Genomic DNA, 259,465 nt, shown 5'->3' with positions numbered 1-259,465 from the left:
ATAGCTGTTGGTATGCCTTTGTTAGTATGATTGCTATTTTAAGTTGTCTTCTAAATTATGGTTCAGCATAGAAATGTTACCATATATGCAAAAGCACACAGGAACAACAGGACATAAAGATATTAGGGAGGAAATATTCATTATTGGGAGGATAACTACAATTCCATATTTTCTTGCAAAGAAGCAACCAAGTTTTTCTTTGAATCAAGTAAGGGATGCTCATAAGCTATAATGCAAAGAATTGATCTACCAAATGCCAAGCAATGCAGTTTTATTCATGAAATTAAGCACTGGGAACATTACATTTCAAAGAGACTGCCACAACCAATTTATGCAGGTTGCAAGACAAATTGTAGTTGGCAGCGTTCTTATTCTTGATCATACATAAAATAATGGTACTTGCAGTTGGTTTCATCTTAGATTTGAAATCAGGTAGCCAAGTGAGTTCAGTTTTTATAGGCTATCCTTACTCCATTTGAGTGTAACCTGTTTTGGTAAGCATACCTAGGATGCAGGCATTTCATGGCTTGATACCAACAGAGACAAGGACGGAGTTTGAAAAACAAGAATTTTGAGAACTAATTGGTGTGATTTAGTCACATATGTGTTGGGTTTTCCTTCAAAAAAGTTACCAGGAGAGTTCATTCAGTAACAATGTGTGAAAATACCAAGTCTTTATGAAAATGAGTTTCATTAAAAAAAGTGGTCACATAAGTCAATGAATTGATTTTGGTGCTGTCATTAAATGAAAAGTTTGGGTCAAGAAAATTTACATAAAAATGTATAGTTACTATTTACAAATAGTACTTAATGGCAATTACTATGGTGAAGTTTCTATTACTATCATGTTTTCTGTCTGTGATATATTTTGGGTAAATTTAGGAAGCTAATTCTATATCTAGTTCATGTTTCAGTTTTCCCCATCTTAAGGAAGTGTTTCATGGCCTGTGTGTTTCCAAATGGGAATTCAGTATAGGTTCACCCTTTGCATTTGTAGTGATAACATTTTAGTATTGAAAATTATATTTGGTTACTTCTCAATATTTTTCTTTTAACAGTGCCTTCATTCACTTTAAGCCTAGTTTGTCTGAAAAAACTCCTTCCCTCATTGGGTTCAGAGCCCACATACCACTTTTAATAAAATTTCATTCTGGGGGCCCTAGTGATTATATATTTAAGAACACTTTTATAAAATCTCAAGGGAGGTATTTTTTTGCTTCATGTAACAAAAAAAAGTAATAACTGACAGTTTCGTGCTTGGGTCACTAAAGTCTACAGTTAGTGGATATAGGATTTCTGCAGTTTTATGATGTCACTAGAGTTCTGGCAATTTAGGAATATTTCCCTAGCGCTTGGATTATACCCTAAGGTCAAATATGGCTGCAGGAATTTCAGCAATACATCTGCATTCTAGATAGCAGGATGGAAGAAAGCTGCTCTTTTTAAAACTTGGAAGTCTCCACTCATAACACTTTAAAGTACATCTCCATAGCCCCACCCAACAAGAGGAAACATAGAATCTTAAGGCTTGATGCACTGCTTCTCTGAATAAAATTGACACAGGAAGAGGTAGAGTGGATTGAGGAAACTAGCAGTTTTAACCACAAGTCCAACAAAGACTAAGTGAAAATAAAGGACAAAAGGCAATTGATTTATATGGGAAAAGCCTCTAAGCATTCAAGTTCTGAAAATGCCAATGAAATTGCTTACAGCAATGGTAAAGTTTACCTGTACAGGGTGACAGACAACCATTTACTCCCTTGTCTTTGTTACTAATTGCTATTATTTTGACTTTTGAGATAAACATCCAGGTTTGACAAATGAAACCTTAAAAACCTAAATGAGAGGAATAAAGAAGTTGAGGGGAAAAGGCCATGTCTATGAGTGGGGGAAATTTACATGGAAAACCTATTTCCATTGTGAAAAAAGGATTTGGGAAAAATGTCAATATCTAAATCTCCAGAGTCCTTTCCTTGATTCCCTTCTAATTTACTTCGTGCCCAGACAATACCACTGCTCTCACCTCTCTGCTAGGATCTCCAAGGAAATATCTTTTCCTTAAAGTTTGCTGACTAAAGTAGGCCTTTTCTTTCCTAAATATGGAAGTGTTTGCTCCACTTTAAAAATCCTGTCTTTATACCTTAAAAATATCTTTGGAACCTAATAAGTCAACAGGCACTTAAGTTTCTATTCTGTTAGCCCACTAGAACAGGGCCATAGGTTTATTATGCAAGCTGGGATATACTGTTTTATTGTATTCCAGTAGGACATAGGAGATACAGTCTCAACATTAATTCTCTGTACTTGCCACCTAGTAAATCCTGATCCAGAATGTTCTTTCCCAACAACAGGAAGAGAAACTCTAGGCTTCTTACATGTTGGTCTCATGCTGTGAGATGAGACATATTCAAAATGAGGTCAGGCTTACTGAATATGCCCAATCAGTTAACATACTTCATAAATGTTTTACCTATTTATGATTCAACCAGCTCTTAGAAGTGTTGTATTCTATCTTTTCAAGATTATTGGTAATGGTCCACAAATCCTTTAAGTTCACATGAAGTCTGGGTCTTCACCTACATCAAGGACACTTGAACAGGTGGAACCAATGTCCTGAGCTTTGAAATTGGCCTACCTGCCCTTTAGTTTGCCTTACGCATTATAGTGATTATTTAAAAAAAAAAAAAAAAAAAAAAAGACTCTCAGAACAGAAATAGCCAGTTATTAGCCTATAAGAAGGAAATTTTCTGCTTTTGAGAGTTTGCAACTAGTTCACAAGCTGGTAAAAATAGAGACCATATAAATAGATTCATCCATGCATAGTCACCAAAATCCTGATTTTAGTAGCCAGATAGCTTCTCCAGGATACTTGTATTTAGTATTCATTGAGGTGTTGTGCAGTAAATTGCCTTCCATGGACCCTTAGCTAACAAAGTTTCATTGCTTGTGCTGGAGTAGGCTCTGCTTTATCTCTTAAGTTAAAATTCACTGTGCTTCCTGACAGCCAAGGTAAAGAAAAAAGGCCTCTTTAACAATGCAACTCTAACTTAAATGTTTGTATTAATTTAAAACAAATTTTGTTTATATAATTGCATAAAGTTAGAATACATATCTAGAGTAGGAAATGGTGTTAATCCATAAATTTTATCTTCACCTAAATTGTAAATTAATTCACTAGTTTGTTACGTTTGCTTCTTTCTTAATCCTTCAAAGCTAAATATACTCAGGGTGACCTCTGATACAGTTTCGTTTTGTCTCCATGATGCAGTTGCATGAAGTTGTTTATGTTAGTTAAAGGAACTTCCAGAGTTTTTCTGAATTCAGTCATCACAAAATAAATTGATGACTAAGATTAAATGCATTTCCTTGATTCAACGGAATTATAACTATTGAATAACTACGGGGTTATTAGATGTAAAGTCATAACCTCAGGGAAAACCCATAGATTTTGGTAAGTCTGAAATGTGCTTTAAATTTCTCAGGCTGCCCTTGCAAAATAAGTTTGAGAATGTGCCTAGATTGTCAGTCATCTACTCTGTCAAAATGACGTTTCAAAATATCCCTGGAATTTTGGAGATAAGAATTTCACGATAATGTTTTAAAATATGCATTTAAACAGCATAGTCCAGCTGTGGTTCTGTGAAAGCATATTTTTTACTAAACTTCTGAAATGGAAGCTGAAAGCCATGAGATAAGTTTGAAAAATGCAATTTCTCCTCAGCCTCACCGTTATGTTCTTGGGCCTTCTCATTTCACCTTTTAATCTACCCTGGAGGTCTCATCTACCCTGGTTTCAGATACAATCTAAATATGTTTTCAAATTTACATCTGCTGCTCAGACTTTTTTGCCTTTCAGACCCATATACTTTAGTTATCTTAAGCTCAGTCTAACAGGAACTGAACTTTTCCTGCCCTACCCCCATAAAATTCAAAATAAGCTGTGTCTCCTTCAGTGTTTTTTTGTTTTGTTTTTTATATCTCAACAGCACCAACATCCTTCGTTTAGTTTTCAGTCATCTTTGACATCTTCCTTACTCTCTCATATTGAGCCACAAAGTTTATTCGAGTCTACTTCAGAATAGATCTCAAATTAATCTCTTTTCCATTGCTATCAACCTGAGTCTAAGTCACTATCATCTTTCCTGGACTTCTGATACAGCTTTCTAATTGGTCTCATTTATTGCCAGATTCTTTCCCAATCCATGCTCTCCCCTGTTACCCAAAAGTGTGGTCTGGTGCTGACAGTATGCATATCACATAGGAATCTCAGGCCCCAGCTCAGACCTGTTGAATCAGAACTTGTATTTTAACAAATAAATCTCTACATTATTTGTATGTATATTAAAAAATCTTTTCCAAATGCAAAGCTGTTTACAACTTTCATAATTATACATATTTTCTTAGGACAGATATTAAAATCCCTGATATTCTCTGAAATAGTGACTTTAATGCTTTTGCTCAAATTCTCTTAAAACAATTTTGAAGTTATTTGCCACTTGCAAATATTAATTTTATCTAATATTTTAATCAATTTTAATGCAGTGATTGCAAATATTTTTAAGCATAATGTATTTATCTATGTGCTTTATATTTTTGACAAAATCTGGAACAGCCAGGTTACTTCATTAATTTATGGGAAATGTCCAGAATATTAATTAGAAGCTGGTTAGTCCTCATCAGATCAGATTACTGACTCTTAGAAAAAGTCTAACTTTGTTTTTTTAATTCAATAAACATGCATTTAAATTTCAAATAAACACGCATTCCTCTGACAACTTTCTCACTTCTCACTTCTGAATTCTAAAAGGGAGAATAGAGAGACAAACAGATGATAGGGCCCAAAACCTTACCAAATGTGATAAAGGTACATCCTCTTCCAAAATTCTGCTTTGAGCTATGTCTTGGATATTTTTACATCATGGGACAATAGAATGTGTGCAAGGTATGATTTTTTTTTTTTGTAAAGTGGGAGTTAAACTGGCAAATGGCTGAAATATTTTGAGGACAAATCACTGTTAAAGAGAGTCCATACCGACGTTGATTACCTTAAAGATAATTAGAGAGTACTCTAAAAAATGTGTACCCTCAAGGGGCAAGTCCTCTAATGTGAAGACTTGGTCTTCAACAGTCAGCATGATTCAGGCCGTACCTATTACATCTCCAAGTTTGTCTTGCACTTAGAGGAGAATTTAACATGAAGTTCCTTCCAAGGCCTTTCAGGGATCTTAGTTATATGTGATCTTAGTGTGATATTTGTAGTATTTGTCAATTTTTAAAATGTGTGATTGTTAATTCTCATTTGACATAAGTATTCATTTGTGTACATAATTTCATATTTGCCATTTTGTGTTTTCCTAATGCGGGTCCCCCTAATTGTGTAAGCTTTGTACAACTGGGATCTACCCCTACTCGCACCATTTTGTATTTGTTTTCCTATAGTTCCACTGTTCCTTTGGGGGTGGGGTTACTCTACTAAAAACAGGAAAATTAAATGAACCCATGCATTCTAGATGCTATGTTTCTCCCATTTTCTTTTCCTTCTTAGTTCTTAGGAAAACTAGTTGCTAGACTCTCAGGATTCTGGCAGGAGACTACAAGAATCTTCTCTGGGAATCTTGACTAACTAAAGAGGAAGGAACTAAAAGTACTGGCAGAAGTTCTCCAACTAAATTGATCAGTCAGACATGTGTACTGCCAACTGTGAAATTCACAGTAGACAAGCCCCACTGATGGACCCAGCCTTCCAGTCAATTTTTTATTCTTGCACTTTTTGTACGGGCAACTAAGAATTACTAGGCATCTGTGGGAATCTCTCAATATTAAGGATAAAACAGAAGCAGAAAAAACAACTTCAAGAAAACAGACCATGCATAGGCAAGAAACTATCGCTATTACGCTCAGAGAAGTCAAGAGAAGCTCTTGCAACTAAGAAATAAGAAGAGAATACTACCTTGAAAATAAATTTAGAGAACCAAAAAGAACTATAAATTAAAGAATAGCAGAAATAAAGAACTTAAGAGATGAAGGATAAGTTAAGGAAATCTCCCCCAAATGGAATAAAAAGACAAAAAAAAAAAAAAAAAAGAATAAAAAAGAAGCTATAGAAAAAATTAGAGGACCACTTAAAAACTCCTATGAATTCCAAATAGCATTAATAGAACATGGAGGGAAGGGGGAAAAAAAATCAAATAAAGGATTCAAGAAAACCTCCCAGAATGGAAGGACATCTATTTGCTAATTGAAAGGGCCTACGTAATACCCATCACATATGATGAAAATAGATCCCTACAATGTATGTTGGAAAATTTTGGAATACTAGGGCAAAGAATTAAACCATGCATTTCCAGAGAGAAAAACAAGTCACATAAAAGGATGCCAAATCAGAATAGACTTCTCAATAGTTAACTCTGGAAAGTCTTCAAAATTTGGAAAGAAAAAGATTCTCAAACTAGAATTCTTTACTCAGCAAATCAATCAAGCATGAATAATTCTTACTGACATACTCAGATATTTGAGATTTAAATAATTTTCCTCCCATACTTTCTCAGAAAGAGCTGGATGGTGTGGTTCACTGAAACGAAGAAATAAATGAGACAGAGGATACAGAAAACAGGATATTGACACCACAGAGTGGCACAAAGGCATCCTCCCGGATGATGGCGAAGAGAAATCCTCAAATGACCAAGATACAGAGGGCAATCTGTCTAGATCTAGGAGGGACTTCCTTAGGAAGATGAAACTTATAGAATGGTTGATGCAGTAGGTCACATTACATATTATATTATAGTTATTGTAGATATTACTATTTTAAAATTATATTTATTAACTTCCCCAGCAATAGTTTGTTATTTAATGTATTAATAAATACAATGTATTACTATATCACGATGTCTTAAAAATCTTTTTATAATGTTTCTATATAATTGATTTTTACAATAATTTTATATATTTTATTTTCTCAGGAGTCCAAAGGCTTCAGCAGATGCTAAAGGAGTTAATGGCATAAAAACAATTAAGAACCCCTGTACCAGGAGGACCTCAGTGTCTCCAGTTAGTTTCTAGAATAAAGTATAAGAGTGGCTTGTCCTGATTGCTACTGACAACCCTCAATGATGGTAAGTAACCCCAAGAATTAATTTATCACACTGGAATGCAGTTGGTGGGGAAAGGTGAGGAAGTGGAATAGAAGAGAGGGATGGAGGGGATGTCAAGAATTATTAGTTCAGAGATTCTTGACGTTAAAAAAAAACATTCGATGTAGTATCCTGAATAGGTAATATATTCATTATGCAAAATTTGGAAGGCACAAAGGAAATAGCAGAAAGGAAGTTCCTCTCTATCTCCATCCCTCAGTCATATTTCCTGTCTGTGGAGAAAACCAGTGTTACTATTTGTAAATACTGCCACAGATACATTGTGCACATACCAGAAAATATATAGATATGTTTTCCTCTGCCTTTTATTTGATAAAATAGTATATGGTACATACCATTTTACAACTTGTTTTATTCACTGAACAATACATCTTGGAGATATTTTCATGTTAGTATATAGAAATTCCCTGTTTATTTGGGAGTAATAGCTGTATAGTTTTCTACTGACAAGTGTATCCTAATTTAGTTCCCTGTTAATGACCCTGTAGGTTTCCGGTCTTTTGCTGTTACAAACTGTGCCACAATGAATGTTTACATATTTTACTTCACACATGTTGGAGTAATCTGTTGGATTGATCCAGAGGGGTGGAATTGCTGGGTCAAAGAATATATGCATTTGTAATCTTGATATTGACATATTGCTTTCTATAAATATGGAACTAATTTACATTTCTACCAGCAGCTGTGAGAGTGCCTGTTTCTCTACACTTTGACAAGGTGTATTCGCAAACTTCTATAGCTTTGCCAAAATGATGGGTGAAAAATGGTTTCTTAGTATTGGTGAGGTTGAGAATATTTTTAAATGCTTCAAAGCCATTTGTGTTTACTTTTATGTTAAACATATCTTTCACTTTTTTTTTAATGAGTTGCTGGTCTTTTGCTTATCGATTTGTAGGAGCTCTTTACAAAAATTAGTCTTTCATCTGAGATATGATTTATATCTCTTTCCTTTTCTGACTTTACCTATACTATAAATATATATGTGCATATGTATTTTTTCTTTATATTTTTCTTTATTTTGCTTTTGCCATAAAGAAATTTTTTCTTGTATGTGTGTAGTTGAACTTATCTTTTATCTTATGTATTTGGGGTTAGGCTCATACTTAATGAGTTATAAAAACATTCACTTATACTTTTCTCTAGTAATTGCTTTTCATTTTTTTCTTTGTAATCATTTAAATCTTTGATCTATATGAAATTTTAGTATTTAGTGTAAGAGGCTATTTTTTTAATGCATTTTTATTTCAGTCTTTTCCTGTTCATATTTTCATACATAGATACAGTATATACAGTAGTTCCCCCTATTTGCAGTTTTGCTTTTCTTAGTTTCAGTTACCCATTGTCACTGGGGTCTGAAAATATTAAATGAAAAATTCCAGATAAACAATTCTTAAGTTTTAAAGTGTGCACCATACTGGGTAGCATGACGAAATCTTGTATCATTCTACTTTGTTCCACTTAGAATGTGAATCACTCCTTTGCCAAAAGTATCCAGGCTGTATACCTTACTCATCCATTATTCACTTAATAACATCTCGGTAATCAGATCGACCATCATGGTATCACAGTGCTTTTGTTCAAGTAACCCTTATTTTACTCAATAATGGCCCCAAGGGGCAAGAATAGTTATGCTGGCAATTTGGATACACCAAAGAGAAGGCATAAAGTACTTCCTTTAAGTAAAAAGGTGATTACAGTATAACAACATATTTTGAGAGAGGGTGAGACACACCATGCACATATACACACCATATTCACATAATTTAGTATGTTGTTGTAATTGTTCTAATTTATTATTAGTTACTGTTTTTAATCTCTGTGCCTAACTAATCAATTAAACTTTATCATAGGTACATATGTATAAGGGAAAACATAATATGTACAGGGTTCAGTACTATCCACAGTTTCAGGCATCCACTAGGGGTCTGGGTCTGTATCTCCACAGATAAGGGGAAACTACTGTATATATAATTTGTGTAAGGCTAAATGTTTTTCATATTCTAGAGATTCTTGACCATTTTGGGGAAAATATAATGAAAGTTAGCAACCCTCCCCTCAGGCAAATGCACATATACTCCAAATTTTGTATATAATTTCAGGTCTCTGACTTCACGATATAGTTTTTCTACAAACAAGAGCTTATTATATACTGGGCTTTTTCACTTAGTGATATATCTTGCATGCTGTGCCATATCAGAATATAAAGAGCATCCTCATTATTTTCTATGGCTGCATTATATTCCACTGGATGAATATACCATAATTAATGTGACCATATAGTACTATGATGAATTTATAGATAATACCGTCTAGTGATTAAAGGAGTTTGGAGCCATTCCTCCTGGATTTGAATTCCAGCTTCAGCATTTATTACTTACGTGACCTTAAACAAATCAACCTCTTCAAATCTCAATTTCCTCATGTGTAAAATGGGATAATACCTAACCATAAGTTTATTAATTTTTACTTATGACTGAGTAATACACTATAGGTAATACACTATAGACATATTATTAGTATTATGAGCAACATATTTTGTCCCATCTCACTAGTATGTCGTATAGCTGCTGACAGAACAGAGGCCTACCAGATAGCTCAAACTCCCGTACTTAACTTTCACTTCATTTTGGTGTGGTAACCTATCCATAAGCACTTAATAGTGTCTGACCTTAGGCAAATCATTTAATCCTTTAAACCTCAATTTCTTCATTTGTAAAATGGGAATAGTGGCCACCTATTAGGCTATGACTAGAAAATGAGGTAATATATATGTAAAGCATTTAGAATAGTATCTGGCCTAGAGGTAAGTATTAATTTCTTGCTATTACCCGGAAGAAAATAGCACAGGTGTGAGTATATACAAATGATAAATTTCTAGAAGCAAAATAGTTAGACCAAAGCATTTGTGCCTTTGTAATTTTAATGGAAAAATATATGGGTTGAAATACAACCTTAGTTGCTGTAATGTGGTAAAGTTAATGATATAAATTCTACAATAAACTCATTAGTTCAAACTGCTTGTTCTAAGATAGCATAATGATCATTGATAAATGGGTCTCCTGGCTATAGTGATATATGAGAAACATTTGCAGCATTTATGCTAGTTCAATTCATATTGTAATAGGAAGCCTGTCCTCTAGGAGAATCCTTATTTATCTCTATCTTTTAATCATATAGCTGCTACTACTACTACTAAATAGTTAAGTTTTTACTTTAGTTTTATTTTTAATGCTTTGAATGGGTAGATCAATGGATAGATTTACCAGACAGAAAATCAACAACAAAATAGTCTTAAAGATACATTAGACCAGATGGATTTAATTGACATTTTTAGAGCATTTCATCTCAGAGCAGCATAATATACATTCTTTTCAAGTGCACATGAAAAATTTTCCAAGAAAACAGTATGGAGGTTCCTCAAAAACTTAAAAATGGAACTACTACCAAATGACCCAGCAACCCCACTTCTGGGTATTTATCCAAAGAAATTCAAAACACTAATTTGAAAAGACATGCATCTGTATCTTTATTGTAGCATTATTTTTATGGAAGCAACATAAGTGCCCATGAATAGACTATTGGATAAAGAAAAAGTGGTACATATAGGCAATGGAATATTACCTGACTATAAAAATAATTGAAATCTTACCATTTGTGACAACATGGATGGACCTAGGACATACTATGCTAGGTGAAATAAATCAGAAGACAAATAACCTATGATCTCACTAATATATGGAATCTAAAGGACAAAATAAGCAAATAGGCAAAACAGAAAGAGATTCATAGATAGAAACCAAACTGATGGTTGCCAGATGGGAGGTGTTTGGGAGGCTGGGTAAAAAAAAGGTGAAGGGATTAAAAAGTACAAATTGGTAGTTATAAAATAGTCATGGAGATGTAAAGTACAGTATAGGGAATATAGTCAACAAAATTATAATAACCAGGTGGGTACTAAACTAATTTATATAAATTATATAAATGTCTAACCACTGTGCTATACACCTGAAACTAATATAAAATCATATTGAATGTCAACTAATTGAAAAATTAAAATTTAAAAAATTAAATGTTAAAAAAGAATCATTTGATGAGCAATCTGTCTTAACTTGGTAATGTTTCTCATATGCATTTTTTAGTTTAGTGAATAAAAATGAGTTTTAATTAAATTTATTAATTTCAAGTGTTATTTCTGACTTCCATAAAGATCGTATATTTTTTTTTCCTTTACAAGCAATTTATGAACATGCCTATTTCTCTTTTGTTAAAAAGTATTTTGTTGGCTGAAGTGATTTGAAAAGTTTTCAAGAATAGAAGTGAGCCTAATAAAGAATATAGGTTACCTTACTTTCATTGAGTGCTTGCTTCATCTATTTGACTCAACTGCAAAGATAATTTTTTCTTTCATATGCATTTCATCTTTCATATGTTTCTTTGCTATTATTTTAATTTGGGTGGGATCTTTTTAATCTGTTGATATCTAGTAGTGTGCACACATCAAAAGCTAATTCATAATTTCATATTATTTCCTAAGCTTCTCAAATGGACTGCAAGTTGCTGTCATTCTCTGCAACCCAGGAGTGGGTTGGTGGTCTTGTGGTTGTAGTCAGACCATTATGGCAGCATTATGAGTCCTGGGATTTCTGAGGATGTGAAGTTTAAGAGCTTGGTGGATAAATGTTTTCAATTCTACAAATGTTTATAATCTACTTATTGTGTACTGGGTCCTGTTAGTTGCTGTAGTTGCAACGATGAGTAATAACCTGTTATTACATTGAATCCTCTCAAGAACCCAGTCAAATGCTGTTATCCCTGTTTTACAGATGAAAATCTGGGCAGGTCAGGTTTTTACTTGCTCATGGTGGCAGAATTAAGGAGCAATCGGCAGGTAGAATGCAAATCCAGGCCTTCTGGTCCCTTGTATACTTTCCACCATTGTTAGGTAGACATAATGCAGTTTAATGGAGGACTGGGATGTGTTAACATCTAACAGGAATACAAATACAATGTTAATAATAATACTTTGATGTCAGAAGGAAAATTTTGTCTATTAGAATGATCTGCTCCTCAACTTCCATAATGTAATTTAAAACAATGAGATAGCATTTCACACAAAGATTAAAAAGTTATGATAAGACCAAGTTTGGTGAGGATAAGAAGAAACAGGAAATCTTGTGCTTGCTGCTGAGAGTGTAAACTAGTGCATCCACTTTGGAGAGCAATTTAGCAATATCTAGAAAAGTTGAAGAGGTATATATCCTCAATCCAGCAATTCCAATTCTTAGTACATATTCCTGAGGTTCTTTTGCACGTGTATTTAAGAAGACAGGTACAGGAATGTTTGTTGCAACATTATTTCTAGTAGCGAAAACTGGAAATAAACTAAATGTCCAACAGGAGAATTGATAAATTGTGATATATCCATATTTGGGAATACCGTACATGAGTTAAAATGAGTGAACAAAGTTATATCAATAATTAAGAATATATTTTTAAACTATGTTGAGTAAAAAAAATTGCAAAATACACGTAGTATATCATCTAGCATTTGAAAAATATGACAAATTGTTCTATGTGGTTTTAATTAATACAGTCCTTTATATTATAATATAAAGACACCTGTGGATGTGGAACAATGCCAAGTTTAGATTAGAGATTATGATTACTTGAAAGAACTACCATTTATGGAGCACTTTCAATATGCTAATTATCAAGTTAAGTTTTTTTACATATATTATCTCACTTAATTTGCACAAGTCCTCCAGGACATGGATTCTGTTATTTTTCCCACTTTACATATTCAGATGCTGACACAAATTAAGTAACTTTAACTTGCCCTAACTCACAAAGATGATATGTGGTTGAACCATATGGAATTCCTACAGTGTGCGCCTGATTTTCTCAATATTAACACAAAGAAACAAAATATATTTTCTGTAAAATAGCATTTTGGAGTATTATAGATGGGACTTTCTAATGAGTACTTAGAAATTATATTCCTTTGAAATATTATAAGGACAATACTCTATAAATTACCCCCAAAGTGTTCATGACTCTTAGCATGTACAGTTCTGTTTCAAGTGTCAAAAAAAGTGTTGGTGAGAATTGGATGGTGGAATTGTGGGAGCAACAATTGCTCTCTGAAGGCTTAGAGGTGGTGAGAGATAGGGACTCCAGCTTGCCTTTGTTCTCCCCTGCTAGTCCTGACTAACGGTGATCCCAGTTCTATCACCAGATGCAGAGTCAACAGCTTTCCCCCATCTCTCCCACAATTATGGATGGTCTTGTTCCTATAATGAATCTATTAGTTTATTATACTCATAGTGGTTCTGCTCCCCTAATTGAACCTTGATAGAGCTCTGTACTTTATTTATGTACTTTAAGTATTAACAAGAATTTTTATTGTTTTAGAATTACAATGGTAAGACATCTTCGTTGTAGAAAGTATGCCAAATGCAGGTAAGTAAAAAGAAAAGATATTAACTATAATCCCTCCAACAAAAGTTAACTGTTAACTCATTGTCAATTCATTGTTTCCCTGTCTTTTTTAACAGAGTAGAACCATATAGTACATACTGGTTTTTAAAATTTATATGCCATTAGTTATAACTTATTTCCAGATTATTAAATATTATGCAACATCTATTTTAGTGACTATTGATTGGACACATTATAATTTACTCAATAATTTCCTTACTACTAGACATTTATATGGTTGCTGATGTTTTAACAAAGCCTTGATGAACATTATTATATCTAAGTCTTAGCTCTCTAATTGTTCTTAGGTAAATTACTAAACATAAAAATATTAGGTTGAAGCATATATAAAAATTAAAGATTTGAATACATAATGCCACGTTTTTCTTCAAAAAAGCTGAATATTTTCACCAATATTTAAATATTCACTTGTATTTTCACCAATAATGTATTATAATTTGTAATTTCTTTCTACCTAGGAATTATTTAAAATTTCCTTTCGTGGTGCCTAATAAGGTTGAATTTTTACTTAAAAAAATTCTTCCAATTTATGCCAGCCTATTTTTGTCCTATTAGCTTTTTTTTACTTATATTTATTTGTATGTGTGGGCTAGTATTCGTAGATAGACTAGCTTACTCAGTATATCTTTTTTGCAATTTTATTTATGGTGGTTAGGTATTTTTAATGTAGTCAAATCTATCTTTATGAATTCTGCTTTTTAGGTCATGCCTGGAATAAAGGCCTTCTACAACTCAACATTATATTATATTACCCTATATTTTCTTTTAGTATCTTTACAATTTTAATTCTGCATTTTTGGTAAATTATATGAGATAGGGAACATTTGTTCCCTATAACTAAGCAGTTGTTCATAAATGACTTAAACCATCTTTATGATAAAGTTATATATACAAATTCTGTTTTTGGATTTTCTACTTCATAGCTTTGTTTTTTATTCCTGTATATATACTGCTGTTTTATGTTTCATCTTAGTATTTATGTCCTGGTCAATACAGGCAAATTTGTGATGGATAAATTTGCCTATGACAATTTGAATATCAGATGGCTCAATAAACATAAATTCTACCTTTCTATGGATGTTTATATGGATTTTTGTTATAATTTTCCAGTTGCTCTGGTTCCCGTTTAACTTGCCTTGACTCCAGGGAAGAAAAAGAAACCTCAAGAAGCTTGGTCTTACTAAGTTCATTGACTAAAATTCTCTGCCTCCTTTGCTTCCATTCATCCACCCAACCCCACACAACAAACACGAATGAGTTGATGAGAAACATTTTTGAAAGCAGTAGATTGAAGGAATCCATATTAAGCTTCTAACAGAATAAGCAGGAAAAAAGGAGAAACAGTCTCATATCTGTGGAAGCACAAGAAAACTTTGGTTATGCTCACATGAAGAAAATATTTATTTAGGCTTCAATTAAGGGACAATATATAGAGAAAGATGGTCATACCCAATAACATCATTTCTAAGAATTTATTTTAAGAGAATAAATGAAACAGTACACAAGTGTGTGTGTGTTTATTGTGGTGTTACTAAAGAGGGGAAAATGAGAATTTAAATGTTTATCAACTGAATACAGTTTAATGAAATTGCATATTGTGAATCTACACAATGAAATGCTAAACTAAGGACAATAAAAATGATATGTATCTATATATATTAACATGAAAAATACTTAATACTTGTCTCATCTGAACATTTTACTCCTGTTTTAATAAAAAAGATTTACATATCTATTAAAGGATGAAAAGATATGTATTAAGACGATAGTGCCTCAGTATGGGATAATGGTCAATAGCTTCTTTATGTTTTTCTGTAGTTTTTACAATGAACAATATTACTTTTATAACCAGAAAAGAGTTTACAATAATAAGAAATAGTTGGAAAATACTGCAAGTCAGTAAAAAAAAAATTGCACAAATATATATATAGGAGAGATTTGGCTTACCAGCAGGACATATGAAAAAGACCTAAATATTTTAATTAACTATAGTTTAGAATGGCCAAATAGTATGTGGCTACATTATTTGAAGTATGTTGTCTAAAACTAGAGATCATAATTTTATGGTCTACTCTGCTGTCATACTGTATTTCTAGATATCATATTTTATGAAAACATTGCTATTCTTAGACAATGCTTAATTTCTCAATTAGGAACATGAATAGACCTGAAACCATATTAACATGATAAAGAGGTCAATGAGCTCCGGATGTTCTGGGCCAAAAAACAAAGTCACAATGGAAACCAGACTTCTTGCTTTCAAATTAGAAAAGAGTATGTTGAAGAAAAGGGATTAAACCTGACTATAGTGTTTCTCATAGAGTCAGACAAGGACCACCTGTACCAGAATTACCTGAAGTACTTGCTGAAATAGTTGATTTCTGGCCCCAACCCAGGCCTACAGAATCAGAAGCTCTGGGAAATAGGTAAGGAATATGCTTTGTATTTTCTTTAAAAACAAGGCTCTCCAAACTATTCTCAAGAGAACCAAAGTTTAAGAATTACTGCAGATAATTTGAGTAACACCAGACAACAGAAATTCTGAGGCATTTTTTTTTCTTTATCAAATAATCCTTAAATTATTTTTAATTCTGTGCTTATTTTGAGTCAGACATTGTTCTACACACCTCATCTGTATTAACTCAATCCTTACAACTCTGAGGTATTATCATTAACTCTCATAGAGAAACTGAGGCACGGAGAGATTAAGTAATTTGGTCAAAGTCACATAGTGGTAATTATACAAAAAATCCTTTAAATGGTATGAATGCCTCTGGTCTTTAACTTTAGGACTATACATTAAGGATCACACCCAGTGAATGGAGAGTCTTTATGCCTCACCTAGGCAACAATGCAAAGATTTTAGAGCAGTGGTTTTCAAATTAGGTGTACACATACTGGATTATATGAACACTTTCCAAAGGACCACAAACATAAATAGCTTTAGAGTTATCAATTTCTAGATCTTCAACTTCTGTGTTTATTACTATAAGGCATTAATATGTAAAAATAAGGGTGGTGGGAAGCAAAGGGACAATTCAAATTTTTGATTTTGGGAAAATCTCCTTGTCAGTTCACAATCCCTTATTTTTTATTTTTTACACCTAACAGCACCTGGTCTTCCTAGGTGGTCTCCCATCCAAGTACTAACCAGGCTCAACCCTGCTTAGCTTCCAAGATCAGATGGGATCGGGCTTATTCAGGGTGGCATGGCCATAGACAATGCTATTTTTTATTTTGAGGGGATCACCAGATATAAAAAATAAAATCAAGGTTAAATATTTTATGGAATTTCTTTTCAGGTAAGGTATATATAAATCAATAAAGTAATTAAAGCTTGTCTATCAAATTATATAACATCTTTAATTCAAATTATATTCAATTCTCATATTATTTCCAGTTATTAAATGCTTTCCTGCTCCATTAACAAAATAAAATTATATGCCAGTTACCAGACTAATTTGAATTTAATCAATATATATTTCTTTGTTTCATTAAATACATAGGAACAGCTTGAATCATGAACTCTGACAAAATTAATTTATTTCTGATTTTTACAGATATTCTTCATAGTTCCCAAAACTCAATATAAGAATTTGATATATGCAAATATATACATTTACTGAAGGTATACCATATCATTTTTCTCATATCATAAACTTATTTTGCCACATATTTTTTATTACAAATAATGGAAACATTTTATCATATAGCTTATGAAAAAATTGTCATCCGACTTTACTAATTTAGTAATAATCTACCTTGTAAATGTGTTCCAAAATGTATTTCTCAGTAGTTTTAATATTCCTCAAAGTATCAAAATCTATACAATATATACTGATGTATTAATTTAAATTGAAAAATGAAGTCAGACATTTTATTGATTTGATTTGGCTGACTCAATTGACAGTGAGGACTGCCTTCTCCAATTACATTAACATAGCCAATATTTTCTTTAAAGCAAATAAGTTAATTTGCAACCTCAAGTTTTGACAAAAGCCAAAGGTGACCCTAAGTGAAATCCTAACCGATATTTTACTTTTACATTTAATTATTTATCAAATTGTTATATTTTTTATTATGATAAACTGTGTATTCAGAGTAATTTAATATTGGAAATGTTAACACTTAAAACTTCGTGGTTGTTAAATTTCTTGAGTATAAGACCTGTGTATCATGGTTTTGTAGAATGTGCTTGTTTTTTGTCTTGTAGAATGTTAAATACTTAGGCACTATATTACATTAGGGTAAAATTTTTGTGGGGAAAGTAGGACGAAGAGCTTGTTGGTGGACCTTTGAAAATGGTTGATTTTGAGTATCAAGTTGTTAGGGTTTTTAGATTTCTTTTGAAACATTTAAAAGGGATGAAATAGTTTTATTTAAAATGTCAGTATTCTGTTATAAATTATATCTTTTGAAACTTTAAGGTTATGATGAAAAATGTTAGACGTCAAATTAAGAATCTGCAAGGGATAAATACTTTTTCGAAATTACTTTGCGGAATGCAGTCGAAAGGGTTAGGAGAATTCAAATCTGATATTTAATATTTCTTCCAAGTTAGAGTTCCATGAATGTGATGCTAAGAGGCCACTCAGAAACACTGTAAGTCGGGGAGTGAAACAAACACTTAAAGGCCTGATTACTCTGAGCTGTCCTTAGAGAAAAAAACAACCCCCTCCATCCAGTCTTTCTCACACACACCTAACCTCATACCAAGATAAAACCTTTGCATCTTTTTACAATCCTTTAAAAAATATTTTAAAAATATGAACTCAATACAAGATTGCTTAGAAAAATCATTTCGTGGAAGGGAGGCTGTAACATTTTTAGATCTTTTACCTCTGTTATAAAGGTATGGGGATAGGTTATAGAAAAGCACTAAGTGACAGACAAGGAAAATTTTAGGTGTTGAGTCTCTCAAGGTTGTTTTTGGTCCTTTCTCTTCACTCTACAGTCCAGCCCCTGTATGATCTCATGGCTTCATTTACTGTTTGTGGCAGGTACTGTGAAAAACTCAATACCCACTGCCAGCTAGCTTTTCATTCTACCATAGAGGCTGTAAAGTGAAATATTGGATTTCAAGCTTTTTTTGAGGCTTAAAAGTGGCCATGTGACAGTGCTTTGGGTAATGAGACCAAAGGTAAAGTTAACTGTACGGTTTTCTGGAAAGTTTTGCTTTCCTCATGAGAGAACAGTTTCTTTAGGTTTGGAACTTGTAGTGCTAAATGTGTAGCAATTCTTTCCCGCATAAAGCAAAAACCTAGCATAATAAAGATCATTTTCATACTTACATTTCCAGTCCAGAACTTTCTTCTTAGCTTTAGATTCAAACATTTATCAGCTCAACTCTTTTTGGTTATCTCACAGACACCTCATGCTGAGCACTTGTAAAATAGTATGTCATTATTGACACTATCTCCCTTGTCCTCCTTTAAGTGATCCCTATCTTGGTGAATAGCACCACTATTTAACCAGTTGTACAAATCACAAATCTTGAGATAACCTGATACTATCTTCTCCCCATAACCATTCACCTTAAAAATATTTTTATTAATATACTCTTTTCTTCATTTATTTCCTATTACCCTAGTCTAAGCTATCATCTTTCTGGATTAATATTAATAACACTCAGTTGTTTCTACTTCCAATCTATTTTCTACAGATTAGTCAAAACTGTTTTAAAATACAAATCTGATTGTGTTGCTTTCACACTTCAGTTGCTTTTGGGATCTAGGCCAAAATCTTAGCAACATCTGTGGGTTCTGCAAAGGGCCTTCGTCCATAATGATGTTCTAGTTATACTGGCCTTCCTTCTGTTCCTAGAAACAGCCTAGCAATTTTGTGTCTCAGGGGTTTTGCATATGCTATTCCCTATATTTGTATGCTACTTACATTAGTTTTCTATTGCTGCTGTAACAAATTACCACAAACTTAGTGGCTTAAAACTAAATTTCCTTTAACAAACATTATTTTACAGTTCTATGAATAAGTAGCCCAATAAGGGTCTCATAGGGCTAAATCAAGGTGTCAGCAGTTCCGCATTCTGTTCTGTAAGCTGAAGGGCAGAATCTGTTTTTCACAGCTTCTAGAGGCCAGGCACATTTCTTGGCTCATGGCCCATTCTCTGTCTTCAGAGACAGGAACATTACATCTCTCTGATCATTCTTGTGTAGTCATAGCTCCCTCAGAACAAAGCTGGGAAAAGTTGTCTAATTTTAAAGCTGCATTAATTGAGTCCATATGAATAATCTAAAATAATTTTCCCATCTCAAGGTCCTTATCTGTAAAGTCCCTTTTGCCATGTAAGGTACCAGATTCTGGGAATTAGAACATGGACATCTTCGGGGGCACAATTCTGCCTACCACACTTTTAAATAACTGCATTGGACTATAATAACTTAAATAGTTACTTTAGGGTTTTATTTTTGTTATATAACCATATGTCTCATATAGCAACATGTAGGCAGTTGCTAGCACTGATGCAGCTTCTCAATAATGCCACCAGGGACCCAAGCCTTTTCTCTTTCCATTCTATCTTCAATGCCTTGGCTTTTGCTGATAGGCTTATTCAGAATAGCTGCTCCTTCTCTAGACATCACATCTGTATCCAAAGCAGATGAGTGTTGTACCAGATACCATCCATGCTCTGCCCCTAGTTATCACTTCAGTGCAGTGGTCAGGGTTCCAACTGCTAGCAACTGTTTTTCTATGCCTGAAGGTTTTCTCTGGGTGCTTGGGAAGCCTGCTTTGCTGCTTACAACTCCTCCCCCTAGCAACAGTCAATTGTGATTAAAGATAGAGTAAATACCTAGCTTCCTTGTCCCTTGGGTAGGATGATTTTAAGACATGTTTTATAATGGTTTATAGTTTCCCTGTGGGGTTAGGTTCCTTACCCTTGTGTGTGAGAAAAGGGCTTGATAATGAATTCTTTGTTGGCTTACCTACCCCCTCCATCCCCATTTCTTGTCTCACAGCTCCACTGTCCTACCAGTGTTTCTTGGGATGATATAAGCAAACTATTTCTATTTGTGTGTTTCAGGACCTGCTTTGGGGAGAATGCAAACCAAAACAGGCCACCATCACTTTCCCTTCTTCCTGCCTTTGAAGACTGCTTTAAAGTTCGTGCTGTAGTGGCTGTCTTATAACTGGGAGGTGACAAGCCAATATATGGAGGGTAGAGTGGGAAGAAACAAAGAACTTGAGTTCATATCCTTGATTCACTGTACTGGCCTGGGACTGTCTACTATCTATTTGTTACAAGAGGAAAAATAAGCTCTATTTGTTTAAGCCATTCTTAACTGAACCATTTTTTTTTTTTTTTTACCTGCAGTCCAATGTGTCCCTTATACAAATAAACATGGAAACACAGACTCTAGTAAAAGCTATGAAAATAGAGTACTGTGATGGAATATTAGGAGGGGAGTTATTTTTTGAGATGTTTAAGTTGAAACCTTTAGGATAAGAGATTAGCCATTTCAAAATAGAGAGCATGTCCTAGGAAGAAAAAAGATTCACAAAGACTGAGGGCATGAAAAGTTTTTATTTTAGAAACCAGACCAGTGAGGTTGGAATGTAATAAGGGTAATGTTAAAAACTGGGGAGAGAGGTTGCGGGAAGACTCAAGTAGAGTTTATTCTAAATGCAACAGGAAATATTGAAGGGTTTTAGACAGAAAAGTGATAGAATCCAATTTTTAAAGAATAATCACTCTGGCAGTTTATGAACCAAACAGCAATTTGCTGAACTGGGTGCTGTGGATAAAATAGCATACCTGCCTTTCTAATAATGGCCCTAAGTTTCACAAACCGTGATAAGTGTGGGTATTTGATGGAGTTGTAAATTCTGCAGGATATCTTGGCCTCTGATATTGACACCACCAGACCTTTAACCTCAAAATCTAAAGACAAAAATGCTATGTTCAATAATAGCAACCACAATGGTAAGACAAATAATTTCCATGGCAATATTAATTTTACAAAGCTGTTTATGTGGGACTTCTTTCCAGGCAAGTACCTAGCGATACACTACAAACTTGAGAAATTTGAAATTTCACATATTGTATAATTTTACTCAAAGCATAATTCTACCACTAGATGGTGACATGTATACAAAATACTAAAGTCATCTTTATCAATCTACCTACTGAAGGTTTGCTAATTGCTGATTATTGGTTTTACAATCCAGATTTACAAGAACTTAGGGGACATTTTACCAGAGATTCTGCTCCATCATATTTTTAGAACACACACCTTTCAAGTGCATTAAAAACTCTCTGTTGTCGCATATACAAAGTTGGCGCAGAACAGTGAGTGAAGTTAGGAGGCAGGCAACCTTGTTTTTATTGGCTTTTATGCCTTTATCTACTAACAAGCACCTGGAGTAGATAAAGTGTTGGTAAACTACAGCCTGTAGGCCAAATCTGGCTAGTTACAAGTTTTTGTATTTTTACATTTTTAAATGTTTGAAAAAAATTAATAGTATTTTGATACATGAAAATATAAATTTCAAATTTGTGTCCATAAATAAAGTTTTATTGGAATATAGCCACACTTATTCAGTTATATATTGTCTATGGCTGCTTTCCTGCTGGCGGAGTTGAATAGTTGTGATAAGAGATTTGGAATGGTTATAAAGCCTAAAATATTTGTTGAGCAATGAAGTAATGATTGAAGAGTAGTGATCATTTATGACGATAATTTTCTAGATTCTCAAAACATTTTTACCAAGCATTTCACATAACTTTTTAAAGAAAAAAACTAGGAAGCAATGGGTTTAAAAAAATGTTTCAAGATCAGAATGTTCTATTTTTAAGAATCGTTATCGGTCCCTCTGTGGCCTTAGAAGCATAGCTGACAGACACAAATAATTATCAAAAGAATACCTGTTTTAGTTAGGAATGTGTTTAGCTACAACTAATGGAAAACTAAGAGTGGATTAAAAGGGATTTTTCTTAAGCAGTCTTGCGGTAGACAGCTGCTCAAAGATGCATCAGGGACTCATCCACACCTTATTATTCTGTATTATCAACTTTATGGTTGGCTTTTGTTTGTGGTTTCATTGTTAAAAGAAATGTTAAAATGGATGCTGCTTTACTCGTGTATCAAGAGCATGTTTCAGGAAGAAAAGTTAAGAAGCTCATCTGCTGAATTTTTCCCTTTTTTACTAGAAATGGGCAATTCTTTCCAAAAGACTCACTCTGCAGATTTCCACTTACATATGGCCAGCCCTAGAGAAACCTTACCATAATTGGTTTTAACTCATTTTCCATTTAGCAAAAAAAAAGTGCAGCTTGATGCTAGTGTTAATTTTATATAAACATACTCTTTGAGGCTGAAGCAAATCTGGTTTTCAATGTGAAAATAATATAAAAACTGTCTTTGGAGTTATTTCTAAACAGAACTTGTACCTAATCCTAATGTAACAGAAATATATATGATGATCAGTATTTTTTAAAAAATTTCAAAGCATGGAACAACACAAAGCTGAACATCGTTCTGCGCAAAATATTGTTTCTCTCTGGATCTTCTTGCCATCCTGTCATTGTGCGTGCAGCAAACTTTGCAGTGCCCTTTTGGATTGTTTCCTTGATGTTGGTGGTATGCTCTTGGGGAAATGTCTTCCAGACAGGTAAGGAGGTGTGACAATCTTGAAGACATTGCTGCCCTGGCTTGGGATGCTTTTCCAGCATTCTTTCAATCAATGTCAGTCTGAAGTTTACATGGCTGAGTGTGTGCTAAGGATTGTCCTTTTTGAAAAGGATGTGGGAGTTTAGCTTTGTAATGTTTGGAAGGTGACAAAAGAATTTTACACCAAAACTTGCACCTTTTGGGCTCAGTTGGATAACTGGGCATCGGATCAGTCGAATCCACTGCTCCCATATTCTCATTATAATTCACGACACGTGGTTTCTTAGTTCATCACAGAATATGGCTACCGTCATCCATTTGCAATTCTTTTTTTCAGGTCATTTGGCATGTTTTCTGTACAAAGGAGCTGTCCCAAATGCATCAGCCCTGTTTGATGTAACTCTCTGAAAAGCATGGGAGATGTTTAAAAATTATCAAGGAAGACACAATATCCTTGGCCAAAGTCATTCACTAAGGTAGGAATAATGCGTGACGATTTCAAACCATCAGCTGAATCTTTCAAATTCACTTTCATAAAGTACATACAGCTTGAGACCAAACTGTGCTTGTTTCATTGGGATGTACTGCTTCATAGCTAACAGCCCCTTGAAAAGCATCAATGATTCATCAACTAATGTTTCCGTTTGAAGTATATACGTTGAAAACTTATTTATAAGAAAGTCGAACACAGGTTTGATCTTCTGCAATGACATCTGGACTTTTGATTGACTTGCAGACACCAAAGGAAAACTAAAAATCTTTCACTAGTCATAATTTGCCTGAGATAGGGTGTTTCCAAAAGAGACCTTGTCAACCAAAAAAATCTCTAGCTCAGGTTTCTGAACAACTTTGCAGTAGCATTATTGCAAAAAAGACTTTCAGTTTGTCATTGTCAAGTCTTTCCATTTAATCATTCACAAAAATCCTTTCAGACTAGGTAGCTTTGAAGCCAGCAAGGCAGTGTGGGAATGTTTCACTAGTAATTTTTGAAACTAATTCCTCAGTAAAGAACAGTTCAAAATACTGCAGTACATCAGTAGTATAACTGACATCAACTTTTCTGCCAGGTGTGCTGGGAGTCATACCTTTGATGTGGAATCATGAGTTGACCACTTGAGTGTGATCTGTAGGGCTAATGTAGGCCTATTTCCACTAAATTCCAAATTGACTGGAGGCCCGACCACAGTCTTCCAAAGCACTATCCCAAAAATCATCAGAATTGTCTATTTCAGGAAAATTGGATTCATTAATGAATCTTCTAACACGTGTGAGAACAATGTTAACATCATGCATAGGAATACTATGTTTTCTAGGATTAGACATTTTCAGAAATCTAAATTGTTTTATAAATGGCAATACCACTACTAAAAACAGAATGCTATAGAATGATGTCATCTGCTTCCAAAGACTAACGATATACTAGAGTGATGCAAAAATAACAACAAAAAAAGATATTTTGTGGCAAACTTTGGGGGTAAGGTTAGGACTGTAATCTGTGAGTTATCTTGGGGTAAAAGCTGCAGCCGCAAGCACCACCGGCAATTATTCTCAGGGCAAATGGGAAATGGGTTAAATCAATAACAAATATTCCTTGAGTCTTTCCTTCCTGAGACCAAGATCGCTAGGCTACCATTTGTTAAAAAAAAAAAAAACAAAAAAAACAAAAAACCACTTGGATCTGGCAAGCTTCTCTGTTGTCAAGGAAGAAGGGTGAGTGGAAATGGAGGGACAATGTCTGCTTCAGGATCCAATGTCTACAGAAACTCGTGTTTCATGGGAAAGATGGGAAGGCAAGATGATGTCAGGATAGCTCTACAGATGCTAAGGATCACCTGACCATATGAAAATAGGTTGGGGAGAAACTTTATACCATCAACTTCAAGCAGCAGAAAGGTCATATAAAATGGAGAGATGATGATGTGACATAATTTAAGACAAAATCTATAAAAGAATTACTTGTCACCCTAATAAATTTAATTTAAAATTTTTAAATACTACTACTTAATAGCTGCTGTAGTTACAGTTCTAAAAATATTATGTACACTACCTTTCAGACTTTTAGTCACATCTCTAAACATATTGGCTACAGAAATCGAGGAAAGTATAAGTGCAGGTGCGAGGCAAATTTTCCCAAAGCCAACTAGTTAACACCAGTTATCAGCTGCGTGTCCCCTTTCCTTCACTTGTTCTTCATTCTCCGTTCCTCATCTTAATATCCTTTCTAATTGCTCTTCGCTGAGAAGCATAATATACTTTTTCAGGCGATGAGATGTAGACGGGCAACTCGTGAGGGACCCTCCTGCAGAAAAAGGAGATGCCCTGTGAACACTCTTCACTCCGCCATTTCTAGTCACATCAAGTTGTCTCTGCTGCAGGACGGATGAGCCGAGCCTTGCAGGATTGAGGGTGGCGAGGAACACGGATGCAGGTTAAGCTGGCCCTTGGGCTGTTCCATTCTCACCAAGTCCCGCGGGAAAATGGCCGTGTGTCCCAACATGGGCTGCGGCGCCACCCGGGCTCCCCAATAATCCTCAGTCTCCCCTACCCTAAAAGCCTGCGCGCGGGCGAGGGGGACATGGGAGAAATCAGCACCCATTCCGCTTCCTGGGCCTGGAGGAAAAATGGCGAGGCGCAGGGGCGGGGGACAGGGCGGCGCGAGTGACCCGGCGTTCACTGGGCCTCGGAGCCCGCAGAGTGGGCCGCCGTGGGCGACTCCGCGCAATCGCGACCCGCTCAGTGCCTCCGCCATCTTCTCCTACTCACCAGGACTCCCCCCGCGGCCGCACTGGCTTCGCCTTTCCCTTCCGGCCGCTGACAAGAGATCCGGGCTGGGCGGGGTGGGCGAGCGCGAGGAGGGGGTGGACCAAGGGCGGGGAGGCCGGACGGAAGAGGAAAGGGAGGGCGGCGAGTCGGCCGCGGCGGGGTGTGGAGCGTGCGGCGTGTGTGCGGAGGGAGAAGTGGGAGGGCGGGAGACGACGAGAGGGCGGGAGGCGCAGGAATGAGAGCGCGAGGCGCTTCTCTTCGGCTCCTTCGCCCGGGCGGAAAGAGCCGAGCGCAGCCCGAACGCTGTATTAAAATGGCGGCGGCGTCGGCGGTGGCCGCGGCGTCTGGTCGGTGAAGTGACTCTGCTGCTTCTCTCCCCACCCGCCCCCTCCCTCCCTTCCCCTCCCCCTGTCCTTCCCCCCTTCCCCGCCGCCGGCGCCTCCGCGCCCCTCCGGCCTGCGCACCTCCCCTCGCCCCCCTTCTCTCCCCCGCCCGCTCCAGGGACCGCCGGCCCCCTCCCCCATTCTGCTCCCCGCCCCGTCCCCGCCGCCGCCCGCCCTCTTCGCCTCCCCGCCCCGCCGGCCGGCCAGCCCCATCCTCCGCCTCTCTCCCCTCCCCCCCGCCGGTCAGGATCAGTCAGAGCGATCCGAAGCGGGGGAGGGGGGGGCGGCGGCCGAACGATGTGCGAGAATTGCGCAGACCTGGTGGAGGTGTTAAATGAAAGTAAGTAGCCGCGGCGGCGGCCTGTTGGGGTACACGGTTTAGGGCCCCCGCGTCGCTCCTGGGCCCCCCGGGCGCCGCGGCCTGCAGGAGACGACGGCCGAGTCGGGCAGCGTGCGGGCCTAGCGCCCCAGGAAGGTGCGCGGTAGCGCGCCCGCCGCGCCGCCTCGGGCCCAGCCCGGCCCGGTTACCTGAGCGCCCGAGAGGGGGCCGCCGCAGAGCTGCGGCCAGGCCAGGCCCGAGCGGTCTCAGCACTTGGAAACTTTCTTCATTACAGGTGTCAATTAACGAAGGCACTAATGAACCTTCGCCTCCTTTTCCTATCGGGAAGGTGAGGGGACTGGGGGTCTGAGAACCAGGCTTTCCTCCGCTGTTCGGACCCTCCAGCCGCCCTCTTTGATTTTTCAGCATGCTGCGGAGGCCTCTTTTACCTGCTAATTTTCATTAAACTCCCTGGGAGGAGGTTGGTAGTTTTCCCCTCCCTTGGGGTATGTGTGGGTGTATTAAACCCTTTTGCCAGTCTTTAAATAGCTGAAAATGAATTGTAGGGAAGCTTGGAACCTTCGTACCTATTTAAAAAAAAATAGTTAATTATGTTTCCTCTTAGTGTACCATTCGTTGTTATGATAAATTCTGTTACATTAAGGAGAATACTGTACTACAGATACCATCCCAGGATAGTCATGGCCTATCATCTGGAATGAAAGGCATTAATCCTTATACTTTTGATTATTAAAGAGCGTCTATTGATCTTTTCTAGTCAGATTCTTTTAATTTATTTTATTCTCATCCCTTTAAAGAAACAAAATATATTGCAAGTTAACTAGGCCCCAAGGCCTAGTTGTTCCAGGTGAATTAGATAAAAGGTTAATATACAAAAACTTGATTGTTGAGGAAATGGTCATATACGAACAGCTTTATGTGGGTTTTAGATTTTTGTTTGATATTTTGAAAGACTTCCAAACTACCTATTTTCTAATACTATTCTTTAAAACAATAGATTTATAAAATATATTGTTTGTGTTTGAATTTTACTTTGTGTTTGAATTCCACTTTTAATAACTAAAAACAGTAATAAAAGTGGAAGGGAACTCAGTTTATTTTCAGCTGAGTACTTAATGACAGGTGGAAGCAGGGTTTTATGCATATTTAAACTAAACTTTATCCAATATTTGTGCAATTCTAAATTTTCCTAGGATTTTAAGCTTATTTGTATGTATTTTGAGATATTGTTATTTTCGGTGCCGGTGGTTATGATATGCTGATAAAAGTCCTTAGTACTTATTGCCATAAACTATATTTTATCTCAGGTATAAGTTGTGTGATTATGGCTTTGTTCTGAAATTTGAAAATGAATAGCTTTGCTATCTAATCTATATTAGGAAAAAATGCTTTTAGTAATTTTGTTGATATTTTAAAATTCTTTTAAACTTAATGGGGAAAATTAATTTTGAACATACTATCTAAAATTTGTTAACCTTTATTATCTTTTGAAAAGATATAATGAAAGGTACTGTTGAAGATTGTGTGAGAAACCCCTAAAACTTTGTTTAGAAGCACTCAAAAATGCAATGGAGTAATGGAAAGTCAGAAATATGGAGACCCAAAGTAGAATTTAGCCTTTATTACCTCTAAGTTAAAGTTAGTTGAACCAGGTTCACAAAATCTGGCCACCCTCTAAGACACCTGTTTTAATGAACAAAAAAGTGTATTATATCCTATTTGTGTATAAGTCAGTAATCTCTAAAAAATACTTAAGTAGCTTAATATTTCCTTAAAGGCGCAGTTTAGAAATCTATCTCCTAAACACAATCTCACAATGATACTTCTCTCTTTTTTTTTAAATTAAGCAATTTTATTTGTAGGTTATACTCCAAGCTATTACAAGTTGCTTTTTCCTCCCTGTTTAAAAGTCGTTTTTATTTTTCCTGTTTGTAGTTTCTGTATCCCAAATATAAGATACTTAAGTTCCCTAAGAGCAGAGGGTATTAACAATATCTCATTATACTAACATTTATCCATGACCAAGTGGGAGTGTGATGTTTGGAACTTGATAAAACTTGAAGTAGGTTATATGTCTTTCTTGTAACATGGTTCACAATAATCTATCAAGTCTTAACTTTTCCCCCGCCGTGGATTGTGCATAGATGAGCATCAATTCCTTGATTAGAAATTCAGAGTTAAAGTACCAAAATAATGTGCTCAGAATTCATCTCTCAGTATAACTCCCCAACACAGTTTAACCAAGAAGAAATAAAATTATCTACATTTTTGGGTGGTTTGTTTCAAGTTAGTATTTAAAAAAAAAAAAAAAAACAATAAAAAATACCCCAAACCCATCATTTCTTTTCAAATTTGCAATCACTGGTCAAGCTTAAAGAAGTCATCCTGGGCACACCAGTAAATGTGTAATTTAAAATTTTTGTGTTAAAATGAAAGAGTAGACATAATATGGATAGTATAGCTTTATATCTGATAGGCACAGAATTTTTAATAGAGTTAGGACTTCCTATGAATTGTTTATTTTAAAATCTGGCAGAATGTAATTAGTTAAAAAATTGGTAGCAAAACGTTGTAAATAGCTTCCTTTTGTCATCAGTTTTTGATGAGAGTATTTGTATTACCAGTTATACCTCTAGTCCTGTGGAGAATCTAAAGCCATAAACTCTTACCATGGGGATACATACACTTATTCAGACACCATTTTGCCCGCAGTTGAAGGGCCATTGAAGCCTGTTTGTGGAACCAGGCTAAAGACCCCATAATAATGCGGTCTTGACAGATATCCTAAAATTTGAAATTAAGTTCCAAAAAAGCATTTGGCTTTAGTGTTAGAATAAGCAATCTTAACAATACTAACATATTTGATTTTCTGTTTTTCTTTTAATGCTTCATTTTTAATAACGAAGGCATTTTAAAAGCATGGAATGTATTGAGTAAATTTCACTACAGTTTGTGGAAATAATTTTTAAGTTTATATTCCTATGCTTGTTCTGTTAAGTTTGTATGTTTGCTGCTTTTATAGCTACTTTTGTGAACCAGTTTACTAAGTCCAAGGTATTTCTGTATGTTGATGAGAAGTTGGAGGACTGAAGTTATGCTTTGGGCCGTCATCCTAGCTTACTGTAAATTGAGGTCATTATTTGCCTTGGTAAGGTAAATTTCTCAGAGAGTGAAAATGGCTGTAAACATGCATCAGTCTTTTAAAGCATTTGTATGTTGTAGATTTTATTCTATGTATTAGGTGAATTACAGTTTACCAATTATTTAGAATGGACAATTCATTTGTCTTTCCTAACTATCCTTTGAAATAGGCAAGAAGAAGTATTTGTGTCTCAGTTTTAAAGGTGAAATTGAGCCTCAGGCCAAGTGATTTGCTAAAGATCACCAGTCATCTGCTTAGTAGTCTTTTCTAAGCCAGAACTCAAGATACTCTGGTATCAGTATTTGCAAAATAAAATTCTGTTTGCATTTTATTTTTAAAGCAGAATACTTTATCGAGTAGTTTGTGTAGGGTACTTTATCAGTTCTTTGAGGTAGGTACTCCATCACACTTTTCAGATAAGAGAACCAAAGGTTTAGAGTTTACATAATTTGTGTGGAGTCACATGACTATTCAGTGGAGCCAGGATTTGAACAGGACTTCATTCCCAGGTCAAGCCAAAAGCCCATGTTCTTTACAGTTATGTTGTATAAACTTAATGATATATTCAGGTGGAGGGCATTGTTGGCTATCTTGTTTGATTGACAAAATAAAAAATTACTCTTTTTATGTATTTTTATAAATTCAGGTGTAATTCCATAGTATTTGTAGTAGGAATTTATGGTAATAAATGTAGCTGAATGGAAATCTATTTTAATGTTGTTAGCAATGAGCCCTTTAATTATAGGTTTCTAGGGTTTTTTAGATAAGTATGCAGGCACTAAATAATTAAATTATTAGGAACAGAAAATTTTTGGTAGACATTTAATTCTAAAATTTGAACCAATTCTTAAAATTGGAAATTTCATTTTACTACAATACAAAGTCCCAAATTATGGACTTTTATTGATCTTGCTATGTATATGTCCTCTTAAACCAGTTAAGATTTTAAATACTATTTTTCAAAGATAATAGTATTCATGATTTCATTTCAAATGTCTATAAAATAATAATCTTCTACAAACATATATAGTAGATTATTAATATGAAAGTTGTCTGCATTGTCAATGCAATAGTAACATACTTCATGAATGCAGTGCTAGTTTTCGCACTGCATTCATGAAGTATGTTACTATTTTTTACATGTTTAATAATGATAGTATCTGTATATCTACAAGTATTTCTTACGTGTATTAGTAAGAATTTTTGTATTTTGAGAAAAATAAAGTCAGACTTTCTAATAATAACATGACCGATGCATGACAGACCATATCCCAAGTGGGCTGGAGCACTTTTTTTTGCTTACTCTCATTTTTTTCCTAATTATAAAAGTTGCATATTCTCATTGTAGACATGCTAAAAGCTTTTCAAGTTTAATTCACCCATAATCTTACCATCCAGCGATGATTTGTGTTGATGCTTTGAAATGTTTTTCTGTTATTTTTTGGTACACATTTACATTTTTAAAATTGAAAATGAGGTATGTGTAGTTTAATATCTAGCTTGTTTCACCTAAAATTATGTTCAGTCATTTCCCATATTAACTTTTTGAAAACATTTCATGTCTTTATAATTTTTCCATTTCATATACAATTTAATATTTTCCTGTTATTTGTTTCCAGTTCTTCCACATTAATAAACAATGATGCAAATGAGCATCCAGGTATATAAATCTTTTAATTATATCACTTTCTTTAAGATAGAATCCTAGAAGTGATTGCTGTGTCAAAAACATAAACATTTTTATTTATATTTTCAGTTGCTTTCCAGAAAGGATATACCGATTTCTGTTTTTTCAGCAGTGTCTGCGCAACTTAGGCACTCTCACTTTTGCTGAATGTTATCTTTTAAAAAGTGTTATTTTGGCAAAAAATGTAATAACCAATTACTAGTAAGTTGTAAACACATATTTTTATTGGCTATTTGCATTTCTTCTTTAATGCATTGCCTGTGTTCTTTTCCCACTTTTTGGGTAAATGTTTTATGTTTTAATGTTTTGTGTTACTGACTTGTAAGAGTGTCTCACTTATTAAGAGTATCAACCCTTAGTCATATTTATCATGTACATTTTTTTTCCTGCTTTTTTTATTTGCTTTTTCTTCTTGGTATTTTTAATTACTGGTTTTTATAAGTTTTGTATTGTGAAGCTTCTCTGTAGTTGCCCATCTAAAACACAATAATATGATTATCATATTACCTGCTTAAACCATCATAGCTTTTCATTGCCTGGAGAATAAAGTCCTAAGTTCTTAGCCGTGTGTGTGTGTGTGTGTGTGTGTGTGTGTGTGTGTGTGTGAGAGGGAGAGGGGGAGAGAGGGAGGGAGAGGGAGGGAGAGAGAGGGAGAGAGAGGGAGAGGGAGAGAACGAGAACACAGTTTGGCCAAAATTCATCTTTCTGGCCTTTCTTTCTTTGTGGATGGTGAATTCCTTAATGTCAGGAGCCATGTTTTATTTCTTTTCCCAGTCCTAATACAGTGCCTTGTAGAGAGTTGGTGCTTAGTAAACAATTTATTTAACGAGAAGTTAATCATAGAAGAATGTGATTGCCTAGGTAAATCAGTGTTCTTGGATCTATAGTCAGTAGTGATTTAAATATGACAGTTTCTGGATGAAGAATGCTGTAGCTGGTATATTATATATACTGCTTTTTATTACCTTAGTCATAAACCGGTAGGTATATACTTATAAAAAATCTACCCTAACTTTGTTCTAAATTAATAGGCAAGGCAAAGAGGTGAAAATTGTATTTCTCTGTAAGAGGTGAGATTTGGGTATATGGGATGAAATTTGTTTAAATTACTTTTATTTAGGACTTTATATACCAGGAAAATAATTAGACTTTTTACCTTTTGATGTGATTAACACCTATAATGTTATTTTTCTTTTAAATTCAATAGAAAATAAAAACAGTTTCTAAATATAGGTTGCTCAGTTAATTGAGAATTGATGTAGTACAAATCTTGCTTCCTCTTATACTTTCCTTACTGTGGTAGAAGACAGGTTTTTATTCCTCCTTTGGCAATACTCTCTCCTAAAGAACTTATCTTGCTTAGATCCGCTGGAAGACCTTACTCCCTAGCTATTTTGTGCAGATTCCAGTTAGACATCTGACCATGAATTGTTGGGGTGCTGACCACGATCAGATTTTTCCTGTTAGAATGTTTGAACTAAAGACCCAGGTAACTGGAGCAGCTGAATTAGAGTGAGTGCTTTGGCAAACTAATGTGAGAGAACAGAATTGTCGAGCAAGTGAGGGAGGCTGTTTGCAGAAGAGAATTGGGGCAAATTTGTGGAAACAGTTGACATCGAAGCTCCATAAAGAGACAAGATAATATACCCTGGTGGTTTTTCCGAAAGGAAGCTAGAGTTCCTTAAGAGATGTCTCCACTGTGCATCATACCATTTGAATTAGTATGCAACCAAGAGTTTTGATTCCAGTATTGCCCCTGATGAGCTCTCTTTTATTGGAGATTTGGTGTAATCTTTAGCTGTGAGTGCTTCTTTATAATCTGGTTAGGTTTTTGGAATATGTTTGTCAAGTGTCATCTGAATAATCCCTACCATCTATTGCTTGTCTCTCTACCAGGGTGCTTAGTCTTTTTCAAAAGAATGAAAGTAGCTTTGTTGTTTCTTATTCTAACAAGGATACCTGCATTTTTAGGAAAAAAACACAGTGGTACAGAAAATAGTAAAAATAGGAGAATCTGGAACTATGCTTACCAAAGAAATTGTTTGTTTTGGTAAACATCTCATCATTCTTTTTTCTTTTCTCAGACACAGTATGTAAATAAAGTAATCACATATTACTGTATCATTTTTATTAATAAGATATAAGCACCTTTCCATAGTAATATACACTTGTTATAATTTTTAATGCTTTAAATGTAGTAGTCCATTATTTGGTCATACCAATTCTCTGTTGACATGCATTTGGGTTGTTAAATGACTTTGTAATTGTCCGATTATTTCCTTGAATACATAGTCTTTGAAATCAGATTGCTGAGTAGCTCACACAGCATATCTGGAAGGAAATCTGGCAATATGATAAAACTGAAAAAATTTTATCTTCTAATATTATCATCAGTGTGTAGGCTTTATAAAATGTCTATTTCGACTCCTAGGCCTGTCGGGCTGATGTGGCAATATACTGGTTCTAAACCACCGTAGGACAAAACAGGAAAGTACTCTTTATTCTCGGTAACTTTGCTGCCAGACTTACCATTATTGAGGAAGGCTCAGTAACCAATTATGAATGTAGAAGTGTATGAGCAGTGGTAAGAGTGAGACTTAAGAAAATGCTTAAGACAGTAGAGCTTTCGAAGTTGTGTTCATAGTAAGAAGTTAAGTAATAAGGTAGTGGGGCCCACTGCTTGGTAGAGTGGTATAATAGAATGAGGTGGTTAGCAGATTGTTGTTGTACTATAATAATAATCTGTGTTCATTTTGTCCCCTAAGAGGAGTCCCCAGATAGGCAGGATAAATCATATATTAAGAGGGAATCTAACCTCCTGATTGGTGAGGAATAATGAGAGCTTTCTAAATGGTGTTTAGAGTTAAAATCTCCAGGTCTGACCTATTCCATCCAGTAAAGGTGATAGAGTTATGGTTTTGTGATTGTGAAGCTTTAGTTAAGTTTCCAGAAGAGCAGAAATTGGCAAGTATTGCCTTACTTAGATTATTCCCCACCTCCCCCACCCCCTGCCCAATTTGGAAACTACAAAAGAAACTTGCCACTATTATATAATCACTTAGTAAAGACAGAGTGAAAGGATAGTAAAAAATTGGGATGATTCTACTAAGTAACTTATGTTAAACTATCTTATTTTTTTCTTTGATCTGGAGACCAATATGGTAAAACATGGGAATGCCACTATAGATGTGACATATTTTGGCTACATTAAGGCACATGGCAGAATCTGATGCTATAATTGTAAAAAAGATGAGATGTATTTTTTGGTCAACCTAGAAGGGACTTGACTGGTAGCAAGCCATAGGATCTTGTCCTTAATGCTTTCCTCTTCAAGATTTTCAGTTAATGATCCTTGGTTTATAAACTTCCTTGGAGTAGAATTAGCTCTACTTCAAAGGAGTTGGGACTTTGGAAACTCTTCCCTTGTTTGAAAATGAAAAGCTCATTTTGACATAAGATTTCTTTTGGGAAGGAAAGGGTGTAGCTGCATTATAAATAAGCATGAAAACCATTAACAGTATTATATGGGTGCTCAAAAAGCCAACACAACATGAAACTCTTCAACTATAAGTACTGTGCCCAAACTACAGGAGGTAGAGTGCAGTGCTTGTGCAGTTTCAATAGTATGGTGTTGAATTATGTACAGCACAATGATGATCTACTTCTGAAGCTATTTGAACACTGTGTAATTTCACATATCTTCATTGAATATCACAAAAATCATGAGAAGTAGAATGATTTGGCCAAGGTTACATAGCTAATTAGCAGAGCTGGGACTAGAATTTAGTGTACTTTTCTTTAAAGATGTTGTCTTTTTTTTTTTTTTTTAAGAGAAGCTTGCCTATGGGAGTTGGGAAACTCATGAAAAACTTAAAAAGAACTACGGAGAGATTTATTCTGGCTAAAGTGGATTAGGCAAGGTTTCAAAGAAGATGGAAGATTGAACTTGGCCTTTAACTGGTTGGAATAGTTGCTAGGAATGAGGAGAGTGACATTGCTACCGCTAACCTCTTTCTGTTGCCTGTTTTGTCTTTTTTAATTGATGTTCTTTGCTGTCACTGAGCCTTTATATATGTCTGGAACTTACTACCTTTCTATGCCTTCAAGACTTGAATTAGATGTTTTTTAGAGAGGCCATTTTGAACATCCAATCTAAAGTAGTTCTGGGTCTTAACCTTTGTAGTAGCAGTCCCCAACCTTTTTGACACCAGGGACCAGTTTTGCTATGAGAATCTAATGCTTGATGTTCTGAGTTGGAGCTGAAGCAGTGATGCTAACGCTGGGAAGTGGCTTCACTCTTTCACCAGCCACTCACTTCCTTCTGTGCGGCCCTGTCCTTAACAGGCCATGGACTGGTGGTACCAGTCCATGGCCTGGTGGTTGGGGACCCCTGCTTAATAGCACCACAGTTAGAATTATGTATTTTTATTGTTTAATGTCTTTATTTTGCAAGACTGTTAGGTTCTTTGCAACTATCTGTCATACTAACTTTCACAGTACCCACACATACTAGGATCATTACTTTGTAAATATCTGAAAATCTTAAGATCACTGTAGGTGGGTAATGGAAAAGAAGACAAAAGTAGGCTGGATGTGGTGGTTTTCCCTGTTTTCTCAATTTTCTTGGATATTTCAAATACTGTCATTTCTTGCTTTTGTGACATCTCACCACCCCCTTCATAAAAATATGCTTCATTGTTTTTTTAAACTTATTTTGTCAAGGTTTTTTTTTTTTTTTTTAAGTACTTCGCTATCCCTTGATATTGACATCCGCAGGTTAAAGATCTTAGATTGAGAATTACTTTTGAACCAGTTAGGATTCTGTCTGTCACAGGACCAGAAAAAAAAAAAACAACCATATAGCAGAAACAAAAAAGATTTTTTTTAAGCTATAACTAAGCAGACCAGGTATATACTGTCTTCAGGTGTGGTCTACTCTTAATCTGTAGATTTGTAACAGTATCAAGATTTCATTTTTTTATGGCTTACTCTGCTGTGCTTCTTTTTTTAGGCTTCAGTTTGACTCTGTGGTAGCAGAAATGGGAGCTGTATCATCTTTATACCACATTATTTGGAAATCACATATTTATACTACACAGGAAAAGAGAGAATCTCTTTTGAAACATACTATACAAGAAAAAGGAAGCTTTTCCCAAAACTTCAATACCAAATGGCACTTCATATATCATTGGCCTTATTCCTGAAAGTTCAGAGAAGATAGATTTTGGTTGGCTTAAACTGATCATGACCCTTTCCTGAAGCTGATCTCACCCAAACCTCATAGCTAAAAAAGTAGATGTTTCCCAAAAAGAGATATGGCATATTTTGACCATTAAGATGGTGAAATTGTTTTGAGGCAGCAAAAACACAGTTATCTATTAGACTGTGCTATACTGAAAACCTTTTTTTTTTTTTAATAACTTTAAACTTTATAGTTTAAAGTTTTATAACTTTATTTGATAATCAATGGTTCTCATCCACATTGACTATGTGTAGGTTTTAAGGTTTTTGAAAGTGGTAACAGGTACATGGGTAACCAATGCGTTCTCATGTTTTCTGGACGCAGGAATATGGTATGGGATATATCTTGGCCCCATACACCTTTGTTCAGCCTTGTGCCATTGCACATATCTGAAGTTCTCATCTTTATGGCAGATTTCTAGATCTCTGAGTGCCTGAGTGGTATGCTTCTTGAAGCCTACTTCATGGATGTTGTGAATGTTGATTATATATTCTCTGGTCACTACCTCTTTGATGGCAGAATGGCCTTTCTCCCCACCTTTCTTGGAGGAGCCATTTTGCCAGGCCCAGGTTGGAAAATTGAAAACCATTTCTTAACATTATGTTTACTGAATTAATTATGTTTTGTATGTTTTACTCTTTATGTTTAAATACTTTTTTCAGTATGTAACAAATATATTGAATGTTTAAAGTATGTAAAGCATGGTGCAGGACCCTCTGGCAGATGTAGAAATATATTTAGGTGGCTATCTTCCCTTAAGGAAAGTTAGAGTCCAGTACAAATGAGGCAGTAGGATTGTTGAGGGAGTGATCTCTGAAATCCGACTGATGTGAGTTCCTGTTGCTGTCATTTATTAGATCTCTGGCTTTGGTTAAGTTCCCTAATATCTTATTACTTTCTTATTTGGAAAGGAGGACAATAATACCCTAAATAGAAAACTTATAGGGATTTCTTGAGGATTAAATAAGATAATGCGTGCCAACACAACATAGTGCTAGCATAGGAAATATTAAAAAAACAACAATATGAGAGGAGAAATGGTTAATTTCATAAAGCATGGTGGGAGGAATTTAGTTTTTAGTAAGATTGGAGGCTTCATGGAATTGATAGAATTTAAGTTGATCTTTGAGCAATTTAAAAAAAATTATTGGAATTGGGGAATGATTTTTTAGTAAAAAGAATTTTGTAGGAAAAGTAAACATAGTTTGTCTTTCTTGAGACTTCATAAAATGCTGTCTCTGGTTTTACTTGTTACCTTTTATTTCTCCTAGGATCTGGTTCTTTAGCTCTCTCTTTTTTCCCCTCCATAGTCTTAAGTTCTCAAGCTTCTGAAATCTGGCTTCTGCTTTTGACTAAAAACTATATTGTTCTAGAACACCAGTGGCCTCCTGTTTATTAAAGCAAATGGAGAGGTTTTCTCTGTAACTTTGTACATTGACCAGTACTTTCTCTTTGTGTTTCACTTAAAAAGATTTATTTTTTGCTTATAGATGTAATATATATGATTAATGTAGAAAGCTTCGAAACTACTGATGTAAACATTTGTTGTTAAAATTTTATAGTAGACCCCCCTTTAGCTGCAGTTTTGCTTTCTGTGATCTGAGTTACCAGTGGTTAACCATTGTCCGAAAATATTGAATGGAAAATTCCAAAAATAAACAATTGTAAGTAAAATTGTGATCTGTTCTAAGTAGCACAATGAAATCTTGTACGTTCTTGCTCTGGCCCACCCAGTATGTCAATCTTCCCTTTGGTCAGCATATCCTGTATACATTACTGGCTTGTTAGTCACTGAGTAGCCATCTTGGTTATCAGACAAGTGCTTGTATTCAGGTAAGCCTCATTTTACTTAATAATGGCCCCAAAGCCCAGAGTAGTGATGCATTTGGAATGCAAAAGACAAGCCATAAAGTGTATGTATGTGTAGGAAAAAAAACAGTATATGCTGTAAGGCTTGGTACTATTCACAATTTCAAGCATCCATTGAGGGTCTTGGAATGTATCCCCCGCAGTTAAGGGGGAACACCGGTATATCATTCCAGCTAATTTTCAGTGCATATATATATACAAAATTGAGTTCATACACAATGCTTGCTTCTTTTAATGAGCATTTTCTCATATTTGTATGTGTATCTGAGAACAGAATTTAATGGCAGTCTTTTAGTATTTTGAATGTAACACAAATTTAGTGTTTTTCTTTTAAAGAAATTATGAAAATATCTTTGAGTAAAGAAACCTGGGACATGTCCTGGGTCAAAGGTAAAAATATTTAAGGCTTATGCTTGCCAAGTTGCTTTCTAGAGAGTTTATACTAATTTATACCCCAACAGCAGTATTCGAGAGTGCCTTTTTATTTGCGTTAGATATTCTATTTTTAAAGATCCATATAGGAAGGGGAAAAAAGATGCAGTCATTATCCTACATTTTTTGGTTCCTGCCATAGTTAGGATATTGAGGATTTTTGCATTACTTGTATCAACATACTTGATTCCTGAGTTTTAATAAGAAGTAGTCTATTATTGTTTTAAAAGGCTTTTCCCACTCGGATTAGATATTTAATTAAAATTTTTCTAGCTTTTATGGATTTGTTAAATTTTTCATCCATATGGAATTTATTTTGGTGTAAGCTATGAAGTGAGATCTAACATTAGATTTTCCAAACTATTACTCAGTGGTCTTAGCATTGATCTTTTTTCCACTGATTTGAAATTCCACCTCTGTTTTATACAGAAGTCTTGAGTGTGTTTCTAGAAGTCAGTTTTTATGCTTTTTGTTTAGTTGTCTGGTTTTTATTTAGTCACTTTATGATATATTTTAGTATCTAGTGGTATTAAACCAAATAGCTAGTGTAAAATGATTTATTCCTTGATATGAGTTAAGAATCATTTTATTTGTTGCATTGCCCTCTTCATATCCTACTAGAAGTTTTTTTGAAATTGTATAATTTTTATAAATAGGGGCAAGAGTTGATGTCTTACAGTATTGAATATGCCTTTTCAGGAAGCGTAATGGGTTTTTTAATTTATGTAATCTATGTTTCTTTGTTAAGTTTTGTGGGTTTTTTCTCTTTATGTAGATTCTGCACATTTCCTTTATGATTATTCCTAGGTAATTTTGTTGTTTTTATTTTAAGTGGAATTTCCACATACCCTTATTATTTTATTTTTGGAAACAACTTTATTGATATATATACCTTCAAACTCATTAAAACTATACAATTCAATGGCTTTCACTATTTTCACAGAGTTATGCAACCATACCTATAGTCAGTTTTGGAACTTTCATCACCTCAAAAAGAAACTTCACAGCCTTAACTACCACTTTAAATCTCCTATTCCCCAAACCTAAGCAATAGTCTACTTTCTCTCTGTATTTGCCTATTTTGAACCTTTCATATAAATGGAATCATAACATATTTTCTTTTGTGACTGCTTTCACTTAGCATGTTTTCAAGACTCATCCATGTTGGAGCATGTATCAGTATTTCATTCCTTGTTATGGCTTAATAATACTCCATTGTATGGATATATACCACATTTTGTTTATCCATTCATTAGTTGATGGACATTTTGATTTCCACCTTTGGCTGTTTAGTTTTCAGAATAATGCTATGAACATTTGTGTAAAAGTTTTTCTGTGGATTTTGTTTTCATTTCTCTCAGGTGTATATCTAGGAGTGGAATTAGCAAAGTCAGATGGCAACTTGGTTTAACTTTTTTTCAAAAACTGCCAAAAACCCTTTCCCTAAGTGCTGCACCATTTTATATTTCTTTCAGCAGTGTATGAGGGTTCAAGTTTCTCCACATTCTCGTCAACACTTGTTATTTTGATTATAGGCATGTCTTGGAGATACTGTGGGTTTGGTTCCAGACCCCCACAATGTAAAATACAGCAAATATTGCAATAAAGCGAGTCATGAATTTTTTGGTTTCCCAGTGAATATAAAAGTTATGTTTACACTATAGTGTAGTCTATTAAGTGTGCAATAACATTGTCTTTAAAAAACAATGTAATACCTTAATTAAAAAAAAAAAAACTATTGCTAAAAAATATATCATCTGGGCCTTCAGTGAGTTGTAATCTTTTTACTGGTGGAGGCTTTTGCCTTGATGCTCATTGATGAAAACAGTGTCTTTGAAGAGCAGTAAAAGGTATACCTGTATTTTATTCTAGCCATTCTAATGGGTGTAAAGTGGTATCTCATTGTGGTTCTGGTTTGCATTTCTCTGATGAATAATGATGATCATCTTTTTATGTACTTATTTATGTATCTCTTTTGGAAAAACATCCATTCAGATCCTTTGTTCACTTTTTAATTGGGTTATTCGTCTTTCTATGTTTGACTTGTAAGAGTTCTTTATATATTGTATACACAAGATCCTTATCATGATTTGCAAATATTTTCTCTTATACTATGAGTTGTCTTCACTTTTTAAAAATTTACTTAATTTTTATTTTAAGTTTGGATCAACTTTATTCTAGTTTTCTTTCATTGTGTCTTCACTTTTTAAAAAGTGTCCTTGAAGCACAAAAGTTTTTAATATTAATGAAGTTCAGTTATCTATTTCTTTTGTTTCCTGTGCATTTGGTGTCATATTTATTTCCAGGCTCCATTGCCAAATGCAAAGGCACAAAGACCCCTATACTTTCTTGAAAGAGTGTTATCATTTAGGTTCATACATTTAGGTCTTTAATACATTTTGAGTCAATTTTTTTTACATGGTGTGAGGTTAGGGTCCATCTTTATTCTTTTGCATGAGATTATCCAGTTCTAGCACCATTCGTAGAAAAGGCATGTCACATTTTAGTGACATTGGTGTCTCTGTTGAAAACCAGTTGTCCATAGATATATGGGTTTATTTTTGAATTCTCAGTTTTGTTCCATTGATTTGTATGTGTATCCTTCCTACAGTACTACACTCTTATTTACTATAGCTTTACAGTGAGATTTGAAGTTGGAGAATGTGAATCTTTGTTCTTTTTCAAAATTGTTCTCGCTACTCTGGATCCCTTGAGTTTCCATATGAATTTTGGAATCAGCTTGTTAATTTGTACAAAGAAGCCAGCTGGAAATCTGATAGGCTGTGGTAAAGCTGAAGAGTATTACAGTTTTAACAACGTTAAGTCTTCTGGCCTGTGAACATAGATATCTTTCCATTTACTTATATCCTTTTCTTTACAACAAAATGTTTAGTTTTCAGAGTAATATTTTCTATTTGTTAAATATAGTTTCAAGAATTTTATTTTTTTGATGCTATCATAAATGGAATTGTTTTCTGTTTCACTTTTGCATTGTTCATTGTTAGTGTATAGAAACAGAATTGCTTTTTTATACTGATCTTGTATCTTGCAACCTTGTTGAACTTGTTTATTAATTTCGTTTAGCGGATTCCTTAGGATTTCCTTAAGATTTATGCATGGTCATCTGAATAGAAAATTTTACTTATTTTCAATTTGTATTGTCATTTCATATATCTCTTTATTAAATCTATATCTTCATTTGGCTCCATCACTGGTTCTCAAAGTGTGAACTGTGGCTCCCTGAGGGTCCCACAAAGCTTGTTTTCAAGATCTCTGAGAGGTTAAGACATTATTTGTTTTTTAGTTGATATTTTTATGGAGAATGCAAAGGTATGGTGGATAAAACTGCTGGCCAAGGTGTAGGAAATTAGGCAGTGGCACTAAGTAGTTAATGTAATCTTCATTGCCAAGCACTTGCTATTAAAAAATTCACTTGATGTGTTTTATGAAGCATCGAAAATTTTATTAAATTGCAAAGCTGTTTACATGTCTTTTTAATGTTCTGTGATGAAGTGAAAAGTACATTCAAGCATTTTTCCTGAATACTGCATTAAGATGGTTGTCTTAAGGAAGTGTACTCAGGTGATTGAATTGTAAGCTGAACTACCTGCTTCTTGAAACAGTTTTTATTTAAAAGAATGATTGACTCAGGTTATCCAGATTTGGGTATTTGTAGGTATTTGCTAGAATAAATGAAGGAAGCATGTCACGTCAAAGAAGACGTAGTTGCCAGTGAGTTTTCAGGAAAAAAACCAGTTTTTGAAAAACTTGTACCTGTCACTGAATGTGATAGCTGCATACTACTTAACAGAATTTTGGTGAGATCAATGGGAATATTAATGATGCCTTTTTTTTGATACCATGTAATGAAGTATGTCAGCAGTGGAAAAATCTGCATAACTTAGTGAACTAATATTTTTCATATCACCAATGCATAATGTTACAAAATCATTGGTGGGCAGAAGATCTAGTCAGAGCAAGATAGATTGATGGATTTTAATGTAACAGTATTGATATAGTTTTAGATTTCATATTGCAGCTTATCTTTAATTAACTTATTGAGTTTTGCTATATATCAGAAGAATATCCAAAATTCAATACGTTATTTAATAAAATACTATTTTCATGTTCAGATCTTTTAACAGTGGACTTTTCTTTATATATATTTTTTACCAAAACAATATATGGCAGTGAACAAAATGCAGAAACAATTAATGAAAATCTATTTTCTATTAAGCCAAACTCTGAAGAGATTTTGAAAATTTAAAACAGTGCTAGTCACTTATTTTTTAAAATGAAAACAAGTAATGAATTTATCATTTATAAACTAATAAATGAACATTTCTAAGTTTTAATTCAGAACACAATAAATATTGATAAACCATCTAAATATAATCTCTTTGAAGTCTTCAGTTTTTAAGCATGTGAAAGATCCTCGAAAATACAAAGTTTGAGAACTGCTGGGCTGCATAATCTTAAAATTTTCTTTTTCCTCACTCAAGAGTTTTGTTACTCTAATTCCTTAAGTGTGTCAGTTACCTAAAGTTTAGTCCTTTGATGTGTATTTTATGAAGAAATTGAAGTAGGTATTCAGTCTACTCCCATGACTTCATCATCTTTCAGACAACTGTCAGAATATATTCTTAACCCTGACCACACTTGATTTTAGCCAAAAGATCAAGAAGTGATCTTAACCCTGACCAGTTTTCCAAGCATCAGTTAAATATCCATAGTGCTAGACATTTCTGTTTAAGTATCCTTCTTTGTCCTCAAATTCAGCAAAAGTGAAACAGTCCTTCATCATCTTCTTATATTTATTTTCTTGTTTGCTTTTTTTTTTTTTACCTGAGTCTGACTTAATTATGTGAATTTCTCACATTAGAATCTATTTTAGTATTTTTACTACTTTCTAGACCCTAGACTAGCACCCATGGAACATTGATGTACATATCAATCATTTGGAGATTTTTTTTACAGCAGACTCTAACTTACGCAGCAGTCTTGAGTTTTGCCTGAGATTCTTCATTCTAACAGGCTTCCAGATGATGCCGATGATGTGGGTCCTTGGAACATACTTAGAATAGCAAAGCCTTAGAGTACTTTAAAAGACAGGAGCAGAATAAATGAAATTATACTACAGTTGTAGTGTTCTTTATTTACTTAGATTTTTTAAAAACTCTAAGACATTTTATAAAGTGAATATTCATTTAGATTTACCTACATTTACCCTTTCTATTGCTCTTCATCCTTTATTGTATCTCTAGGCTTTCATCTGGGATCATTTTTCGTATAGCATTTCCTTCATTGCGGTTCAGCTGCTGTTGATGATTTTTCCCAGTATTTGCTTGTCTTACTGAAATGAAGATAAAATATTTTCAGTCAAGTAGACACTGAAATAGAGTATTGAAATACAGTTTGGAAGTTACTGTTGCTTTTTTCAGTAAGTCATTTCATTTTTTTGTGGCTTTAAATTGTTCTCACTGAAAAGTCAGCCATTGGTTTTACTATCGCTTTTTTAAAGGTAATTTCTTTTCTTCATTAAATTTTAAGATTTTTCTCTTTGTCTTAGGTTTTTAGTAGTTTTACTGTGATGTATCTACATTTGTTTTAATATTTATTTGCACGGGATTCATTTTTGAACCTGGTTTGAGTTTTTAAAAATTAATTTTGGAAGTATATAGCTATTATTTCTTAAAATGTAGCTCTTGGCTCATACTTTTATCACCTTTTAGTACCTCAGGTACAGATGCTACACTTTTTCATCATCTTATCTCTTGTTATTTTCCATATTTTTCATCCTTTTGTCTTTTGTGTTTCTGTACTTTAGTCCAGATATTTATTTTTTGACTTATCTTCTTTTATCTAATCGTATCTTAAACTGTATATAATTTAGTAATAAAGCCATCTTTTGATGTCTTAATTCCAGTTTATATTTTAATTCTAAAGCTTTTGATACTTTTGAAACTGTTGAGAATTTTGCTGAAATTTTTTATCTTACTATCTTGAACTACTGTTGCGAAGTTCAGGTCTGATAACTCTAATATCTGAATTTCCGTCTTGTCTTTTTTCCCCCTTCGTTTTTGATTATGTAGTTTATGGTCTTGTTTTTTCGGTTTGGTGGTAGTCTTTAAAATTTCATTATAGAAAAACTTAAGTGGGAAGGTTCATGGGCAGTGATATTTATATACTCATTACCCAATCAGCAGTTTCCAGCTCATGGACAAATTTGTTTTATTTGTATTCGTTCCCTTACCCCATTCATTGGATGATTTTGAAGCAAATCCAGGCATTATGTGTCCTATTTGTATTTCAATATGGTTCTCTGAAACAGGAGTTCCCAACCTCTGGGCTGTAGACCTTTATGTGGCCTGTTTAGGACCTGGGCTGCACAGCAAGAGGTGACTGACTGGTGGGCAAGTGAGCAAAGCTTCATCTGTATTTGCAGCCAGCCACTTCCCAGCACTACCATCACCACCTCAGCTCCACCTCAGATCAACAGGCATTAGATTCTCGTAGAAGCATTGTTCCCTGATATCAAAAAAAAATGGGGGATGGCTGCTCTAAAAGACAGGTACTTTTAAAATACATAACCACAATGTCATCATTAACAGCTAAAAAATTAAGAGCAGTTTCTTAATATAAAACATTTGGTCAAATTAAAAAAAATTTGTTTAATTTAAAAAAATTTAATTTTTTTCTTTAAAATTTGAATCAGCATTCAGATGAGGTCTGTTGTAGTTGCTGATTTGTTTCTTTTTTAAAACTTCGAATCTACTTTCTTGATGTATAATTTAGGTACAGTAGACCCCATCTATTTTAAGTGTATAATTCCATTCATTTTGACAAATGTATACACATATAAGCGCTACCACAACTGAATAGTTCTACCAGCTCAATGATCCTTGTTACTACTGATCTGCTTTTTTTATTCTCAGTTTTGAGATATAATTGACATAAAATGTTGTGTAAGTTTAAGGGGTAAAATGTCATGATTTGATATACATATATATAGGGAAATGATTACCACAATAGGTTAGTTAAAACATCCATTACCTCACATAATTACCATGTTTTTTGGTGGTGAAAACATTTAAAATCTATTTTCTTGGCAACTGTCAAATATATAGTACAGTATTAATTATGGTCATGCTGTACATTAGATCCCAAGAACTTATTCATCTTATAACTAGAAGTTTGTACTCTTTGACTAACAAATTCCTGTTTCTTCTGCTGCCTAGCTCCTGGAAACCACCATTCTACTTCTTTCTCTATGAGTTCATCTTTTTTAGATTCTACATATAGGTGAGATCATACAGTATTTGTCTTATTCTGTCTGACCTATTTCATTTAGCATAATGCCCTCAAGGTCTATCAGTGTTGTCCCAAATGGAAGGGGTTTTTTTTTTTTTTATGGCTGAATAATATTTCATTGTATACGTGTACCATATCTTCATTATCCATTCATCCATCAGTGGACAGTTAGGTTGCTTACATGTCTCTGCTATTGTGCGTAATGCTGCAGTGAACTTGGCTTGTGGTCGTAATACAGATATTTCTTTAAGACAATGATTTTATTTCCTTCTGATATATACCCAAAAGTGGGATTACTGAGTCATATGGCAGTTCTTTTTTTGCATTTTTTGAGAAACCTCTATACTTTTTTATACTGTGGCTGTACCAGTTTACATTCCCACCTACAGTGCATCAAGATTCACTATCACTTGTCTTTTTGATATTGGCCCTTCTAATGAAATGAGGTGATACCTCTTTCTGCTTTTGATTTGCACTTCCCTGATGATTAGTGATTTTGAGCATCTTTCATGTACCTATTAGCCATTTGTATGTCTTTGGAAGAATGTCAGCTTTAGAAGAATGTCTATTCAGGTCCTTTACTTATTTTTTAATTGTAATTTGATTTTTTTTTTACTATTGAGTTGTATGAGTTCCTTGAATTTTGTATATTAACCCTTTATAAGATGGTTTGCAAATATTTCCTCCCATTCCATAGGTTGATTGTTTCTTTTGCTGTGCAGAAGCTTCGTAGTTAGATGTAGTCCCACTTGTTTATTTTTGCTTTTGTTGCTTGTACTTCTTTTGTCATATCCAAAAAATTGTTGCCAAGACCAACGTCAAGGAGTTTTTGCCCTGTGTTTTCAGTTTCAGGTCTTACATTAAAGTCTTTAATCCACTTTGCATTAGTTTTTGTGTATTGTGTAAGGTAAGGGTCCAGTTTCATTCTTCTGTGTGTGGATATCTAGTTTTCCCAGTACCATGTATTGAAGAGACTATCCATTCACCGTTGATTATTCTTGGCTCCCTTGTCAGATATTAGTTGACTATATATGCATGGGATTAGTTCTGTCTTCTCCATTCTGTTTGATAGGTCTGTGTGTCAGTTTTTGTGCCAGTACCATACTGTTTTGATTATTATTGCTTTGTAATATAGTTTGAAATCAGGAGGTGTGATGCCTCCAGCTTTGTTCTTTCTCAGAATTGCTTCGGCTGTTCAGGGTCTTTGTGGTTTCATGAGAATTTTAGGATCGTTTTTTCTATTTCTGTTAAAAATGCCATTGGAATTTTGAGGGATTGCATTGAATCTATAGATGGCCTTGGATAGTATGGACATTTTAACAATTTTAATTCTGATCCATGAACCCAGGATAGCTTTCCATTTACTTGTAGCTTTTGTTTTTTTCATCAGTGTCTTAGGGTTTTTAGTTTACAGATCTTTAGCTTTCTTGGCTAAATTTATTTTTAGGTACACTGTTGTTTTGGGTGCTATTGTAAATGGGATTGTTTTCTGTATTTGTATTTCAGATAGCGTGTTAGTGTATAGAAATGTAATTGACTTCTGCATGTTGATTTTTATATCCTGGAATTACTGAATTTTATTCTAACAGTTTTGGTGGTGGGGTCTCTGGGATTTTCAATATATAAGATTATGTCATCTGCAAACAGACAATTTTAATTCTTTTTTTCCAATCTGGATGCCTTTTATTTCTTTTTCATGTCCGATTGCTCTGTTACTCTAGTACTGTGTTGAACAGGAGTGGTGAGTGAGAATGGGCACCCTTGTCTTCCTTATTTTAGAGGAAAAGATCTTAGCCTTTCACCGTTGAGTAGGATGTTAGTTGTGGCCCTGTCATATATGGTTATTTTGGGTTCCTAGACTCAATTTCAGTGTGTTTTGTGTGGAGACTTCCTACATCAACAAGCAGTTCTTGGACACCAGAAAGGTGTTTGAGAGTTTGACTTAATTTGCTTAGTTCTAACAATATCTGTGCAGAAATATCATTAAATTCCACAGATAAAAAAGGGCTCAGTCCCATAAGACCACCCTCCACTTCAGAAAACAATCATAAGCCCAGATTGTTACCTGTACTTCTGACTAGATTATAAATCAGAGGATCCCATGATCCCTTCCTTGGGTTCCATTAACTTGCTAGAATGGCTCATAGAACTTAGGAAACCTGTCTACTCACTAGATTACTAATTTATTACAAACAGTATTAAAGGATATGAATCAACAGCTGTGTGAAGAGATGTATAGGGTAAGGTTCTGATCAAAGAAGCTCTGTCCTGGTGGAGCTTGGGGCCCAGCATGGTCCCATGTAGAAGCAAGTCTTCTTGTTCTCAGACCTCGGAGCTCTGAACTGCCTCCTTTGAGCATGGTTGAATAACTCATTGGCTATCGGTGATTGATTCAACCTGTAGCTCCTCTCTCCTCTGGAAATCAGGGTGGGACTAAAAGTTTTATCCCTCTATTCATGGTTGATTGCCTTGGGAAACAGCTCCCCTCTCTAGGTGTTTTACCAAAGTTACCTTCATTAACATGAGCCAAATTGTGGAAGAGAGGGACTTGTTATGGCACCCTTCTTACTTTTATGGCTCTTAAGCGTTTTCAGGAACTGAGGATGAGACCATGTATTATAACAAAATATGTTCCCATTGTTCTGGGATAGCTCAGGAAATTCTAAGGGTTTTGGGGAGCTGTGAGCCAGAAACTGTGGATGAAGACCAAATATACATGAGAAATATATTTTGCTCCTCTGAATGACCAAATATACATTTCTTACAAATTACAACATTGTGATGGCCTTTGTTATGTTGAGGTACATTCCTTCTATACCTAATTGTTGAGAGGTTTTATCATGATGTTGTTTTATAAAATGCTTTTTGTTGCATTTATTGAGTTGATCCTAAGATTTTTACCTTTCATTCTTTCAGTGTGATGTATCACATTTATTGATTTGTGTATGTTGAGCCATCTGTGCATTCCAGGGAAGAACCCTACTTGATTGTGGTGTATGATTGCTAGTATTTGTTGAAGAATTTTTGCATTTAGTCATCAGGGATATTGGCCCATAGTTTTCTTACCTTGTATTTTTTTCTGGCTTTGGTATCGGAGTAATATTGTCCTTGTGCGATGAGTTTGGGAATGTCCCCTTCTCTTCAGCTTTTTGGAAGAGTTTTAAAAAGTTTGGTATTACTTAGCTTTTAAATGTTTGGTAGATTTCACTGCTGAAATCATCTGGTCCTGGGCTTCGTTGGAAGATTTTGATTACTTGTTATTGGTCTGTTCTTATTTTCTATTTTTTTCCTGTTTTAGTCTTGGTAGGTCATCTGTTTCTAGAAATTTATCCTTTTAGGTTTTCCAATTTGTTATAATTGTTCTTAGTAGTCACTTAGGATCTGTGGTATCAGTTGTAATACCTGAGTTGTCTCTTCTTTCATTTTTGATTTGATTTGTGTATTCTTTTTTCCTTAGTCTAGCTAGATATTTGTCCATTAAAAGATTTTTTTCAGGAAAGCAGCTCTTAGGTTCATTGGTTTGTTTTCCTTTTGTTTTTCTAGTCTCTGTTTCTCCTCTGATCATTGTTATTTCCTTTCATCTGCTAACTTTGGGCTTAGTTTGTTCTTATTTTAGTTCCTTGAGGTGTAAAGTTAGGTGTTTATTTGAGATTTTTTTTTACTTACTGTATTGTAACATTAACGTAAGTTTCTCTCAGGACTACTTTTACTACATTTCATAAGTTTTGGTATGTTGTGTTTTTATTTTTATTTTTCTCAAGATTTACTTTTTGATTTTCTTTTGATAGCTTGACTCATTGATTGTTCATCAGTGTATTTAATACCCACATATTTGTGAAATTTCTAGCTTTCTTCCTCCTGTTGACTTCTGTTTTATACCATTGTGGTTGGAAAAGATACTTGGACTTGGTATAAATTCAGTCTTCTTACTTTTGTTAAGACTTGTTTTGTGACCTGACATATAGTTTATCCTGGCGAATGTTCTCTGCATTTGAGAAGAGTGTGTGTTCTGATGCTGTTGTATGGAATGTTTGGTGTTTGTTAGGTTCATTTGTTCTGAAGTATAGTTCAAATCGAATGTTTCCTTATTTTCTGTCTGATGTGTCCATTGCTGAAAGTGGGTTATTGAAGTCCCTTACTATTATTGTAATGTTTGTGTTTCTCTTTTGGACTATTAGTGTTTGCTTAGCATATTTAGATATTCTCATGTTAGTTGCATAAATGTTTACTATTGTTGTACCATCTTTATGAATTGATCCCTTTATCATTACATAATGACGTTCTTGGTCTCTTTTAACAGTATTTGGTTTAAAGTCTTTTTTTTCCTGATAGTAATATAACTACCCCTTCTTTCTTTTTGTGTCCATTTGCGTGGAATATATTTTCCTATCCCTTCACTTTGAGTCTATATGTGTCCTTAAAGTTGTAGTGAGTCTCTTGCAGGCAGCATCTGGGATCTTGTTTTTTTAAATCTATGGAGTCACACTATGCCTTTGATTGGAGAATTTATTTCATTTACATTTCAAGTAATTATTGATAGGTAAGGTGTTACTACTGCCTTTTTATTGTTTTCTGGCTATTTTGTACTTCCCCCCCCGTTTTTTCCTTCCTCTCCTGCTGTCTTTCTATGTGAACCGATGATTTCCTTAGTGGTACACTTTGATTCCCTCTTCTATTTTTTGTTTATTTAGTATAGATTTTCGCTTTCTGGTTACCAAGAGGCTTACATAAAACATCTTATAAATAGAAGGTCTATTTTAAGCTGATAATAACTTTGATTGAATAAAAAAACCTCTCCTCTTTTACTCTAATCCTCCCAGTATTTTGTTCTTGATATCCCAGTTTTCATCTTTTTATTTTGTTTATCTATTAAAAAATGTTATAGCTATGGTTACTTTTGATAGTTTTATCCTTTAACATTTATACTGCATTTAAGAGACACATTATTACAGTAAGAGTATTCAGAATTTGACTATATACTTACCTTTACTGGTGTTAATTAGCATCCTTTTATTTCAGTTTGAAAAATCTCTGCCGTCATTTCTTTTAATATCTTTGGTTATGAGCTCTCAGCTTTTGTTTATCTGGGATAGTCTGTCTCCATTATTTCTGAAGGACAGCTTCACCTGAAAAAGTATTCTTGACTGGCATTTTTTTTTTTTTCAGCACTTGAATGTATCATCCTATTTTTCTCTAGGCTTGTAAGATTTCTGCTGAGAAATCTGCTGATAGCCATAAAGGGACTTCTTTGAATGTGAGGAGTTATGTTTTTCTCTTTTATGCTTTTATTATAAAGTGTATTGGAGAAGATCTTTTTGAGTTGAAATTTTTTAGAAGCTGCGAATTTCATAAAGTTTGATGTCTACATCTCGCTCCAAATTTGAGATGTTCTCAGCTATTATCTCTTTAAATAAACTACTGCCTCTTTTCTCTTCTCCTTTTCTCATTCTGGGACTCCAGTAATGCATAGATTATTACTTTTAATTGTATCCTGCAATTTCCATAAACTTTCTTTACTCTTTTTTCTTCTTAATTTCAAATGACTTATCATATACTTCACAGATTCTTCTGCTTGATCCAGTCTGCTGTTGATACTGTCTACATTTTTGCTTTATTTATTGTATTCTTGAGCTCCAGAACGACTGTTCGGATTTTTTTCCCCCTCCCTCCTGTGTCTTTTTTAAATCTCATTTTGTTCATATATTATTTTTCTGACTTCATTGAATTCTCTTTCTGTGTTTTATGTCACTGAGCTTTCTTAAAAGGACTTTTGAATTCTTTATTGGACAAATCGCAGCTCTCCATCTCTTTGGGGTTGACTACTAGAAAATTAGTGTTCCTTTAGCGATTTCATTTCTTTGATTTTTTTCATGTTCCTTGAAGTCTTGAGTTGCTGTTTTTGCATTTGAAGAAGCAGTTACTTTGCTGACTGGCTGAGATGTTCCTTCTGTCAGCGTTGTTAGGGATTGAGGCTTCCTCAGATTTTTTTTCTATGGATATGCCTGCTCCTTGTTTCTTGCTCTCCCTTGAGGGGAATTTTTTTTTTTAATTAAGTTTATTGGGGTTACAGTGGTTAAAACAATTATATAATTTTCAGGTGTACATTATCATTTGACATCTGTATATTTTATCGTGTGTTTACCACCCAAAGTCCATTTTCCTTCAGCTACCATGTATTTGATCCTCTTTACTCACTTCACCCTCTTCCTAAACCCTATATTTGACCCTATTTACCCGGTCCACCACTCCCCTCCTCCCCCAGCCCACTAATAACCACTAGTCTGTAGTCCTGTAGTAACCACTAGTCTGTAGTCCATGTTCATGAGTCTCTTTGTTTGTCCTGTTCATTTGTTGCTTTTAGGTTTATATCCTGCATATAAGTGATATCATGTAATTTTCAACTTTTTTTGTCTGGCTTATTTTGCTTAGTGTGATTATCTTGAGGTCCATCCATTTTGTTGCAAATAGCAGAATTTCATCTCTTCATACAGCTGAGTATAATATTCCATTGTATATATGGACCACAATTTCTTTAGCCAGTCATCTATCATGGGACAGTTTGGTTGCTTCCATGTCCTGACCGCTGTGAATAATACTGCTGTGAACATTGGTGTGCAAATATCTTTTTGGATATGGGTTGTCAAGTCTTTGGGGTAAATACCCAGTAGAGGGATTGCCGGTTCATGTGGTAGAGCAATTCTTAGTATTTTGAGGAACCTCCATGCTGTTTTCCATAGTGGCTGTACCAATTTACAATCCCACCAGCAGTGTATGAGGGTTCCTTTTTCTTCGTATCCTCTCCAGCATTTGTTATTACTTGTCCTGCTGATTATAGCTATTCTAACAGGTGTGAGATGGTATCTCATTCTGATTTTGATTCGCATTTGCCTTAATAGCTAGTGATGTTGAGCATCTTTTCAAATATTTGTTGGCCATTTGTATGTCCTCTAGGGATAAGTGTCTGTTCAGGTCCTCTGCCTATTTTTTGATTGGGTCATTTTGTTGTTGTTATTGAGTCGTATGAGTTCTTTGAATATTTTGGGTATTACACTCTTATCAGAGGTGTTGCTTGCAAAGATATTTTCCCATTGGGATGGTTGTCTCTTTACCTTGTTGATGATTTCTTTTGCTGAGCATAAGCTTTTTAGTTTGATGTAGTCCCATTCATTTATTATTGTAGACCCTTCTCTTTTGAGGTCAAATTCATAAAATCCTCTTTAAGTCCAAGGTCCTTGAGTCTAGTGCCTGTGTTTTCTTCTATGCATTTTATTGTTTTAGGTCTTATATTCCGGGCCTCAATCCATTTTGAGTTAATTTTGGTGTGTGGTAATAGATGACAGTCTAGTTCCATTCTTTTGAGGGGCCTTTCCAGTTTTCCCAGCCCCATTTCTTGAAGAGGCTTTGTCCACTGTGTGTTTTTGGTTCCTTTGTTGAAAATTTTTTGCCCATATGAATATGGGTTTACTTCTGGACTCTGGATTCTGTTCCACTGGTCCATGTGCGTTTTGCTGCCAGTACCATGCTGTTTTGCTTACTGTCGCTTTGTAGTATTGTTTCTAGTAGTGTTCTTGTGGATTTTCTATATAGAGAATCATGTCATCCGCAAATAACGACAGTTTGACTTGTTCATTTCTTATTTATAGTCTTTTTATATCTTTCTCTTGTCTGATTGCACTCGCTAGGACCTCAAATGTTATTTCGAATAACAGTAGCGGTAGTGGACAGCCTTGCCTTGTTCCCGATCTTGGAAGGTTTTTAGTTTTTCATCATTAAGTGCAATGTTGGCTGAGGGTTTCTCATGTATGACCTTTATTAGGTAAAGGTACTTACCTTCTATACCAATTTTGTTAAGTGTTTTGATCATAAATGGTGTATCTTGTTAAAGGTTTTTTATTCATCTGTTGATGTGATCTTATGATTCTTATTTTTTAATTTGTTTATGTGGTGTATGTTGAACCATCCCTGTGCTTCCAGGATGAAGCCCACTTGATCGTGGTATATAATCTTTTTAATATGTTGCTGTATTTGGTTCACTGTTATCTTATTTAGGATTTTTGCTTCTGTGTTCATGAGAGATATTGGTCCGTAGTTTTCTTTTTTTCGTGTTATCTTTACCAGTTTTGGTATCAGAGTAATATTGGCCTCATAAAATGTATTGGGAAGCATTGCTTCCTCTTCTATTTTTTGGAAGAGCTTGAGGAGAATAGGTATTAGGTCTTCTTTGAATGTTTGGCAGAATTCATTGGTGAAGACATTTGGTCCTACACTTTTACTTTTTGGTAAGTTTTTGATGATTGTTTCAATTTCCATACTGCCGATCGGTCTAGTTAGATTTTCCAGATCTTCTTGATTCAGTCTAGGAAGATTGTATTTTTCTAAGTACTGATTAAAATGGTGATATTCTAATCCTATCAATTTTCTTTATTAGTCAGATATCTGTAGGAAGAGGAATTTTCTTTTATTACCTGCTTAGTTACAGCGAATTACTGTTAGTACAGGAAGGCAGGATAAATGTCAGATTTCTCCCTTTTATTTACTTGTTTTCAAACAGTGAGCTTAGTTGTTCAAAATTTTAACATTTGATTGATCAATTTATTTCGAGAGTCATTTTAAAATTATATGATTAAGAATAATGTTTTTGCCTTTATTCACTTAATTTTTTGTGGATTATTTCATACAAGTTTATAAAGAGCATCGTTTTCTGATGCATAAGTTTCATTGTCAGGATCTATTTAACTTATATATTGATAGACTTTTAGATTATTTCCAGTCTTCTGTTATTATGAAGAATATTTTGAATATCAATGCATGTTATTTTGAATGAGAAAAAATGTGTAGGAAGAAGGTGCTTAAAAGAGTAATTACTCAGAGGATTGTATTTTTAATTTTGATAAGAATTATTGTTTTCAGTGTTGTATGTAAGTACCTGTTTTTTCCTTGAGTTTACCCATACTAGGTGTTAATTAAATGTTTTGAAAACCTGGTAAAAGAAAAATAGCATTTCGGTAGTAGGTTGAAACCATGTGTGTATCATTTTTTTCTTTTTTATGGCCTTTTCTTATTTTTTTTTTCTTAATCTTTTTTAACTCAGAGATTTACCTTTTGCAAAGACTGCCTAGTTTGTAGTTTCTTTGAAGTTTTTTTTGTTTTTTTTTGGTCTACAATTAATCATTTTCTATGATCAAACATATTAATTCAGAACAATCTCAGAATGCCAGTCTTTATTTCTTTCTGCCATCTTCCATGTCTAGTACTATATTTCAATTGACCTTAAAAGTTCCCAAACTAATACATATTTTATTTTGTTAACTCGTCATTAGTTTTTTTTGGTTCAGATTTATGTACATGTTTCTTTCTTCCTTTACCAGTTTTTACTTTTCTTCTTGCTCCTGGCTTTCTTTTCCTTTCCCTTCCGCTCCTCCTCGCCTTTTTTCTTTTCAGAGACACCTTGTCTTTTTTTTTCTTTCCATTCATACTCTGTCATTGTAAGCGTATATATTTGTTGAAAATTTTATTTCACCATTCCTCTTGAGGTTTTCCTGTGAATAAAATTCTAGATAGGCTATTATTTTAACATCTGAAGATTTTATTGCTTTAATCCGAAGTCTGCCTCTCAGTTTTGATTATTGCTATTCTAGGTATTAGTCTTTTTTTCCTCTGAAGCTTTTACTAAAGCTTTTTATCACAAATTTCAAAGTTACAAAAGAATAATATAGGTAAGATGTAAAAAGGTAAATTTTATCTGACAATAGTTTATTCAAATTTATAACTGTATAATACCTTTCTTAATTGGCTTTTTTTTTTAAAATTGGGCTTTTGATTTGCATTTTTAATGTGTTCTTAAACCCAGGTCTAGTAGTAGATTATTTAACACTACCTTCAAGGCAGCAGATTTTAAAGTGTTTTAAGATTTTCGATTGTGTGTAGAATTTTCTGACTGCATCTTGTATTATTTACTGAGTCAAGCCTTGGCTATATTGGCTTCTTTAACAGCTTTATTTTACCTCTTCATTTCCTTCTTTAGCCATTATCCAGAATATAATAGCTTTCTCTTTTAATTCTCCGAACCTTTGCACATGATGATCTTTCTGACTATGACTTCATCCCCTTCAGGCATCTGTGTCATTGCCCTTCCATTCTGTTTTTTTCCCCACTGTTCTTGCTTTCCTTTTTCCTAACTTTTTCCAGTTTAGTTGCTACTACTTTTAGGAAACTTTCTTGAACCCTTTCCAAAGATTTGTTTTCATGTCCAGTTTTTTAGATTTAAAAAAAAAAAAAATTTGGAAAGAATTGATGATGAGTTGTATAAAAAAAAAGTTCTCTTGAATTAGGTGTGGTTATGCCAGAAAGATTGGGAAATTTTAAGAAATCTAGAAAGTGTTTTGTATTTATATTGCTCTGAAAATTGAGTAAGTGTTCAAACCAGTATAATAGAAAGCTGGAATGGAAATGATAGGAGACAGGGTACTTCTTTTGTTTCTTTTTCAGTATCAAATAAAACATAGGATGCTAGTCAGTGGATCAAAACTGTAGGAAAAGGCCTTATATGAAAAGATTGGTGAATGTGCACTAGTGGTTTTGAAATCATGTTAGTTGAGCAGGTTTTGTATACCCAAGGAACAACTCACACCAGAAGTGCTGGCCAGTACCTGGAGCTGTTTGTACTTATTTCTGCTATTTCAGACACCTGTGTTAGCTTCAGTGCCTAACCTTGATATTGGCTAGTGTTCTTTTAGGGCACAGCTTCTCTAGTTCATGTTTTTTTTGAGACTTTGCTGAAAGTGCTTTTCTTATGGGCTTCTAAGAGTTGAGGGAAGGAATTCTCTGGACCTGAAATATATGAGGTTGTGTTCACCTTTGGCCTGATCAGTGGTAATGGATTTTTCTTCTGATGAGTTGTGATATTGTATATGAGAATACTTTCTCACTGCTTGGAGTAAGATCTGGGTTATAGCTACCGTAGCAGAGTTTCTTACGAGACCTCTGGGTTATACCTCCCATCTTCTCAATGTTTCTTCTTGAGGTATGTACATATTTTCATTTCTGATCTGGAAGTTTTTATGAGCATTTTCTTTTTTTAACCTTCATAGTGAACCGTTGTCACCCCATTCCCACCTCTCTACCCCATTCATTGTCAGGTGGGTACATTTCTTTTAGTTAATGAATTTTGTTTTCTTCCTTTTGGATCATGGGATCTCTGGCACTCTTGGGTAATGCCCAGCATTCATGTTTCCAGTAGTACTTTGATCTCTCCCATTGAATTATTTTTCTGTATTTATACATATGTGACAGTTCCCCCACCTGGCTTGCCCTCTTCCCTGTCCGGGTGATTGACTCTTTAGGATCGGAAAACAGTTCATTCTAAATAAGGAAAGGTTGAAGATTTTCAGGTGAAGTTGCCTGCTCTGCCTCCCTTCTTTCTTCCCTTGATTTATTATACTGTGGACTTTAATGGACCTCTGATGATTTGTAAAGATCAGTGGCTTATTTTAAACTGTAGTACTGGCTTTTCTATCTTTTTTTATTAAAAATTAAAAAAAATTATTTTGCAGTTACAGTTGACATTCAGTATTGTATTAGTTTTAGGTGTACAGCATAGTGGTGAGACATTTATGAAGTGAGCTCTTAATTAGTACCCACCACACATAATTATTACAATATTATTGACTATACTCTCTATTCTGTACTTCATATCCCAGTAACTTCTGTAACTACCAATTCGTACTTCCTAATTCCTTCACCTTTTTTATGCATTCCCCCAACTCTATTTTCATCTGACAATCACCAGCTTGTTTTCTGTATCTATGAATCTGTTTCCATTTTGATTGTTCGTTTATTTTGTCGTTTGGATTCCATATGTATGTGAAATCATATAGCATTTGTTTTTCTCTGATTTATGTCACTTAACATAATTTCCTCTAGGTTCGTCCACGTCATTGCAAATGGTAAGGTTTCATTTATTTAAATGGCTGAGTAATATTCCATTGTATATATGTACTACATTTTCTTTATCCAGTGTATTGATGAGCACTTAGGTTGCTTTATTAAAATTTTTTTAAATTGTAAAAAATGGAACAATTTACAATCTTAACCATTTTAAGTGTATAGTTCATTAGTATTAAGAATATTCATTTTGTTGTGCAACAAATCTCCAGAACTTTTTCAACTCAAAAACCAAAAATTTCTACCCATTAAACAACTCCCCATTTTTTTGTGCCCCCTTCCTTTGCCTGACCCTGACAACCACCCTTCTACTTTCTATTTCTGTGAATTTCACTACTTAAGATATTTTATTTAAATAGAATTAATTTAGTATTTGTTTTTTTGTGACTGCCTTGTTTACTTAGCATAACGTCCTCAAGGTTCATCCGTGTTGTATCAAGTGATAGGATTCCTTTTAAAGGCTGATTAATATTTCTTTGTACGTATATACCACATTTTATTTGTTGACAGACATTTGGGTTGCTTCTGCCTGTAGCCTATTGAGAATAAAGCTATTATGAACATAGGTGTACTAATATCTGTTTGAGTTCCTACTTTCAATTCTTTTTAATATAAGTGTCTAAAAGTGGGATTGCTGAATCATATAGTAATTCTGTTTTTAGGTTTTTGGGAAACTGCTATACTGTTTTCTATAGTAGTTGTACCATTTTACGTTCCCACCAACAGTGCACAAGGGTTCCATTTTTACCTGCACTTATTATATATATATATTTTTAAAGAATAACCATTGAATGGGTTTGAAGTAGTATTTCACTGTAGTTTTGATTTATGTACTTAGTTTGGAAATCACACAGTCTAAATCCTTCAACTTTGTTCTTTTTCAAAGTTGTTTTGGTTATTTGGGATCCCTTGAAATTCCATGGTGAGTTTAAGGGTATAATTTTCTATTTTTGCAAAAAACCCTGTTGGGATTTTGATAGGGATTGTATTGACTCCGTAGATCACTTTGGGCAGTATTGACGTTTAACATTGTTAAGTTTTCAATTCATGGCTATGAGATTTCTTTATTTGCGTCTTAATTTCTTTCAGTTTTGTGTAGTTTTCATTGTATGAGTCTTTTGCCACCTTAATTTATTTTATTCTTTTTGATGCTAGTGTAAATAGAATTGTATTCTTAATTTCCTTTTCAAATTGTTCATTGGTAGTATATAGAAATGCAATGGATTTTCTTTTCATCGTTAATAAAAGCATTTATTTTGCGTTTTATACAGAGCAACCTGAAGTCTGCATCATGAGAAGTTACCTTGGGATTTATAGACAGTGTGTCCATCTCAACAGTGTGGTTCTGGGGATTAGGGATCCATACAAATGCAGGCAGGAGTTGTGAGAGAGAAAGGGGACACAACAGGAGTGTATTTAATCTTTTCTTAAAGGAAAGTCAGTAGAGCATTCTGAGTCACTGAAAACCTGTGCAGTTGGGGCTTCTAAAACAAACACTGTACTTGAGCTCTTAGGGAAGGGGTAGGATAAGGACCTTGATAAATAGAGATATTTTCTTGTGACAGGGGATGAGGAGAGGGATGCAGTATGTTTTTGTGTGTTGACTTGTGTCCTGCTACCTTACTGAATTCATTTATTCTAATAGTTTTTTTGTGAACTCTTCAGAATTTTCTGTAGATCAGATTGTGTCCTCTGCGAACAGACAGAGTTTAGTTCTTTCTTTCCAATTTCTTCTTGCCTAATTGCTCTAGCTAGAACTTCCAGTATTGTATTGAATAAAAGTTGTGAAATTGGCCTTTTCTTGGTCCTGATCTTAGGAGGAGCTTTCAGTATTTCACTATTGAGTATGATGTGTGATGTCTGTCTGGAGAGCTCTGTTGTCTATCCCTGATAAGATATCCTTCCCTTCCCATTCTGGTTATGAGGTAGTTATAATGGATTAAGTTTGAATAGTTGGGCTGTCATTTGGACCCCAGGGAGGATAGGTGAGCACGCGTACGTTTTTCCCTCAAACATATGCCATTTATGTCTTATGTCTTACGTTAGAGAAGGATATGATCATTGCAGCTGTTCCTTGTTTTTAGGCTGGGAAAGGAAAACCGGTATTATGTACTATGGTTTTTTCTTGCTGAAATTATAGAGACTAAGAGCTTGTTTTTAGTAATTGCCTTATCTAACCCCACTATATTATTTTGTCATGGTTGCTAGGTTTTGTTGTCAGGATCTTCTTCCTAATGGGCAGAAGTATCTTTGGCATCCAGGGCCTCAGGTGCTATTACCTTGTTACCAATTTATTTGGTATATACTTTTGCCCTGTGACTTTTCATTCTCTCCCTGGCTGGGAGAATTTTTTTAATTCCTCCCTGTTGGTCTAGTCAGTACTACCAGAGAGGACTATCTTCCAACCTCCTACTTGGGCTTCCAGCATTTCTAGAGCAGAGTAGGGGAAGAGTGCCATTAGTCTCAATGTTAAGTGTATATAGTCTGATGTAGAACAAGGTGTGTTTTATTAAAAAAAAAAAAAAATAATAAGCTCATACACAATTGGTAAATAGAGGAAAGATATTAAGATAATGGAATGTCTTATTGGTTTATATGGGATTTTCCCCCATCACATGAATGTTTTAGTGATCCACGCAAGCTTTCTTGTGATTAAAGAGAAGACACTACTAGTATATGAAGAAACAGTAACAAAACTGCCAATCCACAGAAATGCCTTTTGTTGTGTATATAGTGACTGGTAGGCAATAGTGAATTGCCTTCAAGGACCCCTACGTTTTCTACATTGTAAAGCTATGTGGAGAAGGTCAAGTTGGTGCAAAAGTCATTACAATGTTGGATTCATGAGAATGATTATATTTGATCTTCAATTTTTTGAGAAATAATTTTTATTAGAATTGAATACCCTCAGGCACTGTTTTATTGAGCTGAAGCATGGACCTTCCCGTTTAATGCTGAAGTTTGACACTAGTTAAGTACAAATGCCAGTAGAGACTTAATTAACTATGCTAGTGTTTTTAAATTTTATTTTAAATCAGACCAGATACTTTTTAGCTGTATCAGTCAATTTTTATTTATTTTTTAAAGCCTTTTCCCGTTTAGAGAAAAAAAGTGCAGCTTGCTACCAGAGTTAATTTAACATTATGCATAGGAATGCGGTGTTTTCTATTCTAGGCTTTGACATATTCAGTGATCGAGAATTGCTATATTTTGTAAATGGAAATACCACTACTAAAACAGAATGCTATAAATAGAATGATGTCATTTGTTTTCAAAGACTATCGATATTCTAGAGTGATGCAAAAATAATAATAAAAGCAAGCTGTTTTGTGGCAAACTTTGAGGGTAAGGTTAGGACTGTAATTCGTGAGTTATCTTGGGGTAAATGCTGCAGCCACAAGCACTGCCAGCGTGTGTGTTCAGGGCAAATGAGAAATGGATTAAGAAGACAATATATAAAATGTTAACATCAATTAAATTTGGCAGGTACACGTGTATCTTTTAGGGTTTTTTTCTATAGGTCTGACCTATTTCATAATTGATTTTTTCCAGTTAAACAGGCCAGTTTTAACCTAGCATTTATCAAACTAGTTACTAATTTTGTCAGTGCTCTGGTTATAAAATTTCATAGGTTTTGAGTAGTCTGCTTCCAACCTTTTTTATTGTCAGCCTCATTATTTAGTGCAAGATTTTGTATCCCATGAGGATTCTTACGAATGCTTCTATGACATAGTAGGAAATGCCTGTATAGAGACATTTACGTACTTTCAGCAGCCTGATTTTCTGAAAACTGAATCTCTAATTCTTTATCTCCAGGGAGGAAACTCTTTTGGAGATTGTGTGTGTGTGCGCGTGTGCACGTGTGCTCACATGCATGTGCCAGGGAAGGGGAAATAGAGCAGGTGTCCGCTTTTTAATAAGATTTTAATTTTTAACTCCACCTGTATTCTTGTTTTCAGAGGTACTCAGTGTTTCCAATTCCTGAGCCTTTCTGAGGTTTCATGGGACAAAATTAGCCTACTTTTTTCCCCCAGTATCAACCTATATTTTTAGCTTGCTGTGGTTTAAATCAGGTGTTATTTTCTGTCACAGTTTGTTTCTGTCTCTGTTTTATTTTCTCGTTTTAGTAAAATTTTGGGAGAGAGTGAAGATAAAATGGTAGGTTGAATCTGACCTGTTTAACTAGAAAAATAAATTATGAAGTAGGTGACATCTATAGAAAAAGCCCTGAAGATAAGATATACATGTATATACTAAATTTAATTGGTTAACATTTTATATTGGTTTCTTAAAAAAAGAAATAAAAATTGACTGATATAGTTAAAAAGTATTTCCTCCTATTTCTTTGTTCTTTTCCCCAGATGTAACCATTCTGTTGATGTGGATGTGTATTATTTGTAATATAAGTTTGAGCTTGTGTAATGATGTATTTGTAATGTAATTATAACAGCACATTTTTTGTGTGTTAAGTTAGCAAATGATATACTACTGTCTGTCCTTTTATAACTTTTTCACTAATCATTTTGGATTTGAATATTAAACATTTTGATATATAGAGATTTAGTTCATTAACTTCATTACCTATTTACGTTCTAATCAACAATATTTACATTCTGTTAGATAGTATTTTTTATTTTACTCATTTCAGTTTGGGTTCTTCCTCTGTCACTCTACTAAATGTACTCTTTTCTTATTTTTTTAAAAAAGTTCCTTTCCTACTATTAAAATTTTGACTTAAAATGGATTTTTGCAAGCTACTCAGGAATAAGATACAAATGGTTGATAGTTAAACATTTTTTTAATGCCGGTTTGAAATGATATGGTTCAAATGTTCATAAGAACTAACTTCTGGATAATGGACCCTATTCCTTTTTTGTTTTGTTTTAATTTTTATTAAATAATATATGTGCCTTGTTTAAAAGGTCAAATAGTTTTGTAAGGCTTAGAACAGAAAACAGCAGTCTTTTGCTGTAGCCTCACTTTTTCTTTCCTAGAGGTAATCACTTTCTGTTGTATCTGATTTCCGCCCCCTGCCACTGCAGCTTTTACCTTCCTTTGTCTAAATCAGAAGTCCTCAACCTTTTTGACACCAGGGACTAGTGCTTTTATGAGAATCTAATGCCCGATGATCTGAGGTTGAGCTGAGGTGGTGATGGTAGTGTTGGGTAGTGGCTGCAAATACAGATGAAGCTTTACTCCCTCGTCCTCTGCTCACCTGTGCGGCCTGGTTCCTAACAGGCCATGGACTGATTACCGGTCAGTGGACTGGTAATGGTCTGTCGCCCGGGGGTTGGGGACCCTGGTCTAAATGATCATATTGTTATTTCTTGATACATAATTTCAGCTTTTGACTTTTTCCTGTTGGAAAGTCTGTTGGTCTCTTGACTTACTCTTATGAAAGGAAGATAAGCTTTTTTACCCTTGCCATGCCTTTCCGAACTAGTGATGTATATTTGTATTATTAGGACTACGTAAATACTGTTCACTGCTGAGCCAGGTAGTATACTGTAGTTATATTTCTTGACTTATATAATTCCTTTCATTCCTATATTTAGTAGTTGCCAAATTTGTATGCAAGTTTTGTCAAGTTTCTGTCTGCATTTATTACAATTCCTCTAAAAGAGTAAAACTTTCATTTTAATCAAATATAAACTATATGGTTAGTCCCCCTACCTCAGAACCATCTTGTCTAGAGCCCTTTAATCTCTTGGTCCTATCTGAACTAAGGTTCTTGGGGTCTGTGCACAGTGATCATCCTTTGATCTTTCTTCACCATCATCCTGTGGATTCTCTTTAAACATGAACTTTTTTACCTGGAACGCTTTAATCTCTTTCTCTTTTTTAATGTCTGAATTCTTAACATACCAGTCTTTGCTTAAAAATCACCTCTTCAGAGAATTTCTTTTTTGACTCCCCATTCTAAGGTGGGTTATGCTTATTATTTGGTACACAATACCTTACTTGGTTTCTTCTTGGTGTTTATCACAATATGTATGAATATTTTTATTTACCTTTTTTTGTCCTTTTCATAACTAAAGTTTCATGAGGTGCGGGGATTGTTGCTGTTTTATTCACCATTGTCTGTCTACTACTTAGTATATATAGAGTGCTCAACAAGTATTAAATGAGTGTATATATGATGACTTCTAGGCACAGTGAAGATTTAAATGCTATAGGCAATATTATCTTGTTGGACTTTAAAGATACAATATTGGAGCTGTCTCATTGTGAAAGAGACTATGGCTTGCAGAGCCTAAAATATTCCCTTTCTGGCCCTTTATAGGAAATTTTGCTGATCCCTAATTTTGTACAATAAAATATTTTACATTAAAAGACTTTTTTGGATTTTTAGCCAACTGTATTTCTTTAAACAGTTTATTCCCTACATTTAACTTTAGATTCCTTTCATAGTAGTACATAGCATATGTGAAATGCCAGTATGTCAGTCAGGGTCCAGTTAGGGAATTGAAGAGGGAATTGAATATAGAGAACTAATTACACCGATGTTAAAAGTCTTAAAGAGCAAAGAGGGAACCTGGAGGACACTCAGAGAGGTGATGGTGATGATGGTGATAATGATAATGATGATGATAATGATGATAGCAGTAAGAAACATCCATTCTCCTCTGAGTTAGGAGAAACAAAGAGAGTTAGAATGTAATTACTCAGAGGTGGGACCTGTGAAGGAATGTGGAACTTCAGGGAAGGATGCTGCCTGGCCACTGCTGATACCTCTAAGAGAGGGGTACCTTGAGAGGTTTTTATAAACTGGAGCCTCTAATGAGTACTGCTGATGAGTTATGCTTTCAGATACAGCAAACTAACAAGTCTTTTTTTCCCCTGCTTTCCAGTTATCTTCTAGTGCCGTGTAGGTACTGGAGGAAAATCTTAACAGGAAACCAGCTGAAAATGAAAAATATAGTTTGCAGAATCCCAGTCTCTGCAAACATAGCATAGAAGAGAAGGGTGGATTTGAAGTTGAGAGACAATATTAGGATAACTGCAAAAGTGTCTTTTTTTTTCCTGCTAAGAATTAAAACTGTTAAAAATCTCTTCTTCATGGACAACAGACTCGTGGTTACCAGAGGGTAGGGAGGGAGTGGGTATGTAGATGGGATAAAAGAAGTCAAATATATGGTGACAGAAATCTAACTATGGGCAGTGAACACACAATGCAATATATATATGCATTGTTCACCTAAATCTGGATTTCGTTAACCAGTGTCACCATAAAAAAAAAATATCTCTTCTTAAGTTGAAATTAGCCGAGATTTATTTTCTTTCATGAAAGCAAAAATAATCATTTGAAATATTTGAATTTGTAAATCTAGGCTTTTTTTTGGTGTGACGTATTGGCTTTAATATTGGTTTAGCATTATTCATAAGTTAAAAAATTATTTTTTCTACTTTATTTCAGTATCAGATATAGAAAGTGGTGATGGACTGCAGCTCAGAAAGGAACATACTCTCAGAATATTTGCTTATATCAATTCCTGGACACAGAGGTATGCATCTTTAAGTATTTTGAAGACTAACTGTGAGTTGTATTTTAAATTTACTTTGTCATCAAATTTTCCTTTTAGTATGTTGGGTTGTATACCTTTAGTTATTAAATAACAGTTTATCAGTATTCATTAAATCTCCTTCCCTTCTTTGATTTTGTTTTTAAAACATGAGAATAAAAATGGATTTTTTTAAACCTTTATTTCGTTATCAAGAAATATGGGAATGATCAAAATTCTAAAAATAGTTATTTTGTGAGATTAAAGAATTGTTATGACATAGAGACCTGTAACAAACTTAATCCTTTAAAAAAATCACTAGTGTGGTAGAGGACACTTTGACTCTTCTGGAAGTTTTTATTTATTCCTTTTCCAGAACAATTATGTATATTCAACCCATTTAAAAATAATACATATATTGAGAATATAGAGAATAAATTTTATACTTTAGGGAACACAGTCATTAATATAACCAAAGTTTGTAACAAGGATTTGCAAATTCCTGTTCCTCAATGTGATTTTAGCTGGTCATGGCTAAAAATTCTTCTCTTGTGTGCCTATCCTGTTTAAGATTCTTAGTCCTTCTAAAATTTTTATGGATAAAGAATGTTTGAAGTATTGTTTGCAATGATTGATGAACACGTTAAATGCAGTGATAACATAAATGAATGTCCTGAGGCACACCATCTAGCCAATGATAGTTTATTAGAATGGTTTAATTTCAGAAAGCATTTGCTCTCCAATAATATCCCTTTTCCGTATATATTTTTCTTCTGTCAATAAAATTGCTACATAAATTCATTCCAAAAAACGTATATTATTTAAAACGTATGTGCCATCTTTATTGGCATCTCTTTTCAACCTTGACCACCTGAATTTCTTTTTACTAAGTTTAGAATTGGTTGCTGTTCTTTCATTATGGGTAAAATAGATGATTTGGATATTTTACAATACTAATACATTAATGATTTAAAATTAACATTAATAGCCTAAAGGATTTGTGAGAAATGTTACATTTGAGTCATTTTGAATTTATTTATTGTAACTACAGCTAGATGGCAACATGTTATACTAGGATAAAATCATACTTTTATTTTCAGGATATATGGCTGTGCCACTAACTAAAATGAACTTCACAGAAATGTCATCTTACTAACATCTCATAGAGAAATATCATTTTACTAACACTAATTATTGGTGGAGCTGAGTGAGAATTACATTTTCACATTTTCACATTTGTAGTCCACTTTTATCTTAGATATTCACCGTTGTGTCAGGAATTTTTAACCTGAGGTCTGTGGATGGGAATGAAATTATAACAGAAATTTTGATATGTACAGTTTTAGACAGTAATTTCTAGGTTTAATCAGAATATCAAAGTATGTTTGCCCCCAAACCATAGAGATGTTCTGCCTTTATTTCATTCTGCCCCAAGTATAGTGGTAAAGAGTATGACCTTGGAGCCACATAGAGGTGGATTCTAGTTTCGCTTTATCAACATGTGTATTGGATGATTACGACAAAATAGATAACTTCTGTAAGCTCTTAACACCTCATTTGTGAAATGAGAATAATAAGCCACATTCTCTGAGGACATGAACAAATAAAGTGCTTATTAGCACAGTATCTGACAAAAGAACACGCATTTTAATTAAGATTCTTAAAATTTATTTTAAAAAATGAAATAAGTATGGAAGGATGCATAAGCTAATATGTGAAAAGCTGAACTAGAAACTGTATGTACCATTTATAATTGTCTTCACATGTTGAATGTGAATAGTTTGTAGCTAGTAGTAAAATGTACCAAAAGTATAACATTATACTCTTAATTGTTCATGCTGGTAGAAGAGAGAAATGACAGTATAATATCCAATTGGATCACAGTGCTTTGTAATAAAAATTTTTCCCTATTCCCCTGCCCTCACCACAACCTCCACAATTTCTTTCTTGGGCATCAGAAAATATCGTTTCCTAGATTAAGATTATAGGTAAATGGCTGCTAACAAAACACAGTTGATTTACAAAAGAGATTCTTTACTTGGGAGCTAATGACCATGGAAGTCCATAAATGTTCCTTGGTGCAATAATGAACCCCTGATATTTCATACAAAATGTTCTTTAGGTTTTCTTAGAGAAAAGTGGTATTAGCTTTCATATGATTATCAGTGGTCAAGAATCATTTTTCTAATGTATTGACTAGAATATAGGTAAAAGGATGTTCACTTAAAAACAGTATGTTGATAAGAATTTAATATATATAAGCATTAGAAACATTTTAATATTTTACATTATTTCCTCCTATTTAAATACTACACTTGTAACAATCTTTAAGAAAATACAAAGACTCAAAGTAAAAAAAAATAGTGCAGGCCACTACTTGGAGTAACAATAGCTGTAACTCTTTTTGTCTAACCTCAGTATAAGATTGTGAGCAGTTCAGTTTAAAATTTTACAAAATATGACTTTACTATATGTTTATTGGATAATCTGATTTTTCAGGTACAGACTACTGTAATCAATCTTTTCACATCATCAAATATAATAATTTTAAAATGCTGTATAGCAGTCATGTAGCTGACACTTCTTTGTCTTGTCTCAGAGTAGGGAAGTTATTTGTGTGTTGGTTTAACAGATTATTGTTATTTCATCTTATTAATATTGTAATTGGGAATGAATAGGAAGAACACTAATTCAGAAAATGGAGAGCAGATTAGGAGAATAAATTGAAGAATATACATTAGGAAAAGAGCATATAAAGGTTTGAAAGGAATATCATGTTTGACAAAAGCATTGATACCATAAGGCATAATCCTTCATGTTGGACATGTTGCTAGTTTGTTGTGGTCGTCATCGTTGTTGTTCAGCGCTTATTACAAAACAGGCTTAGGTTTATATCTTGTAAATTCCATATTCCTTAGCAGGCATTCAAGGCTTTTGTTGTCTCCTGCTTATCTACTTTTTAAATTTAAGATTTTTCCTCTAAAAGAATTCTGGCTAGGGTGAGGTTCTGTCAGATTTTTGTATTTTTAGGCTAAAATTATACCTTTCATACCTGTCATTTGCACTTAATAGATGCTTGAGGCTATTGCTTTTATTTTTCATTGTTTTAATAAACTTTAAAAAGTTTTAAAAGCTATTGCTTTTAAATAGGTTAATGTTGTCCACTCTTTCAGGCTCTGCCTTTTATTTTGGCATTAAGAAATTTGACCAGTAGGAAATTGATAATGACCACTATTTAAAGTACTGCTTTTTAGAAATTAGTTCATAAATAAAAAAATCTTTTGGTGAGGTTGGGTAATGTAGATTAATAGTTCTTTCATGTGTTCAGCTGTACCAGGCCAGGGAAAATGTTAGACCCATTGGAATATTTTAGATTGAATCACAGTCTAGGTTAGAAATAACTTCAACTTGTAGATCCCTCAGCGATGTTTAGTTAATATTTATTAAAATTTTATAAATTTTAGCTACATATTTTATAGTAGGCATTTAGAAATTTTTATTGCATGTTCTTAAATGTAAGCGTACTCCACCTAGGTGGGCAGAATGTAACTCTTAGGTAATAATCTCAGGCTGCTAATAATAGGAGTAGGATTGAGAAAATAGGATAAGCTTATACAGTGGAAAGGTATGAATGCTATTGGTATATAAATACAAGTAACAGGCACAGAGTTTAAATTGGTAGCAAAAGGCCCGTAATAAAAAAGTCTGTTATCCCCTATGTCCTTGGGCCCGTTTCTGTTTTTAGCTCTTTTATATGTTGGTTTTGATATTAAACTGTATATTCTGTTAATATTGCTGTTGCTTCATCTATCAATTTTAGGTATAATCTATGAACTTCCTTTTCTAATACATGGAGATTTCACTCTTTTACCCTTCCCCATCTTAGTAAAGTTATATCAGTTGGGATAGTTCTAGAATAAAAAACTTTGCTCCGTGATGAGCAAAAACGGTTCTGTGATTCATGTAAAATCTCTTTCATTTGCCACTGAGAAAACAGGCCTACTGTAGCATTTATCTGTGTCTCTGTAACAGATTACTTTACAAGTAATGTCTTAAGACAACAATAAACATTTATTATTCAAAGAGTTTCTCTGGAAAGGAATTTGGGAATGGATTAGCTGGTCGGTTCTGGCTTGGATTTCTCATAAGGTTACACTCAAGATGTTCGCCAGGTTAGTCATCTTAACCTTTGTGTGGTGCTGGAAACTATTCCATGTTGGCTCACTTAACATGGTTGGCAAGTTGGTGCTTGCCGTTAGTGGGATGCCTCAGTTTTTTGTCATGTGCTCCTCGAGTGTCTTAAATGATTGCTGGCTTCCCTCAGAGTGAGTGATCAAAAGAAAGCAAGGCAGAAGTGGCAGTGTCTTTTATGACCTCATCTCAGATGTCACACACTGTCACTTCTGCCACATTCCGTTTATGATAAGCCAGTCATTAAGTCCAGTCCACATTCAAAAGGAGGAAAATTGGGCTTCATCTTTTAAAGGGAAGAGTATTAGAGAATTTGTGGCCATACTTCAAATTTGCCACCCCTGGGGGAACGCCATTATTGCTACATGGTCTTACAGGGAGTTGGTGATCTAGTTGGACTATAATGTAGATGTTTTGATTTGTTTTGATGATATAACTAGGTGTAAATTGTAAGTAATAATTGCATAACTTTCATCCATTATTGGTTGCAATTATTATAACCAGATTCTTGCATATCATTTATTTATTGATTCACTAGCCTTTTTTGATTATACTACTAACTGAACATATCTAAGAAAACTAGATTTGTGTGTAATATTTCTCATATTGTTTTCATTTTTATTTTATACTAGAGAGGTGGTGTGGGTGTGGGTGTGTGTGGGTGTAGTGTTCCTAAACACTTTTGATCTGCAAAAAGGATAGAATGCCCTGCCCAAGTAGATGTCAAGCAAATTATTTTAAAATACAGGTTTTTTTTTTTTAATTGACAGCAAAACCCATTATGTAAAACAATCAGCTTTACTAATAAGATATTTTATTATGGCCAGTTTCATTTACCAGGCATTTCATTTACCAAATATTGAGTACTCAGTACTAAGAGAAGCAAAGATATATGCCACAATTCTTAAATAGTTCTTTGTGTAGGACAGATAAGTACATACATAAAATTGAGATAATAGCTGTCATCTAATATGGTGTGACTCTTTACTAACTAAAGTACCAGTTTATGGTGTGATTCTTTCTTTAATAGGTGGTTATGGTGCTACACCATCAAGAAGAAGGAAATAAAAACTGGGGAAAAAGTATTCTAGTATTTGTTTAATTTTTTATTCTTAGAAAGGTAAAATTGTTACTTCTCTAGGAAACATTAATTTATTGATTTTTTTTTTCTCTTATAGGCAATGTCTGTGCTGCTTCAAGGAATATAAGCATTTGGAGATTTTTAACCAAGTAGTATGTGCACTTATTAACTTAGTAATTGCTCAAGTTCAAGTGCTTCGGGACCAGCTTTGTAAACATTGTACTACTATTAACGTAGATTCCACGTGGCAAGATGAGAGTAATCAAGCAGAAGAACCGCTGAATATAGAAAGAGAGTGTAATGAAGGAAGTACAGAAAGGCAAAAATCAGTAGAAAAAAAATTGAACTCTACAAGAATTTGTAATCTGACTGAGGAGAGTTCTGATCCTTTCAGTTCATGGAGTACAGATGAGAAGGAAAAACTCTTACTATGTGTGGCAAAAATTTTTCAAATTCAGTTTCCCTTATATACAGCTTATAAGCATAATACTCATCCTACTATAGAGGTATGTAAAAATAGGCATTGTGAATTTTAAGTAATACCAAGTCATAGTTATGTTGGTAGTCTCTCAGTTATGAATAATATGAAGACAGTTATTAATGGAAAAATTTACGAAAATCACGTATAAAAATCATTGTAGTTATCTCTAGACCGTTTCTCTAGCAGTTTGTGTTGAACTTTTGCTCAGCATAGTCCTATTAAGGAAAATTCATAAATTGAACTTGTAAAAATTGAACTGTTCAAAACCTTTTGCTGGTGTAGATCTATGTTCTACTTATTGTGACTCAAAAAAGTAATGAAAGAAGCACATAGAATTTTGAATTTCATTCCTAGAGGCATAGGTAACCGAATTTGGAACTCCCTTCATCAAGGAAAAAAGCTTAAGTTATTTGTAATTACTAGTTTTAAGTAATAGTACTTTTTTTTGTAAGTCAAGATGCTTGACTCATTCCATTAGTAATGTTTTTATAAGCATTTCTAAGAGTTTAGTGGGTTCCCTTTAGGTTTATTTAGATGATGGTATTTCTTTCTAAACATAGTAGAAATTGAGAGTTATGTAGCAATGTATTAATGGCTTAAAACAGTGATTTATTATTTTTCACGATTCTGTGGGTTGGCTGGGTAATTCCTTTGCTGGTTTTTTGTGGCCTCGCTTATGCAGTTGCATTGACTTTCTCTCATGGGTTTGAAGATCCAAGATGGCCTCATTCACATGTCTGATGGTGCTGGCCGTCATCTAGGGCTCCATGGATTTTCTCAACTAGGATAGACTAGCTTCCTTACATGGTAGACTTAGCATTGATCTGGAGAAACAAAAATGGAAGCTGTAAGAGTTTTTAACGTCCAGCCTCTGAAACCACATAGCATCATTTTTGCCACATTATCTTGATTGAAGCAATTTACAATGGCAGGCCAGCCAGAAAGGAGTGTCAAGCAGAATTCATCTCTGAATGAGCAGAGAGAGAAAGTTTTATTTTAAACTTTAAAGTACTTTCTTTCCTATGCATTCTGGCATGGGAAGAGTTATGGCCATAAGCAAATCTACCACTTTTTTTTTTAACAGTCTGCATATTCTAAAGCTTATTTGTTCTGTAACCTTCATACTGATTTCTTTAAACTTCTTTCTTCATCTAGAAAGTAAAAGTCCTCTATTGAAAATATTTTCACATTCAATTGAGACTATTTAAAAACAAAGCCTGAGAGGTGGGCATTTTCTCTATTAGAATGAATTCTCTGTAAGAATATTTTAAATCGGGCTGTGCTCTATCTTCTAGAATTCTTAGTCTGTTATCTTTTCATATAGAAACTTTTTAATGGATCATTTTCATAAGATATTTATTAAACATTCTAAAAAATGTCATCTCAGCATCCTTTTTCAAAAATCAATTATAAGTTTGTTTTTTTTTTTAGTGTTTTTCAAAAATGGTACTCTCCGTATGTAGGCATAGTCACACTCCCCTATACTTTTCCTTTTGGAATAAATCATCTCATTACTTAAGGATCATTTGATGTGACTGCTTGGTTGAAAGCAGTGGTTCATGAGGTCTTTGTGGTAACATTCTAATAAAGCATCTTTAGACATAATAAAGGAGAAACGTCCTTACATTGAACTCTATATTCTTATACAGAATTCGAATCTCCTTTAACAGAAATTTTTGTGTTTTTGGAATATTTCTGTGCTTTAAAATTTTTTTGTGCTTTGAAAATAAAAATTGTTTCTGAAGTTTCTAATGTCTTAGTAATAATCTGTTATACCCTAAAATTTCTAGTTTCTGTCCTAATGGCCATGTAATTAAAATTTAAGGGTTAGCTATATCAAAGTCTCAAATCAAAACCTTCATAGCATATGTATATGTTATAAAATTATTTATGTGTATGTCTATATATACACATAAACATATTTTAAGATACTTGTTATGCAGTGCAGTAGAGCTTCCTATAGGAATTTTAATCCCACCTTTTTTTATAAGAAGATAGTTTATGCAGTCTTTTTTCATACTGCTGTGCCATCCCTTTCTGACAAAGCCTTTGATTTGATTTTTTTTTTAAGAAGCACAAATTGGCCAAGATTCTTTAGAATCTTAAGATTCAGCACTCATGTGTTAGTATTTTGATAGCTCTGACTTTAGAAAACTAGTCAATATTTTTATTTTATATAACAGGGAACTGGTAAAAGTTTTAGTCAGGTTTGCACAGCTTAGTGCTGAAAGAGTTCTAGAATTCAGGTCTTGTCCTACTACACTTGTTCTTAATCATTTCATCCTAATCACTGTTGTATCCATTCCCATGAGTGGATAAGATGGGAACTGGATCCTCTCTCTATCCTCCCTTTCTCTCCTAAGTTGATGATATTTTTAAAGATGTAGTACTTGGAAATAAGTAATAATGATTCAGGTTAAAAATTTTTTTTTGGGGGGGGGGGTTCAGTTGCATTCTGAATCCTGAGTAATTATATGTAATTCTATGAAATGAGGTATTGCCATAGTGTTGTATATTTCTAAGTGAAAATGATTATAAAACTTGTAGAAAGAAGAGAAACCACTGCAATTCTGTTAAGTGTGTTTAATATAATCAGGCAGATTAAATACATATTTTATTTTCCAAATTTATAAATGTACACTGGTTCTCTTGCCACTTTCTACTTTTATTTAAAATTCAGCCATTTATAAATTTAAAAAAATTAATTATTTTTAATTCACCTTTTAATGTATACATTTAGTAAGTTTTAGGGTATTCTCCAACTTGAACAACTATCACTACTATCACTTCCAACACCAATTACATTTTAAGGAAAAATTTCATTCTGAATTTATTGACCTTCAATTCTTTATAGTCTGATCATGGAGTAGCATTTGCTTAATTGGATATAGAATTACTTCTAGTTATTAATTTATTTTCTCTTTAAATTAATAAGCAAATTCCTGTTTAATTCTAGAACTAGCATGGCATCATCTTATTTAGTAAATGTGAGGTTTTGGGGGGAAAAAAAAAACAAAACTAAAATTCCTGATAGGTTCCTTAAGGCCCTCGGGGATCATCTAAAATTGGAACGTTTGAAAGAAAAGCTACATTGATTCAGCTTTTAGCTGTATGCCTCATTTATATACATTTTCCAGCACTACTTTTATTAGTTATTTAGGATAAATAACCAGATAAATTGCTGGGTCAGATATGCATTTGAAGGTGTATTTTAAATGCTGATGGATGTTTCCAAAGTGTCCTCCAACAAGGTTATACCAGCTTACACTCTTACCAACAAAGGATGAGTGTGCTTTTAGTTTAAATTTTATGTGTGGAAAGCATGTTGTAGAACTTTTGAGTGTAACTCTAGAGAATTCCAGACATAGTTTCAAAAACACTTAACTAAGTTATGTATTTTTATGAGAACTACCCTAATTCTTTAATGAAAGATTTTTGTTTAAGAAGGCAAAATAATGTATAGTACATAGTATAGAAAGATTTCTTTGGAGAAGAATTAGCATATACTTTAGAACTGAATCATATTAGCTTCAGTTAGGAATACCACTATCTTGATGAGAAGCAGTTGCAAAATCTGTTTGACTTTTTGGAAAATCAGTCTTTAGAAAATTGTAATTTTAAAAGGTCATTTAGTAGTGTGACCTAATTGTATTTACTTTTTTTTAAAACAGGATATATCAACCCAAGAAAGCAACATATTAGGGGCATTCTGTGATATGAATGTAAGTGTGTTTAACTTTTTTCATTCTCAGGTTTATGGCAAAAAATTTTTTTGGTTCAGTTATGTCTTTTAAATTTATTTTTATGTCTGATCAGTATCTTTCCAGTATTGGTAATAAAATTAAATAATTTTAATTTTAAAATTATTTCCGATAAGTTTTAAAATAATAAATCTTTTTTCCTGCAGGATGTAGAAGTACCATTGCATTTGCTTCGTTATGTATGTTTGTTTTGTGGGAAAAATGGCCTTTCTCTCATGAAGGATTGCTTTGAATATGGAACTCCTGAAACTTTGCCATTTCTTATAGCACATGCATTTATTACAGTTGTATCTAATGTAAGTATTGTTGGGAATTGGTTTTAACCTTAGGAACAATGTCTAGTATTTTATTCTAGTATTTTAATAACATGAACTTTACGCCCAGAAAAAGTAAGTTTTGAGTGATTTGCATGTATAATAATTTTTATTTCTGAATTATATTTTGAAAAATCAAGGACAGAAACCTTCATAAATTATTGTAATAAAATGAAATTTGTATCAATTAGTGACTTTAAGTCAAATAGGTAAATTTAACCATTTACCTCTTATCTCAACCATAAAATTGGTAGCTATGCAGAAAAGTTGGTTTTAACTTGCCTTGACAGGGATTTTTTTACGGGGAAATTTTTGGGTTTTTAAGAGTTTTTTGTTATTCAGATGATGGTTAGCCTGGGGTACTACTATAGCTTGACTTCCCACTATATTGCAAGTTAAGACCTAACGTTTCATTTTGCCTTTGTAAAGAAGATATTTCTTTTCTATGTTGTGAGTGTCATATTTACTGTGAAGCACAATAAATATGGAAGCAGAGATACTTTTTGCTGCCTGTATGTTGATATTCACAGCCTTTAATAATAACCTGTTCTGGTCATCAATTAAAAAATTGGTATAGCAAAACTTAAATTTACCAAAGCCCGAATTCTTGTGTTAACTGAATTACCTTAAATAATAACTGATGCAAGATACATAAAGTACACATAAAATAAAAATATAGGGTGAAATGGAGCTCAACCAACTACTTTTTTGCATTGTTAACAATGATATTCTCTTTGCAGTGAAGTAGTATAATGGAAATGGCACTGGCTTTACTCAGATTTGAGTACGTAGACCTTCATGGTTTCATATTTGAAATAAATGGTTTATATCAAGGTCATTTTTAATCCTCATATTCTTTGGTTTCTGACAGGTTGAAAATAATACATACAATGTCAGTATAACATGTAGGTTAAGAATGTTAACTTTGATTCGCAGTTGCCTTTGAATCTTGAACTGGAGCCTCAGTTTTTTAAATATGTAGATTGGGAATGATAAAAGTGATGATCTACTTCAGAAGATTCTTGTGAGGTTTTTAGAGAGGTTTTAAGCTCTTATGATAGCACTTGATATATAGTAAGCACTTAGTGACTGGTAATTGCTACTCATTTTAATTATCTTTAATACTTATCTGATTCTGTTATTTTGATTGACCTTATTTGTTTGATAAGAACTTCTATTCAGTTTGGCTAAATTATCTTTTGGGAGGGTAAAATATGAAGTTCTTAGTGAATTTAAATTCTATGACATTTTAATTTTACATTGTGGTAAATTTGAATAAGACATGAAACTGAGTTTGAAATCCCAAATTCAGAAAACAAATTATTTAGTTTTCCTTAATCAGGATTATCTGAATTAAAATGTATTTTTTGAATTTATTTTACCGTCCCTGGTTAAAAGTCAATTATGGAAGACTTGTTAAAGGCTTTAATTTGTTACTGTATCTTAAAAATTTATCCTTTACTAAAGAAAAAGGTTTAGATTCTGGTTTATCTTTTACTTTAGCCTTTTTATGACTAATTTGTGAGCTGTTGTCAGTTTGTATAACTTTATTTTGTAACTCAACTGAGACCATTAAACTGAATTTAGGTTAAAATTAATCATACTGCTTAATGTTATTGTTTGGATATTATAATCTAAGTTTATTTTTTTTCCTGAGGGTATAACACGGGTACTTTTTAACCAAAAGATTTTATAACTCAATTGAGTAACTCACCTGCCACCTCTTCCTCTTAAAATGTTTTTTTTGATTTGGCTGCCTTCTTTCTAATTTTTTAAATGTAGTTAGTACTTTGGTACAAATTAAGAGCTTAAATTACAGTTCTTTTTGTGATCAAAGTTTCTGTTAGTCTTGAAGTTTTTCTTAAAAGGCTGGTGACATTTAAAGCATAAAGAGTTTTGGCATGAGTTCTGACTTTTTTTTTTGAGTCTTGACCACCTTGCCGGAAGTTCATATAAACACTTAGTTGTCACTTTAAACAATTAAAATAGATATCTCTCTTTGCAGTTTGAGAAATTTTAAGGCCTTTTAATTTCAGAATTTTCAAGCCACATAGAAATTGATGTAGAGCACAGTAATTTCGACTTAATAGGTCATTGTAAATTGAAAACCCTGGCCATTTCTTTATGTTTCATTTCTTTTCTTGAGAATTAGGCAGCTTGTTTAGCCATGTCATTTCAGCTTCAATAAGGCTGAAGGTCCCTATTTGTATTTTAATCTCAAAAACTTGCATCAGCAGTTCTTAAGTAACATTGTTTAGCAGATTTCTGGGTTTTACACAAATATTACTTCACTATTATATGGATCTATTCTTATTTATTCTTAGTAATGACTGTAGTCACAGGAGAGAAACAAGAGATTTCTTTATATAGTTTCTTACTTTGAGTTGGCCTTCGGGTTTTCAGCAAAAGGAGCCAACCAATATTTAACATGGGTTAGAGAAGTAGAATGTAGAATCTTCATAGAAGTTTCCCCACAGGCAAGGTGAGTTAATTTGGTTTTAATTTACAGTAGCCTACCTCGCACTCAACTCTTTGCCTGAGTTAGTCATCTCGAACATAATACCTTTTATTAATATCAAAGCAACAAAGTGTAAGGACTTTTAATAAAGAATCCAGTAGAGTAATGGGAATTATCTTACTAATATGCGTGGAGAAGTGCAAATGAGCCTAATAAAGAAACTTCACGAATATATGCTTTAGAAAACAAATATGACAAATTATTAAATAAGAGATGTAATTAGAAATGCACACTTGTAGGGGTTATAGCAACACACCAAGGGATAGAATAACAATTTCTGAACTCTGTATCCTAAAACTGCTTTTACAAAAATACTAACAAGGACTATTTAATATCAGAACTTAACCTAGGATTGTACATTTTTATGAATCTCTACGCTAGATAGGAGAGTGTGTGGACAGTTCTCTGAAGTTTTCACCATTTTATCGAGACTAGCTTTGTAGTGCAGAATACTGTCTGCTTTTCTCTTGTTAGAAGGGAGTAGGGAACACTTTTCCTATTACTGAGTTTTTAAACATGTACTTAGGAGGACTACTAGAATCATCACCAGGAGGGGGAAAGAGCAAATCTTAGAAGCTCAAAATTTAGGAAAGAAAAAGGACATACACTATATGATTAATTGGACCTTAGTTCTTGTAATGTTATTCATCTATTATAGTAGTAAAGAATGTAGTTTTTATAGAGAAATAATTATGAGTTTGCATTGTAGCTCTGTTAAATGCTGTCATTTTGGTTCCATTATTTTTATAAGCTTCAATTTTCTCATCTGTAAGATTGGCAATATTAAGGACTCAGTAAATGGTAGTTCTTCTATTAAAATGCCTACCTTCTAGTGTTGACATTTTTTCCCTCACTGTACCTATTTTCATTTTCATCCCCTCTAATGTATCTTGTATATAGTTGAATCTTTTAACCTTTCTTTTTTAAAAGTTAATTTTTATGGTGACATTGGTTAATGAAATCCAATAAGTTTTATCTGTACACTTTAACAGTATAATATATTTTTATATTGACACTGCGTGTTCACCTCCTGTAGTTAGATTTCTTTCTGTCACCACATATTTGATCTCCTTTACTCCATCTACCGTTCCCCTCCTCCCCACTCCCTATCTCTTCTAACTACTAGACTGTAGTCCATGTCCATGAGTCTCTTTGTTCTGTTCATTTATTGCTTTTAGGTTTATATCCCACATATAAGTGATATCATGTGATTTTCAACTTTTTCTGTCTGGCTTATTTTGCTTAGTGTGATTATTTCAAGGTCCATCCATGTTGTTGCAAGTGGCAGTATTTCTTCTATGGCTGAGTAATATTCCATTGTATATATTTACCACAGCTTCTCTAGCCAATCATCTATCATAGGGCACTTTGGTTGCTTTCATGTCTTAGCCACCATAAAATGCTGCTATGAAACATTGATGTGCAGATATCTTTTTGGATATGAGTTTACAAGTCTTTGGGGGTAAATACCCATTAGAGGGATTACTGGATCATATAGTAGATCAATGGTTAGTTTTTTGAGGAACTTCCATACTGTTTCTTATAATGGCTGTACCAATTTGCAGTCCCACCAGCAGTGTATGAGGGTTTCTTTTTCTCTGCATCCTCTCCAACATTTGCTATTACTTGTCCTGTTGATTATAGCTATTCTAGCAGGTGTGAGATGGTATCTCATTCTGATTTTGATTCGCATTTGCCTTAATAGCTAGTGATGTTGAGCATCTTTTCAAATATTTGTTGGCCGTTTGTATGTCCTCTAGGGATAAGTGTCTGTTCAGGTCCTCTGCCTATTTTTTGATTGGGTCATTTTGTTGTTGTTATTGAGTCGTATGAGTTCTTTGAATATTTTGGGTATTACACTCTTATCAGAGGTGTTGCTTGCAAAGATATTTTCCCATTGGGATGGTTGTCTCTTTACCTTGTTGATGATTTCTTTTGCTGAGCATAAGCTTTTTAGTTTGATGTAGTCCCATTCATTTATTATTGTAGACCCTTCTCTTTTGAGGTCAAATTCATAAAATCCTCTTTAAGTCCAAGGTCCTTGAGTCTAGTGCCTGTGTTTTCTTCTATGCATTTTATTGTTTTAGGTCTTATATTCCGGGCCTCAATCCATTTTGAGTTAATTTTGGTGTGTGGTAATAGATGACAGTCTAGTTCCATTCTTTTGAGGGGCCTTTCCAGTTTTCCCAGCCCCATTTCTTGAAGAGGCTTTGTCCACTGTGTGTTTTTGGTTCCTTTGTCGAAAATTTTTTGCCCATATGAATATGGGTTTACTTCTGGACTCTCGATTCTGTTCTACTCGTCCGTGTGTCTGTTTTGCTGCCAGTACCATGCCATTTTGATTACTGTCACTTTGTAGTATAATTTGAAGTAGGGCAGAGTGATGCCTCCAGCTTTGTTCTTTTTTCTCAGTATGGCTTTGGCAATTCAGGGTCTTTTGTGGTTCTGTACAAATCTGATGATTTTTTTGTTCTATTTCTTTAAAAAATGCCAATGAGATTTTGATGGGGATTGCATTAAATCTGTATAGTGCTTTAGGTAATATGGTCATTTTAACTATATTGTTTCTTCCGATACAAGAGCATGGAATATCTTTCCATTTCTTTATCTTTTTTGATTTCTTTTAGTAGACTCTTGCAGTTTTCATTATATAGATCCTTCACATGTTTCGTTAAATTTATTTCTAGGTATTTTATTTTTTTTGTTGCAATCACAAAAGGACTTATTTTTTCCATTTTTTCTAACACTTCATTATTAGAGCATAGAAACAGTGTGAATTTTTGAACATTGATTTTGTATCCAGAAACTTTACTGTATTTGCTTATTGTTTCTAGTACTGTTCTTGTAGAGTCCTTATGATTTTCTCTATAGAGAATCATGTCATCTGCAAATAATGACAGTTTGACTTCTTCGTTTCCTATTTGGATTCTTTCTCTTGTCTGATTGCACTCGCTAGGACCTACAATGTTATTTTGAATAAAGGTGGCGGTAGTGGACAGCTTTGCCTTGTTCCCGATCTTGGAAGGTTTTTAGTTTTCACCATTAAGTATAATGTTGACTGAGGGCTTGTCATATATGGTCTTTATTAGGTAAAGGTACTTTCCTTCTATACAAGTTTTGTTAAGTGTTTTGATCATAAATGGATGCTGTATCTTGTTGAAGGTTTTTTATGCATCTGTTGATGTGATCATATGATTCTTATTTTTAAATTTGTTTATGCGGTGTGTCACATTAATTAATTTGCGTATGTTGAACCATCCCTGTGCTTCTGGGATGAAGCCCACTTGATCGTGGTATATAATCTTTTTAATATGTCGCTGTATTTGGTTCACTGTTATCTTATTTAGGATTTTTGCTTCTGTGTTCATGAGAGATATTGGTCTGTAGTTTTCTTTTTTTGTGTTATCTTTACCAGGTTTTGGTATCAGAGTAATTTTGGCTTCATAAAATGTGTTGGGAAGTATTGCCTCCTCTTCTGTTTTTTGGAAGAGTTTGAGAAGAATAGGTATGGGATAGAAGGCTCTGTAAATGTCAATTATGTCCATTTGTTTCAGTGTGTCATTTAAGGATGTTATTTCCTTATTGGTTTTTTGTTTAGATGATCTGTTCATATCCAACAATGTGGTATTTATTAGTTCCCCTACTATGATATCATTTTGATCTGTTTTTTCCTTTAGTTGTGTTAGTAATTGCCTTACATATTTCAGAGCTCCCTGATTGGGAACATAGATATTAATAGTGTTATGTTTTCTTGGTGCATAATTCCCTTTATCATTATGAAGTGTCCCTCAGCATCTTTATCTTTTTTATTTTGAAGTCTGTTTCATCTGATATTAGTACTACTACTACTACTTGTGCTTTTCTATGAGTGTCATTTGCTTGAAATATCATTTTCCACTTCTTCACTTTGAGTCTGTATTTATCTTTGGAGCTGAGATGTGTCTCCTGGGGGCAGCATATGGTTGGGTTTTGTTTTTTGATCCACTCTGGAACTCTGTGCCTTTTCATTGGTGATATCAGTCCATTTACATTTAGGGTGATTATTAAAATAGGAAGTTGTCTTATAGCCATTTTATTTTTTGCTTTCTGGTAGTTCAGTGTTTCCATTGCTTCCTTGTCCTTGTGTTTTTGTTTTATTTTGGTTACCTTTTGTGAGTTTTCCCTCTTGTTCTCCTCGTTTTATATTACATGCTGTAGTTCAGAATCTTTGTTGTGTGGTTACCATCATGAATATGTAAAGGATAGTTACATATATACAGACATCCATTTTCTTCTACTTGTGCCTTAATCTCTATTCCCCTTTGCGAATATGGATCTTAAATGCTCCCCTTTCCAGTCATCGTTTTCTCAGTTTTCCCCATATATGCTTAATGTTCATTACTATCTTGCTATAGCAATTCTCTTATTATTATTTAAGCTTATAATGCCCTGTTCTTAGAGTTGCACTCCTCTGCTTCTGTTTGCCTGATAGTCACCTTACTCCTAATTATCTATTTTTTTTAAAAAAATCATTTTGTTTTAGGTTAGCTGAACCCTTTCAGTATTTCTTGTAATGCAGGCCTTGTACTGGAGAATTCCCTCAATTTTTCCATGTCTGGAAAAGTTTTTATTTCTCCTTCATAGCTAAAGGAGAGCTTACCTGGATACATTATTCTAGGTTGGTATTTCCTTTCACTTAATATTTTGAATATTTGATTCCACTTCTTTCTGGCTTGTAAGGTCTGTGCCAAGGATAATCTAATGAGTTTTCCTTTATAAGCTACCGTTTTCTTCTCCCTGGGTTCCCTGAGTTCCCTGAGAATTCTTTGTCGTTGATTTCTGATAATTTTAATACAATGTGTCTTGGTGAAGGCCTTTTTGGGTTGAGATAATTCGGTGGGTATTCTGTTGACTTCTTGAGTTCCAAGCTCCATCTCATTCCTTAGATTTGGGAAATTCTCATTATTTGTCTGAAAAGGCTTTCTAGTCCCTGCTCCTTTTCCTCACCTTCAAGAATGCCCATTATTCTTATGTTTCCTCTCCTGGTGGTATCAGCTAGTTCTTGAATTTCTCTTTCATTATTTTTCATTCTTCGGTTTCTCTTTTCTTCCTTCTGGTTTATTTCTGTCTTCAGTAATTTGGTTGACTCTATTTCCTGAGCTTGCAATTTTATTTTTCAACTCTTGCAGTATGTTTTTTTTTTTTTTATCTCTAGAAGTTCTGTTTGGTTCTTTTTGAGGGTTTCAGTCTCCTTGCTCTGCTTATTTGGGTGTTTTTTCAGTTTCTGAAACTGTTAATATGACTTGTTTCAGAGCTCACTGAGTTTTTTCAAAAGTACCATCCTGAATTCTGTCATTTAAGTCACATATTTCTCTGTCTTTAAGCTTCTTTTCAGGAGATTTTTCTCTTTCTTTCTGAGATGCCTTGTCACTTTGGTTGTTCATGGTGTTTAATAGACTTTTTCTCTACCTTGGCATTGATGGAAGTGTATTCTATTGTTTTTCCAGAAATATGATATAGTATATAAAGGTTTCTCTTTAGCCTGTTGCAAAGAAGGTGCTTTTCTTTTGGTTTCCAGTAGGTGGCGTCTAAGCCTCTTGGATCCCTGCTTTATATAAACTCTTAATAATGCCTTTTTATTTTCTTGTAGATATTTAAAATGCTCTCTACCCTTAGTCTTAATCCCTGTCAGTGTTAGTGACAGTTTCGGTAGTGTTTGCTCAGATTCCCCTGCAGCTTGGTGGTAATCGGTCTTGCAGGGTGTGGGGTTAGGGGCCCTCTGGGTTGGGGGTTGGGGACTGCAGGTCAGCTTGGTTTTGCAGTTATAGCTGGTAAAAATCAGCTGTTCTTCTGCGATCCTGTCCTGTTTCTCTGCTTTTTGCCCTGATGTTTGGGCCTTGGTGTCGGCTGCGTGGAGCTCACTGCAGTTATGGGCATAGTTGTTCAGGGAACTCGCTGTACCTTTTCCCTGCCCCTTCTTCCTACAGGGAGCTCCCACGGTTGCAAGAGGGAATCTTCTTTATTTCTCTCAGTCCATCACCTGATACCCAGGATTCTGACATGTAGTGGCTCTTATGCACAGATCTGATGCTCAGACGTGCTGATGTGCAGTTTGGGTGTTTTTTGTTGAGTTTTAGGTGTTTAGCTTATTGTTGTTTCAAGGGGAGAGATCTGGGGACGTTTCTCACTATGCCGTGTTTCTCCAACACCCTCTTTTAACCTTTTTAAAAACTTTAAAATATAACATTCATAGAGAAAAGAATACAAAATGATAAGACCGTGATTTATCAAAGTGAGTACTCCATTTAACCACTAACCATACCAAAATACAAAACATTGTTAGCTCCCCAGAAGCCTTTCTTATGATTTTTCTAAGTCACTATCCATCTCTTTGCTCTTAAAGGTAAAGACAATTTATATTTTCATGGTGATCACGTTCCTGATTTTCTTTATAGTTTTATTACCTATGCTGACATCCCTGAACACTATGATCCATTTTCATCTGCTTTGTTAACCACGGAAGTGGAATCACATGCTATACATTCTTTCGTGTCTGGCTACTTTTATTTAATGTTAAAATTTATATTGCATGTAGTTCTATTCTGTTCATTTTCATTGTTGTATTACAGTTCTTTTAAAAATGTACAAACCTCCATTTTACTGGTGATGGACTTTTAGGCTATAAAATTAATATGCTATCAGCATTCCTTGGCATGTCTTTTGGTGCACAAGTGTGTGCATTTTATTTGGATGTATACCTAGAAGTGGAATTTCTTAATCACAGAGTATGCCTATATTTTTATGTATTAATGTAAGATTTTCCTGAGTGATTATATTAATTTACACTCCTACCAGAAATATGAAAATTCTCATTGTGCCACATCCTTGCAAACACCTGGTATTCTAATTCTTAGAGATTTCTAATAGAGGTATAGCAGTATCTCATTGTGGTTTTATTTTGTATTTTTAACGACTAATGAGATTGAGGACTATTTCAGAGGCATATTAGCCATTTGGATATTTTTTGAGAAGTACCTGTTTTAAGTCTTTCACCTGCTTTAAAAATCAAATTGTTTGCCTTTTCCTTACTGATGTGTGGAGATTCTTTATGTTTTGGATATAAGTCATTGGTCTGACATATGTGTTGTTAGTATATTCTTCCACTTTGTGCTTTGCTTTTTATTCTCTTGTGTCTTTTAAGAGCTGTTATTCATCAAACTTAATGGTGTGTAATTTATCAAAAAGATTTTATGGTTAATGTTTCTATTTATGGTTGAAAAAGCATTTCTTACCCTAAGGTCATGAAGATATTTTCCTACAGTCTAAAAAGTTTTATTGCTTTACTTTCACATTTTGATCTACATTTCAGTTGGAATTGATTTTTGTGTATGGTGTGGGTGAGGGATTAAGATTCATTTTCTTTTCTGTATTGACAATCACTGGTCCTAACACTCTTTATAGCAAAAGCAGTACTTTCCCTCTTTTTTCTGCAGTATCACTTTTATCACAAATCATATGTCTTCATGTGCATGGATCTGGGATTTTCTAGCTTATTCTAGAAATTCTAGCTTATTAGTCTGTTTGCTTAATCTCATGTTATTGCTTACCACCTTAATTTCTGGTGCTTTGTAAGATTTGCTGTCTGGTAAAGCAAGGTCTACCTCCCTGTTATTTTTTTTTTAGGTTGAGGTATAATTGACACACAACATTACGTTAGTTTAGGTGTTCAACATAATGATTTGATATTTGTATATATTGCAAAATGATCACAATAAGTCTAGTTAGCATCCAACGCCATTCATAGTTAATAAGTTATTTTTTGTGATGAGAACTTTAAGAATTATTCTCTTAGCCACTTTCAAATTCAAAATACAATATTGTTAGCTTTAGTCACCATATGGTATTACATCCCCATTCCCTGTCATTCTTAAAGAGTGTTTTGTCTCTTGGAACATTGCATTTGGAATCAGAGCCTAAAAGTTCCACACTTAAACTATTTTTGGTTGCATTGAATCTATAGATCAATTTGGGGAGAACTGTCATCTTTGCAATATTGAGTCTTCTAATCTATAAATATGGTAAATGTGTTTTTATTTACATGTTTTGTAATTTCTTTATAATTTCCTATGTTTCTATGTAGAGGTGTTATATATCTTTGTTACATTATTTTAGGCATGTGATATTTTTTGATGCTCTTATAAAGAATATTTTTGAAAAGTTTACTATTTTTCATATATAAAATACATATGTATGCATACTAGTTTATGTATGTGTATAATGTATGTATATTGATTTATTTGTATTAACTTTTAAGCAATAATCTTATAGAAATAGTTAATTCCAAGAAAGTTTATCTGAAAATTATTTAGGATTTCCTACTTACATAATCATATCATCACAGAGTAATCTTGATTTTAATTCTTTCTTTCTAGTCCTATGCTTTTTCTTTAATTTCTTTCCTATTGCACTCTCTAGGTTCTTCAGTTCAAGTTGAATTGAAGACATTTTTGTTTTGTTCCTAGTTTCAGACGGAAAAGTATTTACATTTAATCATTAGAATAGTATTTACTATAGGATTATATAGATCTTTGATTAGAGTACAGCTATACATCACACATTCTGTATTTGCAAATTCGTTTTTAATTTGTATCCCTTGCCTGTGTCAAGGCTTAATAGCTTAGTTTGTTGTTAGATAATTTGCTTAGGAGTTTTATTCTTATGTTTAAATCACTATTTATGTTACTAAAGCTATTATAATGTAACCACATTCAATTTAGAAAAGAGTTGGAATATGGTGCAGAAACCTATTATAACTTAGGCTGGAACTCTGCAATAAGAGCTTAATTCAGTAAATAGTTGATATTGTAATCAGTGTGTGGCTCTATAAAATAAATTTGCCTTAAATGGATATTGATGTGACTAGAAATCAGAGGTAATTTGATATTTTTTAGAAAGAAGGATGAGATGGTTTATTAAAAACTAAGATGATTTATTAAAAAATTAATTTAGCGTTACAGTATTTGGGTTGCTATACCAAAGACGTATAGAGGAGCATGAAGTAAGATGATATTACTTGAGTAGATGATTCTCTCTTTTCAGCAAAAAGCTAATATTAATTTTTCAGATCGATTTTATGTGTGTGTATAGTATATATGTGGGTGTGTGTATATATGAAATGTATATAGGTTAACCTAATCTGATATGGTATAATCCTATTTCTTAGTTTATCATTTTCAAAATAGATAAAATATCTGTAGTTTTAGAGGCAGCAAAATACTAAATTAAGATTCTTGTTAAAAGTGAAAGACACATATTTCACATATTCATTTTACATTGTCATCCTTATGTTTCTTTATAGATTAGAATATGGCTACATATCCCTGCTGTCATGCAGCACATTATTCCTTTTAGGACCTATGTTATCAGGTAAGTTTACAAACTCTTTTCTGCCCGAGTATCAATGTAATACGTTTAAGTGATTTATAACATAGTACAGAATCATACTATTTTAAAGTCCCTTGTACTCATGTTCTCTGGAGAAAAGTTTAATTGACAGTTTGATGTATAGTATTTTTTATGCATACATAGGTTTGTAGTTAATGTTTACTTTTAAAGCAATTTATGTTGGACTTTTTTTTTTTTTACATGAGTATATGGAAAGAATTAAAGAGGTTAACAATGGTTACATGGTATTCCACTATATTCAGTCAACAAATATATGCCAAGTATTATATTCTAAGCACTGAGAACATAGCAGAGAGGAAAATATTTCTTTTTGTGCAGTCTATGTACAAAATAAGTAAATGATACAGTTCATCAAAAAGTGATGAGTATTACAGAGAAAAATAGCAGCAAAGGTGGATTGAGAGTTGTGGAGGGTAGGTAATAATTTTAAATACTGGAATAGAGAAGGTCTCATTGAGGATGAGGTGACAGTTAAGTTTTGTAAGTCTTGGCCTAGGAAGGAAACCTATGAAAAGGATAGAGAAAGAATTGTATTCATTAGACTTAGAGTTTGAACCATTAAGAGTTCTAAGGTTGTACTTCTTGATAAGTTCTTTATACTTATTCATTTCAAATATTTGAGTGCCTTCTAATTTCCTGTTACTGTTCAAGTTGTTGGGGAAAGTGTCAGGAAAATAAACAGACAATGACAAATGTTCTGCAAGTAAGGTAATGTGCTAGGGAATATAATATGAACCTTTTTGAAAGGTGGCATCTGAAGAACATGAATCAGCTAATCAAATGATAATTAGAAGGACATTTCAGTTAGCAGGAATATAAAGGCATAGGCTTTGAAGTTGGAAAGAATATGACATATTAAAGAAACTAGAAGCAGACTTGTATGGAATATAGTATGTAGGTATAATTATGAGTTTGGATAAGCAGGGGCAGATCGTTCAAGACCTTCAAACCATTGTAAGGAGTTTGGATTTAATTTTAGCAATGGAAATCTATTGAAGGGTTTTAAGCAGATGAGTCATGATAGTTTTTAAAAGATTACTTTGGCTTTTAAGTGGATCGTAAATTATAGAGGAGTTGAAGTAGAGAAGATAGGAGACCAATTGAAAGGTTAATGTATTAGTCCTGGAAAGAAATTATGGTTACTTGCGCAAGGATTATTTGTGGAGATTTTTGAAAATCAAATGATATAAGTAAAAATGAAACCAAGATTGATGATTGTGGAGTTTAAGGAAAAGGGTAGTATCATGGATGAAATTTAGCCCTCACCCTCCAATTTCTCTTTCATGCTGTAGGTGTCATTAACTGAGATGTGAAAGACTGGGAGAACTTAAAGACTTAATTTTGATTCACCTTTGGGATGTTAAGTAGCACTGGCAAATTTGGAGTTATAAGCCTGTGATTCAAAACATCATTAATTTAGGAATTGTTGCATAAAGACAGGACTTAAAGACCATGGGAGTGAACAAGGTCACCTGGGAGGAAAATGTAGAAAGAGAATAGAAATAAGCCTAGGATGGACCCCTGTGTCCCTTTTTTGCTGGGTAAAATCCACTCCCCGCCCCCCCCCACCCCCCCGCCCCCGGTTTGAAATAACAGCTATTTATTGTTTCTCACGGTCCTCTGGTTGGTTAGTTCTTCTGGTTTGGGCTGACTTGGCTGGAACTGGATGCTTTAAGGTAGCCTCACTCATATGTCCTGTGGCTGGCAGGGTGATTGATTGGTTTTGGTGTGTGTGTGTGTGGTGGGGGGGCTCATGTGTATCTTGCAGTTGGCTAGATGTCATTTGGGGTATTGACCCCAACTCTGTCTTTCATCCAGCAACCTAACCTGAGTCACTTTTCTTTGTGGTGGAATAGTTTCCAGCAAGAGAGGACAAGCTCAAAGGCTTTTCAGACTTCTGCTTATGTCACATCTCTTGATGCCCCATTGGCCAAAGGAAGTTTGAGGGCAAAACTCAGAATCAAGGAAGTTAAGAACTAGATGACACCTGTTGATGAGAAGAGTGGCAAAGTCACATAAATACTTTTGTATAAAGTGATTGGAGGAATATGGGGTCTTTTTGCAATCTATTATAAGCTCAGAGGAACCCTAATGTTGAAAGATTGGATAGAGAAGAGCAACCAACTAAATAGAATAGGCAGGACTCGAGAGGAAAACCAGTGGCTTGTGATTTTTGGAAGCCAAAAAAGAATAATGTTTAAAACATACACATTTGAAAGAATTTTGGCTTTGTAGGGGAGTAAATATATTGTTTATATGAAATTAGTTGAAATTTACTAAAGCAGATGCTGTATACATGATAGGTATTAGAGAAGAGTAAAGCTTTACTGGAGGTGAATCCTATGTTAAATGATTTGACTCTGTAGTTGCTGATTTAAGTTGGCTTCTCAGCAAAGGACGCACTGCTATAGGTCATAATCCTTGAAGCATCACTTAAAATGTTTTAAATTGAGATTGTTAATCCCAGGATGCCAGGTTCTACTATTCTAAACATTTTGGAGGCATGGGTCAAAGGAATATTATTGAATCATTGAATGGTTTTTAGAAAGATTTTGCAAGTTTTTTATATGTTTTATTTCTGAAACATTTCAGGTATTTATGCAAGCTCTCTGATCAGGAGTTAAGACAGAGTGCAGCTCGCAACATGGCTGACTTAATGTGGAGCACAGTGAAAGAACCATTGGACACGACGTTATGCTTTGATAAAGAAAGCCTAGATCTTGCTTTCAAGTACTTTATGTCACCTACTTTGACTATGAGGTTGGCTGGACTAAGTCAGATAACAGTAAGCTATATTTGCTTTATTTTTGGTCATTTTTTATTCACCTTTCAGACTATCATCATCACCATAAGAATACCTACCACGTATGGAGCATTTAACCATATACCAGGCATTGTGCTAAGTATTTTACATGTATTACTTCATATGGTCCTTACAAATAGTTTTTGTATTTTCCATGTTTTAAATATGAGAGACTGAGGCTTAGATTTAGAAGGATTTATAGCTTAGGTGTTTTTGATTTCAGGGTCCTTCTTCGTCACTGTTTCTTTTTTAACTCTTCAGTTTACATTTAGAGAACAATTTTTTCAGACCAATTTGGAAATTATAAGTAGCTACTTAATTCATTATCCAGCCAGAAGCCACAGATTAATTGGCCATAGGCCAAATTCGACTAACAGAAATGTTTTGTTTGGTTTGCACAGTAGCAAATACTGTTTAAATAGGGAGAAGTCGTTATTATTGGCTTCTCTTGTGGGGTGAAGAGGAAGACCTGATATTTTTAAAATCTTCTTGCATAACAACAATTTCTTAGAGCTAGGTAGTTAGTTGTAGTCTATAGAATGGATACACTTCCTCTGGTTTACCAAGGTCTTTGTTAGCTTTATTCCTTTATTTTACTCTTGTTCTTGTGTTGTGGTTCTTTTGAAATAGCTAGACTTTACCCATGTATTGGACTTTGAAAATACAGAAAATACTTGTTAAACCATTTTCCCAAATTAAATCTAAAGTGTTATCTACAGGGCCTTTCCCGAAATTCTATGCCTAGTGATGCATTATTGATGCCTTACATCAGATTTTTGTGTTTTTCCCTTATTTGGTTTTGTTTTCTGTAGGTTATGTAGTATAATAAAGCATAAGTAGTACTTGTGGAATTAATTTACTTAATGTTTTAATATGAAAAAGGAGATAGCTAGACTCAAAGGTGTGTATGTGTGTATCTGGTTATCTATCTTAAAATTTATAATTTTGGTCTGGTTATTGATTATGACTTATAAATATCAAACCATGTTTCTTGACCATTGCTAACATATACAAGAGTAATTTTTGGAAAAAACTTTTAATTTCATTTTCTAATTATAGAATCAACTTCACACCTTCAATGATGTGTGCAATAATGAATCATTGGTATCAGACACCGAGACGTAAGTAGGAGCATTTTTTATACATAAGTAATACCATTTTAATTTGTGGCTATCTACATGGTAAATATAATTATGGATTTGATTGAAGTGTTTATTAGAAATTTTTTGCCTCGTGGCTTCATTTGTATACTTAATAAGCTCTCAGAGTAATATATTGGAACATTTCATGTTTTTAAAACATATGTCAACATTTGGACAAAATACAAAAGAATACTATTTATATAGTAAATATGGTAGTAAAGAATATGGTAGTGATAGTTTCAGAAAGCACACCCGATGCAGAAAAAGAAAAGACTTTATTCAGTATATCTTATGGGGAAAACCAATTTAATGATGCTCATATATGAAAAGTATTTTTATAGCTTAGGGATTTTCACGTTCTTGGAAATATTTATTCCATTTAGTTGTCCTTCCAGTATAGGAATCAGTTTTCTGATCTTAGTTGGACAGTAATATATTCTGCTTGAACAGAGTTATAAAGTTAAGGCTTTAGAAAATTTTTTAATTATATGAATGAATCATAGTTTTGCTTTACTTTAACTTTTGTGCATTAATCTTAGTTCTGCCCTATGGAGGTAATCTCAGTTTTACCCAGCTCTTGATGAATTTGAAAACTAGAAACTATGTCTCTTTACTCTTATTCAGGCTAAAGAGTTGTTATTCCTCCAATTTTTCTTCATAAGGTATGGTTTTTAGATTACCAGAGCAATCATTTACCTGCGGCAACATTTTTTGTCAGTGGTTCCCTTAAAATGTTTTGTCCAGAATTGGTCATAGGTTTATAAATTCTGGGTTATACTAGGAGTGTTACTTTATATTTTCAGGACATTATATAGACTATACCCAATATATGTAAAACTATAGCTCTGGATTTCCATTTGACCCCTCAATGCTCCCCCTTCTCCCACAACACTACCTAATAAAATCTTAAAATTGTCAATGTAGAAAAAAAATAACCCCACACATCCCGGCTGGGATATGTTTATGTTGCTGAAACAGTTGATTTATAGTAAGAAGGAACTTCATTTAAAAACGTATAAGGAATATACATCCTATGGAATGGTTAAGAGGGAAGAGAATAAAAGTTTTGAGACTAATAGTAGAGACAGTTCAAGTTGGGTAGAGAAGGGTGTGTACAGTGTGAGAAAATTGAAGCAAATAGAAAAAGAGTGATAATTGTTGGGGCCTGTGAATTGGGTCTTTTTAAGCAGTTTTATTAAGGTACAGATACTGTATGTATATATCATAAATGTCACCCGTTTGAGTTTGATTCATGTTGTGGTGTAAATCGTTACTTCATTGTTTTTTTATTGCTGAATAGTATTACATTATGTAGATATAACACAATTTGTCTATCCATTTACCAGTTGATGGATATCTTGATTGTTTCCACTTTTTGGTTAGTATGAATAATGTTCCTTTAAACATTTATGTAGTCTTTTTGTGGTCATCCGTTTTCATTTCTCTTGGTAGATACCTAGGAGTATAATTGCTCATTTGTATGGTCATTTTATGTTTAACTTTTAAAGAAACTGTCAAAATGTTTCCCAGTATACCTGCATTATTTTATATTCTCACCATCATTTATTATCTGCCTTTTTGATTATAGCCATTCTAATGAGTGTGAAGTGGTATTTCATTATGGTTTTAATTTGCATTTCCCTGATAACTAATGGTATAGAACAGCTTTTTGTATGTTAATTATTCATTCTATTTCTTCGTTGGTGAATTGTTTGTTCACCTTTTTGCCCAGTTTTAAATTGGGTTATTTGTATTCTTTTATGGACTAGCATATGATCTGTACTGCAGAATGTTTGAGTGTGCTTAAGAAGACTTTTTATTCGGTTATTGTTATACGGACTGTTCTGTGGATGTCTCTTAGGTCCAATGAGTGTGTAGTATTGTTTGTCTTCTATATTCTTGTTAAATTTTTGCCTGTTCTGGCCATTATTAAAAGTTGGATATTGAAGTTTCCAAAACCAATCGATACCAAGGTATCTAGGAGTTGACCCTCACTTTGTGAGTTACCCTACTTGCTGCAATTTATTTGTAATCCTAAAATCAATACTTGTGCTTTTACTGTGATTTGTGGAAATGCACAGAGAAGTAAAAAATTTGAGTCTCCCAACATGCACATTCTCAACTGAAGTCAGGGCAGTGCACTGTGTTCTTGTTTTAGTGTTGATACAGACATGACCAGAGAATGAAAATGATAGACAGTGCAGTGTAGTGCAAGAAGCTCTGGCTCTGGGACCAGTTGGAGGGGATATGAATCCCAGCTATATAGCACCTTTTAGTGGGGCAAGTCACCTAAGCACTTTTGAACCTCATTTTCTCTTTTGTAAAATGGAGAAAGTAAAATCAGTTGAGATAAGTTGTTTTTAGGATTTAAGATTCAAAGTTTCATAAAAAATAGCTAATGCAGTATAGCTACTTTATAGACTATAACTGCTATGAGTAACAAGAATTGACTGTATTGGTTGTCTTTTTCTCGCTTCAGTTTTATTACACACACACACATACACACACACACACACACACGAGCACGTGCGAATACTATTTAGCCATAAAAAAGAATGAAATTTTGCCATTATGACAAAATGGGTGGACTTTGAGGGCATTACACTAAATGAGATAACTCAGACAAAGACAAATACTTTATGATCTCACTTATATGTGGACTTTAAAAAAACAAAACAAAACAAAAGACCCCGAAGCTCATAGACACAAAAAACAGATTGGTGTCGTCAGAGGCAAGGGTGGGAGGCAAAATGGGTGAAGGGGTCAAAAGGTACAAACTTCAGTTATAAAATAAGTTAGGGGTATATTATATAGCATGATGACTATAGTCAATACTGTATTGCGTATTTGAAAGCTGGTAAGTGAGTAGATCTTAAAAGTCTTCATCACAAGGGGAAAAAAAAGTTTTATAACTATATATGGTAACGAACGTTAACTAGATTTACCGATGATCAATACTTAACATATATATACAAGTATTGAATCATTATGTTTTACACCTAAGACCATTATGTTACATGTCAGTTACCTCATTAAAAAAATGAAGTTTTTTAAAAAAGAAGACTTAATAAAAGAAAGCAATACTGAGATATAGAGAACCAAAATAGCATAAAAATAAGAGGTTCTGTTCATCACTCTGGCGACCACATCAAAGTTGTGATGGAAACAAGGAGCAGCAGCAGGGAAAAATCACCTGGAATCTTGATGAACAAGCCATACAACTAGAGAGAAGTCCAAGAAATCACCCTGCAGTGGCAGAAGGTAGGATGGGGCAAGGACGCGGGGCTGCCCGGTCTTCATCAGCTGAGCGAGAAGAAGGCTATGGCAGCAGCAGAAGCCTCTTAAAGGAGCCGTGTCTGTGAGTGGATTTTCCTGGTGACAGACCTGCTTGCTCTGAGCACCAGTACCGATTCAGCTACATGCAGGGGGCACCAAGGACTTATAGGGAGACATTGTCATAGTGAGGGCTGAGGTGAGACTCGCTCTGTACAGAAGTGCCTGAGGTATCCATTGTTCCCTGTTGAGTCCTCCCCCTTACCAGTGTGCCAGACACAGCACTGCTTAGCCCTGACATCATCAAACTGGATAACATAGGTCGCTTTGCTCAGAGGATTCCCTGAAACCCCGCCTCCCCCAACTCACAGCCCCACCCAAGCCACATCTAGGTGTATCCTCAGCGAGTCAGGTGCTCCTTGCTGAGCAGTGCCTAGACTCACAGTGGAAGCAGCTGGCCTCTGTTTCTGGTGTGGCCACTTGAGGCAACTATAAACTCAGCATCTGCTGAATCTTAACAGTGGCCCTGGAGGGGCAGAGGCTTGGGCTAAATTTTGCCTGCAGCTGAACCCCTCTGTACACTTGCTTCACAAATCCATACTAATAAGATTGAGAGACTTAGGAGCTTTGCTTAGTACTTAGAAATAGACACGGAAAGGCAGCCACAATGGGAAGACAAAGAAGCAGAAACCATATGAGAGAATAGAACAGAGATTCAGATATAATGGAGTCAAGTAATATAACAGATGCAGAGTTCAAAATACTGGTTATAAAGATGCTCAATGAACTTTTGTGAAGTGTAAATAAATTCAGTGAGAACTTCAACAAAGAGATAAAAATGGAAATTATAAAAGAGAACCAGTCTGATATGAAAAACACATTATCTGAGATGAGAAGTATATGAAGTGGAATAAACAAAGGAATAAACAGTGAATAAAAAAGGATCAAATGCCCTATCTAGAGGACGGGAAAGCCAAGGACACTCAATCAGAATGGCAAGAGATAAGATGCCAAGACTATAAAAATAATTTAAGAAAAATATGAGACACTGTTAAGGGTCTAAAAATCCATCTGATAGGCATAATTAAAAAAAATCAAAATGTTGAACAACTGTTTGAAGAAATAATGATGGAAAACTTCCCTAACCTGGTGATGGAAATGGACATAAAGCCCTAGGAAGCTCAGAATTCCAAAAATCAGGGATCCAAAGAGGCCCACACCAAGACACATAATTAAAATGCCAAAGGTTAAATACAAAGAAAGAATATTAAAAGCAGTAAGAGAAAAAGAGTTACTTATAAGGGAACACTCATAAGACTCGCAACTGATTTCTCAAAAGAAACTATGCAGGACAGAAGGACTTGGCAAAAAATATCGACGGGATGAAGACCCAGGATCTACAACCAAGAGTAATTTATCCAGCAAAGCTATCATTTAGAGTTGAAGGATGGATGAAGAGCTTCCCAGACAAAAATAAGCTAAAGGAATTTATCACCACCAAGCCAATATTACAGGAAATGTTGGAGAGACTTCTTTAAGAAGAAAAAACATGTATCAAAAACAGAAATAAAGAATGGTAACAACTACATTCGTATAAACAAGTACCTCAAATGGAAAAGAATTAAGTGCTCCAACTAAAAGAGTGGCTCAATGGAAAGGAAAACAAGACCCCTAAATGTCGCCTACAAGAGACTCACTTCAGATTAAAAGACACACACAGACTGAAAGGAAGGAGATGGAAAAATACTGCTTTGATGGACCTAGAGGTATTTAAGTCAGACAGAGAAAGATAAGCACTATATGATTTCACTTATATGCGGAATCTAAGAAATAAAAGGAACAAACTACTCAAAAACAGACTCAAAAATAATGGACAATTTGGTGACGGACAGAGGGGATGGAGGTTTGTGGGGGCTGGGAGGATGAGGTGAAGGGTTAAAAGAATACAAATTAGTAGCTGATGAATTGTCACAGGGAGGGAGAGTGGTGGGGAGCATTGGCATAGGGAATGCAATTTGTATGAATACGTTGGCTAGGTTGGAGGGTCAGGGGAGGGAGCAACTGGGATTGTTTTACAAACTATATAGATGCCTGACCAATGTATTGTATACCTGAAACTAATTAAAATAAATCATTTTTTTAAAAAGCAATACCGAGAGACAATTTTAATACCCACATGAGAGCCATGTCTCTTTTTTCAGAGGAAGTGAGTTGGGGGATCTGTGATGGCCTTTTTATATAAAGGGAGGAGCCTCCTTTGCATTGCTCTGGTGGAAGTGGGAATTTCAGAACAAATCTTAGTTCTGTGAAACATCTGTCTTTAAAGGAGTTCTGCAAATGGATTATAGTATACATTGTGTACCTAAAGTTGTTATATAAGATTTGCATTTAATCAAACTCTCTGTCGTCTTCCAGTCAAAGGCAAACAGTAAGTTGTGTTATTGCCCTAAGTTATTCTTCTAAAGTGAACCACTCTAGGATGCACTTAATGTTAATGACATAGTCTTTTTACTCATTAAAAGCAGGGGGTGATAACAATTTAAAAGAGGGTTCAGGGGTTCAGTATTAGCTAGTTCAGTTCAGCGACTTCATAGAACGTAAGCGCCATGAGTAACAAGAACTGCCTTTATTGTTTGTCTTTTTGTCCCTTCATTTCTTTGGGTTTTGGGACATTTTTGTTAGGTTCATCTATGTTTATAGTTGTTCCTTATCATTTCATTCTTTTGTCATTAAAAAATATTCCTCTTTGTTTCTTTTAAATATTTTTTTGGCTTAAAGAATATTTTGTCTGATGTTAGTATAGCCCCTGTAATCTTATCATGCTTATTACTGTTGTGGCATCTTTTTCCAGTCTCTTACTTCCACCCTTTTGTGTTTTGGGATCTAAAGTATATCTCTTGAAGGCATTATATCGTTGGATAAAAAAAAAAAAAAAAAAATCTAGTCCTACATTCTCTGCTTTGTGATTGGATTATTTAATTCTTTATCCGTTAATGTTTATGTAGCTGGGTTCATGCCTGCCATTTAGCCTTTGGTTTTCTATATGTCTTCCATCTTTAATTTTTCCTTTATTGCCTTATTTTGCAATATGTAGGTATGTCCTAGTATACCATTTTAATTCCATTGATTTTTTTATTTTAAAAATTATTTTCTTAGTGATTGCTCAGTGAGTACAATATGGATCTTAATTTATTACTGTCTACTTCAGATTAATAACTTAATTTTAGTAAAATATGGAAACATTGCTCTAGTATAGCTCTATTTCTTTGTTTCTAATCAGAGGTCAGCTGTTAATCTTACTGTGGTTTCCTTATACATGCTTAGTTCTTTTTCGCTTGCTGGTTTCAAGATTTTTCTCTTGGTCTTTGGCTTTTAACAATTTAACTGTGGGGTGTCTAAGCATGGATCTCCTTGTGTTTGTCCTAGTGGAGTTTGTTGTCATTTTTGAATGTGTAGATGAAAATTTTTCATCAAATTTGAGACGTTGTGGCTATACTTCAAAATTTTTTTCTGTTCCTCCACTTTTTCTGGGAGTATCATTGTATGTATGTTTGCAGAGCCCTGAATGGTTGTTATTGATAACGTTATCTAGTTTTATGCTTGCTTGGTTATAATTACAGTTCTTAGATATTATAAAAGTCTCTGGTCTCCTTTTAATGTCTTTTAGGAAACTGAAAGAATGAAGTGTATTTCTTAAAATTATTTTTGGTTGAAATTTTTTGTGTGCTGTGCAAATCTGAGGGTTGCATCATGGATTTTTAGCTTCTCTAGGGCAATCTGGAAATAGGTAAAATATATCAGTAGTTTTATTTTAATAGTTTACCTTTTGAGGTCCATATATCTAATTCATAGCTTTTCAAACAATTTTTGAAATAAGTTTTTTATTGAGTATAATTCTTCTATGGATAAACAAAAATTATTCAATATTTTTATGTTAATTTAGATGAAAAAATTTGAAATTTTTTACTGCACATTCTACTTCAAAATCTGTTTTCTTCTACCTACAATATACCTGTCACCACTTTTTTTTTAATTAAATGTTTCTCTATAATTGTTAAAATTTTTTTTAAAGAAATAGAGAATCTGAATAGGTCTATATTAAAGAAATTTAATTGAAAATTTATAACAGAAATCACCAGGTCCAGATATGTTCATTTATGAATTCTACCAAATATTTAAGGAAGAAATTACACCAGTTCTTGGCAGTTTCTTTCAGAGGATAGATGCAGAGGGAATCTTGCCTTATTCTTTGAGGCCAGCATGAACCTAATTCTAAAACAAGAGAAAGACATTATAGAAAAAGAAAATTTCATACCAATATTTTTCATGAACATAGAGGCAGAAATCTTCACAAAATATTAACAAATCATATCTAAGAATATATTTAAAAAGTTATATACCATGACCAAGTGAGCTTTATCACAGATATTGAAGGCTAGTTCAACATTTCAAAATCAGTTTAAGTAATCCATCATATCAGTAGGCTAAAGAAGAAAAATCATAAGATCATATAAATAGATGCAGAAAAAGCATTTGACTAAATTACTCATTTGTGATAAAAACTCAGTAAACAAGAAATAGAGGGAAACTTCCTCAGCCTGATGAAGAACATCTACAAAAAACCTACAGCTAACATTATACTTAATGGAGAGAAGCTCAGAGCTTTTTCACTAAGATCAGGAAAAAGGAAGCGGTATCCCTCTCACCACTGCTTTTTCAACATGTTGCTAGAAGTCCTACCTATTGCAGTAAAGCAAGAAGGGAAAATGAAAGGTATACAGAATGGGAAGGAAGAAATAGAACTCTTTGATTGCAGATAACATGATCATCTATGTAGAAAATCTGAGAGAACTGACAAACTTGTGGAGCTAATGAGCAGTTACAGCAATTAGGATATAAAGTTAATGAACAAAAGTCAGTTACTTTCCTGTATACCAGTAGTGAACAAAAGGAATTTAAAATTTAAAACATGATATCGTTTACATTAGTACCACAAAAATGAAATACTTAGGTATAAATCTAACAAGATATGGACAAGATATATATGAGGAAAATTATAAAACTCTGATGAAAGATACCAAAAAGAACTAAATAAATGGAAACATATTCCTCATCAATGGATAGGAAGGCTTATAACTGTAAAGATATTAGTTTTCCCAATTGGATCTATAGATTCAGTACAATCTCAGTCAGAATCCCAGAAGATTATTTTGAGGATATCAGTAAACTGATTCTAGTTTATATGAGAGGCAGCACACCCAGAATAACCAACATAGTATTGAAAGGAAAAGCACAAAGTTGGAGGCCTGACACTACCCTACCTACCTTCAAGACTTATTGTAAATATTGTCAAGACTCATATAAATATAGTTCACTGATTTTTGACAAAGGAGCAAAGATAGTCCGATGGAGCAAGGATAGGCTTTTCAGTAAGTAAATGGTGCTGAAACAATTGGACAACCACATCCTCCTTCATCAGGGAAATGCAAATTAAAAGAACAGTGAGATTTCATTACACACCTATTAGAATGGTCAAAATTCAGCACACAGATAACACCAAATGCTGACAAGGGTGTGGAGCAGCATTGCTGGTGGGAATGCAAGAAGGCATCAGTCACTTTGGAAGACAGTTGTTACCCTAACTTTCCAGATTATTTTTTGCTTGTTTATAAAGTCAGGTAATATTACCATGTCTTATATTTTATTTGTTATTCTTTAATTCAGTTGTATATAATCTAAACATTTAATTGTATATAATCACTTCTTTATAATTTGTATGAGAACAAATGTTTTTCAACTGTGTTGCCTTTTAGATATGGGCAAGAATGAGGCTAATATTTTTTCATGTATTAACTATTTTTATTATTTGGTTTTAGGTCCATTGCAAAAGAACTTGCAGACTGGCTTATAAGCAACAATGTAGTAGAGCATATATTTGGACCAAATTTACATATTGAGGTTCGTGGATGATTACATGACTTCTGTGTTCTATTAAAGAGAAGCATATTTTTAGAGATTAACTATAATTTTTTCTTTCCAGATTATCAAACAATGCCAAGTGATTTTGAATTTTTTGGCAGCGGAAGGGCGACTGAGTACTCAGCATATTGATTGCATTTGGGCTGCGGCACAGGTAATATTAACAATTCTCATTATATGTTCTAAGTGCTTTAATACTCCCCTATGAGGTAAGTTGTTATTATCCTCATTTTATAGCTAAAGAAACTGAGACCTAAAGTTGGGAATGGAACCTGTGAAGTCTGGCATCAGAATCCATATCTTACTACTGTACTACTGGTAAAATTGAAGTAAATGAATTAATCTATTGGAGATTTTTGATGAACCATCTTGCCAGGGTACCATTTAAGAGACATTTCCTGTAATTTTTATTTATATAATGAACCCTTCTAGCCCGAACATTGTACTGGTATATTTCTTTTCTATTTTTTTATTTATTTAATTTTTTGAATAGGCATATACTCACATGGTTCAAAATCTAAAAGTAAATATAAAAGGGTACGTATGTTACAGATTCCAGTCCCACCCCCCACCCCCACACCCCTGCCCCTGTGTCCTGGGCATGTCCTTATTCTCTCAGGGGCATCATGGATTTTCTGTTCAAATGGCTAATTGTTAATGCTGTTCCCTTGTCTTCCTCTTTTCCATAAATGTTGCATACTAGAAAGACTTGGCTTTTTTCACTTACTTTATCCTGGAGATAATTTCATATCAATATATAAAACACTTTTTTTTTTAAGTATTTTTTTTTAAAAAGTATCTTTCATTGTATACATGTTTCATAATTTATTTAACCAATTCCCATTCAAAGAAATTATTCTTTTTCTAGTCGTTTCTATTATACGCATACATTAAGTACCTTCTAACATATTCATTTTTTCTATGTGCAAAGTTACTGTGTAGGATAAATTTCTACTTATAAATAGAATTGTTAGATTAAAGCATATGCGTGGTTTACTTATAGTAAATAATGGTGTGAGGGCGGACTTTCCCCTTATCCTCCTTAATACATTCTGTCCTGAAACTTCTCAATATTTGTTAAACTGATTGGTGAAAAATGATATTATTGATTTTTAAAAATAATTAGGATGACATTGGTTAATAAAGTTATGTTTCAAGTGTACAATTCTATAATACATCATCTGTATATTACATTCTGTGTTCATCACCCAAAGTCATATCTCCTTCCATCATATATTTGATACCCTTTTCTACCACCCCTCGACCATGTAACCACTAAGCTGTTGTGTCTATGAGTTTTGTTTGTCTTGTTTGTTGTTTTCAGTTTTATATCCCACATATGACTGAAATCATATGGTTCTCAACTTTTTCTTTCTGACTTATTTCACTTAGCATGATCATCTCAAGATCTCTGTTATCACAAATGGCAGTATTGTCATCTTTTCTACACACACACACACTACATCTTTATTCGGTTATCTGCTTCATTGATGTTTTAAACTTACATTTCTTTTACAAGAATCAGGTTGCAAATTTTGTGTTTAAGAGACATTTTCGTGTTCTTTTTTTGGGAATATCTGTTTATAGTCTTTGCCATTTATCAGTTGCTTTATTTGTTTTCTTTTTCATACGAGATCTTTAATGAAATTGGGCTTTGGTGTGTGTTATGAGTTATGACTATATTCTACTGTGATGTTTTTTGCTTTGCTTAAGGTGATTTTTGCTGTTTAGTTTTTAAGTTTATGGCTTCAAAGTTGTGGTTACTTTCTTTTTTATGGCCTGTGGATTTGAAATACCTTCTCCACTACAAGATAAAAGAAAATGCTCTTTTAGTTTTTTCCTTTACATTTTCTGTTTCAGTTTTATATTCTAATTAATCTTGGATCAATTAGAATTTATCTTGATTTAAGGTGTCATGTGTATATCCAACTTTTTTTTTTTTTATACATAGTTGTTCCTGTTTTATTTGTTCAGTAACTCTTTCTCTTTGTGATTTGAGATACTGATTTATCTTGACTGGGTCAATTTCTGGACTTTGTAGACTGACCTATTGGTATATCTAGTCATCACCTATTGGTATTGGTAAACTTATTCCCTGCAAACTGGCCACCCGATTTTATAAAGCTTTTTTGTTGCATAGCTTTGCCCATTCTTTTATGTATTGTTGGTGGCAGCTGCTTCCACACTGCAATGGCAGGGTACCGTACTTGTAACAAAGACCCACAGTCCTAAAATATTTACTGTAATATAAGTTACCTTAACTTACCATCCACAGTCCTAAAATATTTACTGTCTGGCCCATCAAGAAAATTATTTGCTGATCCCTGGGTTTGGACTAATGACTTTACTTTTTTCCCATGTGTCTTTGTGATATTTTTAAATGTCAGGTAGGGCTGGTCTTTCCTCTTTATATCTTTTAAAGAATTTTTCTGTCTCATTTATTTTTCCATATGAATTTTAGCATTGACTTATTCTTTAAAAGTGCTGTTTTTAATTTGAGGAGAGTCGAAGTTCTTTCTTTCTCTACAAAGCATGAATACCATTTGCTTTCATTTGTATCATTCAGCATTTCAGAGTTACTTGTATATAGATTTTATTTCATGTTTATTTTTAGGAACTTTAATTTTGCTATTACAATAGCAATTTCCTCATTATACTTTCGTGCATTATTTTTGTTTCTTTGATTATATTTAATGATCACTACATATATGCATAAGCTTTCTAAAATATATAAGCATTTTCAAGTTTTCGATTATGTGCCTTGTTACTTAATTAGATTGGTTGTAATTTTTCAGTACAATTTTTGACTTTGATTTTTAATATGATATCATATCACTACATTTTAACAAGTTAAAGAAACAGTTCATATTTCAGAGTAAAGGGAAATTTTCTTTCAGAAAGTCTGAACGTGTTACTCTTTTTAGTAGACATAAAATTTTTATTTTGTTCACAGCAAGACCAGCAAAATATTTTAAGTAATATAGAATAAATAACTAGAAATGGGGAAGCATTATTCTTTATTGAAACTGAAATTCATCAAATCGATAATGAATATAGTATGTTAGAAATTTTAGCATTTTATCCTCGCAAAACTGTGGTACTATTTGCAATAACTTAAAACATCTTTAGAAGATTATTTAACAAGATAAAATAAATATGTTTTATGGGTTATTTTAATTTGGGTGTTTCTGTGGTTATTGCTTTACTTTTGAATCTATCATAGATTTAGAAGATCAGGAAATTTTACATTTTGAGTTCTTTTAATTCAAGCACCTACTATAACTGCTTTCAAAGTGTCCAATGTTGGTCGATTTCATCCAGTCTTACCTGCGTCTTTCTTTCCTTCCCTCTGAAATAAGTTTCTTTTTTAAACACAACATACAAACTTGATTTTATTTCATTATTTATTTATTTATTTTTTACGGCATGTGTTACCTGGTTTATTTCAAGATTGTTTGGTATTATTTTCTGTCTGAGCACCCCTCATTTCGGAAGGCCATCATACACACCTACCTGCTGCTGCCACAAACTTTTTTTAACAAAAGTAACAGGCAAAGTCAAATAGGTTCTTATATGAAGAGAAAAACTGACTAGAAGAAATTTTATCTTAAACACCTTACAGTAACCTACTTGCAGTTGCATTTAACTGAGCTCTGTTGCTGTAAAGAATACAACTCATGTAGATACGGATGAAAGATTTATACATTTTTTAAGTAGTCACTGACTACTTACCTTATATAAATATACATTAAATTTGGAAAAGATTAATTGACGATCCCCAGATATACTTCATTTTTGTTGATCTTTTGGAAGATGTCATCTAAAGAGAAGAATATGTGGTTCTGGTTCATGAGTAATGTAATGAACCCATCCTAGACTCTCTTGGACACCAAATTTCTCCTCCTCCTCTTCATGGATTTGGGGTACTTGTTTGAAAAGTACTCTGGGTAACATGATATGTCAGTACTCATAGTGCTCAAGGAGGAACTTAATCTGAGTAGTAGATCTGCTTGTAGGCCATCCTGTTGGCAGGTGGGTAGTGGGGTGATGGAATGAGAAGAGTGGGTGCAGTGGACAGAAAGTCTGCTTATGGCCAAAGCAGCAATTTAGCTGCAACCTGGAATAAGTTTTTGAGATCACTTTGCTCATTTGAGACAGACAGATACACGCGATTCACTTAGTAGTTATGGATTGGCTATTGCTCTCTTCATTGTTTGTATCACAGCTCTTAAGATGGGATCTAAGGAAAAAACAGAAAGGTGAATAGACAGAGGTGACACATGGGAAGCATAGCAAAGGAAGTGCAAATAGTTCATAAATATTTGAAAAATGCTTATCTTTGTTTATAATTATAGGTTCAAATAACAATATATTTTCATGTATTGGTTAATAATATGTTTAATAATATACTGTATTGACTGAAATGTGGTATACTTTTGGGGAACAATATAACAATTCTGTTTCTGGTAATTTATCTTACAAATATATGTACATGAAGATGTTTGCTACAGCATTGTCTATACTAGCAGGTCAGGAATGTAGGACTAGTTAATCAAGTTTTGGGAAATCCATATAATAGTATGTTTGGTGGCCCTGAGAAGGACTGAAATTCCTGGCTATGTTCATGTGGAACAGTCTCCAAAACTATTTCTATTAAACATTGGATAGGTAACAGATCTTTTATTAAGAGAGAACAGCAAGTACACAGTGTATTCTCCCACCATGTGTTAAAACAATTTTAAAAAGAGGGTGCACATACATACATGTACTTTTTGTATTTGCAAATGCCTGGAACTATTTTTGAAAAATACACAAGAAATTTAACAGGTTTGCCTTTGGAAAATGGCCTAGGATAGGTGGGAGACTTCCTTTTTATTGTCTGAAATTTTTATTGTTTGAAATTTTTATGTTTATGTTAGTTTTTCATTAAATCTAAAAACTAGTATATAAAGTTACAGTAAACATTTTGACATTTAAATAACTTTCTCTACCATTTTAAAGCTACTTACTCTTCTGATTCGATTAGATTACCTCTCTACATCTCTGTACCCTTTCCTTTCACTGTAGTCTTTCAGTAATAGGACAACAAAATAAATTTCAGAATCTTTTCACTCTATTGGAATTTATTGTTACTTTTCAAATTTGAAGAACTTTTACACAAATTTAACTTACTGGGTTAATGAATTTATCTTAAAATGGGCAATAGCTTCTTTTAGTATAGATTTTCATATCTTAATGACAGAAGTTCAGTTCCCTAGGATTTTAAAGGGATTTAAATATAATCTGATTCAGATGTTCATTATGCACATTTTGAAGAGAAATGATCCATAATTTTCCTGAGATTCTCAAAGAGGGGGCTTAGTAATGACTAATTTCAGAAAAACTAATATATATTATAGTGGTTATTTGCTTCTGCATGTGTTCTTGCACACACATATAGATTACTGGTTAGTGAGACATTGCACACTGTTAGCATGTGATGTTATGACTGTACTTGAGTTATAATCTGACCACTGCAGTCCCCTCCTCTATATTACACCTTATGATTTCAATCCTGTTCCTTCCTATCTTTTTAAGAGCTGTTACAATGAGTGATTATTACTTTGGTAATATATACTGAAACCCCTGTCTGTACTGTATTCTTTTATGTTGTTTGGTCTCTTCATATGCCTTTGCTATCCATTCATATTTAAGAAAGAAGACTAGGTAAGTTATCTAGATATTCTTGGATTTCTGCCTGGCAGCATTTTCTATAGTACTGATGGAGGCATAATGATTTTTACTTTTCTCCTTAGTTTCACTCGGCTTTCTGCTTGAGAACGTAAGAATGAATGAAAAGGGGTACCAATATCTATACTTAAAAAGATATGACTATGTATATGTATTTGATCTAATAGCTCTAGCTAGAATTTTAGTAGTGTTGAGTAATGATTATGAATGTGAGCACTTTTGTCTTTTTTCTGATCCTAGTGGAAAATCTTTCAGTCATTGACTATAGCATATGTTGTTAGCTGTGGGGTTTTCATAAATACCGTTTATCATGTTAAGGAATTTCCTCCCTATTCTAAGTTTACTAAAAGTTTTTATCGTGACAGAGTGTTGGATTTTGCCTTTTTTGTGTTGAGGTGATCTTGTGGCTTTTCTCTCCATGATGTATTACAGTAATTGATTTTCTTATTGAACCACAGTTGCTTTCCTGGGATAAATCTCACTTGGTCATAGTGAGTAGTCTTTTTAGTATGGCGTTGTGTTCAATTTGCTGATTTTTGTAGAGGTCTTTTGTATCATTTATGAGAGATATTGTTCTGTAATTTTCTATTTTTATGAAGGCTTTGTTATCATAGTAGTGATAGCCTCATAGACTGAATTAGAAAGAAATATTTCCTCTTCAATTTTTTGGGGAGGGTTTGAGAAGGATTGGTATTAATTTTTCTTTAAATCTTTGGTAAAATTCACTTGTTAAGCTGTGTATTTTAGTACTTTGCTAGAGGACTTTTTTTCCCCCTTTTAATGATGCACTCTCGTTATAGGTCTATTAACATTTTCTATTTCTTCTTGAGTCAATTAAGGTTATTTGCAAAGGATATGTTCATATCTCCTAGGTTATCTAATTTTTGGTGGACAGGTGTTCATAGCATTCTCATATATATATATATATTTTTTTTGATGATGGATGTTAACAAGATTTATTGGGGTGATCATTTCACAGCCTATACAAATATCAAACCAATATATGGTACACCCAAAACTAATATAATGTTATATGTCAGTTGTATCTAAATTAAAAAAATGAAATATGCCCTCCACTCATACATTTTCATTAATTGTTGAAATAATATGTATTTTCATATTGCTTGGCAGATTACCACTGCCATTGTTGTCGGAGAGCCTCCCATTATCCCAGCAGCCAGGACATTGGGATACCCTGGATCCAGCAGTCTTATAATTTCTTTAAGTGTTTAAGTTTGGTAGTAATATTCCACTTCTCTTTTTGATTTTAGCTATTTACATCCTCTCTTGTATTTTTAGTCAGTCTAGCTAAAAGTTTACTTTGTTACTCTTTTAGAAGAACCAGTTATTGGTTTCATTAATTTTCTCAATAATTTTTCTAATCTGTATTTTATTTATGTGTTTTAATCTTACTATTTCTGGTCTAGTTTTTTGTTTATTCTTCATTTTTGAGTTCCTTAAGTTGTAAAGTTAGATTGTTGATTCGAGATCTTTTTAAATGTACATTTAATAAATTTCCATCTGTGTACTGCTTTTTCTGGATCCCATATGTTTTTGTTGTGTTTTTTCTTTCATTCTTCTCTAAATATTTTCTAATTTCTTTTGCAGTTTCTCCTTTGAACCATTGATTGTTTAAGAATGGATTGTTCAATTTCCACGTATTTGAAATTTTCACTATTTCTTACAGTATTGATTTCTAACTTCTGTTGTCATTAGTGAAAATACTTTGTATGCTATCTATCTTCTGAAATCTATTGTGACTTGTTTTGTGGCCTAACATGGTTTTTTCTGGAGAATGTTCCATGTGTAGTTGAGCAGAATGTGTTTTCTGGTGATGTTGTGTTAACTGTTCTTTATATGTCCTTTAGGTCTATTGTGCTGTACATGTACAAGTTTTCTGTTTCCTTACTTCTGTCTAATTCTTCTATTATTGAAAGTATGATATTGATATTTACAGGTATTGTAGAACTTTTTCTTCATTTCTGTCCATTTTTCTTGAAACTTTATATCTTCTTACTGTATTGAATGTTTTATTAACAAATGATGTCACTCTTTGTTAACCTTTTTTTAAAAAAAACTTTGTTAAAAAAACATAAAATTTGCCTGCTGAACCATTTGTAAGTTCTAATATTTTTAGCTATATTCATATTGTTGTGTAATATATCTAGAACTATTCATTTTCCAAAACTGAAAGTGTATACAAATTGAACAACTCCACAATTCTCCTTTCTTACAGTTCTTGGTATGCATTCTAGTAACATCATTTTGACTACATATTTCATGTTATTGGAATCACATAGCATTTGTCCTTTTGTGACTGGCTTATTTCACTCAGCCTAATGTCTTCAAGGTTCACCCATGTTACAGCCATGTTGTAGCATGTGACAGGATTTCCTTTCTTTTAAGGCTGAGTTATTTTTATTGTATGCATGCCACATTATGTTTATATATTCATTTGTTGTTGGACATTTGCACTGCTTCCACCTCTCGACTATTGTGAATAATCTATAATGAACAAGGCTGTGCAAGTACATATCTCTTTGAAATCCCACTTTTAATTCTTTTCAGTATATACCTTGGAGTCCAAGATTGTTGTCGCATATGGTAATTCTGATTTTTCTAGTAACCTCTTTAAAGTCTCTCTCATTTGATTTTAATATAGTCAATCCATCTCTCTTTTACTTATTATTGTTTGCATGGAATATCTTTTAACATCTTTTCACTTTTAACATATTTGTGTCTTTGGATATAATGTGAGTCTCTTGTAGACAGCATATAATTGTATGCTTTTTAAAAAATTTGTTCTGCTTATCTCTATCTTTTGATTGGAGAGTTCATACCATTTATATTTAAAGTAATAACTCAAAGAGGAATTTGTTTTCAACACTTAGTGTTTTTATCCATCATTTCATCTATTACTGCCTTTTTGTCTAGTTGATTTTTTTGTAGTGAAAATTTTTATTTCCCTTATTTCTTTTTGTCTATATTCTGTATATATTTTGTGTTTAACATAGGAATTTAACATCTCGAAGTTCTAATGATCTAATTTGAATTTATGCTGGCTTAAATGCCATACAAAAACTCTGCTTCTATACAGCTCCATCTCTTTTATTTTTGTTATTAAAATCACAAATTGCAACTTTATACATTGTGTGCACAATTATATAGATTAATAATAACTTTTTTACCTTTTGTCTTTTAACTCATGTAGGAAATAAAAATAATTCCAATAATACTACCTTTAAATTATTTATGTATTTACCTTTATTAGAGATCTTAATTTCTTCATTATGGTCTAGCTTCCTTTTATTTCATTCTGAAGGATTTCCTTTAGCATTTCTTGCAGGGAAGGTGTAGTTGTAATGAACTTCTGTTTCTGTTTATCTGGGGATATAATAATTGTACTCTCATTTTTTAAATGACATTTTTGCCAATTAAGAATTCTTGGTTGCAGTTTTTTTTCACCCATTGAATATATCAACCCACTTCCGTCTTCCAAGGTTTCTGATTAGAGATTGGCTGATAGTCTTACTTAGTATGCATATATGGTAAGTTGCTTATCTCTTGCTGCTTTCAGGATTATTTTATTTCATTGTTTTTGGGTTTTGGCAGTTTAATTATAATGTCTGGATGTAGATCTCCAAGTTTATCCTATTTGGAATTTGTGGAATTTCTTGGCTTTGTAGATTCCTGTCTTTCATCATCATATTGGGAAGTTTTCAGCCACCTTTTCAAATATACTTTGTGTACTTTTCTCTTTTTCTGGGATTTCCACAGTGAGGACATTGGTAGGATTGGTGGTATCACACAGTCCCTTAGACTCTGTTTTCTCCTTCTTTCTTTTCCTTATAGTCATTAATTTCAGTTGTCCTATTTTCAAGTTTGCTTATTCTGCTTCCTCATATCTGCTTTTTAACTGCTCTAGTGTCTCATTTTAGTTATTTTCCTTTTCAGCTTTCTAATTTCATTATGGCTCCTTTTTATAATTTCTGTTTTTAATGATATTCTCATTTGTTCAGGCATTGTTTTTCTGTCCTTGTCCTTTAGGTTTTTGAACATCATTAAGGTAGGTGTTTTAAGATCTTTCGTCTAGTAATTCCAGTAGGTGGGTGTCTTTGGGTACATTTCTGTTGATTTATTATTCATTTGAATGGGCCATTCGTTAATGTTTCTTTTAATATTTTGTGGGGTTTGTTTGGTGGGTTTTTTTGTTATTTTTGAAAGCTGGACATATGTAATTTTTAATGTGGTAACTCTGGAAAAGAACTTGTCCCCTTTCTTTTTTTTTTTTTGGTTTTTGTAGAGTGTTTCTGTGCTAGTGCTCAGCCTAGTATGAAAACTTTGCTCTTTTCAGGTCTTTTCTGACCCATTATCTTTCATTTGGAGTGTGCAGTGCCTTTCAGAATTCCCTTACATAAACAGTTGTTATTGAATGTCCAGTAAAACTTTGTATGACTCCTTTAAATCTCTTGGTAGTCACTCTAGCTGATATGGGTTGCAAAATGGCATCCAGCCTCTGTGCCTGCACCTTACCAAGTAGGTGTAGCAATCTGTAGTCAGAACATAGAAATTTATTATTTGGAGGACATTATCATTATTGCTCACACTGACTAGCAAGCTGCATCAGAATCACATATTGCTATTCCCATAGCTGCCTACCTGCCTCAAGGTCAAGGAGTAGAAAATTGGGTAACTGCTATCACACTGACGGTTGAAATTGACTGATCGTAACTGCAATTTACCAGCCAAACTTTCCCTTGGAAGTACAAGAGTACACATTCATGCTAGAGTTTCAAAATAGTTACATCAGTTTCTGCCATAACGGTTGCTATCTAGGTATACTGATGGATTTTTGGCACTCCCTGCTCTGCCATTTCCCCGGACATTCTTTTCTTCTCTTCTCTTTTTGATAATCTGTGAACTAGCTTCACATGGTCATCTTTACCAGGAACTCAAGCCATGCAATCATAATGTTTTTTTCCCTGTACTTCTTGAATTTGCTTTCATAATGTACACCTCTACTAAAAGAGCCTTATATGGTTTTTTGCCTCAGTGATAGGATTATATAATTATCTTTCAAAGGTCTTGTTATTTAAAGATGACCAATATGGTATTGGATTATGAAAATTAAGTCTGTTATGGAAATCTCATTTTATTGATGATTAAATTGGCAGCAAGTCAGACATTTATCATAAAGTATCTTTTTAATCACATTTTAATTAGGAAAAGTATAATCTAATAGTTATTGGCAAAAAGAAAGTATGAATTGAAGAGTCTAATTATTATCTTTTTTTTTTTTTTTTTTTTTTTTAGGTGAGGCAACCCTTGGTTGACCTCACAGATTGCAAGGACCTTGTCAGCTTACAATCCCCCCTTATTTTTTTATTTTTTTACACTTACAGCACCTGGTCTTCCTAGGTGGTCTCCCATCCAGGTACTAACCAGGCTTGACTCTGCTTAGCTTCCGTGATCAGACGGGATCGGGCTTGTTCAGGATGGCATGGCAGTAGGCTATATAGTCTAATTATGATGTTAATTAGCACTGTATTAAAATTAACATTCTTAGATAAGACCTACATAAGCAGTATACTAATAATTGATGATTCTCTTCAAATCAATGATGTTTTTGGTCTTAAAGTGCCGTATTTGTTTTTTTAGTGGGTAATTAGTGATGTTGAATTAAATAGAGTCGAATAAATAATATAGTTTGTAAGAAATTGCTCCAACATGGATGAATTCCTTCAATGTTATTACCTTTATTTCACCTCCTTTTTCAAAATTAAATTGTGTATATACCTTGGTAGGGGAAGCAGTAGAAGAGAGTTCATATGATTTATGCTTGAAAACATAAAACTCAGTTTTAGAATAGAAAACTCTACATTTCTTATAGACTTTTCTGTTTATCAAAGATAAGTAGGCTATCTCAGCTTTTTACTTTTGGAGGCCTCAAATTGAGAATTATGGACTTATTAATACTTGTTGCTCTGTCTTAATTTAGTAACTTTATAGCTATAAAAGATATTTATTTTACATGACAGTGTAATATTTGGTAGTCATATCTTTGTAAATATACTTTTTCTCATATTTACGTAATTTGGTTAGTATAACAACAGATACTCTCTTTCTGGTTTATTATTATTTAGAGCTTTATTATAAGGGAGTTTCTGTTGTGTACTCTAGAAAAATGGATGAGTTATATAAATACTTTGAAACCATTTAATATGAGAAATATATTTAAAATAGTTAACTTGGTTTCTCTGACTGTAACTTGTTATTTTAATCATAATTGCCTATGTTTTAATTTATTACTTAATTTGTTTTTATATCCATGATATGTACATAAATTGAATGAGAATCTTCTTTGTATGTAGTTTCCAGAAACTGTATTTATTATGGACTTTACTCTTGTGGTTAGAAAATTAATCTTGTGGTTTGTTTGGGTAAGATAAAGTTCTGCTTAAGAGGAATTTTATTTTCACAATTTTATTTACTGCTATTTATGATACTTGGTAATTAGCACTTTACTAACATATTAAATAGTAATGTACCAGCCACCTTGGCTTTTAAAATTATGTAACTTAAAAAATGAACTGTATTACTTTGCTATTCCATTATTTAATTTATGTAGTGTAATTATTTTTGCTGTTGTTTCTACCTTTGTTTTGTAGTTGAAACATTGTAGTCGGTATATACATGACTTATTTCCTTCACTCATCAAGAATTTGGATCCAGTACCACTTAGACATCTCCTTAATCTGGTCTCAGCTCTCGAGCCAAGTGTTCATACTGAACAGGTATTGGTAGTTATTATTTTTTGTAATGTGAAAATTTTTATGTGATTCAGTTAATTTAACTGTTAGGTGTTACTTAAAACCTCTAATTTCACCCTCTCTCTTTTTTTAAGACATTGTACTTGGCATCGATGTTAATTAAAGCATTATGGAATAATGCACTAGCAGCTAAGGCACAGCTATCTAAACAGAGTTCTTTCGCATCTTTATTAAATACTAATCTTCCCATTGGAAATAAGAAAGGTTAGTAAAGTATAATGTATTTTTTGAAGTATATTGCCCAAAGTTTATAACTCAAATTTGAAGTGGTTTCTGCTAAGTGGTTTCAGTTCAACCTCAATTCCAAAATAAGTTTGAGATGTGCGCTATGTTGTTTGTGAAAGGATTAATAAATTGAGATTAGCTCAGGTTTTTGGGCTATCATTTCAGGTGTTTTATATTTGCTTTTACATGTATATAGCTTTCCAGGACTTTCTGAAACTTTATCACTTTACCCCAGTTTTTGTCTCCTGACGTCGTATACTACACTTTTATTAGGCTTTTTTGTGCAGGCACCTACAACTACTACTGCAGATGGTGGGGACTTATTGCAGATTTCCCTACCTGTATCTTGTTGATTATGTAATAAGAACAACTGATATGCTGTCCCAAAGAAGCTCAGTCATTTAGAATATTTCCCTCCTGTTTTTTCCTTTTCCTTCAGAGGAAGAAGAGCTCAGAAGAGCAGCTCCATCACCTTGTAAGTTGAGTCTTAGAAATGCATGGCAAGATGACTTATACTTTTGTATTGATGATCATGTAGAGTTCATTGATTTTATATATTTGTATTAGAGTAATAAAGTTGGATATGTTTAAACCATTAGTATTTTGACTTAATTGAAATCATATATGCTCTTTAGAAATAATTGGTAAGTGTTAATATATTCGCAGATCGTGTTTTGGCTACTTAGTATAAAGCTTTGGTTAATCAAAGAATCAAAGAACTATGTCATTCTGGTAGATTCATGTTAGTAACAAATTAGAAGTTAAAACAAAAAATCTACTTAATATAGGGTCACCTGCAGCTAGTCCTCAAAGCAGTGATAACAGTGATACTCATCAGAGTGGAGGCAGTGACATTGAAATGGATGAGCAACTTATTAATAGAACCAAACATGTGCAACAGCGACTTTCAGACACAGAGGTATGAAAACAGCCCTTTCCCCTACCCCTAAAGTGATTTTTGGGTTTCCGTCATGTTTATCCTTAGAACTGGGAATATAAACATATCTGTGTTGAGACCTAATCTCTTTAAGTAATTTGTTGAGGTCACTTACTTTCCTTTAATTTTTTTATTTCATTTTGTATTGTTCAAAGGAATATGTCAAAACTGGCAGCCTTTTAAAAAGTACAGTGTGACAATGTCAGTTACTCTTTCTTACTAGTTTAAATATTTATTTAAATCTATTTGTTTCTAAATACAGGAATCCATGCAGGGAAGTTCTGACGAAACTGCCAACAGTGGTGAAGATGGAAGCAGTGGTCCTGGTAGCAGTAGTGGACACAGTGATGGATCTAGCAATGAGGTGAATTCTAGCCATGCAAGCCAATCAGCTGGGAGCCCTGGCAGTGAGGTACAGTCAGAAGACATTGCAGATATTGAAGCCCTTAAAGAAGAAGATGAAGATGATGATCATGGTCATAATTCTCCTAAAAGCAGTTGTGGTACTGATCTTCGGAACAGAAAGTTAGATAGTCAGGCAGGCATTTGTTTAGGGGATTCCCAAGGCCCATCAGAAAGAAGTGGGACAAGTAATGGAACAGGAAAGGACCTGGTTTTCAACACCGAGTCAATGCCATCGGTAGATAATCGAATACGAATGCTAGACGCCTGCTCACACTCAGAAGACCCAGAGCATGATATTTCAGGGGAAATGAATGCTGCTCATATAGCACAAGCATCTCAGGAATCTTGTATTACACGCACTGGTGACTTTCTTGGTGAGACTATTGGGAATGAACTATTTAATTGTCGACAGTTCATTGGTCCACAGCATCACCATCACCACCACCACCATCATCACCACCATGATGGGTAAGTCTCCTTAAAAATAAACAGTTTATATTTCCTTTAGGGAAATTATTTCCTTTAGGGAAATAGCCTATATTTATTCAATTGCATTATAGTCTACATCATTGTTATCAAATAGGAATATAATGTAACCTATAAATGCATGCCACATATATGTAACTCAGTTTTCCTAGTGGGTACATTTTAAAAAGCAAAATGAAGCAGATTAATTTTAATTATAAATGTTATTTAAAGCAGCAGTATCTAAACTATCTTCGCATGTAATCAGTCTAAAAATTACTAAGATTTTTTTTGTACAAAGTCTTCACTATTTCATGCATATTTTATACTTATACCACATCTCAGTTTAGACCAGCTACTTTTTACGTGTGCAGTGGTCACATGTGGGTAGTGGATGTCATCGGACAGCACAGATCTAAGTCTTTAACTCCTTGTAATAATGGCTTAAAAGCAGGTATAAGATTGCTAGCGCAAACTTGTATTAAAGTATGGTCATGAAAAGGGAAGTTTTATACACATTCTAATTTAGGGTATTAGTAAGGATAAAGTATTTTGATTATTTAACAGTAAGTGATTCTGTCACTAGTGTTACAGTATTGGGCAAAGTACTTAATTTTTCTTCTATTTTCTCATCTATAAATAAGAATAAATACTCATCTTGGTTTATTGTTAACATTTCATAAACTAATATGATTGGCACATAAGAGCTCAATAAATGTTAGCCGCTATTATAACTGTCATTATAAGTAGTAATATTTGAGTTGATGATGAAATATGAATATATGTTTTACCAGGATGAGTTTTCTTAGACTTGACAGTTTGCCAGGCCTTTCAGAATTCAGTATGGTTGTTTCGGAGAACTACATATTCACATATATTACTACTATATTTCCTTTGCCTTGTTCTTGTCACTAACCCATGTGAGTTTAAGGTAATTTTTCTCAACCTTGGCAATATTGACATTTCGGCCAGATAATTCCTTGTTTTGCATTAGCAATGTGAATGCTGTCCTGTGTGTTGTAGGGCACCATCCGTAGACTCTTTCCTTAGATGCCAGCAGCACCTCAAGTTTTGATAACCAAAAATGGCTCTAGACATTTTCAAGATGTCCCTCCCATGGGCCAAAATCACTTCTGATTGAGAATTACAGATATGCATATTCAAAGTTTTTCCTAGAATAGCTCATACTGAAGACAAAGCAATTAGTTCATAAAACTGAAAAATATATTCAGTTTGTCACATCGCATATCTCTTTCAGTTTTCTAACCCACATCAGTCTCCTACCTCACTGACCTAATGATTTGATTTTTTTATGTTAGCATTTTTCATATTCTCTGCATATGATGCTACTTGTGAATCTGTTTAAGTGAATCCTAAACTTTTCTTTTTCATGTTATTTTTTTATTCTTTTGTCTTTACCTCCTTAGAGCATCTAGTATTGTATGTTTTAAAAGTGAGTGCTAAATAGGTGTTTATTAAGTTAAAAGTCTCTGAATTAATATTAACCATGTTATAATAAGCCTTAAATTGAAATGTTTTTCTGGTAGTGATCTCATTTGATTCTGCACTCGTATGAATATATGTAAACATTTTAAGGTTCACATTGTGATTTGAGTTAATAAAATAATTATGTAACAGTAAGTTTATCTTTGATCATCTTTTGAAGTTGTTTCAGTGAAGTGTGTTGATGGACCAGATAACATCTGGATATATTGTAAAATTAATATATAGTTCTGACATTATGGGCTTTTTATTTTTTGTAAAGCTGTCAACATTCTGAATTGTTAAAAATAAAACAAATGCAGCTTTGTTCTTGAGTGTGTTATAACTTGTGCCAAATGTTTTAAGAGATTTTTTGTTACTCACATACTGTAATTAGTGACTGTTCTTTTCTATGTTACAGGCATATGGTTGATGATATGCTAAGTGCAGATGATGTCAGCTGCAGTAGCTCCCAGGTCAGTGCAAAATCAGAAAAAAATATGGCTGATTTTGATGGTGAAGAATCTGGGTGTGAAGAGGAGCTAGTTCAGATTAATTCACATGCAGAGCTAACATCTCATCTCCAACAACATCTTCCCAACTTAGCCTCTATTTACCATGAACATCTCAGTCAAGGTAAGGTTCTGTAGTAAGTAAAGCATATTACTTTGAAACAGGAATAATTTATATAACATTGTTCAAACAAATCAGCAGTTAATGTTATGATACTTAAATGTTTTTTGCCAAATAACTTTCATATAGTAGTTTTCTTTCCAAGGGAGTGCAATTATTATGAATACTCTATTATGAGTATAAAATCTTCAGTTTTATCACGGGATGTTTAGGAGAGGAAATATAAAAATATGTCTAAAAAATTATAGCTCTGTATTTTAGAAAATACAAGGCTTTATTAGAAATTTTATATTTTTCAAAATTATGGTTGACATATAGTACATTAGTTTCAGATATACAACAAAATGGTTAGAAATTTATATAACTTATACAAAGTGATCACCCTGATAAATCAGTGCCCATCTGACACCATATATAGTTATTATGACACTACTTACTAACTGTATTTCTTGTGTTATACTCTACATCCCCATGACTATTTTGTAACTGCCAACTTGTACTTCATAATTCCTTTTCTCTTTCACACATCTCCCCAACCCGATAACTATCAAAATACTCTCTATTTGTGAACTTGTTTGTTATGTTTGTTTATTTATCCTGTTCTCTAGATTCCACATACAAATGAAATCGTGACATTTGTCTTTCTCTGACTTCACAGTACCCTCTAGTTCCATTCATATTGTTGCAGATGGCAAGATTTCTTTTTTATGGATGAATAATATTCTTTCGTATATATGTACCACCTTTTCTTTACCCATTCATCCACTGATGGACACACTCAGGTTACCTCCATATCTTGGGTGGTGTAAATAATGCTGCAATAAACATATGGATGCATATGTCTCTTCAAAGTAGTGTTTTAGATTTCTTTAGTTAAATACCCAGAATTGGGATTACAGGATCCTACTTTGTGTCTTGTTATAGCATTTGTTTTAAAGTCTATTTTGTTTAGTATAAGTATTGCCACCCCCAATTTTTTTGTTTTGTTTCCACTTTCATGAAATATCTTTTCCTATCCCTTTACTTTCAGTTTTTGTATCTTTTGATCTGAAGTGAGTCTCTTGTTGGCAGAGTATCTGAGGGTTTTGTCTTCTTATCCATTCTGCCACCTATGTCTTTTGATTGGAGCCTTTAATTCATTTACTTTTATACTGATTGTTGCTAGATCTGTATTTACTGCCATTTTATTAATATTTTTGAATTTTTGCTTTTCTTAAAGTCGTCCCTATAACATTTCTTGTAATACTGGTTTGGTTGTGATGAATTCTTTTAGCATTTTCATGTCTGGGAAGCTCTTTATCTGCCTTTCAATTCTAAGTGATATCTTTGATGGAAAGCGTAATCTTTGGTAGTAGGTCCTTACTTTTCATCACTTTGAATATTTCCTGCCACTCCCTTCTGGCCTGCAAAGTTTCTCTTGAGAAGTCAGCCGATAGTGTTATGGTAGCTCACTTGTAGGTAACTAATTGCTTTTCTCTTGCTGCTTTAAGAGTCTCTTTGTCTTTAACCTTTGACATTTTAATTATGGTGTGTCTTGGTGTGGGCCTCTTCGGGTTTATTTTGTTTGGAATTCTCTGTGCTTCCTGGGCTTGTATATCTATTTCCTTTACCAGATTAGTGAAGTTTTCCGTCACTTTTTCTTCAAATAGGTTTTCAATGCCTTGCTTTCTTCTCCTTTTGGTACCCCTATGATGTGAATGTTGTTAGACTTGATGTTGTCCTAGAGGCCCCTTAAATTATCCTCATTTTTTTTTTTTTTTGATTCTTTTTTCTTCTGCTGTTCTGATTGGGTGTTTTCTGGTACCTTATCTTCCAAATCGCTGATTCGATTCACTGCCTCATCAAATCTACTGTTGATTCCTTCTGTTCTTCATTTCAGTTATTGCATTCTTCATTTCTACTGGTTCTTATGTTTTCTATCCCCATTTTTATGTTTCGTATCTTTTTGTTGAGGTTCTCTCTGAGATCATCGAGCATCCTTATAACCAGTATTTTGACTCTGCATGTCTTTGACTTATGCTTGTCTCCTTTTTGTTGAGTTCCTTTTCTGGAGCGTTGTTCTCTTTCATTTCAAGTATGTTTCTTTGTCTCCCTATTTTGACTGCCTCCCTGTGTTTGTTTCTATGTTTTAGGTAGAGCTACTGTGTCTCCTGTTCTTAGTAGAGTGGCGTTATGTAGTAGGTGTCCTGTGGGGCCAAGTGGTGGAGTCTCCTTGGTCATCTGAGCCAGGTGCTCCAGGTGTGTCCCTTATGTGGATTTTGTGTGCTCTCCTGTTGTAGTTGAGTGGTGTTGGTTGCTGTTTGCATGTCAGTGGGAGGGATTGACCCTCAGGCTAATTGGTTGTGAGGACTGGTTGATTGTGAGGATTGGCTGTGAGTACAGTGGAAGAGCTGTTGTGCAGGGGCTCACCCTATGAAGGAAGCAGGATTTGCTTTTAGCGAGGCTCTGGTGTCTGCCCACTCTTCCCTTAGGGTGTTTTTTTTTGTGGAGGTGGTTGGGTGACGCTCTGATGTAGTCCGAAGCTGACTACCAGGTGTGTTGGTTCTGGGGCCTTTTGTGAGTGGCCAAGGTCAGCTGCTGCCTCTGTCCTGCCTGGGGCCACTTGGCATGAGCTACAGAGTAATTTGCACATGCTTGCCACTTGTTCTAGGCTTGGAGGTAACATGAGAGAAGGCTATGCTGCAAAGTGAGGCTGGTTACCACAAGTGCTGGCTTGGGGTTTGCTCAGTAAGAGGTATAAGATATGCCAAGGCCACATGCTGCTTGTTTGGTGTTTGTGAAACTTTGAGAAATTTGGGAAAGATCTGCAGTATGAACCAGGACAGTCTGTTTGTATGGAAAAGCTACCGGAAGTGGCTTGGGTAGGCCCACAAGTTGGGTGGGGTAGGGTCAGGGCATTACTAGGGTCAGGGGAATGGTGTTAGGTGAAGGGGGCTCAGATATGTTGGCCACTTGCATCTTCACGCAGGGAGTGGGGAGGACTCAACAAACAATGGATTCTACCAGCACTTTTGGTCTGATAGAAAGTTGCCCCTCTAGCCTTCACCCTGAAGCCAGATAATTCAGTTTTTCTCCATATGTCTTTGACATCTTTTGTGCTGTTATTCTAGAGCTGGAGCTCAGAGCAGGTGAGTCTGTAATTGAGTAAGCCTATGTATAGGCCATTTAAGAAGAACACCTAAGGACTCTAGCAGCCCTCCTTTTTACTCAACCTCAATCTCTGCTGAATTTCACATCCAGAAATTTTGGGGACTTCACCTACTGGCACTGGTGCTGTAGGATGGTTAGCCTGGTGTGGTTCTGGGACCCTGTTGCTGCTCATAGGGACCATCCGAAGCTGTGATATTCCTCTCGATTTTCAACCACCATATGTGGGTTTTGGGGCAAGCCTGTCCTGCCTTTCCACCACTCCTGCCAGTCTTGGTGTAACTTCTTCTGTATATCCTTAGTTATTGGACTTCTGTTCAACTAGACTTCAGGTGGTTCTCTTTGATTTTTGTTCTGTAGTTTAGTTGTAATTTTGATGTGTTTATGAGAGGAGGCAAGCACAGTGTTTACCTGCTCTGTCATCTTGACCAGATATTCAGAAATCTTAGAGCTTAAAAATAAATTACACAGTATCACATATTGAATGATTCCATTTCTATAAAGTGCCTAGGATAGGCACATTTGTAGAGACAGACCATAGATTAGTAGTTGCCTTGGACTAATGAGGGTTGAGGGGAAATAAAAGGAGGGGTGACTGCAGAAGGGCAAGGTGTTTTTTTTCACCTGGGATGAGGTGCTCATAAAAACAATGGTTCTCATCATTCTGAATCTAAAATAGTAATAGGACATGACCATATTTGAAAGAATGGAAGTTAGAAGAGGTTAAAGAATAGTAGAAGAAAAAGTAGGAAAGAGAAAAATTAAGAGAGAGAAAAATAGTTTTAGAATTGGCCATTTAAAGTTCTTTATTCAACCTCTTTCTTGGTTAGGTACATTCAGCACTTACTAGACTAGGAAATGAGTTTTGGGATGCCGGTACATTGCAAACTAAGTAAATTTATCTATTAGAGTTATTCTAAAAGGTTATGATCAGACCCGGAGACACATCTTGTGGACCTTTGCAACAGCTTACTGATATCAGATGTTACTTATATGTAATCTAGATAGGGTTACCTTGTATGTGTTTTTTTGGTTGTTTTTTTTTTGTTTATTTTTTGCTGTTGTATTATTGTTGTTAAGAAATGAATGGGTTAAGATTGAGGTCATTCGAACTTGACATATTAAATTTTGACCATTTTTCTATTATCCCATTTTCCTTTTATACAGTATTGTGCATATATTTTATTAGATGAAGTTAGAAATTGTGTGAAATTAGTAAATATTAATGCTGTCCAAATCTTCTTTGTATTACTGTATATTTAATACTCTAAAGAACTCTTCCAACGCAGTAAGGTAATTCAGTTTAGAAATGGGCATAAGGTTTGAAGATACAGAAATGGTAAATAATACATGAAGATGTGTTCAGTATTTCTCTAGTCTTCTGGAAAATGCAAATTAAAACCTGAATGCCATACTATTACCCAGCTACTGGAATGGGTGAAATTAAGGCCTGATGATAATGAATGATACTAAGGATGTAGAGCTTTAGAACTCCCATACATTGTTGTCAAAGAATATAAAATAGTATAGCAGGTTTAGAATATGGTTTCTTATAAAGTTAACGTGTACCTACCATGTGACCCAGCAGTTCCTGTTCTGGTTATTTATCCAAGAGAAGGGAAAACATGCCCACAAAAAGATGTGTACATGAATGTTCATACCTGCTTTATTCATGAGAGTCTCAACTGAAGGAATTAACTGGTAGATATACAGATTGCGATATATTCATGTAGTGGAATGCTACTCATCAATAAAAAGGAATGAACTGATACAAAGCAACACCATGGATTAATAACAAAAAAAAAAAATTATAAGCAAATGAAGCTAGAAAGAAGAGTACATACTATATATAATTTATATGCAGTTATAGCATATTCGAAAGTAATTTATAGTTGTTGAAATCTACTCAGTGATTACCTGAAGGTTAATGGTAGATGTTGATTGTAAAGGTCACAAGGAAGCTTTTTGTGGGGTGATAGAAATGTTCTATATCTTATGTATTTATGTTTTAATAAAATTAATTTTAAAATGAACACAAACCAAAAGTAAAAAGTCATGCCGCAGACTAGGAGAAATATTTGCAGTTATATTTCTAGTCTTATATCCAGAATATTCAAGAACTTTTACAACTCAGTAGTGAAACAATTAAAAAATGAGAAATGATTTTTCACCAGAGAAAGTACATAAATGGCTAATAGGAAGTTCAGCATCATTAGTTATTAGGAAATTACCGACAAAACCACAGTGAGATTTTATTGCACACCTGTTAGAATGACTAAAGTTAAAAAGAATGATCATACAGTTGTGATGGGGAGGATGTAGAGGAGTAGGAATTAGTACCCTCATATACTATTTGGTGGGAATGTAAAATGGCACAAACATGTTGGAAAAGAGTTGGCAGTTTCTTCAACATACATTTGCTTTATGACCCAGTAATTCCTACACTAAGTGTGTTTACTCAAGAGAAAAGAAAGGATATGTCCATACAAAGACTTGTACATTGATGTTTATGGCAACATTATTCATGTTAGCCCCAAACTGAAAACTGTCCAAATGTCCATTAACTGGTAAATGTATAAACAAAATGGAATATTTTCACATATGGACTATCATTCTGTAATAAAAAGAACACGCTACTGACACATGCATCACAATAGATGAGCCTCTCACATCTTGCTATGTGAATAAAGTTAGGCATAAGACTATAGAGTGATTCCATTTAACATGAAATTTCTAGAAAATGTTAATGTGTGGGGATGGAACAACAGACTAGAACTGGGAAATGGAATCCAAGGATTAATTGCAATTAGGTATGAGGTAATGTTTTCAGGTGATGAAAGTGTTCTGAAATTGTATTGGGGTGATGGAAATCAATGTATGCGTATAATCCAATAAGGGAATTTTATGGTAAAGCTGTTAAAAGAGAACAGAAAGAAACATTTTCTTAATATGAGAGAACTAGGGAGAATTTATTTAGCTTTGTACTTAGAAGGTCTGAATTGTCATAATAAAATCTTTTAATTTAATTGGATGTTTTGAGTAAATCATCTCCAATTAAAATGCTTTTTAGAATGTAGGAATGTTAGATGCTATTCAGAAGGTCATTTTGAGGAACATCCCATGGCTATAGAGTAATTTTACATAAATTTTTCTTTATGCTTAATTTGAGTTTCAAGTATTTATGTAAAGTTCTCTTGACATGTGAAAAACACTAAATAATTATTCTTAATTAGAAATAGTGAAGAGACTGAAAACTTTTTCACTTTAGTCTTACCAAACTTTAAACAGTACCATTCTTTGCCATTCATAAAGCAGCTCTTATGCTAATCTTGTAATTTTATTTTGTGATCTGAGAAGAAATGTATTGTTATACTTTTGATTTGTTCACTTTATGAATGCCGTAATTTACTTCTCAATTTTAGCCAGCTGTGTTCCTCCATAGTGTGTTATATTTTCCCCTCCTCAGGACCTGCAGTTCATAAACATCAATACAACAGTAATGCTGTGACAGATATTAATTTGGATAATGTTTGCAAGAAAGGAAACACTTTATTGTGGGATATAGTCCAAGATGATGATGCGGTAAGTAAATTTAATAGAGCCAAAAGACTACAAAATTATAGCAAAATGCAATCAGGATAAACAGTAACTTTATGTATTTTTTGTAGGTTAATCTTTCTGAAGGATTAATAAATGAAGCAGAGAAACTTCTCTGTTCCTTAGTATGTTGGTTTACGGATAGACAGATTCGAATGAGATTCATTGAAGGTTGCCTTGAAAATTTAGGAAACAACAGGTAAATAGGAATTTAAAAATTTTTTATATAGTCAAAGTTCATTTTGTGTATTATTAACTAGGTGTGCTGAATTCATAGCATTTTATTTACTATTATCAACCAATTTTTTAGTAATTGTGGTTTTCATAATTCAGTTTAAAAACTTCCCTCACAGGGTTTATATTTCATCACTTAAGCTTGTTTTTTTTCCAGCACTTTTTGGTACTCTTGGTTAGATCCCCTCCGACAGAAACAAAGGAATAATAATATTCTCTTCTTGATTCTGGAAACAGAGTTGTCATTACTCTGTGTTCAAATTACAATTCAGTGTTCTTGAACTGTGTCATATTTTATATGTAAAGGAAGCTAAATAAGATAAGTTAAGCTGAGATATAGACACTTTAATAATTTCCTGTTCTTTCATCTGGATGGATCATTTGTGTCTTCTGTAGTGTATAAAGAATTAGGTTAGTGATTTTTCTCTAGTTTGTTTTTTTTGCCATATATTTAGAGTCTACTTATCGGGGCTTAAACGATTGCCACAAGTTTCTTGATTTTTTAACTTTTGTTCCATTGTACAATTTTAGGTTTTCCTTGTCTTATACTGCTCTGAAATTGTTTCATTCATAGCATAGTGAATTCAGTGATTAATTGAATGTTATTTATATCAATAGAATGTTTTCAGCTTGCTTCTGCCAAGGCCTGATTTAAATGTCTGATTTTACTGAATATTTAAGTGCTTCAATATATATATTTTTTACCAAATTGAATTAGAAAAAATATGTGCAATATTTTCTACTTTTGGTCTTTAAAGGGCTGTAATTTGAACAATCACAATAGGAAAATTGCTAGTTATTGCAGGTATGGGAAATCATAATAGACCTCTGTTAATAGATCAGTTGCCTCATTTAGCATATATTGTTTAAAAGGAATGCTTTTAATAGCTGGATAGTATTTCATCATTTATATAGGTATTATAGCAGTTAATTTTTAAATGTTAATTCTTTTAAAAGTGTGAAACCACCAGTTTTTTAAAGTGGTTGAATCAATTAATATTCCTCATATGTGCATCTGCATACCTTGTTATCCAGCAATTCCCCTGCTAAATGTGGGCCCCAGAGAAATATTGAGATGGTTACCAGAAAACATATTCAAGAATGTTCATAGCAGCACTATTTAAAATAACTAAATATTCTTTTAGTAGCTACCCTAATGCCAAAAAAAAGAGTAGGAAGGAAATAATGTATAGCAATGACAATGATGGACTACACCTGCACAGAATAGTGTAGCTGAATCTCACAAATATAATGTTGAGTGAAAAAAGCCAGATCTATCTATGTTACTCCAATTTTATGATGTTTAGAAACAAGAAAACATATTTAGTAGTCAGGGTAATGGTTACTATTATTCTGTTAATGGGTTGTAACTGACTGGAAAAGGGGCACAATGAAGGCTTCTGGTATGCTGGTAATGATTCGTTTCTTGATGTGAGTGCTGGTTGCACAGGTATGTTCACCTAATATTTTGAACTGTCACTTAGATTTAAATATGTTTTTCATGTCTGTTATACTTCAATAAAAAGAAAATGTGAAAGGTGAAATATGTAGCCTTTTAGAGACCTATTTTCAAAGTATACATAATGTTATAGGTATATACTCACAGGCCCATCTGTTAAAAAGATTACAAGCAATATCTGAAACTGTAAAATGGTTATTTCTGGTATGCTTGAGTTATTTTTTTCTTCTTTAGGTTCTTCTGTTTTCCAGGTTTTCCACCAGGAGCATATATTTCTAAGTAAACTTAGAAGGGACAGTAGGAAGGGAAAATCTGTGTATAATATGAAAATTGTCAATCTGGATTTTTTATTAAGTTTGAATATGTTCACCCCCATTAATTACTTAAAGATTAACATTTTTCATCTGCTTGAGGCAATCCCTATATCCTAATCAGTTACTAAATGATTTATTGAATAGATAGTAGACATATTATTATGTTGAAGTTAATTTTGCCTTCAAACTTTACTCCTTAAGGTTGCTATTTCATGCCAGTCTTAGTATAAAAGGAAGTCATATGTGACAGTACTTACAGCATAGTGATATTTTTTCAGCCTATGAAATATGCACTATATCCAGTGTATTCCAGCTGAATTTACTGAAGTAACCACCGCAAATCGGAAAAAATTAGTTTTGAACATATTTTAAACATCATTAGTCTGGGTTTCCTGATAAAATAGTGGTTGTCGATTGGGTGATACCCACCCCAGGCATTGTCAACATCTGGAGATACTTTTAATTGTTACGTTAATGAGTGGGATTGGAAGTGTTATTACTGGCCAGGGATGCTACTAAACATCCCATAATACAGAGGACAGTCCTCTATGACATAATCTGGCTCAGAATGTCAGTAGTGACATCGGAGTTTGAGAAATCTTATTCTAAACAAGATTTCTTTCTCCAAACCCATCCTCCTGAGTTTAACATCAGAGTAAAAAAGGAAAGTTGCACAAGTGTGCTAATATTAATAGGAAAGCTCTTCCTTATGTTGAAATAAACAAATGGGACAGTGCAACCCGCAGTCCTTTACCATTTCATGATACTTGACAAAGAACACAGAGGTCTACTCCTTAGCACAAGTGTGCTAATATTAATAGGAAAGCTCTTCCTTATGTTGAAATAAACAAATGGGACAGTGCAACCCGCAGTCCTTTACCATTTCATGATACTTGACAAAGAACACAGAGGTCTACTCCTTAATGATGTTAATTTTTTATAATATTTACGAGGGTTTTATGTTTCTTTTGATTTTCTCAATTCTAGCTAACCTTTTCATTTTCTTTCTAGTTCCTCATTTGCCCAGGTTTATAGACCTGTCAAGATTTTTTTTGTTTGTTTTTGTTTTTCTATGGTCATATTCCAATACATTTTATAAAATGAACTTAGCTTTTTTTGAACAATAATATCAGCTCATTACTTCTCAGAAAGCATAGAGATCTAAAATTATAGTCTTCCATAAGTCACCCACCCATATTCTACCATTTATATGGAACCACTATAAACACATTTTTAAAAACGCCATCATAATCTTACATGCAACATGTGCCTCGTGCACATTTATTCTTAGGCAGATTGTTTTATAGGGCACATAATACCATTTTGGCAATGCAAGAAGTTTAAACTTACAGAAACACAGGGTAGACTGTTTTGCAGAATGTTGTCATAAATTTAGAGGCAGATAGTAGCTCCCACAATGAAAAGTCCATTACTTTTCAGCTTGCTGTTTGTACCAAGGATGACTAAGATAAGACTGCTGTCCAGTGAGTAGCAGTGTAGGAGTTGGGTTGTAATCAGCCCTTTTCGTGTTAATGTTTACTAAAGGGCCGATTCACATCCCGTGCTGAGGCACCCCTGAAATTCTGTAGTCTCCCAAGAATTGAATTGAGACTCTTACTAGGAACCCGTCCAATATGCTTTTTATTGTTATTGACCGACTATAGATACTTTATGTCTTAACTTTTAGGGAAAACTCCACTAATGTTTCTGAAGTTTTGACCAGGGATTTTAGGTAAAGAATATAATTCTCCTTGATCCTCCATAGTCTTATCCCAAACACCATTACTGTGCAACTTGCTACAAAATATTTTGAATTTTAATATTTTAAAATATACTTTAAAATGTTAATATTTTAAAGTAAAGAATATTTATATTGCACTTACTGGGTATCAGGCACTTAACTGTTTAAAATTACTTCATTAAATACTCCTAATGCATACCAGTGTGGTTTTGATCCTCTAACATGTCATTTCTTCTGTCATCTGGTAGTATTTTTTTTCTGTCCTTGTTCTTCATGACTGTTAAGTATTTTACACAGTTTTTCCTCCTCCTTTGAAACTTTTGCCTTTAAGTTTTTTGCTGGTTCGTTATTTAAGCAAGTATATATTCAGTGTGCACCATATTCAGGGATTTTAAATATGATTTTGCTCTCATTGAGCACACTTTAATGGTAGACACATTAAAGGAATATTCTTTAGGTGATGATGAATGAAGAAAAATAAATCTGGAAGGAATCAAGAGGAATAAGAAAGATCCTGGGGCATTGAAAGAGTGTTATTTAATGTAGAGTTGTCATGGTCATCCTTTCTTTTGACAGTTGAGGAAACATGAATAAAGTGAGGCCATAGCAGAGGCTTGTGTGTGTTGAAAGGATAGCAAAGAGGAAGATTGGAAGGAAATTGTTAGAATCGAGCAGCAGAGACATATCACACAGGGCTATGTAGTTCAATTGAAGTACTTTGGATTTCATTCAGAAACAGGAAGTTTTATTTTTTCTTTAATTTCTGCTACTCAGTATTCACCAGTGTATTCCTCCCATTCAAAAAAGTAGGCATATTTGGGAATTCTGATATCCCTGGTACCCTCTCAAAGAGTAGGCATTTGTTGGGGTCTGGCTTGTATACCATACTGGTGGTTAAGGTGCCAGCTTTGCTCTTTTTAAAAATTCAAGAAGCTGTATTGGCTCCTGAGCTTTAAAAAAAGAAATCTGGTATCTTGTTAGAGTAAGTCCTTCTTTCAAGGCTCATACAGCCAACTTCCTTGCCTGCTAAGACTTCTGAGATTTGTATGTCAGCATCTTCCCTTTACTCCTCTTCCTTTCAGAAGATAGGCATACTTGGATCTACTTTACTTTAGTTGAAGTGATTTCCTATCCCGTTTTTGCTTCTTCATACTTGAGGTATATGGTGTGCTTTTATTATTAACATCGTTCCCAATGCAGGGATTCTCAACTTGGATACAGATCATATTGAGTAAGAATTGGGGATAAATTGATAATTTTTATGGTTTGAAAAAATATTCTCTACATTATTGCTGCTCAGAATGTGGTCCACAGACCAGCAGTCTGTCACGGGTGATCTTGTTCGAAATGCAAAATTTTTTAACTTACCTGAGACCTACTGAATTGCATTTTAACAAAATTTTCTCAGGTGAAGCAGGTGCTCCTTAACCTTTGAGAAAGCCTGCTCTAGATAACTTACTTAAGCTACTGCTTCCTATTTTCTTTGATTAAATTCTTAGGAGCACCTATAATTTTTTAAAGAATATGTACATTTCTTATATGTACATAGTTAATGTACATAATTTTCATGAAAGTGATTACCTTTAAATGCTCTTCACTTGTTTTTACTCAGTTATTTAGAGAGTTTTTTACTTCAGAAGTCCTGGATTGAAAATTTAAAACTTGATTTCTTGCCCCAGTGTATAAAATAAGTATATATTTTAGGAAATATTTTAATGTTTATATAAGAGATATATGTTGTTTATTAAATATGTTATTTTCATTTAAGATTTTAAATAGCTGAATTTCTGTAAAAAGCTAAAATTATTGATAGTAAAAATTATTTTATTCTGTAAATATGTTTTTGCTGTTTCAGATCAGTAGTAATTTCACTTCGGCTTCTTCCAAAACTATTTGGTACTTTTCAGCAGTTTGGGAGCAGTTATGACACACATTGGATTACAATGTAAGTAAATGAAAGTATTCATTTTAAAGATTTTTTAAAAAATTGTAGTTATCAAAGAGGTTTTGAATAACTAACTTTTACTCTGTACTAGGAAAATTTGAGTTTCATGTAGTTCAAATGTTTTTTTAGATTTCTTAGAATGATGTCTCTTCCATTTAGCCCCATGGAAAGTGTAACCTCATCAGTGGGAAAATCTGACTTTTTTAATCTTTGTAGTTTGAGGAAAATACTGTAAGCCATTAATGTTATAATTTTAGAGTGAAAATTTTTAGTATATCTGGTTATAGCTAAGGACTCCTGAAAAAGAGCCACACTACAATAAACACTCTAGGATGCTTTTCATTTTTCCGTTACTGGGAGTTTGTTCTAGACATTACATCATGTTAGGGATAATCTTGACACCACTCTACCTTTACTCCTTTACCTTTATAGAGAGCTTATGATTAATTATGGTAAAAAAATTCTTTCAGGGATAGATAGTACTTTTAGACCTGTTGAAGGATTCATGTGAGGTGAAGTGGGATGGCTTTTTACCTTATTTTTTAAATCTAAAATTAGATGGTAAGAGCACTTTCTTGCTTTCAAAGTGAATGCCATTTTACAAAATCCTTAGAAGTGGATGCTATAGTTATAAATAGTATGAAGTTCTTTAGAGTTATAGGCCTTGCTTATTGCTCTTTTAAAGGGAATCGATTTAAGCTGAACTTCTATTCTTTTTAAAACATCTTAGAAAGTTTATTTTCAGTTAATACTACAAAATGACTATTTGTGAATGCAAGGAAGGTCCTTGAGAATGCTAAACAAAGGGATGGAGGAAAACGTTAGCATCCTTTAAGTACAGGAATAATAGTATGAATCCTATTTACACTTCACATAGTGTTTAATTGGCTGAATTAATTGGTGACATATTGTAGCCATTTGAGGAGGCTTCATGTTAAAGAGTAACAAAAGGTAACATTCTACTATAAGTGGCAGACTGAATATTCAGTTACTTACCAAGCACTTGAACCTAAGTATATTGAGTTGAAGCCCTTTAGCTTGTTCCTTAAATTTAAGTAAGCTTAGTTAATGACACTTCTCAGGGTTTCCAACATGAGGCTGGTATCCTAAATCTCATCAAGCTGATCACTTAAAAGAACCCTGAGTTCCTATGGTTAGTTGGCATCAATAATAACAAGAATCTGTTAGGTGTACTAGCAGTCAATACATCATCTCTTAAACCAGCAGTCCCCAACCTTTTTGGCACCAGGGACAGTACTCCTATGAGAATCTAATGCCTGATGATCTGAGGTGGAGCTGAGGCAGTGAGGCTAGTAGCACTGGGGAACAGCTGCAAATACAGACACTAGCCTGCTGCTCACTTCCTGCTGTGCGGCCCAGTTCCTAACAAGCCACGGACCCATACTGGTCTCTACCAGTCCGTGGCCAGAATGTTGCGACCCCTGTCTTAAACTCTTAAGAGACCCATATTTTAAAATTGGAAATTGTCATCCCTGATCCTCTTAGTAAATCTTTAGGTAATCAGGAGACAGACTTCAAGAGGTCAGGTTACTTGCCCAAAGACATGCAGCAAGTATATTAGAAGTGGCTTTAATTCATTTTCTTTCTATCACTTGATCTTCATTAAGTGATTGGCATGGTGAGAGTAACTTATTTTGAAAACAGGGCTATAGCCAAAACATGATGTAAATTACATTAGAAATTTTCAACTTTTAATACTTCATCTATACATTTTAGCAGATATATGGCTAGTTAAGTATTGTGTGAAATAGATTGTTAATTGTGGAAGTTATGGACTCTAGGATCTCTGATTTAATTTATCACTATTTTTTAATTCTAGTATTTCTATGTTATTTTGGAGCTTAATACCTGAATATTTATTTGATTTTAAAAAACTGTTAAAAAAATAAGCAAATTACGTATTGACGGTAAAAAAAAACAAACTGATTCAGTAAGTTTATATTTTATGTATTCCATGTACCAGGCACTCTGTTAAATAATGACCAAGGCACATAGTTCATTCTTAATATGGACTGTATCATACTATTTTCTATATTAATTCATGTTATTTATAATTAGCACTCTGCCAGGCATTTTATTCCCTCCATAGAGATTGAGTATTTTAAAATTAAAAATGATAACGATACTTCAAATTCAAAAAAGTTAAGGTGCAATTCTTCATATCTTTTCACAATTCAAATATAAATAGAGGGCGTGGCTTCATAGCGTAGCGGTTAGCATGTCTGCTTTACACGCAGAAGGTCCTGGGCTCGCACTCCAGGTGGAGCCAGGCCCCCTTGGGGAGCTGTGGGTGCCAGGCCCTGGGTGCACACAGCAAGTGTGTGGGAGGAAACGCCCCACCTTCAGAGATCTAGTTCTTAAGAGGAAATGGTAACATCCATAGGTCAGGGGTGGAAGTGGGGACGGGGAATTAAAGAGGAAAAACATACATACATACATACATGCATGCATACATATACATATATATAACATAAGTTTTGATGAATGATTTTGGATTTAAAGATTTTACAGATATATATATATATATTGCATCCTAGAATAGATTTATTTTCTTATCCTGTGCCTTTAAAATTCTTTATTCTTTCAATTGGTCTAGGTGGGCAGAGAAAGAACTGAACATGATGAAGCTTTTTTTTGATAATTTGGTGTACTATATTCAAGCTGTAAGAGAAGGAAGACAAAAACATGCACTGTAAGCATCCATTAATTATATTAGTTATGTTTGTGTTGATTGTATAAGTTCCCAGTGTTTCTGCTTCTTTTTTTATATAGTAAATTAAAGAAAATTTTAGTTGTAAAAATTTTAAGAGAAAGGATATTTTTTTAAGTTGAAGAATTTTATAAGGGTGTTTTAAAAAGTAATTCTTCATCTTGGGGGGAAATGTAGGTTATATAACTTGGATGTTGGTTAACCTTCACTGTTGAGTCCTGTTCAAAGTCATTGTTTTCAGGAATCAAAAGTAAATTTTTTCCTGGAAATCATCAGTATTCTTGTTTTAATGTATGAGGGCATTGATTCGAAATTTTTAAAATATCTACTTCCAAAGAAATATATTTAACATAGTTAATTTAAAACATTTTTCTTTATTATTATAACTGGATATTATTAAAAAATTTAGGACATGTGTGGAAAGTTTAAAAACCATGACAGTATAACTGGTTAATACTTCAGCATTAAAAACCTCTTGATATATTGAAGTGACTTTGGATAAGAATTGGTAGAAATTGGTCAGTGGCATAGCTGTGTGTAAAGCCTTCTTCTAGGGAGATGCCTGGTCAGAAGTAAACATGTAAAATTTATAAGGTTTCTGCTTTGAGTCATTTGGTGGGGACTAATGGCCAAGTCGCAGCGTAGCATCAGTATCAGCATGTCAGTGAGTAAGAGAAGTAGTGCAGTTTTTATTGAGAATGTATTCATATGGAAAACTTCCACGTGAATAGAAAATAGACTGGAGAAGTGTTCGGAAGAGTCATAGACTTATTCACCTACAAAAATGAATTCACTAATATTTTCTCTCACAAATCAGTTTTTCTCCAGATTTTACTATATCCTTTAGAGTACCACCATCCTTTCAGTCAACTAAAACTTGGAGACTTGGATCCCTTTTGTATTCTTTTGTTTCCAGACATGAATAATGATAATCATGATGATAAAAATAGCCAGTGTTCATTGATACCTATGTACCAGATACCATTTAAGTATTAAGTTTTAACTTAAGATACACAACAACTCAATTGAGGTGGGCAGTCTCATTTTAAAAATGAGAACACTTATGCAATGAGATATATAACTTGCCCAAGGTCACACATTTTATAAACAGTGGAGCCAGAGTTTCTATAAACATATTTTATAAACACATTTTATAAACAGAACAGTCTTGTTTTCTGTAATTCATATTCTTGCGTTCTCCATTGTACTGTTGTCAATCTCTGGTTCTCTCCAGCCCCTGGCAACCACCACTGTCCCATGTCTTTTCCCCAGTTGACATTCCCACACTGTTGTAGTCCTTTTAACTAACCTCTGGATCAGTCATCTCGCCTCAATATGCCCTGTGATTGTTAATTTCTTATTCTTATTAGAAAAGCAGTATGATATTTTTGGAAAGCACAAGAGCTTAAGAATCATACAGACCTGGATTTAGATTATGAATCTGTTGTTTTTACCTTACTTCAGTTGTTTACCTCACTTCAGAAATTCCAGTTGTTTACCCTGTGAATTTTTATAAGAATTAAACAGTTTATTAAGTTGCATCTGACACTTAGTAAATTATTTATAAAATAAACCTTAGAACAGAGAGATATCTGGACTGTTTTGTTATAATGCCTGTGTTCCTCAGGCTGTAAAACACAGTTGCACATTTGCTACTTTCTGATAAAGCATACTGACTTCATGAGTTTGTGACAAATTACTTTCCATTTCTTCAGTGGGCATTATAGTAGGAAAGTTCTAAGATTTTCACTTAGGACAAAAAGATTCTGTGGCATGAAGGAGAATACATTATTTTCTAAATGAACATGTTTCTTGGATCCAGTGGCCTCTAAAGAAAATTCTATCTGTGTCAGTATTGAGGATATAAAGAGAATGAATTTTTTAAGGCATTAGTTTGTCACTGAAGTTTTATGCCTGTGGGGAGATTATTTTTGTCCCATATTTTCTATAATGTCAAGCCATGGACAAACCCATAAACACTTGTCACTATTGTTATCATCTTTGTTTTGCATCTCAAAAAATTTTCTGGCTGATCATTTCAGCAGCCAGTGGGATCTTGATGGAACAGACAGAGTCCTTTCAAGTGTGGAGCCAATGGTTCTACTGTGGAAACTGAAGAAAGGATGATAAAGGGACTGGATCCAACCTTCTAGGGTTATCAGTACCTTACTCTGAGATGCAAGTATAAGGGAAGAAAGTATTCAGGAAATAAAGGCACTTTGTAAAGGATAAGACTTTTTTCCCTTTGATGTCTGTGACCAATGCCCCCCAGACTCAGGATGAGAGAAGTACAGTAACTTACTTGAAGTTGCACAACTGATAGATAGAACTTGCACTTGAACCTGTACCCCAAGGCCTCTGCTACAAAATCTGTTCTTTTAGTAAAAGGACAAGAAGCTATTAATAGCCATTTTTGAATTTTTATCAGGATAGCATTCTAGTCTATGAGTTACTGTATTTACTGTATTTGTTGCTGCTCTACCCCAACCTCTTTGCTAAATGTACTTTCATCTTCACAAAGGGCATTGCAACAGAAATGAAGCAAAAGTTTGTTTGTTTGTTTATGCCAACATTAATATGAGACAGTAAAGAGCAATAAAGGTATAGCCAGCAAACTCAATCTTTTAGAAAAGTGTAACTTTAAACTTCAGCAGTGAATTTAGTGTAATTTTTGAAGCCAGCTAGTTTGGGTAAGCTTTCAAAAATTTGTGCCTACTTGAAGATTATCGGAAATTACATTAAGAGGCTCTTTGAGTCTTTGAAAGCAGCAATATAGATCAGAGCTCAGTCTTGCTGTTGCCTTTTGTTGGCAAAGAGATTTGGGAATTTCATCTACAACCAGCTTTTTGATTTGTAACATAGAGATAAGAACTCACGATTGACTTACTTTCATTGATTGCTCAGGTGCTTATAAGACTAGAATGTTGTGGTATCACACAGTTTAATATGCAGTTCCCAGGGTTGCTTAAAGAGATCTTAAAATGGAAACCTGATATTAGCCTCCTCACCCTCTAACACCCTTCAGTGACTTCCATCTAAATCAGTACCAAACTCTTCTGACATTTTCACTAGCCAGTCTGGCCCTAGTCTATAGAGTTTAAGATACAGCTACACTTCTTCCTGTAGACCAGCACTTACTTTTTAAAATGCCGTTTCTTTGCAAATGGCTGCAAAACAAATTCCCACAGAACCATGTAAAATCACCTACATAACAAGCTTTCAAAGCAATTCCTACTTTAACCATTGAATTTTGTACATATGAAATTTAATTAATTAGATTCAAAACGACATTCAAAAATGCCAGTTGTGTGTCAGCTGAATTCTCTATGATCTAGGTTTGTGGAATTATTTTATTAGTATTTCTCGTTTAAGGAATATGGTTATATCACTGGAGGGGGACAGTGATAATGAAATGTACAATTTCTAGATAAAGATGTAGTTTTCTTTTGTAATATATGTGCATATTGCATAATTTTAAAATGACGTTTTGTTCTACTGTTGAGTTCTTAGATATTTTCTTGTCATCTGATTTGAAAGTATGTTTTCTAATAGTTTACAAGTTTTTATAATTTGTCTCAAACATAAGTCTCAAACATATTTGGCTTTATGACCTTTTTTTGTGTAATCAAAGTGATATAATTAAAATATTTAATCATGAGTTATGAAAATGGAATTTTACTTCTTTGGAATAATTTAAGATTCAAGCCAGTAAATCTTTAAAAATAATTAAGCAATATGATCTTTCAATGAATTACTTTGATGGCTTTTTAAATACAGGTACAGTCATAGTGCCGAAGTTCAAGTTCGACTTCAGTTCTTGACTTGTGTATTTTCAACTCTGGGATCACCTGATCATTTCAGTAAGTTTTATAATGAGTGTTTTAATCAGTTTTTAGATCTGTATTGATCCTTGAAGAATAGTTCTGTTAAATGTACTCACACCTTTAGTTCTACAGTAATTAAATTATTGTCAGTAATGAATATTTTCTGTCTGTCTGTCTATGGCAATATGAGTGTAACCCTGGCACATTCTTTCTTCAGCCTCTGAAAATGCCAGTTTCTTGGTGGATAAACAACTCATTTTCAGGAACAAAATATTTCGAATAGGAGAACATACCACGTTAGGGTGATTGCATCTCTTGTATTACCTTTGGTTATAGAGTCTTTCTATCACCCCATTTGGGAACAGTCATTGTCTACATATTATTATTGGGGCTAAGCTTATCCAAAATTACTTGGTTTCATAGGTGATAGAAACAGAGACCCTGGTTTTATTTAGATTAATCTCAAACTCAATTTCATTAGCCATTAATTAACCTTAAAAAAATGGAAATTGGTCTGTTCATTCAGAATGTGGACCATGTCCAAACCTACATGCTAGATGTTTCACAAAAGAGGAGGAAGTTTGATTATTTTCATCAGAGCTCCTTTTCTCTTGTTATAGAGTGATTATATTAATTATGTCTGTCTCCACAGTCTTTTTCTGTGTGCCCATGTCAACAAACCTCATTAGTAAGGACATTCTCTTTCTTTAGCTTGTTAATTTAGTCAAATTGATGAGCGTTTGACTAGCCTGAGAAGTATTACAACTTTTTAAAGTCCATATATTTATGCTAGAGATGCACCATGTTTTTATCTTAACCATTTTAAGTCTATAATTTTTTCTTCAAATCAGGCTCTTTGTAACAAATGCCACTAACATAACACCAATAGATTTCAAAATGAAAACCCCTGTTTTTGATAGGAAACTAGTTTCTTATGTTATTAGGGTATTTATCATACCAATTATGTTGGATACCATATAGGAAGTCAAACCGAAATAAATATTATCAGCATAAATAATTTCACATGACCACTAAGTTTCATGTTTGCTTAGTATAGATTGTCACTGAAAAATGTTAACCATTCTTTTTAGCATTTGAATAAATTTGAATTATTCATTTTGCTGCTCTCATCCCAGTAAGCATAGTATAGATTCTTTGTGCATTATGGGCTTACAATAGCCACTGTTCAGATAAATCAAGATGAAAACTTCACTTTCTCTATATGATAATTTTGCTTCTCTTACTGACACAGTTCCTATCAGATATAATATGGTTACTCCAAAGTTATATTTGATAAGTTAATACTGATTTTTCAGTATACCAATAATTATATTTTTTTAACTTAATAACAAAGGCATAGACATTGCCTATTGAAAGTGGATTGGTGATTCAGTCATCTGTGAATATACTTTTGTTTTATCCCATAGTTTCCTGTGATTAACCTGGATAGTATTTTTTAGTACTCTTACCTATTTTCTTCACTTATCTTTCTTCTTAATTAATGTGTTCAAATTATACATTAAAGATTCCTCCCAGGTTTTTTTTTTTTTAATGTTTGCTCAAATTCTTTTTAGAATAAATAATCTAGAATTACCTATTTATGTGAGAAACTGATAGGATACTATTTTTCTGCTCAAACTCTTTGCTGGTATTGCTACTAGGTAAGTATTTTCTGCAGTGTTTTTCCATATTCTGGCTCTCATCTGCCTTTCCCAAAAAGAGAGGTTTCTTATAATTCTGTCATACCTCATATCCCCTGTGATTCTGGGACACAATCACAGGCTTTGGAACCCCTTATGATATACCTTTTTTTTTTTTTTTTTAATTATTTATTATTTTTTATACCTACAGCAGCCGGTATTCCTAGGTGGTCTTCCATCCAAGTACTAACCAGGCTCAATCCTGCTTAGCTTTCATATCTAAAAAGATTGGACACGTTCAGGGTGGCATGCCGTAGCCTTATGATATACTTTAGAAATCCCAGTGATGCTTTTATTCTAGCCTTTTAAGTTCTCCATTTTTCCATATTCAGACTTGTAATTGCCTGTATAATACCTTCTCTTCTCTTTGAAAAGTTCTCTCACTCAGTTCCTTTTGCCACATTTTGGAATCATGTAATATTTGGTTCAAAGTCCCATACAGATTAAATATATTACATTGGTTTCCTATCTAATTGTATCCACTGATCAATTTTAGCAATCAGTTGTCTTTTTATTCATCATCAAGATCCTTTTTTTCAGAGTTTACAAAAAAAATGCTTACTAGCATATATTGTATATCTACTATGTGCATAGAATGAGCTTTGAACGTGGTATCTATTCTATTCTTAACCCTTAAACCTTAGAACCAACTGCTCAACTTTTAGGATTACCTTCCCTTAATCATGTTTACTGTAATACAGTGATATATTCATATTTCAGGAAGAAAGATTTTCCAGACGAAATGACTTTTCTAGGATTCTGTATTTTTTAATGACTTATGTATAGATTATATTTAACTATATTTTAAAAGCATAAATTATGTGTAATCTCTTACAAAATAATTTTTACAAAATGCTATAAAATATCTCCTTTATATTTCTGGCTATATTGATGCTCCTAGTACATTAAGTTAGGACCAAAATGTATGTGCCATGATTCAAAGATTCTAATTTTTATCTAGGGTTAAGCTTAGAGCAAGTCGACATTTTATGGCATTGTTTAGTAGAAGATTCTGAGTGTTATGATGATGCACTCCATTGGTTTTTAAATCAAGTTCGAAGTAAAGATCAACATGCTATGGGGATGGAAACCTATAAGCATCTTTTCCTGGAGAAGGTAATTTTATTTCTTGACAGTTTTGTTGTTTATCTGATTTTTTTATCTCAAATATAAACTTTATTTCTTCTTCTTTCGACAGTTTTTTTTAAATAGACAAATATACTGTTTTTCAGCAGTGCTTACAAAGTTTTTGCCACTTAGATTTGCTTTAATTTGTACTCCGCAGTGCTTATAGCAAAACAACTATTTAGTTTATATTTAGAAGACTATTCTGTTCCTTAGCTAAAGTACTTATACTAACAATAATTAGAATAACTCTTGAGGCAAACACAAATAAGAAATGTGGGGAGTTTTGGTGTTTATTTTTTTATATCAATAATAACGTAGTAAAATTTTCAGGAGTGGTACCCACAACCAGTAGTGTAGAGCTGTGTTCTTTGACTCTTCTTTAGTTAAGTGGTTGTGATTTCAGCCAGTCTAATGGAAAATAGAAGCCAGTCATCAAATTTTTTTGTAGACTCTTGGGAAGATATTTTTAGGAAGTGTTGTCATGATGTTAAGACATTCTTTATCTAATTTTTGGTTTCCTTTATCAGAAGCAACAGTTAGTTCAGGTGATAATTTTCCATTTGAATTTTGAAACATCAATGATGAGGCAATCAGCTTTTTAATAATTTTTATGCTTATTTTTGAGAGTATAAGAGCTCCTTGCAAACTATCACACGAATTTTGGTACATGTAAATTAAATCACTTAATGCAAGATACAGCTACAAATAAACCTTCAGGTATCTTAATTTCAGGCCTTGACTTATACACAAACCATAGATACATTGATGCTCCTACTACATTAAATTAGGACCAAAATGTATGTACCATGATTCAAAGATTCTATACCCATAGATATAGCTACCCATCTCATAAGTGTGCATGGTACAGGTATATAATAAACAATAAAAAATTTTTATTCATTTCTCTGATTTGAGTCTCTGTATGTCTCAAAAATTGAAACATATAAGATACATTTTAATTATAACCTGAATAAAATTTTCATTCAATTATTATGTATTTTTATAAATTATCACTGAAAATCTGAGCTGATACATTTCCTTCTATAATGTTTTCAGTAAAATTGTTAATTTAAATTTGTTACGTTTAATTCTATAAAATAAAACCTGTTAATTACCACACTAACCAGCTTAAAAATTTTTTTTTAAGATGCCCCAGCTAAAACCTGAAACGATTAGCATGACTGGCTTAAACCTGTTTCAGCATCTATGTAACTTGGCTCGATTGGCTACCAGTGCCTATGATGGTGGTTCAAATTCTGAGGTATGGATTTTGACTTCATTTTATTGGGTCACCTTGTGGAATTTTTGTTTCATTTCTCAAATTAGATTACTGAATTATAGTTTATCAAGCATTGAATTTACTAACTATGAGACTTTGAATCCTAGGTTTTAAAAAGCTTTGTCTTTTGGTTTTAAAAAGTTTTATAAAGCAGATTTGGTGGTTTTTCATTATCAAAGATAACCTTGGTTTTGCTTAATGAAAACCTAACATTTCCTGATTAATAGAGAAGAGGCCATCTGCACGTTACCTAACTGCTCCTAGATAATATAATCAAATAGTTTTGTCAATTAGAAGATAAATTTGTCTAAAATCTGATTTTTATACCATTTGTTGTGGCTAGACTTTTAGTTGCTATTGGACAGCTCCGGAGTTCCTGTTGGTAACCTCTATTCTCAAGTAGAATCTACCTAAATCATTCTGACCATGAGGTATATGATTAGTTCATTAGCTGAAGACTCACAAACTACGAGTCTTATCTGTGGTATAGAGTTCTATTTGCCTAGTTAGGTGGCTGCTAGGTTTTATTGGATGCAGACCGTTATTTGAAAGTCGTCTTCATTGTACATTCCAGGTTATTATTGATAGCTTTGATTTATGTAGTGTCCCCTCATATCTTTCATTAATTTTCTTCTCTTTGAAGTTTTATTATAAGGTAACAAACTATGTGGTAAAGAATATTTTTTAATCATATCTAGATAAGTCTCATAGTATCTAACCTTCTTTGTTTGAATAGTGTTCTTTAAAAATAATTTTTTTGGTCCTCTTACTGTGGTAATTTCAGTCAACCAGCCAGATCTAATTTATCTAAGAGGAGGTAGTCGTACTCCAATTTTGAGGTAATACTGCTTTTTAAGTGGTTGATACACTGAGATTGTTCAGCCTCTTATCAAAGGGATTATCTTTCTTCACCTTGCACAGCTTTTGAGAACTTTCATGCTCCACTTTTTCCCTAATTTTCAATGAAAACATTCTCTTTGTCATCTTACAGTTAACATAAGCAACAACTTGGGTTAACATATTTTTTTACATTTTCATTGAATACCTGAAAGCAGTGACTTTATCAGAGTAAGTTCTATGAATGCATTGAAGCATTGTTATGCTAATAATTGTGTGTGCCTTATTTTTTCTCTTTGTAGTATGTTTTGGGAACTTCCCCCCACTATGTAGTCACAAATTTTGAGTTGTTAAACATTACACATTTATAAATAAGTATTTTTAGAATCGATACTTGTATATCTCAGTATTTGAGGAAATTTCCAAGTCTTTTATTCTTTTTATCATTTGATAATTCTTAATAATAGGAATTGCCTTTTAAATACTTTATAGAATATTAAAACTCTTGAATATTATATGACTTAAATTTGTTATTTTAGTCTTATTTACATTGTTTGACAAGTAATATTTATAGATGTCATACTTTTCTTTCTTAGCTTTGTGGTATGGACCAATTTTGGGGCATTGCTTTAAGAGCACAATCTGGTGATGTCAGTCGAGCAGCTATCCAGTATATTAACTCCTATTATATTAATGGTGAGTGATTTGAAATACTGCCTAATAGGTAACTTTTTATGTGAAATTTTTTTGTTTAGCTATAGTTCATTTTTTTAATATAGCAAAACAAGAATATAAGGTTGATGCACTTGTCTAAAAATCTGATTTTTTAGGTAAAACGGGTTTGGAGAAGGAACAAGAATTTATTAGTAAGTGTATGGAGAGTCTTATGATAGCTTCTAGCAGTCTTGAACAGGAATCACACTCAAGTCTTACTGTTATAGAAAGAGGACTCCTTATGCTGAAGACACATCTGGAAGCATTTAGAAGAAGGTAATTTTTTTATACCATATTATTGTAATGAATTTCAAGCTTTTTTATTGCTGAAATGTTCAAAAGTATTCTTAAAATTAAACTAGAGTTTTTTGGGGGGGCAGGTAGAAAGCATACCTTACCAAAAATGAAGGGCTAATATTAGAAGTAAGTTTTATTCATAATATGTACAAGTTAGGTGTATAATAGGTAATATAGCTTCTCAGTAAATATTATAGAGCTTTAGAAATATTAGACTCTAAGAAGATATGCATGAATAAGAATTTCTAGACAGACTTCCATCTCTAAGAAAGTATTACTACAATTGAAAAGCAGAACACCACTACCAAAAAAAGTTTCACTAAAATCCTCACCAACATCATCAAAATAGTCTCTCATAGTTGAACCAAGTTGAGTTTGTTTCATTTGCTGTTTTTTTTTCTTCCTGGACTAGGAGACAGTATTTTAATTTTGAATTTCCATTTACCATGGAAACATGATCAAAAAGTTCTGTGTTAATGAATATCTGTATAATTAATTTAGACATACCCTGTGTAATACAGAAATAAAGCAAATTAACATTTATGAATATATCGACTGAAATGAAAGGTGAGTAGATAGTTTTAATTAAGAAATTCTGTTAATTAAAAATCATGAGTAAATGTAAAAGTACAAAGAACTGTGTTGAAAAAAATTGTTAAAATTAATGATTTTCAACTTCAGAGCTTAGTTTGATAATGAAAAATCATAATTGATATTTATTGACATTTAAAAATATCAGGAAATATTGAATAATAAAAATATTCTACACACGCCTTATAAATAACATGGCTCCATGGTTTAAAATATTTGGGCATCATAAAATTTTTTATTTTGATCATAATTGCAATTCAGAAATACTACTTAAATAATTCCCTGTGATTTTAAAGAATGTGTAAGGGAACACTAGAGTTTTTTTTTTTTTTTTCCCCCCCACAGAATCTTCACACTGCCAGGTAACTTTTACCATTTTAAAAAATAAATAAGCAAATATTGTATGTCTTCCTCAAATTAATAAAAATACATACTCATAACATTTAGATATTACATTAAGATAATACTATAGAAAATAAAGATTGTTGTAATCTATCTCTTCCTATCAGAAATAGTTAACCGTTAATGATATGATAACTATAGTCTTCCAAAATTTTCTCTATGCTGAGTCTACAGACAACAAACTAAAAAGGGCCTATTGGTTCAAATCCTTAGTCCTTACACATTACCAGTGTTTTAAAAATAAGCACTTATTTTAAAATAAATTTTTTTAGGATTCGATGATGCTTTTATAAAATTAATGAATTTCATTTAAAAATTCTCAGATACAGTTTTTTCCTAACTCATGAAAAAATCGTCTTATTCTTGATGGAAATCTTTGTAATTTTTGTTGTACTCTAAAAGTTAATGTTAGTGTTATGTAGTTTATATAAATACTTATTTTGTGAGTGACAAGTAGAGAAACTAGGAAACAATTGAATATTTAAAAGACTCAAGAGCAGGTTTAATAATTTAGGTATTTTCATGTAAATTCTTATGCAGTAGTATATAATTTCAAATGCTTAATGTGCTTAGTACTACTACTAATTTAAAATTGCCTAAAGTTTATAGAACAAATAATGAAGTAATTATTGTATGTGTGTGTATTCCTTATGTCAAGAGAGTAAATTAAAATGTCATTTATAAAGATTGGTGTTTTTTTATGAGATAAGGTTATAATCTTAAACACAATCTCAACCAGAAGTAATTATGTTTCCCAGGGGACATTAGGTAATGTTTGGAGACATTTTTTATCATCACAGCTTAAGGAAATACAGGGTGCTATTGGCATGTAGTGGGTAGAGACCCAAGGTACTGGTAAACATCTTATAGTGCACAAGACAGCCCTCTTCCAACAAGAATGATTGGGCCCCAAAACATTGTCTGTGATTACTCTTTTGCTCAATAATAAAAGCCGGACATTGGATCACTTCTAAGAAATTAAGTCCTTTTATTCCCTTACTTGCCTTCCTTCCATTCCAGAATTGCTGATTAGAATAAGACATTTATAATTTTTTTTAACTGAATTCAGGTACTGTGGATCCTGTCTTCCGCAACTAAAAATCACTTAGAAAATTGACAAATGTTTAGTGATTGTCATGTTAGATGCCTGCATCTTTTGAGATAATAGTCTTTGTAATTCATACTATAATTTTAGCAGTCATGAAATTGGCTCTCAGATTGTTAGGTTGATTAACATATTTGCTATAAAAATTTATCTGAAAAATATTTCTAATATCTTTTTTCCCCCCTCTTCTGTATTAGGAACGACAGCTTGCTATTTCTCTTACTGGATTAGTTTGTTTCTTTGAATTCCTACTGCATCTATTATCCCTCACCCCTTCCTTTGTAATAATGATGATAATGGGATTTTTTTCCCTCAGTAATTTTCCTTGATAACTATTTTTAAGAATTTTTAGCTATATTTATTTATGCCTGTAAGTTTGATTCAGTGTAATGACGATAAACTTAAAATTAGTTGTGTAGAGTACATTGGAATGTGCTAGAACCTTTTGTGGGCTTTTTCATTTCATAAAATATTAAAACTTTTGTAACATTAAAATGGTTTAGAATTATCTTTCCTGTGTGTGGTTTTTGTGTTTTAGGTTTGCATATCATCTCAGACAGTGGCAGATTGAAGGCACTGGTATTAGTAGTCATTTGAAAGCACTGAGTGACAAACAGTCTCTGCCACTAAGGGTTGTATGCCAGCCAGCTGGACTTCCTGACAAGGTAGTACACATAGTTTTAGTTATCAAACTGATAACATTTCCCAGTTCAAATATCTGTTCTCTTTGTATTTTTAAATTGGTTGCATCTCATATTTCAGATGACTATTGAAATGTATCCTAGTGACCAGGTAGCAGATCTTAGGGCTGAAGTAACTCATTGGTATGAAAATTTACAGAAAGAACAAATAAATCAACAAGCTCAGCTTCAGGAGTTTGGTCAAAGCAGCCGAAAGGGAGAATTTCCTGGTAAGTACAACAATTCACATTTTTCTATTTTCTAGGTTGTATTATATATTAACTGTGAACCTTTACTTCTTTGAAGACTACCAACCATATTCTTGGCTTCTACCCACTTCCCCTACCCTTGTTATGATGCCATTGATTCTTAAGCAAGAGTTAAAAGTTGTTTCAGACGTTATTTACAAATATTTTCTCTTATTTTTCTCAAAAAATTTTACTTTTGGAGGTTATTTAAAAAGCAATTGGGAATATTAGTTTAAGTTTCCATAATACTACTTAGTACCCAATTTTACCCTCTTAAATTCTTTTGCTATTTTGATATATTTTGTTTTTGTTTTATTCTGGGGCCTGAGAAAATAATGCACACATAATTTAAGGGTCTGAAATTATAACAGTCTAAATATATACTTAGGAAAAAAAGATTTTAAAGTTTGAAGAGCTGCTGCTTTTTAGTACTTTTCACCTGCCTGTGTGCAGTGATAATTATTTAACATCTTTTAATAAGAAGCCAATGATTTTACTATGGCATGATTAAGGTAAAGCCATATATATGTATCTTCTAGCGTAACAGATATTAAATTTTGTTCTTGAATAATTAATAAATATTCTTGGTACAGAAGAATAGATGTTGAGAAGTCTCCCTCCTATCCCCATCTTTAAACCGTCCATTTCCCTTTTCCCGAGGCAAACTTTGTTGTTTCTTGGATATCCTTCAAGAGATACCAAGATAGAATTTAAGAATACACACACACACACACACACACACACACACACACACACACACACACACACTTACAACACAATTGGTAGTATTCAATTTATATTCTTCTACCCTTTGCTTTTAGTGCTTAACATTCTTAGAGAACATTGCATATTCGTGCATAGTAGTTCTTGTAGAAAGTTACCTCATTCTTTTTAAAGATCCTCAATCCATAGTAAGGTGGCACCATGATTTATTTTACCTGTTTTCTATTAATGGACATTTAGGTGGTTTCTAGTCTTTTACTATTACAAATAATGCTATAGAGAATATCCTTTACATGTATTATCTAATACATGTTGACTAAATACTAGTTATAGAATTTTCAGGACAAAAGATATCTGCTTTTGTTAAATTGAAATGTACATAAAAAGAGAATATAAAATTAGTAATAATTAAATGAAAACCACCCATGTCCCCACCACCCAGATTATTAGAAAGTATTTATGTATCCCTGCCCAATATCATCTTTCCACTTCCCCTTAACACTATCTTGATTTTTTAGTTTATTATTCTTTTGATGCTTATAGTTTCACCTCTGTTGTATGTATTCTTAATGTATTCAGCTATGTGAAACTTGATAAATACAAACTTGATGGATTAAGGAAAAGGGGAGGATGGCTGCTGTCAGATAAAGGATCACAGAAGAAATCAAGCTAAAGAATGCTTTCTTTCACCTTCTCTAAAGGTTTATTATAAAGCCTCATCTGAGGATATCAGTGGGAAAGTTCTCAATTATAGGTCTTGGCACAGTGAAGATATCTCAGCACTGTAATGTTGACAAAAATAGGAGTATCCAAAATACAGTCTCAGGGGTGGTGGTGGTATGTGAGAGAGTGTGTGTGTGTGTGTGTGTCTGTGTGTGTGTGTGTGTCTGTGTCTGTCTGTTTGTCCCTTATTTCTTCATGACCTACTTTTGCTCTCAGGAGTAAATCAAAGTAGAATTTCTTCCATGAGATAATGTGAATGTCTTTTGCCAATTCAAGCAGTTGGACATGGAGGCAAGAGTAGAAACTTCACTAGCATATGGTAAAGACAATCCAGGTACAGATAAGGATCTGGGCTATGTTCACTTGCCTTTCCTCAGATAGAGAAGATATTACAAAGGTAGCAGGGATTTTAGTCTTGATGGCATTTGTCTAGGCACACTGATCCTACTGATTGTCCTCCAAGTTTGGTGCACAGCAGTAGAATATCCTTCATCATCGTCCTGGTAATTCTTTGTCTCTCTCCTATGTTGGATATCCTGTTTCCATACCTTCTTTATTGGTTCACTTTTTTGTTTTTGCTGAAATATAATGCAGATGTCTAGTAGTTTCTTGAGAGAAGGTTGATGGGGTAACATTTTTGATTCTTTGAATTATCAAAAAATATATTTCATGTTTTCATACTTAAATGGTAATTTGGTTGGGTATAGAATTCTAGGTTGGAAATAGTTCTTTCAGAATTTTAGAGGTATTGTGTTTCTACTATGATAGCTGTTTAGAATTATGAAGCCATTTTGATTTCTGATAATGTCTTACATATCCCATTTTTTTCTCTTGTAGCAATTAATATTCTTATTTCTTATGTTCTGAAATTTTACAGTACTTGGCTTGAACATGAGTTTGTTTTCAATAATTATGATGGATCCTTTAGTATTTAGGTATTTAGTGGGCCCTTTTATTCTGGCAAGTTGTATCTTTAAGTTTGGGGACATTTTCTTGAATTGATTGATTTCCTTTCTTCTATTTTATCATTTCTCTCTTTCTAGAAATTCTTGATTATCAACATGTTTGATCTTGTAGACTATCCCCAGTTTACTTTTCTGTTTCATTTCTTTGAATTTTAACTCAGCTTCCTGAGAGATGTTCTCAACTTTATTCTGCAAACTTTCTTTTGAGTTTTTCATTTTTACTGTCATACTTTTAATATCTAATGTGCTTTTTTTGTTCCCTGAATAATCCTGTTTTCATGTGGCCGAAATATATTTTTGAGGATACTGGTACTTTTTTTTTTTTTTTTTCACTTAGTTGTGAATCTTCTTAAACCCAGATTAATGGTACATTTTCATTAGAATATTTAGCTAATTATTACATTTTCTATTAGAGTCATCTCTTTTTTTACCCTCTTTTATCATGTATTACTATTCTGGCATTCTTCTGTGTATATATTAAAATTTACATGTGGTTTCATTATTTTTTCCCTTTCTAATGAACTTTCAAACTATTTATACTGTAAAGTCTTCTGATTATCAATGTTCTCAAGCTTTTGTTGTTTGGGAAAAAACATTTTGCCTTCATTTATGAAGGATATTTTCGTTGGTGTAGAATTCTAGGTTAAGAGGCTTTTTTCTTTTAGGGCTTTAAAAATGTTTTCCCATTATCAGTGTGCAAAGTTTGTGATCTAAAGTATGTGGTTTTTATTTTCATCCTTTGTAGACAATATATATTTTTAACTGATTGGTTTTAATGATTTATTTTGACATTTGTTTTCAGCAGTTTTATTATTAATGTGCCTTGTATCTTTGCATTAATGCAGTCTAAGTTTAATTCAGCTTCTTGAGTCTATGTTTATAATGTTTGTCAAAGTTAAAGAAGGTTAGCTCTTATTATGTATTTTTTCACATTCGTTTTTTCTTTTCCATTTCTCCTTGCCCAAATTGCTGGGCTTTTGATTAAATGTATCCTAGACTGTTTGTTAATGTCTCACAGATCACTGAAGTGCTGTTCTTTCCCCTTCGTTTTTTCTACTTTTTTCCTCCTCTCTCTCTCCCTTTCCCCCCTCTAGTGTCTTCTCCCCATTCCTCTTCAGTATTCCCTCTCTTCCTTTCCTTCACCAGGTGGAGATCATGCTCTGTGCCAAACATGATCCTCTCAAAAGTAGTAAAAGACGCTCACTTAATTGTAAAAGCCAATTTAACCATTATAATCAAAAGTTAACATGTAGCACATACTATATGTAGACCTATCTCAGATGTCAAATGGAGTCCAAAATCCTAAATAAACTATTAGTCATCTTATTTCTCTTTTGGAGCAAAGTTTACACATGCTTAGAGTAACTTATGAAGCAGGTCAACTCTATATTATAATTCATCACAACTAAGGATTTTTTATCTTAATGTTGTAAAAAATATCAACAATCATAGATTCTATTTGATTATATCAACAAGATAGAAAAAAACATTTAATAAAAATCTGTGAGTATTAAAAACAATATAGAATTTCTGTTCATTTAATTGCCAATGGTTTTCTTGATAAACACTTTGCTTTACTAACTTTCATATTTCTTCTAGTTTTGTATTATATAAAATGAGGTGGATAAAACATAAGTACCAGATGAGAGAACCTAGTTATAATTAATGGATAATATGATGATGACTAGAAAACTAATGAAATCATGTGTTTGGTAGCAATTAAAAAATAGGGTAATTTTAATGCGAGGTCTGTGTGGAATTATATGAGAATAAAATTTTGAGATATATAAATGAATACTTGAATAAATGAATATTCCTAGCATGTCTGTGCAAAATATAGAGATGCCAAGTTAATTTATTTCTTTATATAGTCTACCTAAAATCTTAATGGAATTATTTTAAATTTGATGAAATTACTCTGTATAATAAACTGTGTGAATAAACCAGGCAGAGTATGAAGTTCTGAGAGGAAAACACAAAAGGGTAATAGGGATTAATTATAATACTAACTATTAAAAATTTAAAAATTATAATAATATGATTTTGGTGAAGAATTGTTAAGTGAATAACAGCATAGATACCAAAAAACAGCCTTATATTTATATGTGACATGTTTAATTTGGGGGCAGAAAGAAAAACTTTACTTCTCTCTAATATTCAGGATGTATTTAAAGTGTTTTTGTGTACACACACACACACACACACACATATAGGAAAAATCCAGAAGAAATATGATTGAATATCAAACCATTGGGAGGGCCAAGATTCCTAAGCTTAGAAATAATGAGAAGAGAAAGAATCATAGAATTTCACTATACCACAATTAGCTATTTGGTGCACAATAGTCGTACTTAAGAAAAATTGCCAAAATGAATCTTACCAGAGAAACTTATTTTTCTTCTCTGTTTGAAATATGTGAGAGAAATTTCTTATTTGTGTGAAGGGAAACGGTAATTTAAAATGTTATGTATTGTTATGTAGAGCAATAGCCCTGCTTCACCCATTTCTGAAAATAGTGTTTGATGCCTAGCCAGTAAAGTTTTTCCACATTGTTAATAAAATTTAACATAATTTATTTATTAAATTATTTTATTATTTTGCTTAATTTTCCTTTTCTATCAAGCATTTTCTTTTTTAAAAAAATGGAGTAAATAGTAATTAATTTGTAAATGTCTGCTATGTTCTGGTGCTAGAAATACATTTGAATGTAGTACAATGTCTGGTGGACCTGGGATTTTTTTTTTTTTTAATAGAGGAGAGACATGATAAATATATAATGTCAGGTGCTAATATGTGCTTTAAAGAAAGATAAAGCAGAGTAAGGGAGAAATAGTGAATTATGGCTCTTAAATTTAGTGGTTGAGAGGAAGGCCTTTTAGAGTTCATGTTTGATGAGAGACTTGAAGGAAATGAAGGAATCTGATGAGTCATGTCAATTCTTATGCAGGAGCATCTTGGGCCTTGAGATAGGAACATAGTTGGTGTTTTCAAGAAAGAGCAAGGAACAATAAAGAGTAGAGGGAAATTTTTATTAAAAAATAAAGGAAAGAGCAAAGAGGCTGGGTGGCTAAAGCATACTTAGGTAGGGGTGATGGTGGGAAATGAAGATGTGGCAGCAGAAAGGACTTAGGCATTTTAGAAATAAATTGCCCCAGGCTGTTGAGTTTATTAAATTTACCATAATCTTGGATGTCATAGTTGCCCTTTTTTTCTTTTCATGTCAGATTCTTCCTGCCCCCCTACCCCCACTTTGTAGTCTGTTTTGTTTTGTTTTGGTGGGTAATAACAGAGAAGAGAGAATTTAATCATTATAAATACTTATTGCTTGTGTAACTGAGGGATTAATGAATCCGATTCTTCAGCAAGTCTTGTTGGGGGGAAATGTTGTAGTTTTCCAGAAAGCTATATAGTGTTTTCACTTGTAAACTTTTTTATATTGTTACATAGGCAGGAATTGATCTAGTTAGACTGGTATTGGTAGAGAATTCTTTTGTAATTTTTACCGCTTAAAGCTAACCTCATACAACAGAAAAATATGCATGAGCACATTTAGTACTATCTCCACTTTGCTCAAGAATTATATTTAAGCTTAATATCCACTGGAATTATTTGCTATAATTATGTATTCATATCAGCAAATAAGTTAACTCTTATAAACATGTTCAGTTACGTTTTTCTCCCTGTTTTTAAAGGAGGCCTTATGGGACCTGTCAGAATGATTTCATCTGGACATGAGTTAACAACAGATTATGATGAAAAAGCACTTCATGAGCTTGGTTTTAAGGATATGCAGGTAACACATAAATGTGGTTTCAGTTTTAATCATCTATTGACAGTTAATAATAGAATAGCTGAAGATATAATTCAAAAAGAATTCTTACAGTTTTTGTTATATTAAAATCGTAAATGAAGTTATTTTATATGTGAGAAATTTATTCAATTAAAAACTTGATATGTCTAATTATATGCTGTTTTTTCCCCCTATTGCTCTTATTTTTAACAGATGGTATTTGTATCTTTGGGTGCACCGAGGAGAGAACGGAAAGGAGAAGGTGTTCAGCTACCAGCATCTTGCTTACCACCCCCTCAGAAGGACAACATTCCGATGCTTTTACTTTTACAAGAACCCCATTTAACTACTCTTTTTGATTTATTAGAGATGCTTGCATCATTTAAACCGCCCTCAGGAAAAGTGGCAGTGGAAGATAGTGAGGTGACTACATCATTTTATTCTCAAAAAATCTTATTTTGTCTTTCTGTTGAAAATAATTTTCTCAGTATTCTCTTAAGAGCAGTAAAACCTAGGAAACTATTTATTCATTAGTTATTTAACTATCCAATCTGATCCAGGTATATTGTTTTAGAAGAATCAAAATAGGCACAGCTTCAGCCTTCCCAGATGATCGACATGCCTAACAGATAGTTTCAAGTAAAAACAGATAAATGGTTTCAGAAAAAGGTAGGTGCTAAGACTGAATATGATGTGCCATTATTAGGGAGTGATGGTAGGCAGCGACCCATTTATATATTACTTGGTCAGGAAAGGTTTCTGAGGGAGACCGTACATAATTTGACCTGGAAAGATGAAAAGGAGACAACTAAATGAAGAGCATAAAGAATTATCTGGATGGAGTGATTTGATTCCTGAAGCCCTCGATGTAAGAATGAGTTAGACAGGTCTAGGAATTGTTAAAGAGCTAATGAGTAGAATGTGGAAGTTGGTGGGAGAGTGGAAGGAGAGAAACAAGATTGGAAAGGTAGGCAGAGGGAGAGACATATGTTCTGATTTTTGTTTTAAAGGTAATAGGTTTGTTTGACAAGAATAGAAAAAAGGTATAAGGAACCTAATGTACTAGTCTAAGAAAGAGTTGAAGGTGCCTGGAGTAGAATAGTGGTAGTGTAAATAAACTAAGTAGACAGCAGGTCAGAACAACATAACTTGTGGTGAGATTGTTTTCTGGACTTTTAAGAACAGAGTTTGTGGTGGATTAGCTTAAGAGTGAGGGTGACTTGGGTTCAGGAACAAGGAAAACAGAGATGGCATCCAGGTTTCTGGCTTGAGCCACTGAGTGGATTCTATAGGTGAAGAAAAATGGATACCTGTAGGACAGGTGTAGCTGTCAAGTAAGCAACTGGATATAGAGGTTTGGAGCTTAAAGAAGTTTGGTCTGGAGAAGTTTGTGGGTTATCACTATAAAGATGGTAATTAAAATCAAGGTGTTAAGAAATTACCTAAAGGAGTCATTTTTCAGTCCGCTGACTTTTTTTTTAATACCTTTAAATGGACAAATTCTAAGATGTTTTCTTTGATATGCCTCATCCAGTGAATCATCATTTTGTGGTTGAGTGGTAAATAATTAATAGTAGTGCTTTGATGGCTTTTCTCTGATGGCTGCTGTTCTGTTTCTTTCCTAAGAATGTTAAGTGACTTTCTTTCATCCATGTTTCCAAAATGTGTTTGATCGTGGATGCAGTGGTAGCTGCTATTGAGTCCTCTGTTTCCCATAGTCTGGTTTCTCTTATGGTGGCATATTCTCGAATTTCTAAGAAATCTCATTTTGTTCAGGCAGAACGATTGATTAATAATAGATTTCTCATTTCTTTACCCATTTTATTTTATGCCACAGATACTTAATGACTTTTTATTGCATGCCAGCACTGTATTGGCAGTTTAAGAGATAAAGATAATTAGAAGAATTCCCTGGTTTTTCAGGAACATTCTAGTGTTCCGTGCAGTACGTTATGGTAACATAAAAGAGGGGAAAATTTGGGGAAGAATTTTACAAAAAGGGAGTTTTTAAATTGGATCCAGCTGATGGTGAGAATGAAGAGAAGCATTACAGATTCACAGAAAAGTGAATGGCATGTTTGAAAAACTTGGAAGGTGGGTATAGTGTGATTCAAATATAAAAGGAGATTGTAACCATTACCACAAAGAGAACTGTATGAGATTTTTAGTCTTTGTAAAATGGATTGTCATCATCATAGAAGGTTTTAAGGCAACAAAATGAGGTTGTTCTGTAGATTTTTAGGAACAAAGTTTAGGTGTTAGTGTGGAAGATGTATTAGAGAAAACAAAGACCAGAGGTAGCTAGACAGATTAATAGGCCATTATAATAGTTCATGTGAAGCCAAAGCCAGAAGGGAAGCATTTATTTTTTAGCAGATACTTTTTCGAACTTTGTGGCCAGTGCGTCATTGTTGATCTGGGGTTTCTTTGTTGTACAAGACTGGTTGAGCCTTGAAGAAGGTTACAAATAAAATAAAGGATCTTTCACTGTGTAGACCCGTATTGTAGGGGCTTTCAATCATAACATGAGACGTAGTCATATATATTTGGGAAACATTTTTTCTTAAAATCTTTTTTTGCAGAGTTCAGTCTTTTTTTAGTATATGTGCTACTGAAGCAGGCACTAGTCTTTTTTTTTTTTTTTTTTTTAACTGGGTCTTTACAAAGGAATGAATTCTATTTTACTGAAGAACTTTCAGTGCCATTTCCCAACTAAAGCAAAAGTGTTACTTGGGTTGTTTCTCTTTCTTCGTTAAGGTTATGAAAAGCAAAGCTTACCTCGAAACTATGTCTAGATCCCCTTGCCTTCAAAGTATACTCCTTTATACTACTATATAAAAAGAACTAAATTACTTTTTATAGATATGTAGGATATTCTTTTCGTATCTCTTAGACTATATTATACCAAAAAAGTTTATGACAGCAGCAGTAGTTAGAATAATAATGTATAAATTCGTACTCTGGAAAATTCCAAACTGTAAATTAGCTTTTGTTCCTTATTTATCTGTTGGGGTTGTGCTTTAATTTAAAAAAAAAAAAAAAGAAAGAAAAGAAACTTGCCCATTTCTTACATGCTTTCTGAGACATTCTTTAGCTTATCTATTATCTCTGCACCTTGCAGAGGTCAAATTTAACAGATGATAATGGAAAAAAGTAGGTTCTTTAAAAATAATTTGCTTTCCTTTTAATTTTTGCATTTCTGAGACTGAGAAATAAGGTTTGGATTAGCCAAATAAGAGGAACAGGTATACTCTTCGCCTAAATGTAAGGTTAAGAATTTAGTTCACCAAGTCTTTGTCATTCTTAGAATAGTGATCTACAAGGAAGAAAGAGATGACAGTCATACTGAAATTTACTAAAATGTCTATAAAATAGTCATTTTCACTTCTATTTGAAAAATTTCCTGAGGAAAGCGACCAGAATTACAGGTCATATTTTTATCCAGAAAAGTGTTTGATGACTAGTTGATAAATCACAACTTTGATATAACTTTTAATTTACCGTGTAAAAAATGATTTCTCACTTTAACAAATGCTTTGCTTCTCACTTTTAAAGTAAGACTATAATATATCAAATTTGATAGTGACTATGCAAAAGTGGTGTTTATGTTTAGATTTTTTTTTTTTTTTACCGATGAGTCTTATGTAGTTATTCTTATTTATACAGAGTCTAAAATGTGAAGAACTTCATCTTCATGCAGAAAACCTCTCTAGACGTGTATGGGAGCTACTGATGCTTCTTCCTACATGTCCTAACATGTTGATGGCATTCCAGAATATCTCAGATGAGCAGGTTAGCCCATAGAATCTTTTTACTGTTCTGGAGGCTAGCACCAGTTTACACTCTTATTTGACCTGTATACTTAATAAAATCTTTCCCATTTAATTGGTAATAAGTGTCAGTTCATTTTCATTTAATTATTAGTGAGGTAGAGTAATATAGGCTAAACATATGACAAAGACATTTACTAAAATTATTTTTAGAAAATATGGACTTGTCTTTATATTAGTGTTTTTTCATATTATTATATGTTCTGAATATTGCTTTGTTTTTGACAACAAGAATGTTTAGAGAAAGTACAGTTTGATGACATACATCAGTACTTATTTTGGATGCTCATACAAGTCAACCGATAGGGAAAATGAGACAAAGAAATTTAATATATTTGTTAAATTTAATATATATTTGTTAATTTCTCATATTTATTAATTACCCCATATGTGTGAATGTTAGATCTCTTTGTAAAGACATCCATTAAAATTAGAGATTATTTTTTTGAAGCTATTGTATAAGAGGTTACTTTCTGGAGATACCAATAGAACAACTATCGAACAAATGAAAAACAATATCCTGGTATGCTAATAGTTGTCTATGTTTTGGGACTTTGTCATGTGATTTTAGAGGTCATGTATCTCAAATGACTTAGAAGTGAAGGAATTGGGCTGGAAAATAATGGTTTATGACTTAGTGTGCATCTTTTGAGAACAATATCATTGTTAGAGCTATTCTGAGTGCGAATAACAATTTTATGAATTGAGAGTAGAAAATAAAATTTTTTAATTTATATATTTGCATGTGATTTAAATGGGTTAATGTAATTTACAAGCATTAAATATAAACTTTACTACTTTAGTATCCTTAAAAGTTCATGCATTTAACTAGGCTGCAATTTTTTTTTCTTTAATTGGGAAGATGGTAATTTGCCTCAACTGTTGTGAAAGCTAACAAAATACAATTTTTTCTTATGCTGCTATTTGTGTATTTTAACAAAATTTAATGAATAATTGATGTTTTAAGCATACCATTTTACCAGTTAAATAATTGGTCTTCACATGTTTGAATATATTTCAATGTATGTGTAATAAATTGAGTTTTTTGTATAGTATCTATTTCTTTAAATTTTTTTGGAGGGGGTTCCCTTAGTAAATTGGTGTAAGAAACTTACATTTTCCTTTTGTTAATTTAAGAATAATGATGGACTTAATTGGAAAGATCTTCTCAAAATTAAGAGTGCTCATAAGCTATTATATGCCTTGGAAATTATTGAAGCACTGGGAAAACCTAACAGAAGGATAAGGAGAGAGTCGACGGTAATTGCATTTCCATTATTATCTTTACATGATTGTATTCTCTCTGGGGCAAAATTCCAGTGTGTGTTATCCTTTAAATCTAGAATAATTTTTTTCTCCTGCCACCCTCTCTTATTATTAATTTCTTTTACCTTCCCCACAGGGCAGTTACAGTGATCTTTATCCAGATTCAGATGATTCAAGTGAGGATCAAGTGGAAAATAGTAAAAATTCCTGGAGTTGCAAGGTTTGATTGTGTCTTCTGAAGTATATTGATAAAAATAATTTTATCTCTGATTTTCCAGAAGTAGGTACCATAATTTTTAATTGGTTTTAAACTAATTTATTGTTAAATTAATAAAGTGTAGTTTACAAATTATGTATTATATAAATCAGGAGTGCACAACCCCCAGGCTGCAGACCAATTCCAAGAAACTGGGTGCACTGCAGGCAAGCCAAGCTTCATCTGTATTTGCAGCTGCTCCCCAGCACTAGCATCACCATCTCAGCTCCATCTCGGATTATCAGGCACTAGGTTCTCATAGAAGCATCAGTCCCTGGTGCCAAGAAGGTTGGGGACCACTACTCTCTAAATCACAGTAATAAGCTGTGATTATTTAATGCCCTGGTGCTTCTGTTTCTAGAAATTTATTATATTTTTTTCTCCATTAGAATACTGTTTGGGGACATCCCAGTGTCTGGGATTAAATGGTCAATAGACTATAAAGGTATATTACAGTTTTGCAAGAATCTTTTTTAAAGAATTCTTGAAAGTTTGCAGTATGTTATTACTTTGCATGGAAGTTATTTTGGTTAAATCAAAGACAAATACCTAAATGAAAGATATATTTTACACAAACACACACACACACACACACAGTTATTGAATTAAAAAGCAGGTTTTAATTACAATATAGCTGCTTTTCTCTTAACATTACTCTCATAATTCATTACAGTTTGTTGCTGCTGGAGGGCTTCAACAATTATTAGAAATTTTTAATTCTGGAATTCTGGAGCCTAAAGAACAGGAATCCTGGACTGTGGTAAGTGAAAATTCACTGTCTCAACCACTTGGAATAGTTATCCAGTTTTAAGCACTTCTGTTTCCCATTAGCAAGTGTAGCTTTCGCTACATCATTGTAGCAAAGGAGAGTTTGGACTATAGTCGAAGTAAATTATTTTTAAAAATAGAGTGTCCAATGAAGTAATTGCATAATAAATGTTCTCCATGTCGACTCCGTTAATAATTTATAAATGCTAAAATTAATGACTATGAACAGTGGCTAATTCATAAACGTTTTCCTCTAGGTTGATAAATTATAAATATATAGACAAACTTTAGGTGCTTTTTAAAAAAAAACTTGCTTTATGTCTTTAATTTTTTGAAAACATCCTTTTTTATTTTTTCATTTTGTTTGGACCATTCTTCCTATATAGCAGTACTACTCAAAAATATGTTCCTAGACCATTTTTGATTGATCTGCAATGAAATAGGTACAGAAATTGAGAGTAAGACTTCAGAAATTTTTATAGCAATCGGACATTACTGCTGTATTTTTAATTGTATTTTACAAAATTATCATTACTCAAAAAAAATGGAATTTTTATAAATAGTGCTTTACTACTACTGAAGCACTATTCTATTTGGGAAATAAAACTGCTTCTGGAGTATTAAAAATTTCATATCTGCACATCCGGTTTTGAGCTAAATGGAAAGGATGCTCTGTTCCTGTCCTCTGACAAAACAGAGTAGTATTATCAAACATTCCACTCAAATATTAATTTCTTACTACTTTTTTCTAGAATTACCTTGGTACTTAGAAGTCAGATGCTTTTGACTTAATATCAAATGCTGCTATACAAAAGGTTAATGAAAAAAATACATCTAGAAAATATGCTATCTTACCACTGGTTTTAGTACTTTGAGAAATAAAAACAAGACATTTTTATTTTACATATTTTACTGCAAAAAATTCCTTATTAGAATAGATATCTCTATTACAATAATTATTGTAGTTCTGTGTCTTACGATTCACTTGTATGTCTGTTTTATTGTTAGTCTTTGTTGTCCCATTTATTTCTCAGAATTATAAGGTACCTTTTAGTTCTTTGGCAAAATGGGAGAATTTACAGTGTTTAATGAGTAGTTATCTGTCCTTTGTGGGAATTTTGTTTGTAAACTGCTCTAAGTTTAGTTTTGAGTAAAGTTTACAGGGACTCATGCTAAAGGTTTTCTGTTTCCTTTGAAATTTTGGATACTTTTATTCCTAATAAGAAAAGTTCACTACTGTATTTCACACATTATAGCCTGACAATGCCCGAGATAGAGATGCCAAGTATACCTGAGATACAGGTTGCTTTCAAGTCACCTGAAATAAATATTTATAAACATCTCTCTTAATAGATTATAGAACATTTACAAATTCAGAGTCATTCTTGTTTCTTAATATTATTTTTTCCTTTTAAAATGAACTTTGTTGAGATATTCTCATAGATTAAAAAATTTTGAGATATTCACATACAATAATACTCTTTAAATGTACAAATCAGTGATTTTTAGTATACTTAAAAAATTATGCAACCATTACCACTAATCCAGAACAGTTTCATCACCCCCAAAAGAAACCCTATACTCATTAGTCTCTCCTCATTTTCTCCCAAATACTTGAGCCCTAGGCAGCCACCAATCTAATCTTCTATCTCTGGATTTGCCTATTATAGACATTTTGTATCAGTGGACGTATACTGTGTGTGTGTGTGTGTGTGTGTCTTTTGGATGGCATCTTTCATTTAGCATATGTTTTAAGATTCATCCTTGAAAGTAGTGTATTATCCAAGGTCATAGAGATTGATGTTTTCTTTTAAGAATTTTATAGTTTTAGCTCTTATATTTAGGTCTTTGATCCATTTTAAGTCATATGAAGTTGTATGTCATATGAAGTCGAGGCATACTTTTCATGCAATAAATAATGCACAAGTTTGCAAAGTATAGTTCATGATTTGAAAAATATGTATACTGTGTAATCTTTCAACATAATCAAGACATAGAACATTTTATTACCTCAGAAGTTCTATTCTTTTACAAGCTATTTCTCCCCCTCTCCCAACAACAATTTATACAATTTCAGGTAAATAGAATAATAATGGTATGTATTCTTTTTTATCTGGCTTCTTTCACTCAACAAGTATTTTGAGATTGAATGTTGCTTGTATTGGTAGTTTGTTTTTCTGGAGTTTGTTGGGTTTTTTGGACGTGTAAAAGTTCTCAGTTTCTTAATTCGCTCATGAAAAAATCTCTATCGCCAGAGGTAGAGTCCCTAACTAAATTTTACTTCTTTTTGCCAACACTGGCACCAACTGTCCTTGGCAGTCCCTCGACTTCATTCTGTTGCATTCCTTTCTTGATTGAGGTCTTTTCTGCTCATCCAGGCCACGTCTTGCAAGTCTATGTTTTGGTTCGTTTCTCTTTGCATAATCCGAGGAATCAAATCATGCCAAAGACAGTTGTCTTGCTACCAGAGTGGGTTCTGAATCCAAATGAAAAGATGACATCTGGTGCGGTCTTATATATTTCGGCTAGTTTTTCCTCAATTTCTGACTTAGACACTCTTGCTTTCCTTGAGTGAAGGATGTCAATGACTATTTTCACTGACGTAATCTGTTGGTCATGAACTTCCTGGTCTGGATAGTTACTATGCTGTTCATGATGGTGCCAACCCTTAAGCAGCCAGGAAGGGAAAGATGTTAGTTTGTTTTGTTGCTGAATAGTTACCCATCCTGTAGGTATACTACTGCTTATTTATGCATTTACCTGTTGATGGGCATTTGAATTTCCAGTTTGGGGCTATTATGAATAAAGCCGACACAAACATTTATATACAAATCTTTTTGGGTACATATGTTTTTGTTCCTCTTGGGTAAATAACAAGTAAAGAAATTGCTGAGTAATACAGCAAATGTAAGATTAACTTTACAAGCAGCTGCCAAACTGTTTTTAAAAGCAGTTGTATCATGCAACAACCGTTTGCTTCACATCCTCACCTAGAGATGGTACGGTTGGTCTTTTATATTTTGAACCATTCTGGTGGGTGTGTAGCATTATCTTGTGGTTTTGTTTTGCCCTTCCCTAGTGACTAGTGATGTTGAGCATCTTCACATGTGCTTATTAATTACGGCATTTGAAAAAAAAGTGGGAAAATACACATAACAAAATTTATTATCTTAATCATTTTTAAGTGTATATAATTCAGTAGTAGTAAATACATTCACATTGTTGTGCAGCTATCACCCCCATTCATCCCCATAACTGTTTTCATCTAGTAAAACTGAGGCTCTTTACTCATTAAACAGTAACTTCCCATTCTCCTTTCCATCCATCCTGTGGCAGCTACCATTATACTCTCTATCTCTATGATTTTAATGACTTAAAGTACCTCATATAAGTGGAATCATACAGTATTTGTCTTTTTACGACTGGCTTCTTTCACTTAGCAAAATATCCTGAAGTGTTATCCTTATAGCACATTACAGAATTTCCATTTTAAGGCTGAGTAGTAGGTCACTGTACACACACACACACACACACACACACACCCCAATATTTTATCCATTCATCTGCTGTTGGACATTTGGATTACTTGCATATTTTAGCTATTGTGAATAATGCTGCTGTGAACATGGGTGTACAGATATCTTTGAGACTCTGCTTTCAATTCTTTTGGGTATACGCCCAGAAGTGGAATCACTGCGTCCTATGGGAATTTTATTTTCATTTTTTTTAAACTGAAAACTGCCATACTGTTTTCTGCAGCAACTGTACCATTTTATGTTTCTACCAACAGTGCAAAAGGGTTTCAGTGTCTCCATATCGTCTTCAACACTTTTATTTTCTGTGTTTTTGATCAGAAAATGGTAGCCATCCTAATGGGTGTGAGATAATTTCTCATTGTAGCTTTAATTTGTACTTCCTTATTGATTAGTAAAGTTGAGCATCTCGTCATGTGCTCATTGTCCATTCATATATCTTTTCTGGAAAAATGTCTGTTCATGTTCTTTGCTCATTTCTGAATATGGCTGTTTGGGGTCTTTTTTTTTGGTTGAGCTTTAGAAGTTTTCTATATGTTGTTGGTATTAATACTTTAGCAGATATATTGTTTGTAAATATTTTTTCCCATTTTGTGCATTGCCTTTTTACTCTGGATATTCTTCAGATGCACATAATTTTAAAATTTTTATGAAGTCTTATTTGTCTGTTTTTTCTTTTGTTACCTGTGCCTTTGGTGTCCTTATTCAAGCTATCATTGCCAAATCTAGTATTTTGTAGACTTTGACCTGTTGTTTTCTTCCAAAAGTTTTATTGTTTCAGGTCTTATATTTAGGTCCTTGACTCATTTTAAGTTCATTTTTGTGTACGTGTCAGGTAAGAGTCCAACTTTAGTCTTTTGCGTGTGGATACTCGGGTTTCCCAGCATTTCTTGAAAAGGGGTGTCCTTTTTCCCATTGGATGGTCTTGGCACCTTTGTCAAAAGTCATTTGATGTTTTAATAATATTAAATCTTCCATCTATGAATATGGGATATTTCCATTTATTTGTCTTTAATTTCTTTCAGCAGTTTTTTATAGTTTCATTATAGGAGCCTTTTACTTCCTTGATTAATTTTTAAGTATTTTTTTTTTCTTTTTGAAGCTATGAAAAATGGAATTGTTTTTGTAATTTCCCTTTCACATTGTTTGTATATAGAAATACAACTGAATTTTGTTTGTTGCCTTTGTAGCCTGCTGGTTTGCTGAATTCACTTATTAGTTTTAAGGCCTTTTTGTGGAGTCTTTAAGATTTTGTACACAAGATCATATCATCTACAGTAGAGATAATTTTCTTAATTTTCAATTTGTCTTGTATTTCTATTAGCTTAATTGCTAAGGCTAAAACTTCTACTATGTTAAATAGAAGTGGTGAAAATAGTCATTCTTGTCTTGTTTCTAATCTTAGAGGAAAAGCTTAGAGTCTTTTCCTATTGTGTATGATTTTCACTGTATGTTTTTCATCTATGGCTTTATTATGTTGAGTTAGTTTTCTTCTATTCCTATTTTTTGTGTATTTTAGTGTGAACTGGTGTTGAATTTTGTCACGCTTTTTGATCATCTCAATTGCAATGATCATTTGGTCTTCCTTCACTTTGTTGATGTGTATTACATTGATCATTTCTTGTCTGTTGAACCATCCTTGCATTCCAAGAATAAATCCCACTTGGTCATAGTGTATAATCCTTTTATGTTGCTGAATTCTGTTTCTAATATTTAGCTGAGTATTTTTGCATCAGTGTTTATAAGGGGTATTGGTCTGTAGTTTTCTTGTGTTTTTGTTTGGCTTATGGGTTATGCTGACCTCATAGAATGAGTTAGGAAGTAGTCTCTCCTAATGCTTCTCAAACTTTGGCGAAGTTTGAGAAGGATTGCTATTAGTTCCTTAAATGTTTGGTAGAGTTCACTAGCGAAGCCATCAGGTTCAGGACTTTTTCTTTTTTTGGGAGATTTTTGATTACTGATTTAATCTCCTTACTAGTTATGGGTCTATTCAGACTTTTTATTTCTTCGTGAGCGTTGGTAGGTTTTGTGTTTTTAGAAATTTTTCCATTTTATGTAAGTTATCTGATTTTGATTTTTTCCTGCCATACAGTTGTTCATAGTAAACTATTATAATGCTTTTTATTTCTATAGAATTGATAGAAATGTTTCCACTTTTGTTTGAGTTTAGTGATTTCACTCTTTCTTAGTCATTCTGACTAGTTTTGTCAATTTTTATGTTCTTTCTGAAGAACCAAATTTTGTTTTCATTGATATTCTGTCATTTTTCTATGCTCTTACCTCTGTTCAGTTCTTTATTATTTTCTTCTTCTAGTTTTGGTTTTAGTTTGTTCTTTTTCTAGTTTCTTAAATTGTAAAGTTAGACTGTTGATTTGAGATCTTTCTTGCTTTTTTAACATAAGCATTTTTATAGCTGTAAATTTTCCTATTAACAATACTTGCACTGCATTCCATAAGTTTGTACTGACTATGCTTTTTGTCTTCTGCAAAGTGTCTATTCATACCTTGGACTTTTTTTTTTTTCTTTTTGGTCTTATTAAAGAATTTTAAGACTGTTTTCCCCCTCTATCTGGACAAGTTTGCCATATATATATATATATGGATGGTAGTCCCCCCTTATCCATGGGGGTATATTCCAAGTCCCCCAGCAAATGTTTGAAACACTATACATACTATGATTTTTTCTGTACATACACACACTTTACAGCTTCTCTTTGGCATATCCGAATTGGCATCATCACATCAATGGGGCGCCATTATTAAGTAAAATAAGGGTTACTTGGACACAAGCACTGTGATAACAGAAGCTGCAACTAAGTGACTAATGCTTAGATACCATATAGAGTGGGGATACCCTAGATAAAAGGATTATTCGTGTCCTGGTTGAGACAGAGCAGGATACCATGGGATTTCATCACATTACTCAGAACAGTGCACAATTTAAAACTTATGAATTTTTTATTTCTAGAATTTTTCATTTAATATTTTTGGACCATTGTTAACCATGAATAATTAAACTGCTGCAAGCCAAACGGTGGATTAGGAGGGACTGTCGTAGTGGGAATATTTGCACTCAGCCTGTGGCTTACTTTTTCATTATTTTAACAGAGTTTTTAAGACAGAGTTTTCAATTTTAACAAAATTAGCATCCTATTTAAGAAGTCCCTGTTTCAAGGTCATAAGATTTTCTTCTGTGTTTTTTCATGTAAATTTTGTGGTTATCTTTCACATTTAGGTTTATCATGCACTATATGTTAACTTTTGTATATGTGGAATGAGGTTGAGGTTTGTTTTATTTATATATTTTTCATATGGGTATCCAGTTTTCCTAGCACCATTCTTTGAAAAGACTCTACTTACTGGAATTTCTTGGTACCGTTCTTGAAAACCAGTTATGTTTTCTGGTATATTGGTATGGATATACCACTTGGCAGTAGGATTAGGAAAATAGGAGGAAAAGGACTGTTGAAGAGAAAGCTCTGAAATTCACATCTTGTACATAAATGATATTTTTATTCATTTATTTTAAAAAATTTTAAGTAGAGTTTTAAGTCAGTTAGAAATAGTACACTAAGGACATGGTCCCATAATGTAGCAATTAGCATGTCTACTTTACATGCAGAAGGTCCTAGGTTTATGCCCCAGTGGAGCCATGGTCCATGGTCTTCGGCCATACTACCCTGAACAAGCCCAATGTCTGATCTCGGAAGCTAAGCAGAGACGGGCCTGGTTGGTACTAGGATGGAAGACCACCTAGGAAGACCAGGTGCTGTAGGCATAAATAATAATACTAAATAATTTTTTTTTTAAAAAGAAATGGTATACTAAACAGTTATTTTACCAAAGAAATATTTTATTTTATATGTTCATATGTAAGTGCAATATTTTCAGTTGAATTAATTTCTAGGACTATCATTTTGGCCCCAGAATACTAGAATATATGCCACTTGTGTGGAGAAACAACTTGCAATACTCTCAGTTCATTTTATAAGTAGGTAAATGATATCTTTGTTAGTATTTTAATAATTTTTTAAAATTATAGTACATTTTGAGTAAATTTTTTAAATAACCTATATCTGTTACATTTTTATGTTGTTGTCATGTTAGAAATGAAAGTGTCATTTCCATTTTATTAAATATATCCTCTCAGTGTCTAGATACCTTTTCTTCATTTTTCTAAAATTGAATTGTTACTAACTGTAATCCATGAGCAAAAAATTTTATAGTATATGGATTAAGTACTAGCTATAATTATTTTCCTTTTCTCGCCTTTAATTTCCAATTGTATAGTAGCCATGCAAAATTAATGAAAATAGAGAAATGATGTTTTCTTCTTATCCACAGTGGCAGCTAGACTGTCTTGCTTGCTTGCTGAAGTTAATATGCCAGTTTGCAGTAGATCCATCTGATTTGGATTTAGCTTATCATGATGTCTTTGCCTGGTCTGGTATAGCAGAAAGCCATAGGAAAAGAACTTGGCCTGGCAAATCAAGAAAGGCTGCTGGTGATCATGCCAAGAGCCTTCATATACCAAGATTAACAGAGGTAAGTACAGAAATTATCATTAAATGGTAGTAATGAATTCTGTTTATGTTTTAGGAGAGCTTATATATTTTTGCTTTTACAAAATGAAGAAATACACAAATGCAAGAAATAAAAGAAACGCTATCCTAGATTACCACAGTATGACTTAATAGCTGAAGTGATGCCTTCATTTTAAAACAGTAGTAATTATGAAGCAATAATGCTTTTCAGTTCATCATCCAAAATACAGGAATGAATTATATGGCATTTTAATGTTATCTAACTGTAGGAATGAGTTCATTATTTGGACTCAGTAATGTCTATACTGAGTGTTATCAGGGTCCATTCAGGAAAACAAACCACACTAAGTATTTTCAGAGGAAATTTAAAATACAGAATTGGTTTTACATGTATGTGTTAGAGGACTGAAAATACAAAAAGGGAATACTGAGGTAACCCAGACAAGTAACCATTCACCACCCCCAGGGTTTGAGGAACAAATGGCAAGAAAAGGTTGGGCTTTTCAGAAATAAGCTTATACAAGGGGACCCTTGAATTGAAACTTAAGCCTCTGAGAAGAGGATTTGGCTACTGCTTCTGAAACCAACTTCTTTTTTTGGGTAAAGTAACTTCTAGAACAGTGCTAACTGAAAAAGCAAGGGAGTAATCTCTCTAGTATCTCAGGTTGACAGAACCTAATAGGAAGCCAGCTGGAAAAAGAAGGATTTAGTTTGTGACCTACCAGCCCTATTACAGAGCACGTTTATAGAATTGTATATTTAGAGCTGAAGGAAATAGTACAATAACTAGCACATCCAACATTAAAATTAGAATTACTTTTGACTGTGGATTCTGTTGTTCTTATAATCAAATATTTGCATTTCCAGTGTTTCCATCAGTGAACTAGGAAGTGGAGAGAAATGAAGACAATTTTTTAGTTCTCATTTTGTAACCTTTTGGTAACCTTTTGAGGATGTCACCTCACTTCATACCTGCTCAACTCATAATGAGTCGTTACTGATACAGAAATATTGTGATCATAGGTTGGAAAATCCTGGTAAAAATGGAAACTTGAAGCATATGTCCCATTTGGAATTTTGGGAGTTAAATGGGAAAAATGCTAGTATTTCAGATCATTTACAGCTAATACAATTAAAAGAAACATAGGAACTACAGTGTAATCTAAATGTGCTCCACACTGTTGCATGTTGTGTGAACTGCTTGCTTTACCTTGCATTGCTATAATGTTTGTTTGTTTGTTTTTGTTCCCAGAATAAATTTTCCAGGTTACAATTAATATAAAAAGCTCATTTGATTGTATTCCATTCCATCAATTCGCTAAATACTTCTGAAGCTTTTGACCCTTATTAGTGATTTCCTGTTGAGATATTAATAATGTGTGTGTGTGTGTGTGTGTACGTGTGTACATGTACATATACACACACACACAAAGTTTGGTGAAAATTAGTTTGTTTTTTTAAAAAAGGTATGCAAATACATTCTGATTAAAAATAGTTCGGAATATACACATGAACCTTCTCTCCAGTCATAAGTGACTACCATTAATAGCTTTATGTGTTAGTGTTTTTTACTATACATATCCCAGTGTTAAGTTTTTGTAGTTTACAAAAGGTACACACTATGTGTATGTTACAGTTTGTTTGTTTATCATAATAATTAGAGCCTAATATGTAAATCTAGGCTGTTAGGGAAGAAAAACACTTGTTACACTAATTCTGGAAACAAAGTCATCCAATTTTGGTATCTATAGATAGTAAGTAATTCTTTTAATTTCTTGTCCTGCATTCTTTTATTTGTTCTCCTAAATGGTCTTTTAGAAGGATCAAATTCCAAATTAGACTTTCAAATTCCAGCCTAAACATACTTAAGCTTTCCTGATTTTGCGCAGGATAGGTTTAGTTGATGTTCTCTTGTTTTGCACATTTGGCACATTGTATATACTTATGTTACAGTGCTCTCTGTGTTCTGCACTGGGCCGACATCTCCAGGATGGATACAGTGCCTTATATAATAAGCGCCCAGAATGGATTCTGCCCTACAGAAGGGATTCAGTAATTTTTCATTAAACTAGCAAATTATTTTTTTCCCTATTATGTAGATTAAGAACTAGAATTTAGAAATTAAGTATTAGAATCATGCAACTTGAAAGTTAGCAAGCTAATTTTCATCGAACCTCAAGTTTTTCACGTAGAACCCATGCTCTATATCCCTAGTATATTATTGCTTTTCTATACTTACTTTAGGATAGTTGAGGAATCTTCCACTGCTTGACTTGTTTTTTATTTCAAAAGTAAAAATTCTTCACCCATTGCCCAAAAAACCCACTAATATGTAATAAATATATTTTTCTCATCCACTGAGGTGACATGCAAGAGAATTTGTGGATCAAATACACAGATTAGTTTTGCTTATGTATTTCTAAATTTTGAGTATTTTTGTTTTAAAGTTGTTTTTAACCTTGGTTTCAAAATTCTTGTTTCTAATATTTGATATTTTTATGGTAATTTCAAGTAGCCATTCTTAAGATATTTCCAATAGATAAAAATTAATATGGAGTCTTGGGTTAAAAATACAGTTTCGTGTTTTAATGTATTTAAAGACTTTTTTAATGTTTTTTTTTGTTTTAAAGGTATTTCTTGTTCTTGTACAAGGAACCAGTTTGATTCAGCGACTTATGTCTGTTGCTTATACGTATGATAATCTGGCTCCTAGGTATGAAACTTTTAATATAACTTATGTATGTATTTAAAGTAAGAACACAGTGTTTTAAAACCTTATTTTGAAAAAATTTAATACTTAACAGTAAAATTGTGAGGGCGTTTCAATGAATTCTCATACTTTTTGTCTAGATTTGCATATTATTATCAACATTTTGTCAGTTTTTATCACATAATCATGCTTTGTGTCTGTGGAAATACATTTATTTACATATTGTCCTGAATCTTTGAGAGTAAATTTCAGATCTTATGACCATTTACCCATCAATACTGTGATGTGTATGTCTTAAGACCAAACATATTTTCTTAAGTGAAATATTCAAATTTATAAAATCTAACATTGATATAATACTGTTATCTAAACTATCAGTTGCCATTCATCTTGTCTCAGTATTCTTTATAACAATTCTTTTCCTGGTCCAGGATCATGTAATGTATTTAGTTGTCATATTTATTCCATTTCCTTTAATTAGAGATACTTTCTTAGCCTTTCTTTGATGCTGTTGACATTTGAGTCACATAGGCCAATTCTTTTATAAAATATGTTTCAGTTTAAGTTTCCTAATTATTCCTCATGAATAGATTCAGAGTATACATTTCAGCAGGAATACTCCATAAATAATGTGTCTTTCCCAATATAATCTGGTGATAAACATTTGTCCATTATTAGTGATACTGATTTTGATAAGTTAATCTGGTTTCCTGTAGGTTTCTCTGCAATAAGGTTTCTGATTTTTCCTTTGTAATTAAAAGTAACCCCTAGGAATATATTTTGCACCTGCTTTAATTTCTTTCTAATAAGATTTTCATTCATTGATTTTTAGCATTCAGTGATGATTCTTGCCCAAATTAAATATTAGTATGTTTACAAACTCTAGTGATTCTCTAATTCTTACCATTCCTTTTATGTTTATTAGTTGACATCTTTTTTTGAGGAAGAACTTTCTCTTTCGTTTGTTTAGTACAATTTTTTTAAATTGATCATATCGTAATTTGTTACTAGTAGTATTCACTTTGCTAAAACTATACTTAGTTGGCTTCTTCAGGCTTGTTCATGTGTCCTTTGCATATCTCATTATTTGGCATGGAGGGGAGGAATGTTTTTTCTTGTTACTGTGGGATCTTCCAGGTTTGTAGTTTTCCTTGGTCCTAGAATCAGTCATTTCCTTAAGTCCTAGTTCCTTTTGTTGGGGAATCTACAAAATATGGGTGCTCGCTTTTCTCATTGCTTCTACCTTTTCCTTGCTTTTAGGCCCTCAATTAACAGAAGTAAAGTACAGAAGTTACCTTTAAATTATAGTAATGAATATATGTGATATGATCATTGCTAATACATGGGAATCTGACTCTCTGCCTTAAATAATTACATAAAGTATGTTAAAATGTGTAAAGTTAATTTCCAAGTATTCCGTAGGTGTTATGTTGGACTGAAGTTTACTGTTGTACTGAAATGATTTATAAAGCTAATGTAAACACCTTTGAAAGTGCTTAATCCTATTTATGGTTAATAGCTAATTAACTGTTTAGATGCTTTTTAAAGTCACTTTCACAGGCAGTGGTTGCATGTAAATAACATGATTACTTAAAAAAAATTTTAATGCACTTTTCTCTCTCACTTGAATTGACATTCATTATTTGATTAATATCCGTGTTACCCCACTAGGCTCCAGATTCTATACAAACTATATCTGATATTGCTAACCATTGTATTTTCAATGCCAGGCACCTTTTCTCAGTGTTATTAAAGCTTATTAATGGATAACATAGGGAAATGAAAGAAGTGCCCTTGATTTGTATGATAAAATACATTTTACACCCAACCACCAGTTACTGTCCAGTTAAATAATTCTTAATTCTTCCTCCTTGTCCTCTTAACACACATTCTACCTTTTTATCCCACACTCTACAGTATATTGAGTTAAGGCAATTCAGTGATGACATTAGTCTGCTTTTTGTTAACCTTGTTAACCTCAAACGATGAAAAATAAATGTGCAGATTTGATATCTGTTGCTGCTCTTCAAGCTGGTTCACTCTGTGGCAATTGTTGTTTTTCATTTCACCAGTTCCATTCTTACTTCAGTTTTTGAAATGTGAGTTCCCGTACCCCATCCCTATGTTTTCTCAGCTTCTGTTTCTGCATTTTTATTTTTTTCATAAACTCTCACCTTCAGTTTATACAGTGCTAGGAAGTTTATCAATTACAACAGCTAGACAGACCTTTTTGGCTACTTTATAAAAAAATAGAACTTCTAATACTACAGATTTAAAAGGTAGATGGGTAGGTTGCTATGGTAGAGTTAAATATATTATACCAATACGATTAAAATGTAGTATGGCCAAATACTTAAAAATTTTAACTTCTTAGCACCTTTTCATTAATTTTGGTGAGCTTTGCTTTTTGAGATTTTGAAAAGTATTTTGTGAATTATGACGAAGTGGGGATGGCAGAGATCAGTTCTTTTTTTTTTTAACAGCTTATTTGTAAGGCAAATAAGCCATATTTAATTATTTTGTTTAAATGAAAAATTTTAATATTTAGATTTCTTTAAATTGAGATAATAACATTTTCCATCGAAGTTACTAAAAATATTGTGGGGGAAAATGGAGTTGAAATCCTATAGAATTAAACTAATCAGTTTTCTCTACTTTTTAATAATTTACTTTTAACCATTTTTAATAGGAAGTGGCATTAACAGTACGAAAGTGTTAAAACAGAAACTTTCATGGCTAAAAGCTTTTCTGAAAGAAAGGGTTTATTGGGCCAAATGCTAGCCAGAAAAGGACCACATCCTAGTGGGGGCAATAAGTCTAAATAACCAGCAGCAGGGCTAGATGGAGTAGGCAACATTGACAGCTGTTCCGGAGGTAACAGGCCCCTTTATACATTGTTTTGTGAAGAAAGATGTAAGTTGTTTTGAAAGAATTTACTTTGGCTACAGATGATGGGGGGGGGGCGGTGGGAAGAGGTGAAGTGGGGGCAATTCTAAGATAGGTGCATAGTCTCTAAGGAAGAAATATTTACTACTATTGATTGGTTGGGGGAAACTGTCCTGAAAGTTCATGCATAAGCAGGGTGAGGTGGCTTCTGGTGGTTGCTGTAGAAGTTTCAAAGCTCTAGCATACATTCAGGAATGTGAGCAGTCTGTTATTAGTTGCCCCACAGCTATTAACTGGTTAAATACCTTTGTCTCTCTCTTTTCATTCTCTAGCCCACTGTAATATAACTTAGGACATCTTAGAATTTTTTGTCCTGTTGAAGGAAAGGCATTTTATGTTAATATATGATTATTTTTTAAGGAGTCTCAAATTTTGACTCTGAACTGTTAGAACCTTTTTCTTTGTAATACACGTCTTTAGTAACTAAATCATGAGCAATTTTTGAGGGTTCATTTATTGGATTCATTCAAATTTTATTAAATCTGAACATTCATTTGGTGTTTGCTATAATAAAATTTTACCAGTGATTTTAAAAATAAAAGACCATAGCAAAAAAAAAAAGTAACTTCCTTAAAATCTAATCTTTTGGGGAGAAATTTGTATATACCTTAAAGGATATGCGGTAATAAATTGAGTTTTGTTTAATTCATTGCTGAATTTAATTAGTGATTATTTTATGTTTTTACTTTACAGAGTATTGAAAGCTCAGTCCGATCACAGGTCTAGACATGAAGGTGAGGGTTCAACAAAGTTAATTTTTAATAGTAAATATTTGGATAACTAATTTATAATATCTTTGATAATGATAATTATGTTTTCTTTATAGCACAAGCCCTAACAGCTATATTTTTTCCCTAATTTTTCTTTAGTTTCACATTATTCAATGTGGCTCTTGGTGAGTTGGGCTCATTGCTGTTCTTTAGTGAAATCTAGCCTTGCAGATAGTGATCATTTACAAGATTGGCTAAAGAAATTGACTCTCCTTATTCCTGAGGTAAGATAAACATTAAGATTGGTACTGTTGCTCTTTATTTTTATATTACTAGCATTGATAATAAAAACATTAAGAACTATATAGCTTAAAGAGCTGTATAGTTTATATGGAAACAAATGGACATAGTTCCATAAGAATATCATGTTATCTAGAATGCGCTTATTTAATCCTTTAAGATCTAAGTGTTTTGAACTATGTGCACTTGAGTGTGAACATTAAATATTATATGGCATTCACATTTGTCTTTTTCAGAAATATTTGTTTACAGAGTGATTCTTTTGCTTTTGGGGTTTTTAAATTTTTTTTTTCTGGTTGGTGGTTCTTGAGTGTTCATTTTGGTTATTTATGTTTTAGAGAAGTTTCTTTTGCTTTTTCTATTGGAGTATATCCTTAGATGCAAGAGAGACTAAAAATAAGTCAAGTATATTTTCTTTTGATTTCATTATTGACACCGAGGTCAATACAATTTTCACTAACCGTATCTTGATATTATTTCATATTCCTAAGTGAAATAGTGGAAACACACTCTCGGGATTCACTTAGCCACAACAATCACATCTTTAATAGACAGTATTGTCTAAATCTGTAGCTCTTAATTGAATGCTTATGTGTTCTTGTTCTGGCTCTGTCCCAGGTAACCATTGTGATTTTTGGGCAAGTCCCTTAGAATCTGTAAAATGTTCTAGTTTAAGTACTTTCTAAATATCTTCTAGTTATGAAAATATTTTATTCTGTTACTTAATGTTGTAAATAAGTTATGAAAATACTCAATCCCTTTTGTATTTGTTATGTTTATTTGTTGGTCTTATTTTACAGCCATATTTGAGATTTCTAAATTATGTTTTTACATATTACTATATACTTTGGAGTACTTTATTTGAATCATATTATTTACATGCATGAGTATGTGATCAGAATATTGCATTTTAAAATACTTTGCTAAAGAAGCCACTTAACATGTTATTTCTGCCAACCTATTAATCTTAATATATTAATTTTTTAGTACTAACTAAGACTGTCTTTGAAACTTGCTTTTTCATTTAGACTGCAGTCCGTCATGAGTCTTGCAATGGTCTTTATAAGTTATCTCTGTCAGGGCTGGATGGAGGAGACTCAATCAATCGTTCTTTTCTGCTGTTGGCTGCCTCAACATTGTTGAAATTTCTTCCTGATGCTCAAGCACTCAAACCTGTCAGGGTAAGATTTTACTGTGTTCAGGAGCAGTTTCTGTTTTTGCAAGTTCTTCGTCCCAGATTTATCACTATATTTTATCCTTGCAGTAATTTCGAGTACTTGTTTACCGTATATAATTTTTACAGAGAGAATACTGGTTATATAGTTCTCAAAATGACCACAATGTGACATGTGTCCATGTTATACTTGGAAATGGAATCTGCGTGCTTTGGTTTTAGCTCTGTGGGATCTCTTATGGATACTCTGGAAGTAACATTTGTTCTTACTTGGTTCTGGGCCTTGTGTTAATAAGTTGAAAGACAGAAACATAAATGTTGCTTTCTTCTCATTCAGTCACACAGGTTTTTTTTTTATTCTTATGATCTTCTGAATTTTCAGTTTCTTTTCCTGCTCCAGTGTATATATACTAGCCTCGTAAAAGACTTCTTCCACCTGATAAATCCAGAGTCCATTAATAAGTAAATTTTACTAATCCCAGAAATACGATACATTGTAGAATTTACATTTTCTCCTCTATAATATTCTGTCATCGACTACTTAAGAAATATAATGAGTTAATTTTTTAATTTCAAAACTCATAGGCCATTGCCATGGGTAGATTTATACATACTCATGTTCTATAGGTTCTTTTGTTCCCACATTTTCAATGAATTCTTAATTCGTATCACATTATTTAGGATTATATGTTATTCATGTATGTTCCAAGTAGGTTATAAGTAATTTGAAGAGTAATGTTTTTCCGAGAGTTCTCATATTATTCACTTATGTACCTATTGTTCGATAAAACTAGTTCTATTTATTTTTTTGTTAATGTATGAAAACTATTTAGTTTGTATTAGGATTTAATTTTTTTCATAAAGCCTGTAGTTTCTTAAATATAGTGTAATTTTAAGTTATTTCCCTATTTAAAATGTTTTCACAAAGTTAAATTTTTTTTTTTTATAGATAGATGATTATGAAGAAGAACTAATGTTAAAACCTGGATGTAAAGAGTATTTTTGGTTGTTGTGCAAATTAGTTGACAACATACACATAAAGGACGCTAGTCAGGTATGTTCAGGAAATACATTACCTTGTTAATATTAGAGTTGAATTAGGCATGTGTGTTTTTCTTAACTTTATAGATCCTTATTAAAAGCATTTTTATCAGTCTATGAGTTAACAATGTCATGAGTTTTCTTCTGTATTTATTTATGCCTTTCTATTCTGCTTTTCTTCTTTTTACTTTGCTCTTTGTTGTAATGTCTTCATCTGATACCTGTAAGTACTTTCCTGTCTCTTCCAAGTAAGATTTGTGGATGTAAAATCTTACTTGGAACATGTAATTTAGACTTTAAATTTAAATGCAGCTTTCTATAATAGCATATGGATTTGGAGTTCTGAATGTAAATAAAATTGTAGTTCAAAAAAAACTCATTTTCAGCTGAAATACTATCAGTTTGCTGATATACTAATTATATTAGAGTAAAATATTTTCATCCAAAGAAGTGTTTAAAACAACGTTTTCAAAGACAAACTTGCCATATAAATGCTTATTTTTTCTCCTTTATAAATTTAGTAAGCACAAATGCATCTATCTGACCTCAGAAAAAAATGAGAAACACTTAAAATATATATAAATATTTAATAAATATTTTCTCTCAATTTTTTATATATTTCATAGTGTATGTCTACTTTACATTTAAAATATCCTGTGGTATTTGAACTTTCTATTTTTAAGAAACAGTTTACATGTGATGAATTCTTAAAGTTTTCTACTTTTCATTTGAAGAATTATTAATATTGAATATTTTAACTTATTCGTAAACTATGCCAGATAAACATTAATTTTTTTAAATCCAGGATTGCCCATTTAAAATAGGAATCTAATATATTTTGCTTGCCAAAGTTACTTTTCTTCATAGAGATCTAAGTTTCTTTAAGAATCCTCTTAAGTTCTATTTCATAAAATCTGAAAAAAAAATTTTTCTCAGTTATAATGAGAATTAAAGCTTTCTGAAATTATTTAACTGTAAATTTAAATTTATTTTTAAAGCCTAATTTAAAGGTGCTGTTAAAAACAAACCTTAGTGGGTAAATTGTACAGTATGTGATTACATCTGAATAAAATTATTAAAACTAAAACAATAAACCTTAGTATCTTCTCAGTAAATTTTTGTATCATAATTTATTACTATTTCATTGTATCTTTTTTAAAGGAATATCAGTGATGTGCTTACATCTATAATTTTATTAATGGACCATGATAAGTAAAGAATTATTTGTTATTTAATAGGTATATTAATGAATTTGGGAGAACCGAATTCTTGTTACTGACAAGGAAAGGTTTTTTGTTGTTGTTGTTTTGATAATCTCTGAACTACTAAACATAAACATTTATATTTGAATTTTGTATTTTCTCTTTATATTAAGACAACGCTCCTTGACTTAGATGCTCTGGCACGACATTTGGCTGACTGTATTCGAAGGTAAAATTTGATGTGAAATTGACAGTTATATTGTTGAGAAAAGAAAAAGGTGTAACTGTGCGAACTACCTTGTTTTCTTGTATTCTTTGGTGTAGCAGGGAGATCCTTGATCATCAAGATGGTAATATAGAAGATGATGGGCTTACAGGACTCCTAAGGCTTGCAACAAGTGTTATTAAACACAAACCACCCTTTAAATTTTCAAGGGAAGGACAGGTAGGCATTAAGACATCAAATGTCTATATGAAATTTGATTGGAATTTTTGTTGTTTATGGATATGTGAAATTTTCTTAAACATGCAAACATTAAAAAATTTGCTAGAACTTTATTGGTGGTTGGAAAAGTGAACTTTGAATAAAACAAACCTTGAAATATAAGTCTTAGCTTGTTTTTAGAATGCAAAAACAAGTTTTAATTCCTATGATTGTAGAAAGGCAAACTCTAATAGTACAATTTTGTAGGATTGACTATTTTGAATTAATAATTTACACAATGGAATTAATAAGTAGTCATATAGAGTACCTATCTTATTTCATATTTAAAGGCCAAATTGACAAAATCTATTATTGAATGTTTGATACACTTAATGACTCTATACTAACACATGTCTAATTACTCTTTAGATTAAATTAGTCACTCTTCCATTGGCACTTTTGCCATTGCCTGCATTGACAGGAAGATTGTCCTGGGCATAGACTAAGGATTCTTGAGATAGGCTAAGGTGACAGTCATATTTCTAAGTCCTTTTTTAAGTTTTCCATTACACTTACGGGGAATAATTTGATTGAGTAATAGCCTTGCTGGTTGAAATCTTACATCATATATAAAGCAATATATAACTTTTATTCTAAAATATAAATATATTAATTGATTTTTTGATAACATATCATTATAAAGTAAAAAATCACTGTAAATAAAGAAAAAAATTTAGATCATGCAAAGAGAAGATTCCTTTATATAGTTTGATTTCTCATGATGCTTTGGTGATGGCCTTTCAGGACTTTCTGTGGCTGTTAAAGACACAAAAATATCATTTATATTACGTAAATACCAGTATGTGATCTGCTTTCTTCATTTAAAAAAATGAATACATTAAAAAAATTTTTTTAAATTGAAATACATAAGAGAGAAATAATCTTTATTGGCATGTTTCTTATAAAAGAATATTGCAGGAACATGTTTGCACGCCTGTTATACACTCATAAATTCTTAAATTTGATTCATTTTAAACAAAGTACATCACTTTACAGTAGACTGTACAAAATAAAATCAGCGAAAGAAGAGCATAGGACCAAGTCTGGTAGATCCCATGTACATGCTTCTTAGAGTCCTGTTCCAATGGAGTTGCAAAGGACATAATTAATTCTCCCAGCAACGAGTGTTATAAAGCATGTGGTGTTGTCTACCAGGGAAGCTCTTGAGTTTAGGGGTCCAGGGTTTTTATCGGGGTGAGTCATATAGGCACATAGTTTCTGCATAACTGACCACAGTCACTGAAATTTCAGATTCCCAGGTCGAAAGCAGTTATACGAACAGGCAGTGAGCCACTTTTATCACTTATGGAAAGTTTTGCATCAGAGGAGGAAACTATTTCCCATTCAGGTTTCCAGATAACAGCCAGGGCCAGCTTGACAATCCAGCATTTCTAAATGGATAGCAGTCTTAGTTTTAAGTATATTACCTCTTTTCTGTACATTATTCCAGGAGGTTTTATACCCCAGAACAATGTACCATAGTAGTATTGGAGATGAGTGAGGGAGGTAATTGGTCCTTTGGTACTTTACCGAAGAAGGTTGAGAAAGAACAAGTGGGAAAGGTGATCCTTTCTCAGGCAGATCAAATTTAGGAAAAAGTACATCTGGATTGTACTTTACATGGTAAACTTTGCACCTCAATTTGAACTTCACTGGTATAGAAATTAAGGACTTGGTGTCTAAATCCTGACTCGGGCACCTGCCAATTCTGTGACTTCAGAGGGCCTTTGAATATTATCTGGCACTTTAACGTTCTCATGAATAATTTGCTGCTTTCGCTGCTGTTGCCACTACCATTTTTATTAGAGTGAAATGGGAAACTTAAATAAATGCACAAGCAAGAAAGATAGGGAGTAATGAGTCCTTAACAAAACTTTTGGTCACGTAATGGAGTGTAAAATAATAACGTTGTAGATGGGAATCTGTAAGAATGACTGATTTAGGTATCAAGAGGGAGGGAAGGTAAGAGTGACTGTGATCCCAACCTATTCTCTTTTCTCTAAAAGAAGTGATTATTGGAAAGACTTTCAGATGATAGTATATGATATTTTAAGTTTTTAAAGTCTTTTAGTAAATGGTAGATTGTCATATAACCTAGTTCATGTAGTGTACTTGGTCTTTCTCTTTTTTCCAGGAATTCTTAAGAGATATCTTCAATCTCCTGTTTTTGTTGCCTAGTCTAAAGGATAGACAACAGCCAAAATGCAAATCACATTCTTCAAGAGCTGCTGCTTATGATTTGTTAGTAGAGATGGTAAAGGGATCTGTTGAGAACTACAGACTAATACACAACTGGGTTATGGCACAACACATGCAGTGTAAATATTCCTTTCCTTTAATCTTTCGTATGCAGAAATGAGATTTTTAGAGGGCATGATTTAATAAAAGAATTTGCTGTTCACACACTTTAACATTGTAAATTGTTGTTGTTAGGATGTTATAGAGGTTAAAAGTAAATTTTTTAAAAACAGGTGAGAAGGATATTTTGTAAATAACAAGTACTTAAGCACTTTTTGGTTAAATAATTTAGTGCTTAGTAAAATCAAGTTGTGACAGTCATTTGAATTTTTAGGAAATTAAGTAGTTTTACTATGTGTTCTTACTAATTTAAAAATTTACTATGTATAATTTATATATATATTAGCTAAATATGTAATGGAGGTAGGTAGTATCTATTAATAAAAACAACACATTATGTTTAATAGTTTGTTGGTGGGGGGGCGCATCTTTTCCTCCCTCTTTTTTCAGCAGCTCATGCACCTTATAAATGGGACTACTGGCCTCATGAGGATGTCCGTGCTGAGTGTAGATTTGTCGGCCTGACTAACCTTGGAGCTACATGTTACTTGGCTTCCACTATTCAGCAACTTTATATGATACCTGAGGCAAGACAGGCTGTCTTCACTGCTAAGGTACAGTTTCCTCACTTTAAAAGTTAAAACTAAAACAAAGTCAAATTTTGTTGATAAATTTTGACTTTTTTTCAGTTATTAAACTGTTATTTGAGAAAGTAATATATGAATTAAAAAAGAAAATTTGATTACATAACTAGCTAACTCATGTGTTTTAATTATTTTTTACATTTCAATAGATTACTACTAACATTGTACTATAACTTATTTCTCAAAGCATAGTTGTGGAATATACACACTGAATGTGTACAGTGAACATGGTATTGTGAGTAAAAATAAATACAGATTTTGATCATATGAAAAAAGCAAAGCATAAAGCAAAGTAGGAAAATCGTACCAGGATCATTAAACTTGTTTCTTTAATATTTATCCCAAAGTAAATTTGATTGCGGGCCTAGTTATTTGGGTAAGCTCTGCTTTGTTATTTTCGTTATTTGTTCTTTCTAGTTTTCATTCTTTTTTACAATGGACTATTTTCAGTTTGTCGCTTAGCACTGCTTTTAGAATTTCTTGGAAAACTTTCTTTATTCTTGCATTTGAGCTTTTGTTTTCCTCCATCATGTCATCTTGATGTCCTGGCTCCCTACCACCCCCAGCAAAGTATTGCAATTCTTTATATATCCCTAATCAATTCTTACTATGTTTAAGTTAATACTTTAGGGCTTCCAATTTATAGTATACTCAATGAATTTGCTTTTTGGCTTCAGTTACATCGATGTTTTTAAGTTTATCATCTGAGACATTATAATTAGAAATAGTTGAGTAATTGATTTCATTTAGCGTATAGCAATTTTGTGACTAAATTTGCTGGTCCTAGCTACATAAATGGGTAGAACAAGTAATTACCAAAGAAGCATGTTTTCATTAATTTTCTTTTTAGCTGATGATTTAGCCATACTTACTTTTTCATTGTCATATTAATGACCACCTTTTAATCATTAGCACTGTCATGAATTAGTATATATCAACAGAAAGAACAATCAGATCTGCTAATTGTAAACCTCATAAACGGTATTTTTGGTTAAGAACTAAATTTAGACTTGTCTCTGCATCAAAAATACAGACTAAAATTTGACAGTGGAAAGTACTCTAGTTAATGGCCACTTGATTATTTACATGAAAATGTTAGTTTTTATTCCCTTTTCTGATGTTCACAGAAAGGTTATAGAAAAACTACATATATTTTAATTGTGGTAAAATGTACACAACATAAAGTTTACCATATTAGCCATTTATTTTTAAGTATACAGTTCTATGCTATTAAATACATTCACATTGCAATCATCACCTCCATCGGTCTCCAGAATTTTTTTACCATTCCCAACTGAAACTCTGTACCCATTATATATTTAATTCCCCATTCTCACTTCTCCTAAACACCCTGCAACCACTGTTCTACTTCCTGTCTCTATAACTTTGACTATTCTGGGTACCTCCTATAAGTCAGATCATAACAATATTTAGTCCTTTTGTAACTGGCTTATTTCACTTAGCACAGTGTCTTTAAGGTTCATCTATGTTGTAATATGTATTAGAATTTCCTTCCTTTTTAAGGCTGAATAATATTTCAGTGTATGTATACACCACATTTTGTTTATCCATTTGTCAGTGGACACTTTCGGTTTGCTTACTCCTTTAGCTATTATGAATAGTGCTGCTATGAACATGAGTGTGCAAATACACATTCAAGTCCTTGCTTTCATATCTTGTGTATATACGCAAAATTGTAATTGCTGTATCATATGGTTATTCTATATTTAGTTTTTTTGAGGAATCACCATGCCATTTTCCAATGTAGCTGTGCCATTTTACATTCCTATTGGTAGCGCAGAAAGATCCCAATTTCTTCACATCCTTGCCAACATTGGTCATTTTATGTTTTGTTGATAATAGTCATCCTAATGTGTGTGAACATGTATTCTTTTAAGTAGTAAATACATGCATATGTAGGGTATATATTTATTTAGAAATTCCACATTTAATAAAATATCCTTGGTCTGACTTGATTTTAAAGAATTCAGTCACTTCTGTTCTATAGCCAACTAATACTTTATTCTCCAATAATGAAAATATAAATCCAGGTCTTCATTCCTGAACACTTTTGTATTCCGGATTATTAACAGTTCACATGTATTAGATATATATATAGATATAGATATATCTATATCTATATATATATCTCTATGCTTTTGGCATATGGGAAGCTTATTTCATGAGACTATCAGAGTTTCTTCAAAATTATGACAGGTAGTAAGATAATATTTCACAGGTTTATTTTAATATTTAAATGAGATATGGTATAATCTAATAACTAGCACAAATGTGGGACTCTCCTATAAGGCTGGAGTTCATTACTAAATCTCTACTGAATGAGTCTAGCCAGATTCCTGAATCTCAGTTAATGATATTTTAAATATTTAGAGGATTTTCAAAGATCTTGGCCAGTATTACACTGCAATGTTAAGGATCTCCTGTTCTAGAAAAAAATAAAGGTATATGACTTGATGAAGGCGAGATATCATTTTTTTAATGTGTGGATTTACTGTAGAAAACAACTTAATTGCACACCTAAAATGTTTTTTGTTTTTACAATATCACCAACTTTTAAATCAGCATTGCACCAAAGAGTGTTGATCTGGGAAGCAATTTTTTAAAGATCTTTTTATTCATCTTTCTTAATAGTAGTAATGGCAGTATTTATATAATGATTTATATAATGAACAAAATGCTCCAATTTTTAAAATGCTACAATTGCCGTATCTATGCTTTTTCTACATATAGCTGTAAGAATGAAAAAAATAGTGTTAAATACATTGTAATACTTTCTTTGAATGTATAATTTACTACCATCAGTATCTTTTAATGGAAAGTTTTCTTTTGACTTCCAGTATTCAGAAGATATGAAGCACAAGACCACTCTTCTGGAGCTTCAAAAAATGTTTACATATTTAATGGTATGTTTGAGAATCGTGTATGGAAAACTATTTAGAATATACCATTTGCCAAAGCTGAAAACATTAGATGGAGTTCATTTGTATTGGCTTTGTCTTGAGTGTTTACTCTTAATTGGTCAGTTATTGGTATTTTTTGTTATAATAACTTTTAACAGCTATTACTCTACATCCTGTTATTTGTCCTTTGAAGAATCTCTTGTTATCTGATCCTTTTCCTGTCACAGGGTCACCCTCCTTAGGGTTAGAGTTTTCTGACTGATTTCTCTTTGTCTTAATTCCCACTCCCAAGACTATAAAAATAATCCATTTTTTAAAATAGCAAATATTACTTCCCTGTTCTTAAAACTCTTCAGTGGTTCTTTATTATGAACAGAATAGTATTCAAGTTCACTAACATTGTACATATTCTGTGTGATATTTGCTCCCTCCCTTCAGGTTCCTCCCCATATTCAGCTTCACCTTATAGTAACTATAAGCCTTTCGAAGCCCATCACCCTGTTGCTTCATCACTTGTTCAGTTATTTATGCCACTTCTTCCTGTAGCGCTTTTCCCTTAGAGCTCTCCTCTGTTTTCTTCCTTTTGTCATCCTTCAAGAATCAACATGGTTTTCACCTCTTAAGAGACCAAAGATTCCATAGTGTCTTCAAATCGCCATAAATAAATCTATCATACCTACCATTTGTCTTTGACAGTTACTTGTCTCACCTGTTAGAATCTTGGGGACAGATTATATCACATTTATTGCTGTATCTTTTTAGCTTCTGATTCTTAATATAAGGACTCAATAAGTGAGATTTTAAACAAAATAGTCATTCCTTCATTCCACTTTTAATCTTCATTTTAGAGTTGAAACATCATCTGAACTGACAAAACAGAAAACTGTAGGAAAACATTCAGCCTGCAAAGATTTGTCTTTTATGCTTCACAGTACTAATCCATGTTCTTCGAGTCTCAAAATCATCCCTAGAAATTCCTAGATTTAAAAAACACAAGTTTTTAAATTTACGATAATATGCGCATCTTTGGCACCAAGACTATTAAACTGAAAAATGCATGAATATCAAACAAAAAAGGGAAAAAAGCACATTTAAACCTTTGTAGATTTATTACCTGTTTTGTTGTTTATTCATGAAATTTGTGATAATTTACTTATTTTTATTTAAGACTTAGATTTGTTTGATTGTTTTTTATTCTTTTTTTCCATACCCACCCCCACTTTTCCTTTATAGGAGAGTGAGTGCAAAGCATATAATCCTAGGCCCTTCTGTAAAACATATACTATGGATAAGCAGCCTCTGAATACTGGCGAGCAGAAAGATATGACAGAGTTTTTTACTGATCTGATTACCAAAATTGAAGAAATGTCTCCAGAACTGGTTAGTACCAGAATACTGAAGTTTCTTTGAAATTTGTACAGATTCTCTCAACTTTACTGACTTTTGTTTGTAATTTGTTTTTATAGAAAAATACTGTTAAAAGTTTGTTTGGAGGTGTAATTACAAACAATGTTGTGTCCTTGGTAAGTATTTTACCTATTCTTTGCTTTTTGGAAAGCTTAATATACATTTTAGTTTATTCTGTTTAATTAACCAATTTTTGACTGTTGGTTGGCCAGGATTGTGAACACGTTAGTCAGACTGCTGAAGAGTTCTACACTGTGAGATGCCAAGTGGCTGATATGAAGAATATTTATGTGAGTAATATATATTTTTAGACTTTTTTTCTGCTTTTAACTATTTGTATGTAGCAGATTTGTCATCTTGAGAAAAAATTAACTTTCATATTTTCATCTATTTTCTTCACACTTTGCTTCTCAAATAAGAATTAAAGGTAGACCACAAAGTTAATTTTTCCCAATCAAAATTTAAATACTTTGCTTTTGAAAATTTTATAAAATTCATAGAGCATTTGGTCAATATGAGGGGAAAACTAATTTTTTACTCAAGTTAAATTTTACTTTTTTAAAAAAATTTGTTTTCCTCTGTGCATTCTATCTTAATTGTAATTAGTGATTTTTTTTTTATTTTTACATGCTGTAAATAATAATATGAAACTTAAATGTGGCTTTATATACAGGAATCTCTCGATGAAGTTACTATTAAAGATACTTTAGAAGGTGACAACATGTATACTTGTTCTCATTGTGGGAAGAAAGTACGAGCTGAAAAAAGGTATGTTTTTGAAATGCAGCTTTTATCATTTGATAAATTATTAAATGGACGTAAAACACAAACCTATATAAATTAATGTTAGACTTTTATGAAAATTATCTGATTAAGGTTAAGATTGACTGCTTGGAGTTTATAGTCATACAGTAACTTTTCCCTCATTTATTGAAGTATACTTTCAAACACCCTTAAAATTTTTTCAAATTTTTTGTCTTTAATCAGATATTTGGCAAGGTTTGTCTGATAGCTTAGCTCTCTGCTCTGTGCTCAGTGGAGCATAATAGTCTATTCATGAACTGGAAACATCCTTCTCTAAATTTGCAAAGTGAGAGATTTTTTTCTTATGAGCCAGCCATAAGGTGGCCAGTTTAGGACAGAGTAATTAGATAAAGATATTTCAGTTCTACAAGTGAATATTGAATGACAAATAGAAATTAGATTGAAGGAGTATCTTATTCAGTTCCTAGGAACAAAAGCAGAGAAATAGAAATGACCTTATATGGGTAAGAAGTTCAGGATTAATCCAGCCCACTTCATTCAGGTAGAGGATTTGCAGTGACTAGTAATAGAAAACAAGATCGGTAATGTACAGTGACATCAGATGATTAACATCTATATTTTGGGATTATCTTCATCATTGATTGAAGCCATCAGAACATCCGCCTGAGAAAGAACATAACTGATGTGAAGAACAGAGACTTAAGGCAGCCTAAAAGTGCAGAGGGAAAAAAAAAAGTGATGGAATCAAAGCTGGGAAAGAAGGAAAATCAGGATAGGGTGGTAACTCAGAAATTGAGAAAGAAAATCTCAAGACGACATTGTTTGTAGAGATGGGGGAAAATGACAGCTGAGGAAAAGCATTGGGTTTTCCAAAAGTAGTTTAGTTGGATGTTTTGTCAGGTTGTAGCAATAGAAGCAGAATTGTCAGGGTACATGGCATCAGGTATAGATTATTTTAGAAGTTTGACCAAAAAACAGCAGGGAAGATAGAGTCTAGAAAGAGCTGTGGGCTCAAACAGAGTAATTCTCTAGATGAACTAGATAGATCAGAGTATGTTTGAAGGCAGAGAATGAAAAGCCATTGCTTCAAATTGCTTAATAGAAGATTTCTCCAGGTAAAAATGCATTTGAAAGGAATAGTATTTTTTCTCAGTCTCTAAAGTGAAGTTTTTTGCAAAAGAGGAAGGTGGTAGGTGGACATAACTGAAAGCATAGCTGTGCTGGCAGTTACAGGGAGAAGACAAACTCATCTGACAAGAGTTGGGTTAGGGTAGGAGGTAAAGACTTGAAACAGTCCCTTCTTTTAGCGCGCGCGCGCGTGTTTAATCTCCCAAGCAAAGTGTTACTCAGTCTTTTGTATTCTTACCATCCTTGCAGATGTCTGTACTAACAGTAAATGTGTAACACAAGTGGGCTGAGGATCATATACTGCTCTATCTTAAAACCTCTGGTTTTCTCAGCCATTGATTCTTTTCTGAATAATTTTATCTACCACCATAATATTAATCTCCGTTGATATGCTAATGATTTTCAAATTATCTAACAGTAAGTCAAATGTTGTGCTGTGCTTTTCCAGCTGTTATACTTCTGTGTTTCATAGATTCAGTAGGTTTATAACATAAATTCTCATCACTTCAGATGTGTTTGTCTTTCATCTTATGACTTAATCAATGGTTCCACTGTACACCACAAATATTTTGGTTTTAGCTTTCAGAATAAAGTTCATACTCACATTACACACAAGGCCCTTCATCATTTGACTCCTTTATACTTCTGTAACCTCATCATTTATTTGTCAGTCTCCCAAATAATAATGATAAGTTTTAGACTTATTTCCTTTTTGTGACATCCTTCCTACCTTCTTTATTTCCCTAAATTTCTTTATTTTTAACCTCTCGGTTTAAACAAATTCTCTTTTAAACCCTAGGTAGTGAAATATTATCCCCTGAAATTCTTAATTGTTATAAATTCAAGTTTTTATATCTATTTTGTTTAAACCGAAATTTTGGTTTTTTAAACTTGAACTAGCAGTATGTGTGCTGTAAGATTTTGGTAACCAGTTGACCTGTTGCTGCTGTCGTAATATCAGGCAACACTTTTTTTTTTTTTTTTTAAATTTTGGGCTCAGATCAAGTGTAGAAACCTGCATAGTTATAAAAGGTCAGTAGTAAAACCTTTTCATCATTGCTCAGAACTAATTAACCTTTCACATGCACATATCCCTCACCCCACCCTCAGTTGGATTCATCCATTAGCAAATCTTCAGTTATCCACTGTTACCTTTGTAAACAAACATACACTCACTCAGATATACGTCCTTATTGTTGTAAATTATTTTATATTTTTGTATCTCAGAACTATAGAAATCCTGCATCACATAGACTAGAAGGACTTCTAATGCTCAGATTTGGCTATCTTCAAGGCAACACTTATTGAATAATACTTGCTAAGCAGCATTCTAGAAGTTGTAGGGAGTAGGCACTTTTAACTCAATTTTACAAACCAGGCATTAAGCTCTAAGATGTTAATTAACTTGTGTAGGGTCATATATCTAGTAAATGCTACAGCCAGACTTTGCAGTTCTAGTTCAGAAAAATAAATACTTCAATCCCTGTTATTTAAGGCAGAGAAGAAAATTCTGAACCAAAGACTTCTTGCCTTTGCAGTACAATGTGATTCCTTTAATGCTTCCATAGTATCTTGACATATCTTCATGATGGTGTTTAATATAGTCTACTTTGTAATTTTTTGTTTATTTTTCTTATCTAGACATAGGAAAGCCCTTTCAGAATGCAAAAAGTCATGTAAGAGGGGCAGAGATATGTACATATGTGTGTATGTATATGTGTTCCCCTCTTACATGATTTAAATACTTTTAAAAGACAGTTTTAAACAAAAAATATTTTCTCCTTTTTCTTTCTATCTTTCAGGGCATGTTTTAAGAAATTGCCTCGCATTCTGAGTTTCAATACTATGAGGTATACATTTAATATGGTCACGATGATGAAAGAAAAAGTGAACACACATTTTTCCTTCCCGTTACGTTTGGATATGACACCCTATACAGAAGATTTTCTCATGGGAAAGAGTGACAGGAAAGAAGGTAATTTTCCATCTCTTTCTGTTGTGTAGATTAATCGTAAGTCTCCATAACAAGATAGTCATAAAGTTGTAATTAGCTATACATTTAACAAAATTAAATTGAATCTTAGAAGAATATTTTTAAAGACAATATGGCACAATCAGTTAATTACCACATATTTAGTATCTACTAGGACAGAGGCATTGGGGACATGGTATTAAAGAAGATAATTCCTGCCCTTGTACAGCTTAAGTCTATTGAGCAAGTATTATATCAAACCAGAAATCAGAAACATGATACATTGTCAGATAAGACAGTGACTCTATCACAGATCTAGGGGAATCAGGGAGAGCTTTTATGAGAAGGTGACATGTAAGCAGAGCTTGAGTAAGTGCTAGATTGATAGGAATGGCTAGGCTCATTGTGTAGGTGCAGGTGATGAGATGGGCAAAAGCAGTGGCTAAGTCATTTTGTTCATGGACTATGTTAATTTTTATCTTTATTCAGTGTGAAACCATTGGAAGATTTTAAGCAGGGAACTGAGATATGAACCAGGTGGGATCTGGAAAAGGTTACTCTGACTACAGTGATTGAAATGGATTAGAGGATGATGAAAGGGATGTGGAGAGGCTATTCTGGTAAACCACAGAGATGGCAGTGTAGATGAGAAAGCGTACCAGTAAGGTTGGAGGAAAGTATATGAAGATAAGGTTAATAGGACTTGACTGAATTAATAAATAAATCCAACAAAGTTGTTGAACACTCATTTACTATGTAATTTTGTATTCTTATGGTAATGGGAATATAGTGACAACAAAGAACAAGGTCTCTGCCCCTATGAGGCTTATATTTTAGTCATTCTTTTACTAGAGAGAGGAGGAAAGTCAGGAATGACTAGGTTTCTAGCTGGAACAGCTAGATGAGTAGAGTGGTCACATTTCAAGATCTCAAGAAAGGGAATGTGTTCAATAATATCGAATGCTAAAAAAGAATAGTTCCGGAAGGACATGATGGAAAATAATCTAACATGTAGAAGATCTTTGGTTATCTTTATCAGAGTGATGTAACTTGTTTATTGCAATAAGAAGGCAGATTGCAATGAGTTAAAGATGGCACTTGGTTCATAAGTAGTTACTTCCGAGTTGTTATTACTTCTTTAAGGCTGGTGATTTTTCAAACTTCTGTGTGTATGCACCTCAGAGACCACAGAGATGAGGAATGGAAATAGATGAGAGAAGAAAGCAGAACAGGCCCAGCTCTTGCCTTTTCTCTTTTTTTTTTTTAGCTAGACAAGTTCCTAAAATTTACATAATGAGAGTCCTGGCAATGTTTTCTTTGTATAAAAAGTTCTGCTGATGTAAATTTTTAAGGTTTGAAGAAGCCACTGTAAAGTTTAGGAAAGAGAATAGTATTTTTACCTTTATACTCCATTGCCTGGCATTTAATGAGTGAATAAATGTTTTACACTCAGTAAATGGGAGATGAGAGGTGTGAACAATGAGCATATAGGGTATTCTTTCAAGTAAAGAACGTATTCTTTCTTTGAAGAGATGAGAGAAGATGGTGGCTAGCTATGAAGGAATATGGAGTTGTGGGAGGAAATTAAGTTAGGATTTAAGTATGTTTAGAATTTACAAGAAATGAGCCAGTAGAGATGACAAGTTTGAAAATACAGGTGAAGTTAAGAAGGAGGCATTATTTATATACATCTTACTTTTTAGAACTCCTTTCATACCTTTTGTAAAATTATGGTAAGATTGCTCAGGAAACTGCTTCATTGCATTTTTCATCATGCTTCTTCTATGGATGGAAGTGACAAAAATTTATGCCAAGAAAAAGGATTTTGTTAGGCCATAAGTGGTGCATTCACTCAGACCCTAGTACATCCAAACTCCTTGGCCAGTGTTCTGACCGTCAGCCATTTTTCCCTCACCACCTAACTGTCACTTTACTTTTCAATTTAGACTGTGCACTCATTTACCAAATTTACCCTCACTTATTTGCTTCTGATAATATAGTCATCCCTTGGTATTCTCAAGGAATTGGTTCCAGGACCCTCCAGAGATACCAAAGTCCTTGGATGCTTACGACATAGAACAGTGCATGTAGTCATCCTGTCATATCTGCAGATTCCTAACCATAGAGTTCCAACCATGGATCCAAACTACTGTTTTCCATCCACTTTTTATTGAATTCACAGATGTGAAACCTGCAGATACGGAGGCCCAGCTGTACTTTTTCCTTTCTGTGTGATGCTGGGAATACAGATTGTAAATTATGTGTCGTTTTCAAACTTATAGCATTCTGTAGTTTTTTTCTTAGTGTCTTTAATACCTTTCAAATTTTAAGTCTTTATAGGTAGAAAGTATACCTTTGATTTCTGTCTATATGAATCTCTTAATAGTGTGTTTTCTATTAACTGATAGGATTCATGCTATCAATATGATACTGCATTTTCCTTAATATGAGACTAAAAGGCATAAATATGTTAATGACCTTTCAGAGCTTATATTTGCCTTCTCCTAATAAAGGTAATATAGAATGCTTCATTCAGATCTATCTATTTCAAAAGAAACAGCCAGATTAAACAAAAGGAACATAGTTTATATATTATATTAATATTGTCCAGTTATGCACTAACATGGGGATTGTTTTTCTAATGATTTGTATAAATGTTCTTTAAAATTGTAGGCTTTGGATCATGAATAACTAGCAAATAGAGTTATTTTGTACCTTTTTTAATTATACGTGCCTATTTATGTACATTAAGTATATAAAGTGATTCTAAGATGTCACTAATTTTCAAAATTATTGCCATTTTATGTAAATCATTTCAGGTTTTAAGGAAGTCAGTGATCATTCAAAAGACACAGAGAGCTATGAGTATGACTTGATAGGAGTGACCGTTCACACAGGAACAGCAGATGGTGGGCACTATTATAGCTTCATCAGAGATATAGTCAATCCACATGCTTATAAAAACAATAAATGGTGAGTTTGAAATATTCTTGGGATTTTAAAAAAACTTTTTTCTGTTTTTAAAGTATTTGTGTTTTCATGATAGTTTACAGATATGTTTTCTGATTTAGTTTTCTAAAAACTTTCTATGAAGTTAGGAGAGGGGTTAGACAACATTTCTAAATGAAAACGACTTTAAAAAGATAATATGAATCACTTGTTCTTAAACTTTATGGATCTCTAGACTATTTTGAGAATTTGGTAGATGCTTTCCTGAGAAGAATGAACACACACAGTTTTGCATACAACTTTATATTCATAGACATTATTGAACCTTCCAAATCTTACCTGTGTTCACTCGTTCAAGAGCTGTTTACTGAATGCATTCTTATAGGGTGGCCACAAAGTCCTTATATATTCTAGTTAGAAGTTAGCCCACATGCTCCACTCTCTTCACTTTTTCCCCTTCGACACACATATTTTTTAAATTATGGTTGGAAGTCATTAAATCAGTCCTTAATAACTCTTTTGGTCTTTAGATGTTAAGAGTCTCATGTATGGAGACTGTACCTCTGCTGTGTTGGGGATACTGCTTTGAACATTTACATTGGTTAATTGAATAGTTTTATTCAACTATTGCTCACTCTTTAAGCCATCAGGTCCAGGATAACTTTTACTTTTTTTTATCCATTTGAATATATTTCCGTAAGTATATTTTGAATCATTTTTTATCATAGATTTTTAAATGGCACCTTTATCTTTGGAAGTTGTCTCATCTCTTAATCTTTTCTGTTCAGTAACTTTACATGTTAATATTTATGCAAATTTTATATACATATTTTTTGTGAACTCTTGTTACTCCTAGGTTATAATGGATCAATCAAATTTTAGTGTAGTTGTGACTGTTGTAAAATTCTATTTCTAATTCCTAGTGAATTAGAGTTGTCAGAACAAAATCTGAATTAGAATTTACCTAATATTAATAATAGTTTGATCAACATTTATGTCAATATGTAATCTAAGTATTTTTTAAATAGGCATGTAGAAATAGTACATATATACTTGATCAACATTATATGCTCTATTTTAGGTATCTTTTTAATGATGCTGAGGTAAAACCTTTTGATTCTGCTCAACTTGCCTCTGAATGTTTTGGTGGAGAGATGACAGTAAGTTTTATTCAGAAATTAAAAATAAAATGGTTTGTAACTTTCAAAATGCTTTGCAGAGTCATAAAATCCCATCACAGAATCACTTAACTTTCTTTTAATCACTAGGATTAAATCTAAAATTTATTCAACTGTTATTTATTAGAAGTTTAGTTATGTTTGGAATATATACTGGACACTGGGAAATATTTAATTACTATTTCTGCCTTCAACTGATTAAGAAGGTTAAGACTTACAATTGAAGAATTAAATAATAGTATAGGAATTGAATTACATTGCCATGAGCCTTTTTGATTGAGTAAGGTGTTTTCTTGAATGTTTTGGGATTAGAGTCAAAAGAAATTACTGTTTATTGACTTAAATGAAAAATTTTTGACAAGGAAGTTGGCTTGAGCTGAACTTTAAGGTATTGCTTTTCTAGTGCCTTTTATAAAGTAGCAGCCACCTGGTGACAGGATGGAAAAAGAGTATCTTACCTGTTAATTAGCAGTAAGGCATAAGAAAAGATAATTAGGTTGGGTAGTAGTATAATAATTTCACTCTTCATAGGCAGTTTATCTTACTACTAATTTTCTAAAAACTGATTTAAAATAACCCTGTTGATTCTCACAAGTATTAATCGTTTCCGTTTCAAAGATAAGCCCGGATAAACCTATTTTTTGCTCTAATAGATGTGTTTATTGTAAAATAACTTCACATTCTAGATTTTAATGAAGCACTTTTTATTGCTTTTTGGTGCTCTTATGTACAATTCTTAATAGAAAAAGAGAAGTAGGACTATTTTGTTAATACTTGGGGATGGGTACAAGGAAGCGAATAATAAGTTAAACATTAAAGCCATCACTAAACTGATAGTATCTCTAGATGTTATTCCTAGGATAGTTCCTCAAAAAAAAAAAAAAGGGAAAGAAAGAAAAAAGTGAACTCTGCATACTTCTTCTCTTAAAAGATAGTTTTTCAAATTGCAAATTCATTTTATCTTCTTATACTTTATATATTTTATGGTAAAGTACCTTAAAATATGTTTTGAATCTTCACTTTCTAATACTCTTAACCAAAAACCTCTGTCAAGGATTTTTATGAGTGTAACGCTACTTGAAAACTACTTACAAAGTTATTACAAAGTATTAAATTTTTATTTAAATGTTTTATATGTCAATACAGCTGAGTATACCCATTTCCTAAAGAAGGAAAATTTATTTTTTTACAGACCAAGACCTACGATTCTGTTACAGATAAATTTATGGATTTCTCCTTCGAAAAGGTAACCCTTTCTTTCATATATAGTTTGACATTGTTTTGTTTCTTCCATGTTGTCTACTTTTATAGTTATATTTTGTCAAAATGAAAATATACTTTTTCTTCCTTTTACAGACGCACAGTGCATATATGCTGTTTTACAAACGCATGGAACCAGAGGAAGAAAATGGGAAGGAATACAAATTTGATGTTTCATCAGAATTACTAGAGGTATAAGTTAATTTAACTTTAGCAACATTTTAAAAGCATATTTAACTGTTTATGCAAGTAATAATAGTACTGTAATATAAGAGCAGGCTATGACAACATTAGGATCTGTAATCCAGGGTAGGCCTTAACACTATGTACAAATAGACTTGATATTACTGACATATGACAAGTGAATGCAAGTGAATGAGATTAAAGGGAGTGGAAAATAATTATTAGTGACATTGAAGAAAAATAAGAAAGGTAAAATGGTTGATTGGAATTAGGGCAAGTTCACAAGTAACTTGTATGGTTGGTAATGTTCTTTTTGGATTGGTGTAAGGATTGCACAAGTGTATAGGAGAAGTCCCCAATTCCCAAGACCATGGGCCACACAGCAGGAGGGGAGCAGCGGGTAAGTGAGCAAAGCTTCATCTGTACTTGCAGCTGCTCACCAGTGCTAGCATCACAACCTGAGCCCCAACTCAGATCATCAGGCATTTAGATTCTCATAGGAGCCCTGGTTCTTGGTGCCAAAAAGGTTGGGAATCGCTGGTGTACATTGCATGTGTATTTGAAATACATTCGAAATATTTATTTTACATATTAAAAAGTATATCTCATGTAGTAATGAAGCTTTCTTTGTCTCAAATGTAGTAAGTGGTAATGTTACTTTAATGTGTCAATATTTGTAAAAAGTATTTCACTACTCTATATTGTGTCAGTGTCGTAAACTGAGTCAGCCAAAAGTATAAAAAGTCAACCTTCAGAAGGTAAAACCTATGACATACTAATATAAAGTGAATGAGGTTAAAGAGAGTGGAAAATAATTATTTGTGACATTGAAGAAGAATAAGAAAGGTAAAGTGGTTGATGGAATTAGGACGACCTGATTTTTATGAAAAAATCTTCAGAATGATCCCATTCAGTGAGAAAAGTAGCCCTGTTATACATTTTTGCAAATCTCTTTAATACCTGTTAATAGAAGGCATTTGAGACTCATAACAGCTTCTGTATTTGGTTTGTTATGAGCCCATTTATCATTTAACTTCTGGAAAACTTCATTGTATGCTTAGGAGAGATTGAGAGTAAAAAACAAGGCAGGTAGCATCATAGTATCATTAAAAAAACTGTTTTGACCTTACACTCTAAAAATGTCACAGCAACACCCACAGCGCTCTGAATCATTGTTTGAGAAGCACTGATTTACATTGTGCAGAAGGGAATCCCAAGCCTTTTCTTGTAATAACAAGAAAAACAAAGTGAACCCTATGAGAATATTCTTGATTAGAAAGCTAAATCATTTTTTCCTATCATTGTTTCAGCTCGTTAATTTAAAATGAGTTTACACATATACATTTTACTGAAAAATTAAGTAAAAATGGAATAACGGTGTTATTCTACATTAATATGGATTTTAGATATTAACTGGAATCTGATCCTTTAAATTTATACAATTAAAATAGAGCTAGTAGCAAACTTTCTCAAAAGATAAAAAATTTTAGAACCATAAAATACATTTAGTAAACATAAATTGTAGTGACTGTAATGGATAAAACAAGTAGAGTGCTCAGAAAGGGTAGTTGAATTGGGTGTGCTGGGGAAGGTGATTAGGAAATGTGACCTTAAACTTCAACTTGAAAGTTAGTGAGAAGTTAATGTGCAGAGTACTTCAAATAAAGAGAGTGTTAATACAGTCCTGTGAGGAAGAGTAAAGCTTATTGGAATGTTTCTGGAGCTAAAAGTGACCTCTGTGGCTGAGATGATTAATAAGTGCAAGGAAGAATGGGCCAAGATAAAGTTGGACGGGTATATGGAAAACACTTAGGAAAGTTGTTCCTTCTGATCAGTGTAGTGCAACAATTTCACACTTAGACATACCCAGTTGGCTCCACATACATTGTATCGATACAAGGTAAAAAGAACCACCAAAAAGCAAGATGAATATTTCTATAGAACAGAAATGGAACAATTAAAAGCACTAAGTCTGATGGAAACCATGGAACTACCAGGTTTTAGATCCAAAGCAGATAATGGTGGCCAGCAGTTCAGCTTTTGTGGGCTAAAGAGGACAAAAATCATGACACAAGGTTTAGAGCCAAGGTCCTGGCTGGAAGCAAGAAACTTGGAATAGGGCTTCATTGGTATGAAAAAATATTGAATTGGTGAATGGGTGAATGCTGTCATACTTTCCTGTTGGCTACAACTTTATAGGAAGCTGTATGCTTAGAAATGTTAGAGGACCAGGAACTCTGAAACAAGACCATTCAACTAGGTCTGTGGTTTTCCAAATATAATGTGGAGCAGAAACCCTAATACGTTATGATTATAAGACCTGATTCTAGACTTGAGGAGTGGACTGAGGTCAGGGGAGCAAGTAGAGGTAGTTGAAAATCTTTAGGGGGATAAAGACAGTAAAATTAATAATCAGGACATAAGTTTATTCAGATAAAAATAATTTTATGGAATTGACAGTGACTTGGAGCATGTTTGGGGCATTCAAAAATACGAATGAACATAAAAACTAAAGTCAGCATAGTGATTTTTCGGGGCTAATATCAGAAATAATCTTTTATGATTTTTATAACAAGGAAATCATTTTTCATGTAGGTCTGCCAATCCAAGTTAAATTTTTTTTAATTTTGCCAGTTTTTAAACATAAACATTTCTCTCATAACCTGTTCTTAAAATGGAATATGATGTTGTTTTATACATTTATATACTTGCTCTTCAGAGAGATGGGATTTCAGAGTTCTTTCAAAATCTTTATAATTTATTAAAAACCATCATCACTTAAGATAGCCAGATACATAATGATAAATTAGAGCAGGTTTAAAAATTTATTGTACTTCCATGTTCCATATACCTATAAAAAATCAATATGATATGAAGTTTAAGTGCATGTATTTTGCAGGGGGTTGTTTCTTTTAGAGCAAGTCTTTTTTTTTTCCTACCTAGTAAAAATACTGGTAAAATGTGATGAAACAAATGCTTCCTGGTTTCTGATGTTAACATTTTTTTTCTTCAGTGGATTTGGCATGATAACATGCAGTTTCTTCAAGACAAAAACATTTTTGAACATACATATTTTGGGTAAGTTTGGTAAATTTAATAATAGAATTTTTTGTTACACATTTTATAAAATTTTATATGTAAAAATTTTAATTGATTATTTTTAAATTCTAGATTTATGTGGCAGTTGTGTAGCTGTATTCCCAGTACATTACCAGATCCTAAAGCTGTGTCCCTAATGACAGCAAAGGTAATATATAAGCCTTAGATAATTTTTTCAAAATTGATTACTCTAAAATAATTGAATGTTTTGCTTAATTTTTTTTTTTTACAGTTAAGCACTTCTTTTGTCCTAGAGACATTTATACATTCAAAAGAAAAGGTATGTGTTTTATTTTGTGAATTTTTATGTCATCATCAGATATCTTTTGGTTTTACTATTTTTGGCATAGAAGTCCTGTGCCTTCAGTAACTTCTTTCTTTTTCTTTTTTAGCCCACAATGCTTCAGTGGATTGAATTGTTGACCAAACAGTTTAATAATAGTCAGGCAGCTTGTGAGGTAAGGTGAATAATTTATCAAACAGTGCATCACTTAAGATTCACTTGTTTGTTTTGTTTTCTTAACTTAGATGCTATAGCAGAAATTGTATTACCTACTATAAATTATAAAGAGCCCAATGTAGATTGTTGCTAAAATTACTAGATAACTGAAGGTTATAATTTTATGTATCATATGTATTATGCTGATTAAATAATTGATTTTTAAGTTATTTAGAAATCCTTGGATTCTCCAATCCCCGTCCCCATATATTAAAAGGAAACACTATAGAAAATTCAAGACTACCAGATATTTCTTAACTACTTTTGAATATTATCAGAAATACTTAAAAATACTCCCTTGCCCCTCTGAAAAAATTCATATATCCCAGAAGATTAATTTGTCTAATTTCATTTTCTCCTGTATTGCATTATAAGAGACACATCCATAAGGATAATCTGCTCACAGATAATGATCAGTTAATCATATTACTATCTTAATATTTATCATTTTTGATTAGCTCCCATAGTGGTATAGGCCTTTCTAGAAATGCAGGTCTTATAAATTCCAAGAGGTGGTAGACAGCAGCATAGTATGCAATAGATGAAATTAGTTAAAGATTTTTTTCTTATATAGAAGGTTATCTAATTACATTTTGTAGTAATGAAAGAGAAAAATCTGATTATTGAAAATTTCAAATACAAAGGCATAATTTTTTGAAACTTTATAATGAACATTTCAAAACATGCATAAAAGTAGAGAGATATATTGAACTCTTCTGTACCTATCATCCAATTTCAACAAATAACATTTTTTATTTTCGTTTATTCCTATGCCCCCATGTCTTTTCAGCTGAAGTATCTTAAAGCAAACCCAGATACCTTATTATACATCAATATATACTCAGAATGTATCTCTAAAAGATGAGGTCTTAAAAATATGTAAATAACTTGATTCCATTCACTCCTCATAAAATTAGAAGCTATTAGAAGTAATATCCAATACCCATTTCATGTTCACTTTTCTCTAATTGTCTTAAAAAATGTTCTTTTCAGTTTGTGTGTTTAGTACTCAAACAAGGTTTACATTTTGTTCTTGTCTCATAAATCTCCTTTCATCTTTAACACTTTTTTTCCCCTCTTTGCCGCTTTTCATTTGTTCTGCAGGATTTTCCACAGGTTGACTTTGACTCATTGAATCCTTCTGGTGTTGTTTATCATGTTACTAATTCTCCTCCCACTTCTTGATTTTTTTAAAGCTGTTTCATAGATCCAGAGGGTTTATTAGGTCATAATTTCTTTTGGTTTTGTTTCTTTATAAGTTTTTCTCTTTACTTTTTGCACTAAGTTATTTGCCTTTGGAACTCTCAAAGAGTTAAAATTCTCTATAGTTGTTAATAATTGTGTGTGTGAATAAATAAGCTGTACAATTCAATAGAGTAGTTAAATATTGAATTAAGAAGTATCTTGAAATCAATGGGAAATTGTTCTTAGCTTAAAGAAGCATGTGTTTTATCAAGAGAGCATAATTTGTTCTTAAACAAAGTAAGTCATACTCAGATCATATTATTAATAGGAACAAAAGATTCTACAGTATGACATTTATGCGGACTAAGAGGAAAAGAGTATTCCATTTTATTGTGGTAAGGTCTGCAGGTTGCCATCATGCATGTTGTGCACTGTAATGTTAGTGGCACCCATGGAATTCTGTAATAAGATGTGATCCTGATTGTGACTTTAGGCATTTTAGATTTTGGATTTTCTAACAATTGAAGAATCTCTTTAATTAAGAACTTAAAAATAATTGAAACATGGACTAGAGGTAAAATCCTTATGTGAATTTTATCTCATTTAACAAGTATTGGTTGAATGTTATAATCACTCTGTTTCCTTTTAGTGGTTTTTGGACCGCATGGCTGATGATGACTGGTGGCCAATGCAGATACTAATTAAGTGCCCTAATCAAATTGTGAGACAGGTAAGAAAAAATTTATTTGAAAAAAAGTGGCTTTCAAGTTAATTATTCTAAATTTGACTGTGAATATGTTTTAACCCAGCTTTTAAAGTAGTTTGAAAAGATCGACCTCTTAGCATAAAAGTCATTTTGCTATTGTTTTCACCAGCCTCTTTTAGCAAATCGACTATCATTTAAATCATTCACATTTCCTGGTTATAGGAAGATAGCTATTACCACCTATATTCTTTATGAATTATAATGATTTTTTTTTTTCAGATCCTCAGTTATTCTAACCATGATAGGGTACTGAAATGGTTTTGAAAGTTAAGTGAATAGTATGTAATTCATTTCTGTGACAGGTTCTAATTGGGAAGTTTAGACAGAGAAAATGTAAATGTTACTTTATTTTCATTTATGGCACAAAACCAAAAATTTGATCTGAAATATGCCTCTTTACAGTTATTGTTGAGATAACTGGAAAGTGGTTTTTTTTAGTATATTCTCAAAACTGTACAGCCATAATCTAATTTGATAATACCCCAGAGAGAAGTCCTGTACGTTTTAGAAATAACTCCCCATTTTATCCTATTCCATCTCTCCAGCCCCTGGCAACCACCAGTCTACTTTGTGTTTCTATGAATTTGCCTATTCTGACCATTCCATATGAGTGGTATTCAGTATGTGGTATTTTGTGACTGACTTCTTTGATTTAACAATGTTTTCAGTATTTATCCATGTTGTACCATGTATCTGTACTTCAGTTCTTTTAATTGCCAAGTAATAGTCCATTGAACAGATATTCCAAATTTTATTTATCCATTCAGCAGTCGATGAACATTTGATATGTTTCCACTTTGGGCTATTTTGAATAATGCTGCTATGAATATTTGTATACAAAGATTTGTGTGGACATGTTTTTAACTTTTTTAATATATACCTAGCAGTGAACTTTTTAAGTTATATAGTCACTTTATTTTTAGGAACAACATTTTTTAGGAACTACCAAACTGTTTTTCATAGTTTCTGAACCAGTTTATATTCCTATCAGCAATCTATGAGGGTGCCGATTTTGCTAAATCTTCTTCAGCATTTATTACTATCTTTTTGATGTTAGCCATCCTAATAGGTATAGTACCTCATTGTGGTTTTGGTTTGAATTTTTCTAATTAATAATATTGAACATCTTTTCATGTGCTTATTAGCCATTTGTATATCTTACTTAGAGACTCTCCACTAATTAGGGTGGTTTTGTGAAGCTTTATTTTTTGTATTCTCTGTTACTGAAATTTGCCGTTTGTTGTTTTTTCCATTAGTGTAAAACTGACTCTTGTTTTTCATGCTAACTTTGCCTTATGTCTTTAGTCTGTAGTCGAGACTCCAGCAAGGCTTTAGAATGTCAAAAGATAATCTGTGGGGAAAATATAAGTGAATGGCAGAGAATTTTGAATGATGTAATTTTTCAGTATCTTTGTTACCTGATGTAAGTTGGCTCTTTGGTTGCTATATTTTTTCATGTATAGATGTTTCAGCGTTTGTGTATCCATGTGATTCAGAGACTTAGACCTGTACATGCTCATCTCTATCTACAGCCAGGAATGGAAGATGGGTAAGAAATAACTTTGAACATTTTATTTTTAAGCTTTTTGGCGATCATCCTACAACGTATTTTTAACTATCCACACTGAAATATTTAGGTTATTCTATTTAAAAATAATCTGTAATAATACTAATCAAGAAGGGAAAACTTTTTGTTTCATTTTTAATTAAGTGCATCTTCAAAATCCTCTACAAAGGACTTCAACTTTTTGTTTGGATTAATTTAGCCAGACATAATAATTGGAATCCAACTACTTATATTATTGTAATTGGTATTTATTATTACAAAGATGAAAGAGATAAATTCATGTTTTTAAAAATATTTCTTTTCCCAGAATTTCCATCTCCAGACTTCATACTCTCTCTAATGTATATTAAATTGTGTTTTCAGGTCAGATGATATGGATGCCTCAGTAGAAGATATTGGAGGTCGTTCATGTGTCACTCGATTTGTGAGAACTCTGTTACTAATTATGGAACATGGTGTAAAACCTCACAGTAAACATCTTACAGAGTATTTTGCCTTCCTTTATGAATTTGCCAAAATGGGTGAAGAAGAGGTGAGGCTATATTTTCTTTATTTCTGGGATTATGTACTTATTTTCAGTATTTAAAACTGTTGTTTTTATATTATATTTTAAGTCAGTATTTTTGTCTTTAGAGCCAGTTTTTGCTTTCATTGCAAGCCATATCTACAATGGTACATTTTTACATGGGAACCAAAGGACCTGAAAATGTAAGTCCACTTCTGTCTAAGGGATTTAGAGGCTGTGTTTACAGGTTTGTGTCATGGGAAATTATAAGCTAATAGAACCCTTTAAAGTCCCTTCTGGCCCTAATAGCAGATTATTTTAAGGGTCTACATTTGTTTGGTATTTCTAATGGATATAGCAACATAAGAAACAATCAAGTAATAAATTTCACTGATAAGGACTTGGAACAAAGCAAATAAATTTGAACAAAATGGTGACCACCTACTTTGGTGTTCTATCATTAGCATGTTGTTTTGGTGGACATTTTTGTTTGCCATATTTTTTAAGTCCTTTATTACATTTGTCAGAGTCTTCCAAAAAATATAAGCTGATCTATTCATAAAGTATTACATGAATTTCGATTTTTCTGTAATGACCACTTTGGATTGAATGCTCTATTTGCATTATCTTATTTAATCTTTTTTTGCAACCCTAAGAGGTAAGTACTTTTGTTATCTCTATTTTATAGATGAGGAATTTCAGGTATAAAGACATTAACTTGTTTTAAATCACAGTGAATTGGGCTTTGATTTTTTGATCAGACTCCTAACCTAAACTATTTAACTATGATGTCATAATGCTTTGCAGAATATGGACACTTAATGTCTGATTCTAGCCTATATGGCTGCTAGTTTAGTCCACATGCGTATCTCTTTGAAATATCTGCTATTTGGATTTTCTGAAAACTGAAAATAAGGATTCCTTAATTTGTATAACTAGCAGTTTTATTAAATAGGAAATACTGTTTTATGATACTCGTATAAATTTTGATCCCGATTTATCTTCCAAGGGGCTTGCCTCTAAGAAAAAAAGAAATTGTGAAAGGATTTATCCCTTTAGGTGTAAAGTAAATAGTCATAGTATAGAGAATCATTACTCTTTTACAGTTCTGCTTAATAGGTCTAAAATTGTCCTGAATGTGGTATAGACTTTTAAAGCTAGGGTGTTAGGCCTTTGAGTGGTTGTTTTTCATAGTACAACTCCTGCCACTATCTACCCTGCATAATTATATAAAACAATCAAGTTATATGCTCTCAAGATAATGTTAAAACTAATATTACATTAAAATTGGATTTTGTTCTACTGTAGCCTCAAGTTGAAGTGTTGTCAGAGGAAGAAGGGGAAGAAGAGGAGGAGGAAGAAGATATCCTCTCTCTGGCAGAAGAAAAGTACAGGCCAGCTGCCCTTGAAAAAATGATAGCTTTAGTTGCTCTTTTGGTTGAACAGTCTCGCTCAGAAAGGTGAAATGTTTCAACATTCAAAATGCTTAAAGCATGTTTGGTTTTATTCTTTTTACATAATTGTTTCACCACTGTTAATTCAATAGCTTTTGTTATTTAATTCCTTTTAAATAATAACACCACTATTCATCAACTTTTGTAGCATAAGTATTTTAATTCTTTGTACCAAACTCATACTTTGCCTGAGTCATGTTAGAAATACATATTGGAGAAATTATACAGTAAAATATCTAGCAAAATTATATGTGTATTCATCCTTTAACTTAGCAACTTCACTTCTAAGAATCTGTTCGCTTCTAATAAACTGCTGTTTACTTAAGCAGTGTTTGTGATAGCAAAAGACTGGAAATGTCCATCAAGAGGGAACTAGTTGGAAAACGGGATACACTCAATAGTGTACTCTAGAGTGGGGGAGAAAAAAGTGGTATGAAATATATCTGTATGTACTACCTTGGAGAAACTTTAGGATAAATACTAAGTGAAAAAAGCAAAGTGGGGGGGGGAGATTTTATATATATATATATATATATATACATATATACACACACTATATATATATATAAATATATATAATGTATATATGTAGTATGCTACTTTTTTAGAAAGGAGAGGCTTTGAGAAAGTGAGAGTGAATGTGTGTGTGTCCTATTTGTGATTTCACCTACTTGCTAAAATTTATTTGTAATTCCAAAATCATTACTCAAGGAGCTTTTATAGTTATTTGTGGACTGCAAAATGTACATGTGCAGAGCAGCAAAAAAAAAAAAAAAAAAAAAAAAAATTGAGTTGCCTATCATACACCTTCCTAGCTGAGATCTAATGTGGTGACACTCTACCTTTTTGTTTCAGTTCTCATATTGTAAATGAATGTCCTTTCCATGCTATATGCCACATTTTTGACATTTATGCTTCTTATTGGTGATTTAGCTCTTTAAAGTGGCCCCCAAGCATAGTGCTAAGTTCTGTCTTGTGTTCCTAAGCTCAAGAAGGCCATAGTGTGCCTTAGAAAATATATGTAGTAGATAAGCTTCATTCAGCTATGAGCTACATAGTGCTGTTCGCTGTGAGTTCAGTGCTAATGAATCAACAATGCGTATTAATTACACAAGGCATCTTTAAATAGAAACTCACATTAAACAAGGTAACATTTTGATTGGTTGACAAATGTTGTGACTGGGGCTCACAGGAACCTAATCCTCTATTTCCCCTATGAGCAATGATTGAGTATTCACTAATTCACTGTTTGCAGCACTTTTTAGAATATAAGTACTATAAATAACAAGAATTGACTGTATTTTTTTAAATTGAAGTCTAAGTAAAAAACAAACAAAAAAATAGTTTCCTATGGTCGGGGGCAGGAAAACAGGTTGGAGGGTAAAGGAATGAAAGCTTGACTTCTTTGAATATACATTATTTTGTTCTTTAGATTTAACTTTGTAATCATGTAAATGTTTAAGTAAATTAATAAAATGCAACCCTAACAATCAAAAGCAGGCTGAAATGAACCTAACTATATATCGAGCTGGTGGCATAGCCACTGCAGAGAAATCAAAGTAACTTTAGAACACATTAATTTAATTGTAAATTGCTAGTAGGATTTACCTACAGAATAAAAAGAATTGTAAAATTATTCTAGACTACTATCATTGATAGTATAATTGGAATTATTATTCTGAAATTTTTTTATATCACAGAATAAAGCAAATAAGTAATTGTTAATGTCATTAGAAACCAAGTTTTCCAGCGAAAGAAAAATTCAAATATAAAATAGAGTTTTTATATAACGTCTTTAAAACCGAATTTGGAAATATTGGTAGAATTTATCATGTATTTTTGTCTTAAACAAAAATATATTGCATAACTTCCATTTTCTGAAAAGGCCTAAAAAGCCCATCCAACTCAATCAGTGAGTGCCTCTGGCCTCTAGATTGTTGTCTCTAGATACCATTTCCCACTGGAAAACATCAGGGTTCCTAGGGCATATGGCCAGTTTCGTGTCTTGGACAAGAAATGAATGGGAAGTTGGGAATGTTCTGTCATTTTTGAAAGCAAAGAGGCTATCAAAGCCTAATGAAGTCATACTAAAAAGAGTCAAGAGCCAACTTAAGGAGGTTTCTACTGGTCATACATTCATTGGACAACCTGAGCATCAATAATAATAGGAATACGTATAAGTGGACTAAAACACAACACAGATGTTTAAGTCCATGAGTTCATAATGATATCTAAAAACAAAATTTTAAAAAACCATTGGAGTTATATTAGGAAACCAAATCATAATTTTGGAAACCTATTAAAGGAATTATATTAAGCATTTATGTTTACCTAAAAGAGTTATACGTCGTGGCAACCAAATGGTAAGTGAGAGGTAGTTCGTCGTCAAAGGAGGTATTTTAGCTAATAAATGAGCATGTAATACTGGAATTAGAATATCAAGATTTTTCACCCCAAATGAAATAGTGGACATAGGAAATGATCATCATTAGCTGAAAACATTACAAAAAGAAAGATATTTTTCATTATGTGCCTCCTAATGAAATCCATACCACCACCTACAAAGTTGTCTTGGCTTAAAAATTCAAACCTAGATTCAATCGAGTTTTTAAAACTACCTACCAGTTTACAGGAAATATAGGAACATAGGAACATATTATAACACCACCACAAAGGTACAATCAGCAAAATGGAAATGTGGGAAATTGTGCAGGGCAAATCACCTGCTTTCTTCAACAGATAAATTGCAAGATAAAAACAAAATCTGAGAGGAAACTAGTAGTCTAAAGGAGATTTCAAAGATAATTCAGCCAATTGCAGTGGAAGACTTTATTTGGATCCCAGTTCACACAGATTAACTAAAATAATTGCTTTAGAAACTTGGGGAAACTGTACAGTGGATACTGTATGCTCTTAAGGAATTATTGATATAGGTGTGAGTAATGGTAATGTAGTTATGTTTTTTAAATTTATCTGCTAGAGATTTAAGGATTAAATGATAAAATCTCTGTAGTTGCTTCAGAATAGTCCACACCGAATGATTAGGAGGTACAAAAGAAATAAGACTGGCCATGAATTGGTAATTCGAAGCTGAATAATGGAATATTTACACAGTTCTTTCTATTTTTGTACTATAGTTTTCTATAATAAGTTTAAAAAGAAATACACAGTAAATAATTTTACCCTGGGAAATGAAACTCTCTAGTATTTCTTATAAGTTCATTTTTTGAAGATTTCCATGTCAAAAAAACTCTGTATGGTAGATCTATCCTAGTGTTATATACCAAAAGAGTAAATTAACTAAATGGAAATAAAGTAGATTTGAGCTTCTGTGTACCAATCCTGGAATCTTGAAAAATTGTCTAAAATATGTCTGGCAAGCAGATCTAATTAGCAAGAAGTTCAAAAATCATTTTATGATGGTTATTTGGTATAGTTGTAATTGAATCAACAATTTTGATGTGTGTCATGATACAAATAACTAAAGTAGTACAGAGGAAAGAAAAACTTATTTCCACTAATATTTTCTTTCAGGCATTTGACATTATCACAGACTGACATGGCAGCATTAACAGGAGGAAAGGTAATACCTTTTCTATATTATTAGACCATTTGATAGTCTCAAAAAATAACATGACAGTTTTTAAATGAACAACTTTTGCTTTTAACAGGGATTTCCCTTCTTGTTTCAACATATTCGTGACGGCATTAATATAAGACAAACTTGTAATCTGATTTTCAGCCTATGTCGATACAATAATCGACTTGCAGAACATGTAAGTGCTAAGAAATAGTTTTAAATTTTTTTCGTTAATTTTATTTTTCTGAATCTGGCTAAACCAGATATCTTGTTAATTTTAAAAAGAATATTCTGAAAGTCTCTTCTTTCTGTTTTAGATTGTATCCATGCTTTTCACATCAATAGCTAAATTGACTCCTGAGGTATGTAGACATTTGTTAATTCATATTTTTAAAACTATTGCCAGCATTGACAGCACTTTCAAATGAACCTTTGTAATTTGTTCTTGAAAGAAATTTATTGGGAGTCATCTCCATAACATGTCAGCCTGTTTTTAAGTATGTAACTTGAATAAACTGAATTAGCTCTTTATGTCTTATCACAAATACAATTTTCTCAAATATAAGTTTACATATAAGTTCAATGTATCAGTGACGCCTACTAAGGTTTAAAGTTGTTGCTTTTAAACTTATTTAATAATTGTGCCCAAGAAAAAGTAGACCAGAGCACTGCATAGGTGGAAAGTATATGGAAAATAGAATACAAAAAGTATATGGAAAATAGTATCATACAAAAATATTTTTGTAAAATGGAAATGCTACAGTGACTTCGATAATACACATCAGATATTAATAAATTACACCACAGATATCAAAGTTGCAATAGGAAATTTTTTAATATAAAGTTTTCTATAAACATGGTTGTCTCATTAACAAAAGTTTCAAATTTTTTTCCAAATTGACATCCAGAAAAATACATGTTTTCTGTTACACTTGGCTCCGATGCAGTTGACTTTGTATCCCCAGCTGATTCTGCTGCTTTATCATAGCTCAAGTTCATATGCAGGAATATTAAGCTCTGTAAACCTAACACAGCAGATGTGATGTATAACAAAAGTTATCTGTGTTTCTTTTCTCCTGAAAGAGATGGGTGGGTTCAAATAGACCTAAATACAGAGTTTTGTATGTCTTTTACAGGCAGCCAATCCTTTCTTTAAATTGTTGACTATGCTAATGGAGTTTGCGGGCGGACCTCCAGGAATGCCTCCCTTTGCATCTTACATTCTGCAGAGGATATGGGAAGTAAGTCTCGCAGCAGATGTTTCAGGATTTACTTTTTTTAGAGTTTTGTCTAATATAGTCACTGTCATTATAAATACCAGTTTCTTTCTGCTTGAGGAATCCAAAATGGATTTAGTAAGTCACAGTTTGAAGGAAGAAAAGATGCATTAGTCATAAGGTCTGGGGGAAAAGAGAATTCTTGGCCAGTCTCCCAGATGTTGACAGACTTTTTCCTAGAGTTATAAACAGCCTTCACCCAGTCTGAGGTTCTCATTGCCCTACCCTGAGGAAAAGATTATGTAAAGTGATAGAAACCCTAGAAATACAAACCCAGGTGTTTTCAGCAGTTGATAAAATGGTAGAGGAAGCACCAGCTGCTTCCTTTCTTTCAGAGTTACTGCTGAGGTCACTAAAGTTCTCCTTAGCGAGTGTTGGAAAAGCCCACTCTCCAGACCAAGGGTTGGCAAACTTTTTCTCTAGCCAGATAGTAAATATTTTAAGCTATACTGTTTCTGTTGGAATAACACAACAGCTGTTTTTTGCATAAAACCAGACATGGACCATACATAAATGAGTGAGTATGATTGTGTTCCAACAAAAACTTAAAAATAAGCAAACCACAGAATTTGAGCCATAAGCCATAGTTTTCCAAACCCTATTCTAAATTCCGAAAATTTCATTTTCCCGTGGAAAAAAAATCTCCCTCGCAGTAGTACAGTGAGCTAGATTTTATTCTCACTTGTAACAGATTGGACAAACAATAAGAAAAGTAAAGATGAGAAATTTCAGAGCATTGAAAGCACTTTTAAATAAACTTGCAAACTTAAGACCTAAAAGTCATTGGCAGCTTTTATTGGTCCTATCTTAGAGTGCTTGATTATTGTAATTTTATTTTGTAAATTAATGACAAATTTTTCTGAACATTTACTGTTTTAAAAAAAGTAGCTTTAAAAATGGGAAAAACCTGGTCGAAACTATTTTTAGGCTCTACCTTTCAAAAAACTCCTTCGGTTTGAATGTTTAATGTGTTATACCAAAATTAAGTAAAAAAGTAACTGCTCATTCAGTCGTCCTTATATTCTGTTCTTGTCATTTTATTTATAGGTAATTGAATACAATCCTTCTCAATGTCTAGATTGGTTGGCAGTACAGACACCTCGAAATAAACTGGCACACAGCTGGGTCCTACAGAATATGGAAAACTGGGTCGAGCGGTTTCTTTTGGCTCACAATTATCCTAGAGTCAGGACTTGTAAGTCAAATATTTAGAACTTAACCATTTGTTGTTATAAGCTTTGGTTTTTTTTTGTTTTGTTTTTTAGGTGACCGCAACATGCCCATTGTCGTATAATGCAAAGGCTCTTAGAGATATTGTTCTTAAAGGCCAAAGAAATACTAGTATTTGGAAACCTGTAGCAATGTTTTACAAATATCTACAATGTTTTTGGTTTTTTAAGGATAGGAAACTATGTCCTTTCTTGGGCGACATCACCACCACTACCATGTTTGTTTCTTTGCTTAAGAGAGTGACAAAGCATGATAAGCATTAGTAAAAAGAGTAAAGGGTCAGAAAATCCTATCTTAAAAGTAATTCGAGAAGGCTAAAAGTAAAGTAGTAATAAAGACATAAAACAAGCTGAGAAAATATTCACTGAATTTGTGGGAGTTAAATGATAAACACTTCATTATACCTGGGTTATGAGAGAATAAACATCTTGAAAGACACATGACAAATACAGAATATAGATATTTCACAGAATAGAAAATTGCCTATAAACAAACATAGACTATGTTCTCTTTTAATAGTATTCAAAGAAATAAAAATCAAAGTGGTTAATATTCTAAATTTCTTTCCAATTTAATCATCAAAATAATATTTGCTAGCTGTCTACTGAAAGGGCCTCTAATCAGTGACACTCCAGTAGCAACAAGCATATAGAACACACAGATATTTTTTTCTAAATATTGTTCTACAATAAAATGAGTCACGGCTCCTTGGAGAAAATAGCTGATTTTAAGACTGCGACAGGGAATATGTAAGATGATCCTGGAACATCTTGTAAAACCAAAAGAATGGGGCCTGTCAAAAGAACATTGAACCAACCTGAAAGCGCTCCCAATGGCCAAAGCTGGAATAATTTCTATTTAAAAAAAAAAAAAATCCATAATGCTGTATTGTAACCTGAAGTATAACTATTCATGAGTCCATACTGTTATAAATAAATGATTGAATAAATAAGTGGAGAAGAGACAAATTTCCCATACAGAAGTATGTCAAATAATTTATGTGCATCCTCTTTCCAAGGAGGTGGAGTATAACTCCTTATGCCTTTTGTATGAGCTTAGTGACTTTCAAAGAGTAAAGTGTGGGGGATCCCAGAAATAACGTTTAAGTGAAGAAACTTGACAAACATCAACTCAGCCAGGTGGTTAAGTTTAACCTCATACCTGAAAATTCATGTTGATAGCATACACCCTTGATATAATGTGATGCAAAGGGCACTTGACTTATGTGGTCTTCCATCCAAAAAACCTGTAACCTGAGTCTAACCATGATAAACATGAGACAAACCCAATTTGAGGGACATTTCACAAAAATCCCTAACCTCAAAACTCTCAAGGTTGTCAAATGCAAGAGAAATCTGAGAAACTCACAGCCAAGAGGAGTTAAGGAAACATAACAACTGAATATAATAAAAAGAACATTTGAAATCTAAAGTGTAAACTTTAGTTAATACTAATGTGCCAGTGTTTGTTCTGTAGACACAACCAAGGTACCATAGTAATAATAGATATTAACAATAGGGGAAATGAGGAAGGAGTGTATGGGAACTGTCTGTGCTACCTACTCTAAAATAAAAGATTTATTTAGGCAAACACCTTTCAGTGGTGCGTGCACATGGATTGGCATTGGCACTCTGCTTATAGGCTTGTTTTTCCTGTTAATATAGGGAACCTCACAATAATTGAATATTTGTAATAGCTGACATATGCTGGTGTCATTCCTGCCCTGACTTCTGAACATAAAACAATTCAAAAACCTGAACCAAAAAAAGTTTTTTAGCCAGCTGTTACACCTAATATTCATGACAGTGCTTAGGAAACAGCATTCTCATATATTGCAGTGACATTGTAAGTTAATATTACCCTTGTGAATGGCGACTTACCAGTATGTACCAAGATATCCTTAAAATGTTTTTGTCCTTTTTAACTCAGTAATACTAGTTCAGGGATTCCAGTATAAGTAAGTCATCCAGTGTATTGGATACCCAACAGCATTATTTATAGTTGTGAAAAATTAAAAGCTGAGTGTTCAGCTAGAAAGTAAATTGTTATAATGCATCATTTTAAAATTATAATAGTGAAGGTTATAGTAACATCAACAAGTGTTTTTATATAATATAACTTGAAAAAAGGGCCCAAATATTTGAATAGGATGAATATAACTTACAATAAGAATTAGAGTGGCATGTATAGAAGAAAAACTAGAGATACTTTTAAATCCTACAAAACAATTTTAAGAAATGACAGAATGTTCAGAGTAAAAGAGAAAAATCGAGACATAATTGGTGTCTTAAAATAGTTGAAGAGTTGCCATATAGAAATGGAAGTAGATTTGTTCTGAGTTAACTGAACATTTTTTAAATCACAAATGACTTTTCTCAATTGTAGTATTAGACAAAAATTGATCAGGATGATAACTACATGCCAACTTTCTTAATTTGAAACAACAAATTGAGCCTAACTGAAAATAGATTTTCAGAGTGCTGTGATGGTGAAGAAATACATAGAAATGGAGTGTTGTGCAGAAATAAAGTTTAATTTGAAATCTGTAAAATAGATTACAATTAATTTTCGAAACACTGACTTTATTTGCTTTAGCAGTACAATGGAAATTATCCAATTATAGGTAGAATAGTGGGACACAGAATTAGTAGGTATATTGAAAAGAGTTAAACTAAGGAATTGGAGGCCTTGAGGAGGCTCTGTAATGAATGCTGTTAGGAGTGTTAGCTTATAAACCTGACAATCTAAGTTTGAATTCCAGTTGTGCCACTCGCTGTGTCGTATGAGGCTGTCTTACTGTTTCAAGTCTTGAGAGAAAGTGGGGATAAAAAAAGGAGTGCTTTTTTTTTGTGCAATGTTTGATGTTAAATAGTAAACATTCGATAAATGTTAGCAATTCTTGTTATCGTTTTACTATTATCGTCGTTGTCGTCGTTTCCCAAGGCCGAAATCTGGTCTCTGCCTCTTTATCTATGTGACCACAGTTATTGGCTTTCCAAGATTCAGATTTTTTTATATAATATCACCTACATCCAGGATGAGCATGAGGATTAAATGAGATAATATTATAAAGTACTTAGCTCAGTGCCTTGCTCATAGTAACTGCTTTTACAGATGGACTCAGCTAATGAGTCATTAATCTCTCAGATTTATAGCATACACTTAACATTTTTCAGGTTTGTTGAATGAAGGAGGGATTCTTTTTTGTGTGCAAAGTTAGCCTAGAAGAGTTAAAGATTTTCCAAAGCTAACTAACGTTCTATAATTGTCGTGTATATAATCTTTTATATTACAAAGGACTTTTAGAAGATCTTATTCTCTCTTTATAACGTAAGTACATTTTACCATTAGCAGTAAATTATTACAAAATAATTTACCATTTTTTGTAAAGAAGAAGAAAACTAAGATCTTAAAACTGAGTGAATGATTTGACCATGTCAGACAGCCTTAATGTAGGTCTTCTGGTTCTAAATGCTATGTTCTTCTTGTTGAACTATATTGTTTCCTGAGAAGAAAAGAAGTGATAAGTGGGAAATTCCTACATTTTAGGAAAGCTGTGCAAAAGAGATTGAAACCTGTTTCTGCTAACGCAGTTGTCGTTCTCATCATTCCTTGGTATCTTCCTGTGGGGCCAGTGGTAGAGCAGAAAGATAATGAAAGAAATGTTCATGTCCCTTAATTTTTATTTATTTAAATTTTTAAAGGGAAGAGTGGCTTTGTGTTTAATGACTGCTCTTCAGTCTATTTTATATCTTGTAAGGTTCTATCTGACAGTTTTGTTTTACATTTTATAGCTGCAGCTTATCTTCTGGTGTCCCTTATACCAAGCAATTCATTCCGCCAGATGTTCCGGTCAACAAGGTCTTTGCACATCCCAACCCGTGACCTTCCACTCAGTCCAGACACAACAGTAGTCCTGCATCAGGTCTACAACGTGCTCCTTGGTTTGCTCTCAAGAGCCAAACTTTATGTTGATGCTGCTGTTCATGGCACTACAAAGCTAGTGCCCTATTTTAGCTTTATGACTTATTGTTTAATTTCCAAAACTGAGAAGCTGATGTTTTCCACATATTTCATGGATTTGTGGAACCTTTTCCAGCCTAAACTTTCTGAGCCAGCAATAGCTACAAATCACAATAAACAGGCTTTGCTTTCATTTTGGTACAATGTGTGTGCTGACTGTCCAGAGAATATCCGCCTTATTGTTCAGAACCCCGTGGTAACCAAGAACATTGCCTTCAATTACATCCTTGCTGACCATGATGATCAGGATGTGGTGCTTTTTAACCGTGGGATGCTGCCTGCCTACTACGGCATTCTGAGGCTCTGCTGTGAGCAGTCTCCTGCATTCACACGACAACTGGCTTCTCACCAGAACATCCAGTGGGCCTTTAAGAATCTTACACCACATGCCAGCCAATATCCTGGAGTGAGTAAAATTGGTTACTCTCCTATCTGTATCCTCAAATTGTTTGGAAATAACTTGTTTTTCCCCTTGTGGGAAAGGGCGACAAAATATAGGAATATAGTCTAACTTTAACCATTCTTATAGGTTTAACATGTGTTTTCTTGAATGTATGTGTAAAATGCTATATGATTATAAAATTTTTAAGTATATGGATACTTAGGTTGATGTTGAAATGTTCTCTCTAATGGAACTTACCTATTTTAATTTGGTTTTGTAAATGCGTTTTTCATATGTACTTAATGAAAAAGCTTTGTGGCGCAGTTTTTGGGAAGTATTTACTATTTAGATATTTATTATCAAGATCTATATGTTATGCTAAGCTGTGAGCTAGACAATATTTTATCTTTGTTATAATATTCCCTAGTATTTTTTTCTCACACTACATTCAAATGGATAAAATTGTTAAGGGGTCTATCAGAATACAAATATATGCAGTCTAAATCCGATCCTTTTTCCTCTGCAGACTATTTGTAGGTTTCATATTAAATTTTACTCCCTCCATGTAAAGCTGTCATTCCTGAATATTTGTTTTCACTGTCTTCTCTTTCTGTTGTAAACAGAAAATTACACCAAGAGTATATAAATCTGGGAAGTGGGGTCGAAAGGAGAAGGCAGAACCCTTTTTAAAGCTGTTGTTAACCCAGAGGTCACAAACTGCTAGTATTAGAAGTTATTTGCTATATAGGAGATGGTGGGACTGGAGGCGTGAGCTTTTTTCGAGACATTCAACATCTAAGAGTTCAATCAAAAGAATACAATAAAGGGTATTTTAAGTATTGGTATCCTCTTTCCTGTCATTTAGGCATAATGTAGTGAATTGTTTAGAATTTCTCACCCTGAAAGAATAACCTAATTTCCAGTGAAGAAAGTTAGAATGCCTATAATAAAGTAAAGAAAGTGATTGTATTAAGTATCAGAAAAGGTTCAAAACCAAGTCTGTATATAATACAGAAGGAAACGAATGAGAGCGTCTGCCTGATTTAGGATCATGGTAGGCTTTATTAAGATTCAGTGGATTTATTTCACATTCACATAATATTTGATTTAGTTACTAAACATGTCCATAGTTAAATATACCTTTGAAGAGTGCTGGGCAAGTGGGAATGTGTTTATCTGTTGTTTCTTGCCCTTGACGTCAATGAAATGTAACATCTTTTATTGTGGAATTTATTAGAGATTTTAATGGCAACAATGTTTAAATCAATTTTTGCTGAGTAACAAACCAACCATCATCGGTTGAGAAAAATCATTCCAAATATTGATTGGCATGAAGGGTTTTCTCAGAAACAGTCCTAATTCAGGTATAATTGAGGACTGTAAAATTTTTGTGACAAAGTAATGATTTCTCATTTATTAAAGAAAAGGGAACAAAGGATCATTGTAGTTTGTCTCTGGGTGCACATGTGAAGTTACAAAACTTAGTACTTTGAACAGTATTAAGACTAAAAATGAACTGTATTTACTTGTAGTTTTTAATCTTCCTGAAATTTTAAGATTTCCTTTTAATGAATTATGTATTTCTTAAATAGAATTCATTGCTAATTTTATAACTTCTTGAATGGTAGTGTAATCTGATTTATTTGTATAATTTTAAGAGCTGGCTAACGAGCATACCATTCAGAAATGAGACGCAAAGATTCTAAAATATTTCAGGGTTAAAAGATCACTATATTGCTTATTTGTCCTTTTTAGGCAGTGGAAGAACTATTTAACCTGATGCAGCTTTTTATAGCTCAGAGGCCAGATATGAGAGAAGAAGAATTAGAAGATATTAAACAGTTTAAGAAAACAACTATAAGTTGTTACTTACGTTGCTTAGATGGCCGCTCCTGCTGGACTACGTTAATAAGGTAAAAATATCTGTTCTAGTGATTTTTTTGTTGTTGTTTAGTTTTTCCAGGTGAGGGTATGGGGACTATACTTTTGACACTTAATAATAATTTAAATTACTTATAACAAAATTTACAATTCTTTAAGGTTATTAGGGAAGGATTTATGCATTTAGTTACCTTGGAGGAATTTATATTTTGAAAATTAGCTACTTTTGAACAACCATAGAATCTTAGGATTGGAAAGAACCTTAAAGTACAATCTTCCACCTAAAGCTTGACTTCTCTTCTCTGAAGCAATTATCCAAACTTATACTTGGACAGTTCTGTTCCAGGGGCCTCCAGAAACAGCTTTCTCTATCTTTGGATGAGTTTCACTATTAATATGTTTCTCATTCTGTTTAGCCCAAATCTGCCTATATTTTTTAACTGTAGGAATTAGGCAAAATAACAAAACATGATCTTTCCACTTGATTCATTGTTTAGAGCGACAGAAGTTTATTGAATGGCTATAAAGGAACTGCTACAAATTACATTTGTACCCTTTAACTGTAGAAATAGAATCCAGGTTAATTTCTTAAAATGAATCTATGTATTTATTACATCTAAGACTTGGAGGTGATATCCTTTGTTAGATGCATATTTTTTGGCGGTACTTTTGTATCTTTAAAAAAATATTTTTAATTAAATTTATCAGGTTAATTGGTTAATAACATTAAATTTTAGGTGTACAACTTTATAGTATAAAATCTATATACTCTATTGTGCTCACCACATGAAGCTTAGTCTCCTTTTCGTCACCATGAATTCGACCCACGTTACCCTCTTCATCCTTCCCCTCTACCCTTATTCTCTGGTAACCACCATTCTGTCATCCTTATCTATGAGTTTATTTGTTGAACACTGTAATATCTTAAGCTTTCAACCCAAGATAAGGTTATTTCAGATTATCATCTTTAGAAAACTTTTCAATTTGAATCTTTATTAATACACAAAATGAAATTAACTAAGCTTTTGCTAGGACTCTTGAGAGGGATTTAAAAATTTTTTGACATTAATTTTGAATACATTGTTTTCCCAAGATTTACTACTTGAATTTTATTTTCAAAAAAAAGATTTGGAGCTTTCTTAATTCTTTTTCAACAAGGAAAGAAAAGATCTGATTAAAGTGAAAGGATTGCTAGTTGTACTATATAACAGCAGTTTCCAGTACCTAATACTGAAATAAGTTCTGTTAACAAGAGTAAATTATTTATAAGGCCAACATGTTTTTAATTTTTTTTACTAATGTTACTCTTTTTTCCTCAATACCCAGCTAATGAGTGCTTTGAAAATACAAGTCTATTTTTTAATTATCCAGTACTTAACATAATTTAGAAGATAAACTCATTATAAAAATAAACATTGTTTATACTGAAATTTTAAAAATATTCCCATCACATCTCTCTTTCACCATTGCGGATAATTAGGAGTTGACAAGATACTAATAGACATAACTATTCTCTAAGTTGCTTAGAGGATTTCTTATTTATATTCTCTCCTTTTATTGAGTTACTAAGAAATAGATTTAGTACTATCTATTTTATAGGTAGGAAAGTAGTTTAACAATTCTGGTCTTTTTATTAAATCACTAAGTGTTCTGTTCTGGTTCAGAGTTCTCAAACTGTACTTTAAATATTCTTCTAGTGCCTTCAGAATACTGTTAGAATCTGATGAAGACAGACTTCTTGTTGTATTTAATAGAGGGTTGATCCTGATGACTGAGGTAAATATTGTATTTTACTGTAGATTTATTTTAATTTTCTCACCAAGACTTCTTGTTTTGTGGATAGAGTTTATTGTAGACTGTTTTATAGGTATCTGGATTTTAATTATACAGATCAGTAAATGCTAATTTATATTCCAAGAATAATTAGGTTATAGTTTTTAGGGTGCTGTTTTCTTTTCCCATAGTAATTCCATACTTTCCCCCTCATTTTGTATTTAAAACAACCATCTAAATACACTGGTTTTATTCATTTCATTTATAAAGGTAGAAATAGAAGAAATTCTTATGATTTAATGAAGAACACGTAATTTCTCAAGAGCTCACTTATTTTACATAGTTACAAAATCTGAGATTAGCACCATCAGAGGAAGCCAGTGAGACTGTTATAAGTGGTAAAAAAAAAATCGAGCCATTCATTCTTCCCATAATTCTTGAAAATCCACAACTGTGAGATGATTTTAAGACCACAGAGGTGCATTATACCCTTTAGTCTGCTAGTGGGGATAAGAAGAAAGAGTACATGTCAAAGGTTTCATGAGATTAAGGGGTAGGATGTTTTTTTCCTACCTATAGTTAATAGTATGATAGAATAAGAATACAACATGTTTAAAACTACACTTTGAAAAATTTAGGCTTTCAGTAGTAAGTGGGAGAGCGTTTAGATAAATGACTTAATCGGCACAGAAGCAAGGAAGTATTGGTTGTGTTTAAGAAGTATAAAGAATTTCTGTATAACTAAAACAAAAGATATGTGAAGAGTAGTGAGAATTTCATTCAACAGGTATTCGAATGTCTACTCTGTGCCAGACATTGTGCTAGGCACTGGGGGATACATCAGTGAATAAGACAGCTTACAGATTAAATTCCTCATGAATATGTTGTTCAGATTATGTACTGCCACAGATTCTAGACTATACTATAAATTTTGATCTTTGAATTCTGAATAGTATATAGAGTATGGGGAATTGAGAGGATTAAGTAAAAGATACTCGTGGCGTAAAATGAAATAGGGAAAAACTAAGGATTTAATTAAGCTACTGTCATTAAAGGAGTTAATAGATTTAACATGTTAGTATAATTAAAGGAATTCCTGCCTTTTTTGAGCTCTTCTACTTTATTCAGAACTACTATTTTGAATATGGCTGACAGCCATGTCACCATTGTCTTTCCTTAGAAGCCCTGGAAAGTTAAAGCAGTTAGTTATCTATTCTTCTGTCATTGCCTGCTGCTTTGTGATCTCTAAGGCTTATAGTCTTAGAGCAAACAGTAACCCACCCACCCACCCCTAAAAAAAAGAAAATATGATTAAACAAACTATTCCTCCAGACTAAATAGTATAGACAAAATATCAGAGCTCTGAAGAGTGAGGACTGTTCTGTATTTAAAAAGAGCTGAATGAGGGAATTTGACTTTTGAATAGAAAGCAAATACCTTCGTTTTATGCTCATATAAATGTTCATAGTCTGAGTCTGAAAACATCTGTTTAGAAAATGAGCACTACCATTTTGTGGCCCTATAAAGTAAAAATGAAATGAGGTTTTTCATTTTTTTACATCACTTGTAGTCCTTCAACACGCTGCATATGATGTATCATGAAGCCACAGCTTGCCATGTGACTGGAGACTTAGTAGAACTTCTGTCAATATTCCTATCAGTGTTAAAATCTACACGCCCATATCTTCAGAGAAAAGGTTTGGTTGTTCCTATTTCTTATTTTTTGTTAGTTTAACTATTAAAGAGCAAAATAAGGCTTTTAAACCCTGTGCTTCAGAGAATTTGTCTTTATCTCTAGTTTATGTAGAGAAGATGGGGCTGATGATAGTTAATCATGTGGAGATGTTTATCTTGACTTCCTGATAAAAGGCTGGAATGCTCTTGTTTATTTTCTTTATGCCTACCTGAAAAATAGGCAAGCATGCTGTAAGTGTCAAGATTTAGGAGACTGGAAAACATTTCCATGCACAGTACAACAGGTAGTATTTTGTGAAGATTCTCCAAACTGGAAACTTCATAGCTTAGATCATTTTTAGTTTCAAGAGAAGTAACTATAAAACATATCTTTTGTGTCCCTGTAAGATAGTGTAAACTCTGAATTTCATAAAACTTCCTGGAAAATAGGATATATTCATCACTAAAAATATGCGTTAAGAAATCTAGCAGGTTTAACAGTAGTAGCCATCTCATGAAAACAGTCACAGCTTTCACCCAGAATGTTTATATAATTAATTTGAATATTTTGGTGTTAGCATTCTGTAGTTTATAATAGAAGATAATTGTGAGGAATTTTGTTCTCAAATGGCATATTTATGTATGCTTTTGTATTTGCAGATGTGAAACAAGCATTAATCCAGTGGCAGGAGCGAATTGAATTTGCCCATAAACTGTTAACTCTTCTTAATTCCTATAGCCCTCCAGAACTTAGAAATGCCTGTATTGGTAAGTTACTTAGAAAATATATCTCTATAAAAACCCAGTGGAAGAACATTTTTATGGGACTTTTTAAAAAATAATGTGTGATGTTAAGTTCTCTAGGGTTTGGAAGACATCTATACTTTTCACATATATCTAACACTGGCCAGCAGGTCCTAAGAAAATCAAGTTTTATTCTTTAATATGGCCAATAATTATCTGATCATGGACAGGTCACTTAATATATCTCGGCTCTTTGAGCATAGGTTATCTGTAGATCTCTTGCAGCTCCGAAATCTTCTGATCCTGTATAAGCAAGGTAGAATTATGCATATGCAAAGTAGAACTGATGATATAAAAGGCCGCAGTGGTTATTTCTCTGTGAGTTCTTTTCCCTAAAGATACTTCTTAGTAGCTGTTCTTACACTTCTGAGTATTTTACCTTTTTATTGATTGCATATTTATAATAAAATGATAATTTGTGCCTGTTAAAGAATCCTCCCCCTATTTTTAAATTTATATTGAATTTTTTACTGCCTTAGAAGCCACTTAAAAATCATCTTTAGAGACTATAACTGTTTATTTACAATTTCTCAAAATGACAATTGGCTATCATATATAAGCAATCAGTCTTGGAATTACTGGCCTAAACTTCTCCAGCAAGAGAGGAGGGGCATCTCAGTAATCTCTGCTTGCCAGAAACTCTGCCAGTAGCCTGTCATCATGAGCTATATTCTATGTGAGCATGAGAATCAGTCTAGCTAGCATCATGAAACACTAAAAGTAGAGTACAGATTGTCTCTCAGATCTGAAGAACTTCAAACATTAGATTTCTTTGTAAACTGCTCTGGTTGATTTTATGAAGACATGTAACCAATGTGCATTAAATATTTTCTCATTGTACTTCTCCATGATGCTTCTTTTGGATAAATAATATGCAAATAAATAGTTTTATACTTTGGTTTATAAATGGTAGCCCTAATGTGGTTAGTAACTCTGCTGCTAATGCAGATTTGATTGAACATCAGATAAAGTTTCTCTTAATGTTTTAGACTCATTAAAATTTTTCAGCTGTCACACTGCAGCTAGTCACCCCAGCAGGGTTTTGAGTTTGAAAGTAAAAGGTAGACATACTTCAATTTTTTAATACACAAATTGTGTTTTTATTTTCAGATGTTCTCAAGGAACTTGTGCTTTTGAGTCCTCATGACTTTCTTCACACTCTGGTTCCATTTCTACAACACAACCATTGTACTTACCATCACAGTAATATACCAAGTACGTATTCATCTTAGCCAAGTATTCGAATACGGTTGGGATTTAATCTTTCTGCACACTGAAACATGGAGATTTATTTTTTCTATTTATTCTTATTGTACACTTACTTTTAATGTCTTAGTGTCTCTTGGACCTTATTTCCCTTGTCGAGAAAATATCAAGCTAATAGGAGGGAAAAGCAATATTCGGCCTCCGCGCCCTGAACTCAATATGTGCCTCTTGCCCACAATGGTGGAAACCAGTAAGGTATGTTGGGATGCCAGGAAAACCATGTTTCTGTAGTACACAGTAATTTGAAATTTCCCCACTGGCAGTTATGAATATATTAGACTTAAATGACCATCTTGTGGATCCTAAAAAGATTAGACTCATTTGGACTTTTTCCTTTTAGTGCTCTGAAATGTTGGTTGAATATTTGCAAAATCAACAATAAGCACAAGTAGTAAGTTTTTTTCCCTTCAAAAAAACCCTAATAGAAGGCCTTATTAGTATTTTTCACTAGGCTAAATTATAATTGGGTCATAACTGGGTCTTATATCTAAACTTGAAAAGTCAAGTTAGGTACTTACTATTGTTTAAATTTGGCCATGTAATCAGTGACTTCTTTTACTGCCTTATAATTATAATCCTTTGATCTAAGCCCTTATATCATGATTGTTAGATTTATCATCATTTGTAGTCTGATATTTGTCCTTTAACACTTATTCTAAAATAATGCTAATTCTAGATTATAGAGAGAAGGTACATTGACACAGGATAATTTATTTTAGTTTTAACATTTTTTAAAACAAATTTCCCCCTTTATCTTTCTCCACCCCACTTCATTCAAACTCTTCCTTGCCCACTATCTTTGGATCTTAAATATACTTAAGTTCTTATAAGATAATTAAAAATAACACTGTAGTAATCATTACAGAAATAATTCGCAGTCTATTTTAAAAATCAAATTCAATTCATTCTTGATATGTCTGTAGAGCTAAGGTATCACATTTTAAACTCTTACAGAAATTTTACTTTATTAAAGTATGTAGAAATAATGGGTAATTTTAATTGATAGCATTTGCACACTGAAAATAAACTTGTGACAGTTAAGATCTTAGTAACATTACTAGAAACTTGGAATTTAAAACTAGGTTCTTACAGAATTTAAATATTTAATCAGCTTTTTAGTTAAACTTTTTACATTTGCACAAAATATGCTCTTTAATTTATTATACAATTTAAGTGCAACCATTTTATCATCTTTAACCTTCAGGGCAAAGATGACGTTTATGATCGTATGCTGCTAGACTACTTCTTTTCTTATCATCAATTCATCCATCTATTATGCCGAGTTGCAATCAACTGTGAAAAATTTACTGAAACATTAGTTAAGCTGAGTAAGTATAAAAGATGAGCAGTAAATTCCACTGAATTATTTTAAGCCCCTAGCCATTCAGAAAGGGGAGGAAAAAAAAATACAATCTTTTTTTTCTTTTTTTAAAGTGAATGTTTAAAAATATTAATTATTCTTGGGAACATTTTTATTTTTATTAAGACAACACCAACTTACTGGTTTCCATTGACTAGTTCTGCCCAGAGTTTCAGCTGGCCTATAAAGGAGTGTGGAGTAGGGCTGATCACTTTTGTACATAGAAGCCTAAGTCCTCCTCCATTTGCCCAGCAGAATTTAAAAAAACAAAAACTGCTCTGCTTAGGGAGACAGGCTTAGATGGACTTCCCCAGCCCTGACCTTGAGGGTAAGGTGAGATCTATAGCGCCAGCTGTGCTTTGGAGCTGGCAACACCAAGAGCAAGCAGAGTGGGCTTGCGAGGGTGAAGCAGAGGTGCATATATGAGTAAATTAGGAGGTAAGTCTCATAAAATAGGTGAGTAAGAAGGGAAACTTGAAAAAGAATGCATGAGAAATAGAAAACAAAACCATCAGTGAATTACGAAAGGGGGAAAAAAACTCAAATTACTTAATAAATAATGTTATCTCTCCAAGGATGTGCTTGAGAGCTGTTAGAGAATGCTCCCTTTGGATGACTTTTTCTAGCTGACAAGTCTTTGGAAGACATGTAGCCCTTCTCCAGATGTCCCCTGTCTCAGAACCTCCAGAGTTCCCAGCTCTGTGTGTCTTAATTCATAAGTGATGGCCCAGGATCCTCTCCAGTGTTCTGTAGTTTGGTTTCAGAGCATGGGAAATGAAATGTTCATGGAACCACCACCCACATCAAGAAATAGAATATTACCACACCCTAGAAGTACTCTGGTGCTCTTTCTCAATCACATCCCCTTCCTTTCCTGTGGAAAAGGTTTTGATTTGTTATAGGTAGGGCATAAGATGTGAACCTACCTTAGGTTTCGTTATTGAAGAAGAAGGAAGTGGTAACAGCTGTCAGGGATAATTCTCCAGAAAAAACATCTTATTGGTAAGTGATTAGAGCATCTTCACATTTGAAAGGTTGTTCCTTCCACCTGTTATCTGTTTTTATATCTATATGTATCTATAGATATCTATATAGATAGATAGATATGTATATATCTCTATAGATATATATATATGGCTGAAATACCAACATGGGTGGTAGGAGGGGTAAGGATATGCTCAGATTGTCCATTTCATGATTACACAGTCGGGTCATGGCACTTGGTAAAAAGCTAAAACCTAGCAGTGACAGTGATCAGATACGAGGGAATTTCCAGGAGTTCTAGTAACAGCCTTGCTCTCTGATAAGGATAAGACTTGCTGACCTTAAGAAATGTTTTTGGTAATTATGTTTATCTGATTTATACCAAAAATTTTGTGAGGAGCTATTTTAGCTACTTGAACAGGTCTGACCAAATAACAGATGTTCTACCCTTTTTGGAACTGTCTTCCTCATCAACATAAATACATAGTTTCAGAGAAGTTAAACAGAGAGAGAAGGCAAGGACACAACACTTAGCCATCTACATTAGCTGAATCAACTTTCGTAATATTTTATACTCCTGGCACTCGATGCTGTCTCATAGTGTTTAGTTCTCCACATAAGCACTATCCTATGGAACTTTGTACGAGGATGGAGATATTCTCCAGGTGCATTACCATCCACAGTATGATAGCCACTAGTCATATGTGAGTGTTGAGAACTTGAAATGTGATTAAGAAACTGAATTTGTATTTTATTTAATTTTAACTAAATTAAATTTAAATAGCCAGATGTGTCTGATGGCTACTGTATTCAATAGCACAGCTCTAGATATAAACCAAAACCTTTACAAATGGAGCAGGAAAGAAATTTTTCATGGTTATATCTTAATTAATACAGACAATTATTTTGGATATGAAGTAAGACAAAGACCTACAAACAGTGCTTTCCTATGCCCTGTATGTATGGAGAGATTATGTCCCAATGTGAAGTTAACTCCTTCTTCCAGCTGAAATGATTATTTCCAGGGAGAGGCACCTAGGAAAAGCCTTGAGAAAAGCAATGCCCACATTAATGACTATAAGAGTTGATAGGGAGCTTTGTTATAATTTCTTCAGGAAATTATATTTGGCAACTAGAAGAAAATGCAAGTTTAAATTGGTTATGTCCTTAATCATTTGAGTCTTGAGGTTAGATGGCTCAGGGGCCAGAATATCATGACCATAGGTGGGATTGTTTCAGACACATGTATTGAATTGCAAGATATTTCTATTTATGAAGAAAAGTGTGATAAATCTTATATGAATAGATTTTAAGGTTTATCAGAGATAAAAAGGAATTATGTAAAAATTATAGGGGATAGAGTTGCAAGTACTAAATATAAAATAGAGGGCAAGTTGAAGTGCTTTTGAAGTGATGATAGGCATCATGTTAGGGGAGACAGAAATGAGGAGAGAATTCAGGGAGGGGAAACAAAGCTATTGACTCCATGTGAAATAACAGTGTGTCCAAAACCACAGTATTTTGGTATTTAAAAATAGCAGAGTTTAGCCAAAAATTCTGAGAAAAATAATAAGAGGCACTGGCACTATTGATTTCTAAAATACTAAAGAGACAGTAATTTTTAATTTTATTTCTTAGTATTTAATACATATACATAGTTCACAATTCAAAACAGTATCACAGACCTGCCCCTCACCATTTTTAGTCATCTTTGTTTATCCTCTTTTGGGGGCATAGAAACAGCAAATAGGAATTTATTTTTTTCCTTTCTTATATAAAAATAAAGTGTAATGATTATAAAACCATGTGATGCAGATATGGCAATACATAGAGCAGTAGAAAAACACCAAAAGAAACATAAAGATACATGAGCATTCGATAATAAAAATTACATATCAGATTAGTGGCGAATGGGTGGTATTGAGATAATTGGTTAGCAGTCTGGGGAGCTGGAGGGGGAAATCTTTAAAACCTATGTCACTTCTTAGACCAAGATACATTCCAAAAGGATTAATGGTTTAATTGTGAAAAGTAAAATCAGAAATAGTAAAGAAAAACATAGAATTGTGTGGATACCACCTTGAGATTTTCATCACATTATCCAGGACACAAAACCCAAAAACAGTAAAATAAGAAAAGTCTTGTCTACATAAAAATTGAAACTGCTACATGTTAAAACATGCTATAAACGGAATTAAAACAAAATAGCTAGTAGGAACAATATTTGCATTCTTAACAGATACATGGCAGTTATTGCCAAATTACAGAGAGTTTTCAGAATGCAGTATGACTGAACATGAAGTAAAATAAAGAACTTGAACAGGCAGCACACACACATAGTACATGTTTGCTAACCATATGAGAAGTTGCTCAGCCTTACTAATAAAGCAAACAATGATTTCTTTTCTTTTTTTTCAAGGATGAGTTAAAGTTTAGATGATATGCATACTTAAACAGTTTTAAGAAAGAAAAGATCTTACAGTGGAGTCAGTTTGGGGAGGCAGTTTGGCTTTATCACTTTAAATTGTTTATGCCCTTTGATCCAGCAATACCAGGTCTAGGAATCTACCCTACTCTACTCCTAAGAATGTACAACAACATACATAAAATATTTACTTTTACTTTATTTGTTTTAAGCAAAAATTGGAAACAACTCAATGTCCATCAGTAGATGCTTGAACTAAGTAAGCCATAGTTCATCTGTATCATATAATCTTTAAAAAGATAGGAATTGACCTTGAATTACATGAAAAAAGCAAACTGGGAAACTATGCAGAATATAACTTTTTTTTAAACAAAGGGAAAAATCAGTATATGCTAAAAGAAAACCATAGAGGATTATACTTTAATTGTATAAGGATAAAATTATGGGTTTTCATTTTCTAAAGATTAGTATCTGTAAGATTTAAATTCTTGTAATGATAATACACTGGTTTTGTATTTAGGGGGGGGAAAACAAAGTTTTTAAAGTAATATAGAAAACTAGTATTGCAAACTTCCATCTTCTTTAGGTGCCATAGTTCATGCACAATTAACAAAAAGATGCTTAAGTAGAATTAAGCTTAACAAATCCCTAGATTTCATCATTTAATTGAATAATTTTCATTTTCAGAGGTAAAACAAGGCTATCACTTTTATTATTTAACATTGTTTTTGAAAGTTTTCTTAATATGTTCAAAGTAAAAAAGTTTTTTTGCAAGTAACATGATATACCTAGAAAAACCACAATCTTCAAAATCTCTAGAATTAAAAAATTAGTTTGTAAAACAAATTAAAATTACAAATTATAAAAAGCATAGCTCTGTTTCATGCTTCACCTGTGATTCAAGGTCATACTGATTGGAGAAACAACTGGTTAGCTATTTCCCAAAAGGCATCTTAGGGTGACTATATTTTAGACCAGTGCCAATCATAAAGTACAGATCAGAAGCCAGCTTTTACCAGTCCACCAAAGGCACATGCATTCATTCTAAGCTAATATATGGTAATTATATTTAATAGACATTTATAATTCTACTTATTAGACCAGTTTGTTACTTTACAAAGAGGAAGGACTGGCACAGGGATCTGAACGTTCTGTGATAGGGCCAGCAGATTTTTTCCAGTAACCTTCATGGGAAGCTGAAGAAACAACAGTGGGTTGCTTAGTGGGTATGAGGTCAGAGCAAGGGGAATTAGAAGAATCAGATGTGTGGAATTCTTGGGCTAAGATGTCTTGATTCAGTGTCACAGTGGAGTGTTAGTCAATAGTGGGCTTTTATCCACTTCTCGTGGATAATGCTTGGATATAATAAACATTCCTATAGAAAACCAGACAAAGAATCGTAATACAATTCAGATAGGAGAAACCCTAACTAATAAATATATATGAAATATTCCATCCGCTTTATCTGCAAAAGCAGTTTTTAAATTTTTTTTTTTTAATAACACACCTGATAGCTTCTACAGTATAAGGTATTACTAATGAAGAAAAGATAAATTTGCAGCAGTTTTCCTTTGTGAGTGATTATGAGGAAAGATAAGTGGTACAAAAGCCAGTATGTTTCAGGCCTGCTGTCCTGTTTACTGGGACAGAGTTTGGATGTGCCCCTCCATAATTTGGCGATTGCATCTCCCTGTGCTTTGCACCCAGTAAGTGAAACCCCCAGAAGATATTGGAGAGGTGTGTGTAGTAGGATGGCATTAACCTTTACCTTAATTCATAGTGCCAAGAAGTACCTGATCCTCCGTGCTTTGTGAAAATGTTAGAAAAAAATTAAAACTCTGTTGCTCTGAAGCAATGTCCTTTCTTCTAAAGGAGGTACAGCTCAAAGAGGGAATAGGTAGGACTCTGAAAGAGGTATCTTTAGCTCACCATGGGTATTTGTTTTCCAGAATGTGGTATACAAGATGGTCCAGGAAAAACAATTTTTATATAAGTAAATATGCATGAATCTTACTGTATTACAAAAATACATAACTAGTACACCAAACACATTTCCTTGATGTGGTATTACCCAAGATGAGGCTAATAAACATAAGTAAATCCAAAGAAGTGTTGACCAAACAGTACAGGTGATGGACAGATATGAAGATGATACATGAATAAGTTTGGAAAAACACTGATTGTTGAAAAGATCATGGGCTTTAGAATCAGATAAATGTGGGGTAGATACAGCTATACCACACACTGGCTTTGGGGATGAACCTGAGCAGATTACATAATCTGAGCCTAATTTCCTCATCCAAAAAAGGAGCAAAAACTAGGATAAAGTAACACCTCCCAAAATTGATGAAAGAATTGTGATTACCTGACATAGCTAGTGCGATAGATAATAATACATGTTTCCCTCTTCACTTGTAGAGAAAAGATACTTGTATCAGAATATCGCTTGAAAGTGATCTTAGATCATAGAAAATCTCCATGTTTTTTGTTTGTTGAGGTAGTGCTGGCTTTTTGGTAGTTGTGGAAAATAGGAATAAAGATTGTTTTACTTTGAGGAATATTTGAGGGAAAACAAGTAAAGATCAGAGAAACATAAATTATAGTATGCAGTCTGCTTTCACATGAGAGGGTTTGTCAGAGCAGCCTCTAGTTCAGGGGTTGGCAGACTTTCTGCCAAGGGCCAGATATTAAATATTTTAGATTTTATGGTCTCTGTCACATACTGTTTGGCTGTTTGTTTTTTCACATTCCTTTAAAAATGTGAAAACCCATTTTAGTTAACATGGCCATACAAAAACAGACTTGTGGGCCAGAGTTTGTGAAACCCTGCACTACTTTATGGGTAATTATGATCAGGGGCATAGGTACGAAGAAACTCTCTTCCCTGTAGCTAACAGTTTTGGTGATATGCTCTTGTTTGCTTATGTATATTGGATAAAGGAAAAGATGATAAGAGTTTCCTCAGGTCTTTACAAATGGATTAATCTTGACAGGAAAATAAATAAGCTTACCTACAAAAGGGAGTCTAGGCATTCTTGGATGAACAAATTGGGTGATTCTGACTTCCTTTTCTAATCCTTGGTCTAACCCAGAGGTTCGCAAACAATAGTCTGCATGCTGCCTGTTTTTGTATAACCAGTGAGCCACCTGCAAGCTAAGAAGAGTATTTACATTTTTAGATGGTTTAAAAAACAAAAAACTAGGTTATTCTAAATATTTTGTGACACATGAAAATTATCAGATTCAAATTTGTGTTCTTAAATAAAATTGTGGCTGCTTTAACACCACCATCTCTGTAGAGTTAAGTAATGCAACAGAGATCATATGGACACAAAGACTGAAATATTTACTGTTTGGCCCTTTACAAGAATAAGTTTGCTGACTTCAGATCTAATTCATAATTTTTTCTTAAATGCAGGGGGTCAGGAGAGGGTAGCTTTTATTGTATTTTCCTCCACAATTATACTTTCCCTGGGGGTGGAAGTGTAGAAAATGAGAAAGTTACTTAACCACTGTGGTATTGCAGGTTCTTTGCTTTGAAAGGTCAGGGAGCAGACGGTAGGGAACATACTTAACATCTGGTATATTCAAGAAGAGGAAAGGTTAAAACAGTAGAAGTTCCAAATAGGATGCTGATATAACAACCAAGTATGGTCCACCCAAAAGATCCTGGGGATAAGGATAGAAGCTGTTAGACTGAGAGCAGTGTTTATGTGTATCTACCATGAAGATAATTCTCCCTGTCTCTGGAGAAATAAGGTAAAAGGAGGAGGAACAATATATTCTCTAATTCTTCACATCCTCTTTTTGACCTTACACAAACCCCCACTCCTCGCCTTATAGTCTAGCTATTCTATAAAAATTATCTAATAAGCAGAGTGGTACCTTAATACAAGAAAGCTTTGGAACCACATGCAGTAAACTCTTTTAAACTGTCCCAAATAAAGTTTCAATACTGAAGAAGAAGAATTGGTTTAAGTTGCCTCAGGTCCTTCTGGGAAAGAGGTGTGGGATATAAATAAGTTCACTCAAAGTGGTACTGCATTCTAAATTATTTCACTGGTTAACATACTGGAATTAATTCTTCCCTTTAAGTATCTTACATGTTTCTAAAGCAAAATATACAGTTATGACTAGAAATAGCTATAATATTGTACCTGCAGTTTAACACCTCAGTAGTGTAATTTATAACCTATTGTGATTTCTTTTCAAATATTAGGTATCCTAGTTGCCTATGAAGGTTTGCCACTTCATCTTGCACTGTTCCCCAAACTTTGGACTGAGCTATGCCAGACTCAGGTAAAGAAAATAAGTTTTAGATGGTCTTTCATCTCATCTGGCCTATGTGGTCAGTAATTTTAGGAACAGTGATTTGAAAACTGGCTGGACATTAGACATGTTTTAGAATCTTGGTAGGAAAAATATTAATGGAACTAATAGCTATTAACCATTGGGCATCTAGTTGCCCTTGTGGTTTTTTACTTTAGTAATTTTGTATCACAGGCTATTTCAAATAAGATGTTTATAACTGAATTCTTTATTTATAGGTTGATATAAAGTTGTAGAAGTCCAAAATAGGAAATACTAGGGGAAGGCGGCATTTGCTACTTCTCGGTCTCCTTTACCTCCCCTGTCTCTTATTCCCTTCCACCATTCCAAAAGCTCTACCAGAAACCATTTCAGCAGTCTGTCCTTTACCTCTCATCTATTACCTCAGAGTAGTTTCTCAAGTCTGATGCACTTGTTTTCTTATCAGCAATCTCACGGAGAACAGGAAACACTATGCTCTTCTTACCTTAAGTATCTAAGAGCCGAGCCAACTCCTTAAAATGAAGTAGGCACATAAATAATGCTTGTTAAATTGTAGAGATAGAATGGTAGGTAGAGGGGAAGAAACCAGATTGGTCCTAAAGTTTGGCTCATCCCTCAGATCAGGCATAAAGGATCCCCACTCTCTAGACCCTGCAAAAAATATTGTTTTCCTGCCTGGTTGCATCTGTCTATTTATAGAGGAAGAGATGAATTTGTTAACCTTCCTTTGGCATAAATTTTTACCCACATTTTATCTGAAATACTTTAGTCTGGCCACCTTCCCAAGCAGTAGTGTTCTGTATATTCTCGTAATGGATGTGTGTCACATCATACTGTAATAGTTGTTTCTCTGTCTCCTTGTCCCAAACTGAGCTCAAGTGTAGAGACTTTATCTGAGTCATCTCTACTCCTTGAAGAAATGTCATTTTGTTTTTTTATACTGGGAATCTGAAAGGTTAGTATGTATCGATCCCATTGCTTGGTACATAGTAGACATTCAGAAAATGACTTGTTGATTTTTGAGCTGGGTTTTCTATTCAGTAAAATTAAAGCAGATCTCTCTTGCAGCTGCTGATCTCTTCATTCTTTTATTTTCCCCCCTGTACTCTGCTACTGTTTCCCTATTGCCCTACACTCTACTATTCCCTTTACTTGGCTTTTTTCCCCCACAGAATTCACCATCCCCCAAAATATCCCTTACAGCCAACCAGGGCTTCTGAAGCCTCTGCCAGCAATCCCATGCAAGAAATACAGGCAGCAGGCAGAGGCTATGACTGGTAGACCAAGGCAGATTTTTCTGACACTAAGTATCTGAAGACCTAGGTGTTTATCCTACTTGGTTCCTCTAATTTTTGGGGTGACCACTCAAGCATTTTACTTACCACAATTGTTTATCTTAGTAAAATATATCATTATGTAATGTATATATTATCTAAACTCAGTCCTGTTTTTTAAAAAGTCTATTTTGTCTTCCATACAAATGGTATATTATTAAAACACATATAATCAATCTAGGGAACATATGTACTTAAAGACATACTACTTGTGTTTAAGAGCCATGACCATTTGAAAATAGGAAAACCAAATTTTAGTTAAATTTCCATATATTGGGACCCACTAAATTCTATGTGAAATAGGAAAAGAAGTTTGCTGTTTACCTTTGCAATATTAATTGGGAGGGAGGTATTTACAAACAAATTACTGCTGAGATTATATACTAAAAGTTTTAACTCATTTTAGATAACAGATTTAATTCTTGAAATCTGTCTTTTTTCTCTACATGCTTTGGTTACCTATTATCCATTCTCTCTGAAAACATTCTCATCCTATTTGTCCAGTCTTTGTTAACTCTCTTAATACAAAATAATCTGCATTAAAAAAAAATTGTTTTGCCATTCACACATCTCTTCCTCTAACACTAAAATTCAAGTTAGTAATGTCTTAATTTCTTGGGAGGACAGTTGCTCTAATGGAAAGTTTAGTAGACTTGAGGTAAAAGTGGCTTTTCCAATATGATTTAAGACTTCAGTGTACATAAGCAGTGTGTTTAAGCTTTGCAGTTACTTCAGTGCTCAACTATTAGTACTTCTTCTCCCCACTTTAGTCTGCAATGTCAAAAAATTGCATCAAGCTTTTGTGTGAAGATCCCGTTTTTGCAGAATATATAAAATGTATCCTAATGGATGAGAGAACTTTTCTAAACAACAACATTGTCTACACATTCATGACACATTTTCTTCTGAAGGTATGTTGTACTTTGAAAACTCAATTATTTCCAGTTAGTTTATGGTTGTATTTTCATTATGTTGGTCTTTTGGAGATTTTTTCATCTTTCTTTTTTTTTTCAGGTTCAAGGTCAAGTGTTTTCTGAAGCAAACTGTGCCAATTTGATCAGCACCCTTATTACAAACTTGATAAATCAGTATCAGAACCTGCAATCTGATTTCACCAACCGAATTGAAATTTCCAAAGCAAGTGCTTCATTAAATGGGGTAAGAACTGTGTAAAGGAATAGATATGCACTTTAGAACTTTCCTTAAATCAACAACTGTAGCTGATATATAAGTGATTTTACTATCATAACATACACTTATTCAGACTCTAAGTCAAATATGATTTAAAAAGTTAATGAAGTTTTTAATAATAATATTCACTATGCCTATTATGTATGTTGCACACACTATTCCTGTAGAAGACATGAGCTAATGTCATTAAATGCTAAAGGCAATAAAACTACTAAGAGACATTCCCTTTACCTCTGTTTGTTTACATTTTTTCAAATATTACTTGTGATGTTCTTGCCTGTGGCTCATGAGTAACTGAAACAAATAGATTAATGATCTGCCAATTATAAAGCCAGTTAAAACTAGGGACTAAGTTGCTTTGTAGAGACTACCATGATAGCTATGTCATAGAATGGAGCACCCTGAAGATATGTGCTGGCCTTAGTATAGCAGCAGCTTCCTAAGTAACAAAATACTTATATGGCAAAACAGATTCCAGAGATAAGTGAGGACTACCTTGCTATTTATGACATCCACCCAAAATCAGCATAATTAAAACTGATTTCTCGATGAATAAGGCTTAATTTCTCATGGATCATTCAGGTTTTTTTCTTTTTTCCTATGTCAGTTCTATTTTTTTTTTTTTTTTTTTTTTTGCATTTTCAGAAAATGTTAAGTCTTCAGTCTGATTTAAAATGGTATGATACATAAAATGGTATTACTGACTTAGAACTAATGAGATGTAATGGTATGCTGGCGTTCTAGTTTTGGCATTCTTCTAAAAATGCCTGATAAACCAGGGTAGACTCCTGGAAAAGTAAACATGTATGCTGAACTGTAAACAAAGTGTGTCAAAATGTTGGCTTTAGAATTTGAAATGTTCTATCTGGGATTTTACAGGACCTGCGGGCACTTGCTTTGCTCCTGTCAGTACACACTCCCAAACAGTTAAACCCAGCTCTAATTCCAACTCTGCAAGAGCTTTTAAGCAAATGCAGGACTTGTCTGCAGCAGAGAACCTCACTCCAAGAGCAAGAAGCCAAAGAAAGAAAAACTAAAGGTTAGCCTTATGGATCAGTATTTTACGGTGGGAGAAGGGAAGAATATACTCAGTGTAACTGACTGTACAAATAGCTGTATGTTCAGTCGGGCCTCCTAAATATAAATGCTAAAAAGGAAATTTCCCACAATCCTCTCCTGTATGATATTAAGGACTCTTTTTCAGAGAAGTCTGTTTTGATGTTTTTCACAGATGATGAGGGGGCAACTCCTGTTAAAAGAAGGCGTGTTAGCAGTGATGAGGAGCACACTGTAGACAGCTGCATCAGTGACATGAAAACAGAAACCAGGGAGGTCCTGACCCCAACTAGCACATCAGACAATGAGACCAGAGACTCCTCAATTATTGATCCAGGAACTGAGCAAGATCTTCCTTCCCCTGAAAATAGCTCTGTTAAAGAATACCGAATGGAAGTTCCATCTTCATTTTCAGAAGACATGTCAAATATCAGGTCACAGCATGCAGAAGAACAGTCCAACAATGGTAGATTTGAAGATTGTAAAGAATTTAAAGACCTCCACTGTTCCAAGGATTCTAACCTAGCTGAGGAAGAATCTGAGTTCCCTTCTACTTCTATCTCTGCAGTTCTGTCTGACTTAGCTGACTTGAGAAGCTGTGATGGTCAAGCTTTGCCCTCCCAGGACCTGGAGGCTGCTTTATCACTCAGCTGTGGCCATTCCAGAGGACTCTTCAGTAACATGCAGCAACACGACATTTTAGATACCCTGTGTAGGACCATTGAGTCTACAATCCACGTGGTCACGAGGATATCTGGCAAAGGAAACCAAGCTGCTTCTTGACATTAGATGTAGCATGTCTACTTTTAAGGTCCCCCTTCTCCCCAATGCTGTTTGTATAAGTTTTGCTCATTTCTGTTTTTGTGCTTCAGTTTGTCCAGTGCTCTCTGCTTGAATGGCAAGATAGATTTATAGGCTTAATTCTTGGTCAGGCAGAACTCCAGATGAAAAAATTTGCATCTTCAGTATCATTTCTAAAGGGCAATCAGATAATGGATATGTTTTATGTAATTAAGAGTTCACTGTAGTGACTTTCATTTAATATGGCTGTCTGGGAGGAACAGGGTTCCCTGACCCTGTACAATGTAATTTAAACTTACAGCATTTTTACTGTGTATAATATGGTGTCCTCTGTGCCAGTTTTGTACCTTATAATAGAGGCAGATTGCCTCCAATCGCTGTGGTTCTTATTATCAAAATTAAGTTTACTTGTATACGGAACAACCACAAGAAATTTGATTCTGTAAAGAATCCTCTTTAGCTGTGGCCTGGCAGTATATAAATGGTGCTTTATTTAACAGAATACCTGTGGAGGAAATAAAGCACACCTGATGTAAAAATAATTGTTTTATTTTTATTGACATGACTGATTGCTATTCTGTGCACTTAATTAAACTGATTGTGATGACTTTTCATTTGTTTACATATGTTGCTTCAGTCTTCTCAGATGAAAAGTAATGAGAAAACTGTGAATGGGCGAAGCACTTACCATTTGTTCTATTAGAAATGGCAATCCAAAAAATAACTTATTCCCATAGACTTTTCCATCCTTTTTCACCTTGATGTGCATAACTGCTGCAGAGAGAAGCATAATACAGCCAACTCACTCTCACATCAACATGCTTCCAAATGCAATATGCCACACTGTTGCACAACCTAGGAGCTACCGGAAGTAAAATAAAGAAATGGTATCAACATGCTACTTATTTTTTGTCTTCCTGAACTAAAACTGTAGCTGAAAGTTTGCTTGCTACAAGGACACGCTTTAGCCCGGGAAACATCAGCTATCTGTACTCAGGGAGTTACTATTCCCAGAGAAGCATCTATGGGAGGAGGTAAGGTTAATACTTAATTTCCAGTTGCTTGCTGCTTCTAATGCAAAGTTTCATCTTAGTAAAGACTCAAACAGTGCTGTAAGTTCTGTAAAAGTTGAAGGATTTCATCCACTATAGTTTTTTTTTTTTAAATAAGAAGTAAACTCTACGAAAAGTAATATCCTTATAAAATCTTTTAACTAATTCAACCACTTAAGGTGGGCAACCTTTTGTTTCTTCAAAATGCTGCTTCTACCAACAGAATTTCATGTTCTCTTCTTTACAGACAGGAATTCCTTTACAGTCCAATTGTAATTCTGTTTGTCCAAGAGTAGGCACAAAATGCAGTGCAACTGTTGCATAGTGTTCTGGAAGAAAAATAGGAAGCATTATGAAAAGGAAAATTTATAAGTACTACTACCTGCTTTTCATAGGGGGCAACTTAAGTGTTTTTGGACTCAACAAAGGGTACTAACTGAAAACATACCTTCTGGTCAGTTCCTACATCTCCATTTCATGATGATCTTTTTATTTCTTAACTGAAAACAAAGGGGAAATTCCACCAAAAATATCTTTTTAAAACTTCCTACACAGAGCAACACCAAATCTTTCAGTAAAACTCCTATGTACTAAAAAGAATCCATGAACAACATATAGTCCCATCTTCCAGTTTTATGTCAGCACCATTGTCCATAATGTCAAAATGTCCAAAACAGTCAACATCAAGGACAGAAGTGTCACTACACTGGTAACCAGAAGAAAGCTGATGTTAAGGGTGAGGCAACTGACATTTGGCAATGCAGATACTAGGGATGTAGGTGGCAGAAAGCTGAATGTTCTAGACCAAGAGTTGGGAGGAATTATACTTGTTTCTTCTAAAATCATAAGCATTTGCACAATTACTATGAAACCATGGCACACCTTTATCATTAGTATATGTAACATTTTTTATTTGTTCTGTGTCCAAATTAATGAAGTTCTCAGTTTTCTGTAAGCTCACAAAAAAATTCAAGGTAAAAACATCATTGATTAAAAGAGCAATGTTAATGGAAACAAGAGTTAGTTCCCGACTTGCTTTAACTGTAAGATTGCTTACAAATTCTATATATTCAGTGATGTTCCCATCAAACATTTGGAATTTCCTTCCCTTTTCAGCTTCTAATATGGCAGGAGATTTAGAAAATGGTTGCACCAACTAACCAAGCAAAACATAGTAGACATGTTATTTTAGCACCTTTTTAACCTAAATGTAAAATACTAATCTAACAGTGATTATGGTTTTCTTTAATCCTAAATATGTAGCTTGCCTTACAGCTTTCTCTTTTTCGTCCTTGCAAAGGGAGAAAACTAATTCAATTAATGTATCCCTTAAATGCTGACATACTCACCCCAAACTGCCCATCTTCTCCACCCCACCTCCAAATTTTTCAGAAGCTATCCTAAGGACTTCTATCACAATTCTAGATCCCCTCAATCAGAAAAACATGGCCATAAGAGAAACCCAAAACCAGCTCTAGTTTAGTGGTACATTTTCCCCAAATGACAGCATTTAAGATAATAGCTTGGAAAGTTACTTAACATTTTTTACAGTGAAGATACTGTACAGCTGCTCCACAGCTGTGTCAAACAGTTCTGTCATGTGCAGCGCCAGTGGGAATCCTTACACCCAATGATACTGGAGACAAGGCCTGAATCTCAAGAGATTCCAAAGGCTAATTAGGATGCCAAGAGATAATATGCTGTTTAGGTATTAAAATTGCCTTCCAGTCTGAATAACACACCAAAATGGCCCATATTCCACACTATCCATTCCAGACAAATGGAAATAGCATGAAAAGTCTTTAGTGCCACCAATCCTGGTCTTTATTTTGGAAACAAAGCTCATTAATCCTGTGAGCTCTTCAGCTCTGTTCTACTCTCTAACACTAAATCCTTCTTGCATGTAAATATGGCTGAAAGGGCATAAAGGGAAGCAGATGAAGGACAACAGCACTTAAGGACAAAGGTATCAATTCCCTACCACCAGATTCCAAGAACAGTATCTAAAACCCCAATCCAAAGTCTAGAGAGGTTTTTCTATTGTGGTATGTGAAGCCCAAAAGTCACCTGGTTTTGTAATCTGTTGCCTACCAAACAGTGCCTTTAGTGTCTGGAATTAAATTCAATATTGAGCCCACAAAAATGCCTGTTTTTACATTTCCTTCCATCAAGAAGTGTCATTTCATCATTTTCCCCAAGAATGACAGAATGCAAGGGTGAATTAACTGGCTATCCTTTACAGTTTTCCATCATCAAAAGGCTGTTGAGAGCTTTAAACCATTCTCATTAAGCATTTCCTTTCCCCTTCCCTACATATTGGCCACCAGAGATCCTACCTGTAAGGTGCTCTCATTCAGTTTCCTTTCAATAGTCATTTCCTGAGTTTCCATAGCTTTTGTTGGTAAAATTCCCACTGTAAATTCTACAAAGCAACATGGGAAATGGTTTTAATAAAGAACTTTTTCCTTTTCAGCACAAATAGGCAGAAAACCCAACATATAAGAAAATTAAAGACATATTTATAAAAAGAATTCCTAAGTCATTTTGAGAATATCAAGATCATTCCATGTTGCATATAAAACTAATGTAGTTCCATAGCAACACATGCCTTTTATTCTTTTGTCACATGCCTCATTTTTAGTTTTTGATAAAATAGCAAAAATTTCAAATGTCCTTTTCCAAAAAGCTGTTTTATACAACCAACTACTAAGTTTTATGGCCTTCACCTACTGTCAAAACTAGACACTCATTGCATCATACTACCTCACAAAACTTGGCCTCACAGTATTCAAAAGCCTATGAGGCAGTCGTATGTGTGGTCTCATGGAAAAAGTGGCAACCCCAAACCCATTTATGCCAACACTTAGATACGTAGCAGAGTCCAAGGATGACATGCAGATATACAGGCCCTGTTGGCCATTTTGCCTGGCAAGTAACTTCTCTAATTTAGGGAAGAAAACAATAAGTAACCTCACTTCCACACAGTGTAGGAATTACCTAGGTAAATCTCAACTACACCTGTAATACCCGCAGTTACTTTGATTCAACAAAGGTTTATCAAGCACCCACTACGTGCCAGGCATTGTGCCAGACACTGGCAATAAAGAAGTGAATAAGAAACACCTTCCATGCCCTCATGGAGCTTATAGACTAGCAGGGAAGATAGATGTTAAGTAATTATACAAATGACTGATTAATTATCATTCCAGAAAACAATTCTGTAGGCAAAATGGTTCATGCTGTGTATGATACTGACAATCACTAATTATGGCATTACTTGTCACAAGCCTTCTACCTCCAGACTACAGTTTATCTTGCAGCATAAAGAGTTGTTTTCTGGAACCTTTGACATCAGCCTACCCTGGGAATCTAGACCACAGTACAGAGCATAACTTGGGTAAATAGAAAAGGGACCCTCTGGTTCAGAAGGGGTGCCTTTTTTACCTGTCAAGTGCCTTCAGGTAATCTCCAAAGACCTCCCTGATGTTGGCAGTGCTTGCAGTTTTCATAAGATCCTTCAGTATATCCCTATCTCCTTTCTTTTTATTCACGTTCACCTTCAAATCAGAAAAATACAAATCTAAGAAAAATCTCGTTAGATATAGTCTTACAACATCGGGACATAAGGGATGAGAGAAGAACTGTCGATTATGAGAAAAAAAGAAGTGGCTATAAGATATTGCAGGGTTTTCCTACAGTTTAAGAAGATGTGAGGGTTTTTTAATCAAGGCTCCACTGACTAGGTTGGCCAAATCTTGAATGGACGTCTTAGAATGTGAATCCCTTAACGTGCATACAAAATTTTACATGTTTATGTATTATATTGATGATGTAGTCCATGGCTTTTATCAGGGTCTAGAAATGCGCTGTCCAGTATGGTAGCCGCATGTGGCTATTGAGCACTCAAAATGTGGCTGGTCTGATTTGAAGATGTGCTATAAAATGTAAATACTAGACTTGGAAGACTCAGTACCAAAAAAAAAAAAAATGTAAAGTAATAACTTTGATATTAACTACATGTTAAAATGGTATTTTTATATATTGGGTTAAATAAAAACATTATTAAAATTCTACCTGTTTCTTTTAACTTCTCTAATATGGCTACTAGAAAATTTTAAATTCCATATGTGGCTTGTATTATAATTCTATTGAACAGCGCTGGTCTAGAACCCCAAAGCCAGTGTTATGTGGGAAAAAAGTTCCCACATAACATGGCCTCGAGTTACACATGTTTGGCGGAGAGGAGAGCTGGCAAAGGGAAAAGAGAGAGGGAAGGAGGGGAGGGGAAGAAGGAAGGGAGGAAAAGGGAGAGAAGGGACAGGAGGAAAGAGGGGGGAGAATAGGGAAGACAGGAAAAGAAGGATCGAAATGCTTTGGGATGCCTCTGGTATTATCAGAGTGAAAAGGAAGTGTCAAATCATTTACTGTCCTTATGATTTAGCTGAGCTGGGCCTAGTCCTAGGTCTCAGTTCCAATCTAAAGAAGTGTTCTATAGTGTTACCAAGTACTGAATCTAAAAGACCAGTTTAACATGCTGATAGAAAACTACACAGCTGATGGATCCAAATACTGCAAAGTGAAATCACAGCCCCTAAGTACAGCAACCACATACCTGAAGATAGGTCTGAGACAGCCCCACTTTTCTGGCATTTCACAACCTTTAATAAAGGCGAGTCATAAATATGTTGCTAAGTATGATCTAGGTTTAACATCTTTGAAAGCCTTCATATTGAATATGTTCACAAATCAAAAAAGACCCTTCGTCAAACTATTTGGTTTGGAAAATATAGCTGCTGAATAAATGGTCTCTGCTTTCAGCTTAGAAAAGACACTAACTGAAAACCAGGCTGAGTTACACAGGCTCAATTTCCCAAGAGAACTAGGAGAGTCAATCAAAAGCAACACAAACTAATTAGTTAAGAACAAAACAAACAAGAAAAAAATACAACATAATATAACCAAGGGAGATCACAGCTTAAAGCTGAGAATTTTCACTATCAAAGGGAAACAGCAAAGATGCAAGGGAGGAGAAACAAAATCCCATTCACCAAACTGTGCATGCTGCCCGAGCGCTTTACAGTACATACACTGTCAGTTATCTGACAATACTCCTCAGTGATAAATTAACCCTGTTTCACAGGAAAGGAGGCCACAGAGGGTGCAGTCACCTCCCCAGGCCCCATACCTGGTCTGGGCGGCAGTCTAAGGCTTCCTCTGCTTACTCTTTCCTATACTACTCTGCTCTGTGCTCCTTGCTGCCTCCACAGTACAGCAATCCTTGGCAAATGAGCCCTCTATAACTGACCGAAACTACAGCACAGGAAGCACAGCCCAATAAAGTTTTTAAATGCTCAACACTTAAAGCAGAAGCTTGATTTAAAAGAAAATACCTCACCTCAGTGTCATCTACTTCATTTTCTTCAGAAAGGTTGGGTATTTCAATCAATCCCTTGTGCTTTGTACCAGATTCTTTAATTATACCTAAAATGAACAAAATGTGTTTTTCAATTACAAAGTAAAAACTGGTTTATTCAAAACTGCCCTGCATAACTGAATAGGGTGTCACCTCACAGGGTACCACCATAGCTGGCAAGGTAGGTTCAGGGTTTTACCACCATACTGGTACCTAAAGTGACCCTGTTCTCCTGGCCCACAAGAGGTTAGAAACTGAGAAAAGCAGGAGAAGAGCCACCTGAAAATCAGGGAACAGGTGGAAGGATGAGAGTGGAGTAAGTGGGTCTGTGACTAATGTTTCTTTTTTCTTCCCTTAATATTATTTATGTCAAAGCAGGATAAAAGGCCATCTTGATGAGTCACAAAGGGAGCAAAAAAATGGGACAAGTGAGTTCTGATCATGAATAAGGGGAGGAATGTCTTGGCTGGGAGAAGTTCTGTGTGGACTCCATACAGCTGGGTTCCTTTGAACACTAGAGTATTGTTTCACTGATGACATCGAGATGGCAACATAGGTTATTCCCAACTTTAGTCTCCCTCACAAGACAACTAAAAGCTCTCTATGCAACTATGAAAATCCCAGAACCCAGAGGTGAGGCTGAAGCAGAGACAGAGGACGACTGTGCTAGAACGGTAAGAGCACTCTGACCAAACTGCCCCTCCCCCAGGCCAGCACGGAGTTGCACTGAAAGGGCTCCACTGTGCCTTTTTTTTTTTTTTTTTCTTTTAAGGCAAGGCAATCCTTGGTTGACCTCACAGATTGCAAGGACCTTGTCAGTTTATAATCCCATATTTTTTAATTTTTTTACACCTACAGAACCTGGTCTTCCTAGGTGGTCTCCCATCCAAGTACTAACCAGGCCCGACCCTGCTTAGCTTCCAAGATCAGAGAGGATTGGGCTTGTTCAGGTTAGCATGGCTCTAGACTCCACTGTGCTTTCTCCAGTGAGAAAAACAGCGCAAGGTACACATCCAGGTCCCCCATAATTGTGGGATGCTTCCTGGGAGGCCCACTTTGGACTTGCCTCACAGGGACCAGGGACCACTGGGAGTCAGAGATGAAGTGGGCGGCAGGGCTTTCAGCACTCAAGTTTTGGTAGGCCACGTTTCTGCTTGCATCAGTGCATGGGCAGAGATCCCAGGCACTGATGGCCCATCTGCAGAGCCTAGCTAGTAGCCCTATCTGGCTAGGGACCTCAGTCGGAAATTCTGCCTGATTTGGGTCCCCAGTCAATGGTCCATAGCCAGCTATGGAGCCCATCCTACTGCCCCACCTAGGCAAGAAAGCAAATTTGCAGCTCCACTCAACTGCTGAGTGCAGCCTCCAGTCCAACTAACCATGGAACCTGGGCAGCCACAGAGCCCTGCCCCACTTGGGCAGGGAGGCAAACTAGCAGCCCCGCCCAACTGTTGAACATAGCCTCTAGCCCCACATCACCAGAGATCCTGCATAGTGACCCTAAGCAGCCTCAGAGCCCAGTCTACAGCCCTGCCTGACTGCTAAACACAGCTTACACCCTCATCCTGACAGAGAGCCCAATGACCCCGCCTAAGTGCTAGAGGCACCTCCTGCCAGAAAGCCCAGCAAGGGACCTTGCTCAATAGTAGAACACAGCCAGCAGCCTTCCTGATTGTGAAGGCAAGCCTGCATAACTGCCCAACTTAAAGGTACAGGCTGTGTGCCCATCTGATCATAGAGCACAGCCTGAAGCTAGGTCCAACCACAAAGCCCTGCCTAATGGCCTCGCCTAAACAGAATCCAGCCAGCAGCACCATCTGATCAGGCAGCACAAGCTGAGACCCTACCCAACCAGGAGTGATTGTGGTGCCCAGCCCACAGATCTACCCAATCACAGAGTCCAATCAGTGGCAGTACCCTGATGGCGAACACAACCAGTGATCCCACTTGACTAAAGGTAATTGCAGAGACCAGCTAGAAGCTGATGTGACCATGGAGCACAGTCAGCAACCCTACCAAGTCAAGGAGCTCACCCAGTGGCCCTGCTCAAACATGGACCCCATCCAAACCACCCAACCTCAAAGCACAGGTAGTAACCCCACCCAACTAGAGACCTTGACAGCAAGCCCCACCAAACCATGGACATTACTGGCTCAACTGCTCAGCTAGCTGAATGGTGAAGGTCTTTCTCTGATAAAACAAACTTGTAAAGTCTGGCAGAGGAAACCACTTACTTACACAGGCAGACACCAGTGTAAGGAATCGAGGTGCATAATCAGGTAAACATAACACCACCAAAGGAAACTAATAAAGCTGCAATAAATGACCCTAAAGAAATGGAGATCTATAAACTATGTGACTACGAATTCAGAATAAAAAGTTTATTAAACTACAAGAGCACACAGACAACTAAACAAAATTAGGAAAACAATGCATGAACAAAAAGAAGTTGAAAAAATAGAAACCATTAAAAATCAATTGAAAAATCCTAGAGCTGCAGAAAACAATGACTGAACTGAAGAACTGAAAAACTGAACAGAGAGTTTCAATAACTAACTTGAGCAAGCAGAAGAAAGAATTAGTGAACTATAAGATAGGTTATTTGAAATTATCCAGCCAGCGGAATACAAAGAAAAAAGAATAAAAAGGAGTGAAGAAAGCCTACAGGACTTATGGGCTACCATCAAATAAACAATATATACATTATGGGAACCCCAGAAGGATAAGAGATAGAAAAAGAGAAAGTCTCTTTAAACCAATAATGGTCAAAAACCTCCCAAACCTGGTCAGAGAAATTAAAATCCAGATTCATGAAGCCCAAAATACCCTCAAATATGTTGAACTCAAGAAGAGCTATACCAACACATGTTATAATTAAACTGTCGAAAATCAAAGAGTTCTGAAAGAAGCAAAAGAAAAGTGACTCGTCACATACAAGAGTGCTTCCATAAGAATATAGGCAGATTTCTCAACAGATATCTTATAGGCTAGGAGTAGGGCGAGATATTCAAAATACTGAAAGAAAGGACTGCCAACCAAAAAATACCACACCAAGCGAAGCTGTCCTTCAGAAATTAAGGGTAAAAATGTTCTCAAGGAGCTTAGAGTGTTCATCACCACTGAACCTGCCTATGAGATGCTAAAAGGTGTTCTTCAAGCTAACATAAAAAGATGCTAATTAGCATCAAAAAACTACAAATGTGTAAAACACAATGGTAATGATAAATACGTAGTCAAAGTCAGAATATCTAATATTGCAATGGTGGTGCACAATTCACTTACAATTCTAAAAGTTAAAAAACAAATGTATTAAAAGTAACCATAACTTATGTGTACACTAACATGATTTTTAATGTTTTTTTTAATTTTTAAAGTAAATTGTAACATCAATTAAATCAGGTAATACCAGTTAAATTATAACATGTAAAGTAAATCATATCAATAACCTAAAATGTGAGAAAAAATTACTATATGCTATCAAAGTTATGTTTAAATAGAAGTTTATAAATATTGTTTATGTTATCCTCAACATAATCACAAAGAAAAACCTGTAGTAGACATACAAAAGATTAAAAGGTAGTAAGAGTCACAGCATAGGACCACAAAAAGGCATCAAATCACCCAGGAAGATGGCAGGAGAGGAAGCAAGGAACATAGGTGCTACAAAACTCTCAGAAGTCATTAACAAAATGAGCAATTGTAAGCACTTACTTATCAATAATTATTTTAAACATAAATGTATTAAGTTATCCAATCAAAAGATACATAATTGCTGAATGGATTAAAACAAAATAAAAAAACAAGATCAAACAATGTGCTGCCTATAAGAGACTCACTTTAGTTTTAAGGATACACATAAACTAAGAATGAAGGGGTTAAAAAAGGTATTTCAAGTATATGGTGACCAAAACAAAGCAGTGACTATACTTATTTTAGACAAAATAGACTTTAAAAATGGTCAAAAGAAACAAGAAAGGTCATTATACAATGCTAAAAGGGTCAATTCATCAAGAAGATATAACAATTCTAAGTATATATGCACCCAACATCAAAGCACCTAAATATATATAATAATACTAACAGAATTAAAAGGAGAAATAAATAGCAATACAATAGTAGTTGGGGACTCTCAACAATGGAAATATTATCCAGACAGAAAATAGATAAGGAAATAGATTTGAACAACACTATAGACCAAGTGGACCAAACAGACATATAAAGAACATTCCATCCAACAGCAACAGACTACACATTCTTTTCAAGCTCCCATGAATATTTTATAGGGCATTTTATAAGGTAAGTCATATGTTAGGCCACAAAATAAGTCTCAACAACTTCAAAAAGACAGAAATTATAATATCTTTTCCAACCACAATGGTATGAAACTAGAAATCAATAACATGAGGAAAGCTGGAAAGTTCACAAATATATAGAAATTAACACACTCCTAAACAACCAATGGCTCAAAGAAATCAAAAGGAACAATTTTAAAATATCTTGAGACAAATGAAAATGGAAACACAACACACCAAAACTTATGGGATGCAGCAGAAGCGGTTTTTAGAGGGAAGTTAATAGCAATGAATACACACACCAAGAAAAAAAATCTCAAATAATGAACCTTAACTTTACAACTCAAAGAACTAGAAAAAGAACAAACTAAGCCCAAAGGTAAGAGAAGACCGGGGGGGGAAGGGGGGGAGAGCAGCAATCTATAGATTCAACATAATTCCTATCAAAATTTCAATGCGTTTTTCACAGAAATAGAATAATCCCAAAATGTATATGGAAGACCCCAAATAGCCAAAGCAATCTTGAGAAAGAACAAGTTGAAGATATACATAATATAGCAAACTATATTACAAAGCTACAGTTATCAAAACAGTATGTTACTGGCATAAAAACACACACATAGATAAATGGAAAAAAAATAGAGAGCTCAGAAATAAATCCATGCTTATATGGTCAATTAATCTATGACAAAGCTTTGAGTCAAGAATATACAGTGGGGAAAAAAACAGTCTCTTCAATAAATGTTTCTGGGAAAACTAGGAAAACTAAGAACCATGAGCAAAAGAATGAAACTGGATCATTATCTTACACCACACACAAAAGTTAACTCAAAATGAATTGAAGACTTGAAATTAAGACCTGAAATCATAAAACTCCTAAAATAAAACAGACAGTAAGCTCCTTGATATTGGTCCTGGCAATGACTTTTTGGATTTGACACCAAAAGCCAAGACAACACAATCAAAACTAAACAAGTGGGACTAATCAAACTAAAAAGCTTCTGCACAGCAAAAGAAATCATCAACAAAATGAAAAGGCAACCTACCAAATGGGAGAAAATATTTGCAAATCATATATTTGATAAGGGGTTAATACCTAAAAATATACAAAGAACTTTAATCACATTAAAAAATGAGCAGAGGATCTGAATAGACATTTTCCCAAAGACAACATACAGATGGCCAGAGGGTACATGAAAAGATCCTCACCATTATTAATCATCAAGGAAATGCAAATCGAAACAATGAGATATCACCTGGTAGAATGGCTGTTATCCAAAAGACAAGAAATAATGAGTGCTGGCAAAAATGTGAAGCAAAAAGAACACTTGTGCACTGTTAGTGGGAATGTAAATTGGTCTAGCCCCTATGGAAAACAGTTTGTAGGTTCCTCGAAAAATTAAAAATAGAACTACTATATGATCCAGCAATTCCACTTCTGTGTATTTATCCAAAGGAAAGCAAAACACTAATTTGAAATCAAAACACTAATTTGTGACCCAATGTTCACTACATTATTTACAACAGCCAAAACATGGAAGAAACCTAAGTGTTCACTTGCAACAAATGGATGGACCTTGAGGACATTATGCTAAGTGAAATAAGTCAGTAAGACAAATACTGTGTGATCTCACTTCTATGTGGAATCTAAAAAAAAAAAGAAAGAAAAATTCAGATACAGAGAACAGACGGGTGGTTGCCAGAGGCAAGGGAGGAATGGGTTAAGGTCATCAAAAGGTACAAATTTCCATTAATAAAATACATCAGTCATGGGGATGTAATGTATAGCATGATAACAATATTTAATAGTATTGTTTTGTATATTTGAAAGTTGCTAAAAAAGTAAATCTTAAAAGTTCTTATTACAAAAAGAAAAATCTATATGTATGATTATGAATGTTAACTAAACTTACTGTAGTGATCATTTCATGTTTACAAATATCAAATCATCTTATATATCCAAAACTAATATGTCATATGTCAATTTTATCTCCATAAAAAGACTGAACAACCAAAAAGAAATGGATAAATTCCCAGAAACATATCACCTACTAACTCTGAATAAGAAGAACTAGAAAATTTGAACATACCAATTAAGGTTAAGGAGATTGAATCAGTAGTCAAAAACCTCCAAAAAGAGAAAATCCCAGAACCAGATGGTTTCACTGGTGAATTACACCAAACACTTAAAGAGTAATTAATGCCAATCCTTTTCAAATTCTTCCAAAAAACTGAAGAGAATGGAATACTCCCGAATTCATTTTAGGAGGCCAGCACTACTCCAATGCTAAAGCCAGGTAAAGACACTAAAAGAAAATTACAGGCCAATAACCCTGATGAAGAATATAGATGTAAAGACTCTCCAAAAAAAAAAAAAAAAAGTACCATCAAATAGAATTTAACAGCACATTAAAAGAATCATACACCATGATCAAGTGGGATTCATCTCTGGGATGTAAGGATAGCTCACAATACACAAAATAAAGATAAAAACCATATGATCATCTCAATTCACACAGAAAAAACATTTGAAAAAACTCAATATCCATTCATGATCAAAATTGCCAATAATCTGGACAGAGTAGGCACATACTGCAACAAAATAAAGACCATATATGACAAAGCCATCATACTCAATAGTGAAATGCTGAAAAGCTTTTCCTCCGAATTATAAGACAAGGATGCCCACTCTTACCATGCCTATTCGACATAGTAATGGAAGCCTGGCTAGAGAAATCAAGAAAGAAAAAGTAATAAAAGGCATCCAAATTGGAAAGGAAAAAGTAAAATTGTTTGTGAATAACTTTATTTTACAAATAGAAAATCCTAAATATGCCACCAAAAAACTATTAAAACTAATAAATAATTCAGCAGTTTCTGGATACAAAATCAATATAGAAATATCCGTTGCATTTTTATACACTAACAACAAACTAGGTGAAAAAGAAACAATCCCATTTACAATTGCATCAAAAACAGTAAAAACTTAGGGATAAATTTAACAAAGGAGGTGAAAGATCTATACACTGAAAATTGTAAGGCACTGATGAAGAAAACTGAAAAAGACATACGTAAATGGAAAGATATCCCATGTTCATATCTTGGAATAATTAATAGTGTTAAAACATCCATACTACCCAAAGCAACCTATACATTCAGTGCCATCCCTATCAAGTTTCCAAAGGCATTTTTTTTACAAAAGTAGAAAAAACAATCCTAAATTTCACATGGAACCACAAAACACCCCAAATAGCCAAAGCAATCCTGAGAAAGAACAAAGCTGGAGGCATCACAATTCCTGATTCCAAACTTTACTATAAGACTTTAGTAACCAATACAGTATGGTACTAGCAGAAAAACAGAAACATAGACCAATGCCTAAGATCAAGAGCCCAAAAATAAACCCATGCATATACAATCAACTAATATGTGACAAGACATCCAAGAATACTCAATAAGTAAAAAAGTCTCTTCATTAAATGGTGTTGGGAAACTAGTTATTCACATGCAAAAGAATGAAAATGGACCCCTATCTTACACCATTCACAAAAAATAATTCAAAATGAATTAAAGACATAAATTTATGACCTGAAACCATAAAACTCCTAGAAGAAAATACAGGTAATAACCTCCCTGACCTAGGTCTTGGCAATGATTTTTGGATGTGACAATCAAAAGCACAAACTACAAAAGTAAAACTAAACAAGTGGGTCTAGTCAAACTAAAAAGTTTCTGCACGATGAAAGAAACAACAAAATGAAAAAGACAACCTACAGAATGGGAGAAATATTTCCAAGCCTTAACTGATAAAGAGTTAATATCCAAAATACATAAGGAACTCACACAACTCAATAGCAAAAAATAAATAAATAAATCCTATTTAAAAATGGGCAAAGGACCTAAATATATTTACGCAAAGAAGATATTCAAAGGATAGATGACAGATATATGAAAAAGTGCTCATCAGCACTAATCAGGGAGATGCAAATCAAAACCACAATGTGGTATCACTTCACACCTGTTAGAATGGCTATTATCAAAAAGAAAACAGGTGCTGGCGAGAATGTGGGGAAAGGAACCCTTGTGCAGAGTTTGGTGGGAATGTAAATTGGTGTAGCCACTATGGAAAATAGCATGGAGTTTCCTCAAAAAAATTAAAATAGAACTACCACAGGATCCTGCAATTCCATATGTGGGTTTATATCCAAAGGAAATGAAAATGCTATCTGACAAGTTAGGTAGATATGAGCCAGGAGAGGGGAAATGAAGTAATGAGGCCCCAAGACTGACCAGTAGAGTATACACGACAGGATATCGTAATTAAACACATATCCAAACTAGATAGACAGGCAGGTACCTCGTGGCACATGGTGCCTTGCTAGCTTTCCCTCAGTCAGTTAATAGCAGATGACCATTATATGACAATACTCTGAGGGCACTCAACTGGTATGGGCAAAGTTGGTTAACCAAGCACGTGACTACTCTCAAAATCTGCAGCGCAGACAAATGACTCCCTTCTGCTCACTCACACTGTACATGCCCAGGGCAGAAGTATGTGATTCAGAGGGAGGAGCTGGAAATCCACATCATTCCAGATAGGAGGGAGAAAAGGAGAAGACACTGACCCATAAGAACTCAGAACCCCAATTTCTCAGCACACTTGATTTTTATTGAGCTGCCTGCCTGGACTTTTTCCAAGTGTACTTTACTTTGCTTGCATTACTTAATAAAATCACCTCCATTTGCTACTTTTTCCCAGCTCTTTCTCCTCCACATGTCAGACTGCCACATAAATCTTTTGTGGGGGATCCAAGGACAGAGCTCCTGACTCCCACAATGTAGACACCTGATTTCTAAGAGATATCTGCATCCCCATGTTCAGAGCAGCATTATATACAATAGCCATGGAAACAACCTAAGTGTCCATCAATGGATGAAGACAATGGGATACATAAATGTATAAAATATATATATATACATACATACACACACACACACACACACACACCCCTGCACATTATTCAGCCATTAAAAAGGAAATCCTTGTCTATGGCCACGCCACCCTGAACGCACCCGATCTCATCTGATCTCAGAAGCTAAGTAGGGTCGGGCCTGGTTAGTACTTGGATGAAAGACCACCTAGGAATACAGGGTGCTACAGGCGTTAAAAAAATAAAAGAAAAGAAAAGAAAATCCTGCCATTTGCATCAACATAAATGGACCTTGAAGGCATTATGCTAAGTGAAATAAGTCAGAGAAACCACAAATACTGTATGATCTCATATATATGTATAATGTAGAAAAACCAAATTCATAGAAACAGAGAGTGAGTGAGTAGACTGGTGGTTCCAAGAGTTGAGGGGTGGGGGAATGAAGGTGGTCAAAGGATACAAAGGGTACAAACTTCCAGTTATATGATGAATAAGTTCTGAGGATGTGATGGCATGGTGGCTATAGTTAACAACAATGTACTGTATATATGAAAGTTGATAAGAAAGTAAATCTTAAAAGTTCTCAATATGCATAAAAACACTATATGAAGTGATGGGTGTGTTAACTAACCTTATTGTGATAATCATCTCACAATATAAATATATATCAAATCATCACGTTGTAGAACTTAAACTCATACAATAAGTCAATTACAACTCAATAAAGCTGGGAAAAATTTAAAAAAAAAAAAAAAAAGTGTTCCCTCCTCCCCAGCGGGTCCCCCTTGCCACCTTTGAGACTCATTGACTGAGAAAGCACAGGGTGTCCAGGGGTCAGGACAAGCCCTATTCAGCCTGCCCTCTGGCTGCTGCCTGGGAGTAGCTGGCTCTTATCCTGCAAAGGAGCTGGTTGCTGCTATAAGCTAAGTGAGATGGAAGGGACACAAGGCCATGAGCTTCCCTCTGGGCCCTCAGACCCCTATCTTGCGGGGAGGGGGGCAAAGCAGGTGTAACGAGCCAGACCCTGCTGTAATCTAGCTAGCAGCAGCCATAGAAGGAGCAACTAATAGCACATCCCCAGCCAGAAGGTTCCAAGGCAGGAATGGGACTCCTTTTGATCCTGGCTGAACACTGCCCTGGGTTCTGCCTGGCTGAAGGTAGCAAAGTGGCCTCTAAGAAGCCCAAGGCCAGTTTACAGGATGGCTCTCTAACCCAAATTCTCAAGAAAGGAGCTGACTGACTCCTGGGCTAAGGCCCAACCTTTAAGACAGCATAATCCTCTAGAACCAGATCTCTTCCTCCTCCTCTTCCTTTTCTCCTTTGTCTTCACATTCATGATTACTTCAACAAGTATTTATTGAGTACAGACTATCTACCCCAACAGGTGCTAGGTACCATGGGAGAAATTTATTCAACAAGTACAACATTCCGGACAGTGATCTAGGCCTGAAACAAAACCAATCAATCCCTGACCAAGAGACCTGAAGAGTTAAAACAACCCAAATGTCCATTAGCTGATTAACAGATACAAATAAACAAAATGTGCTATATCTGTACAGAAGACTATTATTCAACCACAAAAAAAGAACGAAATATGCTACATGGATGAACCTTGAAAACATTATGCTAAGTGAAAGAAGACAGTCACAAAAGACCACTTACTGTACGATTCCATTCATGTGAAATGTCCAGAATGGGCAAATCCATAGAGATAGAAAATATATTAGTGATTGCCAAGGACTGGGGAGTGACTGCTGATGGGTACAGGGTTTTGGCAGTGATGAATTTTTTTCTAAAATTGATTGTAGTGATGGCTGCACAATTCTGTGAATATACTGAGTGGGTAGCACGTGAATTATATCTCAATAAAGCTGATATTTAAAAAAAAAAAAATCCCTGCCCTAATGAACTGGGAGAAGGGGAAGAACCAGAACAATAAATATTTAAGTAACCATATATAGTATATCAAATAATAGTGCTTTGAGGAAAAATAAAGCAGGAAAGGGAGACAGTTAAAGGACAACATCTGCAATTTTTACAGGATGGAGACAGATGGTTTCATTCAGGATGAAGACCTAAAGTGCCCAAAGGAGCCGGCAGGGAGCTATCTTAGAAAAGCCTGCTCTTGGCAGCAGCTCCAGGAATTTTTAGTGCTCACAAGTGCCTGGCAGATAAGAATCCAGGTGAAAGTAAAGAGCTCTAAGTACTGGGAGAAAAGGAAACCCCCAGCTTGTAGGATAAGGAACTTCACCTGTGGTAAGGGTGTGTCTGGAACTACCAACACCAGTTCAGGAACCAGTTAAGTGCTCGGTTCAGAGAAGTTATAAAAATACCTGCTGAATGAATGAATGATGAATCAAAAGAATCTGCCCCAAGGCTGCCTCTAGCCCTACCTGTCCCCTGAGGCCCCCATTACCTTTCCAGCCCAGTTTGATGTTCCATTCATAGAAGAAAATCGTCTTCCCTTTGCGGTTGCTGCAGGAAGCCTCGCCTTCCAACTGCTTCAGCTCACTGATCTGGCAGCGACCAGCCTCACTCTCTACAACGATGCCCACCAGGAACTGGTGGAAATTCCCCTTGGACCAGCTGGTGGTATCTCGCTCCACTCCGCCCTGCCAGGGGCTAGAAGGGCAGAGCCATGAAAGGAAGCCTGGGTCTCAGGGTAATGCCTGGGCCCAGCCTGCATAAGCATGATCCCTCTCAAGGGGCTTAGAGAGACCTGCCACCCTCAAACTTACAAGCATACTTCTCAAATCAACTTTCTACCAAATACCTTTTAATCCTCCTACTCGGTTCCTTAAGACATTATTAATTACTAAGTAAAACAGTGTTTTGTCGTAAAACATCACCTTATTTGGGGAAACAGAGGCCTAGCAATCTGACCAATTGGCAAAAGATGAGCAAAAGCCTGGACCCTATGAAAAAGTAGTAATAACTGAAATAATTCTAATCATAACACAAATCAAGTGCGTTCACACATATTTCATGCAATCTCCCCGAATAATGTTCCTATTTGGGGGAGCAGAAATGAGCTGAGAGAAGTCCATGATGTGTCTATGGCACCAGGGACAGGAAAAGGGGAGGTCAGCTTCTCTTAGCCCCAGGCCAGGGCTCCCCCAATAAATAATCCCTTCTCAGATTGAGGGCTTTGCTCTGCCCTAGACCTGCCTCAGCATCACCTTGATAGCCTTGAGGTACCACAATCCTGAAAGGAGCTGGGCAAAGAGCATCACTTTCTGTGGCTCTGGGCGGGGGGGGGGCGGGGGGGAGGCAGAAATAAGCCAGTGTTCGGATGAAGTACAAAGAGGATAGGTAACCTGTTCAACTCCTCGAAGTCAGGGCTCACCCAAGGCCCAACCAATTTTGGTGCAGAGCTGAGACCCAAATTGCTGCTCTTTCTACTACGCACAAACCAAAACGCGCACGCAGACACACCCCCACACACACTTTCTAGCTTCATTTTAACTTCTAAAAACATCAAGAGGTTTGGGTGTGGGAGGTAAAAAAGGGAAGCTCTTACTTAACTAAGGGTACAGACTGTCAAAGTTGAAGAGGTAAGTCAAAGCCATTCCTGGGGCCCAACTCAACTTTCAAGCGGAGGAAACTGAAGCCCCAGAGGCGGTGCAGGTAAGATGCCAAGTCTCTAGACTCCGAAGGCTGTCCTAAGCCCTGAGGCTACAGACGAGCCGCCCTTAAAGCAGCTGAGGCAGGGGAAGGGAATCCTCTGCACCTGTGCAAGCCCCGCCCTCAGAGGGAGGGCCCGCGGCCCGGGAGGCGCCACGAGATGCGGCCAGGCCCGTCCCGCCCCCAGGGCACAGGGCGCGAGGATTCTGAGAGGCCTCACCGTCCTGGCGGCTCCGGAGGGACGAGACCCCCGAGCCGCAGCCGGGGCTCCCGACCGGCCGCACCAGTGCCAGTTGTTCACGTTGGCCCCGTCCTCCCGCTCCTCCACGACCCAGCACGGGTCCCCGTGGGTTCCCTTGGACCCTTTGGCCATCTGCGCTGGCGGCGCAGCCTCACGGAGAGCTAGGGCCGCGGCGGCGAGGATGAGGGCGGCAGAGGGTGCGGTGCGGCCCCGTCGCAGACGTTTCCGTTCTCCGAGTCCAGAGTTAGACCATTCGCAGCGCCCAGAAAGTGCCAGAAACCTCCGCCCACAGCTCCGCGCAGAGCGCCCCCAGCGGAGCGCCCAAGGCCCGCGGCACGGGGCGGCCGGGGCTCGAGGGCAGGGGTGACCGGAAGGCGACGGCGAGCGTTGCGCCTGCGAGGCCGGGAAGGGAGCCCGGGAGAGGTCCGGCCCGAGTGGGAGGGTGCGGGGAATGAGGGGGCATGTCGTGGGGCGGGGTTCGGAGGCGTGGTGAGGGAGAGAAGTTCCGAACCGCGGGCGAGTGGGCGTATCCGGCAGACCGCGGGAGGGCTCCCGAAGGCAGGGCCGGGGCGTTGGGAAGGTCCTGGGCCCAGCGGCCGGATTCACAGTGTAGAAGCGCCTCCAAGGGGGAACATCGGTCTCCATCCGAAAGACCAAGACACCTCCTCTCAAGGATCCATTCTCACTGCAGTGATTAGTTTCAGTTGCAGCCCGCGGACGGTCAGGCGCGCCTGAGGGCGGTATTGGCCATGCTGACCAGAAGCGGCTAGTGTAGGCTGTCGTTGGCCGCGCTGTTTGGTCCTGGAGGGGATACGACCAAAGCACTCAATTCCTCTTTGCTCTAAGACCGAGTTATGAGGGAGTGCGCCTGCGCGTGTTATTTTCGGTGTGCGCGCGCACTTGGACACCATCTTCGTATTTAGTCTGAAAGTCCCTTTGGAATTGGAGCCCTATGCTTCTCTAATAGATCTCGAGTCTCACGCCTTTTCAACACCTGTCCAAGTAGCACGAGCTACCAAGTTCCCACTTACTTCAGGAATGTTTACATTGTATTTCTGTAATCATCTTTTATAGATGACAAAAGAACGTGATTGCAAGCGCATATTATTACAGCTTGGTGCAATTTTTTAATTAGGTGGTTATTAATGACTCCTTGAATGAATCTCCACCTTCCAGCAAAAACTCTGTACCAACTATTGGGAAGGTTTTACTGAGGGGTGCGTGAATACTTACTTAGCAAAGAAAACAGGTATGACAATGGAAGGGTGGAAGTACCTGACTGTTACATTACTGGGTGTTGACCGTTCCTTTGTCTGCGGGCTGTGCTCATCAATGAGATTAACTGGTGGAGAACATTTTCTTTTTTACTTACTGGAGCTACTACATTCAATCATTTTTGGAAAAGCTACAACAGATATGAACACAGACTACATTAAAGTGTTTTGGCCCCAAAACAAATTGTTGGAGAAGAGGACATTTTGATTTCACCTTTTACACTTCACCAAAGGTGTGGACAGCTAACACATGGAATCAAATAGAAAAGACTTTCAATGGCAATGCTAGTAGGCACCGTTTTTTTTGTGGATTAGCTGTGCATCTTTCATCCACTTCATAAAGATTATTAATGATAGAATATTACATGTTAAAATTTAGATATGTATAATTGGAACCTGGGGGAAAACCAGGAAATTTACAAAGGCAGAAACTATAATCACTAAAATTTTACGTGGACAAAAATTTTTTGTAATATTTATTCAAAAAGAATTTATCCCAATGGAAATTTTATTAAAATATAAATGGAAAAGGTATTCTATGAAGATTTTTTTTCTTTTTTTATTATGGTGACATTGGTTAAAGAAACCCAGTAAGTTTCAGGTGTATAATTCAACAGTGTCTTTTTATTACTGTCTTATTTCAGGTCATTTAATGTTTATGTGCTAAGTTCATATTAATAGCATAATGTGAACCTCAGGGTTCATCCATACTATGGCATATGTCAGAACTTCCTAAGAATGAATAATATTTTATTATACCACCCTTTTGGTTATCCAAGTGTTGATGGATACTTGGGGTTGCTTCCACATTCTAGCTATTGTGAAAAAAAGCTGCTATTATCATGGGTTTATACATGTCTCTGAGATCTTTAATTCAGTTTTCTAAAGACAAATATTTTCATAATAATTATATTAATTCTAAAGATTTTCTTTGTGAAAGTACTTTATGAAACAAATTCTTATAGGCAGTTTAATTCTTGATCAATTTTCTGCATGGAGGGAGGATGTAGATGGGGTAAAAAGGATCAAATATGTAGTGACAGAAAGAAATTTAACTATGGGTGGTGAACACAATAAAAAAATATATATATATTATATATATTAAGATATATATTAAATATATATTAAAATATATATGTATTTAAGGTATATATTAAGATATACACATATATACATATATGTGTGTATGTCTCTCTCTCTATATATATATATATACACACACACCTTACTCAAACTAAAGCATGAAATGAGGCTCAGGGGTATACCCTTATAAAGTAGCTTATATAGTGAGAAAGCAACTTCTTCACAGTAATTGGTAATTAAACTACTAAATGAATGACTCAAGTGGTTTTATCATAGCTCAGGGAAATGTCAAGGCTGGTCTCCATTTACTTCTGATTTTAACAGGTGGGTAAACATTACATTACAACATTTATTGTGTCCAAGTCTGCTCTATGTTTGAGTGACTACAAAAATCAATAAGATACAGAGCTCAGGTGCTGGTGGAAGAGACCAGTGTGAATGCATCATAATAGTAAGTAAAGAGTGCCCTAAGAGCACACAGTAGGAAGTTTCTAATTCTCCCCAGGGGAATGCCATGCTCCTGTAGTTCTTTTCTCAGAGGAGGCTTGAAAAGTGAGTAGAACTCTTGGCTTTAATAAAGAAAAGAGGATAGCAGGCAGAGGGAGCAGCTGGTACCCAGGCACAGAACCATGAGGAGTGCATTGCTCCAAGATGGCTATAATGGAGTGATGTAAGGGGGACAGGGGGCACATTGCCCCACCACGAAAAGCCTCATTTGCCTGCAGAGGAGTGTGAACTTTGTTCTGTAGGCAATGGGAAACCACTGAGGTGATCTACATAGAGAAGTGACAGGATTGGACTTGTGTTTAAGAAAAATCATTTGTATGAAAATTTGAATGGAAAGAAGTGGGTTAAAAACTGGAAGAAGGGAGATTTTTCAAGATTGAAAGGAGGCAACAAATATGAGAGGAATTTGAAAGTGAAATTGGTGAATGGGTCCGATACTGGGGTGTAGTAGAGGACTTGTTTTTCAGTGACTGGAACTTTCAGCTTGGTTAGTCAACATCACCCCAAGAAACTAGAATGAAAAGAGGCTGGAGATCAGCATTTAAGGGATGGGCAGAAAAGATGGAGCCTGAAAAGGAGGGAGGAGGAAGAAAATAAAAAAGGCATTTCATCATGGAAGCCAAGGACTGTGATGGACGGAGCCGTCCACAGTGTTAGATATGGAAAAGTGCAAGTAAAATAATAAATCATTATTTGGATTTGACAATAGGCGGGTTGTTGGGTCCTTTGCAGAGAGCAGTTTTAGTGAACGATGGGGGCAGAAGCCAGGTCACTGCCGGATATGCTGATGGAGATCAGCTGGTGAAAAGAGACAGCTGGTGAAGCAAAGCCCCAGAAGCAATGGGAGGAGAGAAGGCCAAAGGCAGGTGGGGAGCCAATGCTTGGATCCAAGTCATGGCTCTGCCACTTAATAGTTGAGTGACCTTAGACAAAGTCCCTGACCTCTTTGGACTTCATCGTCTGTAAAATGGGGATAGTGTTACCACCTATCTGTATTATGATTAAATTCAACTGCTAGTAATAAATTAGCATTAACAAAAGGCTATACCAGGTAGCCCTTTATTTTTCTCTCAGGTAAACACAAGCAGTCCATGGTAAATATATAAGATAGACAATCATTAGGGATCTGGGCTTATATCAACAATCCTCAAACCTACATCAGGATCCTACATCAGGGTCCAGGATGACTGCTACAGTTCCAGCAGTCAACATTCCAAGCAGGATGAAGAAGAAGGGGCAAGAGAAGAGTATATCCTCAAACTGTAAGACATACCAATGCTTCCGCTTAAACCCTATGGGCCATGCAGCAAGAAAGGCTGGGAACTGTATGTAGTCCTTATTCGAGTAGGCCATGTGCCCAGTCTGCACATTTGGGAATTCCGTTACCGAGAAAGAAGGGAAGAATAGATATTATGGGACAACTAGAAGTGTCTGCTACCCACCTAACATCATTGGTAGCAATAAGTTAAAGGAATTAATACAATTAAATCTCTTAGAATGGTTTCAGTCATGTAGGAAGCAATAAATATTTTTGTTTTGTTTTGTTTTTATCCTCACCCTGAAGGAAGGAAGGAAGGATAAAAGGAGGATGTGCTTCTCTCCTTTGAAGGGCATGAATCAAAAATTGCAGACATCACTTCAATGGCTGGAACTTAGTCACATGTGCCCTGATAAAATATAGAGGAGGGGTTGTTACTAAAAGGCAGAAAGGATATTTGGAGAATTACCCACTTGCACTGGCTCACTGCCACTTCCTGAACCTGCTCCTCCACCTGTTTCCCTGCTGGCTTCCCTCTGTAGGCCTCTGGGCATCACCATCTATAGTCATCCAAGGGCAGGTGCTACTCATCTGTGATTCCGCCTCACCTTCATCTCCAGAGCCCCAAATCACACAGCTTAAGGGGGCACCATCCACACTATAGTCTACACTTCACAATCGATCAATCCCTGGGGGCTGATTGGACAGCCTGCCAAGTCTATCTCCTATATTTTTCTTGAATCATTATCTTTCATTCTACCCCAACCTGCTTTGCTCTAGGTCTCTGCCTTTTATTGCTAGATGTTTACAGTGGCCTTCCTAATGGCCTCCCTGCCCGAGCTAGTCTCCTTCCCTCCAATTCATTCTCCACTATCTCCATAATAATCTTTCTAACAAAACCATTGTAGAATTGCTCTGCTTTACATTCTTCGATGACTCCCTACATTCATCCCCTTAGCAAGACTCCCTCAAGGTCTGACCTGGCCTGCCTTTCCAGCCCCTCATCTTGGGTCGTTCCATCACCTGCAGCCCTAGCAGCAGCCAAACGCTGGTGCTCTCCAACGCATCTGTGCACTTTCAGGACTCTGCCTGGTGGCTGGTTTTCACTGCTACCTCCTTCACCAAGACTTTGCACTAATATTTTCACTCTACAAAACTTTCCTTGATGTCACCTTCTCAAACAGTCACGTTCCCCCCTGCCAGTACCTTATATCATAGCATTACATCATATCATACATTTTATTAGCTCTGAAATCGGAGAACATCTCTAATTGGCAATTTCTTACAATTGCTTGTGACCTCTATCGAAATCGAGTCCTCCCACAGAGGGGTTATTTTTGTTTTTCCCAGTCACCTGAGGTGGTACCGTGGCAGACTACCTCTGAGATGACCCTCAATGACTCTTGCCCCTTAATGTTCATGTCCTTGTATCCTCTCCCCTTGAGTGTGGGCTGGAACTAGTGACTCACTTCCAATGAATGGAATACAGCAAAAGTGACAGGATGTCAGTTCCAAAATTAAGTTAGCAAAGGACCATCCATCTTCCTGCTCTTTCTTTCTCTCTCTTTTAAATCTCACTCTAGAGGAAGCAAGCAAATTTATATATTAGTGACATTTTGAAAATATAAATTCCAGACAGTGCAATTGCTAGGTCAAAAAGCACATATACTTTTAATTTTGACAAAAGCTGCTCAATTATCTTCCAGAAAGATTTCCAGCACATATCTATGCTTTCCTCCCTCTTCTATCCTTTTACTAGTATCATCCATCATTCTAATATTTGACAATATGATGGATAAAAAAATCATTACTGTTTTGATTTGAATTTAATTATGAAGTCAAGATGAGCATTTAAAAATTTTTGGCCACTTACTTTTCTACCTATACATATTATCTTTGCCTATTTTAAAACTGAGTAATTTATATTTTTCATATTCCTATTGGTCAAATAATTGCTATGCATATAAATGTCCTTAATAATTTCTTTAATAAATCATCCTTTGTCATAAATGTTTTTGAAAATACACAGTAAATAATATACAATTATTATCAGCATAATAATCACCAACATCAATAGAGCTAGACCCAGGATACTTGGTCCAGTGGTTGGTGGGGATTGAGTAAATACACAGGT

General features: G+C 34.0%; 3 protein-coding genes, 2 non-coding genes and 6 pseudogenes across 7 annotated transcripts; 2 read left to right on the top strand and 9 right to left on the bottom strand.

Annotated features, from left to right (window-relative positions):
• Positions 1 to 16,754: 16,754 nt before the first annotated feature.
• Positions 16,755 to 16,872, bottom strand: LOC118605892 (annotated as a pseudogene).
• Positions 16,873 to 20,155: 3,283 nt separating this feature from the next.
• On the bottom strand, positions 20,156 to 26,565 carry LOC118605505 (proline-rich receptor-like protein kinase PERK5). The gene is made up of 3 exons (XM_036225050.1): positions 26,498 to 26,565; positions 26,042 to 26,385; positions 20,156 to 25,577 (listed from the first exon to the last, which is right to left on the bottom strand). The coding sequence occupies exons 1-3, from the start codon at positions 26,563 to 26,565 to the stop codon at positions 25,483 to 25,485; spliced, it is 507 nt and encodes a 168-aa protein (XP_036080943.1). The 3' UTR covers positions 20,156 to 25,482.
• Positions 26,339 to 234,557, top strand: USP34 (ubiquitin specific peptidase 34). 3 transcript variants are annotated; one of them, XM_016129610.2, is made up of 80 exons: positions 26,339 to 26,764; positions 65,808 to 65,895; positions 71,262 to 71,670; positions 75,317 to 75,367; positions 75,553 to 75,702; positions 87,576 to 87,643; positions 90,275 to 90,467; positions 91,545 to 91,606; positions 100,777 to 100,858; positions 100,941 to 101,033; positions 113,278 to 113,403; positions 113,514 to 113,643; positions 114,104 to 114,139; positions 114,453 to 114,583; positions 114,864 to 115,474; positions 117,375 to 117,589; positions 124,200 to 124,315; positions 124,402 to 124,529; positions 129,934 to 130,023; positions 132,641 to 132,736; positions 136,532 to 136,614; positions 139,240 to 139,394; positions 140,554 to 140,667; positions 142,119 to 142,218; positions 142,353 to 142,512; positions 145,170 to 145,296; positions 145,394 to 145,541; positions 151,663 to 151,763; positions 151,974 to 152,183; positions 155,427 to 155,552; positions 156,728 to 156,850; positions 156,993 to 157,076; positions 157,786 to 157,872; positions 165,758 to 165,958; positions 168,588 to 168,670; positions 172,307 to 172,347; positions 172,483 to 172,607; positions 173,652 to 173,804; positions 174,747 to 174,851; positions 176,214 to 176,269; positions 176,365 to 176,485; positions 178,659 to 178,842; positions 179,276 to 179,436; positions 182,325 to 182,390; positions 183,621 to 183,767; positions 183,854 to 183,910; positions 184,007 to 184,084; positions 184,468 to 184,562; positions 187,490 to 187,662; positions 190,479 to 190,632; positions 191,690 to 191,768; positions 192,979 to 193,032; positions 193,143 to 193,238; positions 196,243 to 196,307; positions 196,401 to 196,476; positions 196,561 to 196,608; positions 196,721 to 196,786; positions 198,662 to 198,742; positions 200,242 to 200,327; positions 200,709 to 200,877; positions 200,979 to 201,053; positions 202,159 to 202,310; positions 205,839 to 205,887; positions 205,976 to 206,080; positions 206,202 to 206,246; positions 207,021 to 207,125; positions 208,209 to 208,356; positions 212,186 to 212,820; positions 214,552 to 214,709; positions 216,375 to 216,453; positions 218,021 to 218,147; positions 218,785 to 218,892; positions 220,039 to 220,143; positions 220,265 to 220,389; positions 221,399 to 221,522; positions 229,183 to 229,262; positions 231,379 to 231,519; positions 231,623 to 231,766; positions 232,679 to 232,838; positions 233,031 to 234,557. In XM_016129610.2, exons 1-80 carry the CDS (start codon positions 26,722 to 26,724, stop codon positions 233,636 to 233,638), a joined length of 10,629 nt encoding a protein of 3,542 aa, XP_015985096.2. In that variant the 5' UTR covers positions 26,339 to 26,721; the 3' UTR covers positions 233,639 to 234,557. The 3 variants fall into 3 exon arrangements, with proteins under 3 accessions (XP_015985096.2, XP_015985097.2, XP_015985098.2); XM_016129611.2 differs by lacking the exon at positions 114,104 to 114,139 and having other exon boundaries at positions 26,607 to 26,764; positions 233,031 to 233,638; XM_016129612.2 differs by lacking the exons at positions 220,265 to 220,389; positions 221,399 to 221,522 and having other exon boundaries at positions 26,607 to 26,764; positions 233,031 to 234,268.
• On the bottom strand, positions 37,057 to 37,424 carry LOC118605241 (annotated as a pseudogene).
• Positions 104,669 to 104,900, bottom strand: LOC107502434 (annotated as a pseudogene).
• LOC118606339 lies at positions 112,003 to 112,121 on the bottom strand (annotated as a pseudogene).
• LOC118605878 lies at positions 186,679 to 186,749 on the bottom strand. Its single transcript, XR_004952276.1, has one exon. It is a non-coding gene; the product is annotated as a small nucleolar RNA U2-30 (small nucleolar RNA).
• Positions 186,909 to 186,986, bottom strand: LOC118605880. Its single transcript, XR_004952277.1, has one exon. It is a non-coding gene; the product is annotated as a small nucleolar RNA U2-19 (small nucleolar RNA).
• LOC107502433 (activator of 90 kDa heat shock protein ATPase homolog 2) lies at positions 231,888 to 254,055 on the bottom strand. Its single transcript, XM_036225049.1, is given in 10 exon segments — positions 231,888 to 235,037; positions 235,157 to 235,208; positions 235,766 to 235,864; positions 236,249 to 236,318; positions 236,320 to 236,363; positions 237,045 to 237,141; positions 238,153 to 238,265; positions 240,104 to 240,189; positions 251,761 to 251,949; positions 253,251 to 254,055. Coding segments are annotated over 10 exon segments (1,509 nt in total). The 5' UTR covers positions 253,855 to 254,055; the 3' UTR covers positions 231,888 to 234,882.
• On the bottom strand, positions 240,971 to 241,089 carry LOC118606239 (annotated as a pseudogene).
• LOC118606166 lies at positions 249,459 to 249,577 on the top strand (annotated as a pseudogene).
• Positions 254,056 to 259,465: the final 5,410 nt, after the last annotated feature.

The sequence above is a fragment of the Rousettus aegyptiacus genome, unplaced genomic scaffold (assembly GCF_014176215.1).
Source record: "Rousettus aegyptiacus isolate mRouAeg1 unplaced genomic scaffold, mRouAeg1.p scaffold_m13_p_7, whole genome shotgun sequence".
NCBI lineage: Eukaryota > Metazoa > Chordata > Mammalia > Chiroptera > Pteropodidae > Rousettus > Rousettus aegyptiacus.
This window is presented reverse-complemented; position numbering and strand designations above follow the sequence as displayed.

What these genes read in the sequence shown, in the direction of transcription:
- LOC118605505 (XM_036225050.1), bottom strand. Translation starts at nt 26,565, where the DNA reads ATGGGGGAGGGGGCCGGCGGTCCCTGGAGCGGGCGGGGGAGAGAAGGG. An exon ending in GGGCGAGGGGAGGTGCGCAG is followed by an intron (nt 26,386 to 26,497) that starts GCCGGAGGGGCG and finishes TTCACCGACCAG; the next exon opens with ACGCCGCGGCCACCGCCGAC. An exon ending in CGGCCGCGGGGGGAGTCCTG is followed by an intron (nt 25,578 to 26,041) that starts GTGAGTAGGAGA and finishes CTTTTTCTGCAG; the next exon opens with GAGGGTCCCTCACGAGTTGC.
- USP34 (XM_016129610.2), top strand. Translation starts at nt 26,722, where the DNA reads ATGTGCGAGAATTGCGCAGACCTGGTGGAGGTGTTAAATGAAA. An exon ending in CAAGTGTTCATACTGAACAG is followed by an intron (nt 113,404 to 113,513) that starts GTATTGGTAGTT and finishes TCTTTTTTTAAG; the next exon opens with ACATTGTACTTGGCATCGAT. An exon ending in TATGGCACAACACATGCAGT is followed by an intron (nt 178,843 to 179,275) that starts GTAAATATTCCT and finishes TTTTTTCAGCAG; the next exon opens with CTCATGCACCTTATAAATGG.